Source organism: Balaenoptera borealis (genome assembly GCF_965194805.1).
Source record: "Balaenoptera borealis genome assembly, chromosome: 1".
NCBI lineage: Eukaryota > Metazoa > Chordata > Mammalia > Artiodactyla > Balaenopteridae > Balaenoptera > Balaenoptera borealis.
The window spans coordinates 144,620,105-144,908,462 of record NC_138860.1 but is presented as its reverse complement, the minus strand read 5'-3'; the positions used below and the strand labels follow the sequence as shown (position 1 = coordinate 144,908,462).

The window sequence follows — 288,358 nt, the reverse complement described above, 5'->3', positions numbered from 1 at the left end:
TGTCGCTGTAGTGGGAGATTGGGAGAAAGCCTGCCATTTCTCTTGTCAGGTAGAACAGATGACCCTCAAAGTGCCTTCGGGTAAACTATTTTGATTAAATAAATATTACACACTGAAAGACTCTTAATGAATTATATGATTACCAATTACTGCAAAGGTGTTGAGGCTATCATTCACTCCATCATATACTGGACACTTTACATCTTCACGACAGTGCTAAGAAAAGTTATGCTTCTTCTTGGCAACCAGTTCAACTTATTCAAGTGGATATTCAAACAGCATGAATATTATAAAACTAATATTTGTTTCCCTGTTTGTGCTGGTAACTAAGGAACTCAAAGTCAAACTTACGACCACATGTAGCAGCTGTGACAGATCACATGTTAAATGTCAATAGTTTGCTTACTGATTCTACCACTGTCCTCATCTTATTTTCCTACTATGATTGTTTCTTTGTCCATCTTTGCTCATTTATCTCATCTTTTGACTTGTATTGTTTATATCTATTGAAGACACTGCAAGTCCTATTTTGGAATGAGGTAGGGTTAGGGTTAGGGTTAACCCAACATTAAACTCTTTAGTGTAGCCCAAGGCTTTCAGCAGAACAGCAATGGACATGGCCTTCAGAAGGAGCCCATGCCTCTTCAGCACCTCTGTCATCACTCCAAGCCTGCTGCAGCTGGCAGGACAGGCATTCTGCAAGTCCAGTTGACACCTGTCACTGCACACATGCCAGGGATGGTAAGGGAAGTTGGAAAGAGAATGAAGACTCAGAGGGCTAGGGCTGAGCCAAATAAATGCTTAGATAGGGGGCATGGTCCAAACCAAAGCCTGATCCTGAGTGAGAATTGCCTGGAATAGATAAGAGCAATGCTTGGCATCACTTTTTCCAGGAAGCTGCCCAGCCTGAAACAGGAGCTCCTCCTTTGGGTTCCCAAATCCTTCGGAGTTTATCCCTCTTTGTAGCACTTCTCATTACTTTACACTACATGACACTATGTCACTACATCTATTTACTTCTGATTACCTCTTTCACTTTTATGTACATAAAAATCACTAGAGATTGTGTAAAACCCAGACTCCCTGGTTCCATTCCAAAATATTTTGATTTTATGTTTTGAGTGAGGCTCAGGAATCAGCATCTTCAACCAGATTCCCAAGTTATCTGAAGTTGGTTGTCACAGATCTTGGGAGATTCTGTCTGGATTGAACTCCTAACAAAGAGGACTTTACCCTACCTCTAAGTCCATAGCACCCAGGACAAGGTCTGGCTCAAAGTTTCATACCTCATTTTACAGACAAGCAAACTAAGGCCCAATCAATTACATCACTTATCCAAAATCTCCCAGTCATGAACTGCGGAAGCTAGAATTAGAACTCAGGTCTGGCTGATTCCCAAGGGTATGCCCTTCCCACAGTCCCAAGCAAGGAGGTGATATGGCTTACCTCGGTTGTATCTGAGTAGGTTTGTGCTTCCCAGGGAGTGTGCCAGATGATTGACTGGGGTGTGGGAAGAGCATATTGGAACTTCAGTTCATATTTAATATATCCATTTTTTATTTTCATATGTTTATGACATAAGTGTAAGTACAGAGATACATGTATATAATGAACATATAAATAAACATGCATTTATGGGGTGCTTGCCCCAAAACACCTTACCGATGGGGGGCACAGTCAAAACCTTGGGAGGTAACTGATTCAGCTGTCTTTAATCTGTGATATTAACACGCTGGTGCCCAAGCCCATGTACCTTAAAAATACTGCACATGGCATGTGACACACCCTGCTGAGACTTCTCAGGGGGTAGAGCAAGAGATGGATGAGCATGATTACTGCAGGAACATTAAACACCACTGCTCAGAATTTCTAGGAACTGTGCATTTGTCTTCTTGTCTACCAAAGGCTGCTTGTGATGTACTGGGCTTGCTGGGACCACCTTTGCTTGCCACATAACCAGGGGCTGTCCAGCCATGTACTTCCAGGAGGCAGAAGCAAGCAGCTCTCTGCAGGGGAGAGGGGCGTGAGCACTCAGGCTCAAGGACAAAGCTAGGTTTAGGCCAAGAAGTGACTCCTCTGGTGACTCATGGTAATGTAGAAAAGTGGGTCAGGGTGGGCCCTGCTCAGAAGGAAGAAGAGGTTCTAGAATATGTTTTTCAAGCCCCGAGCATGGTGGAGAAGCTTAGTAGTTGGAACTGAGCTTTAGGAAGGTGGTGCCAGTTTTAAAGACCAGCCAGGAGAGAAGGCAAAGAAGTCGGCCTGGGGTCATCAAGATGACAGAGGCAGGGCTAATGTGTACAGTTCTGCACATCGTGCCATGCATAAGGGGGCATTTGAGGGCAGGAGTGGGAGCTAAAATCCAGCCCACGTGCACTCTGCTTACCAAGCTGGGGTCTTGGTGTGGCCCTGTGTTAGCAAAGAAGGGGCAGATTTTCCTCATTTGTCTGCCCAGAGGGGATCCTTTTTCTTATTGACTCCAGGGATGGGTGGGGTGGGTTTTGTTTTTTTGTTTTTTTCTAATTTGCACAAAGGTGTGGTATGGGTACCTGGAGGCCATGGATAAAAGGTCTCACCCACCATGCGATTCCACATCATGACTCAAAAACATCCAGGAAAACTACAAATATGATGTGCTAGGAATTATTGGATTGCCTATGGAAGCCTGCAAAGGGTGAAGTTGGGTGCTGTTGTTGGCATATGTCACTTTCAAGACTAACAGAAGAGCATAGGCAGAGAGAGCCATAAAATAAATGAAGTCAGGAATTCACAGAAGTTCTGGGGAAGGCACTAGACTCACACAAGCTGTAAGACTGTTAGGTTTGAGCCAAGTTTACCTCAATCTCTGAGAAGAGGGGAAAGTCCATGAGACTTTGGTTTACTGTAGGGGCATTTGTATGCCTCTTTCCTCTATAGATCATTGGGACCTAAACTGTCTGCTGCCATGAAAGTTAGAGTGGAAAGAGCCAAACACAAGGAAACTGAGGCTCAGAGGAGCTACATCATCTTTTTGACTCTGGACCCAGACTACCTTGGGTTCAAATTAGCTCTGTAACCTTGGGCAAAATAGTTAATCTGACTGTGTCTCAGGTTCCTCACCTGTAAAATGAGGATAATAGTAGCATCGACTCAACAGGGTTGTGTAATAATTCAGTGTATGTGCCCGGCACAGCAAGCACTGTGGAGATGTTAGCTTTTCTTGTTATTATCATTTTGCCTTCTATGATTTCATTTAATCCTCACCACTACACCTGGCTAGCTGCGCAAGGAAGTATCTGGTCTCCTCATTTTACAGTTCAGGACTCTGTAGCTTAAGGATGGAGAAATGAGGGGCTGGGGCATCAGGGAATTTGCCATCAGGGAAACTAAGGGACAATTTTGAGACTGGTGTATACTTAGGTCTTTGATGAGTACAGATGGCATTGAGAATGTCACAAAATTCATCCCTTCTCATTATAAACATTGTACTGTGACACAGAAATAATAAGAGACTAACACATTCTCATTATTCCAAGAAAAATCTGTTTTCTCAACAATGTTCTCTCCACTAAGGGGGAAAATGGCCATGATGTGCCAAAGAAAGACACTGGATGGTTGTTATATGAGCCCTAACAGGGCCCTGATGCAGGAACTAGGGCCTGGAGAGAGACGCGTGATTGGGTAGAGGAGAGCAGGGGACAAGCAGGGCGAACCTGAACTAGGTCTGACCTAGAAAACAGCTCCTGTACTTTTCCTTTCTGAGGGTGGGGGAAATCAGGCAATGCTAGAAATGCCAGTATATTTTTAATGTCATCTATGTGCCAGGCATTGTGCTCATAGACTGTATGTATGCATTATGTCATTTAATCTTCACAACAGCTTAGTGAAATAGGTAATATTATTAGTTTTTCTAAAATAAAAAAGTTGACAATTAGAGAAACTGCTAAGAATTTTGCAATCTCAAACAGCTATTGGGTAAGGGCATAGGACTTCAGACTTAGGTAGGATAGCATGTTTAAGCACAGGGACTCTTAAGCCAAGCTGCTTTTTTCAAGTTTGGACTCAGCCATTTTCTAGCTGTGTAGCCCAGAGAAAACTACTTAACTTTTCTGAGTCTCCACTTCCTCATCTATTAAATGAGATGATAAGATGATGATAATAGAAAGTACTTCATAGGGCTATTAAATTTGTATATGTAAAGTGCTTAGAACAGAAAGTGACTATAGAAAAGTAACTAATAAATATTAGCTGTTGTTATTTTTATTACTTTAAAAAAAAATCACTGTTTTTATCCTTGTCCTGGAGGGCTTTGGTGTTACCCAGTTCTGAATTAGAACTCCCATCTTACCAATTCTAGTTTCTTAATTGTTGTACCAGGCATATTGCCTGTTGGCATCTACTTCTGTTCCCCACTTTACCCTGTTCTGTTCTTATTAGTGGGGGAGGAATCCTACCAATTATAAGGATCCCTTGCTAACTGGCTCTCAGCTGAATTCAGCCAATAAGAAAGAAGTACAGGCTAGAGACTGGAGGGCAGGAAGAGGACACCCTACCTCCTTCAGGACTCCAGCTCTCACCTGCTGCCTTTACCATCTGTGGTCCCACCTCCCTCCAAGCAGCCTCTATCCTGGGTTCCAGTTCCCACTGGATGGTCCCCGCTCCTTGGCTCTGAGAACTGCTCCTCCTCCTCCCTTTTCAGCCCAGCCTAAGGTTGGTAGCTGCTTCCCGCTGTTACTATTTTCTGGGTTGCCTCAGTTGGCCCCATATGGCTTTTCAGTTCTTCCAACACTTTCGTAACCAGTTGATCATATTGAATTCCTGCCTATTGATAAGCTGCCTGGACCCCAGCTGATATAAGTCTAGTTTATGGAGAAGAACAGAACAGGTAAGAACAAAATCAGGCGTGATCCTAAACAGATTAGCAGGATAAGGACTCTGGCTCTCCAGAAGCCAATGCAGGAAGCCAGTCATCAGGACTGAAACCCAAAAGGTGAAGCCCAAGCCAGAGCAAGGTGACACGACACCGATGCATGGAGCATAGGACCTATACACGGAGCATAGACTCCTTCATGAAGGCAGGTCGGTACTCAGATCCTAGGGCAGGACTGAGCGTTCAGGTACAGATCAAAAGGTTTGGTCTAGAAGGAGAAAGGGGGAACTAGGCAAGGTCTGAGAGACCCCGGAGGGTTAGGTGTTAAGCACATTTTAGCTAATTTAATTACACTGTAGGAGAGCCGTAGGAGAGCCGTAGGAGAGCCGTAGGAGAGCTCACAATTTAAAGGAGCCCTGTGGGGAATCTTTTTGTTCTGCAAATAATTATGCCCCTAATTTATTTGCTTATGTTTGGATTTTCATATATTGGGTTTGTTTATTTATTTATTTATTTCTATCCAGAAACAATAGGGCCCAACTCAGCTGGGGACAAGCAGTTGCTTTGAATTAGGCACTGTTTCGAATAAACCACAATCAGTTTAGTAAAATTTTGATTATATTAGCCTTGCAAATAGGCTTGCCCAGGGTGAGTAGCAGTGTATTCTGGGTAAGTAAGGGGAAAAAAATGAAATTATGATTCCAGGACATATCAGGGCTGGAAAGACCCTAGAGCTGTCAGGAATAATCTTAAATACTTGGTACTCAGGTCCTGTTTGAAACACCTTAGCCAAGGCATGTGCCAAGTGTAGCTTTGAAAGCCATCATTTGTCTAATGGTAATTTCCACTCACTGGTCATGGTTTTACCTGCTGGGACCACAGGAAACAAATTTGCTCCCCGAGACTCACTCTGTCTATTTTTAGATATCTTTGCTCTTAAAATGAAAATTTCTAATTCCTTCAATCATTCCTCCTGTGACACTTCTTCCGGAGCAGAGGACTGGTTAATGAGTTACAGTATACACACTAGATAGAATAATATGTTACACTAAAATAATACTGCTGAAGGAGGAAGGGAAACTCTTAAAAATGCTAGAAGACAAGAGCAGATTACAAAATTGGAAGGAAGCCATTTCCATAGTGCTGAACACTTAGACTCAGGTGTGCTTTTGTGTTTTCTAATTATAAAAATAATTTGGCAACAGTACAAAACACTTAGAATATAGGAAAAAGATCTCCAAGTTCACAAATGACAGTAGCTGCCCAGTGCTGCCCTATGGATAAACTCTCTTAGAATCACTGGAAGCTGATCAAAATTGGAGACCCCAGGACTCCATCTTACTTACTGAATCTCTGAGGATGGAACCTGGGATCCTGTGTTTTACACTTGCTCCCAGGGGGCTCAGATGTGCAGTCAAAGCGGGAGTCACCGCCTTTTTATCACAGCAAACAATGATCATCTCTGTATTCCCTTCCAGTCTTTTTTTCACATGCATATGTTTATGCAATTGTAAAGATACTCAACTTTGAACACAAATATTTTTATGTAACTTTGAAAAGTAAGTGTTCTTTGAGCTGAAGTGTCTGCTCAATATAAAAATACAGGGAAGTCAAGAGAAGAAAAAAATCTCCTATAATCGTAGCACCCTTAGACAACCACCATTACCATTTTGATATAAAATTCTTGTCTTTTTTCTAGGCATCATATTTAATCGGTTTATTTTCATTGGGATGATTGAGCTGCACGTGAAATATTGAAATCTGTATTTTTCTGAACATTGTGATAGTACAATTTTTTCCACACTATGACAAACTCTTCATAATATTTGACCACTGCTCTATTGTTTGCCATCATGGCACAGACAAATAATTTTATGACACACATCTCTGTGTGTAAAGCATTTGATATTGGAGTATTTTCTTACAATACATGGCAAGAAATAAAGTTATTGGATCAAAGCATATGAATATTTAAGACTTTTCTTTTACAAAAAAGATCAAATCATCATAATTACCTAAAAAGTTCTATCAAGTAGGTCAGCTCATTCCCTAAGCATCTCTGTTCCTGGAATATTTAATTCTGTTCTACAAAACTAAAACTGATTCTGCAAGGGAAAACATCTCAAAGATGCAAAGAATTCCTTGAACAAGCTACACAGAAATCTCATTATATGGCTGAATCTAAGGGGTCCTTGCCATGGAGCTGACATGCAGGGGAAAGCTACGTAATGAGGATCTTCCTAGGTTTCTAGAACTGGGTAGGGAGGGTCTGTGAAAGGAGCACCCCTGCTGTGGTGCCCTCTCTGTGGAGGAAAGACTCATCCCTCCCAGGGTGCCTGTACACTGGTCAGGGCTCAGCTGTGTGGAGGATGGGGTGGGAAAAGAGGAGCTGGCTCTTTGACAAAAAGAAAAGAACTCCGAGTGAGTGCTCATTATTGGAGATCTCAGATTCTCCTGGAGAAATAACGAGTGCCCCAGTGCTCTGTGGATTCCTCAAGGACCCTCCAGGAGCAAACAAGCTGGGTTTGATTAGGCTAATTCAACAACAGTAGTCCATCAGGGGGAGGAGAGGGGAGGAAAGGAGGGTCTAGAAGGGGCAAAGTGAAGTTTGGAAGGGGATGGTGAAACATAAAGAAATAGTCCATTTGAAATACCTGAACTTTCATACAGTGCATTAAATTGAAAAAGCATCTTCCCTTCTAAGAATCTGGCTGATAATCTCAGGACACTAGGAGCTGGTGGACAGGTGCTGTTTGTGCACCACCCTGCTTCTCCTCGTCCACCTCTGAGACACCGGTATCTCAGGTGTGGTCGTGGGTTTCCGGCATACCGACAGCTTCCCATCTCAAGTCCCTGCATCTCACTGTTCCTCTGCCTGAGGGTTCCTCAGCACCTAGTGAAGTTTGCTTGGCTGCAGAACTGAGAGGAAGTTAACTTTCCAGGGACAATCTTCAACCAATGGGGAATGAGGTTAATGGAGCAATACCCCCCAGCTTCTGGCTCATCTCTAGAGACAGTTCTGAGGTGCGTTCTACAGGGTTTCTCAGAATGTCTCCAGTGGGATTGGGCCCACCTTGTCCACTGCAGCAACCCATCATTAATGCACATGTTATTAACTTACTTCTCTTCCCTATGTCGCTTTCCCTACTCTCTCATTAGTGCTTCCCAAGACCACCTCCCAAATAAACTACATAACCCAAGCCCTTGTCCAAGAGCCTACTTATGGGAGAACTAAACTAAGATAGTAACAATTTTACACCCATTTTACACCCACTGAGTTTCAAAGGGCCCCATTGACTTTCCCAAGGTCTCCAGTTGCCATGTGGCAACATCAGAACCAGAAGCTGGCTCTTCAATTAGTGTTCTCTCTACTCTACAAGATAGTTTATTTTCCAAACCAAATAATAACTATGTATTGAGTACCTGTGAGTCACTATGTGGTGTACTGGGAACCCCAAGTCAGTGAAAGGGAAAGAGACAATTATTTACCATAATGCAGTATCTTAAGGATAGCAATCATCTAGTTCAATTCCATTATTTATTATTCAGAATTTATTTAGGGCCTACCACATGCCATGCCAGGCACTTTGCTAGGCACTGGGAGCCTAACGATGAATGAAGCCTGGCCCCTGCCCTTTAGAAGGTTAGAATCCTGTGGTGGGGCGGGGGGAGGGGCAGGGGAGCTAGACATAGACACAGACACTTTTCAGTATACAGTGGTAACTGAGAACATAGTACAGGATGGTACAGGAGCAGAGAGGACTGACACCTAACTCAGACCAGCGGGATGAGTATCAGAGAAAATGTTTCTTGAATGAGAATCATTCATTCATACATGCAATCAGTATTCCCTGAGCTTCTACTGCATTCCAGGTGGCATGCTAGGAGTATGGATTACACTGGTGACTCAAACAGCTGCAGTCACTACTTCAGGCCAGAGCTGAGCCTTGAAAGATGCCTAAAACCTAGCCAGAAAGAGAGGAGTGGGAAAAGGCTTTCCAGATGGAGTGAGCAGTACCCGCCTAGCCAGGGAAGCATGAAGCAGCATTAGGAGGGGAGGTGTTTTGGCTGTGTGTGTGTTGGGCCGGGTGGAGGTGGGAATAGCATTGCTGGAGCATAAATGAGAAGGGAGAGTGCCAAGAAATGAGCTACAGGGTTGGCCAGGGACCATTTCACGGTGGGACCTAGGCAAACAAGTCACTACAGGAACACGATGGAAGGAAGGGGTGTGGTTAATTCCGGGAGGGAATGGAGTGGGCCGTCAGGGAGAGCTTCCAAGAGGCATCTGCATTTGAGCTGGGTTTTGAAAAATTGAAGGGATTTAGCCCCATATAGAAGGGCAAAAGGAAACTCTAGGAAGATTTGACTTATTCTGTAGTACAAATCCTGTTCCCTGTGCGTACAGAATGACAATCCAGCAAATTTTCTTCCAGGAAACACATTCTTCCAGGATGAGATTCAGGATGCCACATATCATTGTGTAGAGCCCAATCTATACAGCTAAAAATAGTGGCCTGGGCGTGGTTTGCTGGGAAGGCCTGACCTCACAAGGGATCTCCCTCATCCTTTTATCTAAGCACATGAAAGCCATCCAATTAGATATGCATTCCTTTGGATTGAACTAGTTTCTCTTCAAAAAGCCTTTTTTAATGCAAATATGCTGGATGGAGGGGAAGCCATGACACCTGACATCACAACACCGTCTGGGTCGACTGGAAGACTAGAGCTAGGAGACCCAACTTATTTCCTAACGTTCTCCTCTCTCCTCCTTCCACAATTGAGGCGCTTGACCATTACTATTGTCTGTCAAAACACACAGCTCCTAGAATGCATCTGAGTCTCAAGTAGAAAGGATTTAAACACGCACACTCAGCATCAAGCCACCCTGGCAACCTTTGAGGACTTCTTTTTTTGGATAACCTGGCTTTTAGTTGCTGTGATTGCTTGTCCACAGATTATCACTTGCTGGGCTCAGCAACCTGCTGATTAGTCCTGGACCACTGTTGCTACCACTTTGCCATCTCTCTGTGCAGAAATCTCTAGACCACTTGGCTGTGGGTCTTGCCCAATGGGAAATATCCTTTTTTACTACCTATAGCTGGACAAGGACCTAATTCTTAAAATGAGTCCTAGCCACTCCCCACATTTGGGGGTCTGCCTGGTCAAATCTCCAGATAGAAAGGCAGCGTTTATTTTCTCATTTATTTCGGAAGATCTACTGAGTACCTACCGTGTGCACGGCCTTAAAGAGGGCCTCAGGGGTCCAGTGAGTGAATGAATAATTGCTATGCAGTATAAGATGGGAGAAACTGGAATTGAATTGAAAAAGGGTGATAATAGGAAAAGGCTTAGGCTTAGAGCCTCTTTGAGCATTAGTCTTCTCAGCTGCAAAATGGAGATGATATTATTTGTTTGCAGGGTTGCTGTCGGGATTTGAGATACTGTTATACAAAGCATGCTGTAGATACAGATGTTCCATACACTATGGATCTTATGTTGTTCCTGGCTAGCATGAGACTGTTGAAGGGCCTATATGGACTATAAAAGCTTCACTTTGGGGCCCTTCCATGAGTGCTTGCATTTTAATAGAGCAGTTCTTCCCAATTGCATTGCTACAAATGCTTTACAGTGTGCCCAGATATTGAGTCTCTCCTTCCTGTGGGTGACTGGAAGGGGTGGGGCTAAGACTGGGGGCCTTAAACCTTCCTCCCAACTCTTCCTTGTTTTTTATAAATGAGGGACCTAAGGCACAAGCAGGTCCACAAATTTTTCCTGGGTTACGTAGCTATTAAGACTATGGCATATATTCAAACCTGGGTCTTCCAACTACGAGTTCACTGCTTTCTCCCTTTCCCTTACTACTTTCCTTATTCTAGGCAGGTCCATTTGTTAATCTTAGAATGGGGTGAAGTGAACATAACCCTGCAGTGGGCTTCTTTCCCAATGATAATGAAGGCCCTGTAACTGACCCAGGAGCACTAATGACTGCTTCAATACATGCTCTAAGCATCTTCACAAATCTGTGTGCAGATGGACAGCAGCAGACCTGGAACTGCCTGGAGAGGTAATGTTACAAGCTCAAAGTTACAAGCTCAGCAAAAGTCGGGGTAGGAAATCTCACACTGGAGACTAATAAAGAGAGTAGGATTTTGGATTGGCAGACAGCTGGAGAAATGCTCATCTTGATGATGCCTGTCCAGATTTTGCTTAATTATTTCCAATACCTTGATTTCAAAAATAATGTGCTTCCCCTCCAGCACACCCCAAGCACAATTTTGATCAAGGCAATTAGTCAAATGACTACTTGGCTGATCACTATCAGTCTATTCACACACACACACACACACACACACACACACACAGAATCCTAAAAGAATGTGGCATGGGACTGGAGTCTGAAGTGTGGTGTCTGATTTCTGATTCTACCATGCACTTACTCTTAGACCCTGGGGAAAGATCTGTGACCTCAATGAACATCTATTTATCCATGTATAAATTGAGGGTGGATATCCAAAAAAAGTTTGCTTTCATACAATTTGATATAGAAGAGTACTCAGAATAAAGCTGGAATATAATGGATACTATTCAAAGAAATTCATGTGGGAATTTAAGATGGTCCCCAGAGGACAACATTAAAGAAGGTGCGATGTGTATAGGTTTTTCAATATTCTGAATTACTTGTTGAAAAGAAGTTAAATTTAGAGTTAAGAATTTGGACATTAGAGTTTTGGCCTTCTCTTGACTCAGCAAAGACTTTGTCTATGGCTCCTTAGGGCATATTGTATTGTCTCTACTCAAACACATGACTGCCAGGGTCCTATGTACACAGACTGCCCAGTTATTCAAACCTGAGTTCAGGCCCATGAGGACCCTGCTTGTTGCAAATTAAGAGACTCAGGAGGCTCACCGACCAGCTGCCCACAGATGTTATCCACATACACCATGTGCTGGTCCTGACCATCAGGTTCAGTTTAGTAAGTCTACTCCTTACACAGACCAATATTCACTCATAAACTGATATTCAATCATTCCATAAACCTTTATTGAGCCCTGGGTGAGAGTTGGAGTTTGGGTGAAAAGATGGCACAGGTATGATTCCTGCCCAGGGTCCCCTTCATCTAGGAGAGGGGACAGGTTGCAAAGACTCTCTCCTTGTCCAAACTTTAGTCAGGCTCCTCTGAGTCCTCTTCTCTACTGGGCCTTGACCTTGGGCCCCATCCTTGGCTTGTCAAGCCAAGTTTTAGCAAAGAGCCTTGTTAAGTCAGTTTAGCAAGAATCCTCACCCATGATATGTGATCAGGCTCCTCATCCTTCACCCTTGATATCTAAGTCCTTGACCTTCCTTTAGCAATAATGCTATTAAACTAATTTAGTAAGAATCCCTCTACCCTTGATGTTTAATTAAGTTTCTCTTAGTAATTTTCCATCCATTGACCTCCTCACTCTACTTTTCAGCTATAAATCTCCAGCTACCTTTGCTGTATTCAGAGTTGAGCCCAATCCTACTGTAGTAGCTCAAATAAAATCTGTCTTGCTATTTTTAATGTGTCCAGTGAATAATTTCTATTTAATGCAGGCCTGCATACAGCTAAACATAGTGCAATGAATAACACTTGCTTCCATTCCTCAAGCTCCTACTAAAAGTAATGGTACCAATAGCTAACACTTATTGAGTATTACTTGGGGTCAGGCACTGTGCTACATACTTTGGCAGCCGTATTCCCTGGCAGCTCTAATCAAAGACTGAGCACAGTGTGGAGACTAGGGCCTGGCCATTTCTGCTCAATGCAAAAATCCTCTATGGGCAGTCTTGGTGTCAGAGCTCCCCGTCAGCCTGACCAAGACTTACTTAGAGCTGAGCCACAGTCTGCAGCTCTTCCTACCCAACCCTGCTTCCTTCCTCCACTCCTTCCACATGTGGCAGAACTGCATCTCAGTCTGCAGCTCCACCTGATGACTCCTATTCCCTTCCCCCTTTATATTTCACAGGCGTTAGTCCCAATAAGTCTCTTGCACTTCTAACTCTGTATTCACCTCTGCTTCCTGGTGGATCTGAACTGATAAGCGTACATTATCTCATTTAATCTTCACCACAACCCTGTGTAGTGGATACTGCTATTATAACAATTTTTAAAATTGAAGTATAGTTGATTTACAATGTTGTGTTAGCTTTAGGTGTATAGCAAAGTAATTCATATATATATGTATATATATATTTTTATATTCTTTTCCATTATAGGTTATTACAAGATATTGTAAGATATTGAATATACTTCCCTGGGCTATACAGTAGGTCCTTGTTGTTTATCTATTTTATATCTAGTAGTGTGTATCTGTTTATCCCAAACTCCTAATGTATCCCTTCCCCCCTTTCCCCTTTGGTAACCGTAAGTTTGTTTTCTATGTCTGTGAGTCTGTTTCTAAAACAGCCAAGACATGGAAGCAACCTGTCAACAGACAGATGAATGGATAACGAAGATGTGGCATACACACATACACACACACACACACACACACACACACACAATGGAATATTACTCAGCCATAAAAAAGAATGAAATAATGCCATTTGCAACAACATGGATGGACCTAGAGATTGTCATACTGAGTGAAGTAAGTCAGACAAGGACAAATATCATATGATATCACTTATATGTGGAATCTAAAAAGAATCATACAAATGAACTAATTTACAAAACAGAAATAGGCTCACAGACTTAATGATTTTATAGATAAAGAAACTGAAACACACAGAAGTTAGGCAAACCATGCACAGTTAAATGACAATGCAGAGATTCCAACCCAAGTATGACTTACTGTAATAAAAGCATTAGCATCTAATCCCTTCTATAATTAATATGAGATAAAGGAAGCAAGAAAACGACCCCATCAGACCCTGTGATCACTAGTTGAGAAAGCTTGTGGACTTGCAGATGAGGTCTACCCAGCAAGCATAATTCCTGCTCTAAGAAAGGAAAATGGCCTAAGAGGGCTGGGAGAGGCAAAAAGGCAGTTCTGATGCTACCACAGTGATGGGTTCCAATTTAAAAAAAGAATATGTAAAGAAAGTAATATGGTTTTGCTGGATATCCTCTAATGAGCTCTAAATTTTAAAGGATATGTCAAAACCATTCATTCATTCATTCAGTAAAATGTTTATCATGTTACTGTCATGATGCAGGCACTGGGGTATGGCAGTGAAAAAGACAGACACTGTCCTGCTCTGTAGGAACTTCCAAGGATTATGAGATAGAAAAGAAAAGCTTAGAAGGGTTGAACTTCAAGTCAGCCTCCATCATTCATTGGCTGTAGGATCTTGGGCTGGATGTGCAAACTTCTGATGAATCAAAAGCACCCTGGAACCTATAAAAACTGTCATGTGGTTCAGAATGTGTTAAAGCTTATTAAAGTGCTAAAGTCAATGCAAAGGGTATTATGAGCAACTTTCAGACTAAGAAGGAGAGAAAGAAAGGGACAGGCCCAGTACTTGGAAACGAATAACGAATGTTTATGGAGAGTGGAGACTGGTAGTTAGGACCATGGACTCTGGAATGGGACTATCTAGGTTTAGATCCAGCTACAGCCACTTACTAGTTGTGTGATTTCAGGCCAGTTATTTGACCTCTCTCAGTTTCCTCATTTTGTAAGATAGAAGTGGCAGCCCTACCTACTTAACAGTGTTGTTTTGAGGATTTGAGGAGTTCACAAATATATTGCACTTAGAACAGTGCCTGCCATACATTAAGTGTAATATTAAATATTAGCTTTTGTTTTCATCCTCTGGGATCTATTTTGGTATCACCCAAGACTCCATGTCTCGACCCCAGCCTGACTTACTCTCTACTTTGGATCTGCCCAATACTGTCTCTTTAAATTAGGCTGACCCACCCATAGTTTATCAAAAAGAACCCAATAAGACAGATATTTGGACAAAAGCCCTGGAGTGTCTAATCAGGGTTCCAGCAGAAAACAGACGGCATACTCGATTAGGATAATAGGATTATTTACAAAGTTGTGGGCATCGCACAGGGAAACCACAGGGGATAGTGTGGCACCCGGGGGTTAGTAATAGGTGGGGCTCCCTGATGTCTCTAGGTCTGAAGGGGGAAGGGGAAGGAGAGGTTAACAGAACCAGAAAGCACAACAGGGACACAGAATGGTGGTTGAGAGATGCAGACACCCCACGATGGTCTGAAGAGAGGAATCTGGGGGAACAAATCCCTTGACCTCCCTCTCCCTCTCCCCCACCCTCCTTGCAGTCTCCTGCCTGTCTTCCCCATTGTCTGTACTCATTCAGAAACCAGATAACAAGAGATTCATTTACTCTGCATGTTGGTCTGCCTCCAGGGGCACAGAACAGGATACAGAATAGTAGACAGCAGAACTGAAAGGGCTAACAGAAGTTATCCAGGCTAAATTTTAGCCTCAGAGCATAATTTGTTCTTTGCTTTATGCTCCCTTCTTAACTTTTTGTGGTTCCTGAACTGCTGGCTTTCATCTTACTCCATGCACCTGAGTACAGGTTGGGCCCTCTGGCTGTATTCTTTATGATCTCTCTCGGAAGGGGTGTCTGTTCTAACCCATCCCCTTAAACCTTGCCTCATGTCCATACAACATGGTCCTGTATGCACTTAAAGCAAGCCCCAAACTGTGCTATTCTGTTCTAGTTCTTATCTGCCTGATTCCAAAAACCTGATAATACTATTCATAAAATAGATAACCAACAAGGACCTACTGTATAGCACAGGGAACTATCCTCAGTATTTTGTAATGAGCTATAAGGGAAATACATCTGAAAAAAAATAGATATATATGTATGTATAAATAAATCACTTTGTTGGACACCTGAAACCAACACAACATTGTAAATCAACTGTAGTTCAATAAAAAAAATCAAAAAGGAAAAGAAAAAGAAATAAAGAAGATGCATCTGAAAAAACCCTGATAATGTAACTACTATAGTTTAATGTTGACTATTATTAAAAACAAGGGAAAGATTAAAAAACAAACAAAAAAACCCCCGAAACCTGATTATATTCTTTGGCCTTGACATCTTCCCGCAGTCCTTTTGGTGTGCTCCTCTGTGGGTTCAGTTGGTCACGCATCTGGTGTTACACCTTGGTTTCTCTGTGGTTCCTGAGGCTCTGCTGGATTCCTCGGCTTTTGTGCCCCTTAGTTTTAGGTGGAAGCTCCCCTCTACCTTGAACCTCCTAACTGCTGGGGCAATCCACAACGCCGATCAAGGACACATAATATTTTGCACTTAACTTTGAGCTGTATTTACTCACTATCACAGCAAGTGACCATCTCTTTGATCGCACTGGATCTTCAAAACAATCATAGGAGGTGTGTGTTATTTTTGCTCCATTTTTAGTAAACTAACTCTCGGTAAAGTGAAGTGACCTGCCAAATGACACCCAGCTGGTAACTACTAGACACTAGGCTACCTTCTTTATATAGAACATCTTAGCACAATCTCAGCTCCATGACAACAGGGATTTTTGTCTGTTTTGTTCACTACTTCTTCTCCAGTGCTTAAAGGAGTATCTGTCATAACAGGAGCTCAATAAATGTTTATTGAATGAATACTGAATGAATGATTCCATTGGATACTCATTCCAACCCCAGAAGGGAAGTATTGTTATTTTCATTTTATAGATGCGAAAACTTAGCAGGTTAAGAGAGTTTAAGTAGTTTCCTTTAAATCACATCTAGTTAGACTCTAACCCAACTGTGAGTCCAAGGCCATGCTCTAAAGGGTGCTACTCTCAGCGTGATTCAGGGACCAAGGCTGGACTGCGAATTTTTTGTTTCTGGTTTGTGATGAGGTAAGTATAGAAACTGAGGGTAAGCTTTTAGAAATTCTTATAGAAGCAATTTAACATTGCTTTGATTTTCCAGTATGTGACTAGTGTCTTGGCTTATTGTACAAGATGCCGACTAGGGTTCTGTTGAATTCACAGAGACAAGTTGCTTGTGGTACAAAGCACATGCCAGTAGTAGGACCATGTATCAATCCTTAGCTGATTAGAGATAAAAGAGACTAGGTTTTCCCCACAGATATTTTGATAGGCACTGCTCTAATTTACTCCATTTGTGCCAAATTCCAACCCACCATTCTCCTTCTTTCAGACTCAGCCCTACTGCTAAGCACAAGGGGAATGTGTGTTTTCATCTTTTGGGTTCCTTTCTTCTTTCATCTGACAAACATTCACGGAACAAGTTCTATGTGCCACGTCCTGTGTTGGGGTACAGACTGGATATAGCAGGGCCTTTGCCTGTACAGCTGACCCTTGGAATTTACACATAACTTGGTGTATCTGCATGTTCATGGACCTCTCTTGGGTAATGAAGAAATGATTTCAGGAGAAGTCTTATCAACGGAGAGTGAGCTAATGAAGTCCCTCAGGCTCCCTGTGGTGCCCTGGAAAAATGCTATTTGTTTCATTTTCACAATGATAGGACTGCAGCCCTGAGATGGGGACTCAGAAGACGCAGGGCATGAGCTGACTGACACAGTTAAACTGATCTTTTGTTCCGTTAGATCAGGGTGACATCATTATGAACTGGTTTATGCTATTTGTGTCTGAAATACCAAGATTCTGACTTTCTCCTGAACATTCTTAAAGTGTATCAGAGACAGTGATCCCATGATGCTAACATGGGAAGTCACTGCAAAAGAAAAGGAACAATCAGTTCAGTGAAAATGACTGGTCAGAGCACTAAATCTTCCCCCAAAGAGCCCAAGGTTGGAATCAAACAGACTGTGTTTAAGTCTCAGGTCTGCTGCATGGTGGCCTGTGGCCGTATACAAGTGACTTAACCTTCCTGAGGGGCAGAATCCTTACGTCTAAAATGAAGATAATAATTCCTACTCCCCAGTGTTGTCGCAGGAATTTGTGCTATAAATTCAATACAGGAACCCTGCCACAATACTCATAAGTGGTTGTGGTGATTGTTTTTGTTTGTTTGCTGCTGTTAGTCATAATAGGTACAAAGCTGGGCAGGAAGGTCTCAAGCTGCACACTTACCTGCATCAAGTGCAACAGACTGTCTGGGTTTGAATCTTGGCTCTGTTGCTTACTTACTGGCACGTAACAGGTGCTATGCAAGTGTTTATTTAAACTAAACTAAAAGGGTGGGTTTGATCCAAACAAGAAACCAGAGTCTAAGCTAAGAGCTCATTGATTCAGCATTGATTTACTGAGGGCTTCCATGACTCAGGCATGGCGCTGGGCACTGGGGACAAATAGTGAATAGAGTCTCTACCTTTGTGATGCTCAAATCGGGGGAGAAGGCAGGCAAGACAACAAGGAATTAACAGAGAGAGGTGGGGTGGAGAGGGAGAGAATGTGAATATGAATAAGGAGGGTTTGGGATTGGAAAGGAATGTCAACCTAAGGAAGGATGCTTACGCTCAACCATTAGGCAGACAAGAAGGGAACAACTTTCCAAAGACCAGACCCGTGACCAGAGCAGCAGCTGACCATTATCGCACTCAGCACACTTGTTAGAGCTGCCCCTTTGCTTGTCTGTCTCCCCACACCAGACAGTAAACTCTATGAGGTCAAGATCATCTGCTCTGCTCTCCACTGCCCTCCCAGCGGCTCACATGGGTTTGTTCTTAATAAATATTTGCTAAATGAAGGAATACATATTCCAGACCTATTTGCAAGAGGTTTCCTATTTTGAGTTGTATAATAATAATCAGAGCTAGTACATAGTAATCATTTAGTTTGTTCCAAGCGCTGTTCTAAGTACTTTCTGAATATTACGTTAGTTAATCATTACAACAACCTATAACCAATCAGCAAATTTGTCAGGAAAATGTTGTTCAAAAACTCTAATATGCACAGCAATGGGTGAGATGCTGGGGAGGAAAGAGGGTACTGAGCTTGCCACAGTGCGAGCTTCCATCGGTCTTTTCCAAATAGCTCCCTTCACTCCCTTTCTCTCCCTGCTTAAGTCGAATTCTGCCTCCAAAAATCCAACCAGGCAAGTCCTCTGCCAAAGGCCTTGCCATGATCTTGTGGGAATTGGGGTGTCTGCTCCCACCCACTCTGTGCTCCGTAACATGCTCTACACACCTTGTAGCAGGCAGAATTTCTTGGAATGGCCCTGAAGATCCCACATCCTAAGCCCTGGAATCTGTGAATGTGATGCGAGATCACTCCCATGACTGTGTAATAAGGCACAGCTGGGTTTTAAAAAGGGAACATAGCCAGGTGAGCCAGATCTAATCACAAGAGCCCCTGAAAGTACAGTACTTTCTCAGGTTGGCAGCAGAAGAAAAAGGCAGGAGAGGAAGGCAGGGAGATGTGGCAGAAGAGAAAAGCAGGGGGTCAAAGCACGAGAAGGACTCCATCCTCCACTGGCTTGGAGACGGAGGGAAGGGGCCACGTGAGAAGGAATGTAGTTGACCTCTAGGAAGAGTGAGCAGCCAGCAAAGTAACAAGAACCTTAGACCTACAATCTCAAGGAACTGGATTCTGCCACCGACCTGAAGGAGCTTGGAAGTGGATTCTTCTCCTGAGCCTGCACATAAGTTCCCAGTCCAGCTGACACCTGGACTTTGGCCTTGTGAGACCCTAAGCAGAGAACCCATCTGAGTCCATCTAGATGCTGTGAGCTGACATGGTTATCACTTTCAGCTGCTAAATTTGTGGTGCTTTGTTACACAAAAATAGGAAAACGAATACATCCCTTTATCCTAACACCCTCCGTGTAGACATCTCTTTACTTGTCTGTATCCGTCTGTAGACAGTGAGTTCTTCAAAGGCAGGGACTGTGCCATGTGTCACTTTATCTTCAATGGGCAGCTCAATACCTGGCAGAGAGTAGGTTCCCAATAAATATTTGCCCTTGAACTTAAATGAATTCAAGCAAGGTTAGGGATCTGAAGTGAGCGCACATAAAAAATGAGGGAACATTTCAAGAGACAAAGTGACCCGGGGGTTGGACTGAGCTCCCGTATAACTGTCAGGGGAGGTTCGGGATGAGTGTGGGTTGGAACATTCAGGGAAGACTTGAGCTTGTTCCTTATTCCATTAAATACCTCCTCACTTCTCTCCTCATGCTAGACACATTATTCCTACTAATGCAAAGAGAATCTGAGCTGGTGTTGGAGGAGATGGATCCTCCTGAAAGGTCCAGATGGACATTTGGGGCATCACTTAATAGTCTGTGCTGACATTGCATCCTGAGTGGACAACCCACAGATGTTTAGCCTCCAGCGATTGTGATGAAACCTGGGAGAGACTCCTACAAGTCTATTTGCAGGCCTGGTCTAGGGAGCTGTCCAGGAAGTGGGCCATCCTCGGGGATTGTGACCCAGACCCAGCATATTCAGACACACAGAAACACCAAATGTGAGACCTCTAGGTATTAACTCCTGTAGTTTACAGATGAGGAAACTGAGGAGCAGAGAGAGGATATAAGTAGCCTGTGCTAAAGAGCAAATTAGTATGAGAGCTGGGTCTACAGCCCAGGGTTTCTGATTCCCTAATCCACATCATCACTGCCTCCCGGCCTCCATTTGACTAATGGTCTCAGGCTCTTATTCTTCCCCAGGGAATCTCGAGCTTTACTCACCTTGAAATTTAAGACCTGAAAGGCAGAAAGCATGAATTTTTTAGCTAATCCAAGCATGCATTGTAAATCTTTGTCTTCTTCCTCATGTGTTGAATGTAACCCTCTCTGCAGCTAACAGACATTTGGCATCTTTCCATGGTGATAGTACTGGTTCTAGAAGAACAATTCTCTCATAGGCAGAGAGCTGATCACTGTAAGGCAACAAATTTGCAAAAACACGTGTTTTTGGAATCAGGGAGAAGTGTGTTGGGCATTCATGTAAGTCAGGGGTATTTGGGGGGGGATTGGGACAAGCACATCCCTCGGATTATTAACTGATTATTTCTTTTCACATACAGAGGTGACAAGGAGAGATATACACATTTTCTTTAGGTGTCAAGTAGGGCCTTTTCATTTAACACAGGATGAGCCATTTGACTTCCTTCCTCAACAACTTGCAAAGGCTCCACATTGTCTACAGAATAAGATCCAAAAGTTGTATCCCAGCATCCACAACTACTGATATTTTAGTCTCAAATACATTTTCTGCTTCACATTCTACTTTCACATCCCTTTTAGATTAGGATGTTTTTGTTTGCACATAACAGAAACCAAACTTGAATTAGCATAAACAAAAACGGGGCTTTATAATACAGTTTTTGTTATGATTCATAGACAGAAATGTGACAGGGACAATTTGAACTGGGGATTCAGACACGCTAAGGACTCTTCTCTCTCTCCTCTCCACTCCTGTCTGCATAATTTCTTTACTATTTTCTCTTTCTTCAGAATGACTTCTCTTTGTATCATGAGGAGAAAATGTATGGCTGCCAGCTGAAGTCACTGGTAAGTTACTGGCTTCTCTTTATAGGTTTCTGTTCTAAAATTCCAAGAGATCAAAACTGATTGGCCCCATTTGGGTCTCCTATCCTCCACTGGGGCAATAAATTGAGAACAGTGCCCAGGGGCTCTTTATTCAAATATAACAGCTCCCATGGTCACTTTTTTCTAGGAAAGAAGTACTCATCTGACATCCAATAGGTGTCCACTATCTTTCTCCTGACTTGTTCTAGCCAACTCTAATATTTCATTCATTTTTTTCCCCCATCTGCTGTTCATTGGTTAATCATAGACTCATTACATTGTTCAGGATTGGCTCAGAAAAAAACAGGCAAAGATGCCTATAATGAAGACGGAGTTAGAGAAGGCAGAGACCATGACTGGGAAAATTATTCATCTTACTTTTGGTGAGTGACAGATAGCAATCATTTATTCATTCATTCAAAAAACATTTGCTGGACTTCCCTGGCGTTCCAGTGGTTAAGACTACACTCCCACTGCAGGGGGCAAGGGGTTCCATCCCTGGTCAGGATAAGATCCTGTGTGCCGTGCAGCGCGGCCAAAAAATAAAACCAGAAAAATTGCTAAGCTCATGTTCTTTGTCAAGTGCTATGCTAGGTGTGATAGGGAGAGAGTAATGCATACTCTCCTGTCTGCAAGGAGCTCACATTTTAGTAAAGGAAACAGAGTGTAAACAGATAATTCTAAGATGGCATGAAACGTGCCTGGATAGAGGCACATCCAGAGGGCCTTGAGGACACACAGGAAGAACACTCTGGAAAGGCCTCAAGGAGGTGATGACACGTAAATTGAATCTTAAAAGCCAAGCAGATTCTGCTGAAAGCAGTAGCCATGTGAGTGTGAAGTAGTCACCAACTATTGGTAGTTAGCTTAGAGTGGCCAGGGGCTCAGCTTTTCCTATGTGTCAAGCACTGTGCTATGTGTTTTACATTTGTTTTCTCATTTAGTCTTCACAATGGCTCTGTGACGTGGGTACTGTCATTACCATTTCAGAGATGGGGAAACCAAGGCTCAAAGAAGTGGGGTAACTCGCCCAGGTTTTCAGCATGGCTTCAGTGGCAGCGTTGGGATTTCAACCTAGATCTGTTTACAATCAAATCACATTCTCAAGCACTTTATAGATGATTAGGAGCCCAAGAATTTTCTATGAATGAAACTGTGAAAAAGAAATCAGACCTCAGCTTCTCCAAGATCCTCACAATGCTCATGATTCAAGGCCTGGGACAAGTTGAGCACAGAGATACCAGATTCCTATCTGCACCTGTGCCAGTCCTGGGTCCTTCCCCCTCAAATCCATCTTTACCTTTCCTCTACTCATTGCTCTATCTCAGAGGGGCTTAGACCTGATACTGTGTTTCCCAGATTCCTACATCAGCTGATTTCAAATGAGTTCAGCCAATGGGAGGCAAGAGATTAGAGGGTGAGGGAGGGAAAAGCCAGCTTTCTCTCCCTACCGCTCCTTAGGTCAGCATCTCTGGCAGTAGTTGCATTCCCAGCATAGCTCTAGCTCCCACCTGGCACAGTGTGCTATGGTTTCAGCTCCCCCCAGGTGACTCCAACTTTAGTGATACCACTTCCCCCCTCTAGTTTAGAAGTTGTAGCGGCTCCCTCGTGTTGCTGATCTCTAAGATCTCTAAGATCTGCCTTCTCAGATCCCCCATTACCTATGCACCTAATTCCCTACATTAAACTGTCCTGCAATTGATATACTTAGAATGGCTCATTTCCAGTTTGGACCCTGACTGATATGGCTCTCTCCTCTTTCTTGCTATAGCAGTGTGGAACCAGAGCCCTCCCATACCCGTCACTCTTGCCCTTTGTCACTCTTTGGTGGCAGAGTAAAGATTGTGATTTCCCCCCAGGGGCTTCTGGATGAATTATAATTTGCTGTTGCCAAAAATACTCAGTGGTATTTTTCTACACCTGTGCTCCTTTCAGTATTCTGAGTTTTACCTTTGTATCTAGGCAGATCACCAGGAAGCTGTATAGTTGCTTTAAATTACCGTAAACACCCACAAAAAGGCTTCCCCAACAGAGATCATAATACTGGTCTATCTTGAAAGCCTTTCCCAGCCTCCACATCCCCATCAACCTACGGGAATTGATTTAAAGGAGACAGGACACTGCATTTCAACCGAGTCTCCTGCTTGAAGACGACTATTCACCCCATGTGAACAATTCACACAAGGGCTGTGTGCTCTTTGGGGTTTTTTAAAATTTTTTTTTTTTTTTTTTATCAGAGCTAACATATCTTTGCAATTATCAATGGAATAAATTCAACAAACTCTCTTTTATTATACATCTAGTACATGCCAGGCACTTTACCAGGTGACCAAGACCTTAAGATAAATAAGACTCAGTCGCTGCCCTCAGGAAGCTGCCCATCCAAGTTCTTTTGGAAATTAGTATAGCAAAAAGTTTACATTTCCAAGTTTTCTTATTTTATCTGGTAGGGCAAACATGCATCCATCAAAATCCCTGTCTTACCTGTCTGCCAGGAATCTCAGAGCTAATTTTAATTCTCAGTCATAGTAACCACATTAGTCTATATAATTAGTGATTTTGCCTCTGCCTTCTTCCACATATGTTGTCTAATTCTATTTTAACGGCCTTATTTTATACATATCTTCGATGGTAGGGCCCCTCAAATACCTTGTACATGTTGACTGAGTACATATTACAAATAATACATGACCCCTCTTTGTAGGAACATCTAGTATATAGGTATATAGTAGATGCTCAATAAAGAATTGATTTATTGTCAAAATCAGATGATAATCCAGACCGTAATCTAATGCAATTGCTAATCTATTCATAACAATTGCTTGTGCCAATATCCTCAGGCCTCAGCTCTTTTGAGTTTTTCCTCATCATATTAAAAGAGAGAGAGAGGAGTGAGCTCTTGTTTCCTGGTGCCAATTAAGGCATCTTGATAGCTTCTTGAGAAGACTAATTGTCTCACTTTTTATGTCCAACATGATACTCAGCAATTGGACCCCCATCAGGCCATCCCGGTTGAGTGAGTATAATTTGAATCACCCTCATCATGCTTGGAAAAGCAGCTGCTCTCTGGCCTCTTAATATTCAATCTGGGGGAAAAAAGTTCAATCCAAAGGGTTTTATTTTTCTTACTGTAGTTTTCTGTTCCAAGACATCTGCCTCTTGGTTGATCATGTCTAAATGTTAAAATGAAGCACCTCAGAGTCCCTTGAAGAAAAGGGATGTGGTTAGCTGTGCATGCTGGGGGCTCCTATAGAATTCAGCTGTTTCAACTTGAGTCTCATTAGAATACATCCCCCTATATATATTCACTGCGCATAGAGAACCTAGAGGAGCAGCTGGAATAACCAGAACATAAGACGGGCGTGGCCAATGCCTCGCACATATGTCACCATTCCACTGTGCTGTCGCCACCATAGACACCATTTATCAACCTGTCCCTCTTTCCTACTGAGCCCTACTGGGCCTCAGAATCTTTCTCAACCCAACACCTGAGGCAGCCACTACCAGTGGATCAGATTCAGCGTATGAGAGATTCTTATGTGTTGTCCTCTCCTGCTTGTAGCTCTCAGGCTACAGTCTTAGATTGGACACCTGAATCCTGGGGCATCTGGTGGTAAACCCCAGGCCTACGGGAATTGATTTAAAGGAGACAGGACACTGCATTTCAACCAAGTCTCCTGCTTGAAGAGGACTATTCACCCCATGTGAACAGTTCACACAAGGGCTGTGTGCTCTTTGGATTTTTATTTTTTTAATTTTTTTTTTATCAGAGCTAACATTTCTTTGCAATTATTTTCTTTGTTCTCATTTTACCTTTCTTTTAGACTTCAGACTTGGCCACTTGCTGCCTGGTAATGTTGGGTGAATCTCTTTACCTCTCTAAGCTGGGGTTTCTTCATCTCTGAGAACACAGCACCTTCCATAAGCTTCTTGAGATTGAATAAACAATAAAACTTACAGTATAGGAATAAGCAGCACAAAATTTGGAACCAGAAGTATATCAAGCATATTAAGCTCTGATCTGTTGATTTCTATCTGTAACACTTTAGGTAAGTTTTTAACCCCTCAGAACCTGTTTTCTCATCAAAAAGAAAAAAGTACTGATCTCATAGGGCCATTCTAAGGATCACACTGGTGCTGCAGGTAAAGGGCTTACACATAACCGTATGAAAAGTACTCCACATGCTCTGATTGTTTTGACACCTGGCTCCTAGCAAGTATGGACCAAATCTTAGTTTCCCTTTGCTCAATTCCTTTCTGAAATAATCTCATCTCCTCTTTTACTTCCCAGAATTAAAGTGAGAGGTGAAGTTTTGTTGATCTGAGTAGAAGTGACAACCTTCTGTCAGAGGAGGGAGGGCCACCCAGGAGGCTGCCGATGTCCTGCCCTCGAAGGATTCAGATATGGACTCTGCCACTCAGTCACCCCACCTGCCTGTACCCCCGCCCACACTCTGGCCAGTGGCAGGCCTCTTTGGCTAGGGAATGCTCCTTCCCAGGTCTCCAGGAAACAATGTATTCAGCTTCGTAATTACATGTTTCTCCCCAATCACGTAGCATTCTACACCACAACACCGCACTGCCGGAAAAAACCCCAAATGCTAATTAGTCCTCAAATTATCATTGATTTGATTTGATGTTGAATAAGCTTTGCCATTTATATTTAGGCAAGAACTTTAGATTCAAGATGCTTTCTCTCAGATCAGGGTTTTAAATAACTCCGTGGGGCCTGTCTTGCTTGTTTGGTGTGTTTATGTCAAGAAATCAGTCTGGCTGTTCTCCCTGGCTGCAGATGAATGCCAGGTTGATTGAGCGCAGGGGTGGAATTATCCTCTCGGCCAGTGCTCTACACCTGAAGCTCCCGGGAGCCCCTGAAGGCAAAAATCCCCATCTTGCGTGAGGACAGATGGGAGGAGGAGAAAGATGCAAGGAGCAAAGAGGCTGTTGAATAGTAAATGCCTGAAATGAAGAAAAGGTGTTTCTGGTTCCCATTAGATGGGGCTTCTTAGCAGCTGCAGGAAGCCTGGCTCTTTCATAGGCACCATCTCCTTTAATTCTGACAACAATCCGACGACACGGGCATTTTCACTTGTGGAGAATGAGGCTTAGGAACATGAGGTGACCTCACTCATCACAGAGCCAGTGAGTAGGAGAAGTTGATGCTTATCTCCAGGTCCTCCGGTCCAAGCCTGTGAAGGATGGGCTCATGCCCTCTCTTTGGTCACTATTTGCCTCTTGGGTCCCCATGTTCCCGCAGCCCACCTCCAAACCCCTCAGCACTTTTCCCCACTCCAGACTCTTGGTGTTCGTGTGCTTTAAAATTTTCCCTCTGTGAACCATGCTTTCAAGTGATTGTATCACCGAGAAAAAAGGGAAAGGAACAATATTGAACACCTAAGTATTCAAAGACAATCTAAGAATACAAAAATTTACCTTTACTAACTACTGTCTCTTCTTGTCATTTGGTTAAAATTATCTGTAACTTGTATGGATGACCTTTTTGAAACATGGCTTTAAAAATAAGAGCTAGGGCACAATTTCACTGTATTTATGTTATTAATCCCCAGGTCGGACTTTGTTTAATAAATCAATGTGTACTCTATTGACTTTGACTCTCCTTCCTATGCTAATAAATAGTGTTTGAGAAAAAAGGAAAGGGTGGGAGGGAGGGGAGGAGGGAGAAGAGGAAGTTCGGGCAGGCAGAGGGAAGATAAGACAGCAGTCAACATCAAAGTCCTCAGGCTGTACCATTACAGGAGAACCATCCGGCCCAGCCCACCCACGCCCCTGGTCACAATTCCCTCTCCCTCATCCACACTCTCAATGACAGGCAGTGTGGTCCAGTGGTTAAGTACATAGGCACTAAAGCCACATTCTGGAGATTTAAATCCTGACTCTACTGCTTACTAGCTGAATGAGCTTGGGCAAATTTCTTGACCTCTTGGTGCATCTTCCCCCATGTGCAAAATGGGGATGATGGCATTGACTCCTTTGTACGGTGGAGTGAAGATGAAATGAGCACTGTAATAGTAGCATGCTGTCCGCAGTTGTTAGCTGCCATAAGTTCACAGATGTGCCGCCCAGACGTCTTCAAGGAAAGACTTGCTCCCCAGCCTCCAGCTGTCAGCTCCTTCAAGATCTGCCTGCATAGAGTCACCTCACCTGATGTCACACCCTTTTTGGGGTCACCATATCCCATGATTGAGTGAGGCAGGGGTAGAAAGGCATGGCCATTTGGGTCCAGTACAGTACAGCTTAATGGGCAATACTTGCTCCTAAGCCCTGCAATTTGGACTAAGGTTAGGATAGTGATATCTTTAAGAGGGTGGGAGGAGACAGCGAGAGATGGGGGAGAGCACAGAGGTAGACGTGAGTTATCAGTAATGTTTTCAATTTTTGTTTTTGGTGGTAGATTCCTTAATTGTTTAATTAAGAAAATAAATGACGGAGTGGGTGAATGAATGAGAAATAAATATATACAAATAAGTAAAAATTTACAGCAGTAAAGAATCCCCACCAGAAAAAGAAAAAATGGGGCTAAGGTTTTGTCAAGCCTGCACTGCAATCTAACTTCTCCCTCTGACCAACCCTTCATGGTTCTTATCCTTTCCCTTCATGTGTGTGGATCCCTGATAAACATCTTGCACCCCAAAATCCATCTCGAAGGTCTGCTTCTGGAGCACCCATGCAACAACTATTACTACTGTTATTAAACCCTATCAATTTCTCTTCCTAAATAACTCTCAAATACAGCCTTGCTTCTCCAATCCTTCTACCATTTTCCTGGTTCAGGTCCTCACCCTTTCACACCCAGACCTTCAGCCTCCTCACTGACCCCATCATGTCCGATGCATCTTCTCCACCTACATCTGTGCAATGGTTCTCTACAAAGACCTGCTCGACTCTCTGCTTCTTCTCCATTGCCTGCCCTACAGGATCATGTCCTAGTCCTTAGTGGGCATCAGACACCTTTGGTTCCAGCAGCCACCCTCCCTCTGCTCCTTCCCTTCTGCCCCCAGACTGTTTAAAATTCCTTGAATTCTTCATGGACTTCCCTACTTTATGCTTGTTTTCTTGCCTTCTTCTTAGCCAGACCAATTTTTGTTTATTTTTCAAGGCCTAACTGAAATATCACTTCCTCTGAGAAGTCTCCCCAGTCCCACCAGGCAGATATATTTACTCTCTACCCATGTAAACTCTCGTCTTTGGATTTAATTAGTAGTGTTGCATGCACTTGGTTGTTAGTCTATTGTTTCTTCTGTTAGTTGGTGACCAACTTCAGGGTCTGCATTACAACTATCTATATCTATCTATCTATCTATCTATCTGTCTATCTATCTATCTATCTATCTATCTATCTATCTATCTATCTATCTATATAGTCTTTGTGTATTTTTCTTACTACAAAAGTAGAATAGGTTAAAAGTAGAAAATTCAGAAAATGCAGATAAGCAAAAGAATAAAAGTTGCCCATAAATCTCAACACCACTACTAACCACTAATTACATTTTTCTGTGTATTCTTCCAGTCTTTTTTCTGTGTGTACATATATATTTTAATGTACACGTAAAAACTGAACTATATGTACGTGCTGGTTTTTTAACCTGATTTTTAAAGTTAATATTCCAACAGATTTTATTGTTTAAATAGTCCTTTTACAGCATTATTTTTAGGGATGCTAGTTGTCCATTTTATGGATTAGCCATAATTTATTCAATCTTGCTCTTGTTTTATTCATCTTTTTATTCCAACACGTAACATAGTATCTGAAATACAATACATACTCAGTAAATGTTTACTGATTGTATCTCTTCTATGTTAAGAAAGGGAAAAAATTAAAAACCTTACTCAAAGGAAGGTACTGACGCTGACCTTATTTCTTGCCTGGTCTTTACTGTCAAATCTCCCAACACTCTTTACACTCACAGCCTGAACTTTCTCAGCTCCCTTTACTCCCTGATCCATGCTGGCTGGCTTCTGCATCCACCTTTCCTCTGTATATGATTTAGGTGACCTCCTTGTGATGAAGTTCAATATTTTTTGGTCCCCGTCTTGCCAATTCTCTCAGAAGTGTGTACGACTACTGTAGATTCTGCCTTTCTTCTCAAAACCCTCCTCTCTAAATCATCTATGACCCCACCTCCTCCTGGTTTTCCTCTTGCTTCTCTGCCAGGGCCTCCTTTCCCCTGCCCATCCCTGAAATACCTTCAGTGTCTCTTTTTTCCCAGGGCAGTTTTTAAAATGCCATTATACTCCAAAGAATAACCTGTTTGCAAAAAGCAGAAATACAATTTAAACTGTCTTTGCCTAAATAGGTGGGGAATTAATTATTCACAGGATCCAAGAAAGGGATGAATAATCAGATACAATCAGGACAGTAAGGCAGCTGGACATCAAGAACAATTGGACATGGAACTTGAAAACTACCCATAATGGCATATGCCAGTGTCTTTTCTCTGACTTTCTCAGTGTGTCAGCTTTATTTTGTCTCATTCAGGCTGTCTTCCTTCACAAGAGAGGAAGCATGGAGACCTAAACCTTCTTAGGCTCACATCACTCATTTTATTTCTACAGAGAGAGGGATTGATGCATTCTCCTAATACCAGCTCTAAAAATATAAAGCAAGATCTCATATTGGTCAGGCTGAGATCAGATGCCTACATATAAACCAGGCGGTAGTTCCTGCAGATTGCATAGTTGTAGTAGGGGAAGGGAAAGGCATAGTTCTCAGAAGAAAAAAATTAGTCTCTTCCCAGAAAAATGAGAGGGGTGCGGTTGAATAAATAAAATTATAGTTGTCCGCTAAAGCTTTGATAAAGGATGTTAGCTAAAGAGTTATACACGAAATCTGAATGAAAAGATACAAAAGAGCATGCATATGTCAGGGCATCTATAACACTGTGTGTGTGTGTATGTGTATGAGGGAGAGAGAGAGAGAGACAGAGATATTATATGTGGAGGTTATAACTTATCTGTTCATTTAAGAGTCAGTGCCTCGGTGAAACTCTGATGAGACATTTTAATTCCCTTTATTCTAATGCCCTGTTCATCAAGGCTAATTTGGCTTCCCTAGCTTCAAGAGAAAAAGATCTTTCGGACAATGTACCAAAGATCTGGGCTGCTAAAAAATGTATAGCTCCAACTGCAAACAAATATTTAACAGCTGTTTTTCACAACAATCTTTTGTGACGTTCATCTCATTTCCTTCGTGTCTAGCACAGAGTAAGATCTCAGTCTTCACAGAGTGAATGCATGAAAGAAAGCATGAGTGAAGTCCCTCTGAAGCCATTCATGCTAGTGTAAATAATAATAACGTCAATCCAAATTTGCCAGTGTGAAGCCAGACCTGAAACCATGGTGACACCTCTCTTACAAGGATATCTAAAGGGGGGCTTTTGTTATTTTTGCCTCATGGACCTCATTTTATAAAATATCTTCTTTGTCTATAATAGCTTGGGGATTATTTTTCTGAAGTATTCTCTGTTTTGCTGAAATAGGATTATATATTCCCACCTATTGGCATGTTATGTGCCTGCACAAAGAGAGGGAGGAATCTGCATCTTGGCCTCGTTGACTTTGAGCTTGGCCATGTGACATACTTTGACCAGTGGGATGTCAGGAATATGTGACACTTGCCATATCCAATCAGGAGCTTTAAATGTGCTTGCAGGGTTTGACTTGATCCCTCTCACTCCCACCTCAACCACGAAAAGAGCATTTCCCAGCTAGTGGCCACTCCTTTGGTTTAGGTTGCAGGACGAGAAGACACATGAGCTAAGTTGAACCCAGCTGATCCATAGCCTTCACGTAATGTGAACAAGAAATAAACATTTGTTGTCATGAGCCTCTGAGATATGAAGCTGTTTATTATTGCAGCAAAACCTGACTAATATACTATCTAAATAAACTCTACATATTGTCAAAACAATCATTTCCCATTTTTTATTTCATCAAGTGCCATGCATAACCACTAGCCAGCATGGGTTAGGTAGGTGAGAATTTGCTAGAGTGGAAAGCTTGTGGGCAATGAAGTCCATCAGATGGATACCTCATGTAACCCAGATTCTTCCACGCCACAAAACCCTGTTAAGTGGTAAAAATGAAGATCACATTATTGTTAGGATGAAAGGAAATGATGTATATAAGATGCTAGCACAGCATACTTTATTAGTGAATGATTGTTCAGTGAAGGAGGGAAGGAATTCATGAACCAATGAATAAATTTCATATTCCATTCATTCAGTCTCTAAATATTTACTGAACACTTATTATACGCTAGCCCTTCTTAGAATATGGTATTAAATAAAATGGGAAAAAAATATCTACCCTCATAAAGATTAAATGCTCATGGGAGAGACAGAGAACAACCAAATAAGTAAATATATCATGCAAGGTAGAATAAGTTCTATAAAGAAAAATGTCTGGGTAAAATAATATCACATTAAATCATGGGATGATCAGAAAAGCCCTCTCTGAGAAGGAACACTTGAGCAAAGATTTTACTTAAGTGAGGGTACTTACCATGCAAATACCTATAGGAAGAGCATCCCAGAGAGAGGGACTGGCAACGTCAAAGGCCCTGAGGGGAATGTACTTAAGATGCTCAAGGAAAGGCAAGGAGACTTGTGTGGCCAGAAGACAGTGAGAAAGTGGAAGAGGAGAACTAAATAGGGTGGAGTGGCCTGGAGTCAGATTCTGTGGCATCTTATACAACTTCAGACTTTCCTATGGGTGTGAAAGGCAGTGCTGAGGAGTTCTGAGCAGAGCAGCGACAGGCTTTGACTTAAATTTGAACATTTCGCTCCCTGTGAGGGTAGGCTGGAAGAAAGCAAGCAAGGTCACTGCGTTGCATGACCCCAGGGGCATCCTCACACTGAAGTCGACGTGGGTGGTGTCCCTGGAGTTGTGCTGTGCACGATGTGTGTGGTCAGAGTCATCGGCCTGGTGGCAAGGCTGGAAGAAGGGGCTTCAGTCAAGCAAGAGCAAAAGATTGCTGTTTGGGGCTAGGATGGTAGTGGAGGGGGTCAGTGAGAAGTGGTTGGATTGGGATTATATTCTGAAGGTGAAGCTGATGATATTTGTTGATAATGTTGGATATAGGCTGTGAAAGAAAGGCAAAAGTCATATATTACTCCAAATTTGGGTTAAGTAATTGGGTGAATTATGGTGCCATTTACTGAAATGTGATATACTGGGGGAAGGGCAAGTTTATGGAAGCTGGAAGGAGAATATGTCAACAGTTCTGTTTTAGCCCCATTACTTTTGGGATGCTTCACACCTAAGTGAACACGGAAAACAGGCGAATGGAGATGATTCTGAAGGTCAAGAGGAGAAAGTGGGACTGAAGAAATAAATTGGTAGTCATCAGCATATAGATGCATTTAAAGCCGTGGAACTTAGTAAAACCCCTCCCAGGGATATCAACCAAGAAGAGATCCAAGGCTTAGCCCATTTGTCTTTGTGTTTCCCATGGGGACTAGCACAGGATCAGGCATGCAGTGGGTGCTCAATAAATGATAGCTAAATTGGTTGTAAAACCTTTGGACCAGAAGACAGAATAAAATGCAGATGCAAACATCCATGACATAAAAATGACCTTGGCATTTTGCCCTCTAGGCTGTAATATGCATCTTGTTAATTGTCATTGCTGTGTTCTGGTTTACTATTTAAGGGTTATCTGAGTTCTGATCCCAAAAGAGAACTCTATGCTCAGTTGGCATTCACCTTGGGTGTCTTCTCTATCTAGATTTCTTGCTCTGAGATTGGGGTTTTTTTAAAAATTTATTTTATTTATTTATTTTTGGTTGCATTGGGTCTTCATTGCTGTGCGCGGGCTTTCTCTAGTTGAGGTGAGAGGGGGTTACTCTTCGTTGTGGTGCACAGGCTTCTCATTGCAGTGGCTTCTCTTGTGGCGGAGCATGGGCTTTATGTGCCCGGGCTTCAGTAGCTGTGGCTCACAGTCTCTAGAACGCAGGCTCAGTAGTTGTGGTGCATGGGCTTAGTTGCTCCGCAGCACGTGGGATCTTCCTGGACTAGGGATCAAACCCGTGTCCCCTGCATTGGTAGGCAGATTCTTAACCACTGCACCACCAGGGAAGTCCCAGATTTAGATTTTTTATTTGAAATAATAATTTTTATAATAATAACAGTAGCTTCTATTTATTAAGCCCTTATGACGTCTCAGGATCTTTAAAAATATCCTTGCGAGAATCCAGTGAGTGAGGTATTACCATCCCCAATTCGCAATGAGGAAACAAAATCCATACTGCTCCTAACTGGCAGAAAGGGGACTGGCACTTATTTCAATTTGGCTTCAAATTCTGGACTCTTTCCATACTTTCTAGCTGCAAGAATTTAGTCCGTTACTAAAAATGGGTTTAATTGGATAAAATATTCATTTTTTATATTTAGGATAATAATAACATCTCTCATTTGCTGAGTGCTTGCTGTGGACCAGGGAAATATGCTAAGCAATTCTGATGCATTATCTCATCTACTCCTCGTTAGGACAGTATGAGGTAGCCATGATTATAGTCACCATTTTACAGATGGGCACATTGAAACTTAGGGTTAATGACTTCTCCAAGGTCATACAACTAATTCAGTAGCAAATCCAGGATTCTAGCCCAAATTTGGCTCCAACACCTTAGCACTTATCCAATGCAATGGCTAAAACTTGCAAATTGATAATGTTCAGAACAATAAATAATAGCTAAATAAGAAAAATGTTTTGGATCGGAGGAATTGGTTAAGAGAAAAAAGCAACTTATATGGTGAATTTTTAAGACATTTTGAACCAGATAATGAAATTTATTTTATAAATATTTTTTTTTTTTTCCAAGCGGCCCAAGAGGCAATGTTAAAGTCACTCTTTAGTGTTATTTGGAAAGAATCATTGTAGCATAATACACTGGGGAAGGGCTTGCCTTCAAAAACTGACTTCAAATCTCAGCTCTAAAACTTACTGGCTCTATAACCTTGGATAAACCACTTATTTCTCTTGACTTTAGGTTCCTCATTTGTAAAATCCAAATACTGACAATTCGGGAGGGGATCAAATAATGGGATAAATAGGAAATACCTTATAAGGTACTTATAAGGAAATACAAGGAAAGTACCTTGTAAATTGTGAAGCACTATGAATATATATATATATAATTATTATTAATATATGTAAATGAACACAGAGTCTCCAGATTTAAATGGACAAAGGAGCAAATTACCCAGACAGACAATGGCTTCCTTTTATTGCAGGCACACAGTAGGTGTCCAATAAATGCTTACTTAAGTTCAATGTGTTTAGAGTTTCAGTTATGCAAGAAGAAAAAGTTCCATAGATCTGTTGTACCACCACATGCATGTAGTTAACAATACTGTAATGTACACTTAATAATTGTTAAAAGGGTAAAATTGTTATGTGTTTTGTTACCACAATTAAAAAAAAAATAATGACTACAATTGTGAAGACGACTCTCCATTTCAAAAGTTTCTCCTAAAAGCCAAAGTCACTCTTGAACCCCTGGGGAACAACTACAGAATTCCACACAAAAGCAAACCCTTATTTCAGAAATAAACTTTGATGTTTGAAAATGAAAGACAAAAAGCTGTTTCTTGGGGGCAGAGAGAGAGGACTTCTCTCAACTTCTCTCGGCTTGAGAGGCATATAGCAACCTGAGAGCTGTTCCCTGTCCTTCATCTCTGAGCTCCCTGCTGCCCCAGCCTCAGCCCTCTGGACACCCTACCTTTCCCCATGCTTTTACACCTCTGTCTGCTGCATCCTCCTTCCTGGCCCCTCTTGAGTCCTTCATTCCTCTCAGTGATCCTCATCTCCCTCCCCTCTCCTGCAACTAGCCTTTATATAGAATTAAGGCATAGATATCCTTTTACATTTGTGGAATTACTGAATTTTTTTAAAGGGGTGACATCCCTGTTAATTTAGGAAATTCCAATCATTCCCTTTTCATTAAAAATTCAAGAGAGTTGGACATTTTGTATTCAAGTCATTCATTGAACAAATATTTTCCAGGCCACAGCTCCGTCTGGGAATGTATTTGTGAAAAAAACAAAACTGGATCCCTGCCCTCATGGAGTCCATGATCTTGTAGGGGAGACAGATTAGAAAAGAAGCAATCAAAATATGGTGTGAACAAACTCTTGCATAGGGCTCTTCATAGCAGCACAATTCACAATAGCCTAAAGGTGGAAATAACCCAAATGTTCATTGACAGATGAATGGGTAAGCAAAATGTCATATACACACACCATGGAATATTACTCAGGCTTAAAAAGGAATGACTATCTGATACATACTATATACTATGGATGCACCTTGAAAACATTGTGCTAACTGAAAGAACCCAGACACAAAAGATCACATATTGTACCATTCCATTTATATGAAATAGACACAAAAAATAGATTGGTGGTTGCCAGGTGCTAAGGGGTAAGGGGAAATGCGGAGAGATTGCTTAATGGCTACTGGGTTTTCTTTTAGGCCGATGAAAATGTTTAGGAACTCGATAGAGGGGGTGTTTGCACAGCATTGTGAATGTGCTAAATCTGCTAACATTGTGAATGTACGGCTGAATTATATACTCTAAAATGGTCTAGTTTTATGTTACTTGTATTTCAATTTATTTTTTTTAAATGTATGGTGTTAAAAGTGCTGTGATGGAGTAAGTACAAGATGAAATTTGTTTAGGATAAGTTTCGTGGAGGAGATGCCCTACGAGGTGGAATTTTCATCCATTACACAAATATTTATCAAGGCTTTTCTGCACAGCAGGCCCGGTTCTAGGTGCTGTGGATACAACTGTGATGACAACAGGCAACCTCCCTGTCCTGTCACATTTGGCAGGGGAGCATGGGAGAGGCAAACAAAAATATAATGAAAATATTTTATATTATGTTAGTAGGTGATAAATGCCGTGGAAAAACATAGTAGAGTCAAGGGCTTAGGGAGTTCTAGAGATTGATGAAATACAGCAAAATTATCCAGACAAAAGGGAAAATGTTCAAAGGCCCAGGAGAAAGAGAGTCTGACATTTTCACTAAACCTTATAAAATTTCTTTCTACTTGTATGTGGATAACTTGTGAATCTTCCCCATCCTGAGCCAGCTTAATCTTTCTCCTTTATTCCTCACCTCAGTTAATGTTATCTGTCAAGCTAAAACTTTAGTGCTATTTTTAGCATGTTCCTGTTCTGTAAGACTTTAAGATAATTTTCCAAACAGAAATATTTTAGTTGCTGTTCACTGAAGATTCTGCAGTGCTATTAACTCTAAAATTAATATTTAAACATTTAAATGCATGATTTTCTTAGATATGCTGCAATCTTAAGAATGATTTTGTGATATCCTAGGCCAATATTTTTTCCACTGAATACTTCTCCAATTTTATAATTTGAATTAAGAGGGAAGAATAGGATTACCTTTTAGAAATTCTAATCACAGCTAAGTTTTTCAAGATTATTTCTACTCCATGAAACAAACTAACATTGATTTTATTAACTCTGTGGTAAAAGCTATAAAAAAAAAAAATGAGAGAGCTGATCAGTAAAAGAAAGATACCTCTGACCAAATACATTCTGGTGCTTTTCTCTAAAGAATGCTGCTTTTATGCTTTTGTCAGAGAATCTTAGAGTTTCCAGCTTTCCACTGTAAACATCTTCTCTCTGTTCTTCCCCAACCCACCCACGAAGTCCTTTCTATTGTTCTTTTTTTTTCTTTCTTTCTATTCTTCTTTATCAGGTGCTAGAAACATCCATTCCCCAATTTTTCCAGGACTATAATAAAAGCGCAGGATTGAGGGTCAAGAGGGGAAGACATGTCACCATAATGAGCCAGGCTCCTTGAACCAAAAAGCCTTGGCTCAGGAGTCTCTGGTGATCAGGTGGTACTGAATTCAGCTTCCTTTTGTTCCCCCTACCAACTGCACCCTCCCACCCCACTCCACTCCCTCTGAAAGGATGCAAATGATGAGGTCATTAGAATAATAATACAACTTCAGAGCCCCAGATTCACAGACAGCAGCTGAGTTAAGGCGGACCTGTGCCTCTTAATCATCATAGTTTCTCCCTCATCTAGAAAAGATACAAGAGCCTATACTGAAAGGAGTGTGCGGCTTCTCAACTTCCCAAGTCACAGAATCACGTGTCACAGGGATGATTTGCTGTGACTACCCCAGACGGAAATAGAAATAAAATTCTAGGGCAAGAATGGACTAAATTTGACATTGGAAGTTGAGTTGGAATCCATATGTTGTGCCCTTACTTCTTAGTGCAACCTCCATCAAGTCACTTTACTTCAAAGCTTAGTTTCCTCATCTGTGAAATGGAATGCCTACTTCTCAGAGTTGTCTTCCATAGGTGGAAAAATTTGGCACATAGTAGGTACTGGAAAAAGATGAATCTCAACAGATGTTTGCTGAAATTTCCATCTTGCTGCAGATTGCATATTCAAAATGTTGTGCACTTGAGGCCTGTGTTGATAAAACAGCTGGGTGGTTACCAGTGTCTTTTTCTCAATTTATGGCCAGATGTTCTGTGCCCCATGCAGATCCAGCTAATGCAGTACATTACCCACATAGTATCATTTATTGGATAAAAGCAATGTGCAGTAACTTGAAGCACAGAAATTAAGAGTTAAGGGAAAGGAGGAAAGTGTGTCATATGACAGTCAAGTTTAAGACTTCCAAGTCTTCCCTTATAATACCCCAAAATAAGGCCCATCTTCCTCATAACAGTCCATCAGTTAAAAAGAAGGCACCTTAGAGATTACATAACCTGAACCACAACTGAAGAATGGAAAAACTGTGGCCCAGAAAAGTCACATGATTGCCCCAAACTGACAGCTATTTAGGACCAAAGCTTGGACTAAGCCCCAATAATCCTAATTCCCAGTCTTATGCTCTTTTACTCATATCCCCAGCCTCCCTTAGCAGAAAGCAATAGAGACCATTTTTCAAACTGGAAAGAACCTTGGAGTTTATCTAAAACATAAAAATTAGTATCATTTATTAAACACAGCATGCCCTATGTAGGGATTATCTGCAGTTTACAGATGAGTGGAACTTAATATTCAGATGGGGAGAGTAACTTATCCAAGGTCACAGAGGTAGTAAGTGAGGAGTTGAGATCTGAATCCAGGTAACCTGACTCATGCCCTTAACTACTCCTCAACCATGATTTAAGCAAATTCTATTACCTATTAATAAAGGAGACAAATAATAGATTGGAAAGAACTTGGAATTAGGGTTAGACAAACCTGATATCAGAATCTGTGCTCTGCTACACACTGCTATTCACCAAGAGATTTTTTTTTTTTTTTTAAATGCAGTGGGGAAAGATACCTAATCTTAAGTTAGTTATAACTTCCCTAGCTGTGTGACAGTGTCCTGGTTAGTAGTGTTTCTCTCCCTCCTGGTAGACTACAAACTCACTAAAACAGAGTAGGATCCACATCTTTCAGCTTCACTATTGTATTTCCAGCATCTAGGAAAGTGCTTGGCACACGGTAGACACCCAATAAATAAACATTTTATTGAGTGAATGGGAACCCCAGAAAGTCACTTTCTCTGCTTTGGCCTCACATTTTCCATTTATAAATGTACTTTTCTGCAAGAGCACTTTCCAGATCTTAGATTTTCTGAATATTTGATTCTGGGATGGCCGGAGAGATAGTGTGAGTTGCAGCTTTTGGAATGTCCGCATATATGAAGCTACTTACAGACAGCAGCACTTGAGTTTCTAGCAAAATAAGGCCAAGAAAATTAGATATTTGTAAGTGGAAGAGGCCACAGCTCAGAAAGAATCTGAGAAACTTTGAAGATGGCTTGATCTTGGAAGAGCCCAAAAGTCTCAGTGAATTGGTCAGCTTGGATTTATGACCTCAGGCTGTATGGATTTACTATCAATAGGCAATGCCTGTGGGTTCCAGTGATCAGCAACATCCTAATGAGAATGTGGATGAATCAATAATTAGTGTCTGAGCCACATTAGCATAATATAGCAGCACAACAGATTTTCATTCAATATTCATTATATCTCATCCTTCCTTCTGAACTCCAAACACATATACTTAACTGCTCACTGTACATTTCCACATGAATGTCACACTAACATCTCCAACTCAATATATCAAATCTGACTTCAATATTTTTTAGCTCTCAACTTCATTCACTCTCCATTATTCAAAGCTCATAGCCCAAACAAAAATCCCGAAGGCCTCCTAGACCTCCTTCAATCTCCTTCCATTAAAACGCACTGATTCCATCTCTTTATTATCTCCCACACTTTCCCCTTTCTCTCATTCTCCCACCACGTATACCCAGTTCAGGCCCTCATAACTGTTTGCTCAAACTGTTGCAACTCTCTTCTAAATGATCTCTTGTATTCTAACACTGGCTGCCCAAATACAATCTCCACACTACACCCAAACAAAGTATTCTTTCTAGGATTAAAATCTGGTCATTTCACTCCCTGCATAAATTCTGTTCATGCCTCCTTTACTTATAGGCTATGTCCAAACCTCTTATCTTGCAGTCATGACTTGGCTCTTGCATACCTCTCTAGATTCATCCATCAATGGTCTCCCACTTGCCTCATATGTTCCAGCCCCAACTCTTGCCCTTTTCCAGAGACTTGGCATCCCTGAAATGAGATGGTGTGGCTGTCCATGGTGCTGAATCAACTAGCATTGGCTGTTGCAGTTTTCTATGGGATGCTGGACCCTCTTCTCCAAATGCTCCTAGAACTCTAAGTGTTTCTTTGTTTTTATTTTCTGTATTGATGAAATCGTTGAAATTTGTCATACAACAAAAATATGCCTTTTTCATCTTTACATACTTGGTTTAGATGGTTCTATTTTTCTTTTGTGTTTTTAGTGTTTGGAAAATAAAATGGGAAGAAACATTTATGAATCTATGTACCAACATGTTTTACTTGGTTTCTATAAACATTTATTGATTATCTATCAAGATACTGGTAGCACTGTATCAGGTATTAGGCAAAAGAAAGGAGAAAAGAGTCTGTACCCTCTAGGAGCTCACTGTTAAGGAAAGATGTAGATATGCAAGTAAGTAATTAGAATGTAGTGTCAGTAAGGGATAGAGGAGGTATACAAATGAGTTCATAGAAATCATGGTAATGGGACACATATTAAAGCCTAACATTGTATTAAATATTTAATATACATTGATTCTCATTCAGTCCTTACAACAACTACACATGATAAATATGTTTATTGTCTTTATTTTAAAATTTAGAAAACTGAAGCTCAGAGTGTGGAAATTTCTCCAAAGTCACATGGCTACTACATAGTGTAATCTGGATTTGAACCTAGGTCTGATGTCTCTAGTAATATCACTTAACTCCTTCCAACTCTAGCTTGCTTTTGCCCCAGGAGTATCTAATCATGCCTAAGGATTAGATAATGAAAGCTATCAAAGGAGAGACTGGGGTCATTGGTGCATTCAGTTCCACTTCAACTTCCATTTAAGGGAAACATGGGATTGTAGAATCTTTGGATTGGAAGTGGTTTTTGGTATCAGATAGTCTAAAACTCTACAGATGGGTGAATTGAGACCCAAAGAGGTTTTATTATTTATTCAGTGTCACATAATCATCAAATACTAAGTTTATATCTACAACTACTAGGTTTCTCAAATCTGAGGCTGTTACCATTTCTACCTCACTGCATGGGTAGTACTCCAAAAGATGGAGAAAAAATGGCTAGAGAGTGAGATCAAAGCAAGAACAGGGGATGGGTGGGGTAAAATGATGTTTTTTCTTTGTATGTTCCACATTGGCCAAATTCCTGGTAATTATTAATATTCAGTAAAACTTTTTAGTAAATGAACTAAATGTAAACTGGACCAATGAACCCCATCTGGGATCAAAGTTCAGTTAAATTTTGATAAGGAATATGTATTAAGTAAAAATACCAGTTTCCCTCCCTTTCTAATATGTGCTTCATTAAAAAAAAAAAAAAGACTTTGCTGAGCAGTTACTAAATGTCAGTCAATATGTTAAGCGCTTTACACTTATTATCACATTTAACTTTTTAACAATTTTAACAAGCATATGAGTTAAGCGTGTTAATATATTGTCCCATTATGATGAGGAAACTAAGAGGTTTAAGAGTCACTCAAGATTAGAAGCTATGATAGAGATAGCTGGGATTTAATTTCATGTAGTCTGACTTCAGAATCCATGAGCTTAATCACTACACCATACTCCCTGCCAACCTCACTTCAGTGGAACTAAGAAAACCTGTCCTTTTTTTACCCAGAATAGGAAGGAGGATTCTTTGGTCCACGTGAACCAGTGTGGTAATATCAATTTTGAAAACTGGAGAGAGGAAACTGCATATAGGTTGAATGAAAGAGGAGAAAACATTAGTAGAAGTGGTCTGGGGAGAGTCCACTGTTTCCTGATCTCAATGAACTCCCTTTTCTCCCAGGTCTGCCTCACAAAGGGTCAGAGAGAGACATTGATTCTCCCCTGCAAACCTTAAATGATCCTCAGCCAGATGGATTCCACCAGGTGAAATCACTTTGGTCACTACATGTGCCCCATCCCTAATCATACCCTTTTCCCAGGACACTCATGATCTCTGATGAGAAATGGTTCTAGAGTCCCATTTCATGATGCCAGCTGAGACCTGATTATTCCTGGAACCACAATTTTTAAGGCTGGAAAAGCATTTACCATTCCCTTGTCCTCAGACTTTCAAACCTTTCCTCACAGAGTCCAGGGTCCAGGGGAACATCTTTGGAGAGAAGACAAGATGGAAGTGGGAGGGTTAGGGCTCCTGACTTCAACTTCAACCAGCTCACCTGCTCTAGTGTCCTTTGAGAGAAGGATTATTGTATAAGGCTTTAGAGCTGGGGCACTCAAATCAGATAGCCTACGTCTGAATCCAGCTCCACCACTTACTGCCTGTGAGACTAGGGTAAGTTACTTAACCACCTGTGCCTTGAGTGCCTTGTCTTTAGTATTTAGATAATAACAGTATTTATAGGGTTGTTGGGAGGATTAAAGTTGTGTATAAAGCACTTAGAATAATTCCTGGTATGATATAAGCATTCAATAAATTTTAGCATTATTATTTTGCTTACTTTCTACATTGGTTTCTGTGTTTAGATTCTATAACTACTATTTTTTTTTTTTTTGAGAAAATCAATGGTTGCATTGGAAAAGTGACTTTTGCATGTTTTCACAACAAGTTAGTGTGGAGCTGAACTCAGAACCCAGGCTTCCTGATTTCTTCCTAGTGCTCATTCTTTTAGATCACACCATGTTATCCTTGCTACCCCCATCCCTGGTGATCATGAGAAGGACCCCTGAGCAATCTTGTCTTTCATCATATTCTTTATAAAATGGGATTGGGTCATCAAGAATCCTTGCATTTTTTCTGCTGGTAAAAATATTGGGAGAGTCAAGTGGACCTTAATTTAGTGAGTTGGTAGTGAGAGTGGGTAGAAGATCACCTATGCAATTTCTATTCCCTCTGCCTAGATGGAGATCTTGAAAGAGATCACCCCCCAGATCTTGAAAGAGCTGGTTGCAGTTCAAATATCCCTTAATCCAAAAGGCCTTCCCTGACCACTCAAACTAAGGTATCACCCTGCAGTCACTCTCTACCTCATCATTTTATTTTCTTCACTGCAGTTACCACTACATATCTGAAATTTTAATGTTTTCTTACTTATATTTTGTCTGCCCTACTATAAAATCTGTAATATAAGAAAGTTGTATGTCTTGATCTCTGCTATGTTCCTAGTACTTAGAACAGTGTCCAATATGTAGTAGATTCTCAGTATATATTTGTTTAGTGGATGGATGTATGGATAGCTGAAAGGGAGGAAGGAAGGAAAACTGAAATGGAAAGGAGGGAAGAAAGGAGGGAGGGGGAGGGCAGATGAAAGGATTGATGGACAGATGGATGGATGGATAAATGGATGGATGGGTGGATGGATGAATAAATAAAAAGAGAATGAGGGAGAACTTTGTGCACTATAGGACCTGTTTTAGTTCCTTAGACTTACACTTTGAATTGGAACAGAATGGTTTTCAGGGGTCACTCAAGTCACACAAAATCTAAAGGAGAAAAGAAGGCCACATAAGGAATCACAGGTCTGAAAAGTATGAATATGTACAGTCTTATTTAAAGTGAGGAAGACAAGATGTCAGCTTATAGCTACAAGGGAGACTAAAGACTAAGTGTCAACAGAGGTATTGTGTTGACCAAAAAGTTCGTTCAGGTTTTTCCATAAGATGTTACAGAAAAACCCGAATGAACTTTCTGGCCAACCCAATAAAAGGAAGGGTCAGGTTTAGCTGACAAAAGGTTGGGAGGAGAAAGAAGAGAAACAATCCATGTTGTGCTGTGTGAAGAGCAGTGGGCGAGAAGTCAGACTACACTACCAGCTGTGTGGATTTACACATCTCACCTGACCTCTGTGAGTCTGTTGACCCTAGTTCCCATATTGTTTTCTATATGTGAAGAGAGGGACAGAAATTGTGTGCTTCCTAGGGCTGTTGTGTGGGTATACTAAGATAATGAATATGAACTGCCTTGTGAACTCTCAAGTGCTGTGGACACAAGTGTTCTATTCATTATTAAGAGAGAATAGAAACATTGCTGTTTAGCCTCTGTCCTTCCCTTTAGGGTTTCAGTGAGGGCACAGGATGAATCTCTCGCCTTTGGTGCAAGTCTCCAGTGCTTGTCACTGTACTCGACAGGTAGTGGGCACTCCAAAATGTTTGCTTAATAATAAAATGGCATAAAAACAGGAGGAGTACCCCTTTTCATGAAGGAGGCTTTGGAATGGGACCAACCTGAGTCCGAATCCTGCTGTGCCACTTCCTAGTAGTGTGACTGTAGGTAAATTATTTAAACTCTTTGAGCCCCAGTTTTCTCAGCTGTCAAAACAGTGCTGCTTACACTATTTACAATAGCCAAGACATGGAAGCAACCTAAGTGTCCATCGACAGATGAATGGATAAAGATGATGTGGGGTGGGTGTGTGTATGTGTGTGTGTGTGTGTGTGAATATTAGCCATAAAAAAAGAATGAAATAATGCCATTTGCAGCACATGGATGGACCTAGAGATTATCATACTAAGTGAAGTGAGTCAGACAAAGACAAATATCATATGATATCACTTATATGTGGAATCTAAAAAAAAATGATACAAATGAACTTATTTACAAAGCAGAAACAGGCTCACAGACATAGAAAACAAACTTACAGTTACCAAAGGGGAAAGGGTGGGGAGGAATAAATTAGGAGTTTGGGATTAACGGATACACACTACTATATATAAAATAGATAAACCTGTATAGCACAGGGAACTATATTCAATATCTTGTAATAACCTATAATGGAAAAGAATTTGAAAAAGAATATATATACATATATGTGTATATATATATATATATATATATATATATATATATATATATATATATAACTGAATCACTGTGCTGTGTAACTGAAACTAACATAATATTGTAAATCAACTATACGTCAATAAAAAGTTATAGAATAATATGAATAGGCAAAAAAAAAATGCTGCTAAGTTCATAAATTTGTTGTGAGGACTAAATTAATTGATGTTATAGAAGGGGGCTCCTGAGCACACAGTAGGTGATTTAAAGAAAGTATCTCTTGTGATAAAGATGAAGGAAGATCATTAAGCATCAGAGATAAAAGGGATGAGAGATGACATTGGTGTCCCAGTGGGGTGGAGAAAAATGGGATGGATTCTTGACCATCACTTCATCTTGCACTGCCCCAGGAACATAATAGCTGTAAGTCAATTTCCTGCTTGTTGGGCGTGTAGCGTGAGCCTCAGATGAGAGGACGGTTCATATGGCCAGCTGAGCAGGCGAGGACACGGACCTGAGCTGTCTCTGCCTCTACTCCCTGCCTCAGTCTTCTCTTCTATAAAATGGGGAAGGGAGAACTAGGTAATCAAAAAAGCCCCTTCTGGATGTAAAACCCCATTTCTCCAAAGGAAAAATGATGGCAGCCTGAGGTGAGTGGATGGAAGAGGAAGATTTTCTCTTTTCTTGGCAGATGAAATGTGTATGTTGCTTATAGTCATGTTGAGAGGTTAATTAACATCACTGAGCCTGTTTTCTCATCTGTAACAGGGAATATTAATACTTCTCTTACAGGGTGGTTGCAATGTCAGAATGAGGTGATATGTGTTGGGCACAAGACAGGCTCTCATCAAATACTCAAAATATTCTCATTCTCGACCACCCTCTCACCATCCTTCCCCATTCAGGCTAGGGCTCTTAACCCTCCCTTACTCTACTGCTGTGACTAGCTTCGAAGTGCCTCCCTGCTTGGCGTCCAATAAATGCATCTGCTTCTCAATGAACATAAAGGGAAAAGCTCCCATTCAGCCCCTTCAGCCCACCTTCCACTGGGCTGTCAGGATTATCCTCAGAAGCAAAGCTCTGATTTCATTACTCCCCTGATCAAAAGACATCTGTGGCTCTCTCTCCATCACCTTAAAGCAAGGACCACAGTGCTTGGCCTCTCTCAGTACTGTTAATTCACCACTACTTGGAACAACCCATTTCCCAGCCAACCAAAACTCAGCTGCAGGTTCCTGTTTTTCCACCACCCCCATGCCACCTATAACACCAGCAAAGGAAAAGAATTATGTCTGCTTCTGGATACTGAAAGCCACATGGGGATATTTCACCCTGGTGCAGTCCAAATCAGAATCTGCTGCATCAAAGTGGAAGAATTTCTGCGTTATTTGTTTTTCTCATGAAAACAGTACTTCCTCAGTAATGAATTCATCAGGGGCTCTTCCAGCCCCTAGTCTCGGGCGTTCCCCTAACATAACAATGCTTAATTTCCTCCATTTCTCCTCCTCTAATGGGGGCTGTCAAGTACCCTCCTCCCAGCATCCTGGCAAAAGATGCATAAATCCAACTGGAAGCTTTGCATGACTGTCACATTTCTGTTCTAATCAGCAGCCCTTCCCCCCATCTCCCCTTTACTCCAGGGACCAGAGATACTCCAATCTCCCTCCTAAGCTCCCCCCATGCTGAAGAGGAGTTCTGGGCCTCCTCTCCCCATCCCTCCCGCATCCCAAGAGGTTGTAGCCATTCATTATCCAAGGAGGTTCCTGCTCAGAGGTTCATTTCATCTATCAGTTCTGAGCTTCACCTGTGACTTGGGCCTTCCTTGGGTCACAATCTGCCCTCCTCCCTCCCCGTCCTGGGTCAATTCCATAGATTTTTGCTGCTGCCAAGAGCAGCTTCTAGGGAGCTGAGGAGGGGCATCAGGAGAGATTGCCTGTCTCAGCTCTGAGTGAGACACTGAGGAGAAATGGGACTTTTAACAACTGCAGCTCAGTGATGAGAAAGTGATGGGGCCCCACCACCACCACCCAGACCCTCCTCCGAGCCCTTTGCACTTAGCAGGTGAAACGGAAAACATTTTGATTCGGCCTAACTGGATGATAAATATGGGAGTCCAGCCCATACAGACGCTAAATCCATTTCCTGCTGCAGATGAATGGGCAGGCGGCTTGCAGCTTGATCAAAATTTTCCGTGGCTAGAAGCGGAAATGAAGGCGCCCATGCCATCACCCACTGAACTTGCAATAGCTGTTTATTCAGCTTTTATGAGAGGATCCTGTCCTCCACACAGGGCCCCCGTATTGCAGTTTTAACAGCAATGTGTGCTGGTGTATGTTATTGCATGATATTGTAAAATCAGAGCTTTAAAAAACACAAACAAACTTTGAACGTCATTTAGTCAGTGGAATCAACTCGCTCTTGTTATAAAGCATTGAAACCATTTTTTGCAAATTACATCTTACATGGTGTCTCCATACAGAAAATAGATTAAAAATGGAGCTTCTGTGTATAAATGATGTTCTTGAGAAACTTGGGGTTCCAGAGAAAGCCCTTTTGAAATACAGTGATTCATTCCAATCATCAAGCATACATAGGTATCTGTTCTACCATATCCTGGCATGCAACCACTAGCTTGATTAGCTCTAATGATGAGAAGCTCATTGGGTTACAAATAATGTCGTTCCTGTCCTAGAACCTCTTACTAATGAATTATGTGACCGTGGGCAAGTCATTGAACCTCACTAGACTTCAGTATCCTCATGTAAACATAAGGGTAAATAAGAACAACTGCCTGTTAGAAGGAAAAGATGAAATACCATGTATGGAAACATTTAAAACTCAAGAAATCAGTAGGCACACTGGTGGAACAGAGAGCAATCTATAAGTGAAAGGACTGAACTTGAAGTTGGATTGCAGTTCACACCTGAGTCTGCCACCTATTAACTGTTTGACTTTGGGCAACTTACCTAACCTCTCTGCACTTCAATTTTATCATCAATTTCATCATATGATTCACTGAGCTGTCTGAAGATTAAATATGTGACAGAGATGCGTTTTATAAAACACAGGGGATGATGATGATGATGATGATGATGATGATGATGATGATGGTGATTGCTATGAATAGGGTGCACATAGGAAGCCAGCCTCAGCCACCTTGACCTTGGTGGGGAGTTGACAGTTACCACATTCAGATCAAAAAGTTTCTGAGCCAGCTGGTAAGGACAATCCTCTGAGGCTCAATCAGGTTTCCTGGAGCATAGTAATTGTGTCATAAGGGGGAGGAGGATCACCATTCTTACGTGAGAATACTGAGGTCTAGTGAGGTTAAATGACTTGCCCGTTGTCACATAACTCGTTAGTAAGAGGTTCTAGGACTGGAATGATATTATTTTTAACTCAATCTAATGAGCTTCTTTTTTTAAAAAGTTTTTATTGGAGTATAGTTGCTTTACAATACTGTGTTAGTTTATACTGTACAGCAAAGTGAATCAGCTATATATATACATATATCCCCTCTTTTTTGGATTTCCTTCTCATTTAGGTCACCACAGAGCATTGAGTAGAGTTCCCTGTGCTATACAGTAGGTTCTTATTAGTTATCTATTTTATACATAGTATTTATCGTTAGAGCTAATCAAGCTGATGGTTGCATGCCGGGATATGGTAGAATGGATGTGTACGTATGCTCGACGATTGGAATGAATCAGTACATTTCAAAGGGCTTTCTCTGGAACCCTAAGTTCCTGAAGAATGTTATTTATTGACATGCTCCATTTTTATCTACTTCCTGTATTGAGATACTATGTAAGATGTTATTTGCAAAAGAAACAAAAACCAAAGAACAAAAAACACCTTCGTACACAATGCTAGATGCTTTATATGCAGAAAATCATTTAACTCCTGTTTGCTCTCAGATCTGTTCTCACCCTTCCCCAGTCCACTCTCTACCACAGGCAGGCTAACCCTCGCCAGCTACAAGTCCAAGGCTCGTTGCCAAGAGACAGGGTTTAGCCAATTAGAGGCAATGGGGGATATTGGAAGAAGGGGGGAAAAGAGAAGTCAGAGCGTTTCTCACCTCTCCCCGTTTGCTTTAGGCAGAGTCTCCAGCAGTGGCTGTAGCTCCCTAGTCAGCCCTTTACACCACGATCTGAGCTCCTGCCAGGCAGCGTGCCTCTTCAGTACCTCCCGGTCCTGACTGATCACCCCAGGATGGCTGCCTGCCAAGGTCCCGGCTCCCACTGGGCTCCGACACCAGGTCTCTGGTTAACACTGCCTTTAGCCTAGTGGTTTCCTACCCTTTCAAATCCTGGGATTGCCTCACCTTCCCCAGATTGCTGTGTTGCTCCTTCTACCACTCTATGACCAATTCATATAAAATTCCATTTATGGAATCACCCAACATGAGTTGTTTCCTATAAAACCCTGATGAATACACCCCCTAACAATTCTATGAAGTTATTATTTTTCCGTATTTACCTTTGAATGAACTGAGTCTCAAAGAAGTTAAATAATGTACTCAAGATTACAAAATAGAGAGGCTGAACTGAATCCAAACTCAGTCTATGAGACTTCCAAGGAAGTCTATGTTCTTTCCACCAAACCACAAGCCTTCCCTTGAGATTAGTTAAATCACGTGAGGCTAGAAGTCTCTCAATGCTGGAGAAATCCATGTCAAGAATTACCAAAAAAAAAAAAAAAAAAGAAAAACTTTTGATTTTGTTTCAGATTTTCATTTTTTTGGTATCGAGACCAGATGCTCTATTGTTTGACGCTCAATCTGCTTTTATAAAACCGACAGGAATAGAGTAAAAAGAAAACTGAAGATTAAGTGGGCTTCAGATTGAAGATCTTGAGTCTGCTCCTAACTTGACTATGAGACCTCAGGTAACACTGTTGTCCTCTTGGGGCCCCCGTTTCTGTATCTTTAAAATGGGGTCTTTGGACTCAGTTATCCAGCATTTTGATTCTAATGGTATGGTTATATAGTGATTTTTGCTTCACACTACAGTGAGACTTTACACATGCTGGAATATTTTTTGGCACATGAAACCCTAAATTAAAGTGAATAAAGGAAGTCTTTGGCATGCCACTCCTGAAAGGTTTTCAGACCCTGAATTAGAATGAGCAAAGGAAGACTTGGCAGGAGACTTCAGAAAGGTGGCTGACCCTGATTTAGATATTCAAGATGTTGTTAGGGAGATTGGAGTGCTTGGCTGGCTGCAGCTCATCTGGGGAAGGCTCATGGAAAAGGTGAGTTCAGAAAAGGGTTCTGAGTGAGGAAAGGCTCTGGCTCACATCCCACAGGCTTCTTCACTTCCAAGGGGGCACCTTGTACCCCACCTGCAGAACAAGCCCCACCCAAGTCTTTGGAAACTTACACTGTTCCTACTCAGGAGAAATCTGTGAGTCCAGGACCTTAATGGCACATAACAAGAGGATGCTGACCATGTTAGAACCTTGGTCTTGGTTTGAGTATCTGAGCTCCTTAGCCTGAGTCTCTGTTTTTCCCTTAGTTCCATGAAGTGGTACCCAGTGCCTTAGTCAGTGCTCTGGTGCCCATACCTGAATCATATTCCCACATCCCAGGGTGCAAGTCAAGGGGCTTGAGCAAGTGCCCACTGGAGAAAGTGTTGTCAGTAGCAATTGTCAGCAGTAGCTATCCAAGCCCTGTCCAAAGAGAAGTTCTCTAGCTCAACATCTGGACCTGACTGCTTCAAGGGAACAGGCATCCTTTTAAAGAAAGGGGCTCGTGTGAGCCTCAAGTTTAAGCAAGGTTCTTGCACAAGCCCACATATAATCATGGCCCCCACCTTCAAAGAGTCAAATACAAGAAACAGCTGGGAAAGATCAAAGGAGGGTCATAGGATAAAATTGCTCTTGGCCTTCTCACTCTCATCTGCAACAACTCTGAGAGCAGGGGCCACACTAGACAACAGGGGCCCTGCTAGAAGCAAGAGAACTTTAGCCAGGATGCTCGTAACGTGGATCATTGTACAGGGCAGGAAGGTCAATTCTGATTTTCTTGGGAAGGGGTGGGGCTGTTGAGATCCATAAAGGGACTGCTAGAGTCTTACTGGATGAACACTTCTAAAGAGGATGAATCTAGGTAATGGCAGAGCTGTTCCTGGATGTGGGGAAGTGAGGGAGGAAGCCAGTAGGTAAGGCTTGCAAGTTCAGGGCCAGAGGGAAACTACTAAATTGTTCAGAAAAAATGAGGAGCAACTGACCACTCCGGTCACTGGTTCTCCTTCTCCCCTCCTCCCTCTTGTAGCAGCAGCCTGTCCTTTAAATCCATCAGTGTGAAGGGATGCCTTGTTGTTGGCCTGCCCGGGGCACCCACTTATCCCAGACATGTCTCAGTCTGGCCTGACTCACAGGGTTACAGTGACAGCACATACAAGGTATGTCCTCCAGTGGACACACACGGGAAGCACTGATTTCTTCTCCAGAAACCTTCATTTTTCCTCTTGTGCCCAGATACCTCCCCTGCCTCCTCTAAATTGATCTACATTGCTAGGGTAGCAATGTAGGGAAAAGGTGATCCGTGTATACATGCTGATGTCTTCTTCCAAGTGCCATGCTTGAAATTAAGTCTGAAATCCAGCCTTCCTATTAGCAACAGTAATAAATGGTTATTGAAGATTGAAAAATGCTGATGAAGAAATAGAATTAGTCACCCATCAGTATGCTCAGACTCTCAGTAGACAGACATCAGGTGTGCGTCTAACATTTGTAGAGAAAGGAACCATCACCTAGGGATGAATAAACTTAGATTCAGAGTTTAGAGATTTGATCAAAGGCAACAGCTAATGGATGCCAGTTCTAACTGCAGACTCAGCTCTTTCTGCTTCATTCCAGCACAAGAGACTATCAGAAAAAAATGAGTCTGACCAAGAACGACACATTACACAATTCCAGGAGTCGCCATTCACAGTGAAATCTATATAAACACCAGTGCCTGGAGTTATGCCATGCAGTGCATAACTGGACGCACTGCATGCAACACTGGATCTATCCTAGGAAACTCCAACAACTCTTTTCCCAAAGGCCCCATTCTTTATTCATGCTCACTTCATGAATTCATGTTTTGAAATATTTAGTTTCTCAAATAAACTTCATTTTTAAGGTATAAAGAAATCACATTCCCATTGTTTTAATGATTCAAAATACTATAAAACATCTATTGATGTTTTTATCATCAGGAGATAACCAAGGTTACAATTTCAATTTGATTTCATTCCATCCAAACACTCAGATTTGACGTTTGAGTTAGCACATGAAACCTTAAAACAAGTAAACATTTTGTTTCCCTTAAACCTCTTGATATGTTAAAAATAACTAGAGAACCCCACTGCTACCTTGATATTAGTGCTGTCACAGACTTTAATTATCCATAAGATCCTGCTTTAGGAACCCTAGACTTCACTATACCGATATAACCAGGCTGGTCAATTGTTTATTGAGTTTGAAATTAGTGGAAATTAGTGGATGGGGAAAAAAAAAAAACCAAATCAAAACCTTTGTAGGAAATACCATAAAACACATACACGAAAAGATTTTCCCTATTTTAATTACATTTGTTAACATGGGCAGAATAGGATGACAAGAAAATACCAACGATTCTACTTTCTTCTTTGTTCACCAAAAAGAAAGAAGTGAAGCGAATTGGAATTATAATGTATTTTTTAATCTACTATGTGTCAGGAACTGTAATCATTACAAGTATTTCCCTTGTTTAATAAAAAAGGAAACTGAATTCCATTTAGCTAAATACATTGCCACATATCCAGTGAGTGATAAAAACCAGGATTTGAATTCAAGATTTCCTGGCTTAAAGTCTATGTGTATTTTTCCTTTATTATGCCATTTTGTCTCCTGAAGAGAAAAATAACTCAACAGACAATTACCAAGCTTTTGCTTTGTGTCAGGCATTCATTTTCACTCATTCAACAAATATTTATTGAGCCTCTAAGTAGATGGCAGACACTGTACCTGTTATATAGTGGCTCGTGGTCTAATGGGAGAGACAAGCAAGCAGCTCATGGGGAAACTGATAGAAATACAGTGGAAATAAACGGATGTAGACGTGCAGACGAGGGACCTTTCTTATTTTTGTTTTTCCCTTTTCTTTTCTCAATGTGGTTATCTCAGTGCTCCCAGGTCTAAAAACGATGGTCAAGGCATCAGCCCTATTCACATTCAGCCCAAGGATAACACTTGAAGCACATCGATAGAAGCAAACATCCCTCTTCTTGTAACATATTATAAAACATGCAGCACGTAAACCTGCCCCATCAAGGGAACCAGTGTAATTGGTGCACCTTCTCTCGTAGCATTTAAGGTGTTATCTCTATAAATACAGTGCATTTTGCTTTAATAAAAAATGAATTTTCCAGAACAGTGATAGTATTGACCTTACACATTATCCAAATAGAAATTGTAATGAAACAAGCCGAACAGTGAGTAGTTTTAATAGATATGCAAATATTGGTCTTTTCTTAAAGGTCTTTCGGCCTACTCACACGTGTCTCTTATGTGTCTGAGAGGGTGGATTCAGCCTGCATTTATAATCTAGGAGGACCTAGAGGAGGAGGAAGAAAGAGGGAGGAGGGAATGTTTGTCAAACAATTGTGGACACTAGAGTCCAGGAAGATTGTGCCTGAGTCTACAGCTTCAAAAACACATTTTGGGATAACTTCTGTGTGCTCAGTTCATTTATATGTGCTACCTCATTTGATCCACACAACCTACGACACAGGAATAGATGTTGCTGTTTTATGGGCGAGAAGACCAAAGCTCAGAAAAATGTGTAACTTCCCAAATTCATACAGCTAGGGAATAGCATCCCTGGAATCTGCATCCTAACCTTCCTACCCTCAATTAGTTGATTTTTCATCGAAAACTCACCTGGTCAAAGTCTAGCTATAATAATCAAACTGAATCCATAAATTCATTTCCTGATTAATTCAATGGACAGTTACTGAATGTCTCCTGTGTGCCAGGTCCTTTCCTAGGTATGATAAAAAATTATGAAATAACTCAGAAGTGGTTTCTGATCTAAAGTATTCTGAGGTTGTCAGGAGATGCCATACCGACTTCAAAGAAACTTAAAAGGAAATATAGAAGCAAACCCACAACTTATTTTTCCATAAGACAATATTTCCAAGACCCTTTAGCCAAATTCACCAGCCAGTCTCCACGTGTGAAGTGGACAGTTCAATTTCAGGGTTTCCATACAATGGTAAATGTGAATGAGAAGGTTATATGTTTCCATCCTTAATTATCTCTAGATAGATTATACACTTTGTGGTCTACCAGTGGAAATTTGCAGCTAGTTTATTGACCAGATTGAACTTGATGGGACGCAACCATGGAAGAATTTTATTTTTCTCCCATCACTCTTCTCCCTCAAGCTCTGATGAATCTACCCCTTAATAACTGTCTGACAGACCTCTGACCTTCCTGGTCACTTTCACAAATTAAACTGTCCAGCCCAGATTGGATCAGTTATCTCATCCCAATTTTATGCTCACTTCTTCCTCTCACTCCTGACCTTGGAGACCTAGGTATGAGGGACTTGTGGGTGAAGAGAAGGTTTGTACGGTCTCTGGACACCTCCCTCATTCCCTTTCTCCTCTGGGATGGTGGGGTAGAGAAAGAGACAATATAGTATAAGTATCTCCTACCTAGGGTTGTTTCCCTTTTTTCTTGACTAACTCTAGGTTGCCATTAATTCCTCCTGTGTTATAAGAAATCAAGTGATGCTTCTATCTTAGGCAAATGCAAAGTCTTAAGACCACCTAGAAAAGCAGGGGTCAGATTAGCCAGTCCGCTGTAGTGATAAACAGCACTGATTGTGCTTGATAACTAGAAATGAGATACCCATCTCCCCTCTTGAAAGCACCCCAGTCTCTGTAAGTATCAATACTTCTCTTGGAAGTCTCCTCACTTAGCTGGAGAGAACATCCACTGGGGAGGGAAAGAAAAGACCACAGCATTCCTCCCAAGCCAACAACTTCTAATCCTGGCCATCTTCCTCTCCTCCTCAGTCTTCTATTTATGCAAGCTTTACAGAAACAGATGGAGATGAAAACTGGGATGAAGGTTGAGGTTTCCAAAGTCCTCAAAGTAGTGTCTGCCCTCATTCACTCGGCACTTGATTCCCTTTGACCTGAACTTTGGGTTCTGATTGCCAATCTGGGCAACCAGAAAAGTTCTATTCAATAATCTACGTGTAGAATGATAGTATTGGCCTATATGTTGTCTATATGTCTGTAGGAACCTTGCCTGTTTGTGTGCCATAACACTATAGCTGGTATAAGACAGTCGAGGTCTGCTTATAGGGAGCTTACATTCTAAAAAAGAAATTTAAAAAATATACGTATTCATACATAACAACCAACAATACAAAACCAGTGACAAGTACTATGCAGTTTATTATCCTAGAAAGTAACTGAAGCAAATTTATATTACACGATTTAGAAAGGCTGTTCTACGGAGGTGACATCTGGGCTGTGATTTGAGTTAACAAGGCAAGAACCAGTATGGTAAGACCAAGAAAGAACATTTAAGACAGTGAGACTAGGTCACTGGAGCTTGTGCTCTGCAACAAGAGAGGCCGCGATAGTGAAAGGCCCGCGCACCGCGATGAAGAGTGGCCCCTGCTTGCCACAACTAGAGAAATCCCTCGCACAGAAATGAAGACCCAACACAGCCATAAATAATAAATAAATAAATGAATTTAAAAAAAATGATGGGTGGTTTGCACTAGGTCTACAGCAGTAAGAACAGAGAGAAGTGGGAGGATTGAATATACGCTTAGAAGAATAATGCACAACACTAGCTGATAAATTGGATGCTGGTGGTGAGGGAAGGAGAGAAATCTAAAGTAACATGCACATTTGGGGCTTAAGGAACTTTGTGGGTGGCAGTGCCATTTCTGGAGAGGAGGAATAATAGAGAAGAAGTAGTTTTGAGGGTCAAGAACTGTCTTTCAGTCATATAAAGCTGGAGATGACTCCATGTTAGCTTTCAAGTAAGAAAGTCTGGTGCAGTAGGCATTTAGAGACGTGAATGTGAAGTTCCTGAGAACATCAGGGTTAAGGAAGCATATTTAGAAACCACCAGCAAGCACGTATTTGAAGCTGTAAGACTGGATGTGTTCATGGGCATTTAAATCTTGTTAAAATGCAGATTCTGATTTAGTGGGTCTGGGGTAGGGCCTGATAGTATACATATCCAAGAAGCTCCTAGGTGATGCAGGTGCAGACCTAATTTTGAGTGGCAAGAGTGTAGAGAGGATGGGTAGACAGAGAAGGTGGACCAGGACAGAGGTCTCTGAAATCCAATGTCTACACCAGGTAAAGAGGGAGTCAGTACAGGGTAAGAGAGTGTCATGGACATATATACACTACCAAATGTAAAATAGATAGCTAGTGGGAAGCAGCCACATAGCACAGGGAGAGCAGCTTGGTGCTTTGTGACCACCTAGAGGGGTGGGATGGGGAGGGTGGGAGGGAGGGAGATGCAAGAGGGAAGAGATATGGGAACATATTGTATGTGTATAACTGATTCACGTTGTTATAAAGCAGAAGCTAACACACCATTGTAAGGCAATTATACTTCAATAAAGATGTTTAAAAAAAAAAAAAAGAGGGAGTCGGTAAAGGAGACGTCCCTCCTCCCCTCCCCTCAATTCTTTCCATCCTCCCTCCCTTGCATCACGCATAAACATTTATGAGACCAATTAGGTGTCAGGAGCTGTGCTGAACAGTTTCTTATGTTCCTCTATGGACTGACCGTTGCCAAACCTTAATTCAGTCTTTTATTCCGCAGGTAAATTTCCCATCCCCTGCTGCTAAGACTTTTCTGCTGAACTCAGAGGCTCTGTTTACCTGTTTCCAGAAATATCCAGATTAGAAATTAAAGAACGTAAACACCTGTTTGAAAGGATCCCCTCAGGAGCCTTAAGTACCTCTGGGCAGATGAAGCAGGGGGAACAGGAAAATGTGGGGATAGAAAGATTTGGCTAAGCTTGACGTTGGGGATGAGAAGAGCTGGCGATATAGAAGTTCAGCCATCATCCAAATGCAGCCAAGTGAGGAATACCTCCTTCTAATTTCAGGAAGGAAGAGACAGACTGTTTCCTTCAAAGTCAGGCCTGTGCTCCATCAGAACAAGTACTGATTGTGCTTGACAAAGAAAAAAAAAAGAAAAGAAAGAAGCATAACAAGGAAAAAACCCACCACCAACATCTAGTTAAGGGAAAACAACTCAGACTGAACATGACTCATCTGAAAGCAAACAAGTCAATTAAACCAAGGATGTCTCTGAAGCAACCCAGTCCCCCTCCAGCCCAGCTACTAAATTGCTTCTTGCTTACTTCTCAGCTCAAACACAGAAAGGAAACAGAAGGTAGGGACACAGACTAGATTTATGCATGAAGAAAACGATGGTGATAAAAGACAGCAATCAGAGCTGCCAGCCTCCCAACAGAGAACTGTTTAAAATAGCACACCATCAAATAAGAACTGCCTGTGTACGAGTCAAATCGTGTGATCCCCTTTGGACATGCTTTCCAGAATTCCAGAATAATATGACTAGTCTCCTTGCCTTTTTTCTTTTCTCCTCTCTCTCCCCTCTCTCTCTCTCTCTCTCACACACACACACACACACACCACACACACACAGTCAAAGGATGCTGGAATCCAGGATGGCTCTAAAGAGAGGAAAGTGAACTTGAGATCTATGATTTACCAAAATATTAGGTGGAGTAGGAAGATGATAGGTTGTTTTGTTCATGACTCTGTTCCCTCTATTTTTAATAACGAGAATGTCTTGCCCATGAGGAAGTGTTCCCAGAGTGAAAGCAATTTTGCACACATAATCTTATACCATACCACCCTTCATACCAACCTGTGAAGGAAGTAAAAATATTACCTTTCTTGTTTTCATACACAAAGAAACAGACTCAGAGTTATAATGGGATTTGTCCAAACTTACTTTGCAAATCAACACAAAAGGACATAAACCAAGGGTTTTGGCTCTCAGGTTCAGGGTTCTTTCCACTCTACCACACTAACTTTAAACTTTTGGTTTGCAATGTTAAGTGTGACAGTTTTGTCTTCAGGATATGGTCAAGCTGTGTACCCTCTTCCCTGAAGTGTGCTGAGTTCTCAGCTCGGGGGCATTTCCTCATTCTAGAACATGAAGGTCAATAAGTCAAGTCAATGAGTCTATCGTTAAGTGCTGATAGGTCAGAACTGTGCTAGCTAGAACAGAAGATACTGAGGAGTTTAGGATGTACTGGATGCTTCAGGAGTCAACAAATGCTTATGGCAGGAGGTATGAGAGAGGAGTTGTGTTAAGTAGCAAGAAGGGGAGAGTGATAATAATAATGATGGCAATAGTGCATTTATTCATTCAATTAGTATTTCTTATGTTCCAGGACCAGTGCTGTCAGTGGGAAGATGATGATGATGATAATGATGGTGATGGTGATGGTGATGGTGATGGTGATGGTGATGATAATGAAGATGACTGTCAATCACAGAACTGAAAGAGCATGGGTTTAGAAGTCAAACTAACGTAGGTTCAAATTCTAACTTCATCACTTACTAGCTGAGGGATTTTAGGCAAGGGGACTCATCCATCTTTGAGCGTCAGTACACTCCTCTCTCAAATGGAGGTAATATTAACTGCCTTGCTTGCCTTTATTTCATGTCTACCAAGTTGACCACCTACTCTGTACCAGGCAGGGTGCTAAATGCTGAGTACACACAGATGAATAAGACTCCACTTCTGCCCTTGAGGAAGCCACGTTCTAGTGGGGGATACAAAGCTATATTCCAACATCTACTGTTAGTACCTATGAAAACGGCAGGCATGTGTGTAAAATGCACTCTGGGAGCACAGGGAAAGGTGTGATTAATTCTGCCTGGATTCAAGGGAGGGCTTCAAGGAGGAGGTACTTCAGATGGACCATGTAGAATTTTTACAGGTGGAGGAGAGAGAATAGCGAATGCAAAGGCAGAGGAACTTGAAATAGTGGCTTTCTGTGGGAACGGCAAGCTTCTGTTGTGACCATAAAATGCATTTGTGGATGTGAAGGTGTTCCGGACTCCATAAAGCACCATCTCTGCACACTTAGGGGACATTTTGTTTATATGGATCCATGATCAGCGTGAAGTACTGAGGCTTCATCTCGTCTTGTAGCCTTTCTATCTTTATATCTGCCTTTACCCTGCTTTCCGCTACAGTTTCTGCAAAAAACACAGCCTCTCTTCCACAGCCATGGGGCTGGACTCCTTCAAGCAAAGGAGACAGAGAACACAGATTTTGTGAAAGGATGAAGAGGAATCACCCAGAGACACACTGCAAGAAGGCAGCTGTCAAGTCACCATCAGGAGCAATCAAGTGCACTTGCAGAAAGTCAAATACTGAACCAAGAGGACTTCAGGCTTTGGAGCAATCACATTAGGAACTGTAACAACTTATTTTCTAATTATACAGATAATACATACTCCTTATAGAGTATCTGGAAATACAAAAAAAAAATACTCAAAACTCTCATCATTTAGGTAAATAACTTTGATGATTTTTACTTTTTTTCCCCCAAATTGGAATTATTCTAAATAAATTGCTTTGTAACCAGACTGATTCCAATTAAAACTATTTTGTGAATATTTTCTCATCATGAAATTCCTCTGCAACATGATTTTTTTTTTAATTTGAGAGATTGCAGATATAAAAAATGATTCAGAAAACATAATGAATGCCCATGTACCTACCTCCCGGCCCCAAAAGTGAAACGCTACAGACATTTTTGAAGCTCTGGAGTCTGCCATGATTGCTGTGGCTGGCGATCTGCAGAGAGGCAGGCCACGGCCCCCTCTGACAAACCACAGCCTCAGCCCTCATGCCTGCTTCCTCACTACCGGGAAGTTCTCAGGCTGGCACAGTCAAGGCTATGTGTTTACAGAGAAATAACTCCATGGCTCACCTCAACAAGCTAGGTTTGGAGGTGTCCCTACTAGGTGCTTTCTGCTCTCCTATAAGTCAGACCACTAAGGAAAGGCTTTCATTGTGTCCACAAAACCCCACTGTGTGCAATGACCCATGTGATTGTTTTTATCCTTACTGGACTGTTTCTTCAGGGCAGAGAACTTGTCTTTGTTGTTCATCCCAGTACCTACTGTGGTGCCTAGTAAGTGCTTGCGAAAGAGTGGCAAGAACTTTCTAGCTCCAGGGCATGATAACCTAGAGGTTAGGTTAAGAACACGAGCTTTAAAATCATGAGGTTAAGGTTGATCATGAGCTTTAAAAGAATATGAGCTTTAAAATCAGACTCCGTGAGTTTCAGTCTCAGCTCTACCATCTTCTTGTTATTAAACTCTCTAAGCCTCAGTTGCATCATGAATAAAATTGAGAGAATCATAGTTCCTACCTGCCTCTCAGCTGTTCTCAGCCTTTGAGGCCAACAGCTCCTTTCTCATGGGCCCTTCACTGTGGCTTAATATCCCATCATGAAAACTCCATATCATGTTATTATGATAATAACATTCCTTTGGAATGCTGAATTAGCACATACATGCCCCCTTCCACTGGAAGCTGCCTCACCCCAGGCTCTACTAAGTGAGACGTGGTCTTTAAATTCCTCTGATTCCTAGCTGGTTGATTGGTCCAGAGATGGCACCTGCACCAAGCTTGGCTAAGAACTCTCTTCTCTGGGATTTTTGAAATAGAAACCCAGAATGCCAAGGTTGGTCCCTCCTAGAGACAGATGCTAAAAGATGTGAAACTCAAGCAGTTTCCTGTTATGTCTCTCATCCTGTGGGGAGAAAACTGACCTGTGGTGAGAGCAAGTGAAGTTAACACATGGAAAAGAACAGAAGGCTTCTGAGCCCACATTCTAGAGTTCCCGAGACCCACTGCATGCCTGCCCTTCCTGAATGTTGATAGACTATTCTTTGGATTTGGATTCCTAGGCCAATAAATTCCTCTCTTTATTTACATTCAAGGTTGCTTGTATCACTTATAGCTGAGAGGGAGGGAGGGAGAGAGGAAGGAAGGGAGAGAGAAAGAAGGAGGAGGCGGGAGTGGGGGAGGGGGAGGGGAGGGGGGGAAAGGAGGAAGAAGGGCAGGAGGAGGAAAGGGAGGAGGAGGGAAGAGTAGAAAAGAAGGGAAGGAAAGGGAAGGGAAAGTAAGGGAAGAGAAGAGAAGACTATTACTTTAATTCTTTGAAAGTATCCTCAGAAGGGGCAATACATTCCATCAGTGACACCTAAGAGTAAATTAGAATCACAGAACTTCAAATGTGGAAAAGTCCTTAAATATAATTTAATCAAATCCAAACTTCTCATTTACCAGTGAGTGAGAAAAATGCAGATCAAGGAGGAGACAGAGCTTGCCCAGATCACTCTGTGGGAAAAGCAGAGTCACAGCGCCTTAGCTCAGGCTGTCATAATGCTGTAGACTGAGTGGCTTAAACAACAGGGGGAAGTCCAAGATCAAAGTCCAGTAGGGTTTGGTTTCATGTGCAGGCTCTGCCTGGGTTATAGATGGCTACCTTCTTGCTGTGTGCTCACATGGCAGAGAGAGACAGAAAGAGAGAGAGAGAAGCTCTCTGGTATCTCTTCTTATAAGGGCACTAATCCCCACATATCAGGGCCCCACCTTCATGATCTCATCTAACCATAGTCACTTCCCCAAGGCCCCATTTCCAAATACCATAACACTGGAAGTTAGGACTCCAATGTATGAATTTTGAGGGGATACAGTTTAGTCCATGATACACAACTTTAGAACTTATAGGGCTGGAATTGTCTTTAAAGATCATCTAGTACAAATTCCTTGTTGGCAAGTGGGGAAATTAAGGTCCAAGAAAATATAGAGATTTTCCAAGGGCCCATCATAACCTGGTGACAGATTTTACCCACTAGATTATTCTCTGAAAGGCTAAGAAAACCTAAAGGCATCAACAAGTATGTGAGGCTGCAAGGAGGCTGCTGGTGTGGGCTGGTAATGGGTGAGAGTAAGGGTAAAACAGCAAAGACATTTGAATTTAGCCAATTCCGCAAACCTCACAGTTTTGTTAGGGGGAACTGATCAGACAAGTTAGTACACACTAGAGGACACTGCCAGCCTTGCCTATTTTTTTCATTCTTCTGCAGCCAACCACCAGGCAGCAAGTATTCGTTCACTCCACAGCCCTGAGTATTTGGATATGCAAATCAACTGTGTCCATGCATAATTAAGACAGACACTGTGGAAAGTTTCATTTTCTGGGGGAAAGCCTGCCAGACAGCTGGAAAGAAAGGTCCGCATGGAGCACTGCCTCACTTCCTTATCTCAGACTGTGGGTTGAGGCTAGTGGCATCCAGCCTTCTCCCACCCTGTTGTTTTCTGTTGCTGCATCGGGGAGCCTCAGGGGGAGCCCTTGTCTCCCCCTTCCCAGACCTGGAGAGACCCTGGGGCTTTCCACAAAACCGTCCTGGGACGGAGTAGTTTCCACCTCCAGTAAGAGCAGCAACATGCCTAGGGGCAGAAGTTCGCCCTCTTTCTAGGGTCAGCAAGCTCACTTTATGACCCAAGAGGAAGCTATTTCTGAAGGACAACACTTGGGGAATGTTTTTATAAGTAGCACACACAGGTTGTTAAACCATTGCCTCCCAACTCCAAATACACCTTTATTTATTTATTTATTTATTTTAATGAATTAATTTATTTATTTTTGGCTGCGTTGGGTCTTCGTTGCTGTGCACAGGCTTTCTCTAGTTGCGGCAAGTGGGGCTACCCTTCGTTGCAGTGCACAGGCTTCTCATTGCGGTGGCTTCTCTTGTTGCGGAGCACGGGCTCTAGGCGCGCAGGCTTCAGTAGTTGTGGCTCGCGGGCTCAGTAGTTGTGGCTCGCGGGCTCAGTAGTTGTGGCTCACGGACTCAGTAGTTGTGGCTCGTGGGCTCTAGAGCACAGGCTCAGTAGTTGTAGAGCACGGGCTTAGGTGCTCCTCAGTATGTGGGATCTTCCCAGACCAGGGCTCGAACCCGTGTCCCCTGCATTGGCAGGCGGATTCTCAACCACTGAGCCACCAGGGAAGCCCCAAATACACCTTTAATACACAGCTCTGTGATGCTGGAACTGGGATTTCAACCCCTGAGGAGGGGAACACAGCTGTTCTGGACTTGGTACCTCAGAGGAGAGGTGAAGAGGTTGGCTCTGGGAGTGTGATAAGAGGTTAGAAGCTGAAACCACCTGCTACTGGAACCAACTACTGCTTCCAGAGTAAGGAATATGCTGGGCTAACAGCGGCAGGATTAGCAAGCAAACGGGGAGCAGGAAGGCCTTCTCCCTCTTTCAGCCTTGCAGTCTTGCAGAAACTATCAGGAAGCCAGCTAACAACAGAGAAATGCATTTTTACAATCCCAGTCCCAGCACTGCAAGACAGAGTGTGATGAAATGGTAGATTTGGAGCCGAGAGGCAGTAACAGCTTAATAACCGGCACAGTCCACCCCTTTGGCTACTTAGCATCCACACGCACCTCTCTCTATATATTTGAATCTCTCAAATGTAACCACAGCTACTCCTGAACATTCTGTAAATTAAACACTGCATTGTAATGCTAATCACCAACATCAATCCTTATGTGGAATAATAAGGGGAAAGGGGGAGAGAGAGGAAAAAAGAGAAAATAGTTTGTGTCTATTTACATGCATGGGTGTATGTATGAGTATGTGTATGTATTCATAACAAACAAAGAAGAAAATACTAATAGCTGCTACCATCCTTGTTTCTTTCACTGGTCAAAGGCCATACTTGGTATTTATAACTTCTTTACTCTTCCTTGTTTCTTTTGGTCTCGGCCAGGACCTCAAATGATTGGGTTCTTTACCTGACAGTGTGACCTAAACCTTCATTCTTGAGGAGTCTGAATCATTTGTCCTGTCTTACTTTGATTACTGTCATTTTCCATTAACTTTTACTGTTGGATATGTCATTACCAAGAGGTAAGTTGATCATCTGGACATTCCTTGGCATGTCATACTGGTCCACTCTATTGATGAGCTCATGTTAATCAGAATTCCAGGGCAGAAAATGACAAGTCACCTGGATGCTCTCCTATGACACATGCACAACAGAAGGTGGGAAATAAACCTTAAGATGATTCTAGGCCTGCCACATAACCGAAGTTTTTGGGGATAAAGTCAGTTCTTTTATAATGCTTCTTTTGAAAACATAAATTTGTTCCAATGTGATTGACATTTTAGGGACAATTTGAGCATAACAGGAATTTCATATTTGCTTATGAGTGTTTTTGTCCTGCAAGAAACATTAAGTGAACTAGAAGAACACCCAAGTGAACCAAGCCACATAGGAATAAACAAAATGTACACAGGTACACACTTCAAATATGTACCAACTACCTCATTTCACTGCATGCCACACCTATCCAGATCTGGTGTAAAACTTTGCAACCAATTTCAAATAATCGTCCATCCACCCCTTCACAATAATTCACAAGTTGCAACTATCTAATGGCCACATCCATAAGCAAATTTCATATCTTTTCCAAGGTGAAGTTTCATAGGTACTAGTAGTAATCATGTCACCTACCTCTGTTATACCTATACTTCTTCCTCAGTTCACACCTATGACTTTTCTGGGGAATCCCTAATACCCACAAAGTAGGTAAAAGCCCAGGACTATTCAGTAGGAGTCAATTTCATATATTGGTGCAGACTGAAAATATACTGCTTCTGCCCAACAGCTTTGCTTGGATGTCTCGTATCAAGCCCCACAAGAAATCATCCGCTGTAGAGAATGCACTAAACAACCAACTGGGTAGCACAGTTCACCCCAGTAAGGCAACCAGTTTCTGTCCTCAACCACCCAGTGCTTGCCCAATGGACTCAGAAACCAAGCATCTAGGTGTCAGAGTGGAAGCCATGCCTCACAGCACTGGGCTCTCTCACCAACACTGACTGAGCCACTACTGCAGAATGTCTAACCTATAGACAGCAGAGACCAAATTTGAACCTTCAGTATAGTACCATCTCTTGAGTAGACTAACGAGCTACTTGGTGGCAAGTTAGCTACTACAGTCCTCTTCCATCCTGGAGGGAGGAGTGATTTGTTCTAATTAGGATTGATACATATTCCAGGTATAATTTTGCCTTTCTTTCCCACAGTTTTTCAGCCAGCACCGTCACCCAAGGGATCCATGGGATCCTGCATAACAAAACCTTGGAAACAGGCACCCAATTTATGTCAATAGATGTAAGTGATGGTCATGTCACATGACCATGAGCTCCACTGACGCAGCGATAGGTCACACTATCCAAAGCTGTTGGCTTGATAGAATGTTGGCATGGCTCTTAAAGGCACAGCCGAAGCACCAGCTCTGGGATGGCACCTTGCAGTGTCAGAGTGCCGTCCTGCTAGATCCAGTTTATACTTTGAACCAATGCCCATTCTACGGTGATGCATGCCTGACAGGCAGAATACATGGATCCAAGAAGAAAAGTGTGGAAGAAATGGCCTTTGTCACCATCACTCTCAGTGACACACTTGGGGAACTTGTGTAAAATGTTTGCTTTCTCGATATTTTGAACTCCTCATGCCAGTAGATAGCAGATTTTTTTTTTAAAGACACCAATTGTACTTGAATGTTTGTTATTTATTTATTTTTTTAAATTTATTTATTATTTATTTTTGGCTGTGTTGGGTCTTCGTTTCTGTGTGAGGGCTTTCTCTAGCCCTCACACAGAGAAGAGTGGGGGCCACTCTTCATTGCGGTGCACGGGCCTCTCACTATCGCGGCCTCTCTTGTTGCAGAGCACAGGCTCCAGACGCGCAGGCTCAGTAGTTGTGGCTCACGGGCCTAGTTGCTCCGCGGCATGTGGGACCTTCCCAGACCAGGGCTCGAACCCGTGTCCCCTGCATTAGCAGGCAGATTCTCAACCAATGCTCCACCAGGGAAGCCCAATAGCAGATTTTTAAAAGGAGTTCCTATGGTGCCAGGGGTGAGTGACTATTGTTATCATAAGGAGACAGTCGGTGCTATATATTTGGGGCATGGAGGAGTACATCTGGAACTCAGAGGATTTACAGGAACATCTCTTAATTCTTCTATGCCCAGTGATAACAATGAATAGCAATTACAGCAATGCCAGCCTGAGAAAGGCATGGTAGCTAAAAGTTCTGAGACCTCAAGCAATGTTACCCCACTGGGCAAGCAATGTAAACTAGGAGAAGTGCTAGCCAAGGGTAAGTGTGATTTAGAATGAGAGGAGGGAACGATTATCCATATGGCTTTAATGACAACTGCAGTGGTAGAGACAACATCCCATTGACCGTTCTGCAGTAGAGTTTTTGTTTGTTTGTTCATTTGTTTGCTTTCAGAATTATGGCAGGCCACACTCTTGCAAAATCAGTGAGAAGTTGCAGGAAACTTGGGCAGAAGTGGACCTGGGCGGTCCAAGGGGTGGACTGTAGCATACTGTATTGGCATCCTACTCTTATTGCCTCGGCCCTACTATTTCCACTGAAATTAGTCCATCATCCATCTGCAACTTTGCCTGATGTTTCCTTTGGCCACTGGAAACTTCTCTGTCCACACACGGGACAGGGAGAAATACCAAGGAATTAGTAAGCCCCCAAAAGCAGCCCTCAAGCAAGGACTAACAGAAGTTGGTGCATAAATAAACCATCTCCCTTGTGCTGTGGAATAACTCTGAGGTGGTGTTTAGCGCTGACTCCTAGAAATTCCCAGTGGTTTTATGCTCCATTTCCCCTCAAAAGTAATGTGTTTGATAAAGCCCCCTTTATTGGCTTGCTTTCCTTCTCTGTTTCACACTCCTTCTCCCCTGCCAGGGTGTCCTGTATTATCTACCAAATTAAGTATCAGCATCTGAATCTTTGTCTCAGTGTTTACTGCTGGGAGAACCAAAACAAAGACAATGCCATATCTGATTGATTTTGAGACCCAGATTTTAAAATTCTGCCAACAGTACTTTATCTCCCTGAATCCTTCCCAACACCCACACTGAACTCCTGGGACCCCAAAATAGTGACAAAGTGGGTCGTTAATATATTGTAGGCCTTGTATGAATCATTATACAACCCTTTTCTGGCTTTCATACCTTTGATGATGGCCTTCCTTTTTGAATGTTCTCTACCAATAACATTTTCTTCATCTAAAAAAGCAATGAAAATAATACCTATCATACAGTGTTGCTGGGTGCATTACCTGAGTTCCATATGTTCATTTTCTAGTACAGTGCTAACACAATACTCAATAATATTGTTGTTAGTATTATTAACAACTACCTCCTGTTAAAGTGCTTATTCATTGGTTGATCACAGCTTGAATATCTCCTGCCAGGCTTCCCTAACCCCATACTTACATCCACCTCCAGGTTAAAATTAATCTTCCCCTTTTCTATGCTTTCACAGCAATAGGTTTACAGCACTCGATTAATGTCTTACCTACAGTTACTCTTGTATATGTCTGCCTCCCCACCAGCCTCCTATTGACCAAGTTTTATTCAACCTCCCCCCAAAAGTACCTAGTATGTATTGGCTAAACATGTTGAGATCACGCTTTCCACCTTTTCCTTCTGCAAACCCCTCACCCTCACACTGCCAAGACCCCCTGAAGAGATTATGTTCCATCCAAAGCCAAGACTATTCCTCTCAGCAACAGGAGGATTTTTATCAAAGATGTAGTAATACTAATCATGTCTATCTGATAGCACTTTATGGTTTATAAAGTGCTTTCACTTATACATTTGATCATTCATTTTGGAGGCCAAGTATTGTCCCCATGTGCCAGGGGGGCAAAGAAGGAAAACAGCCATATCTGCTGTAGACTGTGGCTCTACTGCTCAGGCCTGAACCATGAGAAAAAGACAAGGGAGTCAAGTGGATGTCAAGGTAACAACATTACTGCTTGCAGAGTTGCACAGTGAACATTGTTTGAATCAAACGTCAAAATCAGGTTTCCTCCCAGACCACCTCCTGCCCCTACCACCAGGTATATAGCCCTTGAGATCTAGCCAAGGAAAAATTCTATGGAACAGATAATTACTCAGCCAACTACATTGGATTTAGCACGTGCCTTGCACTCAAAAGTGCCATTTATAACATATTAACTCTATCCAATCAAGAAGAATTTCTTCCCATACCATTGAACAAAAACCGGAAAGAAGGAAGGAAGGAAAGGAGGGAGGGAGGAGGGAGGGAAGCATGGGAGGAGGGAGGGAAGGAAGGAAGGAAGGGAGGAAGGAAGGAAGGAATGAAGGAAGGTAGTTTTCCTTCATAGGGTGAGATGATTAAAAGGTAACGAGTTAGGATAGAAAGGTTTCTCAAGTATTCTTTCCTCCTAAGAAATGAAGTGGAAATCCCTTAGTGAAACAAGAGTCCTAAGAAATAGATTCCCTCAAAACATGTCCTCACGGACCTCTCAGTTTAATGGGGACTATGTATCCCTTGTGTGTAGGGAAAAGGTGTAAATAGTTTGATAAATTCTATATTCCAGCTTAATGAGAAACGGTCAGTTGGAGGAAGGATACTAACTTGCTTTGAAGATGATCAAGAAAATGTATTAGAGTCCATAAAATGTTCATTGCCATTTTTCCTGAACACTTAAGATATGCAGGCAGTGGGGCGTCATTGATTCCTCACAACATTATTAAGTTAGTAGGATTACTGTTATTCGATGGATAAATGATAGGTAGAGAGTAGAAGTGACTTATCTAAACTCACAGTGGGTCGCAGGATACTGAATCCATTCCAGATTTTATCACTTACGAGTCCTATGACTTTGAGCAAGTCACTTAACCCCTTTGAGCCTCAGTTTCCTCTTTTGTAAAATGGGAAATATTGATGTCAGACCTGCATGACTCCTGGCGATTCATACCCTATCTACTTTAAAAGGTTTTCACGGAGGGAGATTAAAAGAGATAATGCACATGAAAGTGTTTTTGGAAAATTAAAAGCCTGGATCAATGTAAGGGATTATCGAGGTCATTACTGCACAGCCTAGTGCAAATTGGTGGCAAACACTTCTGACTCTTGCCCATATCCACTCTCCTTTCTTTATTATATTAACAGAACTCTGATTCTATTTCAGGAGACCATGTACCTAGTTAGAAATATTCACATCCCAGATTCCCTTATAGCCAGACGTAGCCATGTGACCATTTCCAGCCAATTAGATGTAAAGATAAAGTCTATCGAGCAGAGTTTCCAGAAATGTTATCGTTTCTCTGATAGAAAGAGACAGACTCCACTGTCGTGCGGTTTTTATCCTTTACCCTTCTTCCTGCTTGGAGTGCAGACCTGATGCTTGGAGACAAGACATCCATCTTGCCACCATAAAGACAAAAGCCATATATTCAGAATGTCAGAGCAGAAAGCAAGAAGGAGCCCAGGTCCTTGAATATTTGCTCGAGCAGTTGCCCTAAGTCTAAACCATCTCTCTGACTCTTGTTCCCTTAGAAAAATAAAGCGATGTTTGTTTAAGCCACTGTGGTCAGGTTTCTATTACATGCAGCCAAACACAATCCTAGCTGACAACAGGTGTTAATCACAGCCACAAGAGAAGTGTTAAAATGCTTTCTCAGGCTCTTTACTACAATTCTTCCTTCAGCGTCATTAAAGAACGTGAGGCAGTATGACAGCAGGAAGAGCCAGATACTTTAGAAGTGACTTTTAGGCCTGGAGAAGCCCAATTTTGAATTCCACAACTGTTATTAACTAGCTGTGTCATCCGAAACAGGATCTTAACTGTAAAACGACAACAATGATCTCCATTTCACAATGAGTTCTACGTGAAAAGGGCATGGTGCATATTAAGTATTCGACAAATGATTATGGTGTGTTGGGTTGGGGCAGAGGAGACCCTAACAGCATTTCGAGGTTCTAATCTGGACTTGAGGGTCATGAGTCCTTAGTGAAGACGTGTACTTGCTAGTTGCTTGGTCAAACCCTGTTTTGATGCAGTACTATAGGACAGTAAAAATCACCTATTAAGCCACCAAACCAGAACTTCAGCGTCTAAATTTTGTCAACAACTTCAGAGGCAGTGCGGCATAAGATTAAGAGTTCTGGCTTTGGGGCCAGATACCTCTAGGTTTGAGTTCTGGTGCCACCTCTTTCTACTCACATAACCCGGCTGGATTCCATCATCACTCTGAGGTTGGATTTCTTCCTTGTCTGGTACACGAACCTCACAGAGGTTGTCAAGAGGCTCCAATGAGATAACATATATGGATATGCTCAACCTGCACAAATATTACTGATATTTATATTTTCCACTATGGTAGAGTAGTAAGCCCAGTGCTGGCAGGGTAGGGGAAGAGGGCAGGGGAGGGAAGAGTTTGTTGCAGCCATAAATTGAATCCCAAATACACAGATTAACTAATCTGCAAAGAACCACTGTTGGAGGTTATTTGGGTCAATGCTAGCCTTGGAGCAGACCCCACCACTTAGCTTGTGAGGTGGTAGCTGCCTGCAGGGCACCAGCACTTGGGAGGATGGGGGGCAGGTGCTGGAAGAGGGGTTCAAAGCCCTATGCTGCCCCCTGGCTCTTCTCCACTGTAGCCATCTCTCCGAGGGCCCAGCAGGGCTAAAAATATACTCTGTATCCAACACAGCTCAACATATTTGGGGCTGAGGAGGGGTTGGGGGAGGGGAGAGCCTAGCTGAGCACTGCCTGTTGGTAATAAAATCCCCCAGAATGCACACAGCTCCTCTAGAGGAAGTTGCCCAGGTGGAGACACGCCCACTCCTGGCCAGTGGGCGCCCTCCTCTGTGACCCTCCAGCTGCCCCTCTGCTAGCCAAAGCCTCTCAGGAAACTTATTACCAGGATCACGTCCATCCTGGCCTTAGGGCCTTGCATCGGTTGCACTTGGGTTTAAACATAGATGGTGTATAAGCAGGGGAGGGAGAGCAAAGAAGCCAGGGCCTCTCCTGTAGCAGTCACTGCTGCTGTGGCCCTGGATCTCCACAGTGGGGTGTCACCAAAATAAGCCAGGGGGCGGGGGAAAGAGAATAATTTTGGAGTCGGGGGACCTGAGATCAAGTCTTATAACCTACAGTCTCTGAACGCTGAGCCAGTCATATAACCCCACTTATCCTCAGTTTCCTCAAGCTTCTTGTGAAATATTAATTTTAAAAAGCAATAATAACAGACAAACTTTATAATAATTATATCTAACATTTACTGGGTGGTTAATACATGCCCTGTTCTAAGCTTTTTACATGCAGTGTCTCATCCCATTTTGCCAATTACCCTATGGAGTAGGCATTCTGTTGTCCCCCGTATTCCTCATCTATTTTATAGATGAGGAAACTGAGGCACATAGAGGTGAAGTTAAGTCACCAAGGGTCAACAGAGAGTAAGAATAATGTGTCGATATAACGAACAGAAGGTGTCCGGCATGCAGTGGGATTCACTCAGTGGTAGCAATCTCAGGGAGGCGTGCCTGCGTTTATAGAGCAGCTCTTACTTACTCTCCTTCCTTTTCCCCATATGCTATAATGATACACCCATGATCTCACACTAACCCTGGGAGGCGAGCAGTATCAGTACAGATGAGAGTATCAGTCAAGAAAACAAAGCCACTCTAATACTTCAAACACAGAGAACTGAATTTAGGGACCTCATTACGCAGTGATGGGGGAGCTGAAGTAGCAACCCAGAGTAGTAACAAACACGAAATTGCTACCACTTCCAGGCCTTCTGGCTGGATCAAGAACCAGCCAGCCCGAAGCTGGGACCCCTGAGGAAGAAGCTGTTGAGAGTCAGCACCATGGAGAAGATTCAGTGGGACTGCAGGTGGCAGATGCCCCGGCTTCCCTTCTCCCTCATCCAGTCTTCTGCTAGGACCATGCATCGATCTGGCCTAACTGGAAGTTGGGGAATGTAGTTTCTCAAAATATAGAGCAGAACAGAGGAGGGGAGAGAATAGGCAAACAACAGCCACGGGAAAGAAAATATATGACTTATTCGAACCATAGAGTGTATATCCAGGACTTGAGTCCAGGCCTCCTAACTTTTTACTCTTCTGGGATGCTTCCCAGTCCCTTGACTTGTCCAACAAAGGATTCTCTCAACTCTTTATTCTACTTATTATACTATATTTTCTAGAGCTTTTCCAATCTTTTCAAGCCTCAAACCCTCCCCTAACCCTAACCTCTTTCTGCAGTTGACCCGGTTCCCATGTCTTCATATGGCCTCCAGACCACGTGATAATTATCTGACATCCACCTGCTTACTCTTTTTCTGCACCCAGTGTTAGTGCCTTCTCCCAGTCTGAACAAGAGTGCCCCATCCACCCCGTATCTGTCGGGGTTCAATCAGGGAAGCTGAAACTCTACAAGTATTATAGAATAAAAGATGTATTGTAGGAATAACACTTTCTATAACCGTGGGAGAAACTAGCAAGCAAGGGCCCAAAAGGAGAGAATTGGAGGAGCAAACAAAAGTCACCAAGCAGTCCTCCTGAGACACTGGAATGGGTGGGCAAGGTGGAGCTCATAAAGGAATATGGGCAGCCAGGCATGTCCAGCTGCTGGGGTCATTCTGCAAAGGGAAGCTGATGGAAGAGTCTTTAAAAGACCATTCCTGCATCTGGTTGTGGGTCTGGGAGTGAGCAAGCAGGAAGAAGAGCTAAGAACAGAGTTGAGGATAGTAAGGACAAGCTGGCATTTTCTGACATTTCTGCATCTAACTCTCACCATGAAAGAGCAAAGACAAGCTGGATCCTGGCTGCACCTCTGTAGGTTCCCCTCACCTGTTTAACCATGAGGACCTTCAGAAAGTAATGGCTACTGTTTCACTTGCACTTCCCAAACCAAATGCAAATTTCTCTTTTGGCCAACTCCAACCCAGAACTATAAAGGGCAACATTGGTCCAGCTCAGCCAGTGGACACAGTTTGAAGCCACTCCGCTCCCCTACTCCAGGCTAATGCTACCATCTGGATGCCATCCCTTCCTCTGGGGACTCACACTCTAGATTAAAACCTCTCTTTCCTATACTTTCAAGTATTCATTCTCCACTGGTTCTTTTCCATCTGTCCCAAAACATGCTCAGTCTCTCCCATACTATAAAAAAAAAACTTCCCTCCACAACTGCTACCCTCTAAAGAAAGCTGCTACCTCTTCTCTTCTCCCCCCATTTCCACCAATATTTACAGGGGAAGAAATGGAATAAATGATGCTCCCCAAACCTAACCACCTGCTTCTTAACCCCCTGTCATTGAACTTCCTGCCTGCCTCCCCACTGAAAGGTCCAGCCCAGTGGGTAATGATACTCTGCTCTTGGCTAATCCAAAGTTCCCTTCTTCAGGGCTCACCTCAACTATAGCATTTGACACTGTTAGTGATGCCTTCTGTCATGGATTTCACTCCTTCCTTGCCTTCTATGACTCTGTTCTCTCCTCTGAATTTCCTCCTCTTCTCAGGCTGTACAATCTCATGATCCTCTCTTCCTTTGCCCATCCCTTAGATGTTGGGATTGGTCAGGGTTCCAGTTGTGGACATCTCACTATATACATTTTCACTCAGTGACCCTACCCAGCGCCGGACTTCAAATAAATCTACCTGCTAATTTCTTCCTAAACTTTGCTTCTAGTTCAGACTGCTTTCCTGAGCTCCAGACAGTTATTTCAGGTACTAATGGCCAATACTACAAGGTGATATCCAAAGAGGACTATTCTTTGAGTGAGCAGAGGTGGCGTGAATAAATACTGAATAATAACAATTAGCTAATGATTTTCAAGCTGTTAAGTTCTCAGCATTATGCTAAGGGTTTTACTTGCACTGTCTCTTTTTATCCTCACAAACTCTAAGAAGTAGACACATTTTAGCACCATTTTACAGGTAAGAAAACTGAGGCTTACAGGGATAATAAACCTCAGGTCTGGCCATGATTAAGTAAATGCTATTGGACGTGTCTTGAAAAGGCAAACCGTAGAGTGGGAGAAAATATTTGCCAAATATATTTATCATTAAAAAACTAGTATTGAAAATATGAAAAAATACTTGCAACCAACTTGATAAAAATGGGCAGAAGATTTGAATGGATACTTTACCAAACAAAAGATTGACAACTTCATTAGTCATTAGTGAAATGCAAATTAAAACCATAATGAGCTATCACTGCACTCTAGCATGGTTAAAAATAAAAAGACTGATAATACCAAGTGTTGGCAGAGATGTAGAACAATTGGAACTCTGATGCATTGTTAGGGCTGATGGAGAATGGTCAGGTACCTTGGAAGACTATTTGACAGTTTCTTATAGAGCTAAACATGCACTTACCATTTGAAAAGCAATCTTAGCTGAGTATTTACCCAAGAGAAATGAGAGCATATGGAAATAAAGCAAAACCTGTACATGAATGTTCATAGCAGCTTTATTCACAACAGCCAAGAAGTGGAAACAATTCATATGTCCATCATCTGATGAACGGTTTAACAAATTGTGGTGTATCCATACAGTGGGGAAAAAATGGCCTTCTAATTAAATGGTACTGGAACAACTGGATAACCATTTTAATGCAATAGAAAGGAAGGAACTGCTGATACATGTAACGCCATTGATCAATCACAAAAACATTATGCTAAGTGAAAGCAACCAGACACAAAATGACTCTCATTATATAAACTTCTGGGAAAGGCAAAACTACAGGCCCTGAAATCAGATCAATGGTTGCTGAAGGTTGGCTATGGTAAGGAATTGACTACAAGGATGTATGAGGTTACTTTGGGGGGAATAAAAATGTTCTATCTTGATTGTGGTGGTGGGCACATTACTGTACATACGTGTCAAAATTCATTGACCTGTGTATATAAAATTGGCAAATTTTATTGCATATAAATTATATATCATAAAGCTCATAAAAATATATGGGAAGTGCAAAGAAAAGATATGTACAGGATATTGAGAAAGCAAAAAAAACTGCATAACTTAGAATGAAAGTCTTCATGGAAGGCCTCTGACAGTCTATCTGAATCTTAAAAAATAAGAAGGCATGAACCAGGCAGAAAGTGGGTCCTTGTGGCTGATTCTGCAAAATGAGAGCCCCTGTTTGCATCCATTGGCCAAGGGCTAGGAATGGGTCCCAACATTAGACTGCATTTAGGAGGATGGGAAGGTTTGGTGAGTTCCATTCTTAAGGCTAAAATGGAGAATGGGGTTAGATAGGTCTTGTAATTACCAGTGCATAAGGGTGTGTAGAAATAAAGACCAAGGATGATGTGTGAGGAACTTTGACAGATGGCAGAACTCTTATCTCTTCTTTCCATCTCTGTCACAGGGACATGGTATTGGACTTTGGGCAAGTCATTCCCCTTCTCTGGACACAGTCTGACCATCTGTAAAATGGGAGGGGAAGGAATAGACTTGATGATCTCCAAGGGTTTTTCCTTCTATAACTTCCTTCTATAACACAACAGTCCAGACTGCTACTGGATGTGCACTCTTCTGCTGGGTTTGGTATGTCCAAGAGACCAGGGTTCTCTAATTTGAAAAGATACATGCACCCCAATGTTCATAGTAGCAGTATTTATAATTGCCAATATATGGAAGCAACCTAAGTGTCCATCAACAGATGAATGGATAAAGAAAAAGTGTTTTATATATATAGATAGATAGATATATCAATTGATATATATCTATCAATACAATGGAATATTACTTGGCCATAAAAAAGAATGAAATTTTGCCATTTGCAGCAACATGGATGGACTTAGAGGGCATTACACTAAGTGAAATAAGTCAGACAGAGAAAGAAAAGTACTGTATGATATCACTTATATGTGGAATCTAAAAGAACAACAAACTAGTGAATATAACAAAAGAGAAGCAGACTCACCGATATAGAGAACAAACTAGTGGTTACCAGTGGGGAGAGGGAGGGGGGAGGGGCAATAAAGGGGTAGGGAAGTAAGAGGTACAAACTATTAGGTATAAAATAAGCTACAAGGATACATTGTACACCATGGAGAATATAGTCCATATTTTACAATAACTGTAAGTAGAATATAACCTTTAAAAATTGTGAATCACTATATTGTACACCTGTAACTTACATAAAATTGTACAGCAACTATACTTCAATTTTTAAAAAAAGAGGCTGGTGTTCTGAATTCCTGCCTGTGTGTCTCACTGCCTTTTCTCTTCATCCTCATAACAACCAAGGGTCACATGCAAGGAGGGGGAAAACAAAGAAAGGAAGATAGAGCTGGCCAGGAAGGACCAACATCTAGAGTTCTGCCTGGAGCTCACGTCCTGGGAAGTCAGAGCTCCTCCTCTGAAGGCAGCCAGGTACTCCAGGTCTAGAAGCAGGAAGCTCCATTCATCTGACAAACATCTGAGTGCCTACTGTGCACAATACCCCATATCCTTATTAAGTACCTCGTGGGAGCCTGGTGCTAAGACTGAGCAGTGAAAAAAACAGATGTGACCCATGCTGTGGGAGTTTAAGCGGGGGAGGCACTGATCAGATTTAATTTTTTGAAAATTAAACTGGCTCCCTTGCCTGGAATGGATCACAGGCGTAAGTCGCCCTAATTTTACATATGAGGAAATCAGGGCTTAGAAGGACTAAAAGTCTTGCTGCAGCTAGAGACTGATTCTTAGCCAACTGTACAACCTAGGCTGGCTACAACCTATGCCCTGTCCATCATCGTGTCTCTTTCTATTCATGATATTCGAGCAGGAGTATGGAGTGGGGAGGAGGGCCGGAGAGGGAGAGAGAGGAGGTGATGGAAATGAGGCACCTCCGGTTCACGATGTGCTGGGCTCACACTTTAAGGCGCTCCACTGAGATACACTCTGAGCCTGGTCGAGGGACCACCTGCTCCCAGGGGCTCCGGTCAGAGGAAACTGCCGGCTGCCGCTGCCCAACAAAGATGTCTCATTGCATCTTGTTCCTATCGATTACCTACCCACCAAAGTGTCTCTCATTGTTAGGCATTCCCCAGGGGCCAGCAGGAGAAAAGGGGTCCTTTCTCCTTTTTTTCCCGCTTTTAATGACATCCAATCCTACCCAGTGACCTACGTCCTCTTCCTAGAGGCAGGAGAGGGGGAGGGAGGAGGGAAAGGAGAGAATGAAAACACGGAGGTAGTGAGGAGAGGGGTAGGCACAGACATAAAGATGAGAGATGGAGAGAGACAAAGGGAGAGACAGAGATACAAAGACAGAGATGAAGAGAGACAGAAACAGGCACATAGACAAAGAGAGGCAGCAGAGAGACTCAGAGGCTGAGGGAGAGAGAAGCAAATAGAGACAAAAAAGGGTCTCTACTTTGACTTAAAGAGTCTAAGAGTCTCCACATGGGAGAGACAGGGGCAGAACCAGAGAGAGAGGGAGAGAAAGAAGGAGACAGAACAGCAGTAGGACAGAGACAGGCAGAAACAAAGCAGCGGGGAAATAAAGAAGAGATGACAAGAGAGAAGCAGGTAAAGAGAAAGAAAGGGAGGAGAGGGAGCCGGTAGCAATAGAGGTCCAGGGGCTGAGAGGATTCCTGAGGGACCCGTGTGGAGCCCAGGCACATAATTCCGATCCCAAGTGTGTGGGGCTGGGTTGTTCTGCTATCCCACCTGTGGACCCTGTTTATCACCCCACAGCTGGAAATGAGAGCTCCTGAGAGGCAGCCAGACCCTGCCCAACACTTTGGTCCAGGCACTGAGACCGGAACTGGCTTTGGACTTGGGGGCTGTCATGCTCCAGGACTCGGGACTCACCACCCTCACATTTCCCAGAGTTTCTCTCTCCTTCGGCTTCATGACCCCACAATAACACCGAAGCCCAAACCTCCATGTCCAGCACAGCCCCCTGAGCTCTGCACACCAATGCTCCAATGTACCAATCCCCCGGCGTCCCACTGCCTCTCACACCAGCCTCTGGTGCCTTCAGCACAGACACAACGCAGCTCAGCCTCTTCCCACCTCCTTGTCCAACCTGTTCCTTCTCCTGACGCTTGGGCTCCCAGCCCATCATCCCAGCCAGAAACCTGGGGATCACCCCTTCTTCACCCCACATCAAGTCATGCATTTTGCCCTCTGGACTTTATCTCCTCAACACTTCTTAACCTCTCCATGCCTCCATCTCTGCATCTGAAACATAAAGGTAACAATAGTACCTACCCATTGGGTTGTTAAGATAATTCATTGAGCTAGTGTATGCAGAACACTTGCAACGATGAATTCCTGGCCTAGAGGAAATCCTCAGTAAGTACCAGCCAGTGGTTAGTAGTCAGAGAAGCTGTTCCTTCCTGCCCATCCCGCTGCCTCGGCCCTCCTTCAGCCCAGCATCCGCTCGCAGCCACGGCACCCCCTGAACCCTGTCTCCAGGCACATGGAGTCCGGTCCATCCTCCACAGCCACCAGGATGACCTCCCAACAGGACGGACAGCTCTCTTTCCACCTTCCCCCAGAAAAGCATCTGGGGAGCCCACGTGGACACAGGATGGGGTTCAAGCACCTCTGGTGGCACAAAGGGTCTTCCATGCTCTGGACTTGCCTAGCCTCCCCTCTTTGTTTCTGTCACGCCTTATCCCTCCTAAAGACGCATCTGTGCACACCATGCTGTTCTCAGCCTCCCTGTTGCTGTTCCTGCTGTTCCTTCTTCCTGGAACACCTTTCCTCCTCCCAGCACCCCAACTGCTCCATTTCGTAAGTGTCCACATGTACCAAGCATTTTATGTATGTATATCATTTCTAATCTTCCCAAGATAGGCACTCACCTCCCCTCTACAGAAGGAAGGGAGTCTCCATGGCCCGTCTGACACACACAGCTGTGAGAGGCAGCGCCTGGACTTAACCCCAAGGCCCTCTGCTCCCATGTCTGCACCCACTGTGCCACATGGCCAACAGGTGGTACAAAAATAGCCTACGTGTATAGAGAAGTTCCCGCCTCTTAGGCACCTGCTAAGCATCACATGCATCACCTTGTTTAATCCTCCCAATCACCCTCTAAGGTAGGTGCTCTTTTGCAGGGATTCTTATTCTCCCCATTTTGCAGAGCAGGAAACCAGGGCACAGAGCGGTTGAGTAATTGGCCCAAGTTACCAGGTGGGGAGCTGGGATAGAAAGTAGGCAGGCTGGCTCCAGAGGACACTTCCCGACCTGCAGAGAAGGGGTGAATGGAGAATGGATTTCCAGTCCTACCCCTACCACTGCTGTGCAACTTTGTCGAGTCACCTAGTGTCTCAGAGCCTCAACTTCCTCATCTGCAAAATGGAGATAACACCATGCTGCCTTAACTCCAAGACCAGGCCGAAGACCAAGTAGAAAAAAAAAAGGTAGTGGGCTTCCCTGGTGGCGCAGTGGTTGAGAATCTGCCTGCCAATGCAGGGGACACGGGTTCGAGCCCTGGTCTGGGAAGATCCCACATGCCACGGAGCAATAGGCCCGTGAGCCACAATTACTGAGCCTGCGCGTCTGGAGCCTGTGCTCCGCAACAAGAGAGGCTGCGATAGTGAGAGGCCCACACACCGCGATGAAGAGTGGCTCCCGCTTGCCACAACTAGAGAAAGCCCTCACACAGAAACGAAGACCCAACACAGCCATAAATAAATAAATAAATAAATAAAATGGGAGGAGTCATTGTATGCATTTCATAGAGTTATTGTGAAGTGGATGTGAGCTACTGCATGTAGATTTCTTAAAAAAAAAAAAAAAAAAAAAGTAGTGAACTGCTTTGTAAAACCCAAAGAAGGGAAGACCACCACATATTGGGCTACAATTAAGTGCCAGGCACTGGAATTGTGTTTTCATACATGATGGCAATTCAGCCTAATCACAACTATGCGGTGTTGGCATGATTAGTCCCATTTTACAGCTGAGAAAAGTAAGGTCAGCGTGGGACATAGGCATTCAGCTGAATATTCACAAAGTATTTAACTTGCATTCATAAAGCACTTTACAGTAAACAAGATGATGCATTTCGTTTCTTTTTCATCCTTGACAATCTTGTGAAGCAGACAGAGGAGAAATTCAATCTGTTTTTGCAGATAAGTACTTTCCTAACTCAGGCCCACAGAGATCTCGTGATTTGATCAAGGTTACACAGGCAGGGACAGAAACAGGGCTTTCCACCTCTTAGGCCAGCTTGGCTATTTGAGAGTCAGAATGGGTTGTCTATGTGCTTTCAGTGCCAAAGACGGGAAAAGAGCAATTGTCTCCCTTTTCAGGTGGGAAAACCAAGTCTTTTATAAGTCAGGTAGGTTGACCAGGTTCATGTATAGTAAATGGTGAGTCTGGGAACCAAGCTCCTGTAGTCAGACTCTGGAGCCCAATCTCTGTTTGTATCCCGTCCAGGTCAACTCTGGGGCAAGGAGGTGGGTAAGAATCATCTATCTTTTCATTGATTCCATAACACACATTAACAATAGCAACTTCCAGTTACTAAGCAATGAATAATACATGCCAAATGCTTTACTCTAATCCCACAACCCTGTCAGGAAGGCTTTATTATCCCTATTTGACAGATGAGGAAACAGAGGCTCCAAGTGGTGACATAGTTTGCCAATGTAATCTGCAGAGCCAGGACTTGAACCTAGGTCTATAAAATGCCAAACTCAAACTTGGTCCGCGAGTGAGATACTGTGTTAGGGTCTCGGGTGATACAAGGGGACCAGACATAGGATTATTTACGACTCTTTGGCTGTAAGTAACAGAAACCAACTCAAGCTAGCTTAAGCAAAACAAACGGAATTTATTATAAGAATATAGCATGTTTTTTGAAACCTAAAGTGCAGCCAGCCTTTTGAAAGGCCGAAACAAGGAAGCAGCAGTCTGTCAGCAACCCAGCCAGGCTTCTCCTGTCCCTATTGTCTGCATTTCTCTGCCCCTTGCTTCTCCCTCTAAACAACAGACTTCCGTGCTTCCCAGTCCTCATGGCAGGCCATATAAGTATTCTTGAGTTTACATATCCTCTCTCAAGTGTCGAATCTAGACAGAGCCAGAATCTCTGAGGCTTCCTCCAAGTTCCAGAAGATCATCTGAGTGGCCCAGCTTGGATCCCCACCCATCCCTGGTCCAAGCAACAGCGGCCATTAGAATGAGGACACCTTATTCAAACATGACAGTGGGTGGGGAACAGCCCTTAGAGTAAGGAAGAGGAATCATCTTCCTTACATCAGAGTAAGGGAGAGGAAAGAAGACACTCCAAAGGTTTTTTTTTTTCTTTTTTTTTTTTTTACTACTGATTAGATCCTGGTCCCTAAAGAACTAGAGTTAGCAAGTGAGACAGGCAGATACACACATAATCTCCATCCAGCCTTGCATGGGCCCTAAGAGAAGTATATGTACATTGCTGAGACAGCTCGGGGGGAAAGCAACCAACTTTGCCAAGCAAGAAAGGCAACTCTTTTAACCATTGCACAAAAAATCATCAGAATTTCAGAGGTAGTAATGTTTTAAATGATGCATATTGTGTGTGTATGTATAAACAAAGACTGTAAAGCACATTTTATAATTTTAATTTTAGATTATGAAATATATATACAATATGTTGACATTCACAATTGAAGGTTACTATTTAGGTATTTTAAAGAGAATTACATTAATGTTTTGCTATAAAAATTACCATATAAAATTTAAAAGACAGGCCAGATGGGTTTTTATGTTTTAGCTGCAACTACATAAGAGTGCAAGGACTAGGGAGGCGGTGTGGTGCAATGGAAAGAGCACTGTTATCAGAAACATGTGCATTTGAAACCCAACCCAGCTCTGAAATTTACTAGCAGTGTGATGCTGGGAAAGTTATATACCTTCTCTATTTTGAAATTTATTTATTTATTTATATTATTTTTGGCTGCATTGGGTCTTCATTGCTGTGCGCAGGCTTTCTCTAGTTGTGGCGAGCGGGGGCTACTCTTTGTTGCGGTGGGTGGGCTTCTCATTGCAGTGGCTTCTCTTGTTGTAGAGCATGGGCTCTAGGCACGCAGGCTTCAGTAGTTGTGGCTCGCGGGCCCTAGAGCGCAGGCTCAGTAGTTGTGGTGCACGGGCTTAGTTGCTCTGCGGCTTATGGGATCTTCCCGGACCAGGGATCGAACCCGTGTCCCCTGCATTGGCAGGCGGATTCTTAACCACTGTACCACCAGTGAAGTCCCTACCCTCTCTACTTCTAATTCCTCTTCACAAACCGGAGCCCATGGTACCAAACTCTTAGGGTCCTTGAGAATACTGACTGGCATAACTGCTGTGGGTCAAATCATGTCACTCCTCTGCTCAAAGGCCTCCAAGTAAAGGCCAAAGTCTTTCCCATGCCTGGCAAGGCCAAGAGGGATCTTCCCATCAGCCGTGCTGTGCCATTATGTATCTGACCTCATCTTCTGTTCCCCCTCATTCCCTCCTTGACACCCCTCCAGTGACAGCGGCTTCCTTACTGTCTCCCAAACACCCCACCCAGGCTCCCACACCAGGGCTGACACCTGCTCTTCGCTTTGCCTGGGAGCCCTTCCCCTTGCCACCTTTAAGACACACCTCTCACTTTCAAGTCTTTGCTGAAAACTCATCTTCTCTGAACACCCTATTTAAAACTGCAACCCCTCTCCCCAGCACGACCTATCCCCCTCTCCTACTTTTTCTCTATTATTCATATCCCCCTTATTTGACTATATAATTTACTTATTGGCTGTCCTTCCCCATCAGAACATAGTCTTCATGAAGGCATGGATTTTTGTCTGTTTAGTTCATTACACTATCTCAGCAATCTACACAGAGTAGACAACTCGAGAGATTTACGGAATGAATGAATACATGAAGGCACCTAGAACAAAACTCAGCGCATAGCAGGCACTCACTATCACTTCCTTCCTTCCACATCTTCTGAAATGATTGCTTTTCCTCAGGTCTAAGTTAGATGTTAGTTGTAGCTCATGTTTTCTTTGAAATCAAGCATATTTCATATTCAGACTGCCCATATGTCAGGGGTTTTCCTCTCTGGATTTCTATCCTTGCTTTTTTTACACGTTGTATGCACATAGAAGGTGCTCCACAAATATTTGCTGAATTGACTTATTTATCCAAGTCCCAGGAAAGGTAATAAAAATGTTTTGTCTACAGCTGGCAACACCTGTGATGATCAATTCTTGATAGAGTCTTGATTACACTGAGAAACCCATATGCTGAGAAAGGGTGAAGATGAATGTGTCCTCTGGCATCAGGCAGGAGAAGGGCCCTGTATTCACAGGCTCCTGGAGTGGACATCTGCCGTTTTTATTTGTCCACCTCCCTTAGAAGAGTCACTACTCTCCATTCCAGTCAGATCATTCTAGAAGAGCTGCCCATCTTTGGACCAGTCCTGCCCCGTGCCCTCTACTATGGGACCCAGACCAGCCACTTCTAGTGTCCCTTTCCTCTGGTCCAGTGAATGGCCCTGTAGTGGCCCAATCAAACTCCTTTCCCCCCACCCCCCAAAAATGATTACCTAGCAGGGTAAGGTTCTCGCTTTTTTTAATGTAATGAAGGTGGAAAGATCTGTATCAGGGGCCACAGATAGCCATCTTTCCTGCTGCGCTAAGAAAGTCTGCAATGGGAGAGAAAAAGAGAAAGACACACGGAGAAGAGACGAGAGAGAGAGAGAGAGAGAGGCAGAGAGGGCAGGGGTGGGGAGAGAGGGGAGAAGGAATGTGAACAAAAGCAAAATCTGCTGTAGCCAAATATTTGGAACAGTTGCTGACACATGGTAGGCACTCAATAAATAATGTTAGATGAATTATTGAAGGGGACGAGGAGAGAGAACTGGTGACTTCACTTGTATCCGGATCCAAACACTTCTTCATTTTTTTTCTGCACTTATTTATGGAGTTAGTACCATATGTTAGGTGCCATGCCAGAAGCTAATACTGGAAGTGAACAGACTGACACGTTTCCTGCCCTAAAGCAGCCTCCTTCTAGTGGCAAATGCTAGCAACAAACAAACTATGACTTGCTATAAGTCGAACACCTCCGTGAGGAATGCCTTAGAACCACCCACTTTTTTGGAACTTGGGGACAAGCTGCCTCCAGTTCTCAGGGTGTGTTCCCAATGGTGATGTCTCTCCCATGTGACTTCACGCCTTGGCTAAGCTGAGCTATCTCTCTAGCAAGGACTGGAAACTTTGACCCGAGACACAGAGACTGGGAGGCATTGCGGTTGAGTTGTGCTGAAGTCAAAATTTTAGAATCAACTTTTAGAAATCCTGCTGCTGAGAGACTGTCCCTGGTCTCGCTGATTCTGAGTCTTGGTTAGTTGATTCTTTTGGATTCTGTAAACTTCCCTAGGACCTGTATGTACATTTCCCTTTTTGCTTAAGCTAACCAAAATTGGGATCTATTTTTGCAACCCAAAGAAACGTCACTAAAACAAAAGCAGTCTCTCAACTCTGGAGAATAGAGACAAACTGCAAGAAAAGAAGTAAAATCTATAGTGCTTTGGGATTTTCGTAAGACTTTTCCTGCACCACTTCCTTTTAACATCCCAGCATCCGGGAAGAAGGCGTCATTATTTACTCTCATCTACAGATGCAGAATCCTACCCTCTGTAATGTTAACTGTTAGATCAGGCTTTTAAGATCAGAGAGACTTCGTTGAAAACTCAAGCACTAGCTGTGTGATCTGAGCGAGCAATTATCGTCTCTGAGTCTCAGGTTCCTTGGGTATGAAATGGGGAGAGGCGGTTTTGTCACTCTCACAGGGTTGTGAGGATGAAGTCAGATTTTGGGTGTGAAGCTCTGACCTCAGAGTTAGACCTTGATAGCTTCCCAGGTGCTCAGGCTCCTGGCCACTACCCTCCCAGCCCTGATACATGTTTCCAAATGTTAATTCACATACACACACACACACACACACACACACACACACACACACACATGTATGACTTGAACAGGGTTTGAAACTTGGTCTTTGACTCTAGAATCTTCACGCTGAAAATTACCTTCAAGCTTTAAATAGCATGGTGGGGAGACTCAAGTCTACAATATGGAAAAACTTGGGCTTATTTGGTCTGGAGAGGATTCTAAAGAACACTTGGAGGATTATCATAGGAAATAGAGACCAGAATTGCTCTGTGAGTTCTCAGAAGCAGAACTAAAGCCAACAAGTGATGGTTACCAGGTTTCTGCTTAGTGTAAAGAACTTTCTCAGGGCCAACGCGCGCAACCTTCCAGAGAGGTGGTGAGACCCCCGTCAGTGGCACTGAGCAAGCCAATTGAATGACCTGCTTGGAGGGCATGTCGACAGAATGCAGGAATGAGATGTAAGTTCCTCCAGGCCCTGAGATCCTAAGAGCCTTTTGGGTACAAGATGTACATTTGAGATTCTCAGGCAAGTGCCTATGTCTTGGGGGTCAGATCTCACAAGCAGTTAAGTTCTCATTGAAAGCCCAAGGCCTTAGTGAACTGTTACAAGATGAAGGGGAGAGGCTGGGCCATTTGTTGGCTTTGACGTGAGTCCTGGATTCCTCACGTCTCATCTCTCTGATGATCGGGACCAATCATGATCATTACACAGTCCCCAAGGCAGCTGGGACCAGCAGGACTAACATCCCTTATCAGCCCCGAGGGCCACCTGGATTAAGTTTGTCTCCTTCACAGACTACCAAGAAGAGTGCCTGGCCCAGACAGACTGTAGGAAAAGCAGCCTCCCTTTGACCAAGAGCCATGGCTTTGAAGTAGGAAGCAGTGTATTGCAAAAGTTGCAAGCCCTCCCTCAGGGATCCTAAGAATCTAGGTCCAAATCCAACTTAGTCTACGAACCGAGCATCATTGAACCTCTCCGTGGTTAAGTTCCTCATCTGTGCTACCCAGGGTGGCTGGGAAGATGAAATGGGAAGAAGCACTCTTAGCACAAAGCCCAGGGAACCGTGGATGCCCAGGGAGCAGCAACCCATCCACCCTCCTCTCTCCTCATCCCTCTTTGCTTTCCTCTTCCTCCAGGTTCTAAGACCCTTCGGCCCATATTAATCTTCCAGTTGGGCTGGTGGTTCCAGCTGGGCCTAGCAGGCTCTCTCTCGCCATATCGATCACCCTGACTCCCTGTGGTCAGTGCTTTATAGTTTGTAAAGAGCCATTCACACAGCTGATTGCATTGAATCCTAAAGGCTCACTTCCCACTACTGCCCTTCCTGCTTCCTCACTCCCCTCCCAATCACACCCACCACCACATGTTCCCCAAACAAGCCAAGTCTTTTCATCACCTAGAGTCTTTGCACTTGCTCTGCCCTCTGCTTGGAATCTATCCCTAACGCCTTCCATCTCAAAACTGGATCCCCAGCATGGAGCTCCCTCCAATGCCGCACCTCAAAGAGGCCTTCCCTGACCCCTCTATTTAAAGCAGATTCCTCCCAGGTACCCTTTGTCACATCATCCTATTTTAATTCTCTCAGAGCACTGATCATAAGTCTATAAACTCATTCTGTGTTTACTTGTTTATTGTAAGGCTGCCCTTTTAGAGTGTAAACTCCACGAAGGCCTGTCATCTCTCTGGTCCGTGGCTGCATCCTAGAGCCTGGCAGAATGAGGCACTCAGAGCGGGATGAATGAATGAATGCGTGAATGAACAAATGAACGTTGTTATTATCATCCCATTTCATGGATGAGAAAACTAAGGCTCAGTGCAGACTCACCCATCTCTCATAGGACTGTGTGGCTGTCCTCTCACAGCCCCTGGGCTCCCTTTGCTTTGCTCTAGGAGGCTGGCGACTGAGCAGGACTCAGGGAAAGGATAGGCCAGCTCTCAGTAGAGCATCCCTGGCCCAGAGCTACAGGAACACACAATTTGTTAGTGCGACCAAGTCCCAGGCACTGTGCGCCATGCTTGATGTGCATGATGTCACCTCAATCCCCATGGTCACCCTCTATTCATCTCAGAAAAGGAAACTGAGGCACAGAGAGCTCAAGTGCCTTGTGTGAAGTCATGGCAGAGCAGGACTGCAAACCAAGACCATCCGACCCTCACATCGGGGAACCATGGGGCGATGCAGCCTCCTCTCTCCCTCCGTGGTCCTCTCTCAGCTCTCACTCTGGTGACCAGCAGGCATGTGACAGACCCTGTGAGACACAGGATTGCCTTTGAGCTTAAATGGAGCCGGAAATCTTAGACTCTCTGAAAGCAAAAGAGAAGGACCGCTTTTGAGAGGCACCCACCTGTGATTGGCATGGCCCAGTGGCATCTCCCTCAATTTATCATGAGGCAGAAATCCTGCTGAAGTCCCTGGAAGGCTGTCCCTGCTTAACGAGGACACGATCCAGCCCTGGGCGGTTCCAGCCACTTTCAAAGCTGTAGCCCAGAGCCCGTTTTAATGATCACGGAAGGAACTTCTGAAGGAACTTCTGAGAGAGTTGTAAGAGGACGACGGGATAATTGCACTAGAAATATATGCCGCCGATGACAATGGCTCGCTGGCCCTGGGCTCTTCAGGAGACGTGGCCTTCAAGGTCAGTTCCTCTGGCACCTGCTCTGATTCTCTCTGACTCTCTCTCCAAGATAATTATGACAGAAAGATAGTATAATTCCCCCCAACCCCCGCCATCCCCACCCACCATCTCACAGCCCTCCACCTCCCACCCCAGTGAAGCGGCAGGAAAGAATTATTCTCAGTAGCTGAGGTTAATGAAAACACTGTGGGTTTGAGAGTGGGAAGCTTGACCATGCTCCTCACCAGCTGTGTGACCTTAGACAAGTTACTTAACCTCTCTGGACCCATTTTATTTTTTTCAGCTGGAGAAAAAAATATCAATTAATACCTATCCAATGGTCCACCTAGAATGTCAGTGACAGTGGCTGGGCGTGCTAATGTTATCACTGCTAGTAGCAGAGGAAGAAAGATCGACATCTGACTTAGTGTTATTACATATTTCTGGTCTCAAAAAGTTCATTCGTGCCTGTGTGACAAAATTATTAACACGTAAGCGTTCCTGTCTTCCCCCTGCTCTCGTCTCCTACCTCCCCCACATCCCCTCCCTGCTAAAGAAAACGCTGTCTTTGTACATCCAGCTCTTCCCTGGTTCCACTCCCCGCCCCCGCCCCCGCCCCCCAGGGAGACTTCCAGCTCTTTTTTTTTTTTTAGATTTCTTGAGATCTGAGAGAATGCTTAGTGCTCAAACACCGCTCTCTCCCTGAGGCCCTCAGTGACCTTCCACCTCTTTTCTCTCTACCAGACATGCAAACTCCATGGCAGCAGGGACTTGGTCTGTTTTGTTCCCGGCCATATACCGACACCTGCTACAATCCCAACACAGAGATATTTGCTAGCATCGTAGGCGTTCACTGAATAAATGAAAGAAAGATGAATGACACCAGTGGTTTCTCAACCACGGCTGATTTTGTCCCTTCCCCCAGAGGATATGTGGCAATGTCTGAAAATATTTTCGGATGTCACATCTGGGAGGGGTTGCTACTGGCCTCGAGTGGATAAAGGCCAGGGACGCTGCTAATATCCTGTAATGCACAGGACAGAATTATCCCACAACCAAGAATTATCCAGCCCCAAGTGTCAAGAGCGTCTAGGTTGAGAAGCCCTACCCCACTCCAAGTGCGGTCAGCTCTCCGTCCAGCATGTGCCCTGTGACCATCCCGAGGCCAAGACTCTGTCATTTTTCACTGGTTCCCCTGCAACATAACCTATCAGATGCTTCCACTCTTGTCGGCTAAAATCTACTCTCCACGAAGCAGCCGAAGTCACGCTTTAAAAATCAAGTCGGTTTCCTACTAAGAACCCTTCAGAAAACCTATGGCTCCCCATTGCCCTCTGAAGAAAATCCAACCTCCTTACTGTGTTTTACAAAGCCCTGCGTGATCTGGCTTTCACCTGCTTCTCTGTCCTTGATTCCTACCACCTGCCTCCTCACTCAGCTCCATCCATACTGACTTTCTGCTTCTCTAATTGGCGGTTCCCAAAGTGTGGTCCTTGGCCCAGCATCATTGGCATCCCCTGAAACTGGTTAGACATGCAAATTCTCCAGCCCCACCCCAGACCTACTGAACAGAAACTCCAGGGATCAGACTACCAACCTATGATTTAACAAGCCCTCTAGGTGATTCTGAGGCATGCTCAAGTTTGAGACCCAGTGACCTAACAGAGAAGCTCATCTCTACCTCAGGACCCTTGCATTTGCTCTTCTCTTTGTCTAGAATATTCTTCCCCCAGATCTTCATATGATTAAACCCTTGTCCTTCAAGCCTCAACTCAATTGATACCTTCTTACACAAGCCTCCCCTGCACACTCTATCTAGGTAATATCTGCCCCAAGGTAATATCATAGAACTTCATTACAGGCATCATATTATTAAATTGTAATAGTCATTTATTTGTATTTATTTTCTCTCTCCTCTACTATAATGTAAGCTTTACCGGAAAGCAGGAACCTTGTCTGTCTCATTCATCTCTCTCTCCCTAGTGCCCAGAGCAGTGCCTGTCAAAATATTTGTTAAAGGAATGAATAAGTGGAAAATCTAATTAGTGGGGAGCAGAAGAGAAACTAAAAGAGAAACCAAAAAAGGTATCAATTTATATTATAATGAGAAGTAGGGACAAGGAAAGAAAGAAAAATAAAATACTCAAACTGGGGTCTTTAGGACAATTTTGGCTTTGGAGAAATAAAAGGAGTGGAGGCTTGAGAAAGAGGAAAGGGAGTTTTGAGAAGTGTTGCTGAAGGTCTACACGACACACAGTAGAGACTCAGTTTCCCCTGAGCCGCTGACCTTTACTGGGTTGACTGTGACCTCATGCAGAGGTGATGTGGGGACCTGGGACTGAAGAGGTTTTACACATGAACTTCCTGCATTAATTCATTTTAGACACTTGGCTTTTCGAGAGCACAGAGGAGAACTAGATATGAACCCTGTCTTCAAGAAGCTGAACGTTTAATCTGGTAGCTAAGACAGGCACAGAAGCAATCATGTACAAAGACAGACAAGGCTAAGAAAGGAAATGTGTTTATGACCTTCTCTATGTGAAGCATCTCCTCGGTGCTTTACATAAAATATGTCAGGTGATACCCACAGAAACTCTGTTAAGTATCCCCATTTTACAGATGATATTAAAAATAATAACAGTCATTGAGATTCTGGTCCAAATGTTCTCTAAGAACTCTCATTGAATTTTCACAACACTCCTATTAGGAATTAACTACCAGAGGCCCCTTTGCACAGATGAGAAAATTAAACCTCAGACAGCTGAAGTGGTTTGTACAAGGTGATAGAGCGCCTCTGCTCAAAATAAACAAACAAACAAACAACAACAAAAAAGCCCCTAAGGACCCCTGTTCTCACTGGATGTTAAGCAGACAGCATTTTCAGCTTCATGTACGGAAGAACTTTCCAACCAGCCTGGCTGTCTGACCATGTGATGGGTCATCTCATGAGATGGTGAGCTCTCTTTTGCTCTATGCCTCTAACCAGAAACCAGCAACCATCTGTCTGGGATAATGTCGTGACTTCTGTGAAGAGAGGGGTGTTAAACTGACAACTTCTAAGTTTCTGGAGGTACGATCCCAAGATTTCATTCCTAGACACCTGGCTTTGGGACAGTCCTTCTCTCTGGATTTCATTTTTGTGTCATGGGATTATATGACCATTAAAGTTCCTTCCAGACTCCACACTCAAAGGTTCTCAGATTTAAAGGGTAGACATAGAAGTCAGGATTGCTGAGCTCTAGCCAGGCTTTTGGCAACCCTCAGTGAAGGTCCTGTTCAGCCAAAGGACCTGGGAGCTTTGAGATTAACTTCCTTCCCATTTCGCCTCCAGTTGCCCACAAGTAAACCTGTACTGTGGAAAATTCCAGGCAGCAAAAGACTGGTGTGATGACAAAGTCTTTTGGAGTCATTCCCACAGCTGGCTTGGGAACCTATACTTCCATCCCCGCAACACCCCTCAAAAAACTCAGTTTATTCGAATTCCAATTATGCTTCAGTGATCTCAAATCCCCAGAATTCCTTTTTCCCAAGGCAAAAGTAATTGGATTTTTCTCCTTTTAAGCCTCAGCCGCCCCTCCCCTTCATCAGCATGCTGGGCTCTGGGGCCACCTGGCTCTGTGAAGGAATTGAAAAGATGCCACGCAGCTTTATGAAATCATACATAAGATCTTTAAGGATGCTTTCTGCAGTGGAGGGGGAGTTTTTATTTTTTGCTAAGTCACTTCCAGTCTTCAGATAACAATTCTGCAGTCTGTTAAGGTCTCGAGATAGAATTTATGATTCTGGGGAATAGCTCCTTCTTCCTAATGTGGCTCTTTCTTTTGCCTTCCCCCACCCCACCCCCTTCTTGGAGGATCCAGTCAAGGGGGCGGGAGGAGAGGGAGCTGAATTGATTACCTCCACTACCTAATGCGTCCAGTTCCTCCACACGCACTGTGCTTTGTACTGACAAAGCACTTTAATATCCACGGTGTCATATCATCCTCATGAAGAGGCTAGGAATAGGCTGAGCAAGTATGATCGATTTCATTTTCCAGAAGAGGATACTGAGGTTCCACTAGAGCAGGATTCAAACTCGCTTCTTCTGATCCCAAGTCCAAGGCCCTTTCCAACATGCCATGAGAGGAAATGGAACTTCAGACACTGTCCTGGAATAAATAGAAGGCATGGAGTGTTCAAAAAGGTCTAAGAGTTCAGTGTACCCGAAGCAAAGAGGGCAAGACAAAGATGTGTGCTAACATTTCCTTTTCAGAGACTTGATGATGAGAAAATCTTTTCTATGTCTGGATCTCTGGCATGACGCTTACAGACTTCTATAGTTTGGCCCTAACTTACTTTTGAAAACTACCTCTCAATTTTGTACTATTCACATATCTATCAACATCCAGGCCTTTTTAAATGCTGTTTCTCCTCCCAGGAATGGTTCCTAAGGTGAATATTTGGGACTTCGATTCTCAGGACCCCTGCATACATCTTTGCTAACAGAATTCCTCTTTCTTATGGGCCACCCATGCCATGTTATTCAGGTGGGCTTATCCTGAGCTAACCCCACCACCAGACTATAACCCACAAAGAATAACCCACTCTCTGGCCATAGTAATGGCTTCAGGTATGGACACATAACCCAAGCCGAGCCATCCAGAGTCCTCCATTGACTTTTCCGCTGGAGTTACCATTCCTGTGATGTTGCTTAATTGGAAGGACATGAGTTTAGGGCTGCCAGACCATCTTGCCTGCCTCTCAAAAGGAGAAAAATCTGAGGAATAATGTCAAGTAGGGAAAAGCAGAGCCATAAGATAGCAGGAGAAACAGAGGCAGGATTCTATCATCTGAACCCCTTGATTGATACCTAACTAGAACCAGCTTTCCCTCTTAGATTTCCCAGTTATGTCAGCCAAATAATTCCCTCCCTCTCCCTCTTTTTTCTTAAACTGCTTTGAATTAGGTTTTCGTCACTTCAAACCAAAAAGCGTTCTAATTCACTTCTGACCCCATTGTCACCTGTCATGGTTTAGCACAGTTACCGACTCTTCCATGATCATCTCAGTCAGAAGCATCACCCACTTTCCCCCCTATCCCACCACATTCATTATACTCATGGAACACTCAGGTCTGCAGTAGCCAACTGGCATTTACCACATCATACCGTCCATGTTAGAATTTGGCATATATCCTATTGAGCATCTGAGAGGAAAACTCTAGTAGGCAGGCAGCCTTGTAACCCCATGGTGTGTATTACAGTATCTACTACGGAGCAGATGCTCAATAAATGTTTGTGGAGAAAAAGAAAAGGAATATGAAGGAAGAGCGTTAGACATGAGGATTCAAACTCCAGGTCTAATATTTCCTAAATGGGTATCCTTGGAAAAGTCACCAATCTCCCCTAGACTCAGTCTCTACGCTCTTTTACTTCACCTATAAAATAGGGACACTATTTATTAGACTCATTTCAGGATGGAATAAAAGAATGCATGTTACATATTCATAACTGCCAAATCTTGGAAGCAACCAAGATGCCTTTGGTAGGTGAATGGAGAAATCAATTGTGGTACATCCAGACAACAGACTATCGTTCAGTGCCAAAAAGAAATGAGCTATCAAGCCATGGAAAGACATGCACAAAACTTGAATGCATATTGCTAAGTGAAAAAAGCCAGTCTGGAAAAGCTAAATACTGTATAATTCCAACTACATGACATACTGGAAAAGGCTAAACTATGGAGACAATAAAGAGAGTGGCATGGACATATATACACTACCAAACGTAAAATAGATAGCTAGTGGGAAGCAGCCGCATAGCACAGGGAGATCAGCTCGGTGCTTTGTGACCACCTAGAGGGGTGGTAAAGGGAGGATGGGAGGGAGGGAGATGCAAAAGGGAAGAGATATGGGGACATATGTATATGTATAACTGATTCACTTTGTTATAAAGCAGAAACTAACACACCATTGTAAAGCAATTATACTCCAATAAAGATGTTAAAAAAAAAAAGATCAATAGTTTCAGGGGGTAAAGGGGGAGGGTGGGGAGTGAAGAGATGAATAACTGGAGCACAGAGGATTTTTAGGGCAGTGAAAATACTCTGTACGAGACCATCATGTTGGATATATGTCATTATACGTTCATCCAAACCCGTAAATGTACAATACCAAGAATGAACCGTAAGATAAACTCTGGACTTTGAGTGATTATGATGTGTCAATGTAGGTTCAACCCTGTTAAAAATGTACCCTTCTGGTGAGTAAAGTCAACATTTGGTGATGTTGGGACCTCTCTGGCAGTCCAGTGGTTAAGACTTCGCCTTCCAATGCAGGGGGTGCAGGTTCAAACCCTGGTCAGGGAGCTGAGATCCCACATGCCCCGCGGCCAAACAACCAAAACATAAAACAAAAACACTTTTGTAACAAATGCAATAAAGACTTTAAAAATGGTCCACATCAAAAAAAAAATCTTTAAAAAAAAATGGGGTGATGTTATGCATGTGTGGAGGCGGGTGGTATATGCAAAAAAATCTCTGTACCCGCCTCTCAATTTTTGTTGTAAACCTAAAACTGCTCTAAAAAATAAAACCTTAAAAAATTAAAATAATAAAATGTTAAACGCTCTTCAAACATTTAAAAAAGAACGCATGCTACATGCTTTGTAAAATCTAGATATATTTATTTAAATAAGTTAAAGTTTCAGTCCCTAGCACTGGTCAAAGAATAAGGAGTCCAGAATCAGAATTCCAGTTTGAGGTATCTCTGAGACTAGTGATCTGTGTGAAAAGTTGGTTATCCTTTCTGGGCCTCAGTTGACTCATTTATAAACTGAGGTTAGGGAGAAGAGGATTAGGTGAGTTTTAGGAACATTCTCTCACTCTATGATGTGATAACATCATTCACTAATAGCTTAGCACTTGGTGTATTACAATCTCCTCCATGTCCATGGAGGCAAGTTGTTAGTCCAGGAGCCTGAAAACGGGCAGGGTCCCCCTTTGTCATCCCTTCTCATCAATAAAATCTTGTATTGAGGGCTAAAATTTGATAGCCACCGTGCTAGGTAATTATCACCCATTATCTCATTTATTCTTAAAAATAACTCTGTGAGGTAGGATCTATACTCTTCTTTCTAAACACAGAAAAACTGAGGCACAGAAACATTAAGTAATTTGCCTGAGCCCCGCAACTAGTAAGTGGTAATGTCATTCAAAGCTGGGCAGCCTGCTTCCAAAACCCATGTTCTTAACCATTACACTGCACGGCCTCTTTGTGATTCCCACTGTATCATTTGACAAAGGCTGAGAAGGACAGACCTAGATCTGCTCCAGGTGGCCTCTGCAGTCCCCACCATGCTAACAGCTGTGTGTGCTGGGGGCCTGCGTTGAGTGGGAATGCCATGCTGCTAATGGAAGAAAATGTAATTATAGAGCATAATTACAGTGTATCATATTCTGTAATTACACTGACAGTATTTAATATAGAACATATTCTGAAGCTAAATGGAATGGAAACACCCCCCAAACAGAACAGAGTCAGAGCTGCTAAGAACCTATCTCTCGACATTAGGGAATCATAGAGACCTCTATATCACGTTCCCCATCTTAGTAGAAAATACCGTGGTCCACCCATGGCCCACACCCCAAACTTGATGCTCTCCAGCCCTCATCTTTACATCCCATAGACTTTACCTCTCAAATCTGACCCGTCCTCTCCAACTCCACTGCTTCTTTCCTGCTTCAGAACCTGCCATCTCTCCCCTACTCTATTTTTACAACTTCCAACTGGTCTTTTTGCTTCCTGAGATGCCCTCCGGGTCAGCCTCCACACTGTAGGTGAAGGAATCACCCCAGGATGTAAATCTGACCACATCACTTCCTTACTTAACACTTTTCAGTGGCTGCCCATTGCTGAGTCCAAACACCCCTGCTCTGCACTCTGGGCCTTGGTGATCTGGCCTCTGATCCCCTCCCTGACCTCACCTCCTGATACGTGCCTCACACCCCTGTGCTCCAGCCATTCTGAACTATCCATGCAGATTCTAGAATCTCTCATTTCTCCCAGCTGTGAATGTTATTTTTTGCCTGAAATGCTTTCTTTTCACATTTTCCCTAACTCACACTCATCCTTCAGGAGCAGCTCATGTGCTGTCAAACTCTAAAAGACTTCCCTGACCCCCAGGCTGGTTTGGGTACCACTGATATGTGCTCCTACAGCATCTTCCAGCAGAAAGCTCACCCCACTGCGTTGTAATTGTCTGCTTTCTTCTTAGTCTCCCCATCGAGACTAGGAAGAACTTGAGGGCAAAGACTGTGCTTTGTTTTGTTTTTATTTTGTTTTTTTTCTATATCCCCCATACCTAGAGTGATGCCTGGTGTCAAGTAAGTATTCCACATTTCTTGTGTGAATGAGTGAATGAATGACATATTCAAAGAATCATGTGCAAGCAGTAATGTTTTTCTTTCTATGACTATCTATAAGGAAAAACATAGAATTGTAGAGGGTCACAAATTGAGAAACCTTTTAGACCTTCCTTTCATTTTAAAAATAAGAGAAAAGAGCACTAAAGAAGTGAAAAACCTTACCCAAGGTCACACAGCAAGTATATGGCAAGTCTAGGAAAGAAAAGAGGCTTTTCAATTCTGAGTTTAGCACTGTGCCATAGTATGGAAAATATTTACCTATATATAGCCAAAGAGCTAGGCTATGGGGAAGAGGTGTCTGAAAAAGTAAAAAAATGTTAATAACAGAAAATATTCAGGTAAAAAATTATCATAATTTTGTTTGGGTTGTAATACTTGGCATCACAACCTGTACGATTTTCTTTATCTAGGTTTCAGAAAAAGAAAAGAAATCCATTTTCCACTTAGATGTGGGCTCCACTGGACTTTCTCACAGTCACTGGCTGCCCTTGGGGCATATGTATGTGCTAGAGAGAAGACAAAAACAAATGAAGCAGATGCAGAAATCATATCTCCACTTCATCTGAAAAGATGAATGCATTCAGGAATTAGTTTATTTAGAATACAAAATACCTACTTGCACTTGTGAAATGCCCCAGAGACCAAAATATTCAAGAACTAAATTTGCACAACATTGGGCTTTCTCTTCCTCCCCATCGATTCATATATTTATTCATTCAACAATTATTTATTAAGTACCATCTATGTGCCAAGCACCAGGATCAGAGCAATGAACAGAACAGAACCCCTACCTTCACTGAGCCTACATTTCAGGGGCTATGTTGCCTGCTGATAAGGCACCTGCCACAGCGGCCAGCCAGCCAGGGATATAATCTCAGCTCTGCCACCAACTGGCTGTTGAATTTGGGTAAATTGCTCAGCTTCCATTTCTTAACTTATTAAACGGGGATATAACTAGACCCCTCGTTATAGCGCTATTGTGAGGACCAAATGATGCATTCAAGTTAAGTGCTTATAACTGTGTGTGGCATGGGGTAAGCCTCAATAAACAGCAGCTTCTATTACATCCTGTTTCCCACCCATATGCCCTCAGAGAGATGTAGAATACTAAAGTAGCCAGGAGTCTCCGTGAGGATGCAGTCCCACCATCTTATTTTATAAGACAGGTAAATGGCATCTCAGAGGAGACAAGCAGTGTGTCCCAGGTGATACAGCATACTGGTGTTAGAGTCTCAGCTGTACTCTGATCCAAGGCCACCCCTATGTGGATGACCCCAGAGACCCTGGCCTGACATAGTTAGTCACACATTTCAGGCTCTGAACCTAGCCCTTCCCAGCTCTGTTGACCTAAGCAATTTATTTAATCTCTCTGAACCTTCATTTTCCCATCCGGAGAATGGGTATGATAATGCTACTTATGATGATAGTATTAATAAGTAATAATTCTTCCCTCACAGCTGGGAGGCTTTAATGAGACATGTTGTGATAAAGGTGTAGTAACTGTAAAGGGCTACACTGTCCAATACAGTAGCCACTAACTACAGGTGGCTATGAGCACTTAAAATGTGGCTGGTGTGACTGAGACATTGAATCTTTAACTTCAGTTAAATTAAAAATAAAAACTAATATTCAATTCAGTTACTAGAAAATGTCCAGGTATTCACAATTTGGGTATGTGAATCTACTTTTTTAACAGTCTATTTTATGAAATCTTAATACAGATCAAGTGTTTCTGATGAAAATTTAGCAACCAAATTGAAATGTAAAAGTGTAATATACATACAGGATTTCAAATATTTCGTATAAAAAAGTAAAGTATCTCAATAATTTTTAGCTGGTTACATATTGAAATTATCTTTTGGATATATTGAGTTGAAATTTATTTTTTAAATGAATTTCATCTTTTATACTTTTTTCTTTTCTTTTTTTTTTTTTTTTTTGATGCAGCCACTGGGAAATGTTTACTTTCCTATTGTCTCACTTGATAGGTCTACTGCACAGCATTAGTAAAGGGCCACACACATGGGAGGGGTCATCTTCCTTCCTCTCCCTGCCTTCTGGCTGTTCTTACTAGTCCTGGACGGGAAAGTGGACCATTTAGGATCCTTTGGTCACAGCCAGTAAAAATCAGCTCTGGTTATCTTAACCAAATAGAGAAGGATGAGAATCTCACGGCTCCAAGGAAAAGCTGAAGCAGCAGGCCTGGGAAAAGATGCAGGGCAGGACCTAGGAAGCCGGATGCAGAGGTGGTCCCTGCCTCCTGGATGCACTTCTCTATTTTCAACCTCCATGTCACAATACTCCAAATTCCAGGCAAAGCGAATCTAATTGCCTAAGTTTGACTCATTTGCCGGACCCTTGGCTGGGGAGGGTAGGGGGATGGGAAGGCACTTTGATTGACAGACCCGCGAAGATACTATTTAGCAGAGAAGAAGCAGTTCCCCAAAGGAGAATCAGGGTACTAGAGGAAAGAAAATGGATCCCGGGCAGGCAAGAGCCACATATGTTACTCATCGCAGTGGCCTGGGTACAGGTAGATGCTTAAGAGCTATCATAGGGAGTGGGTGAGTCTCTGCTCTGACACTGAGTCACTCTGTCTCTTTAAGCCTCCATTTCCTCAACTAGAAAATGGGAGAAGAGTGTACATGCTGGATTCCCTCCTGCTGTGAACCTGTCACAATTGCTTCAACTCTAGCTCTTCCTGGGGCTGGACCCCCCTGGAGAAACTAGGGGGGCCTGTACCCTATCGGAAAGGGAAGACTCAGTTCTGACTACAGGTCGTCCTCCCATCCCACTCCCATCCCCTGCCAGGGCACTGCAATTCTACCACTCTCTCACGTGTGCCTGAGACCCTCGGCCACATCCTTGCTCTCTTACCCTCTCTCATAGCTTTGCTGCAAAATAAAAAAAAATTAAGAGCTGGCACGTTTAGAGAAAACCCTTTCATCTAATTGATTAGGAATTGCTAATGCGGCAAAACTAGTCTCAGGAAGAGAACTTAATTCCTGGCACAATCTCTCCCATTAAAAGGGAAAGAAAAGATGGTTTATAAATTTATTAAAAAAACCATACTACCAGCCCCAGTTACACTCCTGGGTAAGCAGTTCCCTCATCTGCTTGCAAAACTGCTGCTTTGAAAGAGAGACCGGTGGCAAGAAGGATCCCGTAGAACTGGGTTGGAGTCTCAGTTATGCATGCACCCGTTCATTCATTTATTCAGCACAATCTAGGGAAATGATTAAGACCTAGTCTTTGTCATCAAGGAGTTCACAGTCTCCTAGAGTCTACTACAGATCTATAAGTGAGCAAATATACTACACAGCAATACAACAGAGTCAAGCACAAATCGTTACAGGAGCTAGAGGAGGAACCAACTAAGTCAACCTGGGAAAGTTCTTTGAGGGAGAAGATCATTCTAGGCAGAGGAAGAGAGCAGCAAATGCAAAGCCGGAGATGTTATTTGTTTGGAGAGTGGAAATAAGTTTAGCTGAAGTCTAAGTTGCATGAGGGGATGGTCAGTGATGAGCTCCAAGTTAGGTCACTTCATCTTTCTATGATTCTGTTCTACCATTTGTCCCCAACCTCCTGACCTCTAAGGGTAGCTGGAAAAATGAAATTTAATTCTTCATGAACATCTTTTGCACACTGCAGTGTATTGTGGAGACAGAGGTGAGGGTGAGTTCTTAAGGGCGCCCTAGTGGCCCTACGTAAATGACAAGAGTTCATCAGCCATGCACTTCCTTTGGCAGAATGGGAGCGTGCATTTGTTTTTGCTAGCTCTGCTTCCAGCCCTATGCTTATGCAAATTCAGAGACCCCTGGATTTTGGCATCTCCTTCTTCCTTTCCATGAGCTCCTTGGTTTTGGAGTAAAATACATCTGGGGTCAAATTCTGGTCTGAAACTGTACCAGGTGTGAAACTGTAAGACTCTCCTTCGCCCCCTTAGCTTTTAATTTCCTCATCTATAAAATGGGACTGATATTGTCTATCACAAGATTCATGAAGATTCAATGAAATATTTTATGAGAAAGTTCTTGGTAAACTTTCTCATAAAATATTATGACAAATGTCCAAATATCTCTAAGATCATCATTTTTACCACCATTATTTCCCTCTTGCTTCTCAATGAGAACCACATGTGATAAATAAACCACACTGTCATCTCGATGTGAAACATATTGTATTGAAGTCAGACCTGAATTCTAGTCCCAGTTCTGCCCTTTTCCTTTCCGATCCCTTCCCCAGCCCTTCCTCTGCTTCTTTCATTGTGTCAGGAACTATATTTTCCAGGCTTCTTTAACTACTGGCTTCCCAGCAGGTGTAGCCATTGAGATGTTCTCAATGAAGCAGTAGGCTGGAGGATGGGAGAAGGGGTAAAGCCAGGGCATTTCTTCTTCTCTTGCTCTGCCTCAGGTGCTGTATCTTGCAGCTGCTGTGTATCACAATAGCTCCAGATCTTGCTGCGTTCCAAGAGTTCTAAGTTTCCCAGAGTCCTAAGGTTCTAGCTCCTACAAGATGGGCCTGGCTCTGGACCTCTAATAACTCCACCTCCTCCTATTGGCCCTTTAGCCCTCAGGAAAGTCACAGTTATCTGCTTTTGACAGTCCCTAGGTTGCCTCTCCATCCCATTTGGCTTCTAGCTTCTTCTATTCCTCGAGTATTTTTTTTACTATCTGAACTGACTGATAACCCAGGTGAGTCATTTCACTAGTAAAAGGAAGCCAGCGGATGATCCTACCTCTAAGACATCTTCCACTTTTAACATTCACGGAATTGTTTGTCCAGGGAATTTCACAGTTGGTCACGTCTCCTTCTCCTGCTAAGTTCTTTCTCTCTCTAGCCATGGCCATCTCTCTGGTTCCATCAGTTTGCTCCAAATCAGAATTAATATCTGACCATACCACCAATACTCAAAACTTGGATTCAACATCAACATGCTCCCAACCCAGCCCTGAATTGTGAGTAAAAGATTTAACTGTATCATTCTTTGTTGTGTGTTGGCCCAGCTGATCTTTCTCTCATGCTTCTAGAGGCAGATCATAAGCACCTTGGATGGGTGTGCTTATAGAGCCTGCTGAAATCACCCAGCTCAGAGCAAAGGGCTCACAAAGGTATCTGCTGAGAGTCTGGTGAATAAATCCTTGAATTTATTCAAGGATTGGCACAATGTAAGCCCGCTTGGTCCTAAGTTTTTAGAGGGCCCTACCTTGAACTTTTTATGCACAAACTGATGTCAAATTCTGGCTCTGCCACTTATTACTGTGTGACCTTGGGCAGCTGTAATGTCTTTGAGATGTTGCCTACTCTGCATCTTTGAGGGACCGGTTCCTACCTCACAGAGTTATTGTAAGGATAGATGGAGCTGAGGACTATTTTCTTCCCCTCCCTCCTTGAACCCTGACCTCCTTGCAGACTTATATTTTGCCTCACCATCACCCCCTCTCCTGTTTCACGTCCAGACTTGGCTCCTCTCCTCTGCTATGATTTGGAATGACAAACTCACTGCCATGCTATACCAAACACCTTTCTGGTGGTTCCCCGCTCCACACTCCATTTCTGTTGATTTACCCTAATCCATGAACGAAAACAAGAGGGCTCTCTCTTTCAAGAGCTGCAAACTAAGATGGCAAGCTGTTCATGCTTATTTCCAGACCACACAATCCCCAGGCCACATCTAACACATCCAGTCAGGACAGTCATTCAGATTCCAAAGACAATGACATTTCTCTCCACAATTTGCAAGCAAAGCAATAATGCTCTAATTATGTGTCTATTATCGTCATCATCATAATGCACCCACATGGATGGTGGCAGCAAGGCTGGGTTAATATATTCATTAGGAACAGGCAAGAGCAACATGACATTAATACTGCTAATAATACCTAATTGAGCTTAATTACAATGTGATGCCTAATATATTGTGATGAATTTATTCTCAAAGTATTTACATATTTGTAGTTAAGTAATTAGCATTCTGCCCATAAATAACTCCTCAGAAGTCCACTCCAATTCTGGAGCAGACAGGAGACCAAACCCAACCTCCTGCTTGGAATGGCCTGGCCAAAGAAAAGCTCTTAATTTGTGTGGAAATATATATGTCACGTCTTCCTCAAAGGCAAAGTGAACGTGTCCCACTGGGAAGGCTTTTGTGGGAAGATGGCGGCAGGAGAGAGATTTGCTCCTCTCCACTTCAAGAGTCTGACCGAGATTAAAAGCCTACATGCTGGAGGCTTTGGTGTGTTTGTCAGACCACACAGGGAGCTCTGTGATCTGTTCTAGGTGACAGACTTGCAGAGGGACATCCTCAAACTGGGGGAGGGTGACCCAGGTGGAGAGAGAGCCCACAGAGGTACAGCTGAAAGTACTCAGCACATTTAATTTGCAGAGAAGAGTCACTGAGATATGAGAGCTGTCTTCTTGGGCTTGCAGGGCTGTCATGGGGCAACCGGAACAGACTCTGAAGTGGACAGTAGCATAGATTTTCAAGTCAAGGAGACATATTTGAATCCCAGCGTGGCCACTTACTATCCACATGACCTTGGGCCAAATACACCCTGTCTCTAGGCCTCCATTTCCTCTTTGGGTTGTATTAATTACATCTTAAAACAGGAGACGATGTCTGAGATCTGGAATCCCAGAATCTTCAGCTTACCTGCCTCATGGAACAAAGATTCAATAGCCCAGGCACTAGAAGTAGACTGCATTGCATTCTCACCACGTAAAACCTGGTGACGTGGGGCAAGTAATTGGATCGCTGTAGAACTCAGCTTTCTCACCTGTAAAACAAAGATTAATATCACACCTAACAGGATTGTCATGAGAATTGAATGAATAAAATAATTCATGTAAGGTGCTTTGCTTGGAACACTCAGCATACAGTGAGCACTTAATGATAGTATTATTATTACTATGGCTGCCTCTTTTGTTGAAGGTTCAGCTTCAGAGGAAAATATGCACCCCAGCTAGCTGAGGCAGAAATGGGATTGATTATAGGGATTAAACGTCCGAGAGGGTTATTGAGTGTTGAAGACAAGCTCAAGGTTGAATTTTCAAGAATAAACTCCCAAAGCCATGCCATAGGTCGCAAGAGAGCTGCTGCTTCTTGTACCATCAGAAGCCACCCAGCAACAAATCCATCTTCATGGCCATAGTGAGGAAGCCGCTGTGATCAGGAAACCGCCATGATTAGGAGGCTGTGACTACGGCTGCTAGCTGCATAGTCACGTGGTGCCTGTCGCAATCCCCTCCAGCTGCACTGCCACAGACACCCTGCATCTCAGCCCCCATGAAGCTGGTTCATGGACAGAGAAACCTCTGCTCCTGCAGCTATAGAAAAAATAATCAAGACTCTGCCAGTTTCCAGCAGAAGTAGCAGAAGCAAGGCCTCCCTCACTTCTAAATCTCACACAAGCCGATCTGATTGGCCAAACTCCAATGACAACTAGAACCCCAACTGCAGGGGAGTCTAGGAAAGGAGTCTTGAAAATGACCTTGCAAAATGCTGCAGTACAGAAAAGTGCACTAGAAGGAGGGTAAGAATGGATGCTGAGTTCTAATTTACCTTAACCGTCATGCCTCCGCTGTGCTGTTCCAAGGTGAATAAACAACCTTCTAGGAAAACATCCTGTCTACTACTAGCCAGGACTTCAGCTCCAGAGCCCTCTCTGGTTGTCCATACAAATTCTGAAAAAAATCTCTTTTGCTCCTTCAGCTTAAGAACCAGACAAGAGTGGCTTCCCTGGTGGCGCAGTGGTTGAGAGTCTGTCTGCCAATGCAGGGGACACGGGTTCGAGCCCTGGTCTGGGAAGATCCCACATGCCGCGGAGCAACTAGGCCCGTGAGCCACAACTACTGAGCCTGCGCATCTGGAGCCTGTGTTCCGCAGCAAGAGAGGCCGCGATGGTGAGAGGCCCGCGCACCACGATGAAGAGTGGCCCCCGCTTGCCACAACTGGAGAAAGCCCTCGCACAGAAACGAAAACCCAACACAGCCAAAAATAAATTAAAAAAAAAAAAAAGAACCAGACAAAAATTTAGGCAAATAACTACTCCTTGGGCCTTTTCCTTGACCACATCCCAATCTTAAATCTTACCATTTCCACAGCAGGAAGAACCTTGCCAAATCCAATCCCGAAAGAGAGAGAGCACTTCTCCCGAAAGCATAGAGCTGATGCCCTAAGCAAAATGTCACTTTCTCCTTTTGTGATCCTGTTTATGCTCCAAGGAAGGGGAAGAGCAAAGGGCATCTCCCAACTGGAGGTCAGCTTAGGCTTGTCTTACGGCCCCAGCCCTGTGCTAGTTCTCCTCCGCTGGCCAGTCGCACCCTCCCAGATCCACTCTCTCTGCCTTTCTTCCGCCAGGAGGCTGACCCGCAAGGCTAACATCTCCAGAGCTCCTTACCTTTAAGTTTCCAGTTGAGTTTGCCTAGTGGGAGGTACTGGCAGAAAACCCAAGTCAAGAGGAGGGAGAGGAGGTATTTCTTCCCTGTTTCCTCCACCTATCGGCACTGAAGTTCTGGCAGTGTCTACGTCCCTCTATGGCTATGGCTCCTGCCAGGTGACTCTACTTCCTGGGCTCCAGGAACACCTTCTTCTCTTTCACCTTAAGGCCTGGGGGAAAGAATGACTTTCCACGGTTCCTAGCTCCTGACTACATCAACGTCACCTGCTGGTTCATTTAGCCCTGCCCGATTCTATTACTAAATTCTCTTTGGTTATAAAGAGTATTTCCTGCGGGGCTCCTGACTAATACAGGCTGCAAGGAAAGGCTATCTAAGACAGATCATTTCCCCTTTTTTCAAAACTTAGTTCATTGACATTCCTTTTACTCCTCCCATTAAACTCCCCATTCCTTCCTAAAGGAGCTCTACCGTGTGCTCGGGCTATATCAGAGTTCTTCTCTCCTAGCAGAGAAGTGAAAAGTGGGGAGGATGCCTTAGCTTCCCTTAGAAGTTAGAATGTGCAGGAAACACATGGTTAGAAGAATAAAGTGAGATGACACACATGCATCCTGTGCAGGGTGCTGGCCCCCAGTCAGTGCCCGGCTGTACCGTCAGGCCATTCAAGATGGCTGTTCTCTCGCTCTCTGTACATCCCCTGCTTAACCAGCCCCTACTTCACTCACATGACTACCCAATCCTCTTAATTACAGGGCTTAATTAGTCCCTGGTAACTGGTGATCCCACCTGATGTCAATTCCCCCTATAAATGGTATCCTCCTTCTCCCCCCAAGTAGCAAAGATTGCTGCCATGTCCTGCTTGCCGCCTGCCGTCAATGGTAGGGTGTCGCTCTAGGACCTTTTGCCTAAGATGTCCTGTCCAATAAACCACTGATGTCTCTATCGCTGTCTCTCGGCTCTTTCTTCGGTCTCAAGACTCGGCAACGACAAGGCTTGCAGGCCTGCGGGGTGCAGCCCAACACCAAGTGCATAATGGTTCCCTGACCTCTTTCATTCTCTCCCTTGTCCCGCAATCCAGAAATCAAACAATAACAGGCAGAACGATTAAACACTGAACTCTGCAAACAAATGATCGGACTCCAAATCCAAGCTCTAGGGTCTGTGATGTTGGGCCAACAATTCACCCATTCTGTGCCTCAATTTCCCCCTCTGAAAATATTGATGATAATAGGAATATCTATCTCTTAAGGTTATTATAAGGATTAAATGAATAAACTGTACCAAGAATTTAGAACAGTGCTTTGCACATAGTAAATAAGCTCAATAAATTGTTGTTTGTTTAGTTTGAAAACACTGTATGATAAGACAGAGACATAAGCCACATTCTGGGGAAGGGAAGGGTGCTTGTCAGGTTTTGATGCTCTGAGCACAATTTTGTCTTTAATAGAAAAATAGGATCTACTTAGTCCAGGAAATGATTGTAGAACAATTCCTAAAAGGGTTTTTTTAATCCAGAACTTTTGAAAGATGACACAAGGATGAAAAAAATAAAAATAAACCCCCCGCCTGAAGAGAGAATTGTATGCCTGTGTATATAAGGAGATAAAATGGGCACCAGTATCAGTCTCCACATCCTCCTCAATAAGGAAGTGGTCAAGGATGACCTGGACTTAAACGTCCCTCTGCCACTTGGTAGCCACTGACCCCAGGCAGGTTAGTTACAGAACTACACAGGACCCTCCGTTTTTCATCTTTAAAAAAAGTGGGTCCTACGATACTTTCCTCACAGGCTGCTGTGAAGACCAAGCACGAGAACCACTGTAAAGTCGATGAAGGCTGCCTAGCCCATTGCTCCCTCCCCACCCCTCCCTGTGACTAGGCTTTGCTTATGGACTCACTCCAAGTACAGTCCTAAGATACAGGATCTGTTACCTGTTGAGCTCTTTGGGGTTTGGCTGTTGCATGCTGTACAGGGAGCTACTCCCTGTCTCCCAGACTCAGGGTCCTGGGTCTTCATTTTCTGCTTTTGCTGTCTTCTCCTACACCATCAGTATTGTCAGTCTCAACGGAAGGGGCCTATCAGTCTCCCTTTCGAGGTGGATAGATTCTTCTTACTTGACACCATGCAGGATCTATGCAGACCAGCCCAATGACATGCTCCTTGTGCATCATTATTGAACAAACCCCAGGAAGGCTTAATGAGCATTGCTGTTAACCCGTCATAGTCCAACATCATGGAGATCTCGCCAGGCCTATGGAAGGAAGTTAAAAGGAGGCTGCAGAGTCCAAAGTGGAATAACCACCTATTATTGGGGTTCTTTGTGCTCTGTTGTGCCTGCATCCTGCCTAGTCTCCTCCCCACAGAGTGAGATCCTCTAGAAAAATTGGAAAAAGGATGCTCTAAGGCAAACATGCAATCTTTACCACTGGATTTATTCCCTGAATCACCTTGCCTCTGTTTAAATAACCTAGGGGAAAAACCTAGAGTAGTTTCTATTTTCTAGTTGGACCCCGACTGTTACAGAGGGCAAGACTAGAGACAGGAGGCCAGTTAGGAGCTGTGGCAACTGTCTTGAGATGAAAGGCTGGGGATTCAAAACTAAGATGGTGGCAGTGGGATGAAGGAGAGAGGAAGGGGATCAAGAAACGTTTTAGAGGGAACCCTCCTACACTGTTGGTGGGAATATAAATTGATGTAGTCACTATGGAGGGCAATATGAATGTTCCTTAAAAAACTAAAAATAGAACTACCATATGACCCAGCAATCCCACTCCTGGGCATATACCCGGAGAAAATATATAATTCGAAAAGATGCATGCACCCCTATGTTCATTGTAGCACTATTTATAATAGCCAGGACATGGAAGCAACCTGAATGTCCATCGACAGAGGAATGGATAAAAAGGATGTGTACATATATATAATGGAATATTACTCAGCCATAAGAAAGAACAAAATAATGCCATTTGCAGCAATGTGGATGGACCTAGAGATTGTCATACTGAGTGAAGTAAGTCAGACAGAGAAAGACAAATATTGTATGATATTACCTGTATGTGGAATCTAAAAAAGGGGTACAAATGAACTTATTTACAAAACAGAAGTAGAGTCACAGATATAGAAAACAAACTTATGGTTACCAGAGGGTAAGGGGGGGAGGGATAAATTGGGAGATTGGGATTGACATATACGCACTACTGTATATAAAATAGATAATAAGGACCTACTGTATAGCACAGGGAACTCTACTCAATACTCTGTGACGGCCTATATGGGAAAAGAATCTAAAAAAAGAGTGGATATATGTATATGTATAACTGATTCACTTTGCTGTACACCTGAAACTAACACAACATTGTAAATCAACTATAGTCCAATAAAAAGTTTAAAAAAGAAACATTTTTAGAAATAGAACAGTAGGACTTGGTGACCAGTCGAATCTTAAACACGAGGGAGAAAGGGGCATTAGCAAGTCCTAAACCTCTTGGTTTGAGGAACACGTGAAGATGACGATGTCATTCAGTGAGGCAGAGCGTGAGTGGTGAATAGTTTTGGAGGTGTTTTTAGTCAAATATCTAGTAGATAATGAAGCATATGGCTCTGTAATGGCCATTTATCATTTTGTATCCCAGAGCCCCTTCCTGATGGGAATAGCAGCCCCTTCTGTTTTCAGATATTGTTCTAAATAATTGATCTGAATGGAAGCTGACATCTTTGTCTGAGATTCTGCTGACCTGACTCAATCAATTCATGAAAAGGTAGGTCCTTGAATCAGGGCAAACCAATCTGAATTCTTCATCAGGATTTTTTAACCAGGGCAAAGGAGCCTCTTTCCTCCCTTTTTATAGAGATTGTGAGCTAGAGATATGGGTAGCCAGAAAATCATGGAGAAGCCAGTCTAAGAGAATGGAGCCAACAGGAAAGGCAAAGTAGAACCAAGTATGGTAAGGACCATCTTGTAGGCGGCTGTGAGTGCAAAATGATGTAAGCCACGTGAAAAGTCTAGCACTGGGCATGGCACTTGGTAGTTACTCAATAAGCTGTCTTAACTGAGGGTACCAACTGTGAGCTTTGAACGGGCAAAGAAAGGACCGGATGATTTCAACCAGAGAGGGGATGGCATTTGGAATGGGTTTGAAGGGTGGGTTGAACTCCAACTGGGAGGGCTGGAGTTTAGGAACTCTGGCTCCAGGGGAGTCAGGAGTAAAAGCTGCCTGGCGAGAGCCCGGCCTGCCCTGTCCCGTCCGCAAAGTCCTGTTCTCCAGAGGTGGCTTTGCAGAAGAAGCCTGCCTGCCACACTCAGCCTGCAGCCGTGACCTTGCTGGGCCTTGAGAGTGACAAGAACTGAGCCCATGATTATTAACCTTACCACTTGTTTCTGTAGTTTATTGTGACAAGACAATGCAATAAGGAGGGAGGTAATCAAAAAGGAATTTTGTAGCAGTAAGCTTAAAGTGACAAACCTTGCTTTTCCTAAATAAATCATCATTATTCCCATATGGCTCAGGACTGACAACTTGGGTTTCCTTAGTAACTGAGTACTTAGCTAAACCTGTGGCCCAGTGTGAGTGAGAACGAGCTGCATCTGGAGAGGAGAACTAGTTGCCAAGTCTTTCCCAGAGGTCCCCTCTTCCTTGCAGGTGAGTGAGGTAGCCATTAGCATTCTGGCTTTCACATCCTCCGCGTGCACTGTTCTCTGGGGATCCCTGAGGTCTATGACACATAATAATTTGTCATTTTGCAGCATCATTAATTTGGTTTTTGAGAGCTATTTGCTTTGTGAGTGAGTGGGTTTGGGAACCCCAGCATGCATACCTCAGCATGGCTTTTGAGGTTTACAAGGTAATGCTCATGAACTGAATTCTAAAAATGTGCAAAAACTGGTTTCTCTGTGAATCATATTTCTAAAAAGGAAAGCCAGGAGATAATGCTGGTAATGGAAGGTAGGAAAAAGTAATGAAGACTAGGGAAGCAACGGCTCTTAGGAAGGAAAAGTTTTGTGGCCAAAATAATATATTCTGGATTGACATTTGCAAATAGCATCTGGATTTACAAGGGTTTCTGAATATATCCTTTGTGAGGGTTAAATATCTATGCTGCTTTTTAAAAGCTAGCTCCTCTACACACTACTGTATATAAAATAAACAACAAGGACCTACTGTATAGGACAGGAAACTATACTCAATATTTTGTGTGTGTATATACATATATATACATACATATACATATATATATATATAAATATAACTGAATCACTTTGCTGTACACCTGAAACTAATACAACATTGTAAATCAACTATACGTCAATAAAAAAATAAATAAAATTAAAAAGAAAAAAAATAAATAAAAGCTAGCTCCTTTCTCCCTTCTTCCTTTCCTGTTTTCCTCCCTTCTGTGTACACACTTATTGAGCACCTACCTGGTCTAAGCCATGGGCTTTACACACAGAGGCTGCACAGCCCCAGTTCTCAAGACCTGACAGCCTGGCTGGGGAGACAGACAGATGGACAGATGGGTTGCATGTCCAGGCTGGGAACTCAGAGCTGAGTGTGACCATCCCGGTCTGCAGGCTCTAGAGAAGAGCCTGGAGGGAGTGATGTCTGAGCCAGGCCCTGAGGGACATGTGGGATTGGACACGTGGGACTATGGGCCAATGGCCTAAGGAGTGGTCTGAAGTCTGGTGGGGCTTGAGCATCAAGTCACTGGAGGCTGCGGGTGGGTGAGTTTGGGACAGACTTGGAGGGGCCTGCACTCCACACTCAGAACCCTGCCATGCCAAGACGCCTCCTGCAGGCTGCCCGCTACGTACCCTCCAATTCTCTGGTGCTTCCTGCCTCAGGGCCTCTGATGGAATGGGCTCCTCCTCCCCACTCCCTGCTTCATCAGCACCCTACAGCTCTTGCTTTAAACCCCCCTTCCTTGGAAATGATAGAGAGCCTCCCATAAACACTCCATCTAAAGTTTCTGCTATTTTTCTTCATGGTCTTTAACAACCACAACAGCAAAGAATTCTACATTTATTTTTTAGTTTACTTGTTATATCTATCATCTCTCCTAGACTCTAAGTTCCTGGAAATCAGAGGAAACTTTTTATTGATTCATGATTGCACCCTCCATACCTGAGAGAGTGCCTCTGTGCACATGGCTGATCCTCAAGTGCTGGCTGAATGAATGAATGAATGAATGAATGAGTTAACACTCAGTTTAGAGGTCACCTCCCCCACCAGCCATCCCTCCAAGTCTGGAACGTGTGTCCTGTCCTATGTGTGTCTCCTAATGCCTGTGCTTACCTGATCACAGCGCTTACTAATAACACAAAATTGAAAGCGTTCACTTGCCTGCTCTCACTGCCGCAACCAAGAGCTCCCTAAAGGCAGAGGCACATCAATCTCCCCCATCCAGTGCCTGGCAGAAATGTTTGTTAAACTGACACTTTGCCCCCGTAACAGGAGTGTTTTCCTGGGTGGTTGGAGGAGGCTGGACGCTTTCTGTGAGTTCTAAATTGCCACCACCCTTCCCGTCTGGTGGGAGGAGAGACTGGATGAAATGGATTTCCTTTGGGCTCCACAGCTGGGGTTCCTACTCTGTGGTCCCAGCTCCCTTCCTGTTGATGACATCAGGAAAGCAGGGCTGGCCCCTCCCACTGGCTGCCAGCTCTGCCTCAGCATCCTGTCTGCCTCACAGATGCTCCTCTTTGCAAGCTGACTGGTACCCTGAGGCGACTGCCTGTGCGCCTGCGTGCGGATAATGAGGTTGTGGGCTGAGTTTGAAAGCAGAGTTTGAGCAGCCAAGATGGGTCTCCCACAGCCCCCCCACCAACCCCAGCTTTTTCATTCCCACCCAGGGCGCCAGCCAGATTGGAGGGCTTCTCTCAGGAAGGTGCAGGATTGCCCATTTGGTGTGTACTGCACATGGGTGGTCTCAACCATGCCTCTTAACAAACAGCCTTGGGAGTAAAAAGGGTGGAGCTTAAGGCAGGTCAGCTGTGTGGGAAGGGAATGCGTAGATAGATTGTGATTTTAAAGAGGGCGGCAGGGTACTCACTGTGAAGGTAACATTCGACAAGGAATTTCAAGGAAGTGAGGGCGTTAACCAACTGAATCCCTGGTGGAAGGACATTCCAGGCAGAAGGGAGAGCAATGCAAAAGCCCCAAGGTGGGAGCTTCCTAGAGTGTTTGAACAGCAAGGAGGTCTTGGAAGTTGAGTGGAGTGAGTGTGGGCAAGACTCATAAGAGGTGATGTCAGAGGAAAGGCTGGGGGGACAGACCACATAAGCCACTGAAGGACTTTGGCTTTGCTTGAATGAAATGGGGTCCATCTTGGGGGTGTGAACAGAGGAGAAACACAATCTGACTTGCATTTCTGAAGGATTGCTCTTGCTGCTGGGTCGAGCACAGACTGCAAGGGGGCAAGGAAAGGCAGAACTAGCGCAGGAGAAGCTTGAATGATCCAAGCAAGGGCAGCATGGAAGATGGCTTGGATGAGGGTGACAGAAGTGGAGAAGGTGGCGAGTAGCAGCATTCTGGATATGGAAGGTAGAGCCGACAGGATTTCCTGAGGTATTGAAAGTGGGATACGAAAGAAAGATTTTAAAAAATATGGATGATATACACTACCAAATGTAAAATAGATAGCTAGCGGGAAGCAGCCGCATAGCACAGGGAGATCAGCTCTGTGATCTCCTAGAGGGGTGGGATAGGGAGGGTGGGAGGGAGACGCAAGAGGGAGGGGATATGGGGATGTATGTATATGTATAGCTGATTCACTTTGTTATGCAGCAGAAACTAACACAGCATTGTAAAGCAATTATACTCCAATAAAGATGTTAAAAAAATAATAATAATAAATAAATAAACATGGATGACTCCATGGTTTTGAAAGAGAACAAGAGAAAAAATGAAGATGCCGTGCATTGAGGTGGAGGAAGCAGTAAGTGGAACAGACTGAGGAGGAGGGAAAATTAAGTTTTATTTTGACTTGTTGAATTTGGGATGTTTATGAATCTGGGGCTTAGGAGAGAGACCTGAGTGGAAGATATAAATTCAGGATTCATCCCCAATATAGATGGCATTTAATGCCATAAGAATGGGTGAGTCACCAATATAGTGAATGTAGGTGGAGAAAAAAAGGAAAGTCTAGCTTGGTACACTCATTAGGAGGTTACTTTGACATCCAAGAGAAATTAGACACATTGTGAAAATTGAACAGGGTCTATTATCTGCATGCCCTAGCTCACTCACTCCTTTCTCAAACTTCTTGAAAAATAATCTAATTTCACGGTGTCCACTTTCCCCCCACCTAGCAATCTAGCTTGGGCTCCAATTATGCCCCTGAAACTTCTTGCTCCAAAATCATCGAAGACTTCCAGTGAAGGATCCTCAGTGTCATTCAACACTGTTTTATGAGCACGCCTACCTTCTTGAAACTCTCATCTCCAGAATATAGGAAATAACAGATGACCACAAGCACGAGTATATTTGAGAGTCTGATCCTGTGGATTGCATCACTTGGGACCGCTGGCTGGTTGACTTAGATTGGGTTCATCCAACGGGAGATTGGTGGGCAGAAGGAGAAAGTTGTCAGAGTTGGTTTGTTTCTTCTCTGCTTTTTCCCTGTTTTCCTTCCCCACATCTGGCAATGGCTGAATCCTCCTCCTTCAGGATTCCAGTCTTCCCTGAGCTCTGGTAGAACTTTTTCTTCTACTGTTTTTAACTTTTCTGTCTCAGTCTCTGTGACTGGATCATCCTTTCCTGTGCACTAAATGCTGGTATTCCATCCTCACCAATTTTCTTTTCTTTCCTTACACTATAAGCTGTCACTGACCTTGTTTTACCCCATGGACTTAGCTACCACTCATCTTATACATTATTAAATACCACAGCTGTACGGCTGTTTCCCATGCCCTTCCAGGGGAGTGGTAACCCATATACTCAGCTACTTGCTGGACACCCCCAGTGGATGCCCCACAGACACCTCCTAGCCATCGATCCAACAGTGAACTAAGCTTCTGTCTCCACGAAGCCATGAGAATGGACGAGGTCATTCCCAAGAGCCTATTTTCCTTTGCTCTGTCATCCCTTCTGCCTGGAAGTCCCCCCCCTGCCTAGCCCCTTAACCTCCTTCATCCTGGTCCTCCTCCCCATCAGCCTTCTCCTGAAAGAAGGAGATGGTTTCCTTTCCTGCCACCATTCCTGTGTTTTCACTGCCCTCAACCTTGTGTCCTGTCATTGGATGGAGAGTCTTCATTATTGATGCTTCAGGCCTAACTCTGTTACTCTGTCTCATCATTTATAAGACAGTTAACCTTAGCGTGTCTGAGCTATTGAACAAATATCAGTGGGAATTAGATTTGGTCCCTGACAAGCACGGGATCTGCAGTTTGTGGCCTGGGCAAGGCCACCATGGGGGAGAGAATCAGACGGCTGCCTCAGCTTCTCAAACTAGTATGGTCTTCCTCCCTGAAACCATTCCCAACTCCAGCCTGTTTCACTGAGGTTCTGACACCCGGCCCAGCACTCACCTGCCCAGTGGTGAAAAATACACAGACTTTAGAATCCAACTGGTCAGGATTTGAAGCCGGATCTTCATCTTGGTTGTGAGATCTCAGGCAAGTCACTTCACTGCTTTGAACAGGTAAAATGGGCCTAATAATACCTGCCTAGGTATTCCACTGAGACAACTACACTGGATGCCAAGAATTTTACCAGCATTATCTCATGGAATCTTCATGCCCCCAAATTAGCTAGTTATACCTAGGCACACTCAATGGAGTTTGGGGGATGAGTAAAGAGAAATAATGAAATATTATTCTTTATCCTATGGGATTTTGTACTGGTATGAAAGAATGGAACCATCCTCCCCAACAGAGCAGCCAATTTCCCCGAAGATTCCCAGTTGGAACAACAAAAATTCAGACCACCATATGCTTAATCTGTCAAGTCTCTTAGCTGTTCAGCATCATTCACCAGCTCTCAGTCCCATGTCACAAAGATGAAGCTGGCTCCTTCTTAATGGTCTCCTCTTGGCAAATGAATCATACCCGAGACAGGAATTAGAAAGTCAAGAAGTTCATACCAACCTCTCTCAAGTAAAGGTCCAGAAACTCAAAAAAGAAGAAACACTGGGAAGAGAAGGAGGAAAAGAAACAATTAAGGATTTTTTATTATCTGCTGAATAATCAAATGATACCATTGTAACATGTGACTCTAAAATTACTCCTTGGAGATAGAGTATTTAAAGAAAGAAGAGCAATGTCAACGATGTCCACAGTTCATTGTTCCTGGGTGAAGGGTCCCCCGCTCCCTGCTGCCAGCATCTGAGTCAGAGCACAGGGGGCGTTCCAACTGTTTCCTCTCCTCCATCTCCACACCCTACCAGGCACCAATTCCTGTCCGTCTACCACTTAAACTTTCTCTTCTGTTCCACCACCTCCAGCTACATGTTCTCTCTCTGTTTCTGGGACCTCTACAACCGCCCAGTCTCTGAGCCTCCAGCCCATCCTCCGTGTAGCCTCCAGAGCTCTCTAAAACACAAAAGAGATCAACTTTTTCCCCTGTTCAGAGTCCTTCTTATCTCTCTACTGCCCTAGATAGTAGTTTTCAAACTTGAATGTGCATAAGAATCACCCGGAGAGCTTGTTAAAGATACAGTGTTAGGTCTTACCCCAGAGATTCTGAATCTGTGGGTTTGGGGAGAGGCCCGGGAACCTGAATTTTCAACAAATACCCTGCCGCCACTTGGGATTCTGATGCCTGCCGTCTAAATACTACATTTTAAGAAAAAATGGGAAGGCAGGCAGGCAGGCAGGCAGATAGACAATCAGACCTGGCATGAGGATTTAATTCACGTTCCTCAGAATGGTGTAGCGATTCCTCACCATCTGGCCCCTGCCGGTGCCATCTTCCAAATCGCTGCCTCTGACCACCCTGCAGAACACAGTGTTCCCTCAGCCATGCCCTGTCCTCTGTACCCTGCTTTGTTTTTCTCCAGAACACATTTCACCACCTGACACGTTTATGACGATTACTGTGCTTATTTTCTGTCTTCCCTCATTACAAGAGAAGCTTCTGGCGTAAGCAGGAACATATTTGTTTACTTTCCTGTCTCTCATTACCTGGAACAGTGGCTGACACATAGTAGGTAATATCTACAAATATCTGTGGGAGAGAGAGCACAAGATAAGACGAAAATGTGGTGTCCACAGCTCCTTCCAGACACTTCCTTTGAGGAGAAGTGCACCTTCAAGTCATGTGACTCTGGGGGACCCATCAGTGGCATTGCCTTGCATTCCGCTGAGCTAGGTAAGCACATGACCGAGGCCTGGCCAGTCACAGTGGCCCATCTCCACGTCCTTTGTGGTGATAGTTCTAGGGGTGGGGACTTGAGTCACTCAGGTCAACTGGTGTTTTTTCCAGTAGTTATGAGGATGTGGACGTGGAGATATCAGTGACCACATTCCCTCCACATCTGCAGCGGCAGAAAAGGAAGCCAAAAAGAAATAAGCAGAGTTTAGAGATGAGGAGAGAGAAGGGTCTGGCTCTGTGGAGGCGTCAGGACCAAGTCTTGAGGCCCTAGTGGCTGCTGTCAGTCTGTCCTGCCATTCTGGAGTCACACCCCCCTACCCTTTCCAGCTGCAGAAGCCATTCCCCAATTTTTGCTTCAACTAATTTGAGTTGTTTTCCCATCATTTGCAAATGACAGAGTTCTACCTAATACATAGGGACCAATTACATACATAGTTAATTACAATTTGTTATGAAGTGCTAGGAAGGAAAATATAGGGTGTGTTGAGAATGAACAATTGGTGGGTCCAACCCAGTCTTTTTTTTTTAATTAAAAAAAATTTTAATACAATTTTTAAAGGTTACTTTCCGTTTAGCAGTATTACGCGGGGGCTATATTCCCCGTGTTGTACAATACACCCTTGAGCCTATCTTATACCCAGTAGTTTGTACCTCCCACTCCCCTACTCTCACATTGCCCCTCCCCCCACTCACTGGTAGCCACTAGCTTGTTCTCTGTATCTGTGAGTCTGCTTCTTTTTTGTTATATTCACCAGTTTGTTGTATTTTTTAGATTCCACCAACCCAGTCTTGAGGGTCAGACTTCGTCTCCAAGGAATGGCATTTAGCTGTGGTCTAAAGGATGAGAGGACTTAGCCAGATGAAGAAGGGGCGAGAGGGTTCCGGGCAGTGGGGCAGCACGTATGAAGGACCTCGGGTAGAAGGAGAGAGCTGGGAGCATTCAGGATACCAAAGCAGGCCCGTATAATGGACGCTGTTGGTCCCCCCTGCCCTCATGCTCTGGGATCCCTTCTGTTTCTGTGTGATTTGCTGCTAGGAGCTTACCTTACACCTGTGGCCTTCAGAGGCTGGAGACACCTCACCTGTGTAGAGAGCCAGTGTGCCTAAAAGTCTACATTCTCCTCAGGTGCCCAGTGCCAACAACTGACTGGTGTGGAAGAACCAAAACTAGACAAACTCTAGAGAATAGAACAACAACCAAAAAAAAAAAACAGACTCACAGACATAGAGAACAAACTAGTGGTTACCAGTGGGGAGAGGGAATGGAGGAAGGGCAAGATAGGGGTAGACGAGTAAGAGGTACAAACTATTAGGTATAAAATAAGCTACAAGGATATATTGTACAGCATGGGGACTATAGCCCATATTTTATAATAACTACCAATGGAGTATAACCTTTAAAAATTGTGCATCACTATATTGTACACCTGCTACTTACATAATATTGTACGGCAACTATACTTCAATAAAAAAAGAAAAAAACTAGACAAACCCTGAGGTATAAATTATACTTCCCTCCAGAGGTATAACCTACACTCCAGCGCTTCCTGTGGGATCAGGAACAGTCTGGAACTACACCTGAAATCGCACTTACTTGGCTTCTTCCTGTTCCCTATCTTGCTTCTCCTGCTTCCTTAAGGTTCCTCCTGGGAACACTCAGAGAAGAAACCACCTGCATGTGAATCTTTGGCTCAGAATCCGACGTGGGGAGAAGCAGACTGAGACAGCCAGTGGGGCTAAGGCAGAGGGAGGCGGGGAGGTGGCAGGGGGCGGGGTTAGGAGGGGGAGGGGCCAGGGCATGGACTTTCATGGTTCTGTATAGAATCCTGGTCTATATTCGAAGAGCAGTGGGCTACCACCGAGGGGTTTTTAAGCAGCAGAGTAACCCTTCCCCACTCCCTCACTCAGTGCCGTAGGCCCCAAACTTTTCAACATTTTGCAGACGGCCCTTTCACAGTCCATTTGTCGGCTTCGGCTCAGGTCTTCCCTCTGCCTGGAAAGCCTTCTCCTACCTTCTCTACTCTGTTAACTCTGACGTGTCCCTCGAGACTCACTTCAAGTATTGCCTCTTCCAGGAAGCCTTCCCTGACCTCCATCAGTCACACGGACCGCCCCCAGCCAGGGCTGGACTAGATGCCGCTCCTCTGCACTCCCCCGGCATCCTCTTCTTACTTGTATCATTCGGCTCCCTTCAACAAATGAGCATTTATTGGGGGAACCTGCTCAAATATTTTATTACTGATGGGGCAAGTAATCAAAAAAGTTTAGTGACCTCACCCCTAGATCCTGAGCTTCCAGAGAGCTAAAATTGTCCACCCTTTATTCCTTAAAGTCTTATTCAGTGCCTAGTAAAAATGAACAATTGCCTACTTGCTTCCTATGTGTCAGGCCACTGTCCCAAGCATTTCACACGCTTTTGTATTTATGACAATCCCGTGAGGAAGGTACGTGTTATCCCTGTTTTATAAATAAGGCAAGTGAGGCACAGACAGACTAAATAATTCACCCAAGATCACACAGCTAGTAAGCAGGATTCACACTCAGGGGATACTGACTCCAGAACCTGGACTCTTAAACAACATGTTGAGACCAACCCAACCCACAGCACCGGCATTAAAAGGAGGTGGGCATGATGCTCATTGTCGCTGTCGTTACAAGATCCCTGCATTCCAAGCCTCATTTTGGTCTCCTCCTTCCCTGCTGGACCTCATCTTGGTCATGCCGATACACTTTTCATCTCCTGCCTGCTTTTTCTCATACACCTTAACAGTCCTTGAAAGCTTCTGTAGCTCCAGCAGGCCCTCCCCATGGGACGTTCCTGGGATTAGATTCTCATTTATCTCTATGTGGTACCACGTGAGATCCTTGTCTTCCCGACAAGATTTTAGGGAGGACTAGACAACTTGATGAAATTTTGGAACCCCCAAGAGGCCTGTCAACCACATTTACAAACCCTCTCTGCAGCAGGAATGGGGGGAGAAGAGAATTTCCTGGAAAGATTTCCAAGATGCTCCCAGTTGAAATCCGAAGACCTTGAGACCCATACACAGACTTACACCCTGGGGTTTACGGTGAAGGTTGGGGACGCGGGGGTAGGAGGGAGGGTTCACTGCCTTGTTCGCTGCTGCTTTATTCAGCCCTCACTAGAAGCCTACTACGTGCAGGGCACCAGGCTAGATGCTGAGTTTACAGAGATGCCAAGGAGGGAAGGTCACAGGCCCCAAGGAGCTCCAAGCCTAGGCAGAAATTCTGACAAGCAAGCAGACCATTTTAATACACTGAGGCAAGTGTATTAAAGTGTATGCTTCCCATCACAATGGAAGCACAGAGGAAGGGCCCTTGACCTGACCCAGATTGGGAGTATCAGGGAAAACCTCCTGGAAGAGGCCAGATTGGGAGTATCAGGGAAAACCTCCTGGAAGAGGCCAGAAAATGGAAGGAACTTCAAAGATGGATTTGTGTTAAGATCAGGACATTATTCCTTATTAAGCTGCATGACTCTGGGAACATTGCTTAACCTCTATGAGGTTGAATGATCTTATTTGTATGATGGGGGTAATTGTGTGTATAGCATGGAATTCATGAGATAATTAATGAGACAAGTATTCATCAGCCACATAGCTCTCTGTTGAATTTCCACTAAAGGTCAGGCACCGTTCTTTGCATTTTCAGCCCATGTAACCCTAACAACAACTGTTTGATTTAAAAACTATCATTAACACCATTTTATAGATGAGAAAGCTGAGGCGTTGTCTTAGCTTGAATGAACAAACCAGATGCAGTTCTTGAGACAAGGATCTGAGTGCAAATATTTTATGGAGAGGTGCAAAGAACACGATAACAGTGGGGGAAAGAAGGCAGCAATAACAGGTACATTATTAAGCCAGCTGCTAAGGTGAGTGGATAGAGCTTAATCCTGCAGGGAACTCTGGGAAATGGTGCAAAACACATGCGTGGAAATTATCTCAGACAAGAGGCAAGGGAGCTGGGGCATTTATACCCCCATATCTGTCAGTCATTGGTCAAAGGCTGCCCCCAGAAGACTCGGCCTTTATGTATACTGATAAATTGAGTTCTGGAGGCCCAAGGATAGCCCTCCAACAAAGATGCAGATACTGGCCATGGAAAGTTGGGCTGGATTGAATGGGAATATGAAGGGGATGTGAAGAGATAGGTACCAAGAACTGACAATGTCTGTTGTAGGTCCCAGAGGTTAAGTAACTTGCCAAGGTCACATAGCTAGTAAGTAACAGAACAGGGATTTGAACCCAGGCAACCTGGCTCCAGAGCCCATTCTATTAACTCCACACTAAACTGCTCCTAGATTGTTGGTCACAAAAAGTGTAGCTCTTGTGGTTGTCATTGCCATCATGATTATTGTTCTTTGGTCCTGCCTTTAGAGATCAAACCCAAGGGCAAGTAGTCAAGTCATTCATTTTACCGTGTGTTGTCTTGAAAAGATCGCGTTTGGGAATGGGGCTGCTTAGTTCAAGCCCTAACTCTGCCCTGCCTAGCTAGACAGATCATTTCCCCTCTCCAGCCTCGATTTCCTCTTTTATAAAAGGAGGTGTCAGATTGGATGATCGCTATGGAAGTTTCCTGTCTGACAGTCTTTGCTCCTTTCATATGGCTTTTTCACCAAAGTGCAGGGTGCCCTCCTGGTAAGCCCAGGTCAGTGGGCTTCTCTGGCTTGACCGTCTCTGCCCCTTCAGACGTCAAGCTCCTGATTAACCAGCACTGACGGTAATTTATGTTCTTACAAAATCCTCCTCATTGGGAACAAGAGAAAATTAAATTGCTCACTGGAGTCGGTAACAGATGGTTGGCTCCGTCTTCTTCTGACTGGGACCCCCCCCCCCCCCCGGAGAGAGTAATCGAGGGCATCCTGTCATATGAAAGGGACTGAGGGGGTGAGGGAGGCTGAAGGATGGTCGGGAGTCCTCTCTTTGGCACATAGTCATTCTGATGTCTCCCCATTTCTCAGTGAAGGACAAAATCAAATACAACCCAGAAGGAACTAAAACAGTTTGTAAATAGGGCACGCTGGGGTGCCTCCAGCTTTTTAATTCCACTTTATTTATTTTGTTTTGATGTGTGTACGCGCGCGCACATGTGTGTATACCCCCAAAGCCAAGTTGGAGGCTTCCCAAGCATCTGGCCCAGGAAACTCAACTTGGCCAGTCCCAGGGGAACCCCTGGATGGATGCGGAGGCTGACGGGGCCCTGCTCATTCACGCCAGTGCTGGCCGCCCTCCAAAAACTCCGAAATGCTAGTTTTAACCAGGAGCTGACACAAGATTCCTTATTATTACTAAACTGAGGAAGAGAGGAAGGAGAGGGTGAAATCATTTTCAAGCAATAGTTTCTACCCAGCAACCCACCGACAACATTCACACACACAACCCTACTGTACCTTCTGAAGCTTCTGTCTCCCTTCCCGCAGCATCCCCTCAGGCCTTTTACCCAAATGCCTATCAGAGTAGAAGGGTTCTCCTTTGATGCCAAAGTCCAAAGAGGCTTTTTTGAGAGGATGTCAAACAAGTACAATTTGGAGCATAAAAGACCAGTAGTGTCCTACAGATCTAGTTCTCATCCTTACTCTGCCACTGACAATCTGTGTGTCCTTGGGCAAGTCACTTAGCCTCCTTTTGATCTGTAAGGACATCTTATTTTGAGGATTACAGGAAACAGCGTAGGTAAAGCAGCCAACAAAGGGCCTGGCACACTAAAGATACTTAATACATTTTTGTTTGAAGAATCACAGAATCTCAAGCTAAAAAAAAAAGAACCCACAAAAAACCTTTGGAGTCACTCTCCTAGATTTACTAGGCACTGGTTATGGACCCACAAGGTAGAATTTAAATGCATTCAGCATGTAAATTGATACAGCCACTATGGAGAAGAGCATGGAGGTTCCTTAAAAAACTAAAAATAGAACTACCATATGACCCAGCAATCCCACTACTGGGCATATACCCTGAGAAAACCATAATTCAAAAAGATGTACCACAATGTTCATTACAGCTCTATTTACAATAGCCAGGACATGGAAGCAACCTAAGTGTCCATCGACAGATGAATGGATAAAGAAGATGTGGCACATATACGTAATGGGATATTACTCAGCCATAAAAAGAAACGAAATTGAGTTACTTGTAGTGAGGTGGATGGACCTAGAGTCTGTCATACAGAGTGAAGTAAGTCAGAAAGAGAAAAACAAATACCGTATGCTAACACATATATATGGAATCTAAAAAAAAAAGGTTCTGAAGAGCCTAGGGTCAGGACAGGAATAAAGATGCAGACAGACGTAGAGAATGGACTTGAGGACAGACACGGGGAGGGGGAAGGGTAAGCTGGGACGAAATGAGAGAGTGGCATGGACTTATATTTACTACCAAATGTAAAATAGCTAGTGGGAGGCAGCCGCATAGCACAGGGAGATCAGCTCGGTGCTTTGTGACCACCTAGAGGGGTGGGATAGGGAGGGTGGGAGGGAGACGCAAGAGGGAGGAGATATGGGGATATAAGTATATGTATAGCGGGTTCACTTTGTTATAAAGCAGAAACTAACACACCATTGTAAAGCAATTACACTCCAATAAAGATGTTAAAAAAATAATAATAATAAATAAATAAATGCATCCAGCCCCTCCATCTTCCTGTCCCCTCCTCGTGACAATGGTGGTGGCTCAGTCGCCCATCACCTGCCTCTCCCACAGCACACACATACATGCTTCTCCCTTACCGCATGGGGCCAGTAGATAATTTAAGGACTTTTCCAATCCATAACCTGGTTTGTGCTCAACAGTGCCAAATGCCCACAGTCCAGGAGCCTTCCTGTAATAACATTTCCCATAGAGTTCATATAACAAGAGTGCTAAAGTTTTGAACACAGAAAAAAAAAAATCACCTATAATTCTACTGCCCTAATATCAAATCCTGACTCCATTAGCAAACAAGGTTTCCCATCATTTCTAAGGCTTTTCTTCACTTAAAATTCAGTAAGCCCTGGATTGGATCCTACAACAGGCAAATAACATTGGTGGAAAAACTGATGGAATCTGAAAACAAGTTTGCAGTTTAGTTAATAGTAGTGTACGAATAGTTTTGACAAATGTACCACAGTAAAGTAAGATGTTAAAATTAGGCAAAGCTAGTTGAAGGGTGTGTGGGAACTCCCTGCACTGTCTTTGCAAGCTTTCTTTAAAGTTATTCTGAAATGAAGAATTCATTTTTTAAAAGGCAAGGTATAGAATAGGAGATATCGTGTGTTACACTGTGTAAATAAATTAACAAACATGTTTGCTCTCCTACAAAAACCTTAGTAACCAACACTTTTCATTGTTTAAACATAGTAATCATAGTTGATTTTTGTTGCTAAATAATAGTTCACCTCAAAATATCTCATTTCTATTTTTTTCTGACTCTTGCCACCACTCTGTAGTTGTGAAACCTTTTTTTCACCTCTCCTGCCTCTATTTCCACGCCTGTAAAATCGGGATTATAGTAATTTCCAGATGTTATTATGAAGACTGAATGGGATAATGCAGTGCCTGGCAAATGGTAAGTACTGATTAGTGTTATCATTCCCCCATATTGGCTCTTAATCCAACTCCAGCATTAAAGCCCCATGTGACACTGAACAAACTATTAAATATCTCAGGACTTAGTTTCCTCATCTGTTGCTCAAAACCATCTTCTTTTGGAGGCAACCTAAATGTCCATCAACAGATGAATGGATAAAGAAGATGTGGTACACATAAACACTGAAATATTACTCAGCAATAAAAAAAGAATGAAATAATGCCATTTTATATATAGTAGTGCCATTTGCAGCAACATAGATGGAACTAGAGATTGTCATACTAAGTGAAGTAAGCCAGACAGAAAAAGACAAATATCATATATCATTTATATGTAGAATCTAAAAAAAAGGCACAAATGAACTTATTTCCAAAACAGATAGAAACTCACAGACATAGAAAACAAACTTATGGTTACCAGAGGGGAAAGAGGGTGGGAGGAGGGATAAATTAGGAGGTTGGGATTAATATATACACACTACTACATATAAAATAGATAACCAACAAGGACCTACTGTAGAGCACAGGGAACGATACTCAATATTTTGTAATAATCTATAAGGGAAAAGACTCTGAAAAAGAATATATATATGTGTGTGTGTATACACACACCCACACCCACACACACACACACACACACATAACTGAATCACTGCGCTGTATACCTGAAACTAACACGATATTTTAAATCAACTATACCTCAATTTAAAAAAAGCCAAAAGAAAAAAAAGAAGAAATCTAAGAGATGATCACTTAAAATACCATCAGCTAAATACACCAGAGTTATCATATTAAAAAAAAATCATCTGTGACAGTATTAGCACCATTGATATGGGTTGTCATACTATCCTAGAGGCAGAGTAAAGCAGGAGAAATGAAAATAGCCAACCAGAGAGCTTACCACCTGCCAAACTGTTACAAGAGCCTTACATGTATTACTCCTTTAATCCCCACATCAGCCCTACAAGGTAGGGAATTTCCCTCTTTTTTTTTTTTTTTTAATAATTCACTTTTTCTTTTTCTTTTTTTTTTGGATTAATGTGTAAGTACTCTTTAGGTCAATTAATAGTGATTTTTTATTTATTTATTTATTTATTTATTTATTTTTATTTATGGCTGTGTTGGGTCTTCGTTTCTGTGCGAGGGCTTTCTCTAGTTGTGGCAAGTAGGGGCCACTCTTCATCGCGGTGCACGGGCCTCTCACTATCGCAGCCTTTCTTGTTTCGGAGCACAGGCTCCAGACGCGCAGGCTCAGTAATTGTGGCTCACGGGCCTAGTTGCTCCGCGGCATGTGGGATCTTCCCAGGCCAGGGCTCGAACCCGTGTCCCCTGCATTGGCAGACAGATTCTCAACCACTGCGCCACCAGGGAAGCCCCCCCTTTTAAAGATAACAAGACTCAGAGAAGTTAAGTAAGTACCCAGGGTTATTCCTGGTTGAGTTGGGCTTGAACCAGGTCATCTGGCTCTAGACCTGGTCCTCTCAGCCTTGCTGAGCAAGGACAGTTCTGAGCTCTGTCCAACTCTCTCAGCAGCTGGGGGGTGAGTGCACCAGCCGGTAAAAGGGATCTGGGAGAGGCATCACCAGCGCCCACTGCAGGGAAGATGGAGAACTGCACACAGATTCTTACTTGTTTCTGCCCTGAAGTGATGCTTATCACTTCCAATCACATGCCATTGGTCAAAACAAGTCCTTTGGTCATGCCTAACATCAAAGATTCTGGGCCCAGAAGGAAGAAAACTACAAATATTGCTGTGTAGCACAAATGTCTGCTGAGCATTATTAAAAAAAGGGGTTTTCTTAAAAGGCTAGAAGCACTTGGTTTATATTGAAAAGGAAGCTGATTTAATAATGATTATTACTATATATTATTATTATTTAAAAAATATATCAAATTTTTGTTGTTATAATTTTTGTTAACAGTTTAACAAATAATCCTCTTCCTCAAATATTTACAAGCTCACCACTTACTAATTATGTGACCTTCTAACATGACCAACCACTCCAGGCTGTCTGGGACTGAGGGTTTCCAAAAACACGGGACTTTCAGTGCTAAAATCAGAATAGTCCCAGGCAAATCAGGACAGTTGGTCACCCTACCTTTGACAAGTATTTAACCTCTCTAAACCCATTTTTTACATTTGTAACATGAACGATAATAATAAAATCTACTTTTCTGCGGGGATTAAATGTATATGTAAACACAACACAATTCCTTGTGCATGGTAAATTCATTACATTCTGACGATATCGTAAATATTTTTTCCACTTTATAGGTGAAACACTTGAAACCCCAGCAGGGGATGAGAATCACCCAAGGTGCACAAGTCCATGTGCGAGGCTGTTCTTTGGGCTGTAGAGACCAGGCACTGCCCTCGGCCTGGCCCTGAGCAGTGCCACCGGGCTCTGGCCCCTCTCGGGCCTGGGGAAAATTGTTACCCTATAGCATCCGGATGGCTTCCTGCTCTGTGATTTATGCCTCCCGTGGTGAGCTTGCGCATGCACTCCTGTTCTTGCATCTGTGGAAAATGTCTCTTGCTGCTGGATTTAGAAACTCAGCTGTATGGCTAGTGATGCTCTCAGAAAATCCTCTCCGGGATGAATGGGGACTTTCCTTCAGGGAGTGATGAATTACAGTTCCCCTGCAGGAATAGTCATTCCTGGCACATAGGACGCACGTTATACCTGGCAAAGGTCTTCCCCAGCAATCCTCCCACTTGCCATTCCAACAACCTGTGAGAAAGCAGAAGAGCCCATCACCCCCTTCATTGCTCAGATAGGGAAAGGCAGGCCCAGGGCGGTGAAGCAGCCCCAGAAGACAGCTCTCCACCTTACCAGAGTTCTCTCTGCCACAGTAAGATCCTCAGATAGAACCTCAGAAGTCACGTTCTGCTGAGGTGACCAACCATCCTGGTTTGCCTGACACCATCCCAATTTTAGTTGTTAAGGTCACCCATCACAGGACACTTCTAGTCCTGGGGAAACCAGGCTGGTTGGTGCATGCCTTCCAAACCGCCTCCCTTATCCTGTTGTATAAATTTATACGCACCCTACGCTGCTCTTCTGTAGCACCCATCACAGCTGTAATTTAGCAGTCAATTGTGAAATGTGTTATTTAATTTTGTCTTGTCCACTAGACTATAGCTTTCGGCAGGCAATGATCAAATCTGCATCCTTTGCTCCTAGCCCATTACATTATGCAGAGTAGTCTCTCAATAGATCTTTCTCAACTAAATGAATGATTATGTGAATGAATGAATGAATGAATGAATTGCTCAGTAAAGGTTTGTGGTATGAGAATACCTAGCAACCACCTTTGCTCATATTGGCATTTCCCAAAATGTCTTCCTTCCGGGAGTCATTAATACATTAGTTACAAAAAATAAGTGTTTCCTTGGTGAAATAAGCACCGGAACTCTGTGTTAAAGTCCATCAGGTTTCTTTATTTTGCAGGGAACTTTGTGTTTACTGAGTGAAGTATAACTATGTTTTCCAAACAGTTTCACCATGAGCTCTTTTAGCAAAGAGCATTTGGGGGACTTATGTTCTGGAAAGCATCTTTTGAGAAATGCTGGGCTAGATAGCATGTGTGCTTTCTGCCAACGCCATTTCCAGTCTCCTCTGAGGCTGTAGTTATTACTGCTGTTATTGATGCCATCATTGCTGCTCCTTGTCTATGGATAAGAGAAAGCTGAGGACGAGCTCTGCCTCTCACAACAAGCCCTGACTCTCCAAACTCCCATACCTCCACCTTCCAAGGCAAACTAATGCTTCATGAAAATAAATCACCGTGATATGCTGGCTTGTTTCCCTGAAATATTCCAGAGGGATGACAAGACTGTTTCAGTTCTTCTTCCCAAAGCCCCCATATCCCCCTACAATCGTGGGCCCCATGGCTATTACTGGATAGTAAAAGGCAGCTCTTTGGACATCCCGTAAGATTGGAGTTGGTGACAAAACTTCCTTCATTTCATTAGCTAAGAGCTGAGGGCTCAATGGTGACGTAGCTAGACTCCTACATGGCTTAGAAACCTCCCTGGTCATTATTCACAGGTAATGACTGATCAGTCTCCTAGAGCCTGCAGAAGAAGAAAAGTCAAAGAAGGGCTTTGCTTAGCTGTCATGAATGCTAAAGAACAGAAGCGAGAGGGGTGTGGGGAGGAATAAATAGCACCTGCTCCTGAGGGGATGAAATAATGGTGCATTTCAAAGTAAATTTAAAACTGTTTTGAAACCTATCAGCCAATGGTGGGGTACAAAGTCATTTGCCAAGATGAAAAATAAGGAGAGAGTTGATCAACTTTTCAGTCTCAGAAAGGGCATGAAGGTAGACTTTCCTGCCAATGCCAGCTCTTTTCTAAATATGTTCATGTATTAATTTATTCTTTCATTCAACAAAGATTTACTGAGGGTCGATGAGCTGTTGGACACTGCTAGTAGCCATGGGAGACACAAAGGTCAGCAAAAGGAACACCACCTCTGCCTTCAAAGAGCCTAGAGGTCAGTGAGAGAGGGTATAAATAATCAGGTAGGCAAACTGTGACAAGTGCGATGAAAGAAAAGAAGGAAAGTTACATGGTGCTAGTGACTGATGCATGACAGGATGATAGGACCTACTATGAGCAATCAGGGGAGGCTTCCTTGAGGAGGTGACATTTGGGCTGAGCTCTAAAGGATGAGCAGAAAGTCTCACTTGAACTTTGTGAGACAGGCATTATAACGCCACATATCAGGATGTTTTTGGCTGTGAGTGGGAGCAAACCCAACTAAAAATGATGGAAGTGAAAGGAAATTTATCTTGCATAACGAAAAGACCAGAGGAAGCAGAGCTCCTGGGTTGCTCAATTAAGTGGCTTAACAATGTTATCCAGAACTAGGTTTTTCCATCTTTCCTCCCTGTTGTCTTCTTCAGGGTGTGGGCTTGTGCTTTTGGTCTGCACTGTGCAGCCTCATGCCATGGCTGTCGTAACTCCAGGCATCACACAAAGGACAGCATTATGAGGCAGAAGGGTGAGTGTTTCCTCCCCTGAGACTTTTTCCACTGAAGAAATCCTTTCCCAAAGCCCCCAGCAGACAACCGCCTCATGCCTCATTGACCAGAATTTCATCCCATGTCCTTTCCTAAACCAATCACTGGCAAGACGAAAGGAATTACCACCACAATCAGCTTAGCTCAAGACTTCAACTCCCAGCCCCCAGAAGTCTGTGATTGCTTAATAGCTAAACAAAGACAGGGTTTTATTAACAACGTAGAAGATAAGAATTTTGCTCACTATCAATTTTACAATTAGAAAATTGATATCAGAGAGTTAAACAACTTATCTCCTGAAACTTTAGATCGCAGCACGGATGAATCTGATCCCGCTTTCATGTTTTCTTCTTCATCCAAGCATGCAATGAGGAATGGACCAGATCCAGGGAGGCTTCATGCTGTAACCCAAGATCTGGGGCTGGTCCTGCTGTTGAGTCTGCAGGTGAAGGAGCCCCAGTTGTGGGAAGAGACAACAGGCTAAGAGCAGAGAGGGCCCAACACATTTTCAAGCGAGAAAGTCGGAGACAGGAAATGTGAGCAGAAGAAACTACTGTAACTAGAGATCCCATCAGGGTCTCAGAAATGAGGCAAAAATCACAGCTATTAGAACTGAAGCACTAGCAGCTGGGCTCAGTGACTGAGTAAAACCCCTGTGAGCTGCCCCCATCTCAGCACTGGATTGCACAGCTGCCTCAGCTGTGAGGACAAGAGGGCCAGAGGAGGATGGAGCGGGGAAGACTTCAAGAGCAGTTCAAAGGTGAGCCATCCACACTTGTAAAGAAGAGAAAGAAAGGGAATCCATCAGAAGAGACAGGAAAGAATGGTCAGAGAGGTAGAAAAGAAATGGGAATAGTGTAGAAGGCAGAACAAGATTTCCATAGAAGGGGATAGTCAAACAAGGTCTGGCATAGAGTGTGAGTGGAATACACTTGGATGTATCTGTGCATGCATGAAGGAATTCATGAATGATTGAATACATAAGCAAATATAGGAAAAATGGCAGATCAGAGGCAGGTACTGTATATATCAGGGGATGAATGAGCTCCCAGGGGTTGGGATCCAGGACAGAAGTGGCAGATGGAAGGTTATTGAAGATGACTGAGAAATCTCAGGACTTGGCACCTCTTGGATCTGAACATCAGTAGGAGTCAGGTTACACCCCCCCCTCCCCCCCCCCCACACACACAGGTATTTTCTAGATGCAGCTGCAAAAGCAGGCTCTGTTGCTTCCCTCCTATTTACGGATGACAGACTGGATGGGCTCCTTGGAGTAAAGTGTACATTTTTGCTTTGACAGAATACCAAGTAGATGGAACCCACCAGGATGGGTAGGATATAGGAAAGGAGAGACCACCAAATACCAATTTTCTAAACTCAAGGATTATCTTGGAGGGGTCCTTATGTTCTGCTCTAGGATTATTTTCAGTCACACCCCTGTCCTGAAATCCTAGGAATGCCAAGGTCAAAGACAAGAGACATTACTTCTTCAAACATGGCCCCTTGATTTCCCAATCTCATGCTTTATATTCATGCTGTCCTTTCAAAGTGAAGTGCCTTCTTACCCCAAATTTGCACGTCTCCAAGAGACAACTTCCAGAAGCTAGGCTGCCTTCTTATGGATCCCTTCATTTAAGGCAGTTGATTGCTCTCACACTATCACAGCATCATTCCACTATATTTATATTTATCTGATAATTAATCTCCTTTTTCTCTAGCCCAAGATTATTTTGAGACAGGAACTATATCTATTTCATGTCTGTATCTGCAGTGAGTAACATAGCACCTGATTAATAGTAAGGGCTCCAAGCAGGTATACTGATTAAAATACATATGACTTCTGAGCAAATAAGTAATAACAAATAAAAGAATTAACAAATGAAGGATGAATGAGTGAATGTGAGTGAGTGAAAATGTGAGTGAGTTAGTGAATACAAAGTGAATGAGTGTTTTCTGGTTCTAGTCAAGATGGAGTCAAGACTCTCCACTCTGTCCCTCTCCCACTGAAAGCAACTAAAAACTCCAGAAAGAAAGCATGGGGCAGCTCTCTGAGGACTCTGAAAAGAAAATGGTAGCAAAAGAAACAGAACTTCAAGCGAAGCCAAACTACTGGTGAGTTTCACATTGATTTCTTTTCTCTAGTATTTCCCAGCCTGGACTCCAAGGCAGCCTGAAATCTAGACTATGCATTGGAGGAACATGAAGCTCCTTCTAATTCTGGTTCGAGGAGCTACATGGCTCCAATTTTACACATGGCAAATAAGACATACGGGGTCTCTTCTGTTAGGGCATTAATTGCATTCATGAGTGGAAATGCAAAATGGTACAGCCACTCCGTAAAACAGTCCGCAGTTTCTTATAAAGTTAAACCTACACTTATCACATGATCCAGCAGTCCCACTCCTAGGCATTTACGTGGAGAAATAAAAATATCTTCACACAGAACCCTGTACATAATGTTATAGCAGCTCTATTCATAGTTACCAAAAATAGGAAACCATGTGGATTGGATAAACAAAGTATGATACATCCATACAATGGGATACTACTCAGCAATCAGTAACAGCAAATAACAACAGCTATGAATGTCAAAGGCACTAAGCTAAGTGAAACAAGATGGTCTCAAAAGGTTACATACTATACGATTCAATTTATATGACATTCTGGAAAAGGCAAAAGTGCAATGACAGAGAAGTGGTTGCCAGGGGTTAGAGGTGGGAGGAAGGTTTGACCACAAAGGGGCACAAGGGTGTTTTTGAGGTGAGAAGCTGTGTGTTCTGGTTGTGATGGCGATTGTATAAATCTGTACATGGATTAAATCTCCTAGAACTGTACACCCAGAAAGAGGAAGTCAATTTGACTGTATGTAAATTTATATAATAATAATAATTAATAATAATAGTGAATGAATATATTCATATTCCCATGTCTTTGCTCACACTGTCCCCATCCGCAAAGGATTTTTTTCCGTCCGCTCAGCCTATGTGAATCTCTGGCCATCTCCACTAATTACCTGGAATCCCACCTCTCGAGATGCCTCTCCTATTGCATCTCAGGGGTCCCTTGCAGCCCGAGGCATGCTGCCAAGAAGACCTGGTGCAGTAAGGCACTCTGGGGTCAGCTTCTCTAGTATGCTGGTGGGAGTCCGGCCTCACCTCCCTCAGGCTGCCCTCCAGGGCTGCTACATGTTGCAGTGGCAGCTACCCTTGGGTTCTGTTTCCATTAAGACTCTTGACTGTGTGGAAGAGAAACCCACTCGAGCTAGCCTGGGGGAAAGGCATTAACCGTAGGGCTTCTCAGAGGTCTTGAGAACCTATGAGAGACAATTAAGCAGAGCCAGTCCCAGGGGGACTGAGACCTGGCCTCTCTCTCTTGCAGGGCCTGCGGCTCTCTGCTTCTCTCCATGGGTCTGCTCCATCCTCTGTTTGCACACCAGCTTGTACACGGCCCCCCCAGTTCCTCCAGCTCCTGGTGCACGCAACCTTCCTGCTCCAGGGCCCACCACATGCTGGCAGCAGTCTCTTACGCTTCCAATTCCAAAGTTTGGGAAAGAAATCAATTGGCTCAGCCCAACTGTTTGTCTGCCACATAATTCCAGGCTTGGGTTATGTGTCCACCTCTGACCCAGCGAGCAGCTGAGTGAAGTACAGGATCAAATGCCCTACAAGCTGCTCCTTCCAGGAGCCGTGACAAGGGCAGGCACTTCTAAAAGTGCTGTGCAAAACCAGAATGGAAAAGAATATGAAAAAAAAAATGCATATATATGTACAGCGGAATCACTTGGCTGTTCAGCAGAAATTTAAACATTGTAAATCAACTCTACTTCAATAAAGCAAATTTTTAAAAAAGTGCTGCTCAAATGAATGCACTGGTATGTCAGGCTATAAAAACACAACTCCCCCACTGCACAAAGTCAATGCCACGCGTCCAGCTACAGGGCCGACTGCAGTTTGGGGAGAGCCAACGGAGGCGCCTCGGTGTTAAGACACATTGTCCAGCCGCTGCCTGGTGACCAGAAACTCCTTTCAGACAAGCCAGGGCACGAGGACCCAGAGAGAGCGAGGTCAGGAGGCCGGCTGGTTCGGGAGGCCTGGAGCAGTCGATGACCCAGACTCAAAGTTCACCTTGAGCAGAGGCCACGCAGAACGGCTCTGCCGACAGACGAAGGGGCTGGTAAGGGGAGGGCGCAGGAGGTGGATCTGTGAAGGGCAGGCAGACGCCAGGGCACTGGAGGACGAGAGGAGAGGAAATGGGCGTCCTAGGGGCACACGCCCTGGCTTTCTGAGTGTCTGCCTCCTCCTCCCCTCTACCTCGGGCCCCTCGCCCCTCACCTAAGTCTTGATGGAGAGCCTAGGGCCTGTCACCTCTGCTGCACACCTGTCTGAGACTTCCTCAGCACCGCCAGCTCCCAGACACGACCCTCCAGACCCAGTTGGTGACAGTACGGTGCTGGCCTCCTTTCCTAGGAAAGGAGATATTTTGTCATACACTCTTCCCGCCTTTAAATATTTATTTATCCTATAAAACTCCAATACCTCTCCTTCCCTACCACCTCAAAAGCAGAGCTGACCCGGCCTGCTCTTGGTGCCTCTGGGCCACACCTCAGCAGTGACTTGTGGCATCCTGACCTGAGCTGTGTTTGTGTACCTTCTTCTTCCTCGATGGTTCGTGAGCTCCTCAAAGATAGTGCATCTTTCTTGTGTGTTTCTCCACCGCCTAGCGCGATTCTGAGAGATGGATTTGAGGGCGAGTAACTCATTTGGGAGGGGATCCCAGAAGACATCTGTGGGGCTGTGAAAGTAAGAGAGGGAAGGAAGGGAAGGCAGCCAATCGATGGGTCCATTAAAACTCAGCTACTACTGGGGACAGGTGAGGCTTAGTCCTCCTGGGAGGACTCTGGCAGGGAAGCATATGCATCTCAGAGCTACCCCACCAGAGGGGTGAGGGAGCTGGCTGTTATAAACAAGCACGTATCAGTCATCAGGCCAGGGCTGCTTCTAGGGGGCCTTAATTCCCTGGGATTACAGCCCACCACTAGGAGAGGCAAAGCAGGCTTTGGCAGTCAGAAAAAGCCCTCAGCAGAGACAGGCAGGCACTGGCCAGTGGAACTCGGTACAACTGAAAATGAAGTCGTAAGGAGGTGGGGATATGGGTGAGGTGGCACAGCTTAAACATCTAACGCACTATGCTCAATTACGTTCGCTCAGAGTTCTTCAGGAATTAACTTCTGTATTACTAGGGAGTGATACACAAAAGAAGGAATCCATGTTATTATATTTAATTCTTCATATTTAATTCTTGCCAAGGGATCACAGTATGGTTACTCAAGTATTCTATTTCCTCTTAACTGTCCTTCTGCTGTACATCTGAAACTAACACAACATTGTAAATCAATTATACTTCAATGAAAAAGTTTTTTAAATGAAAAAAAGGTTTTTTTAAAAAAAGCCACAAATACATCTTCTAATTTGATATATGTCACCCAATGGGCATTTGTTTCAGAAACTGTAGTTGAGCATCTATGGGTGGGTGTCTCCTTCTTCCACATCTCCATACCCCCAGCATCCCTCCCAGAGCTGTGAGGTCAAAGCAGATAAACGTCCCCAAAGAGGTGGCCTTTCTCCCATCAGAAGCACACAGCACAGGCTCTGGAGTCAGACAGGCTTGGGCAGGGCCCTGGCTCTGCCTCTACTCACTGCATGATTTTGGTTAAACAACTTTTCTGTGCCTTGTTTTTGTCGTCTAATAAACGAGCGTATCTTTCTCGCTTACTTTTGTGGGGATGAAATGACATAGGTATGGAAAATATTCAACATCGTGTCAATGCTTTATTTCTCAATTCTCTTTCGTTCCCCTATGTCAAAGTAACCCTGTTAGAAGGTCTAATGGGGGGAACAACTGATTTCAAAGATTGCGATCTTTGGGATCCTCAGTAAACAGATGAGGTTACTGAGCACAGAGAGGTTAAGAAAAATATTCAAGGTCACACAGCTAATACATGGCTCAGCTGGGATCACAGCCCAGACAATCTGGCCCCAGAGTCTATGCTCATATGCTCATGATATTTTACTGATTGATCTGAGAATGAATACTGGAAGCAGAAAGATAATAGGCTACTGAAAGCATCCTGAAGTGCAATAATGCTGGATGGTCCAGAGCAGAGCAGTGGAAAGGAGGCATGGAGAGGAGAGTCGTGGCAATGGAGGAGTATGAGGTCTAGGAAAAGGAGAAACAAGGAGGAATCAACGGGTATATGTATTTTGCAAGCCCGGGGCTATTTTTTTGGCTTCTGTAACTTAGGGCCAGAGAGCCAGGTTTCGGGAAAGAGGATAACACAGATGACCTTAAAAAAAGCCACTGAGTCACCAAATACTCATTAAGTTTCTGCTAAATATGAAAAACCCCACCAAGCCTTAAATATGATTTAGAAGCACCTGAGAAGTTTATTTTTAAAATCTTAGTGCTTAGACCTGGACACAGACAATTAAGTCAGTATCTCTGAGGCTGAAGCTGTAGTATCCCAGGTGATTCTAATACGCAGCCAGGGCTGAGACCACCGGAATTCATTATCTCATTTAATCCTCACAGCACCCCTATGAGGTTCTATTATTATTGTCTCAGAGAGGCTAAGTAATAGCCAAGAAAGAGCAGAGCCAGGGTTCAAACTTTATGTAACTGCAAAGTCCATACTTTCAAGCCACTCTGCAAGTTTAGAGGCTTAAAGAGGTCTTAAAGATTGCCATGTCCAGTCCCATTTCACAGAATAGAAAATGGAGGTCCAGGGAGGGGAATTGAATTGCCGGAGGTCACCCACACCAGTCGTGTCAGAGTCCAGACTCCTACCTGGATCTCCAGACCCCCAGCCCAGAACTCACTGCTCCCAGCCATGCCGTGTTCTGTTTCAGACTAGAATATTGATGCAGAGAAGGAGTATCGAGGAAAAGCACCCGAGTGCCGGGTCAGAGTGTCAGAGGGCGCTCCCTCCCTCTCACGTCTGGGAAGGCAGACTCCGTATTACAGGGAGGAAGCGAGAAAGGGAACCCTAGCAGGCCACCCTCACTTTGTCCCCTCCCCACATCTACACAATAGCTCCTGCTCAGTGACAGCCAAAACCCTTATTAAGCGTCCTGTGCCATCTCATCTCCTGCCCCTGCTGAACTTACACCACGCGTGTTGTAAGGATTAGGGGGAAAAAATCCCTCCACCCCGAGGCAGAACAATAACAACATGGACGTTGACTGGGGAGGCAGTTCTTTGTGTGGGCTTGAAAAATAACGAAGGTGACATTTAGGGGGGCCGCTCTGGCCTCCCTGTCACCGAGCCTCATCATTAATTTAACCATCTCTGTTACAGACAAACTTTCTAGTTAGCCTTGGAGGGGTGAGGAGGGGGCTTCCTGTCCTCTGTGGCCCATTAGAGATGCAGGGGGCTGCTTTTCCTCTTCCTCCAGTCACCTGAAATCCAGCCTCTGTCCAATTCTTGGCTCAAATGACATTTCTGCAGGAGAGCATAATTGGCTGCTGTGGACGAGGGGAGAAAAGGCAAGACGCGCACAGGCAGGAGGGGTCCGAGAAACGTCAATGCTCTGCCGCCTGTTAGAAGCTATTTATCGAAGGCCCACAATGGGCCACTCATTCGTGTATATATTCATCCATTCAACAATTAATTACAGGTAGCTCTTTGGTCTCAGGCACTGTGCTAAGTGCTGACTATATGCTGGTGAGCCCAAGGGGCACAGCCCCTGCCTTCCTGGAGCTTCTGGTTTAGTTCTGTGCTATCTAGTATAGTGGCCTCTAGCCGCAGGTGGCTACTTAAGTTTAAATTAAATGCAATAAAATGATTCAGTCCCTCCTTTGTACTAGCCGTATTTGAGGTGCTCAATAGCCACAGTGGCTAAGTGGCTACCATATTGGATAGACAGGATACATTTCCATCTTCACAGAAAGTTCAGTTGGACAGCACTGGTCTAGTGGGACAGACAGGCACTTTCTGTGTATATTCTTTCAGCTCTCCCTCACAGAACCTTTGAAGTAAGTGCAGTTTCCCCTATGTTAGAGAGGAGGGAACAGTGATCACCTGGTCAGTTGTGGAGCCAGGGTTTGAACCCAGGTTTCTCCTACACCAAAACTTTTAAGTAAGTGAAAGGAAATAGGATCAAAGCCACAGGCAGAACAGCAAAGTGGTTTAGAGCATGTGGCTTGCAGGATGACCTACTAAAGTTTAAGTATCAACTTGAGCCAGGTTTTTTTAACCTCTCTGAGCCTCAGTTTATTCATCACATGGGGATAATCATAGGATCACTTCATATTCTGGTAGAGATGAGTGGTAAGATAACGTATGTGTGCACGTCCCTGGTATGGGGTAAATGCTCAATGTATGGTAGCAATTGTTGGTTTTGATGAGGAAGTTGAGCTCCAAATAGCAGAAGTAACAATAGTGATTAAAAACCAGAAATAAAAGAGACACCCAGAAATCATTTGTTTTGGAAAACTCAAGAGCGGAAAAATTAAAATCAGTGAGGAACAAGGAAGGTAAGCCCAGGATTTTGAGCATTATGTTCTTTGTCTGTATAACAAGTTACCCAAACAGTCAATGCCTTAAAACAACAAGCATTCATTATTTCATAGTTTCTGAGGGTCATGAATCTGTAAGCAGGTTATCTGGGTGGCTCTGGCGCAGGGTCTCTTCCGAGGCTGCGGTTAAGCTTCTGGCTGGGGCTGCATTATCTGGAGGCTGGACTGGGGCAGAAGAATCAACTTGCAAGAGGATTTTGTCACAAGGCTGTTGGCAGGGGGTCTGGGTTTCGCTCCAGCTCTGTTTGGTCACCTTGGATCTTCACCATATGGGCCTCTACACAAGGCCCCGTGAGCGTTCGCAAGACATGGAAGCTGGCTTTCCCCAGAGCAACTGACCCAAGGTGGAGAGAGAGCAAGTGACAGAGAGAATCTGGAGACTTTTTACAACGTAATCTCAAAAATAACACACTACTATTTTGCCATATTCTATTCATTAGAAGCAAGTTACTCAATCCAGCCCACATTGGACTGAGAGAGGAATTAATCTCCACATCTTCTAAGGAGGAGCATCAAAGAATTTGTGGACATGTGTTACAACTACCACAAGCATGAACTGGGCTGAGTGCCCAGGGCTCCTTTTCAGCAGAGTACATGGATAGATCAAAAAGAGTCAAAGACAAAATGTCTAGGTGCACAAACACCACTTTACCATTCAGGAGCTTGAGTCAGATCTGGGAGGATAGCAAAAGGCCTTATCAGATGAAGAAGTTGGCATCCGTGGGACATATCAGTAATATATATGTGGGGCGGGGAAAGAAGGATACATCATCTGTGTTATAATAGGATACAAACTTATTGTACATAAATCCTTTCTCCTAACTGGGGCATTGTGTTTGCAGAGGGAGGCACCAGAAACACTTCCAAAATTGCATTGTTTTATTTCTGGCCAGAGCATCTTCCCTGAATCCATCTCCTTTCCTTCACTTGGCCTCAGGCTGAGCAGCAGAGAAGAGGACAGAAGGAATTAATATTTATTGAACACTTACTATGCCATTTTATTTATTTCTCACAATCCTACCAGATAGGTGTCAGAGACAGATTATTAAAATACGGTGTAATCCCACTTGTGTATGTAGCTGTCCCTAGTCCTGAATCTCACTGTTCTCTGAGTGGCCTGCAAAATGAGGTTGACCTACCCAGACGGCATGCATAATGATTTATGGGAGCTGTGGATGAAAACATATTAGCCCTCTATTTATATGCTTAAACTTAAAATAAGTAAAATATTAATGTTTACTAAGATGTAATATACAGATGGGCCCTGATGCCCTTACTAAATCTATTTGTCACCTACTCTCCCTGAGGGATCCTGAGGAAAGTGTAAGTGTCTCACAATGCAGAAGGGCTACCCACAGAGTTCTCATTCAGTTTTTGGTTTCCAACATTTCATGGTTTAGTGTAGTGGACATGTGCACAGTTAAGTGGCTTTACAGATTATATTATCTGAAATACTAGAGTTGGGTGAAGATGATGAAAATCTTCTATACCAAAGAGAGGCTCACTAGTTATCCCAGAGCTGAGTACTTAAAGGGGTTGTCTAGAATAAAGCTGAGATATAAAACTGTTTTTCAAAAAGACAAAGGTTTGCAGTTTACTGACATTTTTGGTGATGAAACCAGCTGTTGGCAGTCCCTTACAGCTAAGACAATGATTAAATTCAACCTCTCATATAAATTAAACTTTGGGCCAAACGTTTAAATAACTATTTCAGAAAGTGTTAAGACAAGGTTTTCAAAATCATAATATTTTAGTGCATTTCTGTCTCATTAATAAGTTATTTTTAAATTATTGTTCATTTTTATCTCATGCTTTAAAAAAATCCCCATCTTAAAAATCTCCATTTGTGTATGTCTTACACACAAAATATTAGTACATATGTAACTGTACCATTTGTAAACAAAGAAATGTGCATACATTGATACTGGATGCTCAAAGTTTCCAATGCCAATAGAGGCTCATGACCAAAAGGATTGATCTAGAGCCCAGGTATTTGTCTTAATGTGGTTGAGACTCGTGCTCATTGTCTTGAAACATTTCTAAATAAGGAAAAGGCAGGATGGGCGAGAAAGGAGAGAGCAAAGATGAAGACACACAAGAGATGGAAGCTTTGGAGAGTCAGAGCTACTCAGGGATTGCCAAGGAGAAAGCAAGATTTGTTCCTTCTGAAGTTGGTTTCATATAAGCACAGTAACCAAGGACAAAACCACAACTGACCCCAGCTAAACTACTAAAGAGCTTTAAAAAAAAAAAGAGTCAAAAGGTGTACATTAATGGATACAGAAGCAGGCAGGCATCGAGATGAACAATGGTAGTCCTGTGGGTGCCCCAACAGAGCACCCATGAAGAGAAAGAGCTTTCTCTGTGGCTGAGTTATTCCAAAGCACTCATGATTTTTCTCTGTTTTTATTTTCTATCTTGATGAGAAATGTGATGATTTCCACCCTGTCTCAGGACAAATAGAACTTTGACACATAGTTCACAATTTACGTAACTTATTTCATGTACTTCTGCCAGCTGTATCGTGTTTCTGACCATTACAAATACTTCTTTCCTCATTCGGTGGTGTTGTGGGTTATCCATGATCACCTTGCTGTGCCCTGATGCTCCAGTTGTGGGTGCTATTTTTTCCATCTGACACCGTAGGGAAGCGAACTGAGGCTCAGAGAGGTGTGTTACTGGACCAAGGACATATAAGGGGTAAATGGCAGATCCAGGATTTGGACCCAGATCAACAAAGGAAGTACCTTAACTAAATTCTCTTCCACATCTCAAGTGTCTCCAGCCTGAATTTTCTCAATCCCAAGGCATCTCTGTCAGTAGAAATGTTTCAGAGGTTCAGGGTACCCCAAGCTATTCTCAAAACTTCAAAAAGTCTCTTGAAATGGCATAAGACAGGCTATTTCTTAATAAATACAGTGCTTGTACTGGATAAACTCTTCCAAGGGTGGAGTAGATGTATGAAAATCATATATGTGGTTATTGGTCGTCAGAAGAAGGAGAAGTCATTGCTTTAGATTTTTACCCGAAAGACAAATACTGGGACTTCCCTGGTGGTCCAGTGGTTAAGAATCCATCTTGCAACACAGGGGACGCCGGTTCGATCCCTGGTCAGGGAACTAAGATCCCACATGCAATGGGGCAACTAAGCTCATGGGTTGCTACTACTGAGCCTGTGCACCACAACTAGAGAGAAGCTCGTGCACCCCCAACGAAAGATCCCGCGTGCCACAACTAAGACCCGATGCATCCAAAAAAAATAATAACTAAATAAAGTAAATATTTTAAAACAAACAAACAAAAGACAAATACCTTGCGTCAAGTCCCTTCAACTTCATATAGCATCTGGTGAAGCCAGACAGGTTGTTCATTAAGTAACCTCAGGCTGTTAATAAGACTTTATTGTGTTCAGTTTCCTCAACTATAAAATAGGGGTGAAGACAGACCTACCTCTAAGTGTTGTGGTAGGAATTTTTAAAAATCAAAACATGCAAAGTACTTAGACCAATGCCTGACATGTAGCAGGAAATCAGTGACAGCTATTGTTGTTTTAGCCTCAGTTTCCCCATCAGTAAAATGGGCGAATTCATATACTACCTACTACCCACAGGCTTATTGTGAGACTCAAATGAAATGGTACAAAAGTGCCTTACAAGCTACAGCATGCTCTGAAGATGAGAAAATATGCTGTACTTTTCACTCTTCTGACTCACACATGAAACAAGTCTAAGAACAGCACATTCCAGCCGGGAAATTAAAAGCTTTGATCCTTTGGAGTCAGAGCGTGTCCCTGTACAGATCAATGTTGCTGAACTGAAAAGAGAGATTTAATTACCTCCAGCCTCAGTTCCTTCCCCGCTGAGAGCAGCAAGCTCCTGGTGGGAGGGAAGTCTGCGTGTGGAGGTGACAGGCCGGGTGTGCACACCTGGGGAATCCCAGACCAGAAGCCCTGGCTCTGTTCCCAGGGCCAGACAGCTTGACATAGGCAGAGCTGACCCCAAAGAGAAGGTGTGAACCTGTGTCTTTGAAAAGGCCACGAGCTGCGATGGAATCCTGCAGCCTTAGGAGGTGGCTAAGCTTGTGTCCCTTGCCTCTGCATGCCTGTGCGTGTCTCCACGGAAGGGCACGTGGCAGTGAGTTTGCATACACTGGTATCTGCGTACTGAGGGGTATGGGCACCACAGACTCGGTCTCAAATGCATACGGTCACATGCACACTGGAGAGTCTGTGTGTGCATGTACCTGTGCATCTGGGCACACTTTGCATGTGAAACACATGTGGGTTTGCATGTGGGCCCTGGGTCTGCCCCCATGGGCATAAATGCATGTCTGTGTCTCTGCTCTTGGCCCAGTGGACATGGATCCATGTGGAGAGGTGGGCCCATATGTGTAAGTTCCTGGCATCACGGGCACATACGAATTTGTACAGCTCTTGCCATGCGTCTCGGTAGTGCCTGGGATCTGAGACAGGGCAGGCTGTGGGCTGCTGCCCACAGGATGTCTGTGGAGCCGGGTCTGGGAGACTCTGGGTAAATGCCCCAAAGCTAGGAAAAGGCAGGAAGGTGTGGCTTGGAGAAGCTGAGCTCACAGCAAGAGGGGTCAAGGAAGAGCGGATCTAAACGAGAGGAGATGTGGAGCCTGGGCCGTGGGGGGGAGAGGACAGGGAAGGACACGGTGCAGAGAGGGGGAAGCAGAGCATCTGGCTGACAAATCCACTGCCACAGGCACAGGCAGAGAGCATCTTATTTTTTAACCAGAGATGTCTCCTTAAAGGTGCCGCACCAGCTGCCCCGAGTGCACACATAGGAAGTACCAGTTTGAGGGCTGTCGTGCATATACGGGGGCTGTATCTACACGGGGCTTCTCTGGGGGTTGACGTATGATGCGACAGCATCTCAAGCATGTTGGCTTTTACTCAGGCAGCATTTAGACAGCACCTATTGTATACATGAGGTGTTTGGGAGGGACTTGAATGAAGTGGAATCACATCCCCTGAGCCTGAGGCTCTAAATGGAAGAATGACACACAATGCAGATAAAAATTACAAGCAACCTAAAATTACAAGTAGGCATTCTACTTTCTAGATGTGTGTTCAAGTCTGAACTCCGCCTTTTACTACTAGCTCTGTGGTCATGGGCAAATTTTTAACCTCTCTGAGTTTCATTTCCCTCATCTATAAGATGAGATAATAATACCAATATGACTCGGTCATTGTGAGCATTAAAGGAAGTCACCTAATAAAGTATAAATTATGTAGCATATGTGGTGGATGGGGGCCTGGTCCAGCAGACTCCTGGGAGGAAGAGGAGAGACTGACCAGGTGATGGGCTGAGAGAGGACGTGCGGGATCCAGACCTCCACGTGAGTCAGCGCTTGTCCTCAGACCTTAGCAAGATCCAAACAGCCGGCTCCCTCGAACCCTTGAACGTCAGGGCAGTGGAGGACCTTAGAGGAACACGAACCCAAGCTCTCATATTACAGAGGCAGAAAGAGACTCAAAAGGGCTCATGCAAGACCTTCCAGAAGTTTCTGGAAGGAGACGCTAACACAGTATGAGGCACCATGTCATGCTTTTGCACACATTCTAAGCCCCACTGATTGGCAGAGCTGCTGTTAGCTGGCAGCACCTTTTTCAAATAAGAAAAGGACCCTCCTCTGGGCAGGTGCAGCCCCGCGGGGCCCAGCTTGGTGAGCTGTCACCTACGGGGAGTGAATGCAGATTAGAACATCGTACCTCCTCCAGGCAGACACATGGCCTCTCAGCACACAGCCTGGGGTCCAGAGCACGGGCGAGACCGCAGCCCCTGCCCCTCTCAAGCAGATGCCCTGCAACATGGTACAGAGTGGCCCTGTGTCTGAGCCTTGCTAGGGTGGCAACCAGCCAGCATGCCAGGCTCTGAAGGTGCAGCAGTGAGGCAGACACTGTCCCCACCCCTCAGGAACTCTCAGTTTGGTGGACAACAATGATAAAATTGCAACCAATCATTGTGGAAAGTTCCATGGGCGAGGGAGACTGCAGGATCAGAGGAGGACCCCAAACCGAGCCTCAGGGTCAGGAGAAGCTTTGCAAAAGATGGGGAGAGTGGGGCTGGGTGTATCTGACACATCAGTGCTAGGGCATGGTGTTTTACATTTGATGCAGCCCTATCAAAGTGACGCATTGAAATAGCCTCCGAACCAAAATGGCTCCATTAAAGTCATAATGGATAACATTTACTGAGCACTTGTCATGTGTTTTAATTCATTTAATCCTACAACAGTCCTATGACATAATGTAAGTATCCACATTTTCAGATGAGAAAACTGGAGGATAAAGTAGCTTGACTAAAGTACGCAGCTGATAAGTGTCCGAGCTGGGGCGATGGCTCCAAGCTGTAACCTTACACTACCTCTGGTCAGACGTGTTTCCCCCATTAGAACTCAGGACTTGAGGCCAAGGGAGAAGCCGGACTTTGGGGACGAACAAACCTAGGGCAGTGTGGTGGCTATAAGAACATGCCTCTCAGGTGTCCAACCTCAGGGAGTGTAACTGACCAGTGGTCCCACCCGCTGTGCTCTGAAGTCCAGCACCGCCTTTGCACCACGCTGGTCCCTGGCTGCTCCCAGCCAGTGGCAGAGCCCAGCAGGGACACTTCAGGCAGAGCCATTCCTGGAAGACTCGGGTCTCCTCTCCCAGGCAACTTGGGCTCAAGGACTCCCAGACAGCCTTGCCAAACTTAGGATTCTCTAAGACCTTTCTACCCAACCCTCCTGCCTTGCCTCTGTCCTTTACTCAGGGTCACATCAACTCCACACGCTGTAGCTCCTGCAACGTCTCCTGGCTTCCCCCCCTTCATTTTCTCTCCTGTTTCAGATTTCCTGCATGTTTAATCCTGTCTCAGTTTCTGGTTTCTACTTTCTCTAAGGACCTGGACTAATACGAATCAGGTGAGTGTGAGTAGGAGCAATGTGGGTGCCCAGTCGGAGTCCCTGGAGCGCTGAATTCTGAACCTGGAAGGCAGAGGAAGGGGAGGATGTCCAAGTGGTATCGCATGAAGCCCTGTCACTTTACTCTCCCTCCTTCAGGCATCGGAGAAGCAGTTCTTTCTTTCTTTTTTTTTTTTTTTTAATTAATTAATTAATTTATTTATGGCTGTGTTGGGTCTTCGTTTCTGTGTGAGGGCTTTCTCTAGTTGTGGCAAGCAGGGGCCACTCTTCATCGCGGTGCGCGGGCCTCTCACTATCGCGGCCTCTCTTGTTGCGGAGCACAGGCTCCAGACGCGCAGGCTCAGTAATTGTGGCTCACGGGCCTAGTTGCTCCGCGGCATGTGGGATCTTCCCAGACCAGGGCTCGAACCCACGTCCCCTGCATTGGCAGGCAGATTCTCAACCACTGCGCCACCAGGGAAGCCCAAGCAGTTCTTTCTTGAAGAAACAACCCCCCTCCCCTGCCACACGCCCGCCCCTCTTCCTTTTACCGGCTCCACCGGGGTCTCCTCTGGAGGTCATATCCTCCAGGTAGCCGGGACAACTTGACACTGGGTGATGTGCCACTTTTTGTGCTGCCACTGCCCCTTGACCTTCACCTATCATGGAACTCATCCCACTGCACAGGCACCTGTCTGTGTCTCTGTGTCCCCTGCTAGATGGTCAGTGGGTCTGAGTCTGTGCTCTGTGTTCTGGGGCCTGGGACGTAGGAGTGGTAAACGAATAACTGAACACATTAATACCTGGATGATTGGCCTCATAGCAAACACATCACTTGACTTGTGTAAAACAGACACAGGACCCGGAGGCAGAGCCCCACAGTGGACCACTGGGACCAGAAAGCCCTTCGTGTGACCTGGCTCTGCTAATGAGCAGCTGGGTGGCTCCAGCTGTTCTCAAATTTGCTGAGCCTCAGTGTTCTCATCTGTAAAAAGGGGTTGTAATGCCTAACTCTCCAAGTTGTGAAGATTGAAAATAAAACACACGAAGCATTTAACAAAGTGGCTGGCACAGTGCTAGGAACTCAGGCATCAGCCCCCCTGACCTGGCTACCCCGGTGCCCCACAGCAGACCTATCACCCACACGCAGCGTTGCTCGGACGAAGGTGCCTTCTCGGCTTTTGGAAAAGCTACCTATGCTCTGCCATCGGCTCTACCTGCCCTCTCTCTTCCCAGTCCCTCGTTTTATCACCTCCTGATTATTAAAAACATAATAAACACATATTGCTCCCCTGCTACTGTCGTAACCACTGGGGATTCAGAAATAAGGAAATGAGAGTCTTCTTAGAACTCATGGTCCAGTGAGGGTCAGGGAGAGAAAGAGAGTAGAAGAAGCATAAAAATAAGGAATTGCTACTCAGTGCAGGAAAAGCCACAGTACACTAAGACTCAGTTGCTGGCACGTGACAATGTAGATCCAAGATTTTCCGAAGCAGAGGCAATTTCAAATCATTTTAATATATTTTCAAAAGAGGCGATTTGTTGGGTATGATTTAATATATATTAATTTTTTTTATCATGAAATACTTTAGGCAGATAAAAAGCACAGGTACAGTGAGCAACCATGTACCAACCACCCAGCTTAAAATAGAAAACCTGACTGCATTCTCCTTTCTTTCTCCTTTCTCTCTCCTTTCTCTCTCCCCAATGGCAGCCTCACTCCTGAAGTCGGTGCTTATCACTACCTAGTGTGTTTTTATACTTTAATTACATATGTACATATCTACAAATGATGTATTGCTTTGTTCTGCATGTTTTAAAACTTTATATAAATATCACATCCTGCATCTATCACTCGCAACTTTTTTTTGTTTTTGCTCAATATTGTATTTTTGAGATGTATCCATGTTGAGGCCTTTACCTCTAATTCATTCATTTTCACTGCTCTGTAGCATTCCATTGCATGTCAATATCATAATATTGATCTGTTTTCCTGGTGATAGACATTTGGGTTGGGGAAATAGAATCACTATGTTTGTCTACTAGAGTCTCCCAAGAAGCAGACACCAAGACGGGATTAGATGTGCAAGAGATGTATTGGAGAAATGTAGGTGAATGATGTGTGGAGGGGAGAGGAGTAGGCAGGGAGAGCCTTCAGACTGTGATGAGGTCTGACACATAGGAAGGGAGAGTGGGAAGGAAGGAGGACTGAGTCGGGAGGACTTCTGACTAGTGCCATTGTAAGAAAGTCTCGGCTAGGCCAACAGGGAGTCCCCAAGCAAAGTCTGTCTATTACAGGTGCCTCCTGTGAGGCAGGAATGGCCCAGCCCAGCTCTAGCACCCCTGCCGTGCCCAGCTGGGAGCCATCCAGGTGAAACTTACAGTGGACCTGAAGGTGTGGTGGCAGCTAGAGCATCAGTAAGCTAAGCTCCCTACAGCAGGTTCTCTTGAAGGGGGTGCTGAGTGGGTCCACACCCTCCGTGGCTGCCATATTGTGCATGAGCAGAGAGGAGGCAGATTCCTACTCATCCATTCATTCATTCATTCTCTATCTTATGAAAAAATGTGAGATGTTTGAGGAGGTCATCACAGAACAGTGCCATGAAAGCTGGCTCCTAGAGGACTGTTTCAGACATCGTTGCTTGGGCCAGCAGTCTCAGGAAACTACTTGCATTTTGGTCTTGGTAACTGCATGGAACTCTGCTGCCAAGGATCTACAGTCAAGGTCCTGAGAGGCTCCGTGGTAAGATTTTGGAGTCACACAGACCTGCATTTTATTCTCATCTCTGCCACTTGGTCATTTGTACAAGGCATTTCCCTGCTCTAGGTCTCAAAAATGAGGGTAACCAGACCTATCTCATGGAGTGGTTATGGGGATTAAAACAGATGATGTAAACATAGCATCTGGCACACATAGTAGGTACTTTAAAAAAAACATTAGTTCCTTCCCCTGTCCTTCTAGGCCATTGTTAGGGGTATAGAAGCATTCTTGGTTGCAATAATTTTTCTCAAACAGAAATGTTAAAAACTTAGAGCCCTAGTTCTGCAAACTCCAGCTATCTATAGCAATCGGGGTAAATCGAAATGATCTCTACTGACCCTTCTTATTCACACCCATCACTCTTTCTAAAGCAGCATTTGTGATTAATCTCACTCTAGGGCTAAATCGGTCCCAAGCGCTTCCAAGGCACTTGATAAAGAAGCTCTCTGATTTAGAGCAAACACCGTTATTGAGCGGTGGCAGAGAGAGGCCACTGGGGGATTTGTCTTGCTGGAAACTCTGTCTGTTGGAGCCATTTCTTCTGTTTTCCTGGATAAGAGCTCAATTTCTTTCAAAATAGATAAATGGGGTCCTTGTTTTATTCCCTTGGTGGGGTGGGAAGGAGAGAAGAGTTGGACAGTTTTTTAAAATAAAGAATAATACTTAACATTTTAAATTTGGGGAACACTTTATAGCTGACACAGACATCAGGATTCAGCAGAAGGCTAGGCACGTAGTAGGTCCTCAATACATCTTTGTGGGCATGTACAATCGTCTCATTTAATCCTCACAGTGGCCCTGTGAACTATACCAAGTCCATTCTTCCCATTTGACAAAGGGGGAAGCTGAGGTTCACAGGTAAGAAATGGAAGAGCTAGGACCCTGATGTAGACTCAGACCTGACCTTTATGGGTCACCACATCGTTGCCCTTGGTGGTCCAGAAGCAGAGCCATCATACCTGTTCCTTGAGCACAGATGCCTGAGATGCTGTCTCAGACTGCAACCCTGGTTAGCCAGGGCTGCAACTTCTTTTTACCTAGTCTTTGGAGCCACTTGGTTCTGTTCCAGAACACATTCACAGAACATTTGCCTCTCACTCATCGTCCCACTTCCTCACTTGTGCCCACTCAGAGCCGGACTCTCCTTTCCAACAAACCTTACGGATGGTAGTCTTGTCTTTGCTTGACTATTTCCAGTAACCTAGAGCTCCCTCCCCGGCGAAGCTGTCTACTGTTGAGAGTTCTTCTTATTTGGTTGGGCCAGCATAGTGCCCTTGGAATGTAATTCCCCTGGACCTTAGACTTGGCCCCAGGCAGAACAGCAGCAGTGAAAAGCTCAGGCCCAGACAGACCTGGCTTGAAGCATGGCCTTTCCATTTACTCGCTGGGTGACACTGGGAGAGTTAACTAATTTGCAAAATTGAACCCAAAATGTTTTATCAGTAGGATTTCTTTCAGGGGCAAGTAAGAGAATACTTAATTAACAGTGGCATAAACAATACAGATGTTTAATTATCTCATTTCATAAAAGGTTTCAAGGGAGGCAGTGCCAGCATTGGCTCAGCAATACAGTGAGGTTGGCGTTCTAGGTTGGTATCTTCATGATTCTCTTGGCCTGTCCTCAAGTTCATTGAAAGGCCACAGCAGCAACAGACATCATATTTTAACACAAAACTTGCAAAGCAGGGACAGAAGACACAGGTTTATAAAAAAAAACAAAATAGATGAACAGCAAGGTCCTACTGTATAGCACAGAGAACTATATTCAATATCCTGAGATAAACCATAATGGAAAAGAATATATATATGTATATATGTATAACTGAATCACTTTGCTGTACAGCAGAAATTAACAGAACATTGTAAATCAACTATACTTCAATTTAAAATGTAAAATAAAACAAACAAACAACAACAAACAACCAGCCTTTTCTGTGGCCTCTCTCGTCTTTCTCGGGTGGGGAAAATATTGGCCATCCTGGAAAATATTGGACTTTTCTCTATTTCTCATTGGCCAGATCTGGTCACATACCTACTCCTAGACCAATCACTGGCTTAGGGAGACAGCATTGCTATGACTGACTTAGATGATCATGATTTATCTCCTTGGGCAGGGCACACTGCCATTTAAACAAAATAAAGCTTTGCTGGAAGGGAAGAGGAAGAACGGCTGTTGGCAACAATATTATACTTGAGGGTAAAATGGGATAATATATGCAAAGTGCTTAGTAGCATTTCTGACAAGTTTTACTCCTTAAGTGTTAACTATTACTATTGCCTACTGTGATTATAAACATTAATAAAGGCATCCAGGTTCTCTCTGACCATCTCTTCTTCCACCTAGAACTTCAGTTCACCCTTAATGATCATTCTCCTTGACAGAAAGGATAAAAGCATCATAGGTAGGGCTGCCTTGTTGTATAACTCTACCAGGTGTTGTTCACATTGTAGTTTGGGTGGATGGCGCCCCTTGGAGGTGTGCAGTATATAACTTGTGTGACCATTAGCCTCAGTCCTATGAGTAGTAAAATAGCTCTTTCTGTGTCGTCCGCCTTCGCCATACCATCTTCTCCAAGAAGTGGTCCTCTCCTGTTCGTGGTATATTTGGCCCTAAGAAAACTTTAGTTTTCATTTTTGTTTTATTTTGATCATTATTACTTTTCATAAGTGTCACGTAGAAACTTAGCCTAGTTCAACATCTTATCAACATCTTGAGTAAAAACAGGGAGAGGCAGTTCCCTTTAAGGAAGAGAGTCAGTGACCAGTTGTGGTCATTGAACTTGACCATGGGACCTCTGTCTGCCATTCATATGTCAGTGAGGCTGGGGGTAAGGAGGGCTCTCCAGCTCTGCCGCCACCTTTGAAATAGTTCAAAGAGAGAGAGCTCACTGGCAGAGGGCAGAGAAACCAGGGAAGGTATTGCCTGAATATTACATAATGTTACCTTGAGTAGAAAACAAAAGACCTCATTGAAAAACCCTTCTTGTATTTGTCTCTTGACATTCTCTGCCTTACAAAAGAATCTCTTAAATCATTTGAGGCCTGGCAAGAAGTGAATCTCCTCTTAGATTTTGGCCCCAAACTTTCCTTTGCAGATCATCTTTGGAAGTAACTGGACTATAAGCCATAAGTTTGAAAGGGAAAGAGAAACAGCAAGTGGTGATCGGTTGCCATGTGCCAGGCACATACATGCATAAACTCACTACCTTCTCATGGCTCTGTGAAGAAGATATCACTGAATATTTGGTAGGAGTGAAATTAGTCCTGGGAAAGTGAGGGAATTTGTCTAAGGTCTGTCTGATTCAAAAGACACTTCTCCACATCACACTGTATTTTTGTGCATTAGAAACCAACCAACAAGCCAAACAGCCAACCCACCCTCATCTCATGGCATCAGATGGCATTAAATCTGGGGCCCATGAGCTTGGAGGATGGGGATAGTCCTCACTGTGACTCTGGGTCAAGTCACCCAAGCTCTCTAGGCTCTGATTTCTGCATTCATCTATAAAGTGAGACGATCATATCCACTTCACAGAATGGTTGCAGGAATCAAACCAGCTCCTGCACGTCAAGTGCTTTCGGGGCCTGGCTTGTAAGAGGTGATTCATTATTCATCCACTAACGAATGGTGGCTCTCGTTATTGCTCTGGTTACTGGTCTTATTGTCAGTGACTCAGGACCTTGCTGAGCCCTAGTGGCCGCATTTCCAGAACAATCTAACCTGAATGTCCCCTGCAGAGTAAGTTGGAGCGCTTCTGAGCAGGCTTCTCCAAAACTGGTTTGTCTTCCCAGCCTGCGTTTCCTTCACATTTCGATTCCTGATAGATTTCTGTGTTCCGGACGAGGCCTTTAGTGTTACTCCGCAATCTGTTACAGCTGTTAAATAAACTTCTCCTGCTCCCGGACGGGCTGTCGCGTGTGTGTAAAAACCACTTTATGCCTAGACTGTGATTTCCAAGTCAAAACTCCCGCTGCAGGGGTGGCTATTAGGGTCACTCCAGATCCAGAGTCTATGAATCACAGATAACAGGTTCAAACTCTGAGGCTGCTCTGGGGACTGATTATGGGGCCTGAAAGAGGAATGATTAGCTATTGTACTTGGGCATGTTTATGTCTACTCTGGGCATCAGAGGATCACTTTCCGTGTCACCATCATTAGAAGAGGTGGCATTATGAAGGGACAATAAACAACTCGTGCCCAATACTACAGTTTATGAAGCCCATTTATATTTGAGAGTTGACTCATTACTTCCTCATAACAACCCTGAGAGGTAGGGATTATTAGAACCATGTGCTGCGTAACCACGGGCCAGCTCCCACCTCTCTGAACCTCAGTTTTGTCATCTGTTAAGTGGGCTTGTTATGGGGACTCAATAATAATAATAATGTTTGATAGCTAACTTCCCAGTTTGGGTCCCCCCAAAAGCAGGCCCTGAGACAGGCACCAGGGGAAAGTAGGTACGCACCAGGTCGTTTATCCGGCCTTGCTCTCAGGAAGCTCACATAAGGAAGCGGACAAACAGAGTGGGGAGGGAGAAAGGCAATGCAGGATGCATTAATGAGTGGGTTAAAGCTGTGGGCGACTGGGACTCAGTCCCACAGGGACCCTATGACAGACTGGGGAACACAACCTAGAATCATCCCAAGAGGATGAGACATTTATCCACTGATTCTGATGCCCCACTGGTTGTGGGATACCCCGGGGAGCTCCCCTCACCCTGTGCTTGTGGGTTGCCCCTGCTTGAGGCTGGGCGAAATCCTGTAGTACCAGAGAAGTGCCTCAGGAGAGAAGGAAGCAGGAGGGTGAGGAGAGCAGTGGAAAAGAAACTCTCCACTGCTGCTGCAGGCCAGCCCAGGGGGCTGAGGGCACGCGGGTGTGGCCCACCGGTGATGCTGACATTCACTGCTGCCGCTGACCTCTTCATGCCAGGAAACGGCCCAGCACTGGACACACATTTGGTCCTCACACCGACCCCCAGGAAGCATCGACTCCATTTTCCAGGAGAAGCAAACTGAGCCTTACAGAGTAAAGTAAGTCACCCAGACTGAGCCGGCCTCAGATCCGGGTCTGTCTGGCTGCAGAGGCTGGACTATTAAGGGCAAACGTTAGGGCAAACCTAAAAGGAAAATTAGCCCGTTTCACAGAAAGATGGAGACTCCCATTGTGAGGAATTTGCCAGACGACATTAAAAAGTTAATACTAGTACATATAAAATAGGTAATAAACAAGGACCTACTGTCTAGCACAGGGAACTATACTCAATATCTTGTAATAAACTATAATGGAAAAGAATCTGAAAAAGTGTGTGTGTGTGTATAACTGAATCGCTTTGCTATACACTTGAAACTAACACAACATTGTAAATGAACTATACTTCAATAAATAAAAAAGGTAATGCTAGTTACTATTCTTTATACTGATTTAGGAAACAGGTATTGAGCAGACCTTTGGCTTGAGGATAAAAAAGAAGGCTGTGACAGAGCCCCTGCCCTCGAGGAGGACCCGGGCACGGGGCGGGCTTGCAGTGGGATGAGGCAGGGGCAGTGGCAAAGCTCTCTCCAGCCTCACAGCGTACAGTGAGGATGAGCTGAGGCCCACAGATGCAGAGTGACCTAAGCCGTCACACAGCGGTGAGGAAGGCAGGATCTGAACCCGCATCTTCAGCCCTTGAATCCTCAGTGTTTCCTGAACTAGTTCCCTCGAGAGGAGGAGTTAGCTCCTTGTGACCAGCTCAGATCAAACCTGGTGACCCCAAGGACCTTGGGTAGCCATAGAGTCAAAGAGGTCTATCACTTCTGATGGAGAGAAGTCCTATGAAGACGCATAAAGCAGAGCAGAGGGTGAGCGAGATATTAGAGCGTGCAGAATTGGCGGGATTTGTCTATCTCCTGCCATGGAGTGTTTGTGGTAGAGCCGAGGCTTACACAACCCTGGGGCTGGGAGGAGGTGAAGTAGAAACACCCCTGTGTGCATGGGTGAGACTTTCCAAATCTTCACTATATTATAAATAAAGCTCACCTCCAAACTGTCTCAGCATTAAAATGACTCCTATAGCTTGCTTGTTTGGATTCATTTATACATCTCTCCAGTCACTCATTCTTTCAATCCTTGGACTTCAATTCACTGAGCACTTACTATGGGCCAGTTTGTGTTCCCAAGGGCTGCTGGGCCTTTGTCGTGAACACCCTTCAGTTAGCTGGTTGGCTCCTGGCAAGAGATGAGTGTTGAGAGGTGAGATCATGGGAAGTTTCAGAGCTTATGGAGCAGGAGAAAAGCCCTGGATGCAAGAACGAAGGGCCCGGAATACATGTTTCCCGTGTTGTCCTGACAACTGCTCTCATTTTCTGTGTGAGAGAAAGCATGTGAAAGGCAGTAAAGTCTTGTGAGTCTCACAAACCCAGTTAAACTCCTGGACTATCTGTGTGACCTTGGCCCAGTTACCCAGCCCTGGGAGGCTCCGTTTCCTTATACGTAGGTGGGGAGAATACCCTGTGCCTTGAGAGCTGCTGCCAGGATTACAAGGAGGGAAAGTTGTGGCATCTCATCCTCAGTAGTGCTCAGCAAATATTAATTCCCTTCCTCCCAGTCCGTCACCTGGAGAACGGGCTGGCCCTTCCAGAAAACATTGATCTTAGTTCTCTAGATTTAAGCATCAGAATGTTGAAATTGATGGAAATCAGGGACACTGATTAATTATTAATCCTAATAGGATTAATAGAATAACTAGGTTAAACACACACACACATGCACACTCCTAAATTAGACTAAACCAAAACATGGTACAAATAAGTTTCCCTTTTTCTCACCCTTGGATAAGAACAGATCATCATCATTTCTGGGTTGTATCACATCAGGCAAATGGCCATCCTTTTGGAAATGGCCTATCCTAAATAATAATCTTATCACCCAGGCTAAGACAACACTAGAATCAACCCGGGTACAACATTTTGGATGTTGTACAAAGCAGATACACATTCTTTTACTTAAAACCCCTAATAACCCTAGGAAGCAGGCAGGGAAAATGTTATCATCCCATTTTCCCAAATTAAAAATAAGACTAGTCATGTTGCCCTTGCTTTTTCTCAAGGTATTCTAACATCAGAGGGGAATTGTTGTGGAAAAAATTAAATTCAACTTGTTTCTCTGCAAAAATAATACTTGAAAAAATCCTTAAATATGGAACAACAGAATCCTTGAGTAGACCATCCATCATCACTAACCTACAAAAATATGGTTATAATTTGATATATTGGTCAAAATTAATACATGTTAATTTTACTTTCTTTTATATTCTGGAGAGAAAAAAGCAAATCTGATTGTAAACCCATGCTGCCCAGGAAGAAGTCCCAGGTCCCTTGTGGCCTGTGAAGGTGTTATTGGAATCTGCCAGTTATGCTTAATATTTCAAAGAACCTAACTAAAAATGTTATATTTTCTCTCATATAATTAGGCCACTCAGACTAATTAAAATCACAAATCTTTCTTTTGGCTGGAATTTGGTAGCACCAGAGATCACATGATGATCAGCGGTCCTGATTGGTCTTTGATGACATCATAGCAACTCTGAGACCTGGAAGCAGGACCACACTGCGACTCATGCCCCATGCCCAATGATCTCAGCTCCTAAACAGCCAGCGCAGCAAGAGACCCTGGTCATGTGTCTAGACACTCTAACCCTTCAAGACAGAGAGAACTTGTTTGCACAAGTCCATGCACGTACAGCTAGGTCATATAAAAGGAGTTCTTTGTCATTAAAAAGCTAGAGTCACTGGCCTACCTTTGAAGGCTATTGGTTTTACGATGGAAGTTAGGGAGTAAGGTGCAAAGGGGAAGCGCACTGATAGCGGTTTCTTTCCACAATGAAATGAGAGATATTTCTTACCAGATTAAGGAACTCTCTAGGTCTCAAATAAAAACACGTTATACAAATGCTGGAGAGGGTGCAGAGAAAAGGGAACTCTCCTACACTGTTGGTGGGAATGTAAGTTGGTGCAGCCACTATGGAAAGCAGTATGGAGGTTCCTCAGAAAACTAAAAATAGAATTACCATATGATCCAGAAATCCGACTCCTGGGCATACATCCAGACAAAAGTCTAATTTGAAAAGATACCTGCACCCCAATGTTCACAGTAGCACTATTCGCAATAGCCAAGACATGGAAACAACCTAAATGTCCATCAGCAGATGAATGGATAGAGAAGATGTGGTGTATGTGTCTATACACACACACACACACACACACACTGGAATATTACGCAGCCATAAAAAAGAACGGAATAATGCCATTTGCAGCAACATGGATGCAACTAGAGATTATCATACTAAATGAAGTAAGTCTGAAAGAGAAAGACAAATACCATATGATGTCAATTATATGTGGAAACTAAAATATGACACAGATGAACCTATCTACGAAATAGAAACAGACTCACAGACAAAGAGAACAGACTTGTGGTTGCCAAGAGGGAGGGGGAAGAGTGAGGGATGGACTAGGAGTTTGGGGTTAACAGATGCAAACTATTACATGTAGAAGGGATAATAACAAGGTCCTACTGTACAGCACAAGGAACTATATTCAATATCCTGAGATAAACCATAATGGCAAAGAATATAAAAAAAGAATGTATACATGTATAACTGAGTCTCTTTGCTGTACAGCAGAGATTAACACAACATTGTAAATCAACTATACTTCAATTAAAAAGAAGTTATAGGACAATTACCAGGAATTTTATCTCCATGTATTGGAATATACTTAAAATAGATAATTTTTACCACCTGCCATAGAGTATTACAATGAGTGCTTTTAAGTGAGGGAAGAGAGGGTATTGCCCCACTGTTCACGGGCGAGGGGCGAGGGGAAAGAAGCCCTTTGCGTCCCCACTTGCTTTATGAGATTTGCCAGCTGAAGTAGTAAATGGATGAGGAGCACAGACTCTGGAGTCAGAAGATGAGGGTTTGGATCTCAATTCTGCGGTTACTTGCTGAGCAGTGCTGGGCACACAGTTGCTTAATATCTCTGAGCTTCGGTTTCCAGATAAAAAATGGAGGTAATGCCTCTCTCTCCAAAGAATGTGGTATTGCTGAATGAGCACAAGATTACAAATCAATGAATCCTTTCCTTCCAATCCCAGTTCAGCCATTTACTTGGGAGTGCATACTTGGGTAATTTGCCTAATTCCTCCAAGCTTTAGTTTTCTCCCCTGTGAGTAAATGCCACTTGTCCTTCCAATCTCAGAGGTTGGTTTTGAGGATATAATTCAGGTCAGAAAAAAATACCTTGTAAATAGTAAAGCAAATGTGTCAATGCAAATCCACTATCATATCAATGTAAAATTTTGCTACATTGTTTCTGTTCAGATTAAATATACTTTCAGATCAATCTTCAAAGGATCATCTTTACTTTTCTTGCTCAAAGAGGACAAAGGTAACAGGTTTTTATTCATTACTTACAGACATCGTGGTTGCATGTCCCTCACCATGCCGTAGAGCTCTGTTTAGGTACTGTTGACTGTACCCATCCTCGGCTCCAGACAGTTAGGACAATCGCATCCCCTGCCATGGTGACTGCTTCTGGGATGCTCTTTAGAGGCTGCAGTTCGTGTTGAAGGCTTTGTTTCAAAAGTTGCAAGATGGGTCACTCTTTCCATCTAGTTGTGAAGTAAACCTGGCAGCTGCCTACAGCCATGTTGATATCATCACGGGAGAGAAGCCAGAGCTGAGAAAAATCACAGGGAGAGAGCCATTGCTCTGATGATATCATGATCCTCTGGACCAAATTGTGTCCAAAGCTAGTGCACTTCTGGGCTTTTCTGTTAGGTGAGGCAATAACTTTCCTTGATTGAGTTTGAGTTGGTTTTTCTGTTCTTGCAAGTACAATAATCTTAAGAAATATACTATGAAACCTTGAGCAAGTTTCATTAACCCCCTAAACATCAGTTTCCTGATCTATAATGGGGGATCATATAATACCTATCATCTATCATCTATTATTGCAACCGCAGTGAGGTGCAATAGTGCTTGAAAAATGCATAGCACAGTGCTTAGTACAAAGTAAGAATTCAACAAATTGGAGCTATTTTTTATTATGTTTGGAGCTCTAGACACTGTGCTAAATGCTTTTAGTACATCATTTCCCTTAATCATCACGTCAACCTATAAGGTAGGATTTATTATCCCCATTTTACAAATGAAGAAATGAAGGTTAGAGGGTTTAAGTGACTTGCCCATGCTACCAAGAGGCAGAGATTTCACCAGGTATGATTATTTCCTTTTTTAAAAATCTTTTGACCAGATGACATTGAGTGTACATTATCAGTAAAACGCTAATATGCCAAAAATGGTTAGGTATTAGGGACATAGCAGTAAATACACATATTTTCTTTGAGTTTAGTTTTAGAGGATACAGTCTTACAACTATCTGGATTATAAGAGATTAGATTGAATTTGTGCCTTGGATTTACTAGAACCATGTTTCTTACAACTAAGCTAACCAGCCAACAACATCTAAATCTTACAGGCACGTAAAAAGCACTAAAAGTAAGTTATGCAACTAAATGCAGGACATACAGAGGTCGTTTCCATGTACAACTTAAAGCATACATACACATATTACATTCCAATTGTTATTTAATTTCTCCTAAAACCCTGAGCTGAAATGTAACATTTCTCTTACATTTATCGATTCCATGGGTTGAAAATAAACCTTTTTCATATGTACTATAAAGGTATTATCTCTATATTTTCTCTGCTCTTTCTGACATGATGTCAACTTGTATGTGTTTCTAGGAAGTCTGAACAATTAGACGTGATAATGGAAGAAAAAAAAATAGACTTAGGGTCTCCACTATACTATTTTCTTAGGAAACCTACAGGGAAATCTAATGGTGTGTTTTACTGTTTACCTGTAGGTGACATTCTCCAGATGTCTTTACATGTCATGGAGTGCCTGTGACAGAACATCAATCACTAGGGAGAGGAAAGAACAGCTATATGGAGAACAGTCAATCTGAACCTCTGCCTTACAAGTGTCGTCTTGTGGGCAGATCAGGAAATTCCTTACAAGCAATCTATAGTAAGCCCCGAGAAACATAAACAGGCTCTGGACTTGTCTTCTTAACAACTAGGTCAATATTTTGTCTAAGAAAATGTAATTGTGTCAGGACACACCCCAAATGAGAAGTCACAGGCTTTCACAGGCAGGGCGAGAGGTTCCACTCCTATCCTGCCTCACTCCAGGTTTTTGATGTGAAGTTAGATAGAAGGGTCTGAGAGGAGGACCTGGAAAATTGTCCTAGAGATAATATAAGCGATCCTTGATTTTGTACTGAGGAGATTTTTACCTGTATCGAAGTCATACATGAAGAAGCTAACAAACAACTGAGAATAGAGTTTGTTCTTTTTCTTTTGATAGCTTAGTTTTTAGATGCCGAGAGTGTGGAAGTGGACAGATTTGTAGTCAGACAGATCTAGCTTTGCTCTTTCTAGATGAGAGATATTGACTATATCATTTAACCTCTCCAAGCCTAATTCTCATCGTAAAATGAAAATACAGGCATACCTTGTTTTATTGTGCTTCACTTTATTGCACTTCACAGATATCGTGTTTTTTACAAATTTTTTACAAAGTCACAGTTTCCCAACAGCATTATTTTTTAAGTAAGTATGTACACTGTTTTTTAGATGTAATGCTATTGCACACTTAATAGACTACAGTATAGTATAAACATAACTTTTATATGCACTGGGAAGCCAAAATATTTGCGACTCACTTGATTGTGATATTCGCTTTCTTTCAGTGGTCTGGAACCGAACCCACAGTATCTCTGAGGTATGCCTGCAATAAAACCTACTTCACAGGGTTGTGTAATACATGGGCACAGCTCATAGTAGAAACTCAATAAAAGGTAGTTTATTTCCCTTTAATTCTAAGAAATGATTTATTTGATTTAATGACTTATAAGAAAAATGTCTGTCTTAGAAATATAACCTCAACATCACTGGACTTCACCAGCTTGGGAGTACTAATAATACATAAATACTAATACATTTTTAAAACTTATTTCCACATTTAACTAATACAGTAATTTCTGGGTATCACTAGGGATGTGTCTTGTGCTTCTCTCATCTTCATTCAGCCCTTTGTCGATGTCTGCTGCCCAGGAAGATCAACTTGGGGGCCACGCCTCGCCCCTGCGTCTCCTGGTGACCCTCAGTGAGAATACGGTGGTTGTCTTCTCTGAGAACCCTAGAGATACCCAAACTAATACCGTCAAGAGGCCAAGATGACATGACTTCCTGTTAAGACTTCAATGCAACACAAGCACACTATGTATGCAGAAGATGATCCTCTCTCCCCATTTTCTCCCTTGGCCACTTGGACCACAAACAGCACTACTTGTGCCTCCCTATGAAAAAAGCCTCTTCAGCTTCTTCTTAATCCCTCATCGGCCATAAGCAAGGACCAGGAATCTCTCTATCTCAAGGTCCCCTATTCCATATAATCCCACGCTAATGCAAACCAATTTCTGCATATTTCAGACTGTCAGTTTCCCAGTTCATCATAACCACCCGGACTCTGAAATTCAGTTTAGGCTCAGCTGGAACCCTCTCGACAGTAACAATTACTGCACATTCTGATATTCTGATTTTTCATCCACTAGAGTTCTGCCTTCCAAATCAAAAGTATACAACAGAGTAAAATGTGTAATATAAATTTATTCTGTGACATTTTCCTCATTGAAGATATTTTAAAATAGATTAAAATATATCAATATTTTATGAAAAATAAATACCTAGTATAAGAATTTAGATAATACCTGTAATATACATGATTTGACCCTGAGTACCCATTTTTTTATTTCAAACAATATTTTTTAAAAAGTAACATGAAAATGTAAGGATTACTGCATTCTTCATATATCTGGTGTCTCATAAATTTTAATTCAACTGCCAGTTCTTTTCTCAACTATACACGTTAATGGTATTTGCTTCTCGTTTTGAATGGGAAGAGTATCCATTTTCGGTTTAACAGTGATATTTAGGTCTTCTTTCTCTGCTTCTTCAAGAAAATTCTTCATGCTGAGTTTGAACAGTAATCGAGGGTCTGGTCCAGAAAGTGGTGGGCAATTACAGGTCTCTCTAATTTTGAGTGCCTATAAAGAAACAATACAATACAAAATATATACACATATATAAATTAATTAAGGTTATTCCAGTAATTCCTAATATGCTCTATGTAAAACAATAAATATAAGAATACATTCTGTATTTCTGCAATAAAAGGTATCTTAATTACAACATATGAAAGAGAACCATATACAAATTCATAGTAAATAGTTATATTTACATGATTTGTTCATATAATATCTTCAAAAAACAACTGTATTTGCAATGACTGCCCACTGTCCTGTTGGGGATAAATAAGCCTTCTTGGAAGTATCTCTATGATTTGCCAAACTCGAGCCAATCCTGAGAACGTTATTCAGATTAGAGAAGATCTGAAGACGCAGAGAGCTTTTTTTCAAGAGAAAGAAAACAACAGAAAATAGATGTGAACCTACTGAAAGAAGATATACATGACTGGGACAGTCTGGGGTGGAAATGATACTAATAACCTAGAAAAGTAAGCAAATCAAAATCATGACAACTTTTAACTCCAGGAAAAATAAAATGATGCCGGGTAAAGAAAAGTAAGCACAGTATACGACATGGCTCAGCTGTGATTAGTGTTTACAGTTTTTAAAAACTGCATCTTTATCTAACCAAAATCACAACTTAACCATATTGGGAAGGGGGAGAGCTGGATACGTGTGTGTGTATGCACAGGGTGTGACAGTGGTAAGGGAGAACTTAATTCTCATCTTCTATGGGGGAAAAGAAATAGATAATACCTAAAACCGAAAAGTTAGGAAGTAGCGATATATAAGCACGTTATACAGATAAGGTGGGAAATACCGAAAGAATCATTTAATAGAGTTGCAAATGGTTACCCTTGAAACTGAAGGCAGGATAGGGAGACTGCCGCTTTAAGTACTAGCCTTAGAGAACTATGTGCTTCTTCAAAGCGGGTACATGAATGACTTTAAGACATGAAAACGAAAATAGCAATTTTTTTAAGGGAAAAAAGTCTTAATACCTAAGGGGTTTTAAAAGAAAGATGTTTAAGGGGAAAAGCTAGTTTAGGTTTTTACTACTTCTAAATGTTTGATAGTGATGCATGTTAAGGGAAGAAAAGCAGGGGAGGGGAGAGTCAGTGCTTGGGGAGTAGGAAAGTTTTAAAACTATAAGTTCTCACTGATAAAATAACGACTTGGAGCAGTGGGGAGAAGACCTAAAGGACAAGGACCTGAGGGAAGAGGTCGCATGGGTGCCTGGAAGAAGAGAATTCCAAGCAGCAGTAGCGAGTGGCAGAACCTGAGAAGGGAGCACGGCGGGAGCGCTGTGGAGCAGCGAGGAAGCCGGGGCAGCTGCAGCAGAGGCGGGAAGGAGGCAGGAGCAGACTGCGGGATCTCACAGGTCAGGCTACGGATTTTAGGTTTTCCTCTGAGTGGTCCTGCTCCTGATATTTGTGGGGTCCATGGCAAGAATGCAAATGGAGGCTCAGATACCATATATTTAAACATCTAAAATGACTACATAAAAAAATGTTTTATTCTACTTTGAGGAGCAGACAATCAAAATGACTCTGACGGGGACGTTCCTGGTGGTCCAGTGGTTGAGAATCCGCGTTCCAATGCAGGGGACGCGGGTTCGATCCCTGGGTGGGGAACTAAGATCCCACATGCCGCGGGGTCAACTAAGCCCGCACACCGCAACTACAGAGCCCACGCCCCAGCTAGAGAGAAGCCCGCGCGCCACAACAAAAGATTCCGTGTGCTGCAACTAAGACCCAATGCAGCCAGAAATAAATAAATTAATTAATTAATTAATTAATATTTAAAAAAAAAAGTAGCTGTACCTTTTTTAAAAAAAACGACTCTGACAGCCAAGTACAAAATTAGAATTCTTTAATTTCACATGTAAGGTTGCAGGGAGCCTACCCCAGCTGCTGCCACTGGCCTGCTGTCCACTCCCTTCTCCTCCCACCCCTGGCCTACCTGGCACAGTGAGGGACCTTGTGTGCGTGCGTCCAAAGGAAGAGGTCCATGCAGGCCCTGAAAGCAGGTTCCAAAGTGTTTGGGCGAGGAATTCCACTATCCCAAATACCAGAGTGCCATGTGGTGAGGGCACAGGTTCTTAAAAAGGGACTACTCCCTTAGCTCCCACGGGAGAGGGGGGCATGCAACCAGAGGCAAGCCAGAAAAGGGTCTTTTTAATGGTCGAGGCCAGGGCAAGAGCTTGGGTCTAGGAGACCTTTGACCCTGAATGAGGCTATAAGTTACCAAAATAAACTGAAGAGGAAAAAGCATTAAAGTGAAATTCTTTGGTGATAGGGGCCTTGTCTGAAGTTTCTTTGTATCTCACAATACAGTAGATTTAATATGTATTGAGTGTTAAATAAATGTTTGTTAAAGTAAACTGAACTGAAAAAAGGAAGAAAATGTTTCCCAACTATAGCACTAAAGTAAAAAGAAATTCAGACCCTCAGCTACATGGTGACCTACTGTCCAAACAAGGATACCTTTGGGAGTGAAAGGAAATGCTATTAAAATAAGATTTACACTGAGACATCAGGCATAAACTGAGACTGTCCTGTCAAAACTGGGACGTACAGTCTATTCTTGCTTTAACTCCTTTACAACCATGTTGATGTTCTTTTCCGAGTGAGAAGCTAACCTGTCACGGCTGCTACATCACATGCCTAAGGCCTTCACTGGTATCAGTAAAGGGCCAAGTGTGGAGTTCAGCAGGTAGTAGCTGGCACAGCTGAATTTAGCAATGAGAGATGCAAAGCAGCAAACAAAGAGAAGAGAGTGCCATCTCCTACCATCTTTTATATTCAGTAAAAGCTCTTCTCTTTCCCTTAAATTATTTTATTCAGTACTCTTACATTCAACAAATATTTAGAACATCACACTGAGTAAGGTGCTAGGTACACATTGATCAAGCAAATAGTCATGGTCCCTGCCCTCATGCAATTTACTTTGCGTTTCCCCACGACTGGGCATTTGCATTGTTTCCATAGTTTTGTTTTATGTGGCTTTTATAAATTACCCTGCTATGAAAACCTTCGTTTAAAAAAAAGATGTTATTTTTTAACCTCCATTTGGGTTTACTTGAGGGAGACCCCCTAAAATAGAATGATCTAATCAAAGAGTGAGAATAGAGTATAATTTTTGTTATATAGGACCAGACTGCTTTCACCAGAAAGGCTTTATCACCTTATAATGTCATCCGCATACATACATACCTGAATTATTCATAATCAACAGAACCTAAGATTTTATGATTTCTATCTAGATAACCACATAATTTCAAACCTCAGAATCCTTAGAAGTCATCAGTTAAATTTTACAGAGAAGAAAATTGAGCCCTAGAGAGGTTAAGTGACTGGCAGGAAACAAAAATCTGCTTAACGTTTGTTTATTCATTTGTAATTGCCAAAATTGGAAGCAACCAGGATGTCCTTTAGTAGGTTACTGCATAACCTGTGATGCAAGCAGACAATGAAATATTATTCAGCACTAATAAGATATAGTGCTGGCTATTTTTATGGCTTTTATCAAGCCATAAAAAGACATGGAAGAACCTTAAATGCATGTTTTTAAGTGAAAAAAAAAAAGCTAATCTGCAAAGGCTACATAGTGTATGATCCTAGTTACATACATGACATTCTGGAAAAGGCAAAACTATGGAGACACTAAAAAGATCCATGGTTGTCAGGGGTTGGGGGGAAGATAGGGAGGAACAGGCAGAGCAGAGAGCATTTTTAGGGCAATGAAACTACTCTATGTGGTACTATAATGATAAACACGTCATTATACATTTGTCAAAACCCATCGAATGTACAACACTAAGAGTGAACCCTAATGTAAACTATGGACTTTGGGCCATAATAATGGGGCAATGTAGGCTCACCTACTGTAACAAATGTAGCACTCTGGTGCAGGATTTTGATAGTGGGGGGAGCCTGTTTCCATATGGAAGCGAGAGGTAGATGGGAAATCTCTACCTTCCACTCAATTTTGCTATGAACCTAAAATTGCTCTTAAAAATAAAGTCTGTTTTTTAAAAAGCTGGCATGGAAGTACTGATAAAAAGGCTTAGAAAAAAGGGATTAGGACCCACTTTTGTTGTTTTTAATACTTTTGCATTACATGTACTAATGTGGTTTTTTTTTTTTTTTGGCATCACATTATATGTTTCTTGAGTAAATCTTTTACTGAATAAAATGCACTTTGGAGATGTCTGAACTACATTTCCTTAATTGCTAGAAAAACTATACATACTTTATAAAGGTTTTCTGTTACTATTTCTTCATCTGTGAACTGTTTTTCTCCTCTACCTATCAAGCAGAATCCTGTTACAGACCATACATATTTCCATCAAATCTTCATCTGTTTTGCATAGTAAGATTTTATTGCATATGTTGGTAAAATATTCTTTTTTCACTTTCGTTTCCACATTAATTTTATTACATTTTGCCATGTCAACATCTTTTATTTTTTATAAATTCAAATCTTATTAAACATGCCTTCATCTCTTTTAAAGTAAGCAATGTTTTCCCACTCTACAGCTAGAATATGCCTTTCTATTTCCTTTGTTTTCTGTGTTTAACTTCATGCACTGCACATAATAGGTACTTAACAAATGCATGCTGAATGTTAAACAAACATTTAGAGAACACAAGCTATGAATAAATGGTTATGATAAATGTCATAAGAAAAACACTCTTAAGAGTTTACGGTCTAAGAGAAAAGAGGAACACACTCTCATAACAAGAATACACAGTTCTAAGAATCCCATGGAAGATCTAGAGATAAATATGGGATTAGCCAGCCTAAAGATTCCAACTAGGAGTAAAAGGAACTAACATTTACTGTTCATTTTCTAGGTACCTTGCACTGTGCCAGGTATTTTACCTGTTATCTAAATTGGTATTATGATATGAACCACTTATGAAATCTTGGGCTCAGTGTTGAATACTTACCATTAAAGTGTCTTATAAGGGAGGGAGGGAGGGAAGGAGGCAGGACCTTACCCCACAAACATACAAGTACATACATAAAACATCCAGGACTTATTGCTCTCCTAATATTACAGATGAAGAAAGCTGAATGTTAGATTAGGTAGCTACCTCAAAGTTAGGTGAGTGGGTCAGACTAAAACCCCAAACTCCTTAGACCACTGTTATTTTTTCACTACTTCCTATAAGCATCCTTTTCCCATCATGGACTATTAATCTGCTGCATGCTAAATTTCTGAGAGAATGGAACTGTTATTCAACTGCATTGCCCAATTTTTCTATTTTTAACACAACATTTTATTACTTACCCTTCCTATTATTACCATCATGCAATAAATAATTTAATAAATATTCGCTAAGCATCTCAGAAATGGTCTCAGGCACTAGGGATATAGCAGTGAAAAGGGGCCTTACCTTCTGGGGGAGGAGATAGATAATAAGTAAACAAGGGAACTTTAGTTAAGTACACAAAGAAATTAAACAGTAAACTGTGTTACAGAATGACTGCATGGAAGAGAGGCTATTGGAGATTGGGGGATCAGGAAAAGCCTCCCTAGGCACATAACGTTTGCATAAAGAGCTGAGGGAAGAATGTTCCAGGCTGAGAAATCGGCAAGTAGAAGGGTTGTAAGGAGGAAAGAGGCTCCACGTGAAATAGTTGGAATCAAGGAAAACCTGGGGAGAGTGGCACGTGAAAAAGCTGGAGAGGCAGGCAGTGGCCAAATTACATGATTTAAAGACCAAGTAAGGAGTTTGGATTTTTATTCAAAGTTAAATGAGAAGCCACTGAAAGCATGGAAATGACATTAAAAAGAGCATTCTGGCTACTGTATTGAAAATACATTGTTAGGGATTGAGGTGAAAAGTGGAACAAGAAGATTAAAATAGGAGATGGCTGCAGTTAACCTAGGGAAGAGATGATGGTGACTTTTACTAGGGCAGTAGCAATGCTGATGGAGAAGGGAATACATCCCTAATGCCTTGTGGAGGCAGTCGACAAAATTTTCTAGTTGGCAAGATACAGAGAGGAAGGGAAGAGAGAAATTAAAGATGAGCCCTAAATTTCCTCCTCTGTGTTAATAGCGTCTCTTTTATTATGCTACCCATGCATCTGAGGATAATTTACTTGCTCACTGCAAATCATTATTGTTAAGCAGTATTGTATCGTTGGCTGGTTAATGACACCAGTCCATAAATTCTTTTAAAGGTGTTGTTCTTATCAAATTGTCAAAACAAAATCTTTTTGCTCACAAAATGATTAACATTTTGCTCATCAAATAATTAACAATGCCCCTTTCTATATTTTGAAGCTAGAATTAATTATTCACTGAATAATTGTTCTTTGAACTTTTAAAAAAATTCTCCAAAGTTAATCCCCATCAGGGCTAGGTGTCCTTTTCTTTACTTATTTGTTATGACTCTTTGGGTTTCTAATACAGTTGTTTTTGTTTATTTGATTTAAATACACCTTACCACTTTCCACAAAATTTAATTTGAGGAGGTTCATTCTAGTTATAATTTCTACTTCTAGCTGCATCCACTTTGGCAATACTCACACACACACACACTCACACTCATGCATGCACACACTTTATTTCTGATTTTGACCTGGCCCATTAATTAATATCCAACTAAAAATAATATTCTTTGAAATATTTTTGGTTCTCCTGTATGTTAATTATTGTAGCTCCTCTCCTGATCATATTTGCATTTCATTCTTTGTCTAACTAACCAATGATTCTCACTTTGACTAAATTATCCAAAGAAACAACTATTGTAATTTTGCTTATTTCTGCTTAATTTTATTAATGGTATTTTCCCTATCTGGGACATATTACTCTATTTCTTGTCTCTTCTTGTGTCTTATTAATATAGACATTTAAATTGATAAAATTTCCTTTACACATCAGTTTGACAGCAACCCATGAAAACATAACTATATCACTGCTCTTATTGTTTATGGATTTCTCTCTTGCCTTATACACAATTTTATTTTAACTTTCACCCATCTTTTAATTTTTGTTATGCTAATTTTAATGTACTGTGTTCTGACAATTTGAACCATAACATTTTTTATATTACATACACATATTTTTTGTCCAAAAAAGTTGTATGACCAATATTGCTATAGATTTATGCACATTTAAGAAGAAAATATACATCTATTTCCAAGCATTTAGTTTCTAATGTCAGTTAAATCTTATTTTTGTACTATTCAACTCATTTTTTTGTTAATTCCTTTACATGATCTGTGGTTTTCTAAGAACAGCAAGGTGCAAGCTATAATCACAATCATATATAAACAAACTAAACTATATATTTTATCTAATTCTCGAGCGTCAGTGGATTCTGTAAAGAGCCCTACTGCTACTGAGCACTTCACTGACATATTGTTTTATGTGTTTCATTTATTAAGGGATCTTCCACCTTAAAAGAAAGAAAAGTTGGTTTGGCTAGATACCATAGCAAAGTTTATTAGTTCCATTGGTTTCTGTTTGGTTGGCTGGTTTTGTTTCTTTCCCCCTTAAACTCTTACAGTTCTCCAAAGTCTGAAAAGTAAGATCCAAAGTCATTCTTACTATTAAGTGTTTTTAAATTTTCTCTTTATACCTTGGCATCTTTAAGAGCCTATCTTTGCAATGACGATTAAACACTTGATAAATTTAACTACCTAGGGATGTTCATGTCAGGCTTCTCATGCATGATGCTCTGGGATTCTTCTAAAAACCTATCTTGAGAAATGTTATCTAAATCAAAAAATGGATATAGAAACCAAAGTCAAAGAAATAAAGACATGAATGAATCCTTACCACTGTTACATGCAGTTTGGATTTCCTTGTGTCTTCAATATGCTTCCACTGTTTAGACACTTTTTAGCTTTGGATGTTTTAATTTGGTTGTGCTATGTTCCTCTATCTCCAAGCATCAATGAGTCTTCGCTCTGGAGCATCAATTCTTCTCTTTACAACCTCCAATGAAAGTTTTACAAGCTTCTCTGCTGTATTCGCAAGTTTAGCAATTTTTTGAAATGGATGTATCTTACATTTGTAAAGTCATTCTTCTTCTGTCACTTTCAATGTAGTTAAATCAGCCTTATCACGCCAGCTTCACGTGGTGCTGCTTCTGTAGTTTTCATCACCTAGGCTGTCCTCTCCAATGAAGTAACATTTTAAAATTAGACTGAGATTTGAGATTTGGTTTTGTTTTTTAGATTTTTCTACTCTTTGAAGCTTATCTTACTGGGGGAAAATGGGCATTTCAGGGGCTTTGTTTTTTTGTCATTATTGTTGGATTTAGTTTAGATGAGAGTCTTTGTGGTGGTATTAGTTAAGGACACTCAGACACTACTTAGTCTTTTAAATACAATTACCTATGATCAACTTTCCTTTCTTGTCAACTCTTATGCACTCATCATCATTCTGATTTTTTAAAAAAATCTGTCTTACCTACATCTTAAATCTACTCTTGAGTAGGAGAAAAATGTGGCTGCAACATCTTTTATTCCGTTAGAGTTGAATTGGCTGGTCTGAGTTCCTTCTTCACTGTTCTATATAGATTCCTCCTGAAGACACACATTTAGCTAAGCCTTTTGAGACAGAGGAGGATCATATTTCCTCAATCAAAAACACTTCTCAGGTTGCTAAAGAACTGGATCCTTTGCAGAGTGCCAAATCACCACTCCACAATCACTTGCTGGCCATAAGGGGGAAAACCACATTTCCAAAGGAGGGGTTAAGGCCATCACCATCCAACTCCCCTGATCAAATGTGACATCACTAAACATGGAGCAGCCAGATTAAGAGAATCCTGATGTGAAGCAATATGAAGCACAGTTGCACAACCTATAAAATATTCTTGCCAAAAACGTAACTTCCATTTATAGGTATACAGAGAAACAAGTTGGTCAAAATCACAAAGAAGCAATCAGATAAATCTAGAATGTGGGACTAGATTTATTCAACACATTCACATGTTTAAAAACAAACAAAACAGAGGGGAGGGGCACTGTTCTAAAGTCAGACTTAAGGGACATAGCAACCAGATTCAGTGTATGGACCTTGATGGATTATGATTTGAACAAAACAATCAGAAAACTATATTTTGAGACAGAGAAATTTGAATATGCACAGGATACTTAATTTTGTTGAGGAGAATTACTTAATTTTCTTAGCTATGATAATGGTATGATTATGAAAGAAAATGATACTACTTTCTAAAATACATACTGAAGTAATTAGGAGGGAAAGCCCTCATGTCTAGGATTTGCATTAAAATACTTCTGGGGAAAGAAATAAGAGAAGAGGCAGATGAAGCAAGTGTATAAAAAGGTTGATACTACTGAATGTAAGTGAAAAACGGGGGTTTATTAAATTATTCTCTATCTTTACATACGTTTTTAAATTTTTATCATCAAAAGGTAAACTAAAAAATTTTTCTTTAGAACAAAACTTTTTCCTCTCTAGCTTCCCTTTTCCTCTGTCATTTTTGCATTTCTATAACTTCATTCTTGATTTTACATCTATATCTTTAGTTCTAAATGGCTCATGAGAGGTTTAAATGTTTCTTCTGAAAAATGAAAGCAGTCTCTTTACACCCTCTCAATCTCCAACTCTTTCCCTTGATTTCTGAAGGTTAAGCATATACTTTTCAAAAGATCTGAAATTTTAGCATCAATAATCTCAATGCAAAAACTCACTAGAAACAAATTTAACAGAAAATAATGAGAATAGTAGGTTACCACTTTAAGAGACAGAAACTACAAGGATAACGTCTATGTGGCTACTTAAAAATAACAAAACAAAACTTCTGTTTATATATTAGTCTGACAGGATGATTTGATTTGGTATCAACTTGAAAGGCTAATGGAAGACAACAAGAAATAAAAACAGAAAACTGTGAAAGAATTTGAAATGGGCATTAAAAGATCATTTGGTATCCTGTCAAATGCATCCTTTGGTATTATCCCAGTCTTTCATGGCTTTAGAGCGATTTTACCACTCTGTAAGTTGTAGAAAACTTAAAACAATGTAAATGATACTTGTCCACAGAAAAGGAAATGAACTATGTCTGGTGAAATGCAACTGATTATTGCCTTATGAATGCGTCAGTTTTGCACCTACTTGTACAGTCATCTGAACTAGTTGTAAGATATTACTGGCTCTCTCATTAATAATAAGTTAAATAAAATCTCAGATGTGGTTCATTTTATATTTGTGTAAGTCATAATTTTACCTTTAAAATTTTTTTTTCCTCTGACTCATTTCCTTTCATAAACTGCAATGGAAATTGGAGTTTGACTAATTTTGTAAGTGGTCTAATTAAGTATAAATAACTAAAACTTTGAAGTAAATAGATATAAAATATTAAAAATTAAGGCCACCTTGACACAGGTCAATTATCCTTTGGAATGATAAAATAATATGGAAAAGTTTTCAAATAAAATTTTATGATCAACCACTCCTAACATATGAGAATCAGGTATTAAGAAATGGCTATACTTATTCCCAGTAATAGAAATATTTATAAAACAACTGCTGGTACATGTCAGGATTCTTCTAGGTACTATATATCAAGTAAAACAGCAATTATTTATGCATAAAAATATAAACTATAATAATTAAGTTCAAAAAAGGAAAAAAGACAGGAAAAAAAATTAAAGCCAAAGAAGCCTCATAATTAGATTAAAAGCTTCCTTTGAAAATAGAAACCAAGACAGTTCAAGGAAAAAAAATCACCTCAATTTTTAAACATATTTTTCTAAAAATATCATTACTTTTCTCCCCTTTCCCTATAAAAGCAATTTTTTTCTAATAGCCCATTCATTTCAGCCTCAAGTAGATACACATCACATGCACCATAATATTTTATTAAGGTTTTAGACAATGTTACTGTCAGGCTTCCTGGCTTTATATGATTCAGAGGCCAATTCAATTACAGTAGCTGCTATGATATTTGCCTTTTCCTCAACACTCTTCTTGTCAGACAAAATGAAATTCTGCAAGGTGAACAGCGTATGTTTGTGTACATTGGCCAACAACGACATTTCACTTCAATGTTAAACACACTCATATTTTCTACTTATGAGATGTATAATATTAATGATTTATGCATTTACTTTGTCCAATTATAAATGTGTAAGAATGATTTACACATGAGTTAAAATCCCCAGCTTCCTGAAAGTTTAAAGAATTTGAAATAAAATGAGATTAAAATGAATGCATTTGTAGTCTGCCACTGATTCTCATGTCTAAAAATTAAAAGTAGTAACTTTGAAACTCAAGATTTAAAACACAGTTTACAAATAAAGCTGACATTGAAAGTTCTAAGAACGTTAAAAAATAAATCCTATTCAAAATTATGATTACAATAACATAACCCCAGACGACCAGTAAGTCCATATTAATCGTTTTTCCTACATATTCTATTATTCTCCATCCCCTTCCCCCTCACCAAGGAAAGGATGGCATAGAGTTGGTGAGAGAAGAAATAATACAAAATTCAGTATAAATGCTTTCAGTTGTAAGATAAATCTTTCACATAAATTTCTACCCTGGGTTATCATACAGTTTCTCTTATTCACACCTATTCATACTGTATAACGATACTTACAGAAGGAAAATTAAATAAGGTCTTTCGAGGACAATGTATGGTATATATATATAAATTTAAAATCTGAACATTGTAAATATAATTTCAAAACTGTCATACTATTAAACATCAACAGGTTGATATAACATCTGTTCTTCAGTTTTTCTCCCAAGTTGTTATGGCAACCGAATATGTGGAACATGTGTTTCCTAAATTTTTTTTTTTTTTTATATTAACATATTTCCATACATATTTCCATACAAGTACAAATATAAGATTTTTAGAAATTTCATGTAATGTGTTTCCTAAATTTAACTGATTATTTCAAGTAAATAAAATTATAACATATCATATTATTAACTACAAATAATATTATTACTATAACCCTATATTTATCCTTTTCAAATGCTAGTGGATCACAAGATTATATTTAACTAGGCATTTACACATGCTTTATCTCAGAATTCACATTAAAAAAAAAAAACAAGGGCATTTTTTTTTTCTAATTTCGGGGCATTTTCTTGATTTAGAAACAAAACAAGAAAGGAACTAGTCTATTTTCTGAACAATATACTATACTAAAATATTCCAAAATTATATGATTGTACTGCTTTATAGGAGCCGTAGATCATATTCTTTTCAAACATAATTCAGATCCTGTTGCTCCTCTCATCCTCAGCTCAAAACCCTCCAGTGGTGTTCCATCTCTGAGCAAAAGCCAGTCTTTTTTTTTTTTTTTTTTTTTTTTTTGCGGGGCTGTAGAGCCTGCACCCTCCACCTTCCCTTGCTTACTCCATCCAATTACACTGATTTCCTTGCTGGTCCTCAAATACCAGGCTCACTACTGCCTCAGGGACTTGTACTTACTATTCCCTCTGCCTGCAAGGTTCTTCCTCCTAGGAAGCTACATGGCTCACTCTTTCACTTATTTCAAGTCTTCATTCAAATACCATCTTCCCAGTGAAACCTCCTCTGACCCAACCCCATTTCTTTTTTCCTTTTTTTAACATCTTTATTGGAGTATAATTGCTTTACAATGGTGTGTTAGTTTCTGCTGTATAACAAAGTGAATCCGCTATATGTATACATATATCCCCATATCCCCTCCCTCTTGTGTCTCCCTCCCACCCTCCCTATCCCACCCCTCTAGGTGGTCACAGAGCACGGAGCTGATCTCCCTGTGCTATGCGGCTGCTTCCCACTAGCTATCTATTTTACATTTGGTAGTGTATATATGTCCATGCCAATCTCTCACTTCGTCCTAGCTTACCCTTCCCCCTCCCCGTGTCCTCAAGTCCATTCTCTACGTCTGCATTTTTATTCCTGTCCTGCCCCTATGTTCTTCATAACCTTTTTTTTTTTTTAGATTCCATGTATATGTGTTAGCATATGGTATTTGTTTTTCTCTTTCTGACTTACTTCACTCTGTATGACGGACTCTAGGTCCATCCACCTCACTACAAATAACTCATTTCTTTTTATGGCTGAGTAATATTCCATTGTATATATGTGCCACATCTTCTTTATCCATTCATCTGTCGATGGACACCTAGGTTGCTTCCATGTCCTGGCTATTGTAAATAGTGCTGCAATGAACATTGTGGTACATGACTCTTTTTGAATTATGGTTTTCTCAGGGTATATGCCCAATAGTGGGATTGCTGGGTTGTATGGTAGTTCTATTTTTAGTTTTTTAAGGAACCTCCATACTGTTCTCCATAGTGGCTGTATTAATTTACATTCCTACCAACAGTGCAAGAGGGTTCCCTTTTCTCCACACCCTCTCCAGCATTTATTGTTTGTAGATTTTTTGATGATGGCCATTCTGACTGGTGTGAGGTGATACCTCATTGTAGTTTTGGTTTGCATTTCTCTAATGATTAGTGATGTTGAGCATCCTTTCATGTGTTTGTTGGCAATCTGTGTATCTTCCTTGGAGAAATGTCTAGTTAGGTTCTCTGCCCATTTTTGGATTGGGTTGTCTGTTTTTTGGATATTGAGCTGCATGAGCTGCTTGTATATTTTGGAGATTAATCCTTTGTCAGTTGCTTCATTTGCAAATATTTTCTCCCATTCTGAGGGTTGTCTTTTTGTCTTGTTTATGGTTTCCTTTGTTGTGCAAAAGTTTTTAAGTTTCATTAGGTCCCATTTGTTTATTTTTGTTTTTATTTCCATTTCTCTAGGAGGTGGGTCAAAAAGGATCTTGCTGTGATTTATGTCACAGAGTGTTCTGCCTATGCTTTCCTCTAAGAGTTTTATAGTGTCTAGCCTTACATTTAGGTCTTTAATCCATTTTGAGTTTATTCTTGTGTAAGGTGTTAGGGAGTGTCCTAATTTGATTCTTTTACATGTAGCTGTCCAGTTTTCCCAGCACCACTTATTGAAGAGGCTGTCTTTTCTCCACTGTATATTCTTGCCTCCTTTATCAAAGATAAGGTGACCATATGTGCAAGGGTTTATCTCTGGGCTTTTTATCCTGTTCCATTGATCTATATTTCTGTTTTTGTGCCAGTATCATACTGTCTTGATTACTGTAGCTCTGTAGTATAGTCTGAAGTCACGGAGCCTGATTCCTCCAGCTCTGTTTTTCCCAACCCCATTTCAAACAGCTATTCCAGCACCATGACCACCTCTGCTCACACATTACCTATCTTCTATGGAATGTACTGTGTCCTCCCCAAATTCATATGTTGAAGCCCTAATTCCCAATGTGATAGTATTTAGAGATGGGGCCTTTGGGAAGTAATGTTTAGATGAGGTCATGAGGGTGTGGCCCTCATGATGGAAGAGTGCCCTTATAAAAAGAAAAGACACTAGTGCAATCACTGTCTCCACCAAGTGGGACACGGGGAGAAGGCAGCTAGCTGTCTGAAAGCCATGAAGAGAGACCTCACCAGAAACCAAATCAGCCATAACCTTATTATTGGACTTCCAGCCCTCAGAATTGAGAAAAAGTGAATTTCTGTTGCTTAAGCCAGAACCCTGACCTTGTACTTCTAGCCTTCAAGCCTGTGAAGAAATGAATTTCTGTTGCTTAAGCTACCCAGTCTATGGTATTTTGTTATGGCAGCCCAAGATAATACACTATTCCTCCCTCTTTATTTTCCTCCCTAACACTTATTACTGACTAACATATATATTGGTGATTTATTCTGTACATTACTAATTTATTCTATTCATTGTCTGTCACCCTTTACTACAGAATAAGCTTCCTGAAGGCAGGGTTTTTTGTCTATTTTGTCACTCAACCTACAATTCCTAAAATCTGGCACATAACAAGTAATCAATAAATATTTGTTGAATGCATAAAATACAGATTTAAAACATCTTAAATATTGATATGGTATGGTAAGAAATAATACACTTCTGTGATGATATTCCAGGAAAACATTAAAAAATAAAAATATGCAATCTTTAATAAGTTAAATTAAAAAAAAATCAAAGTTACCAAGATTTGTATTCTCAGAGGACCAAAGAATCTTTCCTGATTTTCTTGATCTTTTCTCCTCCTATGAACCTCATCTGCTACAGGCTCTGTCTTCCTCTTACCTGTTAAATGTGGAATCCACCTAATACTGCTAACTGTCTAGGATCATTTTCTTTGCTTATTTCCTAAGTGAACTCGCTCTCACTGCTTCAACTATCACCTTTTTTTGGTGACTTTGAAATCCTCATCTCTGGCCTAGACACCTCTGTACTATGGTGCTAGATTCCCAACTGCCTTAGAGGTATACATTACTTCAGGCATACTGTCAGGAATGTCAAAGGACATGAGCTTTTGGTAGAATATAACATTGTCCTCACCTAAGTAGGAAAAAACCTTAAATAAAATCGAACCCAAAATAGGTAGTCTTTAGTAGTATACAGACTCACATAATTCTATATATTGCCTGAGGAATCACTTTCTTCCATTACAGAAATTAGACCTATGATAGTAGGGAATTCCAATCTCTGAATTATGACTATGTGTTCTAATTAACAATATACTCATGCCTTAACTATAAGTTTCACTTCAACCACTGAATTATTCCCAATATTGTAGTAGAGTTTTATTACTTTCAAATTGAATTTAATCACTTGGGGGGAAAATACAAGAAATTATATGAGTTTTTCAAATTAAGTTTCTGAACTAGCATAGTTTATTTTTAGAAGAAAAATATCTCTCAATTTTTTTCTTTGCCATTGGCTTCCAAATAACATATCAGTTTCTCCAACCATTTTTCTTCATACTCACTAATCAATTCATTATTATTTTAAAGACTTTTCAAAGCACATTTATTACTTCTTTAAAGATCCTTAGTTATCTGATGATGAAATGAAAACTTGGAATTTACGACAGGCATCAGATAAAAGTTGGGTAGAACTTATTATCCATTTGAAGCGAACCGTATCTTTTTAGAATTTCCCTAAGCAAAAATAAAAAAGAAAGGAAATTCTAAGAGAAAACCATGTGGTTATTATGGCTTTAGAGATAGGTTAAGCCTCCCAGGGTAGTATGAGGTCCCTGGGTGTTGGATGGCACTAAGAAGACTCTTAGAGTCAGTGCTCTTCAATACAAACCAGTTACTAATGAAACATTTATTGTCCCAGTCCTATGTTGTCTTTTAAGATGAATAATTACTACACATTATATCAAGTAAATTGATATCAAGTAAATTTCACTGCTGTTTCTTTCTCACATATTTTTTCTTCAAATTTCATTTAAATGAAATATATTTAGGATAGGTCTCAAGAAGCTATGTCTGGCTGTCCCCAGTGTTCATAAAAGGCACAAAGTATGCTCAAAATATCAACAAATCTTGTCATCATTCCTTTCAAAATAAATCCAAAATCTGACCACTTCTCTCCCTCTCTTCTGCCTCCATAATCTCTTACCAGGATTATTGCGAGAGCCTATTAAATAGTCTTCCTGATTCCATCCTTGCCCCACTACAGCCCACACAGGAGCTCCAGTGATCACTATAAAACACTTGAGTCAGATCAAGTCCCTCCTCTGCTCAAAACCCTCTCTTAGCTTCCCATATCACTTGAAATAAGAGTCAAGTTCTTACAATGGTTTAGACGACCCTTCACCGCCTGGCCCCCATACACCTCAATCATTCTCCCCTCCCTTACTACATTCAGCCCCAATGTCTTCCTTGCTATTCCCTGAGCACACCAAGCATACTTTCACTTCAGGTCCTGTGATTTGCTGCTTCCTCAGACTAAAAGATTCTCCTTCCACATACCTACAGGACTTGCTCCCCTGCTTCTTTCCAGATTCTGCTTAGTGAGGTCTTCCTTGACAAACGAACAATGACTAGTACATATTCTCTGCTTCCCAGCCTTCTCTCCTACCTTTAACCTGCTTTGTTTTTCTGCAACGTGCTTATCGCTGCTTGACATACTGTATGTATGTTTGTTTGCTTGTTTATTGTTTGCATTACCTAACTAGAATGTTAGCTCCAAGAAAACAGAGACTGTTTTGTTCCTTGCTCATTCCCCAGCAATAGAACACAGAATGGTAGATTAGCAATGAACATGAATAAATATTCACGAATGAATTAATGAATCTTATGGTAGTTTCTTATCCCAAATGAGATGCAGGCTATTCGTCCTTCAAAATGTATACCACTGTATTTCTACTTTTCTTATGATAATTCATATTCTTTACTATATTAAGAATCATTTTGTACTTATCTTAGCATCTGCAAATATCAAGACCATGTATTATTTCTTTTGTATCTTTCTTATAATAGGTAGTCAATGTTTGTTCATCTGAATTTGAAGACATGTTTAAAGATAGTTTTATAATACATCTGTATTTGTTGTGTTATCCTTTAGCAAATAAGCCCAAAACCAATTCTGAAATTGGTAAAGAATATTCTGCTTTTATAACCAACCAGCAAATTTAATGCAAGAGAGACAGAAGAGAGCATGTAGCCTGGCTTAAAGATGTCTGACATTCATTTTGTACCTATGTGGAAAGCACAGAAAACATTCTGAATGATGTTAAATCAAAAGGTTTTTAGAAGATAGTGAATACTACTTGGGAGAAAGCTGCTTCAGCTTGATCCATTAATGAATTCTACAAAAAAAACGAGAAAAAGAAGAGCACATGGCACATGCTTTATTCTATCTTTTAAAAGAAATAACCAGAAAGCAAACTAATAACGAAGGATTTTTTTTTTTCCCTAAGAAAACAAATTCCAGTGTCACTACTGGAATTAACACCCAGTCGACCCAAAATTTTTGCACAACTCATTAACTGGTATGTTTAATGATAAGCTTAAATCACTAAGAAAAGATTATGATCAGTATGATGAAAAATATGCCTTGAGTTTTAGACTTTCACCAAATTTTTTTAAAATTAAAAAGTATGATACTAAAAAGGGTAAAGCTTCACCATGAAGAAAAGTCAACTATACACACCAATTTATTCACTAAGACTTGTGGACTAGCAGGATTTTACTTTTCAGTCAAATCCTTTGAAAACTGATGGTAATCAAAATAGCTGATTATTTATTCTATCTTTTAAAAGAAATAAACAGAAAGCAAACTAATACAAAGGATTTTTTTTTCTAGTGCTCTTTTTCTAAGCACAAGAAGTAAAGTATTAAAAATATATGATACAGTAAAAATAATGTCTTGCCTTACGCAGTGTTAGCTTACCTGAGGTATGAGTCTATCCAAGTGCTCTGCTCGATTTCCATGAGAAGGGTGTGTAGATAACCATTCTGGCAACTTGGGAAGACCATGGAGGCTTTCTGCAAATTCCATCTGTTGCCAAAACACTGAACTGGCTCTGACGTCCACACAAGCCTAAAATCAAAATTAATAAAAGCACAAAGTAAGCTTACTTATGAGGACATTATTTTAAATTTACCTTTATGTCATTACATGTTTTAAAAATATTTTCCATTATCATTTTAATAAAAGTAGAATATGTTCATTGCTTTAAAAAAAAAAAAAACTCAAGCAATATGGTATTATAGAACTCAAAAAGAATCTTCCTCCCTTGCCCTTCCCCCTACACAGCATTCACAATAATCCCACTCCCAAAGATAACCCACTATTTTCATTCAGTATGATGGATATTAAGAACATGTATCAAGGGCAAAAATCTTCCACACGAATTAAAAAAATTTAGGTTTCACATAAAGATTTTAAAATCTAATCTGTTATTAAACTGTACTAAAGAAATTTTACTCTTCATCTATACCACTGGAATAATTAGGAAAAGACCTCAAATAAATATAAAGAAAAGACAGTTTTGCCCATTTTTGAATCAGGATTTTGTTGTTGCTGAGTTTTAGAAGTTCTCTATATATTCAGATATTAATCCCTTATCAGATATATGATTTGCAAATATTTCCTCCCATTCTCTGAGTTGTCTCTTTTTATTCTGTGGCTGGTGTCTTTTGATGCAATTTTTTTTTTTTTTTCATGAAGTCCAATTTGTCCATTTTTTCTTTGGTCAACTGCACCTTTGGAGTCACAGCTAAGAAATCACTACCAAAACCAATGTTGTGAAGCTTCTGCCCTATGCTTTTTTCTAACAGTCTTATTGTTTTGGGTCTTACACTCAGGTCCTTAAAAATTTTTGAGTTAGTTTCTGTATATGGTGTTATGGTGTTATGTAAGGGTCCAGATTCACTCTTTTGTATGTGGATATCCTGCTTTCCCAAGCACTATTTCCTGAAAAGATTGTTCTTTACCCATTTTCCACCCTCGACAAAAAAATGATTTGACCATATGTGTGAGGGTTTATTTCTGGGCTACCTATTCTATTCTATTAGTCTATATGCCTTTCATGCTAATACCATATTGTTTTGATTACTGCAAATTTGTAGTTAGTTTTGAAATCGGGATGTGTGAGCCTTCTAAGTTTTGTTCTTTGAAAAAGACTGTTTTGGCTATTCAGGTCCCTTAAGATTGCATATGAACTTTAGGATGGGTTTTTCTATTTCTGCAAAAAAGAAGTCATTGGAATTTTGATAGGGATTACATTGAATTTGTAGATTCGTTTGGGTACTGACATTTTAACAATATTAAGTTTACAATCCATAAACACAGGATGTTTTTCCATTCATTTATGTCTTCTTCAAGTTGTTTCAGAAATGTTTTGTAGTTTTCACCATATGAGCCTGTCACCTCCTTAGTTAATTCCCAAGTCTTTTATTCTTGTGGACGCTACTGTAAATGGAATTATTTTTGTAGTTTCCTTTTCAGATTGTTCACTGTTCATGTATAGAAATACAACTGATTTTTGTGTGCTGACTTTATATTCCACTACTTTACTAAATTCGTTTATTAGTTTAAACAACTTTTTTTGTAGAGTCTTTAGGATTTTCTACATACATGATCATATCATCTGCAAACAGAGATAATTTTACTTCTTCCTTTAAAATTTGGAGGCTTATTTCTTTTTCTTGCTGACTAGAAACTTCCAATACTTTGTTGAATAGAAGTGAAAGTGCGCATCCTTGCCTTGTTCACTATCTTAAAGGAAAAGCTTTCAGCCTTTGCTGCTGTGGGTTTTTCATATATGGTTTTTATTGCAGTGATGGAGTTTTCTTCTTACCTCTATTTTGTTGCATGTTCCTTATCATGAAAGGGTGTTGAATTTTGCCAAATGCTTTTTCTGTATCAATTAAGATAATCATGTGGCTTTTTTCCCTCATTTTGTTGATACAGCATATCACTTTAATTTTTATATGTTGAACCATTCTTGCATTCCAGGGATAAATCTCATTTGGCCATGGTGTATAATCCTTTTACTAGGCTGCTGAATTATATTTGCTAGTATTCTGTTGAGAATTTTTACATCAATGTTCTTAAGGGATATTGGTTAGTAGCTTTTTTTCTTATAGTGTCTTTGTCTGGATTTGGTATTAGGATTACACTGGCTTCACAGAATGAGTTAGGAAGTGTTCCCTCCTCTTCAGTCTTATGGGAAAGTTTGAGAAGGACTGGTATTAATTCTTCTTTAAATGCTTGGTAGAATTCATTGGTGATGCTGTCAGATCCAGGACTTTGCTCTGCTGGAAGATTTTGATTACTGATTCTCAGTCTAATAACTAGTCACCCTTACTACTGCTTTTACTGTGTCCTATAACTTTTGGTATATTATGTTTTCATTTTCATTCATCTCTAGTATTTATTAACTTCCCTTGTGATTTCTTCTTTAAATTCATTGGTTGTTTAAAAGTATATTGTTTAGTGGAGGCTAAATAATATGTTACTAAACAACCAATGGATCACTGAAGAAATCAAAGAGGAAATCAAAAAATACCTGGAGACAAATGAAAATGAAAACATGATGATCCAAAACCTGTGGGACACAGCAAAAGCAGATCTAAAAGGGAAGTTTATAGTGATACACTCTTACCTCAGGAAACAAGAAAAGTCTCAAATAAACAACCTAACCTTACACCTAAAGAAACTAGAGAAAGAAGAATAAACAAAACCTAAAGTTAATGGAAAACTGATGAATTCATAAAAGTGCTAACAAAAGATCAAGATGAAAAAAACATTAATTACATGGGAATGAGTTAACTGATGAGGATGATTATAATTTTTGTGACTTTCTGTTTGGAAAAAAAAAAAGAGACTGTCAAACGTTAAATAAATAAATTTGAATTCTAAAAAAAAAAAACAAAAACAAAAAACCCAAAGTTAGTAGAAGGGAAGAAATCATAAAAAAGATCAGAGCAGAAATAAATAAAATAGAGACTAAAAAAAAATTAGAAAAGATCAATGAAACTAAGAACTGGTTCTTTGAAAAGATAAATAAAATTGATAAACCTTTAGCCAGACTCATCAAGAAAAAAAGGGAGAGGACTCAAATCAATAAAATTACAAATGAAAAAGGAGAAATTAAAACTGACACCGCAGAAATACAAGGGATCATAAGAGACTACTACAAGCAACTATATGCCAATAAAATGGACAACCTGGAAGAAATGGACAAATTCTTGCAAAGGTACATCTTTCCAAGACTGAACCAGGAAGAATTAGAAAATATAAACAGACCAGTCACAAGTAATGAAATTGAAACTGTAATTAAAGATCTTCCAACAAACAAAAGTACAGGACCAGATGGCTTCACAGGTGAATTCTATCAAACAATTAGAGAAGAGCTAACACTTATCTTTCTCAAACTCTTCCAAAAAATTGCAGAGGGAGGAGCACTCCCAAGCTCATTCTACGAGGCCACCATACCCTGATACCAAAACCAAAGATATCACAAAGAAAGAAAATTACAGACCAATATCACTGATGAACATAGACACAAAAATCCACAACAGAATACTAGCAAACTGAACCCAACAATACATTAGAAGTATCATACACCATGATCAAGTGGGATTTATCCCAGGGATGCAAGGATTTTTCAATATCCACAAATCAATCAATGTGATACACCACATCAACAAATTGGAGAATAAAAACCATATGATCCCAACAGACACATGAAAGAATGCTCAACATCATTAATCATTAAAGAAATGCAAATCAAAACTACAATGAGATACCATCTCACACCGGTCAGAATGGCCATCATCAAAAAATCTACAAACAATAAATGCTGGAGAGGGTGTGGAGAAAAGGGAACACTCTTGCACTGTTGGTGGGAATGTAAATTGATACAGCCACTATGGAGAACAATATGGAGGTTCCTTAAAAAACTACAAATAGAACTACCATACGACCCAGCAATCCCACTACTGGGCATATACCCTGAGAAAACCATAATTCAAAAAGAGTCATGTACCAAAATGTTCATTGCAGCTCTATTTACAATAGCCAGGACATGGAAGCAACCTAAGTGTCCATCAACAGATGAATGGATAAAGAAGATGTGGCACATATATATAATGGAATATTACTCAGCCATAAAAAGGAATGAAACTGAGTTATTTGTAGTGAGGTGGGTGGACCTAGAGACTGTCATACAGAGTGAAGTAAGTCAGAAAGAGAAAAACAAATACCGTATGCTAACACATATATATGGAATCTAAAAAAAAAGGTCATGAAGAACCCAGGAGCAAGATGGGAATAAAGATGCAGACCTACTAAAGAATGGACTTGAGGATACGGGGAGGGGGAAGGGTAAGCTGGGACAAAGTGAGAGAGTGGCATGGACATATATACACTACCAAAGGTAAAAGAGATAGCTAGTGGGAAGCAACCGCATAGCACAGGGAGATCAGCTCAGTGCTTTGTGACCACCTAGAGGGGTGGGATAGGGAGGGTGGGAGGGAGGGAGATGCAACAGGGAAGAGATATGGGGACATATGTATACGTATAATTGATTCACTTTGTTATAAAGCAGAAACTAACACACCATTGTAAAGCAATTATACTCCAATAAAGATGTTAAAAAAAAACCCATATGATCATCTCAATAGATGCAGAAAATCTTTTGATAAAACTCACCCATTTATGATAAAAACTCTCCAGAAAGTGGGCATAGAGGGAACATACCTCAACGTAATAAAGGCCATATATGACAAACCCACAGCTAACATTATACTCAATGGTAAAAAGTTGAAAGCATTTCCTCTAAGATCAGGAACAGGACACGGATGTCCATTCTTGCCACTTTTATTCAACAGAGTTTTGGAAGTCCTAGCCATGGCAATCAGAGAAGAAAAAGAAATAAAACGAATCCAAATTGGAAAAGAAGAAGTAAAACTGTCACTGTTTGCAGATGACATGATACTATACTTAGAAAATCCTAATCATGCCACCAGAAAACTACTAGAGCTCATCAATGAATTCAGTAAAGTTGTGGGACACAAGATTAATATACAGAAATTGGTTGCATTTCTATACACTAACAATGAGCTATCAGAAAGAGAAATTAAGGAAACAATCCCATTTACCATCGCACCAAAAAGAATAAAATACCTAGGAATAACTAGGAATAAACCTATCTAAGGAGGCAAAAAACCTGTACTTGGAAACCTTTAAGACGCTGATATAAGTAACTGAAGATGACACAAACAGATGGAAAGATATACCTATTTTCTTGGATTGGAAGAATCAATATTGTTAAAATGACAATACTATCCAAGGCAATCAACAGATTCCATGCAATCCCTATCAAATTACCAATGGCATTTTTCACAGAACTAGACAAATAATTTTAAAATTTGTATGGAAACAAAAGAGCCCAAATAGCCAAAACAATCTTAAGAAGGAAGAACAGAGCTGGAGGAATCACACTTCCTGACTTCAAACTATACTACAAAGCTACAGTAATCAAAAACAGACATATAGATGAATAGAACAGGATAAAGAGCCCAGAAATAAATACATGCATTTATGGTCAATTAATCTATGACAAAGGAGGCAAGAATATAAAATGGAGGAAAAACAATCTCTTCAGTAAGTGGTGCTGGGAAAACTGGACAGCTACATGTAAAAGAATGAAATTAAAACATTCTCTAGGGGATTCCTGGTGGTCCAGTGGTTAGGGCTCGGCGCTTTCACTGCCATGACCCAAGTGCAATCCCTGGTGGGGGAACTAAGATCCCGCAAGCCGAGTGGCATGGTAAAAGAAAAACAAACAAGCAAACAAGGCAAAAAAATCCCCATTCTCTAACACCATATACAAAAACTCAAAATGGATTTAAGACTTAAATGTAAGACCAGATACTATAAAACTCCTGGAGACAAACATAGGCAGAACACTCTTTGACAGAAATCACAGCTATATCTTTTTGGATCTGTGTCCTAAAGTAAATAAAAGCAAAAATAAACAAATGGGGCATAATTAAACTTAAAAGCTTTTGCACAGCAAAGGAAACAATTGGCAAAACAAAAAGACAACCTACAGAATGGGAGAAAATATTTGCAAATGATATGACTGATAAGGGATTAATATCCAACATATATAAACAGCTCATACAACTCAGTATCAAAAAATCAAACAACCTGATTAAAAAATGGGCAGAAGAACTGAGTACATTTTTCCAAAGAGGAAATGTAGATGGCCAGCAAGCACATAAAAAGATACTCAACATCACTAATCATCAGGGATATGCAAATCAAACCCACAATGAGTTATGACATCATACCTGTCAGAACAGCTATAATCAAAAAGAACACAAATAACAAATGTTGGTGGAGAAAAGGGAACACTCCTACACTGTTGGTGGGAATGTAAATTGGTGCGGCCACTGTGGAAAACCTCTGTGTGGCGGTTTCTCAAAAAACTAAATATAGAACTACCATATGACTCAGCAATTCCACTCCTGGGTATATATCCAAAAAAAAACCCCCAATAATTCAAAAAGATACATGCACCTCAATGTTCATAGCAGCATTATTTACAATTGCCAAGATATGGAAACAACCTAAATGTCCATCAACAGATGAATGGATAAAGAAGATGTGGTACATATATATAATGGAATACTACTCAGACATAAAAACAAATGAAATAATGCCATTTGCAGCAACATAGAGGCAATTAGACATTATCATACTAAGTGAAGTAAGTCAGAAAGAGAAAGACAAATATCATATGATATCACTCATATGTGGAATATAAAATAGGACACAAATGAACCTATCTATGAAACAGAAACACAATCACAGATATAGAGAACAGACTGGTGGTTGACAAGGGGGAGGGGGTTGTGGGAGGAATGGAGTGGGAGGCTGGGGTTAGCTGATGCAAGCTTTTATATTTAAAATGGATAACAACAAGGTCCTACTGTATAGCACAGAGAACTATTCTCAATATCCTATGATAAACCATAATGGAAAAGAATACAAAAAAAGAATGTATATATATGTATAACTGAATCACTCTGCTGTACAGCAGTAATTAACACAACACTGTAAATTAACTACACTTTAATTTTAAAATAAATAAATAAATAAATGCATTAGTCTCCTAATTACATTTAAAAAAACAAGATTTGAAGTTACAAACCAAGGTTACAGTAATGCTTTTATACTAATAGTTGTTTTTTTCCTTTAAATATATGTCTCTTGAATCATGTAGAAAACAAACAAAAAGTACAGTTACAAACCACTGTTACAATAATACTTTTACAACTGCCCATGTTTTTACCTTTATTAAGATCTTTATTTCTCCATACAGCTTTTGTTCTGTTTTGTTCTGGTTTTTTGTTTGCTTTTTTGGCCATGCAGCATGTGGGATCTTAGTTCTCCAACCAGGGATCAAACCCGCGCCCCCTGCCCTGGAAGCGTGGAGTCTTAACCACTGGACCACCAAGGAAGTCCCTTCATACATCTATGAGTAACTATCTAGTATCCATTCATTTCACCTTGCAGGACTCCCTTGTACATTTCCTGCAGGGCAAGTCTAGTGGTCACAAACTCCCTCAACTTTTGTTTAACTGGGAATGTCTTCATTTCTCCCTCATTTTTGAAGAACAGTTTTGCAGGATATAGGATTCTTGGTTGACAGGTTTTTTTTCTTTTAGCACTTTGAACATACTGAGCCCTGTCTTCTGGTCTCCATAATTTCTGGTGAGAAATCTGCTGAAAATCTTATAAAGGATCCCCTGAATGTGATGATTTGCTTCTGTCTTGCTGTTTTCAAGATCTGGTCTTTGTCTTTGCCTTTTTAAAGTTTGATTATAATGTACCTCAATGTGGGTCTCCCTGTTCATCTTCCTTGGAGTTCAATGAGCTTCTTCGATGTTTATGTTTATGTCTTTCTTCATTTTAGGTAAGTTTTCAGCCATTATTTCTTCAAATATTCTCTCTGCCCCTTTCTCTCTCTCTTCTCCTTCTGGGATTCTCACAATGTGTATGTTGTCCACTTGATGGTTCCCACAAGTCCCTTAGGCTCTGTTTGCTTTCCTTCAATCTTTTTTCTTTCTGTTCCTCAGCCTTAATAATTTCTATTGTCTTATCTTCAAAGTTCACTGATTCTTCTGCCTGTTCAAATCTGCCTTTGAATCTGTCTTGTGAATTTTATATTTCCATTACTGTATTTTTCAGCTCCAGAATTCCTTGTTGGCTTCTTTTTAGGTTTTCTATCTCTATATGGATATTTCCATTTTGCTGATAATCACTTTCTTGACTTCCTCCACACCTTCCTTTAGTTCTTTGAGCATCTTTAGGACAATTATTTTAAAGTATTTGTCTAGTATACCTGTCATTAGGTTTTCTTAAGGGACAGTTTCTGTGGATTTACTATTTTACTTTGAATGGGCCATACTTTCCTGTTTCTTTGTATATCTTGTGCTTTTTGGTGAACACTGGACATTTGAATCTAATAATGTGGTAACTCTGGAAATCAGATTCTACCCCTTCCTCAGGGTTTGCTGGGTTTTTTGTTGTTTTGTTACTGTTTGTTTGTTTGTTTTGCTGTAGGCTGTCTCTGTGCTGAGGATCAGCCTGAGGTGTAAATTTAATGTCTTCTCAGGTTTTTCCTAGCATGTGTGGTCACTTTCTAAATCTCCCCATGTATGTATTCGTTTTTAAATGCCCCAGTCTTTAGTGTCTGGCTCCCAAAAGAAAAAATAAAAAGGGAAAAAAGGAAAGGGGGGAAGGGCACTGGACACTTAAATCCTCTGAAAGTCACTTCAGCCAGGAGGGGAGGGGCTTGCAATAATGGAGGGAGGTGCAACAATAATGGCTATCTACCTCTTTGCATCTGTGTGATCAAAAGCAGCATTCAGTGATCAGAGCACAGATCCCTGATATTTGGAGGACAGGGTCCTTTTTGGTCAGCTTCTCCCTAGGGAGGGAAAGAGTTAGACCACACTTCCAATGTTCCAACTTTTCCATGGCTGCCCAAAGACTGGCTTCTGTCTCACCTGACTCAGAGCACTAACAAGACCCAGCATACACTAGATGCCTGGTAACCAGTGAGAACCAAAATGACAGAGTGAACTAGCACACAAGCAGTCACCACAGCCCCTCCCCCCAGCTCAACACAGAGTGAGCAGGCAAAAAAAAAAAAAACTCCCAGCTCCCAGCTTCTCCTTCCTGGCTCTCCTCCCTGGGGATAGGAGGTGAAACCCATATCTAATGTTCCTGCATTTCTGGGAGCTGCCAGAGGGACTAGCTACTGTCACACCTATCTCAGAGCACTGACAGGCTCTGGAATACTTTAGATGCCTGGGGAGCACTAAGACCAAAGACAGAGGTTTGGACTAGCCTGAATGTTTGAGAAGTTACCCAAAGTCTTTGACTGGGCCGATTGGTAAGGATCTTCTCCTGTACAAGGCCAGTCTGTGAAGACTGGAGGAAGTGGTTGTTTTTTCCACTGTGAAGATACCAGTACAAAACATCAAGAAAAATGAAGAAACAGGGAAATAAGCCCCAAAAGAACAAGTTAAATCTCCAGAAACCAACCCTAATGAAACAGATACATGATTTACCTGACAGAAAATTCAAACTGACCATCATAAAATTGCTCATCCAGATCAGGAGAAATGCATGAACTGCAACCAAGAGATAGAAAATATTAAAGAGTACCAAACAGAAATCTTGGAGCCGAAGAACACTATAAATAACTGAAGAATTCACTAGAGGGGTTCAACATCAGGCTAGATCCAGAAAGGATCAGTGAACTCGAAGACAAGTCATTAGAAATCATCTAGTCAGAGAAGAGAACAAATAATAAAAGAGTGAAGAAAGCTTAAGGAATTTATGGGATATTATCCAGCAGCAGACCAATATATACATTATAGGAGTCCCAGAAGGAGAGAGAGATAAATGGGGCAGAAAGCTTATTTGAAAAAATAATAGCTGAAAACTTCCCACTTCTGGAGAAAAAAATAGATATCCATATTCAGGAAGCCAAGCACACTCTAGAAAAGATGAACTCCAAGAAATCAACACCTAGACACATTATATACCAATTTGTCAAAAGTCAAAGACAAAGAGATAAGTTTGAAAGCAGAAAGAGAAAGGTGAATCAATATGTAAAAGGGCACCCCATAAGACTGTCAGTGGCTTTATTCAGCACACATACTGCAGGCTAAAGGGAGTGGGGTTATATATTCAAAGTGCTGAAAGAAAAGAAATGCCAATGAAGAATACTATAGCAAAACTGTCCTTCAAAAATGAAGGATAAAGACTTTCTCAGACAAAAAAAGCTGAGGGAGTTCATCACCACTAGACCTGCCTTACAAGGAACACTAAAGGGAGTTCTTCAAGTTCAAGCAAAAGGACTATAAACAGTAATATGAAAGCAATGAAACTGTATAACTCACTGGTAAATGTAAATATATAGACAAATAAAGAATATTGTAATATTCTACTAGTAGTAGGTAAATCATTTTAATTCTTGAATAAAAGTCAGTAGTATCAAAAATAACTAAAAGAGTATGTTAATGGATGTAAATATAAAAATATGTAAATTGTAATATCAATAACATAAGTGTGTAGAGGAGAAAAAGTAGAATGTAGAGGTTTTGTATGCAAATGAAGTTAAGTTGTTATCAGCTTAAAATAGACTGTTACAACTAGAAGATGTTTTATGTAAGCCCTATGGTGAAAACAAAGAAAATACCTGTAGAAAATATATAAAAGAAAAAGAGAAAGGATTCAAAGTATATCAATACAAAATATCAAAGAAACATGAAGACAGCCAGAAAGGGAAAGGACAAAAGTTCTACAAGATAGACCGAAAGCAACAAAATAGCAACAGAAAGACTTTTCTTATCAATAATTACTTTAAATGTAAATGCATTAAAGTCCTCACTCCAAAAATAAAGTGTCTGAAAGAATGAAAAAACAAGATCCAAATATATGCTATCTACAAGAGACTCACTTTAGTTATAAGGACACAGATAGGCTGAAAGTGAAGAGCTAGAAAAAGATATTCCATGGAAATGGTAACCAAAAGAGAGGGAGGGTGGTTATACTTAGAAATAGGCTTTAAGCCAAAAATTGTCACATGAGACAAGGGCATTATATAATGATAAAAGGATCAATAAACCAGGAAGATTTACAATTATAAATATACATGCACCCAACATCAGAGCATCTAAATAAATAAAGCAAACACTGACAGAACTGAAGAGAGAAGCAGCAATACAATAGTAGCAGAAGACTGTAAGTTCGTACTCTCAATAATGGATAGAACATCCAGACAGAAAATCAATATGGAAACAGTAACTTTGAACAACATGACAGACCAAATGATCCAAAAGACACATACAAAATATTCCACCCAACACCGGAATACACATTTTTCTCAAGAGCACATGGAACATTCTTCAGGATAGAACACGTTAGGTCACAAAACAAGTATCTTTTCCAGTCACAATGAAACGAAACAAGAAATCAATAGCTGAAGGAAAACTAAATATTCATAAATGTGTGCAAATTAAATAACATATTCCTGAACAACCAGTGGGAAAAGAAGAAACTAAAAGGGAAATCAGAGAATATCTTGAAACCAACAAAAACAAAAATACTACATACTAAAATCTATACAATGCAGCATGAGGAATACTAAATGGGAAATTTATAGTAATAAACATCTACATTAAAAAAGATCTCAAATAAGTAACCTAAGTTTACATCTTAAGGAATTATAAAAAGAAGAACAAACTAAGCCCAAAGTTAGCAGAAATTAGAATACAATAGAGATTATAATGGTAGAAATAAACAAAATAAAGACTAGAAAAGCAATAGAAAAAAATAACCCAACAAACTAAGAGCTGACTGAATCAGTAATAAATAAATCTCACAACAAAGAAAAGCACAGGACCAGATGGCTTCACTGGTGATTTCTACCAAACATTTAAAGAAGAATTAATGTGAATCCCTCCCAAATTCATCCAAAAAATTGATGAGAAGGGAACACTCCTAAACTCATTTTACAAGGTCAGCATTGCCCTGATACCAAAGCCAGCCAAAGACACTAAGAAAATTATAGACAAAAATTCCGGATGAACATATTAGATGCAAAACCTCTCAACGAAACACTAGCAAACCAAATTCAATAGCACATTAAAAGAATAGCATATCATGACCAAGTGGGATTTATGCCTGGGATGCAACGGTGGTTCAACATACAAAAATCAATTAATGTTATATACTTCACTAATAGAATGAAGGATAAAAATAACATGATCATCTCAATAGGTACAGAAAAAGCATTTCAAAAAATTCAACACCCTTAAGGAAAAAAATCAACAAACTAGAAACAGAAGGAAATTACCTTACCATAATAAAAGCTATATATGAAAAAACCCCAGAGAACATCATATTCAACAGTGAAAAACTGAAAACTTTTCTCTAAGACCAAGAACAAGACAAAGATGGGTTCAAGATGGTGGAGTAGAAGGATGTGCACTCACTCCCTCTTGTGAGAGCACTGGAATCACAACTAACTGTTGAACAATCATCAACAGGGAGACACTGGAATTCATCAAAAAAGATACCCCACATCCAAAGACAAAGGAGAAGCCACACTGAGACAGTAGGAGGGGCGCAATCCCATAACCACTGGGTGGGTGACTCACAAACTGGAGAACACTTATACCACAGAAGTCCACCCACTGGAGTGAAGGTTCTGAGCCCATCAGGCTTCCCAACCTGGGGGTCCAGCAACAGGAGGAGGAAATCCAAGAGAATCAGACTTTGAAGGCTAGCAGGATTTGACTGCAGGACTGAGGGAAACAGAGACACCACTCTTGGAGGGCACACACAAAGCACTGTGTGCATCAGGACCCAGGCGGAAGGAGCAGTGACCCCATAGGAGAATGAACCAGACCAACCTGCTAGTGTTGGAGGGTCTCCTGCAGAGGTGGGTGGGGGGCAGCTGTGACTCACCGTGGGGACAAGGACACTGGCAGCAGAACTTCTGGGAAGTACTCCTTGGCGTGAGCCCTCCCAGAGTCCACCATTAGCCTCACCAAAGAGCCTGTAGGCTCCAGTGCGGGGTCACCTCAGGCCAAACAACCAACAGGGAGGGAACTCAGCCCCACCCAACAGCAGACAAGCGGATTAAAGTTTTCCTGAGCTCTGCCCACCAGAGCAACACCCAGCTCTACCCACCACCAGTTCCTCCTAACAGGAAGCTTGCAGAAGCCTCTTAGATAGCCTCATCCACCAGAGGGCAGACAGCAGAAGCAAGAAGTACTACAATACTGCAGCCTGTGGCATGAAAACCACATTCACAGAAAGACAGACAAAATGAAAATGCAGAAGACTATGTACCAGATGAACGAACAAGATAAAACCCCAGAAAAACAACTAAATGAAGTGGAAATAGGCAACGTTCCAGAAAAAGAATTCAGAATAATGATAGCGAAGATGATTCAGGACCTCGGAGAAAGAATGGAGGCAAAGATCGAGAAGATGCAAGGAATGTTTAACAAAGACCTAGAAGAATTAAAGAACAAAGACCTAGAAGAAGTAAAGAACAAACAAACAGGAATGAACAATGCAATAGCTGAAATGAAAAATACACTAGAAGGAATCAACAGCATAATAACTGAGGCAGAAGAACGCATAAGTGACCTGGAAGACAGAGTGGTGGAAATCACTGCTGCAGAACAGAATAAAGAAAAAAGAATGAAAAGAAATGAAGACAGCCTAAGAGACCTTTGGGACAACATTAAACGCAACAACATTCGCATTATAGGGGTCCCAGAAGGAGAAGAGAGAGAGAAAGGACCCGAGAAAATATTTGAAGAGATTAGAGTTGAAAACTTCCCTAACATAGGAAAGGAAATAGCCACCCAAGACCAGGAAGAACAGAGACTCCCAGGCAGGATAAACCCAAGGAGAAACATGCCGAGACACATAGTAAACAAACTGGCAAAAATTAAAGACAAAGAAAAATTATTAAAAGTAACAAGGGAAAAATGACAAATAACATACAAGGGAACTCTCATAAGGTTAACAGCTGCTTTCTCAGCAGAAATTACAAGTCAGAAGGGAGAGGCACAATATATTTAAAGTGATGAAAGGGAAGAACCTACAACCAAGATTTCTCTACCCAGCAAGGATCTCATTCAGATTCAATGGAGAAATCAAAAGCTTTACAGACAAGCAAAAGCTAAGGGAATTCACACCACTAAACCAGCTCTACAACAAATGCTAAAGGAACTTCTCTAAGTGGGAAACACAAGAGAAGAAAAGGACCTACAAAAACAAACGCAAAACAATTAAGAAAATGGTCATACGAACATACATATCGACAATTACCTTAAACATGAATGGATTAAATGCCCCAACCAAAAGACACAGGCTTGCTGAATGGATACAAAAACAAGACCTCTATATATGCTGTCTACAAGAGACCCACTTCAGACCTAGGGACACATACAGACTGAAACTCAGGGGAGGGAAAAAGATATTCCATGCAAATGGAAATCAAAAAAACGCAGGAGTAGCAATACTCATATCAGATAAAATAGACTTTAAAATAAAGAATGTTACAAGAGACAAGGAAGGACACTACATAATGATCAAGGGATCAATCCTAGAAGAAGATATAACAATTATAAATATATATGCACCCAAAATAAGAGCACCTCAATATATAAGGCAACTGTTAACAGCTGTAAAAGAGGAAATCGACAGTAACACAATAATAGTGGGGGACTTTAACACCTCACCGACACCAAGGGACAGATCATCCAGACAGAAAATTAATAAGGAAACACAAGCTTTAAATGACACAATAGACCAGATAGATTTAATTGATATTTATAGGACATTCCATCCAAAAACAGCAGATTACACTTTCTTCTCAAGTGCACACAGAACATTCTCCAGGATAGATCACATCTTGATTCACAAATCAAGCCTCGGTAAATTTAAGAAAACTGAAATCATATCAAGCATCTTTTCCGACTACAGTGCTATGAGATCAGAAATCAATTAAAGGGAAAAAACCGTAAAAAACACAAACACATGGAGGCTAAACAATACGTTATTAAATAACCAAGAGATCACTGGAGAAATCAAAGGGGAAATCAAAAAATACCTAGAGACAAATGACAATGAAAACATGACAATCCAAAACCTATGGGATGCAGCAAAAGCAGTTCTAAGAGGGAAGTTTATAGCAATAAAATCCTACCTCATGGAACAAGAAAATTCTCAAATAAACAATCTAACCTTACACCTAAAAGAACTAGAGAAAGAAAAACAAAGAAAACCCAAAGTAGTAGAAGGAGCTAACACCCATCCTTCTCAAACTCTTCCAAAAAATTGCAAAGGAAGGAACACTCCCAAACTCATTCTACGAGGCCACCACCACCCTGATACAAAAACCAGACAACGATACTACAGAAAAAGAAAATTACAGACCAGTACCACTGATGAATATAGATGCAAAAATCGTCAACAAAATACAAGAAATGGAATCAACAACATATTAAAAGGATCATACACCATGATCAAGTGGGATTTATCCCAGGGATGCAAGGATTCTTCAATATACGCAAATCAATCAATGTGATACACCATATTAACAAATTGAAGAATAAAAAGCATATGATCATCTCAATAGATGCAGAAAAGCTTTTGACAAAATTCAACCCTTTTTGATAAAAAAGTTATGATAAAAACTCTCCAGAAAGTGGGCATAGAGGGAACCTACCTCAACATCATAAAGGCTATATACGACAAACCCACAGCAAACATCATTCTCAGTGGTGAAAAACTGAAAGCATTTCCTCTAAGATCAGGAACACGACAAGGATGTCCACTCTCACCACTATTATTCAACATAGTTTTGGAAGTCCTAGCCATGGCAATCAGAGAAGAAAAAGAAATAACAGGAAGTCAAGTTGGAAAAGAAGAAGTAAAACTGGCACTGTTTGCAGATGACATGATACTATGCACAGAAAATCCTAAGGATGCCACCAGAAAACTACTAGAGCTAATCAATGAATCTGGTAAAGTTGCAGGATGCAAAGTTAATGCACAGAAATCTCTTGCATTCCTATACACTAACAACAAAAGATCAGAAAGAGAAATTAAGGAAACAATCCCATTCACTACTGCAAGAAAAAGAATAAAATACCTAGGAATAAACCTACCTAAGGAGGTAAAAGACCTGTACTCAGAAAACTATAAGACACTGATGAAAGAAATCAAAGATGACACAAACAGATGGAGAAATATACCATGTTCTTGGATTGGAAAAATCAACATTGTGAAAATGACTATACTACCCAAAGCAATCTACAGATTCAAAGCAATCCCTATCAAATTATGAATGGCATTTTTTACAGAACGAGAACAAAAAATCTTAAAATTTGTATGGAGACACAAAAGACCTCGAGTAGCCAAAGCAGTCTTGAGTGATAAAAACGTAGCTGGAGGAATCAGACTCCCTGACTTCAGACTATACTACAAAGCTACAGTAATCAAAACAATATGGTACTGACACAAAAACAGAAATATAGATCAATGCAACAGGATAGAAAGCCCAGAGATAAACCCACACACCTATGGTCAACTGATCTATGACAAAGGAGGCAAGGATATACAATGGAGAAAAGACAGTCTCTTCAATAAGTGGTGCTGGGAAAACTGGACAGCTACATGTGAAAGAATGAAATTAGAACACTCCCTAACATCATACACAAAAATAAACTCAAAATGGATTAAAGACCTAAATGTAAGACCAGACACTATAAAACTCTTAGAGGAAAACATAGGAAGAACACTCTTTGACATAAATCACAGCAAGATCTTTTTTGACCCACCTCCTAGAGTAAATGGAAATAAAAACAAAAATAAACAAATGGGACCTAATGAAATTTAATAGCTTTTGCACAGCAAAGGAAACCATAAACAAGATGAAAATACCACCCTCAGAATGGGAGACAATATTTGCAAATGAAGCAATGGACAAAGGATTAATCTCCAAAATATATAAACAGCTCATGCAGCTCAATATTAAAAAAAAAACAAAACCCAATCCAAAAATGGGCAGAAGACCTAAATAGACATTTCTCCAAAGAAAACATACAGATGGCCAAAAAACACATGAAAAGCTGCTCAACATCACTAATTATTAGAGACATGCAAATCAAAACTACAGTGAGGTATCACCTCACACTGGTTAGAATGGGCATTATCAGAAAATCTACAAACAACAAATGCTGGAGAGGGTGTGGAGAAAAGGGAACCCTCTTGCACTCTTGGTGGGAATGTAAATTGATACAGCCAGTATGGATGGAGAACAGTATGGAGGTTCCTTAAAAAACTAAAAACAGAAGTACCATATGACCCAGCAATCCCACTACTGGGCATATACCCAGAGAAAACCATAATTCAAAAAGACACATGCACCCCAATGTTCACTGCAGCACTATTTACAATAGCCAGGTCATGGAAGCAACCTAAAGGCCCACCGAAAGACAAATTGATAAAAAGATGTGGTACATATATACAATGGAATATTACTCAGCCATAAAAAGGAACGAAATTGGGTTATCTGTAGAGACATGGATGGATCTAGAGACTGTCATACAGAGTGAAGTTAGTCAGAAAGAGAAAAACAAATATCTTGTATTAACGCATAATATATGTGGAACCTAGAAAAATGGTACAGATGAACCGGTTTGCAGGGCAGAAATAGAGACATAGATGTAGAGAACAAACATATGGACACCAAGGTGGGAAAGCGCGGGGGATAGAGGGGGGTGGGGGGATGAATTGCGAGATTGGGATTGACATACATACATTAATATGTATGAAATAGATAACTAATAAGAACCTGCTGTATTAAAAATAAAATTAAAAAACAAAAACAATAAGTGAAATAAGCCAGTCTCAGAAGGACAAATACTACACAATTCCACTTATATGAATGAGGTATTTAAAACAGTCAAATTCACAGAAGCAGAGGGTATATGGTGGTTACCAGGAGCTAGGGGTAAGGAGAAATGGGAAGTTGCTATTCAACAGGCATAAATTTTCAGTTATGCAAGATAAACAAATTCTACAGATCTGCCGTACAGTATCATGGCTATAGTTAACAGTAATGTATTATATACTTAAAATTTTGTTAGGAGGGTAGAGCTCATGTTAAATGTTCTTACCACAATAAAAAAAGAAAAAGAAGTGATAATTACAGATCAAAATACAAATATTTTTAAAATAAATATTTAGCCCATCACAAGCATAACTCGCTTGCCTCAGTAAAAATTATGGCAAAGTAAGGAATTTGTGTTTATCAAGTGTCTATAAGTACATAAAGATAGAAAGAATGAGACTTTCTAGACAACATTTCCTTTTTAAAAGAGAACTAGTAATGGCCACAGCTGTTCAAAGGAAACATAAGAAAATATGTTTTAGTAAAATACATTGGTCCTGGAATACTTTTTGAGACATTATGCTGGGGTAATGGGAAGAGACTGGGTTTTAGAACCAGAAAGACTGGGTTCAAAATACCAGTTATTTATTTTATTTAAATAATAATCACTTACATGATACTATGTTACAGATATTAATTCATTATATTAACTCATTTAATCATAACAACCTCATGAAGTAAATCCTATAATTACGCTCATTTTACAGATCAAAGAAACCAAGGCCCACAGAGGTCAAATAATTTGCTAAGGTAACACAGCCAATAAGTGACAGAGCTACAATTTGAACCCAAGGAGACCGATTCCAGAGTGTGTGACCTTGGGCCAATAATTTAGTCTGCAGGAGTCTCGAACTTATCTGTAAAAATGAAATTAAAGCAGTGGATCATTGGGATTAAATGTGGTAACTCTTGTAAAGTACCCAGCCCAGAATCTAGAACATAGTAGACACTATTTTTACTCTTCTTTTCCCCTGGTGAGCAACCACAGGCCTATGGTTATTGCAGGATCCTCAGTACGATCATAAGTGATGATGTCGTGAATTTACAACTAAAGAAGGATCTAGTTTATTCAGCCTATAATATCAATATGCAAGAATGAGCATTAGGGGATATATTAATTGACAATTTGCTACTATTCAACTAAAAACTCATATTCATAAGAGTACAATAGTATAAGAGCTATTCTTATAATCTGAACACTTCCCAAGATCAAAACAATATTAGAGAAAAATATATGATTAGACCTAGACCTAAGTACACCCTACCTGTAGCCAAAATTTTCATTAGAAGTACAAAGAAGAAAAGTGTCTCTGAATTGTGCTCTTTCTATTCACCTAGACTCTCCAACCAAACTCCTGCCAGCCATCACCCTCTCCAAGAGGTAAATTCTGACACTAGCAGTTCTGAATTTTTTTTTGGAATGGCATTAACACCCTACACTTGTCCCAGTCATTCTGGCATTCTCTCCTCTATTCCATGTAGACATGTGGTAAATAAAACAGCCATCTGAAATAATACTACAAAGGACTGTGGGAGAAGGGTAACTGGACTCCTAGATGTAGAAGAATACACTGAGGCTATTTTAAAATTAGATTTAAAGGAACTAAAACAGATATAAAAATGGTCATCTTAGGGGCAATACTGCAGATGGCCAAAATTGTTCCTAGCAGGTTAAAGTATGATAAAAAGTTCCATTTCAGAAATAGAACGGAAAAACTTTACTACATGTGAGCCCTTTGACAAGTTACTTGCTTTCTCTATCCCTCAGTTTCATACGTAAAAACGAACCTATACTTCACAGGGTTGCTATGAAGATTAAAAGAGTTAGCATATTTAAAACACTCAGAACATGTGCAGCACATAAAGAAATGTTAACCAATATTATTATCATTGTTGTCAAAATCATCATCAGTATTATCAGCACTACAGTAATCACTGTCATCATCATCTACCAGGGAACTAGTTTGTTTCAGTCTCTCACTTTAACAGGTTCATTTTCCCAATACTGCTGATGGATGACATTGCCTGTTAAAGCTCACTTTACTTCTTGTCTAAACAACATTTTTCTAGTCAATAATTAAAAAGAGCTCTTTTCCAACTAAATGTGATATAGTCTTGGGATGGTTACAGCTAAACCATCCTCAATATATGCCAATCTCTCTTATTTAAAAAGAAAGAAAAAACCTTGACTTATCAAAACTATCTTAAGTACCCTAACAAAGAGGAAAAATGAGACTGCCATTATTTTATAATTCATTTCATTTTAAAATTTTCTGCGTCTTTTGATTTCCAACATGTCAGTTCATCATCAACATAATTTTAATAGATTTTCATGTATTTATTTTTTTTCTCTATCCTAAAGTTTTATCATAAGATTCAATACTAGTGCTGAAATCATAGGAACTAAAAACATTAAACACAAAAGCTTGTCTCATTTCTCTAGGTGGAACAATTAGGTTCAAAATGAGATGTAATGCATAATATTTGCATTATGAAAGTTTACTTCATAACACACCAAGTAAGTGAAATGTTCTCATTTATTATTTTTTCTTTCTTAAATGAATCACTGAAAAAGAACCGAAGATATTAACCCAAATAGAACACAAAGATAGTTTGCTATGAAGAAGGCTCAGATTACTAACCTGGAAAACTCTGAGACCTGAATTCTAGCCCTGGCTTTTGCTACTAACTAGCTGTATGCTATTAGACAAATCACTGCAACTCTTTGGACCCTAATTTCCTAACCTGTAAAAGGAGAAGGTGGATCAGATAATCGCCAATTTTCCTTCCTGCTCCAAAAGTCTGTGATTCTATAACCTATTATTTTACAGAAAATTTAGAATTTAGAATTTTCTCTTATTCCTGCGATGAAAGTAGATTTTTGCTTAATACTTATTTCCCTCACTAGATGGTGCTATCTGCATAGTTATTCAGGTTACTTGAAGAAATAACCCAGCTATGTCTCTCAAGAGGGGCACTTACAAGCTTTTGGGGCTGGACTCCTCTCTCTGGAGAGCTTTCCAGGCCACTATAGTATATTTAATATCCCTGCCCCCTCCATGCCCATTAAACACCAGTAATCCTACCTCCCAGTCACTGTGACAATCAATAACAATCATATACAGTGCCCTAAGAGGCCGTCCCCTAGCGTAGAACCACTAAAAGAAAATTAGTTTTCTTTCTCATCTTTAAGAAACAGATATTCAAAATATATATATATGATTTAGTTTTTTGTGAAATCAAATAAAAGTCATTTCTCTAAATGACTGTAAAGTGTCAAATTCTCTTTACAGTGACAAATGAATACACACACAACAAAATCAAATACTTCACGGGACACCTTTTTTTCAGCTGATAACTGGACAGCTCGTTGTTATTCTGCACTTGGGACACCTCAGTCCTACCAGTTTTTATAACTATATTTTTCATTCTGATTATTTATGTAATGATAAAATAAATATCTCATAAATGAAAAATTAAAACTACAACTATAAAAATGTAAAGATACAAAATAAACTCACAGCCAACAGCAGAGCAGATATAGAGTATCTCTAGAGGAGGCAAGCTGCATATTTTGAAAGAGGTCTCATGAGTAACTTGAGTTTAATGAATTTTCCATATTGTTTAGCTCTTGGCCTTAAAATCTCATAAACCAATGGGACAGCACATGACCAACAGATCCATCTCTCAGGAACAGTTCCCATTAATCAAGCTCACAAGATTGACATAAAATAAGAATGCCAACTTACTAGTTTACAGCAGTAACTATAACTGCCCAAACTACAAGGGCACAGGGCATTTGTGTCAAGTCAGCATGTTCTCTCCCTCGTAGGCATGGTACAAAGGAAGCCAGACTATAATCAGAAGGTTGCCTAATAAGGATGGAATTAGGAATAAGAGAATTATGTGATCTGAATACTAAATGGCAAGAAGTCAAAGGAGTCTGATGCATCAGTGTCCAAAAAGAGGACATAAGCCACAAATAAGAATCAAATTCAGGATGTTCAAATTAACCTTTGAGGTAAATGCGATCATTATTGCTATTTTTCAGAGTAGAAAATAGACTTGAAGGTTAAAGGATTTACCTACTCATGTCGAGGAGACAAGAGTTCAAACCACAGGTCTGACTCTGGAGTCCAAGGTCCCGACCGCTATGCTGGATAAGGTATAAAATCCTAAAATTGCTAACGAGAAGTCTCTACCTACTTTTCAGTTTTATCTCTTGACACTGGTGCTCTTGAATACTACCTACATTTTAGCCATACAGAATTTTCAACCCCTGGACTAGACCATCATTTCTGTTGCCTTTGAACATGCTGCCTGCCATGCCAAAAACACACCCATCAACATCTTCACCAGGCTAATTACCACTTGTGTAACTATTGTGTATCCCTACATTGTAGTAAATGGTAGGCACACACTAAATATATGCTGAGCTAATAAATGAAAATTAACCCAATAGGTCAGAGAAAAGCTATGTACATCACTTAAAGAAAGTGACATCTGGGCCTCAAAAATCTGTCTTCTAATTGCTTGAATTAACAAATAGGAAAGAGAATGTGCCAGTCAGAAGTAGGGGGTTATTCAGCCCAGAAACTGAAGAATCTGGTGGAAATGCTGGCCAGTGACCATCTAAGTCTCACCTTGAGAAAGTGAGCATCCTAGCTCACTGAACCTGCCTCTTATTTGCGGCATGGGGGAGAACAGAATGCAGGTGAGTATGATTGGAGTCAATGAAAGCTATTAACGAGGCTGTGCAGACGCTGATAGTGGAAATGGAAACATAATAAGATACATTTTATACAGAGAACAACCAGGACTTGGTGAAAGATTACATGCAAATGATAAAGAAGAGGGAAGTACTAAGGAGGACTCCAGATTTTTTCCAAAAGCAACTGAATAGAAGGTGGCATAATCTGGGGGAAAGGAAGACTAGAAGAGAAATAGCTGTGAGGAGAAATCAAGGATTTAACATTGAATATATCAGGTTTGAGATACTTGTGAAATAGAAAGAGGAAATAACAGCAGACATTTGAATATAAATAATTAGAAGAGTCACGCTCTTAGGACTTTAACTGTATTAACTCTGTGATACAGGTCCTATTATTGTTCCTTTCATACTGATAAGGAAAACTGAAGTACAGAAGGGAAAGATAACTTGCCCAAGATCACAGAGCTAGTACTGTCTCTGGCAAAGCAGACTCTCAAGCTTAGGAAGTCTGGCCCCAGAGCTCACTCATTATCACTAGACTGTATTGCTTCCGTGGCAGCTGACTGACAGCCCCACGCTGAGGGAACTCCAGAACGGTTCACCACTTGGCATCCAGGAGAGAAGGGTTGACGTAAAAAGACTCAAGTAGAGAATTAAGTAAAAGTCTCCACAGTGAATGAGAAAACGCCCACCTCCCCTCCCAGCTCAACCCCTAAACAATTTATAAGATTCTTCTGCAAAGACACCTAAATAGCCACAGAGAAAAGACACACACATATATATATATATAGAGAGAGAGAGACATATATATATATATATATATATATATAAATTCCATATGGAAATTCCCAAAGAAAGAGCTATAATCTTACAGTGAAGTCCACTATCCCAACTTTTGCATACAGAGCTTCTGAAAAGTTTCTTAATGCCTTCTTATAAAATATGGACAGAAAATCATGAATCACAAATTTGGGGATTTACACTTCCATCCACCAAAGTAACTAGTACTGGACCTGTCCTCCCAACATGAATATCTATAAAATGGAATGAATCTAAAAGGCACACGTTTTCAAGTACTAGACAACAAGCAGGACAAGACTATGATCCTTGAGAGAAGAGAAAAACATGAGTGATTCCGAGATTTACCCCTGTTCTCTGCCTGGGGGCAGTTTCCTGACCACACCACAGGGAGGTAGAACCCAAGCAGAGAATGGTGAGCTTGACTGAGCTAAGGTATTAGAAGACAGGAGTTTAAAGCTGCAGAAGTTGCAGGAATTTGTGGGGCAAGCTGTCAGAAAGAGCTTGCCCCAGAAACTGGTGTGGAGTTTACTTGGAGATTCCTTAAACTGGATTTCATCAAAATTAAAAATGCTTGCTCTGCAAAAAAAAAATATTAAAAAAATCCATGTTAAGAAAAGATGACCCGCAGATGAAGAAAAACAATTTTCAAATCACATAACCAACAAACGACTGTATCCAGAATATGTAAAGAACACTCTAAAGTCAATAGTAAGAAAACAATCAGACTAAATCTTTTATAACAAGAAACTAATAATGCCTAAACTTAATGAGTCAAGATATTGCAAAATAAACTTATTATGTAGAAATATAGAGGTAAATAGCAAAGAGAAGTTAAGGTGATTTTCACCTCTGGGGTATAAGGCAGGGGGCAGTGAAGGTTGTTATTTCCCATTATGAGTTTATAACACTAGATTACTTTCTATGCTATAATGAAATGTGGGCTACACACACAAATAGACACATATATTTTTTAAAGGGGAGTACGGTTAATAGTATCAAATGCTACTAAGGAGAAGAACATGATAAACGTGGCAAAGTAAGCATGGGATACGACAACATACAGGTAGACAAGAAGACCTCGAGAAGTGTAACTGTGGTAGAGGGATAGCAAACTGGAGCATGGATTTTGAAATCAAACATACTCAAGTTTGAATCACGGCTTTACCATTTTGTAGCTGAGAACAAGAAAGTAACATATCTGGGCTTCAGTTCCTTTATCTATACAATAGAGATACTGATAACAACTATTTCATGGAGCTACTATAAGGATTAAATTAGGCAATGCATATAAAATACTAAGCAAAGTACTGGAACATAGTAAGTATTAAATAGCAGATAACGGTGTTATTATCTAAAAAGGTGACACAGAGTAAGTGGTAGTATAAATATAATATTTCAGGTTTTCATACTATTTCTCCCTTTGGCAGGAAAGAAATACTTGTATTCAGAGATTGCACTTTTATATCCTAAGTGCTCCATAACAAAGATGTTATCTTATCGCTATATATTCATGACTTTACATCTGTAACAATATCATATTCTCCTTTGAACTAAATAAACCATAATACCAAAAGGTCACTAGTCCATAACAAAATATTTAGTGTACTTTAGAAAATAAGATCATAGTTTCATCTATCAAGATATACTTTTTAAAAAAAATATGGCTTGCATTTATAAATAATCAAAGGAGTATCAATATTTCTTTAATAACTTCTCTAATTTCATTCCTCTTTTTTTTAATAAAATAGGAAATTTAACTTACCAACTCACCTCAAAACACAAAACTGGCATTTGATTACTCAAAGTTGTAATTTCCAAATCTGCCTGGATATCAGAATCACTTGGCAGCTCCTAAACATTTTCAGATTCAGACCTTCATCATCTAGCTACTGAATCAGAATTGCCAAGGGGGAGCCTAGAGTATGTATTTTTAAAATCTACTAATCAAACATAATAAAAGGCCATCTGCAAAAGAAGAAATAAAGGAGCCAATGAAAATGAAGCATTATGTTCAACTTGACTGCTAAGCAAGAAAATTCAAGTCTTAAAAGCAATGAGATTTCATTTTTTGTCCAAATTAACAAAAAGAGATTGAAAACAGTATTGAAGTGTGTATTAAAAAAAGGCATCCTGGGAAAATTAAAAAAAAAAAAAAAAAAAAGGCATCCTGAGTTGTCACTAGTAAGATTTGCTATTAACATTTTGAAATAACTGGGAGTATCTTTTAAAATAAAAACTGAAATGCCAGTAATCCCACCCTATAGCTATTAAAGCCCAAGGAGCAGAAGGATATGTGTATAAGGTTGCCGAATTCAGAATTATTTGTAATAAAAACAACAACCAAAAAAAAAAAAGACCAATAAATAACCCAAAAGTTCACTAATAGATACCTAATTAAATGAGTTATCCAAATTACAGAATATTAGGTAGCTATTCAAAACACTAAGCTAGGGACTTCTCCTAACAGTGATGGAGTCAAGTAGCTTATTATAGCAGACTGACGTTCCTGTCAAAAAAGATTAGAAAATCTGGATAAAATATAAATAATATTTGTTCAAAGGTATTGAAGAGTTACCAAGTCAACCAAGACTAGAAAAGCCAAAATCCCAGAAAGAAGGAAAACTCACTGAGGTGAGTCTGATCTTCTGTTTCACAATGACATCCAGCAAATCTATTAAATTTTAAGCAGTGAAGAGCAAGAAACTGAGAATACAAGCAGAAATCAAAAGAAATCCAAGCAGAAGCAGAAGGAGGTGACTACGAGCTTTTGACTGTCTATCAGGGTTAGAGAGCCAAAACTTAGAAGTCAAGATTGACAAGGCAACCAAATTTGAGAAATCAAGATTTGAAAGTATGGAGACAGAGACAACACTTGATGCCAGTTCACCAAAGTAGCTGCACAGGGCACTTTTTAAAACAAAAAGTAGATGAAAAACTGAGTAAAGATTTCAACAGTCTTATGGTGCCGTGAGAACAAAAACTGAAGTTCAGGAACCACTACAGAGAAGGAAGTCAGTATATACTCCAAGCCTTCAGTAGGCTTTGCTAGACAGTAATACCCTTATGAATGAAGGTGAACTAGAGGTAAATTGAAACTTATAAAGACTCAGCTCAGGCTCTGACTGACTGAAGTGATCTGCTCTATTCTAGTTGTCCACCAGACTACAAGGAGAATCCCCGATGATAGAAGAAATTACTGATCAGAGTCAACAGTACTGTTTATATAAAATGCCCAGTATTTAATAAAAAATAAGCAAGCATTAATTTCCAAAATACACAGACAGCTTACACAGCTCAATATCAAAAAAACAAACAACTCAACCAAAAAATGGGCAGAAGACCTAAACAGACATTTCTCCAAAGAAGACATATAGATGTCCAAAATGCACATGAAAAGATGCTCAACATCGCTAATTATTAGAGAAATGCAAATCAAAACCACAATAAGGTACCACCTCACACTGGTCAGAATGTCCATCATCAAAAATTCCACAAATAATAAATGCTGGAGAGGGTAAGGAGAAAAGGGAACCCTCCTACACTGCTGGTGGGAATGTAAAGTGGTGCAGTGACTATGGAGAACAGTATGGAGGTTCCTTAAAAACTAAAAACAGAGTTACCATATGATTCAACAATCCTGCTCCTGGGCATATATACAGAGATAACTATAATTCAAAAAGATATATGCACCCCAATGTTCATAGCAGCACTATTTACAACAGCCAAGACATGGAAGCAACCTAAATGTCCATCAGCAGATGAATGGATAAAGAAGATGTGGTGTATACACACACACACACACACACACACACACACACACGAATATTACTCAGCCATAAAAAAGAATGAAATAATGCCATTTGCAGCAACATGGATGGCCCTATAGATTATCATACTCAGTGAAGTCAGACAAAGAAAGACAAATATCATATGATATCACTTATATATGGAATCTAAAAAAATGATACAAATGAACTTATTTACAAAACAGAAACAGACTTGCAGACACAAACTTATGGTTACCAAAGGGAAGGGGGAGGGATAAATTAGGGATTTGGGATTAACAGACACACATTACTATACATATAATAGGTAAGCAACAAGGATCTACTGTATAGCACAGGGAACTATACTCAGTATCTTGTAATAACTTAATGGAAAAGAATCTGAAAAAGAATACATATATTCCATAAATATACTTCATTAAAAAAAAAACTTAATATAAAGTCATAATTAAAAAAAAATAAGCAAGCATACCAAGAAAAAGACCAAAGGCAAAAACACACAACAGAAACAGACTCAGAGATAATAAAAATAAGTTAACAAACATGAATGTTTAAAGAAACTTGTGATTAACACATTCAAGAAAATTATGACAAAATGGAGAATTTTACCAGATAATTGAAATTTATAAAAGAGAATCAAATTAAGACTGTAGATGGAAAAATATAACAGAAATTTAAAACTCAAAAATGAGTTTAATAGCAGAATGAACACAGCTGAAAATAAGATCAGTGAACCACAAGACAGGAGAGGAAAACATACATTCTGAAATGTAGAGAGATAAGGACAAAAAATTTAAGAAAAAAAAAATGCAAGAGACAAATGGAAGTATAAAAATCCCAAAGCTACAGGGGAAAAGAGAAAAATATTGCAAAAACAATATGTTAAAAAATAATGCCTGAGAATTTACCAAACTAGTGAAACATTATAAGCCACAGCAAGCACAATAAATACAAAGAAAAGCACACCTAGACACACAAACTATAAAAAAGCAAAGACAAACAGAGAATTTTAGCAGTCATGGAAAAAAAAGACCCACTGCCTTCAAAGGAACAAAAAAAAGACTGACAGCTGAAACCTGAACAGGAACAATAACTTAGAGAAAATTGAAATGTCGTCATTAACATACTGAAAGAAAATAACTGCAAATTAAAAATTTTATGCCTTGCAAAAATATTATTTTAGGAAATGTGAAATTTTGAGTAACGAAAGAAAAGGGAAGGAAACATGTGAACCCTCCAGCAGATAACAATTATAAAAACCTGATTTAAAATAATTATTTAAAGATAATGGAAAGTGTACAAAAACAGAAGCCAGAAGAGAATTTAATCTTGAAAAACTTCAACAGCAGAGATAAGACAAGAATTCTTGCTTTCTGGCCTGAAGGTGTTGCCCAGCTTCCACTGACAAAGCTGCAGAAAATGGCAACAGGCTCATCAGCCAAAGTGCCAGAGATCATAGTTCAGGGATGATAAAGCAGTGAGAAACCTAAAGGAGGAATTCTGACAATCAGGGAACTACAAAAGGAATGAGAAACTCTGTGTAAACTCCACCCAAATCCCTGACTGGCATCTAAACTACATTTAAGGCAGGGAATTACAAGGAGGGTGGGTGGGAGTTGTAGAAAAGCAAGCAAAGACCAGAGAGAAAGCGACTCTTGAAAAATAAAACTGTGGGGGCCAAATCTGTAAGTCTGCTGCCTTTTTTCTTTCTTTCTTTTTTTTTTTTTTAAACTCAGTGTACTCCTCAACCATGAGCAATTTGGATGACAAAAAGGTGAAGCCTTATGGGCTTCAAGTCAGTTAAAAGAACTGGAAGCCAGCAGCACAAATGGAAATTAAGAGGAAATCCTCAGAAGCAAGAAAACAACATGAAGGGTGAACTTCATGTTGGCTTAAATACATGATGACTGACAAATACACTATTGGAAAGTTTGTACATTTTGCCAGAAATAACTCACTATCAACCTGAAGTAGAGAGAGGGCAGACAGCAGAAGCAAGAAGAACTACAATCCTGCAGCCTGTGGAACAAAAACCACATTCACAGAAAGACAGACAAGATGAAAAGGCAGAGGGCCATGTACCAGATGAAGGAACAAGATAAAACCCCAGAAAAACAACTAAATGAAGTGGAGATAGGCAACCTTCCAGAAAAAGAATTCAGAATACTGATAGTGAACATAATCCAGAACCTCAGAAAAAGAATGGAGGCAAAGATTGAGAAGATGCAAGAAATGTTTAACAAAGACCCAGAAGAATTAAAGAAAAAACAAACGGAGATAAACAATACAATAACTGAAATGAAAACTACATTAGAAGGAATCAATAGCAGAATAACTGAGGCAGAAGAAAGGATAAGTGACCTGGAAGACAGAATGGTGGAATTCACTGCTGCGGAACACACTAAAGAAAAAAGAATGAAAAGAAATGAAGACAGCCTAAGAGACCTCTGGGACAACATTAAACACAACAACATTCACATAATAGGGGTCCCAGAAGGAGAAGAGAGAGAGAAAGGACCCGAGAAAATATTTGAAGAGATTATAGTGGAAAACTTCCCTAACATGGGAAAGGAAATAGCCACCCAAGTCCAGGAAGCGCAGCGAGTCCCATACAGGATAAACCCAAGTGAAACACGCCGAGACACATGGTAATCAAATTGGCAAAAATTAAAGACAAAGAAAAATTATTGAAAGCAGCAAGGGAAAAATGACAAATAACATACAAGGGAACTCCCATAAGGTTAACAGCTGATTTCTCAGCAGAAACTCTACAAGCCAGAGGGGAGTGGCATGATATACTTAAAGTGATAAAAGGGAAGAGCCTACAACCAAGATTACTCAACCCGGCAAGGATCTCATTCAGATTCAATGGAGAAATCAAAAGCTTTACAGACAAGCAAAACCTAAGAGAATTCAGCACCACCAAACCAGCTCTACAACAAATGCTAAAGGAACTTCTCTAAGTGGGAAACACAAGAGAAGAAAAGGACCTACAAAAACAAACCCAAAACAATTAAGAAAATGGTCATAGGAACATACATATCGATAATTACCTTAAACGTGAATGGATTAAATGCTCCAACCAAAAGACACAGGCTCACTGAATGGATACAAAAACAAGACCCTATAAATGCTGTCTACAAGAGACCCACTTCAGACCTAGGGACACATACAGACTGAAAGTGAGGGGATGGAAAAAGATATTCCATGCAATTGGAAATCAAGAGAAAGCTGGAGTAGCAATACTCATATCAGATAAAATAGAATAAAATAAAATAAAAATGTTAAAATAAAAAATGTTACAAGAGACAAGGAAAGACACTTTAAAATAAAAAATGTTACAAGAGACAAGGAAAGACACTACATAATGATCAAGGAATCAATCCAAGAAGAAGATATAACAATTATAAATATATATGCACCCAACATAGGAGCACCTCAGTACATAAGGCAACTGCTAACAGCTGTAAAAGAGGAAATCGACAGTAACACAATAATAGTAGGGGTCTTTAACACCTCACTTATACCAATGGACAGATCATCCAAAATGAAAATAAATGCGGAAACAGAAGCTTTAAATGACAAAATAGACCAGATAGATTTAATTGATATTATAGGACATTCCATCCAAAAACAGCAGATTACACTTTCTTCTCAAGTGCGCACAGAACATTCTCCAGGATAGATCATATCTTGGGTCACAAATCAAGCCTCAGTGAATTTAAGAAAACTGAAATCATATCAAGCAACTTTCTGACCACAATGCTATGAGATTAGAAATCAATTACAGGGAAAACAATGTAAAAAACACAAACACATGGAGGCTAAACAATACATTACTAAATAACCAAGAGATCACTGAAGAAATCAAAGAGGAAATCAAAAAATACCTAGAGACAAATGACAATGAAAACATGACGATCCAAAACCTATGGGATGCAGGAAAAGCAGTTCTAAGAGGGAAGTTTATAACTATACAAGCCTACCTCAAGAAACAAGAAAAATCTCAAATAAACTATCTAAACTTACACCTAAACGGACTAGAGAAAGAAGAAGAAACAAAACCCAAAGTTAGAAGAAGGAAAGAAATCATAAAGATCAGAGCAGAAATAAATGAAATATAAACAAAGAAAACAATAGCAAAGATCAGTAAAACTAAAAGCTGGTTCTTTGAGAAGATAAATAAAATTGACAAACCATTAGCCAGACTCATCAAGAAAAAGGGGGAGAGGACACAAATCAATAAAATTAGACATGAAAAAGGAGACGTTACAACAGACACAGCAGAAATACAAAGCAACCTAAGAGACTACTACAAGCAACTCTATGCCAATAAAATGGACAAACTGGAAGAAAAGGACAAAATCTTAGAAAGGTATAATCTTCCAAGACTGAACGAGGAAGAAATAGAAAATATAAACAGACCAATCACAAGTAATGAAATTGAAATTGTGATTAAAAATCTTCCAACAAACAAAAGTCCAGGACCAGATGGCTTCACAGGTGAATTCCATCAAACATTTAGAGAAGAGTTAACACCCATACTTCACAAGCTCTTCAAAAAATTGCAGAGGAAGGAACACTCACAAACTCATTCTACGAGGTCACCATCACCCTGATACGAAAACCAGACAAAGATACTACAAAAAAAGAAAATTACAAACCAATATCAATGATGAATATAGATGCAAAAATCCTCAACCAAATACTAGCAAACAGAATCCAACAACACATTAAAAGGATCCTACACCATGATCAAGTGGGATTTATCCCAGGGATGCAAGGATTCTTCAATATACGCAAATCAATCAATGTGATACACCATATTAACAAATTAAAGAATAAAAACCATATGATCATCTCAATAGATGCAGAAAAAGCTTTTGACAAAATTCAACACCCATTTATGATGAAAACTCTCCAGAAAGTGGGCACAGAGTGAACCTACCTCAACATAATAAAGGCCATATATGACAAACCCACAGCAAACATCATTCTCAATGGTGAAAAACTGAAAGCATTTCCTCTAAGATCAGGAACATGACAAGGATGTCCACCCTCACCACTATTATTCAACATAGTTTTGGAAGTCTTAGCCTCAGCAATCAGAGAAGAAAAAGAAATAAAAGGAATCCAAATTGGAAAAGAAGAAGTAAAGCTGTCACTGTTTGCAGATGACATGATACTATACATAGAGAATCCTAAAGATGCCACCAGAAAACTACTAGAGCTAACCAATGAATTTGGTAAAGTAGCAGGATACAAAATTAATGCACAGAAATCTCTTGCATTCCTATACACAAATGATGAAAAATCTGAAAGAGAAATTAAGGAAACACTCCCATTTACCATTGCAACAAAAAGAATAAAATACCTAGGAATAAACCTACCTAGGGAGACAAAAGACCTGTATGCAGAAAACTATAAGACACTGATGAAAGAAATTAAAGATGATACCAACAGATGGAGAGATATACCATGTTCTTGGATTGGAAGAATCAATATTGTGAAAATGATTATACTACTACCCAAAGCAATCTACAGATTCAATGCAATCCCTATCAAATTACCAATGGCATTGTTTTACAGAACTAGAACAAAAAAATCTTAAAATTTGTATGGAGCCACAAAGACCCCGAATAGCCAAAGCAGTCTTGAGGGAAAAAAATGGAGCTGGAGGAATAAGAGTCCCTGTCTTCAGACTATACTACAAAGGTACAGTAATCAAGACAATATGGTACTGGCACAAAAACAGAAACATAGATCAATGGAACAAGATAGAAAGCCCAGAGGTAAACCCTCGCACCTATGGTCAACTAATCTATGACAAAGGAGGCAAGGATATACAATGGAGAAAAGATAGTCTCTTCAATAAGTGGTGCTGGGAAAAGTGGACAGCTACGTGTAAAAGAATGAAATTAGAACACTCCCTAACACCATACACAAAAATAAACTCAAAATGGATTCGAGACCTAAATGTAAGACTGGACACTATAAAACTCTAGAGGAAAACACAGGAAGAACACTCTTTGACATAAATCACAGTAAGACCTTTTTTGATCCACCTCCTAGAGTAATGAAAATAAAAATAAACGAATGGGACCTAATGAAACTTCAAAGCTTTTGCACAGCAAAGGAAGCCATAAACAAGACGAAAAGGTAACCTTCAGAATGGGAGAAAATATTTGCAGATGAATCAATGGACAAAGGATTAATCTCCAAAATATATAAACAGCACATGCAGCTCAATATTAAAAGAACAAACAACCCAGTACAAAAATGGGCAGATGACCTAAATAGACATTTCTCCAAAGAAGACATACAGATGGCCAAGAAGCACATAAAAAGATGCTCAACATCACTAATTATTAGAGAAATGCAAATCAAAACTACAATGAGGTATCACCTCACACCAGTTAGAATGGGCTTCATCAGAAAATCTACCAACAAGAAATGCTGGAGAGGGTGTGGAGAAAAGGGAACCCTCTTGCACTGTTGGTGGGAATGTAAACTGATACAGCTACTATGGAGAACAGTATGGAGGTTCCTTCAAAAACTAAAAATAGAATTACCATATGATCCAGCAATCCCACTACTGGGCATATACCCAGAGAAAACCACATTCAAAAAGACACATGCATCCCAATGTTCACTACAGCACTATTTACAATAGCCAGGTAATGGATGCAACCTAAATGCCCATCGACAGACAAATGCATAAAGAAGATGTAGTACATATATACAATGGAATATTACTCAGCCATAAAAAGGAACGAAATTGGGTCATTTGTTGAGACGTAGATGGATCTAGAGACTGTCATACAGAGTGAAGTAAGTCAGAAAGAGAAAAACAAATATCGTATATTAACACATATACGTGGAACCTAGAAAATGGTACAGATGAACCGGTTTGCAGGGCAGAAATTGAGACACAGATGTAGAGAACAAACATATGGACACCAAGGGGGGAAAGCTGCGGGGCAGTGGGGGTAGTGGTGTGATGAATTGGGCAATTGGGATTGACATGTATACACTGATGTGTATAAGATTAATGACTAATAAGAACCTGCTGTATAAAAAGAAAAAAAAAACCTGAAGTAGATTTCAAAAGGCTAAAGATGTATATTGTAATCCCAAAAGGAACCATTAAACATAATGCAAAGAGTTATATCTAAAAAGCCAATGAATGGAATACTAAAAAGTATGATTAACTCAAAGAAGGAAGAAAAGGAGGAACAGAGCAACCAAAACATAGATAAAACAAATAGCAAAATGGTAGACCTAAATACAAGCATATCAATAATTACATTAAATATAAATGGACTATACACTTCAAACTAAAGGCATAGATTGTCAAACAATAAAAAAGCAAGAACCGGGGCTTCCCTGGTGGCGCAGTGGTTGAGAATCTGCCTGCCAATGCAGGGGACACGGGTTCGAGCCCCGGTCTGGGAAGATCCCACATGCCGCGGAACAACTGGGCCCGTGAGCCACAACTACTGAGCCTGCGCGTCTGGAGCCTGTGCTCCACAACACGAGAGGCCACGACAGTGAGAGGCCCACACACCGCGATGAAGAGTGGTCCCCGCTCGCCGCAACTAGAGAAAGCCCTCGCACAGAAACGAAGACCCAACGCACCCAATAAATAAATAAAGAAATAAATTTATAAAAAAAAAAAAAGCAAGAACCTAGTTTATGCCATCTGTAAGAGATGCATTTTAAATACAAAAACTCAAATAGTTTGAAAACAAATGGGCAGAAAAAGATATTCCAAGTGAACAATAACACCTAAGAAAGCTGGAGGGTGTATATTAATGTCAAGCAAAATAATGTCAAACAAAATTAATTCCAAGATATATGCCCAGGAGTAGGATTGCTGAATCATATGGTAATTCTATTTTTAGTTTTCTGAGGAACCTCCATACTATTTTCCACACTGGCTGCACCAACTTACATTCTCACCAACAGTATAGGAGGGTTCCTTTTTCTCCACACCCTTTCCAGCATTTGTTATTTGTAGACTTTTTAACAATGGCCATTCTGACCAGCATGAGGTGGTACCTCATTCTAGTTTTGATTTGTATTTCTCTAATAATTAGCAATGTTGAGCATCTTTTCATGTGCCTATTGGCCATGCACCCCTATGTTCATAGCAGCACTTTTCACAATAGCCAAGACATGGAAACAACCTAAATGTCCATTGACAGATGACCGGATAAAGAAGATGTGGTACATATATACAACGGAATAGTACTCAGCCATAAAAAAGAATGAAATAATGCCATTTGCAGCAACATGAATGCAACTAGAGATTATCATACTAGGTGAAGTAAGTCAGAAAGAGAAAGACAAATACCATTTGATATCACTTATATGTTGTATCTAAAATGTGACACAAACCTATCTATGAAACAGAAACAGAAAAAGGGACATAGAGATTAGACTAGTGGTTGCCAAGGGGGAGGGAGGTGGGAGAGGGATTGTGAGTTTGGGATTAGCAGATGCAAACTGGTAGATACAGAATGGATAAACAACAGGGTCCTACTGTGTAGCACAGGGAACTATATGCAATATCCTCTGATAAACCATAATGGAAAAGAATATGAAAAATAAGGGACTTCCCTGATGGTGCAGTGGTTAAGACTGCACGTTGCCAATGCAGGGGGCCCGGGTTCGATCCCTGGTCAGGGAACTAGATCCCACATGCATGCCACAACTAAGAGTTCGCATGCCACAACTAAGTAGCCCATGTGCCGCAACTAAGGAGCCTGCAAGCCACAACTAAGAGCCAGCACAACCAAATAAATTAAAAAAAAAAGAATATGGAAAAGAATGCATATATATGTGTAACTGAGTCACTGCTGTACAGCAGTAATTAACACAACATTGTAATTCAACTATACTTCAATAAAAAATAAATTTAAAAAAATTAATGCCAAACAAAAAATACTTCAGAGTATTGCTATAGAGACAAATAAAAAAATACTTTACAATAATCAACCAGTTCAATAAGAGGATAAAATAATCCCACATGCGTATGCACCTATAGAGAGCTTCAAAATTCAGGAAGCAGAAACTAACAGAACTGAAAGAAAAAATAGACAAATCCACAGTCATAGTTAAAGATTTCAAAACTCCGTACTCAATAGCAAGTAGACAAAAATTCAGAAGATATAGAAGATTTGAATGACTCTATAAACTACCTTAACTTAATTGATATTTATAGAATATACACTCAGCAAATACTGAATACACATTTTTTCAAGTGATGGAACAGTCACCAAAATAGACCAAATGATACACCACAAAGTAAGTCCCAACAGAGTTGAAAAAATTAAATTCTCACAGAGTATATTCTCTGACCATGAAATAATTAATTAGAAGTAAACATTTAGACAAACTCCAAATACCTGGATATTAAATGACTTACTTCTGAACAACACATGGATGAAAGAAGAAATCACAATGGAAATTTTAGAAAATATTCTGACTTAACTGAAAATAAAAATGCAACATATCAAAATCTGTGCCTAGGTAAAACAATGCAGAGTGGGAAATTTAGAGCTTTAAATGCTATTCTAAACAAGAAGAAAGTCTAAAACCAATGACCTAAGCGCCTGCCTTAGAAAACTAGAGAAAGAGTAAATTAAACACAAAGTATAAAAATTAGATTTCATAAAAATTTTAAACTTTTATTATTCAAAACACACTATAAAAAAATAAAGCAAGTCACAGAATAAGAGAAAATATTTGCACAAATATTTGACAAAGGACGTATATCCAGCATATGTATAAAGAACTCTTACAATGTAAGAATAAGAAGACAACTCAATTTAAAACTGAGTAAAATATCTAAAAAGACAGTTAACAAAAGAAGATACATGAATGGCCAGTACACACATGAACATACACTCCACAGCATTAGTCATTAAGAAATACAAATTAAAAATATAAACAGAGTAAAAACATCCGAAATAGGGCAAGGACGAGAAAACAACTATGTGTTACTTATAAGAGACACACACATAAGAACACAGAAAACTTGAAAATAAAAGAATGGAGTAAGATATGACAGGCAAGCACTAACCTAAAGAAAGCTGTCACAACAATACCAATAAAGGAAAAAGAGAACTTCAGGCAAGAAGCATTACTAGAGACAAAGAGGGATTACATATTGATAAAAGGATCAAGCTACCAGTAAACTCTAACAATCCTATGAGTATGCTAAAAATAGTATTAAAATATAAAAAGCAAAAATTAATAGAACTAAAAGGAAAAACAGAAAAATACAGAATCACGAGAGACTAACCTCTCTTGGTAACTAGAAAAATAAAAGCAGAGAAAAAAATTCAGCAAGGATATAGATGATCTGAAACAACAGATTTAACAAACTTGACAAAATTGACATATGTAGAACACTGCACCCACAATGGCGGAATCCACTTTCAAGTGCATACCATTTTAACAAACTTGGTAACATGCTGAGCCATAAAGCAAAACTGAACAAATTTGAAAGAATTCACCATTCAGTATATTCTCCCATCAGACTGTAATTAAGCTAGACATCAAAAACAAAAGGTAAATGTTTAGAAATCAAGGAATGTTTAGAAACTAAGGAACCCAACAAATGTTTAGAAACTAAGGAATATACTTCTAAACAACCCATGGGTCAAAGAAGAAATTACAATGAAAACAAGAATATTTTAAACTGAAGAAAACAAAAACATATCAACACTTGCAATATGACGAGATATTCCAAAAAGAAAATGGCTAGGCATAAATGTATACATTCGAAAAGAAAATGACAAATCAATGACATAAAATCAATGACATAAGTATCTATCTTAAGAAGTTAGGAAGAACAGCAGATAAAGCTCAAAGCACAAGGAAATAAAGATAACAATAGTAACTGAAACAGTAGAAAACAAACATAGAATAGAGAAAATAAGCAAAGCCAAAACATCTTTTTGAAAAGATTAATGAACGTAATAAAATCTAGCAAAAAGACAAAGCATATATCACCAATACTAGGAACAAAGGGGACATTTTTAAAATATACCTGTAGAATGCAGGAATCCTTGAGACATTAAAGATATATGAAGAGTATATCAAAACAACTTTATACCAATAATACTGAAAGTTTAAACAAAACCTAAGTTTCTAGAAAAACAAAACTTATGAAAACTGACACAAAAATATAAAAAACTGTATAGTAGTTCTACATCTATTAAAGAGTAGTTCCACATCTATTGAATCCATAATTAAAGACCCTTCCACAAAGAAATGTGTAGGCCCATATGGTTTTACCTATGAATTCTCCAAATATTGAAAAAATAAATATCACTATTCTTACACAAACTCTTACAAAGAAGAAGGAACACTACCCAATGCTTTTTATGAGATCAGCATGTTGATACCAAAACCTGACAAGACATTACAAGAAAATTCCAAGCCACTACCTCCTATGAACACAGAAACATTCTAAACTAAACATTAGCAGACCAACTCTAGCAATACATTAAAAGGTTAATATAATTGACAAAATTGGTTTATTTCAAAAATAAAAAATTGTCATTTTTTAAACAAAAAAAAATTATTGTAATTTGCCACACTAACAGATTAAAGGAGAAAGACTATATAATCATCAATAAGTGCAGAAAAGCCATTTGAAAAACATAACATTCATAATTTTTAAAAATCTCTTAGCATATTAGAAATAGACGGGAAACTCTTACCTGACAAAAGTCAGGTTTAAAAAAAGCTTACAACAAACATCAGAATTAATGGTGAAATACTGAATGCTTTTCCACTAAGATCAGGAAGAAACAAAGGTGCCCACCATCAACACTGTGCTGAAGTTTCTGGCCATTGCAATTAGGTAAAAAAAAAAAAAAAGGAAGTATACAGAATGGAAAGGAAGCAATAAAGCTGTCATTATTCTCAGACAGCATAACTATGTATATGTAAAAATCTAAAAGAATCTACACACTATTAGAATTAAGTGAATTTATTTAGCAAGGTTGCTGGATACAAAGTCAATGATAAAAACAAACTATTTCTATATATAGGCAAATTTATTTTTTCAATGACATTGTTTATAACAACATCAAAAATGTCAAACACTTCGCAATAAATCTAACAAAAGATGTATAAGTCCTATACACACAAAAAAATTTCAAAACATCACTGAAAGAAATTAAAGAACATCTAAATAAATGGACAAATATACCATCCATGGATTGGAAGACTCAATACTGTTGACACTAGTCAGCTGTCCCCATATTGATCTATATTCGATGCACACAATTCCAATCAAAATCCTAGGCATGTTTTTGTACAGGTATGTGATTTGACAAGCTGATTCTGAAATTTATATGAAAAAGCAAAGGACCAAGAATAGCCAAGTCAATACTGCAGAACAACATTGGAGGACAGAAATCAAGATATCAAGATATCAGATATCGAGACTTAATACACAGCTACAATGACAATGTGGTATTGGCTCAAAGATAAATAACAGGCCAATGGAATACAACAGGGAGTCCAGAAACAGACTTACATATAGCCTCCCACATTGATGACAAAGAGACACTGAAGTATAGTGGAGAAAAGATAAACTCTTCAATAAATAGTGCTGAGTCTATTAGATATCCACATGGGAAAAAAATTATCTTGACCTCCTCCTTATATTTAACAAAACAATAAAACTTCTTGGAAATAAAACAGGAACAATTTACTGAAATAAGCAAAGATTTCTTTATCAGAACACAGAATGCACTTACCTAGAGGGAAAATTTCACAGACTGTAGTACATTAAAATTAGGAAATTCTTGATAGAGCCAATCTGTGGCCCATCATTTGGGAACCTCTTAATCTATGCAGTCTGATAATTCACTTAATTCTACTTATGTAACATTCAAAGAACACTGCTTTTGTGAATGAGTAATATCTTGATTTATGAAATTAAATCCATAAAACTCATAATGAGAAATTCAGATAATAGTAATTTTCAATAGTTAGGACTTTTAATAACTACTGAAAACTCAACAAAGAATCAAATACAATAAGAATTTAATATGTGAAGTGGCATTGTTTTCACTCATTTTTAAAAATGCAGTTTTACTTTTAATGTTAAATCCTACCAATAATACGCAGTTATCACAGGTGAGTAAAAACAGCAGACAGGCAAGAAGTGCCCTGTTAGGTAGATATGAACACAGCCAACGTAAACCAGAGAAAAGGCCCAGAGCTGCTCTCCGTGGCTAGCAAAAATAAGCCATCTGCTGCAACAAAAATAATCTGAAAGGTACAGAGTAATAAGCCTGCTCTTCTATCGTTTATTAAATGGTGAAAATTCAGGTTGCTTAGCCAGGAATATAGCTACAGTAAGATAAACCTTTCTCCAAGTGGGGAAAAACAGCTACACATCATCGTACTTACTCAAAAAGCCTCCTTCGATCAGCAAACTAAGGGAAAGGAGTAAAATAAAGATAGCAATAGCTTCCAGAGGGCACAGACTTAAAAAGGTATTAATGAAAAATTATATATAGTCCAACTTTCATTCTATGCCCATGCCAAACCTCATTAAGATGATACACATTTATCTTTTACTATGTGAAGGACACTGTGTATTCTCAACTACTAAATATTTTACCTTTGCAGCAAGTTGTAGTCCAATTTTGTCAGCTTCAGCCTCCAGTGTTCTACTATATGGTCTATCAAACATAAACTAAGAAGAAATAAGAAAGAAAACTTCCATTAAGGCTATTTCATAACAAAAGGAGCAAAAAATGAGATTGTAAAAATTAATTTCACGAAGTACCTAGGATATAGTTTTTATGCTCTCCATGATTAACATTTAAAGAACACCATGGTATAAAAAAAGTGCAGCCTTTATTTCCTCCATCAGAGATTAATATTTTTAAAACATGGAAAGAATAGGAAAAAACCATGCCTGCAAACTTTTGGAGAGTCCACAGTATCATATAGTGGACTTCTATTTTTCCAATTATAATCTCTACTTACTATGTAGAGGATTCCCTAAGAAAGCTTATTGATGCATGATTTTTAATATGACCAAGGAACATTGTGATCTTGCAGTTTTAAAAGAAAATTGAAAAACTATAGCTATATAATAGCCAGTGACACTACTAGAGGATTTATTTCAGTTCGAAAATTAACCATATAGCAGAATGTTCTTTCTTTGACATATTATCTTAATTTCCTCTTTGATTTCTAAGTATTGATTAGTTAGGAAAATGAACTTTTCTTCCAACTTCAATAAAAGAATACAAATAGATATTATAACTGTAATTTTCCTAATTACTTGTATTTATGTGAATGCTTTCCAGTTAAATACTAATTTTCAGTAAGTACTAAAACTTTGTAGAAGATGGATCAATAGGCAGGATTTTTGAGAGAAGAGCTATTAATTGGGGAAGCAATTTTTCAGAGGTAGCTGCATGTCAGTAATGGCTAGAAATAGTAAAATCAATCTAATCCACTGTATATGACCATTAGATATGACTTGCTTCCTTCTCGATCATGTCTGTTTTAGGTTGCTGAACTATATTATACAGTGTCTGCACTTTCCATAAGCAGTCTGCAGGTGTCCCAACGAATCTGCCGGTAGTATAACCAATTAAAAACATTGGCTTTAAAAGGAAAGAAATGTGTTCAAGCCCAAATGCTGATGTGTATTAACTATTAGTTCTGGGCTAATTTTTTAACCCCTCTAAGCCCAATAGCATCATATGTAAAATGGAGCAGTAACAGTACCAAACTCCTAGAGTTGCAGAGAGGATAAAATGAGCAAATAATAATAACTCCCATTTGTTGAGTCCTTATTTGGTACCAGGTACTGTGCTAAATGCTTTCAATCAGTGGTTCTTAACTGGACGTGATATTGTCCCTCAGGGACATTTGGAAATGTCTGGAGATATTTTTGATTGTCACAACTGGGGTTGGGGAGAGAGGGGGGAGTGCTACTGGCGTCTAGTGGGTAGAGGCCAGATGTGTAGAGGCATCTAGACGTGTAGAAGCCACTGAACATTCTGCAATGCAGAGGACAATTCCCCACAACAAAGAATTATCTTGTCAATTCTTTGTCAATTCAAAATGTCAATAGTGCCTATATTGAGAAATGCTGCTTTAAATGTATAATTAAACCCGCAATAATGCTTTGAGTTAGCCACTACTATTATCCAAACTTACAGATAAAGAAACTGAAACCTATAATAAGTGAAGTAACCTGCTGAAGTTCTATAAAATTTAGGTCTAATAGAGATTAAATTCAAACACAGATCCATCTGATCAGAGCCTGTATTCTTAACCCCTGTACAAAATTAATCTATAATGTTTATCCTAGTGCCTACAATACAGTAAGTACTCAATAAATGTTAGCTACTATAATCATTAGTAATAGCTCTCAAAACCCTACCTGGTAGCGCTCTATGAGGGCTGCTACATTGTACCCAGACAGTTAAGTGAGGGCCCCCTACTTCTTCCTTCCTCTTTTCCTTTCTCTGACAAAAAAATGTCAGCAATTCCCCCTCAAGAACTTCACTATCAGCATTCCCCTCTACTCTCCAATCACAATGAGCAAGCTTCTAGAGAAAGAAATATTTCCTTGTCACCAAAATTACTGGGAGGGGGCCTTGATTTAGGGAAAAAGACTTCAAACAGAAGTAATCCTTACTTCATTTTCAGTTTAATTATTAAAGAATTATACTCAAATAGCAGGATCATCAAGTATTTCAAGGGAGAAACAGCTTCCAGTTATCTTTCTTAAGACTTAATCTCCTGATTCCATTACAGAAAAAGCTATATATTGATAAATGGGGGGGAAACTACATTACCTTCTTTGACTTCCCAGCACATTAATGATAAAAATAAAATTCAAAATATGAGATTCTATAATCTAAGCAATAACCATTCTTTCTTTTTCCGTTTAAGAATCTTTATTTCAATATAAATGAAACCAAATGATATGCTAACACTGATTAAAAGACTTAGTTATTCAATTTCTAAAGCAATTTGTCTCAAAGAATTTTATACATTGGATTTAAACAGCACCCAGATGGCACTCTGATGGGTGCTCCACAAATCACTGGATAAACAAATAACAGATTGTTCCTAAATAACCAAACCTCCCAGGACAAGAAGAAATATCTGACGAAAGACATAAAATAAAATAACTAATGATAGTTAAACAAAGCAAATATTAAGATTGCAAGACCTCCTTTCAGTAGTGTACTGTTTTGAACAAGATGGAGGACTCAACAAATTTTATCAGATGACTATCATTATGCATAAGTACTAAAAACAAAATTAACAAACACCTATTGAGACTGTCCTTTCAGTATTTTCCAGGCAACATTAATTTAACTGGGAGTGAGGAGATGAGGGTAGTCAAGCAGCTTCTGCCAACCCTGCGCCCATAAAAGTTTACAGGTTTTAAGAGTTCTCCATTAAAATGCAAATAATTTGGGGGAAGGGAGAGACATCCAGTGAGTACACCACTGTTACTAGGAGACAAAAGGGGAACGTCTGAAGGTAAAGCAACAGAAGGAAAGAAAGGGTTGTGACTGGGTGTCCCTCTGTAAGAACAATAACTATGAAAAAAAAAAAAAAATGCTAGCCAAAAGTTGCCAAGCCCTTCTAACCCATCTATCTCCATCATATAAGAGATGTAGTATTTTCTAATTTGAATGCTCATTATTAAGAATATCCCCTAAAAATAAGAAGACGTAAGACCCTAAAAATTAGCACCCGTTTTTCATGATAAGATTCATGATAAGGTATGAAAACATTTCTGGTACTTTTTCCTTTACAGTAATATTAAAATGTTCTCACCACAGGCCATTGCAAATTCAACTTATTGTCTCAGACTTACCTCCTGCAATTTAGACTGAATCCATTGGCCCAAAAGTGCCAAACTATCTCGAGGACAAATGGCCCAAATCATTGTGAGAAAAATCAGACCTAGGAAATCCAGGAAATGAACCAAGCTAGCCTTTTCTGCCTGAGAAAAATCAAAATAATGAAAATTACACTTAATAAATTCAGATAGTACATGCTTATATTTTCTAGTTCATCGTGTGTAATCACATTAAATAATTACATGTGTTTAACTGAACTTCGCCAAGTAAGATTGCAAATTCTTTTTCTTCCGTGTGCTTTATCCTTTCCCAGTCTGTTTTTCCCAGCTCTTGCTTACATAGTTATGCATTCATTTATTCATTTAACTAATGTCTACTTGAGCCACTACCACCATTCAGATACAATGACAGGTTCATTAACCTACAGTGTCTTATACTAGCAAGCATAATAATCTTGTAAAATAGGTACAATTGTTCCCTATTTTATAGATAAACTAAGATGAAGAGAGATTAAAAGAGTTGCCCAAATTCACAAAGCAATTAGTAAAAGAACAAGGAATCAAACCCAAGAAGTGACAGTTTCTAATACAGTCGCTAAATCTTTTTAAAAAATCAAATAAATGTGTTTATTATGCTTATACTTTTAGACAGAGACCAAACACTACCTAACATATGAAGCAGTTAAAACAAGGAACAATTCAGGAAAATATTAGAAATTTATTTTTTAAATAAAAGTCTTTTGACTTCATGACCTAATATGTGAAGAGTCATGCAAGTTTGCAACTTTATCAGCCTGGTATTTCCCACCAGGAAATTTAGTTATATGATTTTTTATATTTACTTATAGCAGTAACCAAAAAATGTTTTACTTAAAATAGTTGTTTGGAGTAGTAATAACTAAATATAAGTTTAATGCACTGGACTGTTCATTGTTCCTCACTAAAGTTGCTGAATAAATGTTATTGTAATGCTGATACTGATAATATAGGAATCATTACTTGAATGTATGAAACATGGCTAACAACTAAAAATAATCACCTAGAATACTTCTTAATATAATCTGCCCTCACAAAGCATTCTTTGCTTCATTGTAAGACTCATGAAAAACAATTATGGAATTATTTTAGCACTAAATGATGAAGTCATTATAGAAGAGAAAATCCTTGTAATTAATTACTAAAGAATATAATTGTTATTACATAATCTTAGAAAACTAAAAAATTTTTTAAATTTGTATTTGTGAATAATGAAAACATAAAATGGAGACTCCTAAAAGAGAAAACATAGTATTGACAGTGTCTAAGACCTCTAACAAAGAAATATTAATAACTATTTCCTATTTTTAAGACCATTTGCTTTTTATGTCTTGTCTAATTATTGCTCTTGCACTGATAGAGATGACAACATTATGCTGAATAAGGCACTGGCCTAGAGGCCAGAAAAATTAATGTACTGAAATGAACACCTTTTAAAAACTAAAAATGGCCAAAATTGATTGACTTTGGAGTTATGAAGCCATTTCTAGAAAGACATAACGTATTTCAACTGCTTAGATTTATTCTTGTATGTATCTGTTTAAGGAAAAGATTTTTTTCTATTTTCCTGTAACTCAGAAGAAACAAAGGAGATAATTACTATTTGCACTCTAGAATAGCACAACTTTGGCCCACCTCATCTTTTTGATACTCTAAGGAAAAGACAGAATTTGAGATGACTTTTAGAGGGATTAATAACGTTATCATTTCCACTTGAAGTTAATATTACTTTCATTTCTGATATATTCACAATCCTTCCACTATTTACCTTTGTGTTTTCAATTAAAAAATATACCTCTCTCTAATCATGTGAACAAATGAGCCATGCACAATTTTTAATGAATAAAAATAAAAATATGAGTAAACAAATAGATTATTTTTCTAGATTCATACCAAGTCAAACAGATGTATATTCACAAGGGTATAAATCGACCTGAATTCCATGATCTATGAGAAAAGTGCTGCCAACAGCCGGGTAACTGTAGGAAAAGGAAGCAGTGCCAGACTTGCAAACAGAAAACCTTGATTAAAGTTCCAATTCTGCCAGTTTGTCACGTTAGTCATGTTATTTAGAGTCTTTTTAAACATTAGAGACCTCGTACATAATATAGCAGCAGTCCCCAACCTTTTTGGCACCAGGGACCGGTTTCATGAAAAACAATTTTTCCACGGACAGGGTGGGGGGATGGTTCAGGTGGTACTGCGAGCGATGGGGAGCGGCAGATGAAGCTTTGCTCACCCGCCTGCCGCCCACCTTCTGCTGTGCGGCCCAGTACCAGTCGACGACCCGGGGGTTGAGGACCCCTGTAATATAGGGATATTAAATACCTACCTCATGAGGATAGTATTAAAATTATGAATGAGAAGGTATTAAAAAACTCAGTAAAGTGTAAAATGGCAAGGTATCATTATTATTACTCTGCATTAATTATACATGGCATATCATTCTAGACATTTTCAAAGATGCTCTAAGCTATCCTCTGAGAATGAATAAAAAAGTAAGAAAACATTTACCACTTGAATAGTAATATCACTTTCCTACAGTTGATTTTCTGACTAGATTATAAGTATGTTAATAATTATAGGAAGTTTAAAATCTAATTTGAAATAATTACAGGTTGAGAATAATCACTTCTTAGCAAAAAAGACAGGTGATAAAAATAGTATTTAATAGAAACACTAATTATTCAGTATCAAACACTAAAGACGATAAAAATTCTCAAAATTACCCAATCATACTTTCTCAGGTAACAGAATAAGTCAATTACTAAAAACTAAAATTCCATCATAAAAAATAACTGAAAAGATTCAGTTCTCTAAAAGATTTAACTTGCTAATTTCAAAGGAGTGTTTCAACAACTGAACATTCATTTTAGGTACTTACGGCATGCTCAAGTACTGCGTGTGCTATTTCATGGCCCAGAAGGAAGGATAGCTGATGAATATCAGTCACACTATTTAAAAGCCCAGTGAAGATAAACACTTGTCCATTCTGCACCATAATGAAAATAATGTAAGGAATTAGAACAACATAAAAAACAAGGACGCTAAATTTAACAATTAAAAATTAGGCTGGGTAACATTTACTTACTGGAAGCACAAAGGCATTTATATCTGGGGAATCAACCACATGAATTATCCAATTGATCTCAGAGATCCCTGGAATATCTTTATTGCATTCAATTAAATGATGAACCACTTCTTTAACAGCCACGTATCGGGCGTCTTTCTCAGTTAGCATATCATTTTTAAATTCTTCCATCCACTGAAAGATTAAAAAGAAAAGTAGTCTCTAAGAGAGTGTTAGTTCTACAAAATGTTTATATTGCTTTAAGTAGTGTTATATGGCACTTATTGTTGAACACTTTAATTTTTAATTATGTAAAAATATACACATATTAAATACTCAAAAAATTTCAAATTTGAATTATTTATGCAAAGGCAATCTGGTTTCTCACAAAGAGAATAAATTCTAATAACTAAGATTTTTCATATAAATTGGTTGAAATAAAAATTTTACTCTTCTATTAGCCTATAAACAAATAAAATGCTTAAATATTATTTCTAATTTCCTAAATATTTTAGAAAACAAAACATTGCCTAGAGAACAGTAAGATTTCATATAAGAAAGTAAAATACAAAAGAAAATTACTTTCATAACATACTGAATAGAAAAACACCCTATACTTAATAAGAAAGTTAAACTTCCACCAAAAAAAGGACACTTCATTAAAGTGTTTTAGCCAGACAGATTGAAATTACTAAAATTTTAGAACTAATGGGCATATCATTTTCTCTATATTATGCTAATTAAGACTAACCACCATATGAAGACACTTTCTGAAGCTATATTCATGAGACTCTTTCAAGTGTACTTCGAAAAGTGAGGATGTTCTGAAAATATTAAATTTCCATAAAACGTATAATTTCTTTCATATATGAATCAAGAAGTCCATAACCTTCCTCCTTGAGATGCATTAAAAACAGATGATTTTATAGAACATGAATTTAAAAGTCTTTATATAGCGGGACTTCCCTGGTGGCACAGTGGTTAAGAATCCGCCTGCCAACGCAAGGGACACGAGTTCGAGCCCTGGTCCGGGAAGATCCCACATGCCACGGAGCCACTAAGCCCGTGTGCCACAACTACTGAAGCCCACACGCCTAGAGCCCATGTTCCGCAACAAGAGAAATCACTGCAATGAGAAGCCCACACACTGCAATGAAGAGCAGCCCCCGCTCACCTCAACTAGACAAAGCCCGCGTGCAGCAACGAAGACACAACACAACCAAAAATAAATAAATAAATAAATTTATTAAAAAAAAAAAAGTCTTTATATAGCATTTTTTAAAAGCACAAGTCACCAATGTAAACCGTCTGAAACAAAGAAAACCACTGAAGTAGACACAACAAAAAAAATTGTATGTAATTATAGTACTTTATAATAATCCTATAAGAGCATGTGTTTGAATTTTCATAACAAGCAGGTATTACATTAGTAGGCTAAAAAATAAGAAAAAAAATATATGTACATGTATATAATTTTTTAAAGCTTCTTAGTGATATAAATGGTAGAAGATAACACTAATTTAACACTAGGCCTTTCTCAATCTTAACAGAACACTTTCCTCAAACTTGCTTCTAACTAGACTATTCTAAGAAACATCTCAAATCTCTGTATAAACTGTATAGAAGAGATTGGTCTTATCTTTATTAAGAACAGTCTTTTTAGTGAAAAACCATTATTTCCTTTTTTATGGTAACTTTCCATTAACAAACTCAGAAGCTCAATTGAAATAAAAATATATAAAAATCTAACCATGACAAAGCTGTCAAGTGAGGTTATAAATTCAACAAATATTAATTGAGCACATACAGGCACACCTCAGAGACATTGTGGGTTCAATTCCAGTTCTCGATATCTTTATTGAGATATCCACCACAAAGTGAATATCTTAATAAAGCAAGTCACATGAATTTTTGGTTTCCCAGTGCATACTGTGTGCAACAGCATTATGTCTAAAAAAAACAATGTACATACCTTAAAGAACACTTTATAGCTAAAAAATGCTAACCATCATCTAAGCCTTGAGCAAGTCATAATCTTTTTTGCCTAACAAATATAATAGTAATGAAAAGGCTTGAAATATTGCAAGAATTACCGAAAAGTGACATAGAGATATGAAGTAAGCAAATGCTGTTGGAAAAATGGCACCGATAGACTTGCTTGACACAGGGTTGCCACAAACCTCCAATTTTTAAAAATGCAACATCTGGGGGCTTCCCTGGTGGCGCAGTGGTTGAGAATCTGCCTGCCAATGCAGGGAACATGGGTTCGAGCCCTGGTCTGGGAGGATCCCACATGCCGCGGAGCAACTAGGCCAGTGAGCCACAATTACCGAGCCTGCGCGTCTGGAGCCTGTGCTCCGCAACAAGAGAGGCCCCGACAGTGAGAGGCCCGCGCACTGCGATGAAGAGTGGTCCCTACTCGCTGCAACTAGAGAAAGCCCTCGCACAGAAACGAAGACCCAACACAGCCAAAAATAAATAAATAAAAATTAAAAAAAAAAAATGCAACATCTGTAAAGTGTAATAAAGCGAAGAACAATAAGATGAGGTTTGTCTATACTATTTATGTGCCAAGCATGAGAGATAGAAAGATGATCCGTCCTCAAGGAACTCACTAGTGGTATAAAATGTTTAACTACTTGAGTGACTATACTTTCCAAGGAGGTATGACTTCTGAATTCCAACTTTATTTTGCATTCAAAAAATATAATAAATAGCCAAAATTGATGTGTGGGGGGTGGGGGGGAATATCTTATTCTACTTTATTTTCAAGGTACAAAAATTCAAATTACAGACCTATTTATTCAAAAAATATATACTAAGCACTATTTTGTACACTGTGCCAGTACTTAAGATGAAATGATAAACAGAATAGACAGGGTCTCTGACCCCCTGGAGCTAGTCTAGAAAGGGAGACAGATCAACAAATAAATAATTATGCAAATAATTATGGTGTTACCCTCATGATAAGTGTTTTAAAAGAAAAGGACAGTATGCAAAGAGAAAAGTAGGAGACCTAGCCCCAATATAGCCAAGCACAGAGCATAGCTACAAATGACTAATTCATAATGCAGTCTGTATGAAGGATACCCCCTAGAGCCTAACGTAGCCACCCTGCCTAACCCAGTCAGGATAATCAAGGAAGGCTTTCCTGAGAAAGTGACATTTAAGGTGACATGTGATGTGCAGGAGTTAGCTGGGTGATCCAGAGGAAAGGCAATGTAGGCAGTAGGAATACTAAGCATGAAAGGTCTGAGACCTTTCGGAAAAAATGCTAATTTGCTATCAGAGATTAAAATTAAAAACTAGTGCATCTTTCATATTTAAGAAACTTTCCTCCTTTGAGTATTACATCAAGCAATGTAGTTAAAAACAATTCTTTCTACTTACTGCTTCATATTCCAGTTCTGATAAAAGTCTGAAATGTTCTTTCCCCAGTAACAGAAGCTTGCTCCTTCCTGTGACTGGACTCACTTCCAGGTGTGTAAAATAAAATACTACAAAAAGCAATCCAAAGCTACTCAAACCAAGGAATAACTTCCATTTATTCTTCCTTACACTTTCTTTAAATAGTTCCTTTTTGTTAGGAGGAAGTGCCTGCCACCATTTCCTTATGCCCCTAGAGCAAAAAGAAAAATTCAAAGTTCTGATAATAGAATCAGTACATATCACCAAAACTTAATGCTTATGCTAAAATTCTGTCATCAAATACTCAAATTTTTATATGTTTCTGTATAGATGTTTTTTTCAGTTTTTAAAAATTCTTAGCTAAATGATGAAAAAGTAATCAATTATATGGAGCTATAGTTAAAAATTCTAATGCTCATTTGAATTTTCTTCAGTTATTTTAAAGGTAAACGCTAAATGAGAAGCTGTTTTACTATAACTACCATTAACATTTATTGACTGTTTAGCACGTTCAAGGTACTCTTCTAATGCTATACGTATATCATCTCATTTAATCTTCATAATAATCCTGTTACAGAAGAGAAAATGGAGACTTAAGAGAAGTTAAACAATTTATACAAGGCTGTAGAGTTAGTAAGAGGAAAATGAGGCAAGGAAGGCAATATAATAGGGATGAACTGCCCAAATAAACATCTGAAGGCGTTACGGTACAACAAATCTATACTTTTAACCACCACTGCCCCCACTGCTCGTCAGACATCTGACACAATCTGCCAGTACTTCAGTAAGGTACAAGGGAAACTATCTCAGCACTGATTATAGAAACAAGTATTGCTCAGTAGCAGAAACTCCACTAACCCCTCAAGAACATGACAAAGGAGAGGTAATAAAAAGAGCATAAGCACTGTAAATACGGAAATGAGAGATTTTATAGATAACATCTGGGGAGGTCCAATTCTACCAGGCAACAATATACTCTCTGCTGCTTGTAAGGGTTCATGGACATTTTGACAACCAGTAATGTTTTCAGCACTGGAACAGAACTTTTTCCCTATGAGTTCATCTGTGAAATTACAACAAGAATTTAAAATATATACATCATTCTCTTGACAAAATTTATTTTATAAAATAACTTCTTTGAGTTATCTTAATCTTGTTAAGTGACACACCTAAAATGCCTTTAAAGTGTTTCAACCTAAAAAGATTCAGATCAAACTATGAAGTATACTTATTTCCAATTTAAAAGTTTATGACATTATTATTTAAAATGTATGAAAACATATCCTAAAATAAAATTTTAGGTGATTTACTATAGTAATATCAACAAAAGGTTAAAAATAAATAAATAATTTAAAAGGATGAAAAAGTGTTATTGGCCCAAGAACTTGGGCTGAGTTGTGACAAAGATTCTCTCCTCCCCCAAACTCTACTCAGACTCCCCTGAACTCTTTTTCAAATAGGCCTTGTCTTTTGGACTGCTGTGTTCACCTCTGCACTGTCCAATTTTAGCAAGAATCCTGCTAGGTCAATTAAGTCAGAATCCCTCATCCTCCATATCTGATCACGATACCCAATCTGTCCTTATCATTCATCATCCCCCAGGTGATACCTGATCACCCTCACCTGCCTTCAGCAATAACTCTAGTAGGTCAGTTTGGGTGGAATCCCCCCTTGCTCCTGATGTTTCCTCTCTGTAGTTTTCCATCTACCAACCCCCCGCCCTGCCCACATAGCCCATGGTGTATTCAGAGCTGACTCTGGTTCTATACTGAGGTCTCTTTTCTCCTACAGCAGAAGTTCTGAATAAAATCTGTTTTTACTTCTTTAACTACTGTCTAGCTCTGGCTTTCTTTGATAGTCGTTACTTAAATTGAGAGCTAAATTAGCTGTATATTTTCTGAGTGCCAAAGCCTAGTCATAAAGAACACAATAAATTACAGAGTACAGGTCCTCGATTTTTGATAAAAAGAAAACTGGGTTGGTTAGCATGGAAGTAAGAAGGCTAGAAGGCACTTCATAGTTATCAAACATAAGAAAAGTTTATAAGGAGACAATGCTTAACTTTACCTTTCTTCAATCTTCATGGAGCAAATAAGAGAAAACAGAATTATGAGGGGGAGTTTTAAATTAAATATGAAGTATCACTTAGCTGTAAAAACATTAAGTATTATAAAGGATCACAAAGAGAAAATAAAGATTTGTCAGAAACAGAATAGAAAAATAAATAAATAAATAATAAATACTAATTAAGAGTTAACGTGGCTAGGAATGAGCCCTTTCTTAAGTAAGCAAAGTTCTTCAGTTTCATGATCCATTGTCTCAAATTCCATGAACTAAAAAGGAATGCTTGTAAGTACAGTTCTTATACGTGAGTTATAACAAACATTTCTGATTCTTGTAATCATAAATATAAGACCTTTTAAATAGTGTCTATATAAAATATACAAGAATAACTTTTAAAGATCACATTTCTGTACTATAATATGCAATAAATGATTTTAAGATTATTAAGGCATACATAAAAAAACTGAGTAGAACCAACTGTTTAGAAACTGAATTCTGAGCTAATTATGGGAGGGAAATCTATCAAGTTTTCTTTAAAAGTGAGTTTTACAGATACTTTTTAAGAGTTTATATTTTAAAGAGCATTTTACCTGCCCACAATGATAGCCAGTAGCTTCTGCACTGGTTTAAGAATCATCAGCAAGAGAGGAACCGGAGCAGCTTGAAACCGCGGAGAAGTATGGAAACTCCTGATGTCTCTTGTGGGTAAACAGTTTACAGGATGCACCACTGAAAGAGCAGGAACTACTGGAACATCTTTCATCAGTAGCTGTCTTGAAAAAGAGTTATTCCATGCAGTACATTTTTGGGTAATCATCCAAATTTCCTTACTTCTGGTGCTCAAGAGGCAGCCTGTTCTTTTGTTATTAAAAGTCCTATAGAAATGAAAGTTTTCAGGCAGAAATGTCCATCTATCACCCTGATTTACTCCCAGGCCCAGAGACTTATTTACTATATTGTTAATTTTCACTTGATGACAGTCCAGTGAGGTTACAGCTTGTGTGTTACATTTTCTCCAGCTGGTCAGTAAATTCAATCGGAAGAAAACACAGTTTCTAGCAGCAAACTGCAGTCCACAGATGAAGCTCATCTTTGTTTTGCCTGATTATCTGGAACACAAAATATAAACTATAAATATCTAAGCAAAACACTTATTACCAAACTGGGAATATAACACTTATGAAAAAGGTGTTCTTCCTTTAACACATCTCCAACTAAATTACCTTGGGTTTCTACTCACTGCCCCCTGCACCAACTCCTCTTAACAATAAAAACCAAAGAGGTTTTACTAACTTTTAACTCAACAACATGTACTTTCAAAATCTGGATTTTTTTCTTCTTTTCATTTTTTAATTTTAGTTGGGTGAGTCTATTTTTATTTTAACAGCTATATTATTTGGGGAATAAGGAATGGATTAAATAAAAACAGCACTAAGTTTCAGCAATTGGCAGTAATGGGGGGAAAGAGTATTTAATGGAATAGTAAAGTCTAACATAAAATGCATTTTTAAAAATACAGATTTGTGGGACTTCCCTGGTGGTCCAGTGGTAAAGAATCCGCCTTACAATGCAGGGGAAGCAGGTTCGATCCCTGCTCCAGGAACTAAGATCCCACATGCCGCGGGGTAACTAAGCCCGCAAGACACAACTACTGAGCCCGTGTGTCTCAACTAGAGCCCACTGTGCCACAATTACAGAGCCCACGTGCCCTGGTGCCCGAGCACTACAACCTGAGAGAGAAAACCCGCACGTCACAACTAGAGAGAAGCCCGCACACCACAACAAAAGATCCTGCACACCTCAACAAAGACCCTGTGTGCCGCAACTAAGACCTGACGCAGCCAAAAAAATAAATAAAATAAATAAATATTTTTTTAAAAACCTAAAAAAAAAAAAAAAGCAAAAATAAATAAATAAAAATAAAATACAAATTTGTTCCGTTCAAATATAATACTGGCACTTCTGATTCAGGTCAATACAGAGTAAAAGGGACTTATCCTGTCACTGAAAATAACCAAAAAAACAGACAGAATATGAAGACCTAAACAGACATTTTTCCAAAGAAGACACATAGATGGCCAACAGGCACATGAAAAGATGCTCAACATCGCTAATTATTACAGAAATGCAAATCAAAACCACAATGAAGTATCACCTCACACTGGTCAGAATGGCCATCGCCAAAAAGTCTACAAATAATAAATGCTGGAGAAGGTGTGGAGAAAAGGGAACCCTCCTACACTGTTGGTGGGAATGTAAATTGATACAGCCACTATGGGAAACAGTATGGAGCTTCCTTAAACTAATAGAGCTACCATATGATCTAGCAATCCCACTCCTTGGTACATATTCATAAAAGACGAAAACCCTAATTCAAAAAGCTACATGCACCCCAATGTTCATAGCAGCACTATTTGCAACAGCCAAGCCATGGAAACAACCCAAGTGCCCATCAACACAATGGAATATTACTCAGCCATAAAACAGAATGAAATACTGCCATTTGCAGCAAGATGGATGGACCTAGAGAATATTATACTTAGTGAAATAAGTCAAATATTATATATCATGTATATTTAGAATCCAAAAAAATAATACAAATGAGTCTATATACAAAAGAGAAACAAATTCACAGACATAGGAAACAAACTTAGGGTTGTTGGGGAAAGGGAGGGGGGAGGGATAAATTAGGAGTATGGGATTAACAGTTACAAACTGCCATACATAAAACAGATAAGCAACAAGGACTTTCTGTATAGCGCAAGGAATTATATTCAACATCTTGTAATAACCTATAATGGAAAATAATCTGAAATATATATATACACACACACACACAACTGAATCACTTTGCTGTACACCTAAAACTAACACAATATTGTAAATCAACTATACTTCAATTAAAAAAAAAAAAACAGACACAATAAGTAAAACAATGGTTTCAACATACTGAACATCAGGCAACGAAGAACAGTCATCCCTGAGAAATGGGAAACAAATAAGGCAAGCCCTACAACTGCCCCAGCCTTCTGCCTGGAGAGAGTTTCTAGGCCACTATGCAAAGAGGGGAAACCAAGCGCAGCCCAATGGTCCTCCTAAATTAAAGAGATGAAGCTGGGAATTCAAGGATATTAAACTAGTTATACATATTGCTTATGTTTAAGAAGTTAAAGGAAAGTTTGGGCATGTTATGTAGAGACATGGAATATATTTTTTCAAAAGATCGACATTGAATTTCTAGATTCGAAAACTATAATGTCTTAGATAAAAATTATACTGGATGAGACTAACACCAAATTAGACATTGTATAAATAAAGACTTACAAATTGACGTATCAATAAAAAACTATCCAAAATGAAATGCAGAGAGAAAATAGACTTTAAGAAATGCATACAGCATCACTGAGGTGTGGGATAACTCAAGTGACCTGATATATGTGTAAATGGAGTCCCTAAAAAGTGGGGAGGAATAGTAGACAGAAAAAAAAAAAAAAAACTTGAAAAAATAATGGCCAAAATTTTCCAAATTTGATGAAAACTGTAAACCCACAAATCCAAGAAGTTTAACAAACCACACACACAGGAAACACAAAAGAAACTACTCTAAGGTATATCAAATTTCTTAAAACCAATGAAAGAGAAAACCTTAAATTTGACACCTTGGATTAAATGGATACATTCCTTGAAAAACACAAACTACCAGAGCTCACTCAAGAAGAAATAAACAACCTGAAGAGCCCTATACCCAATTTTTAAATTGAATTTATAGTTAAAAACCTTCCCATGAAGAAAGCTCCAGAACCAAAAGGCTTCTACCAAACATTTAAAGAAGAAATAATAATAATTCTATATAAACTCTTCCAGGAAATTAAAAAGGAATAATTTGCAACTCCTTCCATAAGACCAGCACTACCCTGATACCAAAGACAGGAAAAAAAATTACAAGAAGACTACAGAATAATATCCCTCATGAACATAGATACAAAAATTCTTAATAATATTTCAGGAAATCTAATTCAAATATATATTAAAAAGACAATACCTCATGACCAAGTGAGGTTTGTCTCAGGAATGCAAGGTTGAATAAAAATTCAAAAATCAATCAATGGCATTTTTCACAGAACTAGAACAAAAAATTTCACAATTTATATGGAGACACAAAAGACCCCGAATAGGCAAAGCAATCTTGAGAACGAAAAATGGAGCTGGAGGAATCAGGCTCCCTGACTTCAGACTATATTACAAAGCTACAGTAATCAAGACAGTTTGGTACTGGCACAAAAACAGAAATATAGATCAATGGAACAGGATAGAAAGCCCAGAGATAAACCCACACACATATGGTCACCTTATCTTTGATAAAGGAGGCAAGCATATACAGTGGAGAAAAGACAACCTCTTCAATAAGTGGTGCTGGGAAAATTGGACAGGTACATGTAAAAGTATGAAATTAGAACACTCCCTGACACCATACACAAAAATAAACTCAAAATGGATTAAAGACCTAAGTGTAAAGCCAGACACTATCAAACTCTTAGAGGAAAACATAGGCAGAACACTCTATGACATACATCACAGCAAGATCCTTTTTGACCCAGCTCCTAGAGAAATGGAAATAAAAACAAAAATAAACAAATGGGACCTAATGAAACTTAAAAGCTTTTGCACAGCAAAGGAAACCATAAACAAGACCAAAAAACCCTCAGAATGGAAGAAAATATTTGCAAATGAAGCAACTGACAAAGGATTAATCTCCAAGATTTACAAGCAGCTCATGCAGCTCAATAACAAAAAAACAAACAACCCAATCCAAAAATGGGCAGAAGACCTAAATAGACATTTCTCCAAAGAAGATATACAGATGGACAACAGACACATGAAAGAATGCTCAACATCATTAATCATTAGAGAAATGCAAATCAAAACTACAATGAGGTATCATCTCACACCGGTCAGAATGGCCATCATCAAAAAATCTACAAACAATAAATGCTGGAGAGGGTGTGGAGAAAAGGGAACACTCTTGCACTGTTGGTGGGAATGTAAATTGATACAGCCACTATGGAGAACAGTATGGAGGTTCCTTAAAAAACTACAAATAGAACTACCATACGACCCAGCAATCCCACTACTGGGCATATACCCTGAGAAAACCATAATTCAAAAAGAGTCATGTACCAAAATGTTCATTGCAGCTCTATTTACAATAGCCAGGACATGGAAGCAACCAAAGTGTCCATCATCGGATGAATGGATAAAGAAGATGTGGCACATATATACAATGGAATATTACTCAGCCATAAAAAGAAATGAAATGGAAGTATTTGTAATGAGGTGGATGGAGTTACAGTCTGTCATACAGAGTGAAGTAAGTCAGAAAGAGAAAAACAAATACAGTATGCTAACACATGTATATGGAATCTAAGGGAAAAAAAAAAAGTCATGAAGAACCTAGTGGCAAGATGGGAATAAAGACACAGACCTACTAAAGAATGGACTTGAGGACATGGGGAGGGTGAGGGGTGAGATGTGACAGGGTGAGAGAGTGTCATGAACATATATACACTACCAAATGTAAAATAGATAGCTAGTGGGAAGCAGCCACATAGCACAGGGAGATCAGCTCGGTGCTTTGTGACCGCCTGGGGGGGTGGGATGGGGAGGGTGGGAGGGAGGGAGATACGGGAGGGAGGAGATATGGGAACGTGTGTATATGTGTAGCTGATTCACTTTGTTATAAAGCAGAAACTAACACACCATTGTGAAGCAATTATACTTCAATAAAGATGTTTAAAAAAAAAAAAATCAATCAATGTAATTCACCCTAACTGAAGAAAGAAACACTACATGATCATCTCAAAAGACACAGAAAAAGTAATGGATAAAATCCAACAACCAACCCTGATAAAAACTCTCAGTAACTAGGACATCTACAGGAACCTATAAGCAACAGTATGTTTACTGGTGAAAGATTATACTTTCCTCCTCAGATCAGGAGCAAGGCAAATATGTCTGCTCCCACCACTTCTATTCAACATTATACTGGAGATGCTAGCCAGTGCAACAGAATTAAATAAACAGATACATAACTAACTAAATAAATGGCATCCAGATAATAAAGAAGTAAAATGATCTTTATTCCTAGATAACATGACTGTCTATCCAGGAAATCCAAAGAAATCTACAAAAAAAACTATTAGAATGAGTTTAAGGTGGCAGAATACAAGAGCAATACACAAAAACACTAGCAAGTGAGAGAAGCCAGACCCATACACAGGAAGAAAAATACACAGGAAAGAACACTACTCTCTCTCCAAAAATCATGTTCTATGATTTCAGCTATATAATATAAACTGTAGAAAATGCAGACTAATTTATATACTTATAGAGAAATCAGAGGATGGAAAGGTAAAGAGGGGCAAGAGGAGGGATTACAAAGTTTGGGGGGGGGCAACTAAAATGTTCACTATTGTGATTGTGTTGTTGGTTTCATAGATATACACATAAGTCAAAACATGCACAGTTTAAATATGTCCAATTTATTGTATATCAACTATACATTAAGCTATTTTTTTTTAAAGGTACTAAAAAGAGACAACCAAATGCAATGTGTGAACTCTGATTAGATCCTAATTTGAAAGAAAAAAAATTTGTTTTAGAAGACAACTGGAACTATTGGGGTAATTTGAATATGAATTTGCTTTTAGGTTATTTTAGATAAGAGTTGCTTATTTACTTAGGTGATAAAGATGTGGTTATGTAGGTGAATATCTTATACCTGAAATGCTTGCTGAACTCTCTTTTCATGATGAATAAAACTTTCAAATTTTATAATAAAAATACATTCATGGGCTTTCCTGGTGGTGCAGTGGTTGAGAATCTGCCTGCCAATGCAGGGGACACGGGTTCGAGCCCTGGTCTGGGAAGATCCCACATGCCGCAGAGCAACTGGGCCCGTGAGCCACAACTACTGAGCCTGCGCATCTGGAGCCTATGCTCCACAACAGGAGAGGCCGCAATAGTGAGAGGCCTGCGAACCGCGATGAAGAGTGGCCCCCGCTTGCCGCAACTAGAGAAAGCCCTCACACAGAAACGAATACCCAACACAGCCAAAAATAAATAAATCAATTAATTAATTAAAAAAAAAACATTCAGACATACACACAGAACATAAAGGCAATACAGAAAAACGCTAACAATCTTTGTATCTAAGTGGTGGTTATATATGTGCTCATTAAATTTCTTTTCAGTTTTTTTTAGTGTTTCAAATCTTCATAATAAAAGTTACAGGGAAAAATACATAAATCTAACTCTGTCTAGGCTAATACAATATTATCTGGAAAGATGCTTCAGAACATCAATTTTCATAAATAGTATTATCTATATATCAAATTATTTGAAAATTACTCAAATTTTTTACATAGGAATGCTTAAAACACACTAGTATATACAAATATAAATAAATCTAAAGGAATACACACCAAACCATTCACAGTGGTTATCTGGGGTGGCAGGATGATTGTAAGGGATTCAGTATTTCCATCGTATATATTTCCGTGCTGTTTAAACTTTTACAGGATGTGTTATTACTTTTGTAAGCCCCAAATCAATAAAGGCAACTATATTTGTAATTACCATTGGTTTCCATGGGCTTCAATAAACTCCTGCATATTGTAGACCAAGCCCCTCATAATACCACCTCCCACTGTTTCTCCAGGCACCTTCCCTACCCCTCCTTCACCCATTCCAAAGCTCCAGACCCACTGATTTACTTACACCTCTCAGAAAAGCTCTCATCTCTGTGCACATCTATTTACACTGCTTAGCTCTGTTCACACGTCAAGCAAACTCCTGCTCATAGCTCACAACTAACGTGAAATTTATTCTACTGACACAGAAGTTAGCAAAAGCCCCAAACACTATATGTAGTACATATATAAGCAAAAACGTTATCATTTATATCAGACAAGTGTCACTTGAAACAGAAATAGTGCCTGATATTTTGTAATCCCTGCTTTATCCTTAAGAAAGGGTAAAGAATGGGAGAAGAAAACTATTTATACATTTTCAAAGATCCAATCACTAGACTACACAGAGCAGAAGAATCAGGGCTGACACATCCTCTTCAAAGAACTGTAGCAGGTCAACAAACATAGCTGGCAGACTTCCAGGATTACTAAATTAATGATGTGAGAAAATTAAACAATTTGGATTGTTAGCCTCTACGAACATTTCAGATCCTTAATTCTTTAAGTACCATCTCAGAATGAGCAAGTACAGCGCTCACTGGCACTCACAGCTGAAGCCGGGAAGACAGTTTTAACAACTCTTCTGAAAGTGACTATTTCTTCCCTAGTTTCTATGGAAACAGCTGTCAGATTGGCAAAAATAGAACATGTACTTTAAAATAATCATTCAAGCAAAGTACACACATGATGGAAGGCTTAAAAAAATAATAATAAATTGGAAGGCAACAGAGTTGGTTCTTAAGCTTCCAAATGCCAGACTGCACCCCTTCACCACAGCTGAGAATTATGGATATGGACCCAAATCCTTTTAGTGAGGGTTACATGGCATTGGTCAGAGTCACTATAGTTGTTCAATCCCTGAATTCCCAATGAAGTATTTTCATCTCCCTGGACTAAAATTTCTCATTGAGGACTGTATGGCACAACACAATTGTTGTTCCACTTTACGCAGGCAAGTGACATTATTTAAGGAGCACAAAAAGTGAATCTGTAGACAAGTTCATGAAGAAATTATTTAAATACCCTACAACTGTTGAGACAGGGAATTTCCTATTTTTCACTGCGGGGTTTAGGTAGGGAAACTTTTATTTTCTCTGCTTTAAGAGGGAACAGGTAAAAGAGATGGTTTGAGTCTCAAGATGCCAAAAGCGGCTGGAAGCGGTTTTCTACGGGTGAAGGTGTCACTGTGACGCACACGATACTGCGGTAAAAAAAAAACACAACTTTTAAAAAAGGGCCGCTAATGAGAAGGCTGGGAGGAGAGGGAGCTTATCTTCCCGGAAAATGCAGCCACCTGCCTATTTGCAACTCCCGCGCTGCCAGGGTAGCACCTGGGGTCCCCGCAGTTCACACCAGGACGGGATCAGGCGGGAAAAGGAGACTTTACTGCCACGTCCTCCTTTCCCACTCTCCCTCTCCCCCGACTCCACACGCTGCCCCCGCGCTTCACTCCAGCCCGGCTCCCCGTCGTCCCTCCTCCACCCCAGGCCTGGCCACCCCAACCCAGCCGGGTCCCCAAGGGTCCCCGCTCCTCACCCCAGCGCCCCTCCAAGCTCCCCCCACCCCAACTCCCGTACTCTGCCCCCTCCCCTGGGCCCGGCCCACTCTTAACAGCCGTGCAAAGGCGACCCCCACCAGGACAGACCCTAGCAGTGTCGAAAACGAAGATTCCTCTGACCCGACCTATGCGCAAGCGTACGCCCCGCCAAAGGAGCCCGAACTCTTCACTTCCTGCCGTCGGCTCGGACATGGACGCCTTTGGCTCCGCCCACACCGGGCAGTCAATACACCCGCCCAGAGTCTTCCTCCCAGAAGGCCCCGATCCCATGTGAACTGTGGCGCTCTAGCGCCCCCGCGTGGCCGGAGGAGGGACGTGGCTGCAGGCAGAGCTGCTCGCCTGGGAACATCTTCACTTGCTCAGGTCTTGGAACCTGACTTGGGTCCCTCTAATGAGTGATCCAGGCAAGGCTGTGCCCGCTGTAGATTCTAAGGCAGTGCTGACCAAAAGGAAGGAGTTTCGAGGGCTGCCGAAAGGCTAAGGTTTCTTGGTTCAGAAGTCGCACTGATAGAAGTAGTCTTTGGACTGTGAAAACTGTTTCCACATGGCACATTCTAAGGAAGATGAAGAATAACCTGAAGCATCTGGAAGATAGTTGAAAATAGCTGGCTACAAAGTAATGTGTATAGTACACTTCATTCATTCCACCAAAAAATATTTATTGGGCACCAAGTGCCTTCTAAGTGCCAGGGAAACAGAGAACAAGACAGACCCTACTTTCATGGAGCTTATATCACAGTGAAGAAAGAGACAACAAGCAAGTAAACAAGTAAATAAATAAGATATCAGATAGTGACATGATCCCATAATTTCAAAGTCAGTTTGTTATATTTATATTCTATGCACAATGAAGAACATCCTAAAGGATATAAACACTATTTTTAGGTATCACTTTTAGAGTGTTTTAAAGTAATTTTTTCTTTTATCTTGCTTGTCTATATTTTGTAATTTGCCTTTTGCTTTAAAGGAACTATGTTGGCATATCTCTGACCACTGGTTCCCTAAAAACTGAAGGGGCAGTTCCCTGAATCTTCATGGGCTTATCTCCCACCCTCTGAAGTGCATGTTTCTTACCAAGGTTTCCAATATACTAGCCACCTCTTGCTCATCCTGCCTGATTAGCATGATGTCATCAATGAAACAGGTGTGACATTCTGTGGGTTGACCAAGTGGTCCAGATCCTGTACTATGATGGATCACAGAGCTGACACAACAGCTGTGATCAGGGCTATTACATGATTAGGTCTGCAGTAGTTTGTAAGCCATCCTCCTGGTTTCTGAAGGGGCCAGCCAGGCAAACTAAATGGAAATATGACAGGGACAACCATCCTTTGGGTTGTTCATGTGGCATTAACTCCACCATCATCCCCCGCTTCCCCTTGGATGAAATACAGGTTTTGATTTACTATCTCGACTTGATAGGGAGGGGACAGTTTCAGAGGCTTTCACTTGGTCTTCCCCACATGAGAACTCAAGGCCAAGGACCTAATGTGGGGCTTGCTTCAGCTTCCCAATATATATACTCCCAGTTATGCACTCAGAGTCTGGGGAAATGACCACTGGGTGGGTCTATGGGCCCAGGGACCAATTGTAAGCTGGATGTTACCCAGGACTCCGCTTATTACCTGACCCCCAGAAGTCCCCAGTCTTAGAGAGAGGACTTGATAACACTTGGATTTCTGAGTAACAAGATCCTTTCAGACTCTGGGAAATGTCTGGGTATTCCTCTTTCCCCAATATATAGTTAGCTGAGAAAATGGTCATAGGCCATGGAGCAATCATTACTGTAAATACTTGTTTCAGTGTTTTAGGATTCTTCTTCCTCGGGACCCAGCCACCTCTTTGGTCAATGGGTTCTGTGGTCTGGGTCTGAAAATTGACTCAGATGTGAGAATTAAGCAAAGAACATGACTTTTTATTGGGGTAACAACTCTGAGACACCTGTTCCTCCATTCTTTATTTTTTATTTTATTTTATTTTATTTTATTGGCTGCATTGGGTCTTTGTTGCTGTGTGCGGGCTTTCTCTCGTTGCGGCGAGTGGAGGCTACTCTTCATTGCGGTGCGCAGGCTTCTCATTGCAGTGGCTTCTCTTGTTGCAGAGCACAGGCTCTAGCCGCGTGGGCTTCAGTAGTTGTGGCACACGAGCTCTAGAGCGCAGGCTCAGTAATTGTGGTGCACAGGCTTAGTTGCTCCGCGGCATGTGGGACCTTCCCGGGCCAGGGCTCAAACCCGTGTCCCCTGCATTGGCAGGTGGATTCTTAACCACTGCACCACCAGAGAAGCCCTGTTCCTCCATTCTTGTGTTTTTCTGGTCATAGATGTTAAGCAAAACCCAGTTGGCTGCCCATCTATTTTTTCCCCTAGGGACACCTTGTATTATTAAATACCTTCACAACCTCGGTGGATCAAGCCCCCTAAGGCTGCCCCCTTGACCTTGCCAGCTGTTATAGTAATTACAGCCCCCAGACTTCTGGTGGTTAAAGCCACCACTTGGCTTCTATTACTTCAGGATGCTATCATCCTCCTGGATATTATCAAGCCCAGCCCTGTGATTGCTTCTCTTACCATCATCCCTAGCTGGTACTCCTCTCATCAGTGCCTTCCTTGCTGTCTTTGTATACTATCTGTCTTTTGGGCCTCCAATGGAACATAATCCTCTGTCTGGTCTTCTGGCTCCACAAAATAAATCATTCCAGCAAGCCCACTTCCCTTGGGCTTTTCTTTCCTTCTTCTAGAGTTTGCCAGAGCAATTCAGATGGCTTCCTCTCTGGAGATTTCCCTTGGATGAAGACACCTGCCTCATCCAAGAATATGCCTTCTCTCCAGGGACAGTGCACATCAAATGACTGGTTAATCTGTGGGGACAAAGGCCTGACCCTTGGATTTCAATTGAGGACAACCCTGCAGGGCCATCCCAGGTCTCCATGGGACTGGCGGAGAAGCCCCACTTCTTCTGCCCAGTCCTCTTTCCCTTCATCTCCAGCAACTCTGCACACAAAGAATTCTTTCAGAATCTCTTTCTGGGGAACCCAACCTAAGGCAACTCAGTTTTCTCCAGAAGTAGAAGCTGCTTTGATACAGAAAGACTTTCATTCTCACCTCCTAGAGGAAGTACTGGAAACTGGATACTGAATTAAAGGAGAGACTAACTCTGAAGAATTATGAGGGATGAATTGTTTTAGCACCAGGCATAGACAGAAGCTCAACAGACAAGAGGACTCTGCTGATCTAGATTCGGGCTGAGAGCCAGGTGAGATGAGCACAGGATTTGATGAGGGTCACATACGTGATAGTCTGCAAGGCACGGGCGGTCTTGACTAAAGCGGGCTTTCCTTTTTCTTGAATACGTGCTAGGCCTGACTGTTCCAGATGTTGGAGATGGCTGGCTCTGCATCTGAAATGCCCCCCACATAGACAGTTGCCACATCTTCATTTGCATACTCCACTCCAACAAAAATTAGCTCAGTATTTTCTTCATCCACATTTGACTTTTTTACTTTCTTCTCCTTTTTTACCTTCTTCTTCCCATATAACATGAACAGGCAGGCCATTTCATTTTTTAAATTTATAACATAATATTTTTTTCTTTTTTTTTTCTTTGGCCCTGACGCATGGCATACAGGATCCTAGTTCCCCAAGCAGGGATCGAACCCATGTCCCCTGCAGTGGAAGCAGGGAGTCTTAACCACTGGACCACCAGGGAAGTCCCTTTTCTTTTTCTTTCTTTCTTTTTTTTTTTTGCCCAAATAGAATTGTCACACCAAATTCCAGTGTGTTATTTTTAGAAATTGCCACCTGGATTGTCATTGCACTAGCTTGCTGACTGGTCTCCCTACCTCTGTATAAATACAGCCAACCAGACCCACTTCCTGAAGTTGGGGGCCAAGAGGGTTCAGTATGGCTCAGCGAGCTCCAGGCTGGGCCCAAGAGGAAGCCACAGCTTGGACACATCCTCACTCACTCTCCAGAGGTTAGTTCTCCAGAGATCCCAGCTGAGCACTTTTCTAAGAGTCAGTGCAAACTACTATTTCTTTACTACACAAGTTAAATAACACCACAGAAAAGCAAAAAAAAAAAAAAGTACACTTAACCCCACTACCCAAAGATAATCACTGTTAACATTTTGATACGTAAGCTTCTTGAAAAGTAAAATTAAAATTACTTTAGGACTTCCCTGGTGGCACAGTGGTTAGGAATCCACCTGCCAATGCAGGAGACGTGTGTTCGAATCCTGGTCTGGGAAGATCCCACGTGCCACAGAACAGCTAAGACCGTGAGCCACAAGTACTGAGCCTGCGCTCTGGAGCCTGCAAGCCACAACTACTGAAGCCCGTGCCTAGAGCCCGTGCTCCGCAACAAGAGAAGCCACCGCAATGAGAAGCCCATGCACCGCAACGAAGAGTAGCCCCTGCTCACCACAACTAGAGAAAGCCCGTGCGCAGCCAAAAATAGATAAATAAATAAAATAATTTTAAAAAAAGAAGCAATGTTTTAAAAAAAAGAATTAAAAAAAATAAAATTGCTTTAAATACTTAAAACTTTGTTAGAATAAAACATTTCTTACTGTTGTTTTAATGTGCATTCCTTTGATTCCTAACAATGTAAGCAATTTTTTATGCTTATCTGCTCTTTCGATTTCTTCTTTAGCAAATTGCCTGTTCATGCCTTAACCCGTTTTTCTATAAAAACATTCATTTTTATCTTATTGACTGGTAAAAATATTTTATATATTTAAGAATTGTCTGTCGTTCACGTAGCAAATATTTCCCCTGCTTGACAGTTGCCTTTCAACTTTAATTCATGTCTGCATATATAAATAATTTTTAAAATTGTGGTATAGACAAATCTATCCATCTTTTCATTTTGGTTTTTGCCTTTGAGGTCATATTTATAGTCTGTCTCAATCCCAAAATTATGTATTTACCAATATTTTCCTCTAGTATCAATATTTAACGACTTTGTTCCTAAATCTTTAGTCTACTAGGAATTTATTTTGGTGCAAAGTAGGATAGAAAAATATAACCTAAAATATTTTCTGAATGATTAGGCCAGTGGAGCTTTTACAAAAGACACATGCATATGCCCTTCCCATGGTGAGGATACCAAGGTAACTGCTGTCCCAGCAATTAATTGAACAACCCATCCTTTCCTGACTCAGTTGAAGTGTTGCTTTTGTTACATGCTAAATTCTCATAAATCCACATCTTTTCCTTTGTCTGTCTGTTCTGGCACTAGTATAAGATTCTAATTATTCTAACTTCATAATATAGATTTTATTTTCAAATATTTTCTGGCTCTTCTTATACATTTGACCTTTAAGATGAACTTTAGAAATTTTTTCAAGTCCTCCCCCACCAAAAATGCATTGAGATTTTGATTTTGTTATTGCTGTTGTTTATAAACTTAGATTAATTTTGAAGAAATGTATATCTTTGCAATGTTGACTCTATCAGTCCAGGAAGCTGGCATATGTCTCCATTTATCCAGGTTTTCTTTTATGTCCCTCCATAAAGTTTTACAGTTTTCTTATATGAGTCAAAGCAGTATATTTTCTAAAGGAACTATAAACTTTGACTTGTCATCTTAAAATTACAGAATCTCAGAACTGGAAGGGACTTAAAAATCATCTAAGCATCCCACTCAATCTGTAGCTGAGTTTGCCTCTCAAACAAGCAAAGATATGGGGTGTATTTTGGTGAGTTTTTTTGATATGATGACATCATATTATATGTATTTTCTGTGACTTCAGTTTATCACTTGAACAGCAAGTCTTGGAGAAATTTCTATATCAATGTATATAGATCAACTTAATTCATTTTAATCACTGCATAGTGTTCTATGGAAATGATATCACATCACTTAATTTATTATTCCCCTGTTGTGGACATTTAAAATATTTCTGTTGTTTTGTTCTTACAAAGAACTCAGCTTACAACCTTGCACCCTAACTAAAAGTTCTCAAAATTCTAGAGCACACAACCAGTGCCTGCAAAGGCCCCCTCCTCAAAGTCACCACCAGGTGGCACAATGCCTGTTCAAAGAAAGGCTTTTCCTTGGCTTTCCAGTGTCCTTCAGTTCTGTTCAATAAACATTTATTGAATGGGTGTTGTATAGTAAGCCCTGGAGTTTTGTAATACCCCAATTTCAACACAATAAAATTCATTACTTCAAAAAAATACTTGCTGAGGGCACACTATGTGCCAGGCACTGTGTAGGTGTGAGGGCTCCAGGGAAAATTAACAATCCCCAGCCATTCTTCTGAACTCCAACAATTCCTAAAATAAAAGAGGGGTCATTACAAAACGGTACCCATTTATTTCTAAGCCCTGGATAATTATTTACCCATTAGACCAAGAGACCAGGCAGCAGATTCTCAAATAATTTGGATAATCCCTTAAATGTGTTGTGAGATGCCCATGCTTATATTCCTATGGTCTTGCACATGCTGTCCTTTCTATGTGGAATGTTGTCTAATTTGGGTTTCCCTCAGAAGGATACCCTGAGACAAGGAATCAAATGTAAGTAATTTATTTGGGAGATGATCCCAGGTAGCACCAGCTGAGGAGCAGAGAAGTGAGACAGGAAAAGGAAGGAAGCCAATAAATGACGCATTACCCAACTAGTTACAGATGGGGTCAAATGGAGTGGAGTCTCTCTGAAGAGTGTGGGGAGACTATGTAACACACAGAGTTTTCCTAACTGGAGGAGAAAGTTGCCTGGCTATTTATCTACCAACTCCAGCCAGTCATTGGTTGAGTGCTGTCTGGTGGGGGGGGGGGGTGGTGATTAATTCTCTGCACTTCCAGCATCTTGCATATGCTTCTGAGGGATCCAAAAGCCTCAAGAAGAGGAATGCAGATGCTGGCTGTTGCAAGCAGAACCAGCGTGTGCAGAGTTATGGGCCAGATGCCAACATCCAGGGAGATATGAGTGGGCACCACTGGCATCTACTACAAATGCCTTTTCTACTGTCACCTGGCTAATTCATTCTTCAAAACACAGGGCAGAAATCACACCCTCTGGCAAGTCCTGCATGCATCTGCAGCAGACCTGGTGAGTTGCCCCACTTTTCTGTGTACCAGCAGCACTTCATGCTTATGTTTTTCCTACTAAGAGATTGTAAGTGGTGGCTCTGAGACCCAAGTTGTCTCCTGACTCCAAATCCCAGGATGAAACCACTAACACGCTCCCGTACAAGTGAGCCCCTTGACTTGTAGATGCATAACTCCAGTCTCTGCCTCTGTCTTTTTTTTTTTTTTAGTTTTAGAATTTTATTTATTTTTTTATACAGCAGGTTCTTATTATCTGCCTCTGTCTTCATATCACCATCTTCTCTGTGTTTCTGTGTCCTATCTTCTTATAAGGACACCAGTTTTTGGATATAGGGCCCACCCTAAGTCAGGATGATCTCCTCTCAAGATCCTTAGCTTAGTTAAGATCTACAAAAACTATTTCCAATGGGAATTTGAAGGAGAAAAAGTTCTTCTGTGTGGCTCTTAAATTAATAAAATACGAGACTGGAGCTGCTGGTGGCCCTATTGCCCTAGATGAGGAGGAAGTTGGCCTAGAGAATGAAAGCCAAGCCATGAGCAGAATAAAGATATAAAGAGAGAAACAGAAACCTGACATTATTTGAGCCCTTGGACCCAGCCATGCCTAAAGCTAATACCTCTCCTTCACTTTCCAGTTACATGAGTCAACAAATTCCTTTTGCTTAACTAGTTTGAGTTTCGCTGCTAACAAACACTTGCACCTGAAATAGTTCTTAATAATACAATCAAGTATTACATATCTGCTTTCCTCCTTGATTGATCCATTTCCCCTTCTCTTCTTCTTATACCTGACAAATTCCTATTTATCCTCAGGTCTCAGTTTAAACTTTCTCAAGTAGACCTTCCCTAAACTGATCCCCACCTCCACCCCAGATTACATCAGTTTTACCTGATGGATGTTCTCATAGCCCAGCATTCCCTTATCATAACACTTATCTCACATGATTGTACTTGCCTGTTTAGTTTATTCCCCGTCCCAACACTATTTCTGAGCTGAAATGTAAGATCTTTGAGAACAGAAAAAAATTCTGTTTATTGCTCTATACTGGTTTCTAGCATAGTGATGAAAAGTAGTAGATGACTAATGTCTGTTCATTCACAACTTTGAATCTTCATTTGTTTTTCAAAGTGTGGTAAAGTAGGCTATGACCAAATATAATTTATGGCTGCTGTATGTGTGTGTGTGTGTGTGTGTGTGTGTGTGTGTGGCTACTGGACAATTGTAATATGTCCTGATTAATTTTTAGTAGAGAGACTGGTAATTACTTTTACCTAGGGATTTCTTAATAAAACTATAATAATAATTTTTTGAAAACACCCAGGCTGATCAAAGGGAATAATTTGAAGAGGATAATTATACTCATGGAGGATGAAGATTATTGCTTTAATAGTATTGAGCGGTCTGATGAGACTAAAGAAAGGAAGAGCTCAGTTTGCCAGTTCCTTAGGCATTTTCTGAAGATCTGGATTTAAATCTAAATAATACATCACCTTGAATTGTCCTTCTTTTAAATAACGTTTTCCCCCCTGATTATTGAAGCAAATTATAAGCATCATAGAAAATTTGGAAAATATGTAAAAGTATATTTGGAGAAAATGGAAAGCCCCAGTATCCCCACTGATGAATCTTTGTATTTTATTTTTGTGTGTATCTGTAACCTGGTGTCAGTTCAGATCCTGGCTCTTGCCCCCAGGGACACTCCTGGTCTTACCTTCTCAGGGTCCCTCCTCCGGGATTCCTGATTTCACTTCCCATGGGTGTCCCGTTTTTATCCCACAGAAGCAAAGAGATGCCTTTTCCTTGATTTCCACACTTGCATAGCCGACTTATCCTGAAAATCTGGGGGTAAAGACAAGGAGGAAATTTACATCACAGTTCCGTATTCATCATTCATTCGTTCATTCCGCAGGCACTGCCTTTAAAGGAAATGGAATATTAGAATTGCCTTTGCTTAGTCAAATCACACACTAGTGGTCTGGATGGAGTTGAATAGTATCCCCCCAAAATATATGCCCATCTGGAACCTATAAATGTGACCTTATTTGGAAATAAGTTCTTCTCAGATGCAATCAAGTTAAGATGAGATCATACTAAACTACAGTGCATCCCAATCCAATGACTGGTGTCTTATAAGAAGAGGGAAATTTGGACATAGACACACACAGAGGAAAGACAGCCAAAGGAAGGAGAGATTGGAACTATCTGCCACAGGCCAAGGAGCGCCAAGAAGCTAGAGGATGCGAAGAATGATCTAAGGAACATGATGCTTCCTTAGAGCCTTCAGAGAGCATGTGGCCCTGCTCACACCTTGATTTTAGACTTCTAGCCTCTAGAACTGTGAGAGATTACTTTCTATTATTTTTCAGCCACTACATTTGTTGTACATAGTTATGGTGGAGCCAGGAAACTAATACAGGGGTCAACCCCATGCTGAATGATCTCCCCTCCTTGCCTCTCCATCCTCTCCACCTCACCCTCATCCCCCAGCTTCTACCCAACTCCAAAAAAATATCCTCCCACTTCTTAATACAAATCAGTTTGGGTTCTTTCTCCTGTTCCCCAAGCAAGGGGCCTCCCTTTGTAAATCCAAAGGCTTATCCTTTCCTTCACCAACTGGGCGGTGGCCAAGGAGGGATTCCCTTTCTCCAGCCCCAGTAGACTGTTCAAAGAAAACCAAGTGGAATAATGATTGATTTCTACACTGATAAAAATTATACCACTGCACTCGAAGATTAAAAACAGAAAGAAGAAAAAAAGAGGAAAACAAAAGCAGTTATGGTCAGTTTGGATTTAAAACAGCCAATTTTGCATTTAAATTACAAATGTGTTCCCATTTTTCTTTTTAAAAATGGAGCGGGGTCATTGTGTCACTTTGGTACTATTCCCCCTGCCCTTCACTTAACAATATATTGTGAGCACTTTCCCCTATTAAAAAGTCCTCAAAAATTAAACCATGATTTATACAGATCCACAATCCCTTATCCACAAATTCAGAATGCTCTGAAAACTGAAAGCTGTTTTGAAAGTTTGGTGCCAACCCATTTGATGGCAAAACTGACCTGAAGTGGCCTACAGCTATTTATGGTCTATTTATACCAATTAGCGTGGCTATTAATAAGTTTCATGGCAGAAATCTGGATGTGTTGATGATGTTGCTCCAGACCCTATTGAGGGTGCTAAATAATACACGCACGATTATGACCAGACCTAGGTGGACAGCTGCAGAGGATCCCAGCATCCCAGAAGTTTGCAACAACCAGCCATACGCTCTCCCCTTTTAGTATAAAAGAAGCCTGAATTCTAACTCAGCGGTGTGGCTGACAGGGTCTTTGTGCTCTGGCCGAGTGTCAGGCCTGTGCCTCTGAGATGGGAGAGCCAAGTTCAGGACATTGGACCACCAGAGACCTCCTGGTTCCATGTAATATCAAATGCCAAAAGTTCTCCTAGAGATCTCCATCTCAATGCTAAGACCCAGCTCCACTCAACGACCAGCAAGCTAGAGTACCGGACACCCTATGCCAAACAACTAGCAAGACAGGAACACAACCCCAACAATTAGCAGAGAGGCTGCCTAAAATCATAATAAGTTCACAGACACCCCAAAACACACCACCAGATGCAGTCATGCCCACGAGAAAGACAAGATCCAGCCTCATCCACCAGAACACAGGCACCAGTCCCCTCCATCAGGAAGCCTACAAAACCCACTGAACCAACTTTAGCCAATGGGGGCAGACACCAAGAATAACGGGAACTACGAACCTGCAGCCTGTGAAAAGGAGACCCCAAACACAGTAAGTTAAGGAAAATGAGAAGACAGAGAAACACACAGCAGATGAAGGAGCAAGGTAAAAACCCACCAGACGAAACAAATGAAGAGGAAATAGGCAGCCTACCTGAAAAACAATTCAGGGTAATGATAGTAAAGATGACCCAAAATCTTGGAAATAGAATGGAGAAAATACAAGAAACATTTAACAAGGACCTAGAACAACTAAAGAGCAAACAAACAATGATGAGCAACACAATAAATGAAATTTAAAAATCTCTAGAAGGAATCAATAGCAGAATAACTGAGGCAGAAGAATGGATAAGTGACCTGGAAGATAAAATAGTGGAAATAACTACTGCAGAGCAGAATAAAAAAAAAAAAGAATGAAAAGAATTGAGGACAGTCTCAGAGACCTCTGGGACAACATTAAATGCACCAACATTCGAATTATAGGAGTCCCAGAAAAAGAAGAGAAAAAGAAAGGGACTGGGAAATTATTTGAAGAGATATAGTTGAAAACTTCCTTAATATGGGAAAAGAAACAGTCAATCAAGTCCAGGAAGTGCAGAGAGTCCAATACAGGATAAATCCAAGGAGAAACACCCCAAGACACATATTAATCAAACTATCAAAAATTAAATACAAAGAAAAAATATTAAGAGCAGGAAGGGAAAAACAACAAATAACATACAAGGGAATCCCCATAAGGTTAACAGCTGATCTTTCAGCAGAAACTCTGCAACCCAGAAGGGAGTGGCAGGACATCTTTAACGTGATGAAAGGGAAAAACCTACAACCAAGATTACTCTACCCAGCAAGGATCTCATTCAGATTCGACAGAGAAATTAAAACCTTTACAGACAAGCACAAGCTAAGAGAACTCAGCACCACCAAACCAGCTTTACAACAAATGCTAAAGGAACTTCTCTAGGCAGGAAACACAAGAGAAGGAAAAGACCTACAATAACAAACCCAAAACAATTAAGAAAATGGTAATAGGAACATACATATCAATAACTACCTTAAATGTGGATGGATTAAATGCTCCAACCAAAAGACATAGACTAGCTGAATGGATACAAAAACAAGACCTCTATATATGCTGTCTATAAGAGACCCACTTCAGACCTAGGGACACATACAGACTGAAAGTGAGGGGATGGAAAAAGATATTCCATGCAAATGGAAATCAAAAGGAAGCTGGAATAGCAATTCTCATATCAGATAAAATAGACTTTAAAATAAAGACTATTACAAGAGACAAGGAAGGACTGCATAATGATCAAGGGATCAACCCCAAAAGAAGATATAACAATTGTAAATATTTATGCACCCAACATAGGAGCACCTCAATACATAAGGCAAATGCTAACAGCCATAAAAGGGGAAATCGACAGTAACACAATCATAGTAGGGGACTTTAACACCCCACTTTCACCAATGGACAGATCATCCACAATGAAAATAAATAAGGAAACACAAGCTTTAAATTATACATTAAACAAGATGGACTTAATTGATATTTATAGGACATTCCATCCAAAAACAACAGAATACACTTTCTTCTCAAGTGCTCATGGAACATTCTCCAGGATAGATCATATCTTGGGTCACAAATCAAGCCTTGGTAAATTTAAGAAAATTGAAATTGTATCAAGTATCTTTTCTGACCACAATGCTATGAGACTAGATATCAATTACAGGGAAAAATCTGTAAAAAATACAAACACATGGAAGCTAAACAATACACTACTTAACCAAGAGATCACTGAAGAAATCAAAGAGGAACTCAAAATACTCCTAGAAACAAACGGCAATGAAAACACGATGACCCAAAACCTATGGGATGCAGCAAAAGCAGTTCTAAGAGGGAAGTTTATAGCAATACAATCCTACCTCAAGAAACAAGAAGCATCTCAAATAAACAACCTAAACTTACACTTAAAGCAATTAGAGAAAAAGAACAAAAAACCCCCAAAGTTATCAGAAGGAAAGAAATCATAAAGGTCAAATCAGAAATAAATGAAAAAGGAAGGAAGGAAATAGTAGCAAAGATCAATAAAACTAAAAGCTTGTTCTTTGAGAAGATAAACAAAATTGATAAACCATTAGCCAGACTCATCAAGAAAAAAAGGGAGAAGACTCAAATCAACAGAATTAGAAATTAAAAAGGAGAAATAACCACTGACACTGCAGAAATACAAAGGATCGTGAGAGATTACTACAAGCAACTATATGCCAATAAAATGGGCAACTTGGAAGAAATGGACAAATTCTTAGAAAAGCTCAACCTTCTGAGACTGAACCAGGAAGAAATAGAAAATATAAACAGACCAATCACAAGCACTGAGATTGAGACTATGATTAAAAATCTTCCAACAAACAAAAGCCCAGGACCAGATGGTTTCACAGGTGAATTCTATCAAACATTTAGAGAAGAGCTAACACCTATCCTTCTCAAACTCTTCCAAAATATACCAGACGGAGGAACACTCTCAAACTCATTCTACGAAACCACCATCACCCTGATACCAAAACCAGACAAAGATGTCACGAAGAAAGAAAATTACAGGCCAATATCACTGATGAACATAGATGCAAAAATCCTCAACAAAATACTAGCAAACAGAATCCAACAGCACATTAAAAGGATCATACACCATGATCTAGTGGGGTTTATCCTAGGAATGCAAGGATTCTTCAATATATGCAAATCAATCAATGTGATACACCATATTAACAAACTGAAGGAGGAAAACCATATGATCATCTAAATAGATGCAGAAAAAGCTTTCGACAAAATTCAACACCCATTTATGATAAAAACCCTGCAGAAAGTAGCCATAGAGGGAACTTACCTCAACATAATAAAGGCCATATGTGACAAACCCACAGCCAGCATCGTTCTCAATGGTGAAAAACTAAAAGCATTTCCTCTAAGATCAGGAACAATACAAGGTTGTCCACTCTCACCACTATTATTTAACATAGTTTTGCAAGTTTTAGCCACAGCAATCAGAGAAGAAAAAGAAATAAAAGGAATCCAAATTGGAAAAGAAGAAGTAAAGCTGTCACTGTTTGCAGATGACATGATACTATACATAGAGAATCCTAAAGATGCTACCAGAAAACTCCTAGAGCTAATCAATGAATTTGGTAAAGTTGCAGGATACAAAATTAATGCACAGAAATCTCTTGCATTCCTATACACCAATGATGAAAAATCTGAAAGAGAAATTAAGGAAACACTCCTATTTACCATTGCAACAAAAAGAATAAAATACCTAGGAATAAACCTACCTTAGGAGACAAAAGACCTGTATGCAGAAAACTATGACACTGACGAAAGAAATTAAAGTTGATACAAACAGATGGAGAGATATACCATGTTCCTGGATTGGAAGAATCAACATTGTGAAAATAACTATACTACCCAAAGCAATCTACATATTTGATGAAATCCCTATCAAACTACCACTGGCATTTTTCACAGAACTAGAACAAAAAATTGCACAGTTTGTATGGAAACACAAAAGACCCCGAATAGCCAAAGCAATCTTGAGAAAGAAAAAAGGAGCTGGAGGAGTCAGGCTCTGGGACTTCAGACAAAGTTACAGTTATTAAGACAGTATGGTACTGGCACAAGAACAGAAACATAGATCAATGGAACAGGATAGAAAGCCCAGAGATAAACCCACACACATATGGTCACCTTATTTTTGATAAAGTAGGCAAGAATATACAATGGACAAAAGACAGCCTCTTCAATAAGTGGTGCTGGGAAAACTGGACAGCTACATGTAAAAGAATGAAATTAGAACACTCCCTAACACCATATACAAAAATAAACTCAAAATGGATTAGAGACCTAAATGTAAGGCCAGACACTATAAAACTCTTAGAGGAAAACATAGGCAGAACACTCTATGACATAAATCACAGCAAGATCCTTTTTGACCCACCTCCTAGAGAAATGGAAATAAAACCAAAAATAAACAAATGGGACCTAATGAAACTTAAAAGCTTTTGCACAGCAAAGGAAAACATAAACAAGATGAAAAGACAGCCCTCAGAATGGGAGAAAACATTTGCAAATGAAGCAACTGACAAAGGATTAATCTCCAAAATTAACAAGCAGTTCATGCAACTCAATATCAAAAAAACAAACAACCCAATCCAAAAATGGGCAGAAGACATAAATAGACATTTCTCCAAAGAAGATATGCAGATTGCCAACAAACACATGAAAGGATGCTCAACATCACTAATCATTAGAGAAATGCAAATCAAAACTACAATGAGGTATCACCTCACACAAGTCAGAATGACCATCATCAAAAAATCTACAAACAGTAAATGCTGGAGAGGGTGTGGAGAAAAGGGAACCCTCCTGCATTGTTGGTGGGAATGTAAATTGATACAGCCACTATGGAGAACAGTATGGAGGTTCCTTAAAAAACTAAAAATAGAACTACCATATGACCCAGCAATCCCACTACTGGGCATATACCCTGAGAAAACCATAATTCAAAAAGAGTCATGTACCACAATGTTCATTGCAGCTCTATTTACAATAGCCAGGACATGGAAGCAACCTAAGTGTCCATCGACAGATGAATGGATAAAGAAGATGTGGCACATATATACAATGGGATATTGCTCAGCCATAGAAAGAAACGAAATTTAGTTATTTGTAGTGAGGTGGATGGACCTAGAGTCTGTCATACAGAGTGAAGTAAATCAGAAAGAGAAAAACAAATACCATATGCTAACACATATGTATGGAATCTAAAGAAAAATTAAAAAAAAATGGTTCTGAAGAACCTACGGGCAGGGCAGGAATAAAGAAGCAGAGGTAGAAAATGGACTTGAGGACACTGGGAGGGGGAAGGGTAAGCTGGAATGAAGTGAGAGAGTAGCATGGACATATATATACACTACCAAATGTAAAATAGCTAGTGGGAAGCAGCCGCATAGCACAGGGAGATCAGCTTGGTGCTTTGTGACCACCTAGAGGGGTGGGGTAGGGAGGATGGGAGGGAGATGCAAGAGGGAGGAGATATGGAGATATATGTATATGTATAGCTGATTCACTTTGTTATAAAGTAGAAACTAACACACCATTGTAAAGCAATTATACTCCAATAAAGATGTTAAAATATATATATATATATATATATATATATATATATATATATATATATGCACCAAATTATTCTTCTAAAATTTGAAAATTCTGAAATACATTCGGTCTCAGGGAGTTGTGGATATGTATAACCATCCCCTTGTTGTTGGATATTTATTTTCAGCTTTTTGTTATTATAAAATTGCTGCAGGGAACATGTCTCATATGTGAAACTTTGTTTGTATCACTGTTCATTTCCTTAAAATAAATTCCTTGACATGGAATTGGGAAGTCAATGAAAATAAACATTTCTAATGTTCTTGGTGGATATTGTCAACTTGTTCTCCAGAAAATTATACCAGTTAACACCTACCTCACCAGCTCTGAGTAATACCAGTTTTATTAATTTCATAGAAGAAGGATTTTAACCCATTTTGCTTTGAACACATTGGATAACTAACTGGTGATGTTAGATATATTTTTTAAAGTTGTTTATTATCATTTCTAGTTTCTCTTCCAGAATTGTCTATTCATGACCTTTGTCTGAAGACAGGCCATCTTTTAAGATCGTTCTGCGTATGTGCTGCACCAAGGCCAAGGGGTGCGGTAGCCAAAATCAAGTCTGACTCCAATCATTTTCTCTTTACAAAGGTACCTACCTACCTGTGCACTTGGCAAGCCTGCACCATAAAACTGGGTCCAAATAAATGGGGTGCCTTTTTCTAATTTATCTGCCCAGATGGGGGTACCCTTTCTAATTTGCACAAAGTTACCTAGCTGAGGCCTTGATTAGATCTTTGTTTTTCTAATCATTTGTCTCGGTTCTCTATATACCAAAGCTATTAACTTTTTGTGTATTCTATTGTGCTGACTGTGTTTTCCTTGCTTATTGTTTTGTATTAGTTCTACAAATTATTATTAGTTCACAAATTATTTAAATGTGTTCCACATTGCTTTTCCTTAAAAAACCTTTTTGGAGTTCTAAGTAGCTTTCTTTTTCTTCCTTTTGCTCCTGAATATTATTTTGAGTGGTGAGATATGGGTAGAATCATATGAAATTTACCACCTTGGACAGTTAATCCCAGATGTCAAAGGGACATATTTGCCCCCATTTAAACTCCCAGGCCAGAGCTAGCCCTTCCGGGAGATCTCCACCCATCTCATCTGTCCAACCATTGAATCAGCATTAATTATTGGGCACCTGCTATGTTCCATGAACTGTACAGAGATGACTAGAAGGAAACAGTTCTTCCCCTTGGTGGAGCTTGCATTGGACACTGTGTATTCAAGTTTAACACACTGATTCATAAGAGCTAACATTTTTGAGTGCCCCCTGTGTGCCAGGCACTAGTCTAAGTGCTTCACACGTACTAATGTAGTTACTTCTCTCACCAGCCCTGGAAGGAGGTGGTACATTATTGCTCCCATTTTACAAGTGAGGAAGCTGAGACATGAGGAGTTTAAGTAACTTGATCCAAGATCATATGCTGACAAGGAGCTTTGCCAGAAGCTGCTCCCAGGCAATCTCATCCCCCTGTTTTCCCCCAACACACTCACAGATTAATCTCTTGAACTGTCTACTCCAACCCTCTCCTTTTCCCGAGGTGGTTGTCCCCAAAGAGCAGGCAGCCGCTGGACGAAAACTGTAAGTGGCAGACACTCAGGTCTCTCTTGATCTGGACCTTTGCTCCCACCAATGCTCCCCTTCCCCATCTGTTCAGTAGGCCCCGCCTTCTGACTTGGTCTTATCTCCTGGCACCAGACTGGGCTGGTCCTTTTGTCTCCATCCCTGGTTTTGACCCTTCTTGGTTCCCTTACCAGCTCATCCTCCTCTTTCCTGTCCTGAAGTGCTGAAGTCATCGGAGGCCTGGAGCTAGCTCTCTCCCCTTTTCAGTCTGTCACTTTCCCCTAGACACTTACATCCCTCTTCATGGCTTTTTGTACTACCTACATACAGGTGCCTCCCAAAACCTATATGCCAGTGCCTCCCAAATTCCCATCTGCAGCCCAAAATATGCCAGACATCTACATCCAACTCCTGGGTGAACTCAACATGTCCAAAACCATACTTATCATTTCGCTCCCACCAAACACATTCTCATTCCTGTGTTCTCTGTCTTGTGTAATGGTACCACCAACCAATCATGAAAGCCAGAAACCAGGGAAATGTTCTTGACACCTCCCATTTCCTCACCACCCCCATGTAGAATCCACCCCAAGTCCTATTGATTTTAAATCTTAGATGTCCCTCCAATACACTCAGTTCTCTCCATCACCATCACTATCTTCTACACATGCTCTCAGTCTAAACTACCTTTATCTCTCACCTGAGATTCTCTTCTGGTCTTCTACTGTTTCCTTGCTCTTTTTCAGTCTATTCTTCATATTCCAGGCAAAGTGATCTTTTTTTTTTTAGGAATTCCTTTATTTTTATTATTTATTTATTTATTTATTTATTTATTTATTTATTTATTTTTGGCTGTGTTGGGTCTTTATTTTTTTTTTTTTTAATTTATTTATTTTCAGCTGTGTTGGGTCTTCGTTTCTGTGCGAGGGCTTTCTCTAGTTGCAGCAAGCGGGGGCCACTCTTCATCGCGGTGCGCAGGCCTCTCACTATCGTGGCCTCTTTTGTTGCGGAGCACAGGCTCCAGACGCGCAGGTTCCAGACGCGCAGGCTCAGTAGTTGTGGCTCACGGGCTTAGTTGCTCCGTGGCATGTGGGATCTTCCCAGACCAGGGCTCGAACCCGTGTCCCCTGCATTGGCAGGCAGATTCTTAACCACTGCGCCACCAGGGAAGCCCCCAAAGTGATCTTTTAAAATTGGATTATGTCACTCCCTGTATAAATATATGTGTATGTGTGTGTATGTTCAATGATTTTACTGTACTCTTGAATGGGGTTGGGGTAAGGTGGTGTCGGTAAGGGGGAAGGAGCACCTTTTTCTTCACAGAAAGGTTCCCACCAGCCCGTTTGCCAAGGTTTGCACTACAGGGTTAAGTCCAGCTAGACAGTATGCCTTTTTCTGGTTGTCTGCACAAAGGGTGTGCCCTATGCTAATTTGCATAAATATTAGCTAGAAAGGCCTTCCATAGTCGGTCCTCAGCGCACTTCTCCAGCCTCAAGTAGCACTACCCTTCTCCTTGCTATCCACATTCCAGCATACTGGCCTAATCTGAGGTCCTCAGATAAGCCACACTCCCTCTGCTTCAGGACCTTTGCACATGCTGTTCTCCTTTACTAAAATGCTTCTCTTCCTTCATAAATAACATCTATTCATACCTTGAATCTCAGATCAAGCATCAATTCCTTAAGGATGTGACTCCCCCTATGGAGTAGGGGAAGTCAGAACTTCCATATATGCTCTTCGTCGTCAGAGCACTTATCTCATTTTTCACTTGTGCCCTTACCTTTATGATTATGTGCTTAATGACTGTCTCTGCCTCTGGCCTTTCAGTTCCACAAAGGCAGGGACTCTACCAGTTGGACGGTTGGTTGTAAGCAACAAAAACTGACTCTGGCTAAACTCAAGCATAAAAGGAATTTTTTGGAGGATTTGGGGTAAATTCACAGAATCAATGGGAAGACTGGAGAACAAGATTCAGGAAAGGGTCAGGAAATTATGTTGGCTGGGCAGTAGGAACATGGCCCAGGGCAAGCAATGGGACAGTCTGATTGGGATGGCCCACTGGTGCTACTGTCACTGGACAGTTGACACCTGTGGAGCAGTTGTATGGTTGGCAAAGCTAACGCTGCTGTGACTAATTTATCAAGTGGCCATACGGCTTCATGTCCTCTAGATCAATGTCCCAGACAGGAGAGCTCAGCTGGCTGAGCCAGGTCACATGCCCATATTCCATCAGCCAGGAGCATCTAGCCTGTCACCAAGACTCACACAATGGGTGTGTTTCCTCATTAAGAAGGTTGTGGGGATGCCAGGTAAGCAATAAACAAACAAACAAACACCAGAGAGACCATGTCTATTTAATGCATCATATATTCCCCAAACTAGTACAGTATCTGGTAAAAAATGAGACAAAATATATTTGAAGGAATGAGTGAATGATAAAATCTCAGCATCCTTAAGGACATAGGTTGTCCAGTTTGGGATGGCTTCAGGGTAACCACCCACAGTCATTCAGGACCTCTTCATTCCAAGTATTCCCAGTACTGGTCAAACTGGCCTTTTGGTCATACTTACCTTAGTTCCACTGAGGTGAGATTAGAAGACAATAGTGCTATGAACCAGAGTGAGTGGATATTATTAGATCCATGATACAAGGTAAATGTGAGGACCAGCGAGGTAAACTACCAGATTCAAGGCCACACAGCTAAAAGGAGAGAACCAAGACATCAAGCTTCATCTGCTGACCTAGTTGAATTGACACCTTCTATATCAAGTTGTGTTTTCATAGCATGTGATAATGTTACAGAAAATATTAAGATGTTAAGGAAAAACACGAACCAACTTTTTGGCCAACCCAATATTTGGGTGGTCAGAATATTTCCGCCAACAGTACCAACGAACCAGGGAATTGAGAGTAGCGGGACCAGCAAAGAGGTTGAGTCACATCCAGTGTGGGAGCCATGAGGACATAAGTTCTCTAAAGGGTTAAACTGATCTAGTCAAGGGACTCTTGTCCCTGTCTTTCCAAGGAGACAGGATGTTGGTTAGCTGAGTGTTCAGACTGTCGCTCTGGGACATTTCTCTCTCCCTCCTTACCCTTCTTGGTTTGGCCTCCTGGTAGAGCGTGGAGCTGAGAATTTCCACTGAAACGGAGGGTGTCTAGCTTTCTGTTGAGCCAGGGACACAGCTCTCCTGTGTTCAGTGTAATCCCCTAACACTGAATGAACCTAGGCTCCCGTACTCATCCCCACCCTCTGAACAATTCCTTCCTAGAATTCATCATAAAAAGCAATAATGAAACCTCTGATGGTATTTAGCAATGACAGAGAATGGTTCCAGGAAAGAAATTACAACTGGAAGACGTCTACCAGGATTCGCTATTGATTGCAGAAGAAATCTGTTCAGTTCCCAAGTGGTCCTTAGAGGGATTCCCTCTCAGTACCTAAGAATAAGCTTCCCAACTTGCACCATCACTATTTGGCACGGAACATGGTTCTTTACCCTGTAGTGTTGTAGAGCATAGTGATAAAGCACAAACTCAGAGGAGGGTAGCCCTGGATCTAAATTCTAGCTGTATTCCTTGACAGCTATGTGATTTCTGGCAAGTCATTTATTTATGCCTTGGTTTCCTCAGCAGTAAAACAGGAAAAACAGAACATACCTTACGTTCATGGGGTTATTGTGAAATGGATGAGATAATCAGGGTAAAGCTTGTAGGACAATGTCTGGCACATTATCTGTGCTCAATAAATGATAGCCATTGGTATTGTTTCAATTTAACACACATTTCCTGAGTGCCTACTCAGTGCTAGGCATGACCCTGTGTGGGATACAGGAATAATTCTCCCAAGAGTTCATTTTCTTCCTTGCAAAGGCTTTGTTCAAAAAGGGATAGAGCAGAGGGCCATGGGGGAAAGAACTCTTTTGTCATTAAATACAAAAATGCACTCTGCCCTGCAATTTTACAGAAGTAGTACAGTATAGTGGTTAAGAGCAGATATCCGGGGGGCTATTCTCTGTGGGGTAGACAGAATAATGCCCTCCCCTGTCAAGGTGCCCACAACTTAATCCCCAGGATTTATGGATATGTAACATTACATGGCAAAAGGGACTTTGCAGATATGATTAATGTTAGAGACCTTGAGGGAGGATAATCTTATCCTGGATTATGTGAGTGACCCAACCTAATCACTTGAGTCCTCACAAGTGAGAACTTTTCCCAGCTGGGCCAGAAAGAGGTGGGACAATGGAGAGAGTTCAATGTGAAGACTCTACTTGCCATTGCTGGTTTTGAAGATGAAGAAAGGGAGCCATGAGCTAAGAAATGTGGACTGCCTCTACAAACTGGGGAAAGCCCTCAGTTTACAGCCAGTGAGAAAGGTCCCATAACTGAAAAGGAACTGAATTCTGCCAATAACCTGAACGAGCAGGAAACAAAATTGCCCTAGCATCCCCAGAAAGGAATGCAGCGTGCAGATATCTTGATTTTAGCCCAGTGAGACCTGTGTCAGGGTTCTGACCTAGAGAAATGTAAGATATTAAGTGTGTATTGTTTAAGCCACTAGATTTGTAGTAATTTGATGTAACAGAAACTAATATACTCTGGCTTACAAATTTACAAAGTCTAGGAGGCAGTATAGCACATTGGTTAAGAAGCTGGATTTAAGGGCCAATTTGTCTGGGTTCTAAACCCAGATATGCCACTTATTAGATGTGTGACCATAGGCAAGTAATTGAACTTTCAGTGTCTTAGTTTTTTTGTCTGTTACAGGAATAATAATATAGACACCAATACTTGTTTTGGTAAAAGATTATATTAAAATAAAAAAAAAGACTCTTATTATAAAATAAAAGACTGAGACCCAGCAATGATATAATTTGAAAACAAAGACATTTATTTCTTTTTCATATCAGAGTCAAAGGTGAGTATCTTGCTTGGTTTTGACGGCTATTTTATACAAACCAGGTGGACCGTGGCTTCACCTTTGTAAACAGGTAGCTTCAAAGGTTGCTTTCGTCCCCCTAATAGCAGACACCTAGGGACAGAGACGTCCCCTTAAGGAACTGGACTAGAATTGCTGTTTGCATTGCATTGAAGAGAGTCCAACCATGACTAGTTATTTACTTCCCTTGGGTCTTGAGGGTCTTGCTGTCATTCTAACAAGGGTGATCATTTACTAAATACGTACTCAATCTTTTCTTATGTCTAATCTTTAAAACCAAGCATATTAGATAAGACTCACCTATTTCACAAATAAGAAAACAGAGGTCTGAAAAGCCGATAACTTCAAAGCCCACACATTTTACACTTAACCAAAGTATCTCTCCCATTTAAGTGATATTAAGAAGCTAAAGAATCACCACTACAATTTAAGAACAGAAATGATCGAGTGAAAATAAACAGGAGACCAACTAGAGAGACAAGTGGAACAGACATTAGACAAGACAAAAGCAGGGTACTGGAGTTGTAGGGTAGCTCTGCCACTATCTGCCAGACTTGGGTAAATCTATTCTCCTCTCTGGGCCTCAGTTTCTTCATCCGTAGAATGGAGTCTTGGACTAAATGATCCTCTTTCCAGCTCTGACATTCTGTGATTCTATTTGAAAAACAGTGAAGCCAAAACTATGTAAGCAGGGAGAAATTACATGATTTAAAGAATTGCTCCAGGAATTCCCTGGCAGTCCAGTGGTTAGGACTTGGTGATCTCACTGCTGAGGGCTTGGGTTCAATCCCTGGTCGGGGAACTAAGATCCCATAAGCTGCAAGGTATGGCCAAAAAAAAAAAAAAAAAACAATTGCTCCAATTAAGGAAATAGCAAGAGTGGAGAAAGCCCCGGGTGACTGGTGACCTGGTGACCGAAACAAGGAAATCTGATGAGCCTCCCACAGGGCTCAGAAGACAAGCTGTGACATGCTAGGTGAGTCACACCTGCTCTTTTCATTCCTTCCAAGGGCAGCCCCAGGCCTGTGCCCAAAACAGTAAATGTTAATTTGGGGGGCGGGGCTGGAAATCTGGAGGTGGAGACTAAACCCCTGCAGATAGCCGGTTCTGGATAATATAATCCTGTGATTGGCAGAGGCCTGAGTTTCAGAACAGAGCATGAGGGGCTCTTCCTTGGAAGAAGTGAATAAGAAATGTGTCTCAACCTGTCTTGTATCTGGGGTAGCAACCTGGGCTAGAAAGCCGAAACAAAGGTTCTAAACTCTGGCTTTGGCACATGGAGGATGTGTGATCATGAGTTACTCAGCCTATTTGGACCTCAGTTTTCTGACATGTGAAATGGATATAATCTATAGGAGAGGAAAAAATTTAAGATATATTGAACTATAAGTGCCCAGATCATTCTAGGCACTCCCATCAATTACCTTCATTTAATTTTTTGTAATAGACAGAGATTTATAGTTTTCAACAGATGAGGAAACTGGGGAGAGTTAAGTGACTTATTGCCCAGTAGAGCAGGATTTGAACTCAGGTTTGTCAACACTTGGGTTATTACCAGTAAACCAACGCCTCAGAGGTGATACATGTGAAAGTGCTTTTAGAACCATGAAGTGCAATAAAGTGCAAGGACTCATAGTCCAGAATTAATGCAGAAATTTAGAAATTATCCAGAAGTGACATTCTGATGAAGGAATGGGCTTTCTCAGGACTTTTTTCCTTTGTTCAGCTGCCCACTCAATCCTTAATCTGTTTATTTTCTGGGGAGTCAAGTGATAGTTTGTTTTTTGTTTTTTTGTTTTGGCCACGTCTTAGTTCCCTGACCAGGAATCGAACCCATGACCCCTGCACTGGAAGCATGGAGTCTTAACCACTGGACTGGCAGAGAAATGCCAAGTGATAGTTTTTTGAAGTGACTCTTGAAACAATGGCAGTGTGATGTAGTGAAAAGAATACTGGACGAGGGATCAAGAGACTGTCTAGTTTCAGCTGTGCCACAGAAACATTAATCTTGAGAAGTCACTAACCCTTTCATCTGTAAGATGAGAGGCTAGGTTAGAGGTGATTGCCAAGGTCCCTTTAGCTAAGGAATTTCAGTGACCTGGGGGGGTGGGGGTAGGGGGTTGCCTGAGAGTGGTTTCACTCTGTTAAGTTTCCCATTCTAACCTCAGGCACTTAAGCTGCCTTTTCCACTTTGGGGAAGCCAACCCACATCAGCCTTCTCCCCTTGTTAAGCCCCATTTTAGCCTGAGAGGATGTTTGGAGCCTGATGGGCATTTCTCCCTAGCAGGAATGCTTACAGACTTAGAGACTCTGGCGATCATAAGGTATCACTCCACCAGCACACACCAGCCGCGGCCCCAAGCTGCCAAGGCAGCAGCTGAGAGCTCCCTCGCCCCAATTCGTACTGGTGCTTCATTCTTGAGTGGTCGGCACAGACCACAGACACAGAGTGGAAGTGGGAGGAGGAACGTGAGATGGATTCCAGGAAAGAAACTGATATCCTGGATCTAGCTATTTGGGGTTGGATATACGAACCACTCTGTCCTTTGTGCATGCCCATTGTTGCAGCAATTTCCCAGGAATTGCAGTAATTTGTTTACCTGTAGGCTACCCCACAGTGACCTTCTAACACACCCCGCTTCACAGAAATGAGTGCAAACAAGGAGATAAATGTGAAGGAGACAAGATTTTTTGCAGCTAAAATGAAATAAAAGTTTTTAAAGCACATTACTAGTAGAATCTTAGGAAAACAGACGGTGTGCATACGCACACACAGCCAGAGCATAAGCCCGCTACAGACTTGCTATGACTATGCAAGAAAGTCATTTAACTCAGAGCCGCAATACTTTGGGATTAAGTCAATTGCCAAGGACTAAATGTGAATAGCACAGCTACTTCCAAGTATGGCAGGGATTCAAAGGAGATACAGCTCCTGAAACAAAGGTAGAGTTTTCCTTCTCCAGGGGAGAATTCTCATTTAGAGATAACCTAAGGTTGGTCCCCTTTCCCAACAACAGCAGCTGGTTCTAGCTTCCTCCCTCAGACCCACCCTCCTGCAGGGGGTTTCCAAACAATCTTATTTAGAAAGACCTGTGTTTACACTTGCCAGTTCAGGGATCTCAGAAACACCAGAGTGGCTATAGGAAATGACCCATCCTGCTAAAACGTGTTAGAATTTGAAATAAGAAATCTGAGTAGTGGGAAATTAGAGGAGACCAAAGTGATATAAACCTGGAGCAAGTTTTCACAAACTCCATCTTTTGGTTTGTTCCTTTTTCGTATTTTATTACATTCTTTTTCTTTTTCTTTTAAAAATCACAACAGCATTATCAAAGACAACCTATATACAAACATTTTACAAAAGAAACATTACTAGTATCAGCTGTAATAAGGGCAAGTTGAAGAACAGATGCTGAGTTTCTGGGCCGAAGTCTGCCGGCAAACAAAGACATCTAAAACGTGTTCAGGCAGCTGAAACAGGCTTCTTTCCCGATGACAAACATGTGTGGTCGGTAATATCAGTACAAACGATGGTAAATGAGGATACCACACGGGCCCAAGTAGCGAACTCCTCATCAGGAAAGCCACAATACAAGTGGAGCTAATCAAATAACTTAAACCCAAGACAGTAAAAGCGCTGTTTCCCATCTAAACGCATTTAGCCTTCAGCATTGATTTTGAGTCACACGTAAACGATGCTGAGTTGTCATACAAACACTTGATCCTTATACATAACCTTATGCCAAACTTCCCTTAACTCTTCGAGTCAGGGTTCTGGTTGGACCGAAAGGGGAGGAATTTTAGAAATGCTTCCTTCGGGACAAAAGTCAGAAAGAAGTGACCCCGAGAACAGGATCTATTAAATTTGGTGGCGGCGGGGGGCGGCAGGAATTTGGGGGGAGAAAGGCCTCCTTGGGACCAAGAATCAAGGAGCGTGACTCACTTGCGTCTGGGACCTTGCTGAAATCCGATACCCCACCCCACCCCACCCCGTCGGTACCTACAAGCTCGGTTCCTTTCTCATCTCCCCCAGTTCCTTGATCTCCACCTTCTTGTACTTCCCCGACTTCCTCCGGTTGGTGATCACCAGGACGGCCACGCCGGCGACCAGAGCCACCACGACCACCACGATGACGGCGATGAGGCCGCTGGTGAGGCGCTTCATGGAGAACTGGGGGGACTTCTCATCCAGGTAGTAGATGAGCGTCCGCTCCAGCAGCAGGGGCTCTCCGCGCACGCGCACGTCGAGGCCGCGGTGGCCGGGGAACAGCGAGTCGCCCTTGACGTCCCTCTCGAAGTAGTAGGCGGCGTCGGCGATGTCCACCTCGCCGGCGACCTTCTGCGACGTGTTCTGCAGCAGCTCGATCTGGATGGTGGGGTGCTCGTAGTGCACGGCCGCCACGAACTTGGGGTGCAGCAGGTAACGCTCCCAGAAAAGCCGCCGCAGCTCGGCATCCAGGTCCGAGTGGTTGAAGGCGCGGCCGTCCGTGCGGCGGCGCAGTTCGATGAGGATGTGGTGCGTGCGCACCAGCTCGTCGCAGCGCAGGCTCAGGTCGCCCTTGTCCGTGCGGCGCACGCCCACCGAGTTCACGCACCAGCACACGGACGTCTGGTTGCACTGGCGCGCCTTGAAGCGGCCCTGCTGGTCGCAGTCCGGGTTGTACAGGCCGTCGTTGTCCACGAGCGCGTGCTCGCTCGGCTGCACCAGCGCGCGGCCGCTCTTCGGGGCGCTCATGCGCGCCTTGAGCAGCAGGCACTTGGACGTGAGCGTGGAGCAGTTGACCTCCAGGCCCGAGCCGAGCACGCGGCACTGGCAGCGGCCGTCCGGGCCGCTCCGTTCGCACACGGTCATCTTGTTGGTGGGGCACGTGCAGTTGTCCTGCGCGGCCGCGTGGCCGATCACCGCCGCCAGCAGCAGGAGCGGCGGCAGCAGCGACGGCCACGGCAGCGCGAGGCCCGGACCTCGGGCCATGGTGGGGCGGAGGAGCGCGGACGGGGCGCGGGCTGGCGAGGGCTGGGAACTGCGCTGGGCTCCGGCTCCGCCCTCTGAGAAGGTCTCCAGGCGTCTGCCGCCCGCCGCCCCCTCCCGCTCTTATACTCCACCGGACCTGCCCGGCTGGTTCGGCCGGCGACTCACCCGCTGGTATTTGGGTGACACATCCCGCCGCCCCCCATCCCCGTCTCAGTCCCACGGAAGGCCCAGCCCGCCCTGCGCAGCCCGCGGTAGGATCAGGGGAGCGGAGGCTGTCCCGTCTCCTCTGGACCGAAAGCCCGGAAAAGGAAAACCGATACTCAACTGAGGGCTGCGATGACCCGCCCCCGGCCCACCCGGCCCCACCTGCCGAGCGACCCGCCCTAGGCGCGGCCTCCAGCCGAGGACCTTGGGCGTCCCGGCCGCTCTCCGGGGCTGGAATTCTCAGAAGTTGTACTGAGAAGTATGGCGTGGGATTGTCACTCTTTTGTCCCCCTCCCCCGCTTTTCTCTCTCCCTTTCCCAGCCCTTGTCCCTGCTTTAAGTTCTTTCACTTCCTCGCTTCTTTCCCCGCGTCCCGTAATAGCACACATTTATATAGTTTACAGTTTACAAACATTATCTCATCCTCACGTCAGGTCCTGACAGGTATGCAGTCTGTATCAGACGCATTTTAAAGGTGGTGTAGTTGAGACTTTAAAGTCGCCCAGCTATCAGTTTCCTCAGATTCCTCGGAGGTGCCGTTGGGACTCTGCCTGGCTCTTCCGAGACCTTAAACAAATGCTTATGGAAACGGAGTGGTGCAAAATCTGAAGAAAGGTTAGGGAGCCGTTCTGTTACCATATCATGGGTAAAACCCAGGTGTCCTGGTGGCCAGTGTAACAGTTTAACAGTTCTGTTAAACACTTTTTTCCCCCTCTCCTTCACACATGCAAACCCGGAATATTTATGCATGTACTCAGTATAGAGAGATGAAAAGGAACAAATTCTTTCAAAGAATCAGCAAGACTATAAGGAGTTCTTTGTACAATTTGATTCTAAAAGAGCAAAGCATTGCTTTCTTTCACTATATCCCATATAAGTAGCTGAACCACTGCAAATAATGAAAGGCTAGAGCCCGTGGGAAATTGCTTGACTGCCTCTGTGTGGCTACTTCCATGGGATGGAGGAGTTGCCCTCTCTTTTTCTGACTCATCGAGAAAGTCCAGGGTTTCAAAGCTGTGGTAAAATTAACAATAAATAGCAAGCTATAATTATTCCCGGCTCCTCAGGTGAAAGCACATTTTATATGTTCAGCATTTAAAGAACACCAGCAGTGGTTCAAGGGTGTTGTTTAACAGATGAAAGCCAGCCAGGCCTCTACCCCGTTAATTTTCTAGCAATTCCTGAGGCAGGTAGGTGGATATATATCATTCTGCCTTTACAGGCAGAGAAAACAGAGACATGCGGCGGGCAATTTCTTACCCACAAGCACCAGGCCTTGTGGGAACCCTCCTCTGCTGTCTACCCACACTGCACTGTCTCTGTTCAGGTTCTTGAACCAGGAGCCTAGTCAGTTTTCCCCTCTCCAACACACAGTCCACCCTGAATGAGAGAAGGCCTTCTAAATCACAAATCTGTGCCCATCTCCTCTCTGCTGAGAACTTTTCAGGCACAGAGTCAGAGGGGCCCTTGGCTCTTAGGATAAAATTCATACTTGTTAAGTTAGCACACAAGATCGTATGTGATCTTGGGCATACTTCTTTTTTTCTTTTTTTTAAAGATTGGGAGCGTTTTATTTATTTATTTATTTATTTATTTATTTATTTATTTATTTATGGCTGCGTTGGGTCTTTGTTGCTGTGCATGGGCTTTTCTCTAGTTGCGGCGAGTGGGGTCTACTCTTCATTGTGGTGTGAGGGCTTCTCATTGCAGTGGCTTCTCTTGTTGCAGAGCACGGGCTCTAGGCACCCAGGCTTCAGTAGTTGCGGCACGCGGGCTCAGTAGTTGTGGCTCACAGGCTCTAGAGCGCAGGCTCGGTAGTTGCGGCGCACAGGCTTAGTCGCTCCGCGGCACGTGGGATCTTCCTGGACCAGGGCTCGAACCCGTGTCCCCTGCATTGGCAGGTGGATTCTTAACCACTGCGCCACCAGGGGAGTCCCGGGCATACTTCTTAAGTTACATTACTTAACTGCTCTGTGCCTTAGTTTCCTACCCTCATCTGTAAATAAAATGGGATGATAAATTACCTACCTAAGAAGGTAGGTGTTAGAATCAATGTAAATGAACCTAAATAAACCGCTTAGAACAGTATCTGCACTTGGTAAGCGTAGATAGGTGTTAACTGTTGTTGTGGTCACCACCATCATCACCATCTTTATCTAGCTTCAGCTTGCCTCTCCAGTCTTCGTCATGTTTTCAAACCTTTGTAAAGTCGTCTACCTGGACTCTCCCCTTCTTCACCTATTTAGTGCATAATTTTGTGCTTTTTACTCAGCTCTTGGGTCACCTCCAGGAAGCCTTCCCTGATTGGTCCTCCTATTGCACTCAGGGCAATGCCCCTTCTCTGTGCTTTCCTAATTCCTATAACACCAGAATGACAACACCAACTTTTCTGGGCTTCTGGCCTCCCCTCTAACATGGAGATAATAGTAATTCTCTATTTCATAAGTCATTCTGAGAATCAAATGTAAATAGATGAGATGGTAGATGCCAAATCTTTGTAAACTGTAAGACACTGTAAAAATAATACGTTGCCTTTTTAGTTTTTAAATATCTATCCTATCTTCTCACTCTTCCAGCTACTGACTAGGTAGCCACAATCCTCTATAACTGAGAGCCACCTGCTTGATATTCCAATGGGTCCCATGCTGGCAAAAGGAAAGCTGATGGGGAAGGGGTCTCAGGGCTGAGGAACGTATACAGTGGTGTCTACTTAGCTAGGACAACCCCAGTGCCTGGGCCTTACCTGGGCTTGTGTTCTGCGGTCTCCAAACCTCTGGATTTTCTAGCCATGTTACGTGTTGGGAAGAAGGGGATAAAAGGAACCCATCCTCAATATCTTCTGTGGAAGATGGAGAGAAGCAAAGATGACCTCCCCTCCCCCCCCATACACACTTTCTTAAATTTTGTGGTTCTGGCAGACTTTCTCCAACAGGCACACAAATACCAAGATGAGTTTATTAAGAGCAGCCCCAACTCTGATTCTCCCTTCTCCCTTTGTCAGTTTCCTGCCTAGGTCTGCAAAACATCATGTGTTTTTGTGGGGTTTTTCTAAAATTTTTAAATGTTTAACAAAAGCATGCCGTGAACTCAGGCTACTCAACTGTATATCAAGGGCAGGAACCACATCTGAGCACTGTAGCCCCAGCACCAGCATATATTAGGCATTCAGTAATATTTATTGGCTTAATTAACATTGAGTTGTGCCCAAAGTGTTGTAGTATCAATATACGCTCCTAGGAATGTTCAAGTTGACCATTTCAGTAGTTCCCTTCTAGTGCAATTCTCATCACCTACCCCAGCCACGAACCTCTATCCCCACTATAACCCACCTTTCAAATACCCAGTTTCAAGGAAGACTGGGTAATGATACATGAGTGTTATTTTTGCTCTTATGCATGATCCTAGATTTTATTAGCTGTAGGGAGGAAAGATGTAGTCTGATGAAGGTTAGAGCAGACAGGGATTCTGGAGGCAAGCAGTGTAGTATAGGTGAAAGAAAATGAGCTTTGGATCTAGTGATACTTTGCCTCACATTCTGGTTTTATATCACTTCAGTGCCTGTGTGTTACTTCATCTTCCTGAGTCTCAATTTCCTTAATTATAAAATGGGGATAATAAGGCCTACATTTCCCCAACATCTGTGAAAAGGGTGATTTCTCACCTTGTTCTTAAGAACATGCTTTTCTCCCATTGAACTTCATACTTCATATATTCTTGTGCTCTGTTTTCTAAACTGGTGTTGATTATCTGACTTTCCTTGGTATCAGACCAATACCAACACATCAGTTTTATATTTAAGGAGGTGATTCACAGAAACAAAATGCAAAAATAAAAGTGCATTTGATTAATAAAAATAAAATACTTACCATCCATAATTATTTTAATGATTCAAGATAAAGAATATAAAATACCCAACAGAATGTTTAGCATATACTAAACGGAATTAATCTTAGCTGTCATTATCAGCCATCTCAGGAATGTGAGGTTGTTTTGAGATCATAAAAGCACAAAGCTGGTGATTGTGTGGATTGCTGACCATATGGTCCAAGGGGCTGGGTGTTAGGGAGGGGAGCTGCCCAAGAACACTTATCATTCCCCCACCCCCACTGGATACAGGAATATGGAGAATATCTAGAGGCAGATAGTGGTTTAGCATTTCTACTCCCATTTTCTGTTGGAATACCTACAACACCCTTGGGTGTAGGCAGAGAAGATATTATTATCCCTATTTTACTGATGTGGAAACAGAGACCTGTGGAGGGGAAGAGAAGGACTCGTTCATGGTCACAGGTTTATAAGTGGAGAGGCCAGGCCTAGAATCCAGGTCTCCTGACTGCAGATATACATATAAATTAATTAAGATGGAAGAGGATTGAAGGAATGGAGAGGTGAGACTCTCATCTCATGTTCCTTGGGCTGTCTTTTACTATTTTTCTTTCCCTTAACTGTACGAATCCTTTCTAGAAAGTTCTGGTTCTGTGAAGAGCACAAAATAACTAATTGTGTAAGGTGCACCAGTGAGCTCACATCTGAAAACGCTAGGACTTAACGCCACTAACCACTAGGTCCTCTCACATTGGAGTGGGAGTGGTCCCTGATGTCTCCGCTTTGCTGAAAAAACAGCCTACATTAGAATTCTGCCTGGCTATGGGCAGGTTCTTCACCTTGGTTTCCTTTTCTGTAGAAGAGGGGTAATGGTTACCTCTTAGGGATGTTGGGGGGATTCAGCGGTGTAATGTCTGTGAAGCTGCCTTGTGCCATGTTGGCAAGAGCGCTCACTCTTCTTTCTGGCCTGGCCAGGGTCAGCTTCAGGCTCTGTAAGGAGCAGCCATTGAGACAGTGGACAGTGCCTGAAGGCTGGTCAGGGTTTCCCTTCTTCCTCAGAGGGAGTTTGGAGCCCTGGAGGAATCAGGTGATCCTTCAGCCAGAATGTAGAAAATGCAGAGAGAGAAGGTGGCTGTGGTGATCATTGGCTCGGGATAGAGGACAGAGGCCCCAAGAAACAAACCACAGAAAGAATGGGAAGTCAGCCCAGGGGCTGGGGACAAGGGTGCAGAGAATCAAATAGACAAGAGGTACAGGACCCTATCTTCAATGTTTCGTTTCTTTAAAAATGCGACTCAAGTATTACAAACTATTAGAATTCAAAAGAGCCAGGCGATGGGAACACTCTCTGTATTTCCTTGTTTGCTGTTATGAAAATGTTTATAATAAAAAAATTTAAATCAAGTTAATCCCTCAAATTAAGTTTTAGAGGAAGTATGTGGGGTGAAGTTTCTGGTTTTACTTCTACTTTTTTTTTTTCCATTACCATAGTTTCTCTTAATACGAACTAGCATTTATTGATCACCAACATTGTGCCGGGCACTTTATAAATTCCATATAATCCCCCCAACAACTCTACAAAATAAATATTCTTGTCCCCATTCATCTGATCAGGAAGCTGAGGTTTAAGATCACTCAGTGAGGAATCTCTCGAGGAGGGATTTGAACCCAGGTCTGGTGACGCAATCATCTGCACTTTTCCATGGCACAGTTTGGTCTCTTGCTGAAAAGTGTTGAATGAGTGAGAGTAGTTTAAAGACGTCGGGATGGCAGACTGGGTGTGTTTTGGGACCTGGCTGCCTAGGGAATGGAAAGTCTGATCTTTTCACTTTTCTGGCAAGACAGCATGTGTCTCTGTTTGCGCTTGCTCATTTTGGTGGGACTTCTTTTTTTAGGAGAGGTTGGCTGTGACGTCTATGGCTGTGCTTGGTTTTTGTAGTTCATCAGACTACAGTCTCACCTGAAAGTCTGTGTCATGGTCGTTTCAGTATCTTCTGCCCATGATCTTCTCTTCATGATCTTGTCACAATCTCCTTGCCATGAATTGCAAACCATAAGTGGTTCCCCTCTCATTGTGGTCTCTTCCTATAGCGGTAATTGGCTTCTTTCCCCAGGGCTTTATGACTGGGGAAAAGCTAATAAAATACCCAGTAACTTTGTAGTTAATCTCACTGGCTTGGACTTCCCTGGTGGCACAGTGGTTAAGAATTCGCCTGCCAATGCAGGGGACACGGGTTCTATCCCTGGTCCGGGAAGATCCCACATGCCGCAGAGCAACTAAGCCCACGAGCCATAGCTACTGAGCCTGTGCACCACAACTACTGAAGCCCATATGCTCTAGGGCCCGCGTGCCGCAACTACTGAAGTCCGCGCACCTAGAGCCCGTGCTCCGCAACAAGAGAAGCCACCGCAATGAGAAGCCCGCGCACCTCAATGAAGAGGAGCCCCCGTTCGTGGCGACTAGAGAAAGCCCGCGTGCAGGAACGAAGACCCAACGCAGCCAAAAAAAAAAAAAAGGTTAAAATAATAATCATCATCATCATCTCACTGGCTCTTGGGCCCATCAGTTTCCAGAGAGATTTGGCAACAAATGAGGAGAGATTGGGAAATCTTATCACAACGTTCCCCAGGCAGCCATGTTTCTTGAACCCCACGTCTATGAGTCATGGTGTTTCCTTTCCCTGAGCCGGCCAGGTGATGTGTGATTCCCCATAGAGGGGAATGAAGGTGTGTGCTGTTTCTTAGCACTTCCAGCTGTTCCAAAGGTGAGGGCAGGTGGTGAGAGCACCCTGCACTAACCTGCTTCTCTGGGCAGTCCTGGCCCAAGTGATGCTCCTTAGAATTATTGAAAAAAATCTCAGAGGTCATTTATCCCAGTCTCCCACCCAAAGGGAGGAATCTTTTCTCCAAATCCTAAACAGGTGTTTAAGCATTACCTGGGTTGATGAATCATCCATTCTTCCCCACAAGACAACTCACTCTAGTCCTGAACAGCTTTATGAGAAAGTTCATCATAATATTTAGGAAAATTCTGTGCCTCTGTAATTTTTACAAACTGATCCGAATTTTCATTCTCGGAGCACTAAATAGTAAGTGATTTTCACCCTCCACTCAGTGGTTCCTCAGGTATGTATTTGAAGCCAGCTCTCCCGTCCCCCAGTTCTCTTCCTGTTTCCTTCTGCCTCTTCCCTTGCCTTTGTCTCTGTGAGACATCGCTATTCCCTCATCCTTTCTCCTGTGCCGACCTCACACCCTGGGTTGTGGCGTTTCCACCAGTGCCCCTGTTCAGCAAATGATGTGTGTAACTGGGAGGCTGCCAGCAGAGGATCCGCAGGAAGCCGTGGAGGAGGGCTTGTTCCTGTTGTCTCACCTCTCTACTCCTTTGCCTAGGAAGGTAGGTGTAATCCAAACTGTCCCTTACCCGGCTACCAATTTCCTCTTTTCTAGAAACACATGGTTTCTGGGCAATGTTTATAGTATCTGCAATTTATTGAGAGCCTATTATGGGTCAGCTTCTGAACATGTGTTATCTTTATCCTTGCAACATCTAGGTTCTGTTATTCTCACTTACGAAAACTCAAGAAAAAGGGCACTTGCCCAAGAATACAAAGACAGTAAACAGCAGAGCTGGAATTCACATTCATCTTGTCTGGCTCTGAGATTATGCTCTTTCTGTTACACCATGCTGTTACAGACCATGTGAATTTCCCAAACCCACAGGTTTTCAACTCCACCACACTTAGTGTACAAGTTCAAACTACATCCCAACCTCTTGTTCTTCTACAGCTGCCAAATCAAGGCATCAAAGTCATCTCTCCTCTGTTGTTTGCACTTCTGCTCTTCCCTACCTCTGTGGCTGTTTGTCTTTTAAAATTTTTTTAATTGACATATAGTTGACATACAGTATTATGTTAGTTTCACCTGTATTACATAATGATTTTACATTCGTATACATTGTGAAATGATCACCATAAGTCTAGTAATCATATGCCCCCATACAAAGTTATTATAGTATTATTTCTTATACATCCCCATGACTTGTTATATAACTAGTGGTTTGTACCTCTTAATCCCATTTACCTATTTCATCCACCTGCCCCCCACCCCCTTTCTGGCAACCATTTGTTTATTGTCTGATTCTATGAGTCTGTTTTCACTTTGTTTTGTGCTTTGTTTTATTTTTTTAGATTCCACATATAAGTGAGATTATGCAGTATTTGTCTTTGTGTGACTTATTTCGCTTAGTATAATACTCTTCAGGTCCATCTATGTTGTTGCACATGGCAAGATTTCATTCTTTTTTATGGCTGAGTAATATTCTAATATATATATACCCATATATATATAAAACATATCTTCTTTATCCATTTGTCTATTGATGGACACTTAGGTTGCTTTTATACCTTGGTGACAGGGATAGAATAGGCTAGTTATATAGGTAGTTGTAGAAGTCCCAGTAGGGGACTATAGATAGAGAGGGAATCCTAGGAAACTTTAGGAGACCACTGTAAGTAAATGATCACTCAAGAAAGCTATTGGAACTTCGTGGAACGAAGCAGGCTTGCTTAACTATAAAGCCATAGATAAAAGCACGAGATATGCCTCAGGCCATTAAGTGGAAGAAAAATGTCACCACCCTTCTACTCATTTGAATAAGAGCTATGATAATCCTAGTTTGACCTCATAGGGTCAGACACTCTCCTGCCTGATAAGAAGGAGGAACTAGTGATGTAAGCCTCATGTCTACTTGAAGAAGACGGTCTTTTCCCCTCCCCCTTTCCTTTGACTATAAAATTGTAGCCCACTTAATCTTCAGGGCAGAGCTCCCTCACCTGCCCGCTTACAACTCTTACAAGCGTCCTACATTAATAAATCTACTTCTTGCCTATCACTTTGCCTCTCACTGAATTCCTTCTGTGCTGAGACACAAAGAACCTGAGCCTCAGTAAGTCCAGACACCAAGTGAGTGATTCTTATTAAAAGACCGTGGGTTCAAGTCCCAACCTGGGTTTTGGCCAGGTTCGAGTCCCAGCACTTGGGTTCAAGTCCCGATCTGAGGGGCACTGTTTCATTGGCTATTGTAAATAATGCAATGAACGTTGGAATACATATATCTTTTTAAATTAGTGTTTTTGTTTTTATGGGTAAATGCCCAGAAGTGAAACTGCTGGATTGTATGGCAGTTCTATTTTTAATTTTTTTGAGGTAACTCCATACGGTTTTCCATAGTGGCTATACCAATTTATAATCCTACCAACAGTGCACAAGCGTTCCCTTTTCTTCATGTCCTTGCCAACACTTGTCATCTTTTGGATGACATCCATTCTGACAGGTGTGAAGTGATATCTCATTGTGGTTTTGATTTGAATTTCCCTGATGTGGAATATCTTCTCATGTGTCTGTTTGCCATCTGTACGTCTTCTTTGGAAAAATGTCTCTTCAGGTTCTCTACCCAGTTTTTAATTGTGTTTTTTTTTTGTTTTTTTGTCTTTTTGATGTTGAGTTGCTTTGTATATTTTGGGTATTAACCCCTTATCAGGGGACACATCATTTGCAAATATCTTCTCCCAGGTGCCAGTGTGCTGAGGGGTTTGTACTCCACTACTGCTCTCAGTGGTTGTGAGTCATTAGACTCACACTGGGGACAGACGTAGTGGCGAGGAGGAGTGGGACAGAGGAAAAGTTCAGAAGTCTAGGGAGAATGTGCAGGCCAGGCGGGAGAGAGGAGAACTCATTGTTCTGTCATGTGGGAACAAAGGGCCAGAAAGCACTCATTGTTCCTATGGCCTAAATAGGATGCAAGAAATTGGACTCATTTCTTTGGATTCACGTGGGAAGTCCTGGCTCCATCAGCTAACCTTCAGCCATAACCTTTCAAACCATGACTGGGCTGATGGGAAGATGAGGACTGGCCTCCCATTTCCCCATTAGCTGCGCTCAACGGCTTCTCCAAGAACATGGAGGCCGCTGATTAGAAGGCAACCAGCAGCCAACAGAACCAACCTGCTCAGTACCCTGCACCTCCTTTCCCTGCCCACGTGACTAGTCTCCCGTACATCTGTTCAGCCAGTCAGCCAGGCATCATTAAGTCATTCCAAACCCTTTCCGAGTGCCCACCATGTACCATCTCTGTACCAGGCTGAGAGGATGAAAGACAAATAACACCTAAGCCCTGACTCTCAGGAGTTCACGGTCCACACAGCAATGGCTGCCTAGTGGGGTCTCAATACAAATATGTTGAATAAATACCATAGAAACATATGAATCATTACAATAAAGGGTTATAAAGCACTGTTCCTGCCCTCCCCACTAATATGGGTTATGTACCTAGAGTTGCAGAATACATCAGTAGAAAAACCTAACTTGCTTTTAAGTTTGTACGTTTTTCTCATTTTTGTCGGTGATGAATATGTAATGCTTTAGGGATGAGGAGAAAAATATAACCCAACAGATAACATTTGCATTAAAAAGGCAACTGAAATATTTGGGCAGAAAAGACAGCTGAAGAGATAACATGTGAGGCACAAAAATGACAACCCAACCTAGTAACATCAAAGAATGTTAAAGTTGGAGATGACTTTCCAAGAAAACTAGTCCAGTAGTTCCAATCTATTTTGAGTTATGGAATCCATTTCTGAGGAAAGTGATGGATTCCCACCTCAAGTAAATGCAACTGTGCACAAACACTAAACTTTGTAGTTTCCAGTGGAGGTGGTAGAGTCCCTGAAGTTTATCCATCTCAAGGACCCTCCCACTCCCAATTTAGAATCTCTGATAGAGTTCAGTGCCTTCACCTCATTTAACAGAGACGGTGGAATGATTTCTTCAAGGTCACACAGCCAGTTAGTGAAAACATGAGGCAGTTTGGTTTTTAGAAGGAACTTAAAAACCAGCTGCCTGAGTTCAAATCCTGATTTCAGCGCTTGGAAAGGGAATGTTGCCTGCCATTCCACGAAACAACGAATGTTTGCCTCCTGCAGCCCCCTCTCTCGCATCAAGCTACCAGCTACTGCGGCCAACCCACACGCACCCACAGTGCACCCTGAGGGGAATTCAGGACGGAAAAAAACAGGAAGCATTCTGTGCCCTGAATACTGGCCCTAGATAGTTAAGATGCATATCTAAGGAATACTTTCAATGAGCCCAGACTCTTACATCTTCCCATACACAGAAAAGCACTAAAATCATTAACTCGAGATGTCTGCTTTTTTTTTATTATTATTATTATTTTGGTCACTGCGTGGTATGCAGGATCTTAGTTCCCCGACCGGGGATCAAACCCGTGCCTCCTGCAGTGGAAGCTCAGAGTCCTAACCGCTGGACCGCCAGGGAATTCCCAGGTGCCTGCTTTTTGTGATTAACCTTTTGATGTTCAGCTACATGGTTCTGTGTTTTGTTTTGTTTTGTTTTCAGCAAAAACTGCTATATATCCTGGCTCCTCCCTTTCCTCTTTGAAGCAGTTCCTCAGAGCTATCTGAGAGGCTGTCTCCCAGGCTATAGTCCTCAGTAAGGTCCCTAAATAAAACATAACTCTCAACTTTTAGGTTGAGCATTTATCAGCTATTTGACTTTCAATAAACCACCTAACTTCTCTATGCCTCTGTTTTCTCATCTGTAAAATGGGGATAATAGTACAGTAAGTCCCATACATACAAATGAATTCTGTTCCAAGAGCATGTTCGTAAGTCCAATTTATTCGTAAGTCCAACAAAGTTAGCCTAGGTACCCAACTAACACAATTGGCTATATAGTACTGTACTGTAATAGGTTTATAATACTTTTCACACAAATAATACATAAAAAACAAAAAAAAACCCCACAAAAAACAAACAGTTTTAATCTTACAGTACAGTACCTTGAAAAGTACAGTAGTACAGTACAACAGCTGGCATACAGGGGCTGGCATTGAGTGCACAGGCAAGAAGAGTTACTGACTGGAGGAGGGAGAAGAGGTGGGAGATGGTAGAGCTGAAGGATCGTCAGCAATAGGAGACAGAGGGCAAAGCTGCAACTTTATTCACACCTGACGCTGATGGAACACATGTTCGCATCTTTGAAAGTTCGCAACTTGAAGGTTCGTATGTAGGGGACTTACTGTAACCTACTTCACAAGGTTATTGTGAGGCTTGGAAGCTCATCCAGGTTAAAACTTTGAGCAGGGGTTAGCAAACTGTCTTTGTAAAAGGCTAGATGGTATATATTTCAGGCTTTGTGGACTAAGGAGCAAAATTCAAGGCTATTTTGGAGATATTTATAGAATTATTTAAAAATGTAAAATAAAAAGTTCTTAGCTCATGGACCATACAAAAACAAGCAGTCGCACAAAAACAGGGTTTGGCCCATGGGTTTATAGTTTGCCAGCCCTTAGCTTAGAGCAGCACCTAGTACACAGTAAGTGCTCAATAAGTGCTAGCTTTTGCTCTCCCAGGGCTCTTTCAGCTGCCAGGGTCACCTCCATGTAGCATAACTAACAACAGGAAACAAGATGCTGGCTGACCAACTCAGCCAAGCTGTTTGTCACAAATAAGCCCAAGTTACCAGGGTGTGTAGAGGCTCCCTGCTTCTCCCTGGTGCAGAGACCTTCCCATCCATGTCCAACTGAAGTAGGCAAAGTGACCAAAGCTCTGTAATTATTCTCAGGGAAGCCTCAAGTCAGGTGCCACCATCCTGAGGCAGAGACAGGTGGGAGGAGTTGGAATGGGGACCACAGGCCTTTGTTTCTAAGCAGTCCTGCCAGGTCAGCCACCTTCTTCCCACACCTACCCTACTGTAGCGCAACCTTTCCTGGGGTAGCTCCAGACACAAACTCAATCATAGTTTGTGAGTTAGAAGAGACCCCATCAGCTATTCCCAGATGCTTCATTTTACCGATAGGAAAACTATGGCCCAGGTTGGGGAAATGACTTGCCCGAGATCAGATAGCTGGACTGGGATTGGAAACCTTGGCCCCTGCTTTCCAGGTCAGTGCTTTTTCCCTGCCTGCATTAGTGCAGATTGCTGTCTTTGGCACATAATGGAAACTACCAGAGCAGTTGTCGAATCTGGTTTTTTTGGTGCTCACCAGGATGCAGCTGGATTCAACCTGGATCCAGCCCTTTGCAGAGTGCATTCACTTGTTTGTTGACATTTCCTGATCTCCTTCTATGGGCCAGGCTCTGTGCTGGGTGCAAAAGATGAAAAAAGAGCCAATTTCTGCTTTCGAGGACCTCGGCTCACAATTCAGTGTGATTATTGTTACTCATGTGTTGGTTTGTGCATTTGTTCATTCATCCAACAAACATTATTGAATATGCATGTTGTATCAGGCACTGCAGTAGATGCTGGGAATACGGAATTAATAAAGGCTCTACCTTTACAGAAATTCTAATCTAGTGGAGGAGATAAACAATAAACAAAAATATATACACAGTAGTGTGCTGGTAGATGTTTAACAACAAGTTCTCCAGAAAAAAAAGAAAAAGAGAGAATACCATAATTTGCAGCATTTGGTGATCTTCTTGGTGAAAATACTCTCCCCGTGGCTAATTTCAAGCTACCAACATGGCATCACTGAACACCAATTTGGGAGTGATGCACACAGTTGCCTCTTGCAAACTGGTGCAAGCCAGCTCCGGCACAGCACTGCATAGACACTGCAACAGATGGTAAGTACCTTGAAAGGAAAGAAGCAGATTGAGGAGATGGAGAGGGATGGAGGGCCTGCTCTTTTAGACAGGCTGTTAGGGGCAGGCTTTTCTGAGGAGGTGAGATTTGAGTGGGGACCAGAATGAAATGAGGAAGCCAGTTATTTAGTGAATATTTAGGAAATGAGAATCCCAGGCAGAGGGAACAGCATGTGCAAAGGCCCTGAGTCAGGACCGTGCTTGGCCTGCTTGGGCAATGGCAAGAAGGCCAGTTTGCAGTGAGCGCTGGTTTTATGGGAGCTCACAGAAGGGATGCTTAAATCCAACAGGTACATGGGACAGTAGTAGAAGGAAAGAGTTGGGGCAGTTTTCTTGGAGAAGACGATTTTGCAGGGAATTCTAAAAATAGGAGTAATTGTTACCAGAAAGGTGGGAGTTTGGACAGAGGCGCAAAGAGAAGGGAGTTGTGGGGAGAAAGAATGGTGCACTGAGATACTGCAGAGGGGAAGAGAATAGTATGGCTGTGGTGTCCAGATTATAGCCAAGGCTGCACAGGGGAGAGAGAGCCACATCACGGAGGGCCTTAGGTGCTAATGACAGTTTTCCCCTGGGGATAGACATAGATGTATTTTTGATTTGGAAAGATCACTGAAGCTGGCATTTATGAAGGATGCATTCGATGGGGAGACACAGGAGTCAGAGAAATGGCTCTGAAAGCTCATAGTGCAGAATAGAAAAGATGAGGGCCTGATTTAAGGCAGAGAGGAAGGGATGGATTTGAAACAGTAACCTCATGTCTCTTTAATCACTTACACTAAAGGCTTTCATGCATGCCATCTTTCCATGTCTTCACAACAGTCCTGTGAGGATGGGATATGTGAGGTGGTGAGTTAAAGATGGCAGCCCATCTTTGACACCCCTCCCATCTCCTCCCTTTGTATCTGGGCTGGCCACGTGTCCCGCTAATAACCAATGGAATGCAGCAGAAGGGACACAGAGGGACTTTCAAGGCTAGGTGAGATGCAACGTTTCCCTTTCTGCCTTGATCTCTCGGCATGCTTGCTCTAGAGGAAGCCAGCTGCCATGGGAGAAGTCTGACTACCCTAAGACCAGTGTGCTGTGAAGAAGTCCCAGCTAGCCATGTGGAGAGGCCAAATGGCAAGAGAGGTGCCCACCCAGCCCCAAGGTGTTCCAGCCCTCCCAGCCCAGGTGCCAGACATGTGAATGAAAAAGCCACCTTGGACATCCAGCCCTGTCCAGTCTTCACATGACTCCAACCCTAGCTGCCATCTGACTACAACTGCATGAGACCCCCAGCAGGAGCCACCCAGCTGGACCAAGTCAGCCCCAAACCCTGAGACGTAATAAGTGCCGTTGTAAGCCATTGTGTTTTGGGATGGTTTGTCATGCAACAATAGATTACCAGAACATGTGATATTATCCCTATTTGTATGGGGAATTGAGGCTCAGAGAGATTAGGGCGACTTAACCAAAGTCACATGGCTGATAAGTGGCAGAGCCAGAGCTAAACCCAGGTGCGCTGACCTTTAGAACTGTTGTTGGAACTCTTTCCTGCTCTATCATTACCACTCCTACCATGCCCTGGGGCCAGAAAGGTCAGGGAAAGAGATGGCCAGCCACCTGAGTCTTTTTGCTAGCCCAGCAGGGAGGTCCACTCATGGTGTTTATAGCAGGCTTGTTCTCTGGGGAGTAAGAGGAGTGTGTCCCCCCAGAATCCTGATGCCTTGGGGTGTCTTTTCCTAGCATGCCCCATGTTCTCCTCTCTCCATTCAAGCTCTGCTTTCAACCAGGGACCCCACGGGAATGAAAGAATGCACATTTACTGAGTACCATCTGGCTAAGCATCTTTTACATAGTGTTAGCTCGTACAATCTGCACAGCAAGCCTGTCATGTAGTAACAGCCAGTACTGGTGGGGACCCAAGGCTTACAGAGGGGAAGGACCTTGCCCAGACTCATATCACAAGTGAGTTTCAGAGCCTGGATTCCAACCCAGCTTTGTCTACTCTACAATCTACATTCCTTTCACAGGAAAATGGGGCTAATATTACACACAACGACATGGGTTGTCATGTGGTTTGGTGGGCATGCCAGCACAGGGCCTGGTACATTATAGGTGCTTGATACATGCTAATTCCCCTTCCCTCTCTCTCCCTCCACCCCTGCTCCATCCCAGAGAAACGTATGACCTACCAAAGGGCAAGAATAGTCCTTGAATAGGAAAATAATATTTATTGAGGCTCTGTGGTATAGGCTCATGTATTATCTAATTTAATCCTCCCAAATATGCTATGAATTAGGCTTTATTTTTAGTTCCACTTTATAGATGATAAGGTCAAGGCTCAGACAGATAAATAAATTGCTCAAGACCACACAGCTAGTAAGTGATCATTCAGGATCCAAAACCTGGTCTATTTGACTTTTTTTTTTTTTATACATGTCAATCCCAATCGCCCAATTCATCACACCACTGTCCCCATGCCCCCGTGGCTTTCCCTCCTTGGTGTCCATGCGTTTATTCTCTACATCTGTGTCTCAACTTCTGCCCTGCAAAGCGGTTCATCTGTACCATTTTTCTAGGTTCCACATACATGAGTGAATATACGATATTTGTTTTTCTCTTTCTGACTTACTTCACTCTGTATGACAGTCTCTAGATCCATCCACATCTCAACAAATGACCCAATTTCGTTCCTTTTTATGGCTGAGTAATAGTACATTGTATATATGTACCACAACTTCTTTATCCATTCATCTGTCAATGGGCATTTAGGTTGCTTCCATGACCTGGCTATTGTAAACAGTGCTGCAATGAACATTGGGGTACATGTGTCTTTTTGAATTATGGTTTTCTCTGGGTATATGCCCAGTAGTGGGATGGCTGGGTCATATGGTAATTCTATTTTTAGTTTATTAAGAAACCTCCATACTGTTCACCATAGTGGCTGTCACAATTTACATTCCCACCAACAGTGCAAGAGTGTTCCCTTTTCTCCACACCCTCTCCAGCATTTATTGTTTGTAGATTTTCTGATGATGCCCATTCTAACTGGTGTGAGGTGATACCTCATTATAGTTTTGATTTGCATTTCTCTAATAATTAGTGATGTTGAGCAGCTTTCCATGTGCTTCTTGGACATCTGTATGTCTTCTTTGGAGAAATGTCTATTTAGGTCTTCTGCCCATTTTTGGATTGAGTTGTTTGTTTTTTTAATATTGAGCTGCATAAGCTATTTATATATTTTGGAGATTAATCCTCTGTCTGTTGATTCGTTTGCAAATATTTTCTCCCATTCTGAGGGTTGTCTTTTTGTCTTGTTTATGGTTTCCTTTGCTGTGCAAAAGCTTTGAAGTTTCATTAGGTCCCATTTGTTTATTTTTGTTTTGATTTCCATGACTCTAGGATGTGGATCAAAAAAGATATTGCTGTTGTTTATGTCAAAGAGTATTCTTCCAATGTTTTCCTCTAAGAGTTTTATAGTGTCTGGTCTTACATTTAGGTCTCTAATCCATTTTGAGTTATTTTTGTGTATGGTGTTAAGGAGTGTTCTAATTTCATTCTTTTACATGTAGCTGTCCAGTTTTCCCAGCACCACTTATTGAAGAGACTGTCTTTTCTCCATTGTATATCCTTGCCTCCTTTGTCATAGATTAGTTGACCATAGGTGCATGGGCTTATCTCTGGGCTTTCTATCTTGTTCCATTGATCTATGTTTCTGTTTTTGTGCGAGTACCATATTGTCTTGATTACTGTAGCTTGGTAGTATAGTCTGAAGTCAAGGAGTCAGATTCCTCCAGCTCCGTTTTTTTCCCTCAAGACTGCTTTGGCTATTCGGGGTCTTTTGTGTCTCCATACAAATTTTAAGATTTTTTGTTCTAGTTCTGTAAAAAATGCCACTGGTAATTTGATAGGGATTGCATTGAATCTGTAGATTGCTTTGGGTAGTATAGTCATTTTCACAATATTGATTCTTCCAATCCAAGAACATGGTATATCTCTCCATCTGTTGGTATCATCTTTAATTTCTTTCATCAGTGTCTTATACTTTTCTGCATACAGGTCTTTTGTCTCCCAAGGTAGGTTTATTCTTAGGTATTTTATTCTTTTTGTTGCAATGGTGAATGGGATTGTTTCCTTAATTTCTCTTTCAGATTTTTCATCATTTGTGTATAGGACTGCAAGAGATTTCTGTGCATTAATTTTGTATCCTGCAACTTTACCAAATTCATTGGTTAGCTCTAGTAGTTTTCTGGTGGCATCTTTAGGATTCTGTATGTATAGTATCATGTCATCCACAAACAGTGAAAGTTTTACTTCTTCTTTTCCAATTTGTATTCCTTTTATTTCTTCTTCTTCTTCTCTGATTGCTGAGGCTAAGACTTCCAAAACTATGTTGAATAATAGCGGTGAGGGTGGACATCCTTGTCATGTTCCTGATCTTAGAGGAAATGCTTTCAGTTTTTCACCATTGAGAATGATGTTGGCTGTGGGTTTGTCGTATATGGCCTTTTTTATGTTGAGGTAGATTCCTTCTATGCCCTCTTTCTAGAGAGTTTTTATCATAAATGGGTGTTGAATTTTGTCGAAAGCTTTTTTTGCATCTATTGAGATGATCATATGGTTTTTATTCTTCAATTTGTTAATATGGTGTATCACATTGATTGATTTGCGTATATTGAAAAATCCTTGCATCCCTGGGATAAATCCCACTTGATCATGGTGTATGATCCTTTTAATGTGTTGTTGGATTCTGTTTGCTAGTATTTTGTTGAAGATTTTTGCATCTATATTCATCAGTGATATTGGTCTGTAATTTTCTTTTTTTGTAGTAACTTTGTCTGGTTTTGTTATCAGGGTGATGGTGATCTCATAGAATGTGTTTGGGAGTGTTCCTTCCTCTGCAATTTTTTGGAAGAGTTTGAGAAAGATTGGTGTTAACTCTTCTTTAAATGCTTGGTAGAATTCACCTGTGAAGCCATCTGGTCCTGGACTTTTGTTTGTTGGAAGACTTTTAATCACAGTTTCAATTTCATTACTTGTGATTGGTCTGTTCATATTTTCTGTTTCTTCCTGGTTCAGTCTTGGAAGGTTATACCTTTCTAAGAATTTGTCCATTTCTTCCAGGTTGTCCATTTTATTGGCATAGAGTTGCTTGTAGTAGTCTCTTAGGATGCTTTGTATTTCTGCAGTGTCTGTTGTAACTTATCCTTTTTCATTTCTAATTTCATTGATTTGAGTCCTCTCCCTCTTTTTCTTGATGAGTCTGGCTAATGGTTTATCAATTTTATTTATCTTCTCAAGGAACCAGACTTTAGTTTTATTGATCTTTGCTATTGTTTTCTTTGTTTCTATTTCATTTATTTCTGCTCTGATCCTTATGATTTCTTTCCTTCTGCTAACTTTAGGTTTTGTTTGTTCTTCTTTCTGTAGTTCCTTTAGGTGTAAGGTTAAATTGTTTACCTGAGATTTTTCTTGTTTCTTGAGGTAGGCTTGTATAGATATAAACTTCCCTCTTAAAACTGCTTTTCCTGCATCCCATAGGTTTTGGATCATCGTGTTTTCATTATCATTTGTCTCTAGATATTTTTTGATTTCCTCTTTTATTTCTTCAGTGACCTCTTGGTTATTTAGTAACGTATTGTTTAGCCTCCATGTGTTTGTGTTTTTTACGTTTTTTTCCCTGTAATTGATTTCTAATCTCATAGCGTTGTGGTCAGAAAAGATACTTGATATGATTTCAATTTTCTTAAATTTACTGAGGCTTGACTTGTGACCCAAGTTGTGATCTATCCTGGAGAATGCTCTGTGTGCACTTGAGAAGAAAGTGTAATCTGCTGTTTTTGGATGGAATGTCCTATAAATATCAATTAAATCTATCTGGTCTATTGTGTCATTTAAATCTTCTGTTTCCTTATTTATTTTCATTTTGGATGATCTGTCCATTGGTGTAAGTGAGGTGTTAAAGTCTCCCACTATTATTGTGTTACTGTCGATTTCCTCTTTTATAGCTGTTATCATTTGCCTTATGTATTGGGGTGCTCCTATGTTGGGTGCATATATATTTATAATTGTTATATCTTCTTCTTGGATTGATCCCTTGATCATTATGTAGTGTCCTTCCTTGTCTCTTGTAACATTCTTTATTTTAAAGTCTATTTTATCTGATATGAGTATTGCTACTCCAGCTTTCTTTTGATTTCCATTTGCATGGAATATCTTTTTCCATCCCCTCACTTTCAGTCTGTATGTGTCCCTAGGTCTGAAGTGGGTCTCTTGTAGGCAACATATATATGGGTCTTGCTTCTGTATCCATTCAGCAAGCCTGTGTCTTTTTGTTGGAGCATTTAATCCATTCACGTTTAAGGTAATTATTGATATGTATGTTCCTATTACCATTTTCCTAATTGTTTTGGGTTTGTTTTTGTAGGTTCTTTTCTTCTCTTGTGTTTCCCACTTAGAGAAGTTCCTTTAGCATTTGTTGTAGAGCTGGTTTGGTGTTACTGAATTCTCTTAGGTTTTGCTTGTTGTAAAGCTTTTGATTTCTCTATTGAATCTGAATGAGAGCCTTGATGGGTAGAGTAATCTTGGTTGTAGGTTCTTCCCTTTCATCACTTTAAGTATATCATGCCACTCCCTTCTGGCTTGTAGAGTTTCTGCTGAGAAATCAGGTGTTAACCTTATGGTAGTTCCCTTGTATGTTATTTGTCATTTTTCCTTTGCTGCTTTCAATACTTTTTCTTTGTCTTTAATTTTTCCCAGTTTGACTACTATGTGTCTTGGCATGTTTCTCCTTGGGTTTATCCTGTATGGGACTTGCTGCACTTCCTGGACTTGGGTGGCTATTTTCTTTCCCATGTTAGGGAAGTTTTTGACTATAATCTCTTCAAATATTTTCTCAGGTCCTTTCTCTCTCTCTTCTCCTTCTGGGACCCCTATTATGTGAATGTTCTTGCATTTAATGTTGCCCCAGAGGTCTCTTAGGCTGTCTTCATTTCTTTTCATTCTTTTTTCTTTAGTCTGTTCCACAACAGTGAATTCCACCATTCTGTCTTCCAGGTCACTTATCTGTTCTTCTGCCTCAGTTATTCTCCTATTGATTCCTTCTAGTGTATTTTTCATTTCAGTTATTGTATTGTTCATCTCTGTTTGTTTGTTCTTTAATTCTTCTTGGTCTTTGTTAAACATTCCTTGCATCTTCTAGATCTTTGCCTTCATTCTTTTTCTGAGGTTCTGGATCATCTTTACTATCATTATTCTGTATTCTTTTTCTGGAAGGTTGCCTATCTCCACTTCATTTAGTTGTTTTTCTGGGGTTTTATCCTGTTCCTTCATCTGGTACATAGCCCTCTGCCTTTTCATCTTGTCTGTCTTTCTGTGAATGTGGATTTTGTTCCACAGGCTGCAGGATTGTCATTCTTCTTGCTTCTGCTGTCTGCCCTCTGGGGTCTATTTGACTTTGAAGTCCATGCTCTTAAATAGTAAAGGCTGCCTCAGCCCCTGAACTGGGACTCCTAGTGCCAAGTGCATGCCTGGCAGGCTGCCTGCTGGAGCAGGACTGGGCAAGCTGCTTAATGAGGGTACCAACCTGGGGA

The 288,358-nt window shown here is 41.1% G+C and overlaps 2 protein-coding genes and 1 long non-coding RNA gene across 8 annotated transcripts; all 3 read right to left on the bottom strand.

The window, feature by feature from the left end:
* Positions 1-37,859: 37,859 nt before the first annotated feature.
* LOC309613565 lies at positions 37,860-51,844 on the bottom strand. Its single transcript, XR_014235792.1, has 2 exons — positions 38,631-51,844; positions 37,860-38,563 (listed from the first exon to the last, which is right to left on the bottom strand). It is a non-coding gene; the product is annotated as an uncharacterized lncRNA (long non-coding RNA).
* Positions 51,845-157,611: 105,767 nt separating this feature from the next.
* Positions 157,612-250,356, bottom strand: OMA1 (OMA1 zinc metallopeptidase). 6 transcript variants are annotated; one of them, XM_082358225.1, is made up of 9 exons: positions 239,729-250,353; positions 230,888-231,406; positions 228,216-228,444; positions 224,847-225,020; positions 224,640-224,747; positions 221,735-221,863; positions 218,495-218,569; positions 177,417-177,566; positions 157,612-159,204 (listed from the first exon to the last, which is right to left on the bottom strand). In XM_082358225.1, the coding sequence occupies exons 2-9, from the start codon at positions 231,385-231,387 to the stop codon at positions 158,995-158,997; spliced, it is 1,575 nt and encodes a 524-aa protein (XP_082214351.1). In that variant the 5' UTR covers positions 231,388-231,406; positions 239,729-250,353; the 3' UTR covers positions 157,612-158,994. The 6 variants fall into 6 exon arrangements, with proteins under 6 accessions (XP_082214351.1, XP_082214350.1, XP_082214355.1 ...); XM_082358224.1 differs by having other exon boundaries at positions 239,691-241,725; XM_082358226.1 differs by lacking the exon at positions 157,612-159,204 and adding an exon at positions 168,113-176,832 and having other exon boundaries at positions 239,691-250,356.
* Positions 250,357-262,053: 11,697 nt separating this feature from the next.
* TACSTD2 (tumor associated calcium signal transducer 2) lies at positions 262,054-267,397 on the bottom strand. Its single transcript, XM_082358739.1, has one exon. It carries the CDS (start codon positions 267,092-267,094, stop codon positions 266,123-266,125), a length of 972 nt encoding a protein of 323 aa, XP_082214865.1. The 5' UTR covers positions 267,095-267,397; the 3' UTR covers positions 262,054-266,122.
* Between the last annotated feature and the right edge of the window lie 20,961 nt (positions 267,398-288,358).

Excerpts from the sequence above, each read along its gene's own strand:
- TACSTD2 (XM_082358739.1), bottom strand. The coding sequence starts at position 267,094 with ATGGCCCGAGGTCCGGGCCTCGCGCTGCCGTGGCCGTCGCTGCTGCCG.
- OMA1 (XM_082358225.1), bottom strand. The coding sequence starts at position 231,387 with ATGAGCTTCATCTGTGGACTGCAGTTTGCTGCTAGAAACTGTGTTTTC. Across the intron at positions 228,445-230,887 it reads CTGGCTATCATTGTGGGCAG|GGGCATAAGGAAATGGTGGC; the intron begins GTAAAATGCTCT and ends TTTTTGCTCTAG. Across the intron at positions 177,567-218,494 it reads GACTACAACTTGCTGCAAAG|GCTTGTGTGGACGTCAGAGC; the intron begins GTAAAATATTTA and ends TTTTGATTTTAG.